A 288,358-nucleotide genomic window follows, 5' to 3' on the forward strand; every position below is an offset into this window, starting at 1 on the left:
ACGGGCTGGGGAGGGGGGGGAGAAATGAAAGGAAAGGCTGTGTTTGCGGGGAGAGAGAGGGGAGTTGCTGGTGTGGGAGGAGTGCTGCTAGGGGAGGAGAAGCCCTGGCCGTGAATGCTCGTGCATGTTGACGTGAACTGCAAGAAAACGCCGGGCTGAAACCCCTTAGTTTGAAGAGGATTGTGCCGACATGAATTCGATCCTATCCATTCCTTGCGGAATGGGACAGGCTCGACCTAAAAATCCTTGGATGCAGCCAGCCACATCATTTTGTAGGTGTGCACACCACACATTTGCGTGCCTATAAAATGTTGCTCTGGTTTCTTTTCTTTGTACTCACCAATTCAAGTTGAATAGATAATAAGGAATCAGCACCCATCAAAGAAGTGTTTTCTTAGTAATTTCAAATGTCCACAATACATATAGGAGTGCAGAGTCTTTTAACAAAAATAAGTCCGGACTTTTGTAGGATTTTCTTTTCAAGATTCTTTATTGTGGTGATGCAAGACAGGAAAAAATCCAAGAACACATATGGATTTCCCTCTTAGCCGACGCGTTTTGTCTCTAACATTGAAACTTCTTCAGGGCTCAAATATTGATTAATAGTCAACAGTCAGTACATCTCGGTAAGGTTTCTTGAAAGCAGCAAAATAAACTAATTTCTGTTCTTGCCGTGCTCAATCTTGTTATGCAGGAAGAGGCATGGTAGCCAGCAAAAGTAACACATCACACGTAGGGCAGCATCACCAATTCAAGTTGGTTCAGTAACTAAAAAGGAAAAAAAAAACCTGCAGAAACATTTTTATTAAAGCAGGTGGGAGGGAAGCTGTGGATGTGGAAGCAACACATTGGAGTGTAGGAAGCAACATGGGGCAGAAGCCACACAGGAGCATGGGTGGGGTAATTTATTTATTTATTTTATTTATAACATTTTTTATAGCGTGAACAAGATCCCGAGGGATAACAGAGCGCTTTACAATATGATGGGAGGAAGGACAAAAGCAATATCTATAACAATATCCATAAGAATAAGGGAGAGAAAAAAAATACAATGCAACATACAACTAGGAGGGTAATACAATAAAACAAGTGTAGGTGGGTAGCAAGGGTGAAACACATTGTTCAAGGGGGAGCTGTATCAAAAGTAAGACCAAAGTCAGCAGGTGCAATGTCAACGGTCCTTTGAGGCTCACCCTATTAGGGTATGAATTCGTTCATTAGGAATCTTCTGGTTTCCACTTTGAACGCCGTCAATGAGGAGATTCTGCGAACTTCCGGTGGGAGAGAGTTCTAAATCTCTGGGGCAGCTCCGGAGAAAGCTTGGTGACAACTTCTCTTTTTCTTAAGGATGCGTGGTTTCAGGAGGAGGGAAGAGGCACTTCTTGAAGCTCTTACGCCACAGGATAATTTAAGTTTTTTTGCAAGGTACGTAGGAGTATTTAGTTGAAAGGCTTTGTGTGTGAGAACAGCAATCTTTAATTGAATTCGTGCTTCAAAGGGCAACCAATTGAGGGATTTTTGGACTGGGGATATATGCTCTTTTCGCTTGGTATCAGTAACCAAAGGTCAAAGGTCAAAAAGGTTTATTGCATAATTAATTAAAATCATTACAATTTTCACATGATAATTTTATAGTGCAAAATGTAAATATGTTTACTAAAAAGTTAAGTCTCCTCCTTTGTTAAAATGGTGTAGAACAGTGTATTAAAAATTTCTTCCGGAGGTACTCCCGCTGTCTTGGGATATCTTAGTGTTTTTGCGTATTTGTGCGGGCTTTTCCTGTCATTAGAATCAAGGCAGCATTGGTGTCCCGCTTCTTAACCCTGTCCTTGTTCGACTTGACTCAAACATTTGTTCACTTCTGCCAAGAATTGTGTTCCCCGACAAGCCATAATGATTGAACTCCCTCCCAGCCAGCAAGTTACTGCTTGTCTGCAGGTGCGGATTTTTAGCTAGTTGCAAATATGTTTTAATAATCGTTGCCGTTGTTCTGCATCTCTCGGTCTGGTAATTGCCTTTCCAGGATGGTAATAAATCCTTCGAAATGTGCATACCCATTCTGTAGTCTGTAAAGGCTCTTTTTATGTGCTCGTTAAAGTTGGTGGATAAGTAAGCGTGCGGTAATCCTGCTTTGAAGGAATTGATTATGGTCCAGCCGTGTCGCCGTTTTAAAAGTGTCCCTTTGTCTTCTTGGAAATATTTCATCCTTGCTGCCTTATTGGCCAATCTACTTATGCTTACTTTGTCCATCGAAGATTCCCATGCGGCTTCCAACTCCAGCTCTTTTATGCAGGTTTTCAGATACTTTCCCCAAGTGCACGGGGTTCCCTTCTCTCCTTGATTTTTTATGTCTTCCCAGTTTAACCAATCCACTGAATCCGGGTCTGCAGATCTAAGTTTGTAACACAGTTTTACGAAGCCGCTCACGCTCCTGTATTTCTGGTTTTGCAGACCATATTCCAGCCTAACTTGCGAGGCTGAAGCGCACCTTGGAAGGTTAAAAACTGCTTTATAAATTTTTGTTTGGAGATCATTTAGTAGGTCTATTTCCTTACCACGCCAGGTAACAAGACCGTAAGACAGAGATGGTAAAATTTGTGCCGACATGACCTTCAAAAGATGTTTGTAATTAGGACAGTCCATTTTTGTTTTTAAAAGACGGTAAGTGAAAATTAGGCTTTGGGCTTTTGCGCGAATTGCAGTTATGTGGTCCGTTTGTTTTGCGCCCTGGGATATTGTAATTCCGAGGTATTTATACGACCCTTGTTCGTTCACCTTTGTCCCGTTCACCGTCCATGTGTATCTTAGTTTTTTTGGGTCTACTAAACGGACCACTTTAGTTTTTTCTTTATTTAGGTCCAGACCCTACGCTGCCAGTATATTTAAAGCTCTTTGTAGACTAACTGGGGTTTTACTCAGCAGTACTATGTCGTCTGCATATTGCAGGCAAGGAATTTGATGATTTGCCAAAGATGGTGGGTGAATTTCGTCCGTCTCCAGCACTGTTGCCAGATCGGAAAGGAAAAGATTAAAAAGGGTGGGTGCTAAAACGCAACCTTGTTTCAGGCCCTGGTACGTTGGTATGTTCCTCGTGGTATTAGCTCCGTTTCCCAATTTCACCTTTGCCCAGGTGTCTTGGTATAGAACTTTTATTGCCTTTAGTAGTTTAATTGGCATCCCCCAATACTGTAGTTTACCCCATAGACCCTCTCGGTTAACTCTGTCAAAGGCCGATTTAATATCGACAAAACAGGCATACAACCATGCACCCTTTGCTGCAATTCTGTCAGTTAATAGTGACAGGCAAGTTAAGTTGGTGATTGTTCCCATTGTCCGCCTAATGTCTGTCTGGAACCAGGGGATTCTGTTTGATTCTACGATACAGTCTTGCAGCTTTAAGAGGATGCAGGAGGCGTAAAGCTTTGCTTCTACATCTATCAAAGATATAAGCCTGTAGTTAGTTGGGTTACGGTGGTCGCCATGTTTAAATATTGGGTGAATGACATTACCCTTCCAAGACGTGGGCACCTGGGCGTCGTGATACATTTGATTGAAAAGTGGGATTAGGGTTTCTGCCCAGAATTCCGGGTCATGTTTAAAGATGGTGTTGGGCAGCCCGTTCAGGCCTGCTGCTCCCTCAGTCTTTAGTCTTGTAATTATTTTACAGAGTTCCCCTTTAGTGGTTAATTCCGGGAATACTGTCTCCTCTTTTGAACCCTCCTTCGTCCCTGGTCCTTCTGTACCTATGAGGTTGATTCCCATCTGGTCCTCCTCGATTAAGTTTGTTAACTGTATGTTGTTCGAGGGACCTGCTGTTGTTGTGCAGTAAAGGGATTGTACATGTTGGGACCAGGAGTCGGCTCCTACTCCTGCTTCCAGGTGGAGTTTTGATCCTTTATTTAGATCATTAATGATACCCCAAAAGTCTCGGCTGTTAGGGTGCTTTCCTGCACTTAGGAGTTTATTCCATTGCTTTTCCTTAAAGTCAAATTTTGCGGTGTTTAGTGACTTCCTATAAGCACTTCTGGCTTCAATCAGATCTCCCTTATTTATTTGTAGCCCCAGTCTTTTTTGCCATGCTAGGACTCGGACCTCTTTAGCTACCCTCCTTTTTTTTGTTCTTAGTTCGTTGTTAAACCAGGGCTCCTTTTTGAGGGTAGACTTGCTCTGTATTCCTAATGCTGCTGGAAATTTATGGAGAAGGTCCATGACCAGTTGCTCCCAATTTTTTACAAGATCTTTCTCTTTTTCCAACCCTAACTCGAGTTTTCGAGCTGTGACGGCGGTCTGGATTTTTTCCAGCCCTTCTCCTAGCCATTTTAATTTTTTTAGGTTGAATTTGGATGCTTGATGAAGTAGACATGACATTTTCGGTGCCAGGGTGGGCGTAGTATTTAAGGAAGTTATTTGGGGGAAATGGTCACTTTCTGGCCGTTGGGCAATTTGGAAGATCTCGATGCCTGGAACTAGGTCTTCGCTTACTATTGTATAGTCTATAATTGAGTGGGCCCTTCCACTCAGGTACAAAATACCTACCGGCCTATCCCCCCTCATGTTGCCGTTCAGAATCGTCAGACCTAAGTCTCTTAGGTCGGAGGCTAGCCTAAGACCTCCTTTGGGCGGTGGCATGATTCCTTTTGCCCTGTTTTTGCCAATTAGGTCGCAGTTAAAGTCCCCAGAGATTAGTAATGAACATCCAGAATGGGTTTTTTGCATCAGTTTTATCAGTGACGTTAGGCTTGTTTGTTTTTCTTGGTGTGACTTCCGTTCCGGGTGGATATAAACGTTGAGGATTATGATTTGCCACTGTTTGGGCCCAGCTGTCAGTGATTCTGTGATTCTGGTCACTTGCACCCAATTAAGACCTACGTCCAGTGCTTCCGATGTCCAGTTATATTTTTGGGTTATGTGAGTTGATAGACCTCCCCGGGGGTGCCCAAAGTTTGAATGTCTTTCTGCCGGGATGTGGTGAGCCTTGAAACCTGGTATTACTGTAGATGCTAGTTTCCATGACTCCTGAATCAGGATTACGTCTTGTTGGGGAAAAAAAGACTTGTGTGTCGTGGTCCAGCTCCATTTCTTGGAAGCCATGTACGTTCCATGAGCAAACTGAGAGATTTGTTGATTTTTTAACGCTCTGTGTTTCCTCCCTCCTACATGGAGTCATTGAAAAGTATTTCTCCGTGTTAGGGACCCTTATTACTCAGAACCGTGGGCACCCAGGACCAATCCATTTTGTCCCGCCCGTGCTGACAGATTGGTTGCTTGGTTACTTTCAAGGTTTCCCCATCCGTTGAACTTACTACAGCTAGTGAGATGGCACGTGCTCCTTGTAGACAGGAGAACGTAGAGCGTTTTTTTCCGTTGCCCTTTGTTTCGTTGCGGGTGCTTTTTTGTATCAGAAATGGATATCTTGGGCGTGTATTTCGTACAATCGATATTCCCCATGTTTCAAACTGGTCTTTTGCGGAGAATATCTTATCAGCGATGGCCTTTGAGGCCCAAGTTGTGATGGTGGCTTCGGAGTCTGTGTTATATGGGGTTCTTTTAAATTCGACTACCAGAAGGTCCTGTGATGTTATCTCACTTAATGCTTCTGTTTCGCGGAACAGTTTTAGCAAATTGCCTTGGTTCAGGGTATCCTGTGCCCCTCTGATGGATATTCTGGGATAAAAGTTAGCTTATGGTGTGGAGATTCAGGGTGATGAAGGAGTTCGTTGGAGACTTGCGGGAAGCCTGTTTTAGTCAATTGAGGCTTCCTGGAATCGTTAAAGTTGCTTTTTTTAGAGGGGGGTTCTTGTTCCTGATCCGTATTCGCTGACTTCCTCAAGTTTGTTGTGCTTTGATTTTGTCCTGGATTGTGCTGCTCGATTGGAAAAGGGTTTTGCCGCGGTTGGAGTAGGGCGCAGGTACGCTCATTTTCCGAAACGATAACGCACATGCGGGCAAGTACAGTATTTGACTTTAGTCCTGGAGTTTCTCCTGGATTTTCGTTTGAAGATGTTACCAGTTTCAAAGGGCTGAGATGTGTCCTAATCGAAATCAGACCGTAATTGTTGGCACGTTGTGTGCCAGGGTTTTCTCCCGTGGCTTGTCTGGGCTTTTTTTGCTCGGGGCCTCCGTTATCAAAGATATGTGTAGGCTCGGTAGATCCTTGCCTTTGGTTGTGGTCTTTCGTTGGGACTGAACTTATTTCTCTGTGACCACTGTGGGCTGTAACTGGTGCGAAATTCGTTGAGCAAGATTGGTTAACGGGTATTGTTGTCACTCTCTGTCTTAATTCTCCTTCCCTCAAGGGGCTTTGGATGTCTAGGTTTTCAGACGGCTGCTTTAGTCCCTCCTTGGCATCTTGCGGCGTTGTCGGTGAAGAGGACTTGGAATCCTGGGGGGAGTTTGCTTGAAAGATCGGAAACAAGTTGCCCAGTTCTGTTTTTTGTTGCTGTTTATACTTTAGTCTGGCTATCCTGGCCTTTTTTCCTTTGTCTCTTGGTTGCTATTTTTTCCTCTTTAGAGGATTTTTGAGAGAGCAGTGTTATTTCCTGATTTTGTGCTGATCTTTCTGGCCCCGCTTCCCTCTGGTGGTATTCTGAATCCTTTTTTGGTTGCTGCTTGAGTGCTCCTTTGTGCTTGACCTGTAGGGGGAGTGTGATCTTTCCGGAGTAAGATTTAAGTTTTTTTTCGGCCGGATTATGGGGGTGTCTTACCTCCCCTAAAATGTCCGTCAGGATGGCCGGCAAACTTGTTAATTTTTCAATTATAAGACCACAACCACAACAGAACTGTTGTTTGTCTGGGCCTGTTAGAGCATCACATTTCCCCTGATTTGTTAATAGTGAAGAAAGTGCATCCATCTTTGAGTTTATGCCCGCAATGTGACCCGCCACTAAGGTGATGAGGTCAATCTGCACCTCCATTTTATTTGATTGATAGTTCAGGACTTTTATGGCTTGATCTAAGGAGCTTAATAAGGTCCTGATCCATGTAGACGACTGATCTCCTTGTTTCTTGTTTGGATCGTTGGAGTCTGTGTCCATCGAGCTGCCCGACGAGATAGTTATTGGTGCAGTTTGGTTTGAGTAAAGATCATTTATTGGCATGATATTACTGTCATTTATGGTGAGGTTATGATGATTTCTTTTTTCCGCTGGGCCTCGTAGGGCGGACATCGCAAGACCTGGACTCGGGTACTGATTTTTCGGACTTGGCTCAGTTCGTAGTGCTTTGCCTTGAGTATCTAAGTACGTTGATATTCTCTCCGTCAGTTCTTCCAATTCAGAGTCATTCGATAGAAACAGCGGTTTTTGCCATGGATCTCCGTGACATGGGGATACTGAATGTGAATTGCTGTGGCTTGCCGGTCCCTCGTTAGGCCTTGTCGGGCCATTGGGTTCCATTACTTCAACCAGGTCGGTGAGTGTTGTGCTGTTATTTATGTTCCGACTGCAATCCTTTATGATGACATCAGCCATGGTGTACTTTGGGGTTTCTGCGTGATCTTTTTCCCCTGAGTAGGGGTTTGGATGATGTACTTGTGCAGTAACGGTCACTGAGTTTCCCTTGAGTGTAGAGCCCTTGGATTGTGGATTGGGATTTGGCACTTGTTGATCATCGATCATGTTAGGCGGGTTTTTATCCGGGGTGGAAAGAACGTTAATTGGGGAAATCGGGTTTGGCAAGTTGCTGGCCTCAACTGTTGGCGCATAAATTGCAGCAATAGGGTCCTTTAGATAAAAGAATTTTAGGAGCCCCGACTTTCTTGTGAGGTTTGATGTTATTTCGGGGGTTGGCGCTGAGACCAACCTCTCCGTTGGACTGGGCTTGGCCCCTGAAGGTTTGTCTCCTACATTTGGCTTCTTTGAGTTTTTTGGGGGCTTTTTGTTTTCCACCGGGTGTCGGGTTCTCCCTGATCTCATTTCCCCCCGGTTAGGGCCGAGGCCCTCTTCCTTCCGCTCCTTGCCCCCCTGCGCCCCTGATCCTTGGTGAGGGGTACTGTGGGCTCGGCATCTAGGCGTGGTCCAATAAGGGTCAATATGGGTCAGCACATCCGTGTGTGGGGAGTTGATGCTTTGCTCTTGCTCTTGAACTCACTCTGCGTGCTCTGCGTTTGCTCCCCCCCGCAGGCCCCAGCTGGTGCTTACTGTCTGGCTGCCTTGGTTTTGACTCACCGGTGGTCGACTGGACGAGTCTTCTTGTCCTCCGGCTCCTGCTCCAGCGCCACCACCAATTCTCTCTCTCACTCTCCCCGGGACCCTACCTCAGTTTCTCAGCTTTTGGGTTCTGGCTCAGCTTGTTGGTGACCTTGCCGCTCAGAGGCAGAACAAAGTCAAAAGGAGCAAAACAAAGCAAGCAAAGCAGCCTCCCCCTCCGCTGTGGCGGTGTTGTTATCGCAGCGCTAGAGAGTCAGCGCTCACACCTGCCTACAGCGCTTCAGCAACGGGGGCTAAGTTTGGTGTCTCGGCGCTTGCAGTAGCACTCAAGCCCACCTGTGGCTCCTTATGGCTCCTTGTTCCTTGTGCCTTGCTGGAGTCTCGTGAGGGCTGTGGGGACGTGGTGGCGGTAGCAGTTGCGGAGGCGGAGTTGTTTTCTCAGTGCTTTGCGCGCTCACACCTGCCTATGACCTGCCTGCTGCCGCGGTGCCCTGTCCTGCTCCTGCTCGCAGGATCACTGTATAGCCTGACAGTCCTTGTGGTCGGTCTGGCAGATGGATCGAGGCCGGCCCGGCCCGCTCTGCTGCTTTTGCTCCGCTGTACCTTCCCTGAATCTTTTCCTTAAATCCAGGGTCCATGGTCCAGGGTCCATGGTCCAGGGTCCAGGGTCCAGGGTCCAGGGTCCAGGGTCCAGGGTCCAGGGTCCAGGGTCCCGTAGGTCTGCAACGGGCTCGACGAGCGGAGACGGCAGCTCCTGTCCCGTCTCGTTCGGTGAAAAATGGCGATCTAGCGTTCAGTGGCTCTCCGGCTCCCTCCTGAGTCCTGCCTCTCAGGTGTATCAGTAACCAGTCTAGCAGCTGAGTTAAGTGCAGCCCTTAGTGGAGCCAGAGCATATTTGGGAAGGCTACAGAGGGTAGCACTGGCGTAATCTAACCTCGGCAAGACAAGCGCTTGAACCACTTGCTTGAAATCATTTAGAGGAAGGCAAGGTTTGATATTTCTTAGAGATCTCAGCAAGTGGTTGGCTCCTTTGCATACATTGCTGATGTGACCTTTCATGTTCATGTGCTTGTCCATAGTGATACTGAGAGACTTGGCTGCGACTACGATATGAGGCGCACAGTTGAAAGCAGTGAGGTGACTCAGTCAGAGGTCTAGCTTGGGCATGAGATTCGGCGAATGCAACAGGGAGGAGGGCGGGCAGCAACATACGAGTGACAGGCACCAACACAGAGTGCATCGGGGAAGTACACAAGGGAGAAAGCTGGAAAACGCATGCACTCCCATTGAGTGCTTAACCCAAAAGAAAAGAGTAGTTTCCACGTGAAAGTGATTAAAATGTGCACAGAACAACAAGAGATTGAAACAGCTGAATCATATGATGTATCCTGTCTTCAAGGAAGGCAAGGAAAATATAAAGTCTCCTGAATTAAAAATATATGCACTGCATTGCAAGTCAATGTGACACATTTATAATAATACTGATTATCTATGTTGCACACACACACCTGTAATTGTATCTTAGCTCTTAATAGTAAGTCTTTATCGTGCCCCAACTCAAAGGTACTTACTTTATCTCCAGCGGAAGAATGACAGTTTGTAGGAAGCTGGCTCTTTATATACTATACCAAAATGAGGTATAGTGTGCACAGAGCCCAGTGGAACCCCAAAGGTATGCAGAGGTAAAAGTTGATATCACCTTACTCTCTATTTGTGGTGGTGTGGGTGAGCAGTAAGGCATTATCAGAAGGTAGAGTTAAGCATTTGTTGTACATACTCAGGCAGCAAATGACCAATGACCAATTTGTTTGTATCAAAAATGGTATTTAGTTATTTTATTTCTAGAGCCAAGCCAAACCTGGTGCAGGTAAGTGAAATAAATGCTTTGCAAAATCTTATGCAGTGTTTTACAATTGAATGCAAGTTCAAATGCAGTTGGTTGAAATACAGGTAAGTCAATAAGTCGAAATTACTTTTCAGATTACTTTGTACATCACTTTTTAGATTAATTTTCAAGTTACTTTCTCTACTCAGTGTGATATGCCTAGATATCACACTGGGACATTTCCTAGAGTAAGTAAATCCGTTTTTTTACATTTGCAGTTGTTCAGTGTTGCATACAAACCAACTCCACACTTAGAACAATTTTCAAGGAAAAACAGTCAATGAATTCCTATGGAGAGAAATGCAGTTAACAGTTTGCAGGTAAGTACAAGTTTGTTGGAGTTGGTATTCTTGGGTTATAACCAGGGTACCCCCAGGGTCAAGAATGCACTTTTAGGATACCTTTAGGGGCACTAGGGCGGCCAGGTGCAGATTGCTGAGTCCCAATGTTATCCGAAGGGGGATAGGGGGCCTCCGGTTGTTGGCTGCTCACGAGCAGGCCACAAGGTTGTGGGAGCAAAGCTCCTGGTGTTTGGCTCAGGGCAAAGGGGGATCCGAGTTAGCACCCAAAGTAAACCCGCAGGGGTGGTTGGGTGGACGGTGCTGTTTTAGCATCGGGTGCCCCGTTGTTTTCAATGGGGATTCTCCGGTTGCAACAAAGACTGCAGGCTTGGAGACGAAAACTTCCGGAGGTGACCACCAGTTGGAGAGGTAAGTTGGGATGCTGGGAAACCGTTGGTTGGGCCACCCAAGGCCATGGGATGTCGGGTGCAGGGGTGTCTTTAGGCTTCGGGTTTTTTTACCAGCTCCGGTCGCGGTCGTGGGGGTCCTCCAGAAAGAGACTGCAGGCGTTGTTTTGAGTGTCGAGGCAGGTCAGAGATCACCAGATCTCAGGCCAGGATCACCAGGTACACCTCCTTGTGGTGTGGGGCCACTCGGCCTCAGACAGTAGGCTTCGGTTGCAGAGGGGTGCAGATTCAGGCTTTTGGCTGGGGCCAGAGTTTGTTGGTGAGCAAATCTGGTCCTCACTGGAGACAAAGTCTTCGGTTTGGAAGGCAGGGCAGGTCCTTTGGGTTCTTGAGGCTTCTGGCTGCAGGGCACACCAGGATTTCACTGTTGCAGGTTCGAGTTGGGGATAGGCAGGTAGGGTTGGGGCCAAGTCAGTGGGCATTCTCCTTTTCTTAGCTTCAGGACAACTTCTTCAGTCCTTCTTCTTCTTTTCTTTTTGGTCGGTTCTTGTATGAGGAGGCAAGGTTCAGAGTTGCCCCTAAATACTAGATTTAGGGGCGTTACAGGTAAGTAAAGGTTGGAACCATGGGTCTCTTCCTTGTGCTGGGTACACCCAATATTATGCCATCCTCCAGTAGGAAGGGGGCATAAGCCTCTCTCTGGATGGCTGGGTCCCCACATCTGCAAGATGGTGGGGACTGAGAGTTGTGCTTCACCTCGCCTCCCCCACCTGAGGGGTGGGGTTGGCAAGGTGGGCACACCTCCCATCCTCACTTGGTTTTCCCACCGATTCTCCTGCCCAAAGTGGGGGTCAGAACCGGTGGGAGCCAGTTGCTGGAAGCAGAAAAGGGCTAGGGTAGCTCATAAAGGTGGCAAGCCTTTGAAGCTTCCCCTTTGTGGACCCTGCCCATCCTGGGGGATGAGGCTTGGCACCTCGTCCCAGGATATGCATTGTTTCAGACCCTCAAGAGCAACAGGCTCTCGACCCAGGGGTCCAGAACCATGTCTGGTGGGGGCAGCTAGCAAGCAGCCACTCATCCAGGACAGTAATGTTAGGTTATTTTTCAGGGGACATCTCTAAGATACCCTCTGCGTGCATTTTTCATTCAATTCTACAGTGGCATCAGTGTGGGTTTAATGTGCTGAAAAGTTTGATACCAAACGTTCCAGTTTCAGTAAAGCCATTATGGTGCTGTGGAGTTCGTAATGACAAACTCCCAGCACCATTTACTCTTAATGGCATTACTGCACTTACAATGTCTAAGAATTGGCTTAGACGCCGTAGGGGTACAAGGCTCATGCACCTCTACACTCACCACTGGTATAGTGCACCCAGGTAGAGGGGTGGCTGACCTATATCAGGGCAGTGGGGTTTAGGCATTGCACACAGGGATGTGTGCCATGTCGACTCTTCACTTTGTTCTGCACCAAAACACTCAGCCTGCAAAGGCAATGTTTCTGTGTGTAAAGGTACAGGGCACCAAGGGGTGGTACAATAAGTGCTACAGTCTTAGAGACCTTACCTGGCCACAGTGCCCTTGGTACCTATGGTACCATTTACAAGGGACTGACCTGTGGCCAAAGAGTGCCAATTGGGTTTTGCCTTAATGCAGTTTTAGGGAAAGAACATAGGCCCGGGGTACCTGTTTTGAAGAGACCCAGGGCACACTCATTCAAGGTACATCAGCAGTTTGGTAAAAAGAGGGGGCAATCATGCGAAAAGAGGGCACTTTCTTACTGAGTTATCAAAGGTAGGCCCTCTACGTTAGTTGCATGACTTGCCAGAGATTTCATAATTCTTAAGCTATTCGACTAGGATTGGAATTGGTGACCTGAAGGATATAAATAGATGTCTGCCACAGAATCAAAAACCCGCTAAGCTCTAGTCTACTGGAAAACAAAGCTGTGACATGTGGAAAAGACCCTCTCCCTTGCAGCAGACACATTAACCCCCATGTCTACAGTCGGTGTAACTTACTGTACACATCCATGTTTTCAAAAATAAAAATGAGTGTGAAATGCTAGTTAGGGGCAACATTTGAGGGAATCAACCTCAATTTTATACTCATTTTAAAAGTAACCTTTGTTTGGAACGTTTAATCAGCGTTTTACAATCACTGAAATGCCATACCTATTACTTTGCATGGAAAATGAAACCTACGGGGACCCAATAGAAAGCACTGAAAATTACTTTTTTATGTTGCAGTTATCTTTCCCCATTATATTTGTGGACTGCAATATATAAAAGCATTTAGCAAACCAAAATAACATTGTATAAGTCCATTACATCTGGCGTAAAGATTTATAGATTGGAATTATTTTATAATGACTGCATGCTTGAATGCATCTTTCCTTACCACATGTTCAAATGGTCAATTAAATTATTTCCGAGAAAAATATGGGCCGGATGTACTTACATTAGGAATACTGATTTCCTAATTGAGATTCTGTCTGAATCACAATTAGGAAATTGGAATTCCTAATTTATGAAACTCATTGAGTTTAATTTAGGGATTCCTTGTGGGTCGCAAATTGACCTACCTCATCAATATTAATGAGGTAGGTCACAGTTAGTGACCCATTATGAATCTCAGCCATCATAGGGATGGTGGCCTGCTGAGGTCAGCAGACCACCATGTATGTGAATGCTTTTTAATAAATTACAATACAATACAAAGCAAACATTTTGTTTTTTTAAATGCTGCCCGTTTTCCTTAAAGGAAAACAGGATGCATTTAAGAAGAAAAAAGGAAACCTTGAGGTTTCATTTTTTAAGAGTAGGCAGTGGCCCCAGGGCCCACTGTCTGCTTTAAAAAATATTATTGGCATTTTCAAAGGGAAAGGTTTCCTTTGGGGACCCCTTCCCCTTTGCGAATGGGTTACCACGAGTTTTAAACTGGTGGTAAAGTATTACTATTTTGCAACTGGAATTCGATTGCAAAACAGTAATACATACCATACATATTTGGTATTTAGAAGGGAAACCCCAAACATTCCCCTTCAAACTACTGAATTGCAAATACAAACTGCGATTCAGTAACAAGTTACCGAAGAGCATTTTGCATTTTGTACATTTGAAAAGGCATTTTTCTATTTGTAAATGGCCCAATTCTGCAAATCAGGTAATTTGCGACCAGAGAAATTCTTTGTAGATCTGGCCCTATAGTGAATCAAAAATTTGAAATTGTTACTATACTTTACTTGTTTTAATGCGGCATAAGCAGGAAGCACTTTAAAGCAGCAAAACAAAAAACATTTCAAACTATCCCTATGGAAAAGAGATCATTTTTAGGTTTCGTCTGCACAGCTTGTTAAATCTATTGAATTTAATATAAATCTTAAACGGAATTTACATCACACCCTTCCTTTTCATTCGTTTGTGTGCTTGCCACTTACTTTTTCTCCTTTTCTACTGGTTGTAGAATACCATTTCTTGTTCTTCTTTATGTCCCAAGACCGAAGTACTCCTTCCAACCACTTGAATGTCTTTGTTATTTTAATTACGAGTGAGCACACCGATTTTTTCAATCTAACTGGTGATTGTGCTGCAGTGCTTCTTACGGAATTTTAATGTAATATTTCTTTTAATTGGTGTAGTTCGTAACATAGTTTTATATTTGTAGGAATGGGAAGATTGAGCAATTTGCTTACAGGATTTTGAGCCAATGGCGAGACTCGAACCTGGTTCCCCCATCCCTATACAGGTCAGCTCTGGCCATAATGCCACATCCTCTCTGAGCCTTGCTTTTGTCAGCTGTCTGAATGGAGGGCGCTTTCAGGAAATCAAGCAGAGGCATAACAAGGATGTTATTTGCCTTAAATGCACTTTGTTCATCTGCATCATAGGACGCCCATTCATTTCAGTGAATTTGCAAATTACCAAACCAATTGCCTAACAAGTAAGCATTATTTTATTTTCAATGACTCTAGGGCGTTTATAACATCTAGCCCCAAGACAAGATTCTACAATGGTTTCTATAATGGCTACAGCTGGCTACTTTTAGAACTTGAAAACAACTTGGAGTTTTGGCGTCATGTGAATCTGGGAAAATAAGTCTACAGCTTTGTCCTCTTTCAAAACATACTTTGTGCGAGCAGCATCCATCAGCAAGGACCTTTTCCTCTTGCTTGCCCCGTCGTCTTTGCTTCCTCATCGTTGGTGCTTGCACTCTTCTCACCCTTACCCTTCCATGACCTCCGCTCACCCTCTTCCCAAGATGAAACTCAACCCATTTGGCAGGTTTGCTTTCAGCAGCAGCAGAATCTTTCTGCAAGTGCCGAGGAAGGCTGCTTTACACTTTTATTATGCCGCGTTCCTTCGAATCAAACCTCACTTCTTTACAAACTGTTTCCTGTTTATCCAGTCCACCGGAGCTGTTACACGGCGCTAAAGCAATACCGCTGCAAAACTCCATAAACAGCCTGTTGCTGTTTATGGAAAAACGATTTACACAGCCTGCTGCAAGTGGTTTGATTTCAGCACGTTTTCTGTGGTTTGTGGTGTGAGGGAGGGGTAATTGTTATGCGTTTATAATGACTTAAATTCTCATGCTTGCAGTATAGTAAAATGTACTTTGCACTTTACATGAGCACCAGTTACATTACACAATACTTTTTTGTAGTCACAGGGAGATTAAATGATTTGCCCAGAATCACAGTATGTTGAACTGATGCTCAGACTTGAACTGTGGTCCCCAGCACTGGCTGCTACACCACATCCTCTTCTTGTCTCTTTAGTGTGTTTTCTGGGACAGAGCCAAGAGCACATAATTCCCTCGAGAAGCTCACCTAGCCTCTTCACTTGTGCTGCTTGTTTGCATTTCCTAACAAGCACTCCTTACGAGTGCACCTGCAGACTGTCTCTCTCCTCCCCGAGTCTTGCAGCCTCCTCCCGGGTCACACCTCGTTGCTTCCCCCTTGTTTTATTTATTTCTGTTTCCTCAGATACAGCTCCCATCTTTTTGACATCATTCACCCCATCCAATAAAGTATTCCCTGGTTCTTTTAAATTGTTCCCCTTCAGACTACAGGGATGAACATTAAGTCCTCCGTGCAGAGCCACACAAGGGACCCCAGTGGCACGACTCACCATTTATTGCTGCGAGATGTCTTCCCAGTCAGATCAAGGTGCAGCCAGTGACACGCTGCACAGTCTCACCTAATCTCAGTCCCGTCCTCATCTGCATTCACACTGTACTTATTGGATACATTTTTTTCCTTCTTTGTCCTCCCCCATCTCCTGCATTATAATACCACCAGTAACAGCACAATATATTGCCTTTCTCTATATACAAGTCATGACACTTTAATGGAGTTTCAGTAACTTATAATGCACAACTACTCACCAAAATACAATTTACAACAAAAACAGCTTATAATTAATCACATAGGCGAAACCTATTCCATTTGCCGATGTGTGTTTATATTTTCCATCCATTTGTTTATGTGCACAGCTGACAAGTGGTCATGCCATTTAACGAGTTTAGGCTTTTTGGTCAACAGGACTTTGCAATCTGAGGCTTTTAGTTTTGCTTTTGGAATTATAGCTATATGCTTAAAAATGCTGACCGAACATCCAGGACTGACTCAAAGTGTCATGTATTCAGCCAGTCCAGACACATCTGTGTATCTCTTAGCTCCCACCTGGTGCACCTCGGCATGGCACCCAGTGTGCAAAAGACTCCCATCACTCAGTTCAGAGGTGAGGCATATGAACCAGGGCTCCCTCAGGAACATAACCAAGACTCTCCCTGGGGGTGTATCACCCTGTGCTTCCATGGCACACATCACCCTGTGCTTCCATGGCACACATCACCCTGTGCTTCCATGGCACACATCACATGTGCTCCCATGGCACACATCACCCTGTGCTTCCATGGCACACATCACACTGTGCTCCCATGGCACACATCACCCTGTGCTTCCATGGCACACATCACCCTGTGCTTCCATGGCACACATCACATGTGCTCCCATGGCACACATCACCCTGTGCTTCCATGGCACACATCACACTGTGCTCCCATGGCACACATCACCCTGTTCTTCCATGGCACACATCACCCTGTGCTCCCATGGCACACATCACTCTGTGCTTCCATGGCACACATTATCCTGTGCTCATGCAGCACAACATGCTTCAAGGGTTATGCATGCTTGTTTGTTTGTGTGCATCGATAAGTGTCTGTCTCTCTTCACGGACACCTTCACGCCTGTTGCATTTTGCGAAGAATGTGTCTCTCTGGGTACGTTGAGTTTGTGCATATTCTTTGCGTGCATGTGTAGATGTATATAGAGTAGCCTCTGTGCGCATGCGCAACCTTTTTGACCTTGTCAGTGCTGTTTTTTTGGATACCATGGTCTGTAACAAAGGAAGCCCCCCAGTGGTTGAAATATGTGCTCGCTTCCACACAGGCTCAAAGGCTATTATAGAATGTTTCTGTTCCCTCTCTTGCCAGAGAAGGGTACCAAGGAGCACGAAAGACAGGCTATTTTAGGATGGGGTGCCAGGGTCTGAAGGACTGCCTCTGCTGCACTACGATTTACATCAACTGTCATGATGTGTATCATGAAAGTGGTTATTATAATAGCACAAATGTGCAAAAACTGTAACTCAGATGATGCTGCAAGGTTTATGTGGCAATAAAAATCAATCGACTTTAGTGATAAGGAGATAGTCTTTGGTTGTCTCGTTTAGCTTAAGGCTCTTGAGAGCTGGAGGAGGCTGGCGAAATGGAGTTATTATTATTTTTTTTTTTACTAAAGTCTTTTTCTCTTTTTTGCTTAGGTTAGAATATTATTTACACCAATGACCAAGTGAAATCAAGTAAAGTGTGCTGGTTTCGCTTTACTCATTCCATATTAATTAAATGCACTAATATCAATGATCATACGTTTTTTGTGTGACGTTTGATGCAGACGTTTTGCTGTTTCTAACGCTGTAAAGACAGTTGTTACTGTTACCCAATTTAATATCATTCAACATATGTTGAATTTTCTTTGCTGGGTAGGAACTTGTGCCCTTGAAGATCACACATAGGTATCGTGATCTATTTTACCGGGTTATTCATGTATGTACTAAAGGAGTTCGCACATTTTACCACCTATGTAATTATAAATTGCTGTACCATACTAGGTATAACTCAAAAACACGGGCGGGGTGCTAATATCTTACTAAATTAATTATTTCACTTTAACCAATAGAAATTTTGGTCTGGGTATCGTGTTTGTCAATTGCACTTGAAGTGAAATTTTACAATCTTTGCCTAGGCAAGTTTGCCACCAAGTGGTTAACAATGGTATATACTTAAATCTAAATAAAAAGTTATTTTCCATTACTTTAAATAGGGATTTAGAGTTCCTACAAAAACACTATAGAACATTCCGTTAGTGCCTTTAAAACACACACGAGGTGAGGTAATTATTACTTTGCATGCCATAAATTGTTTTTATGAATTTCAGTCTTATGCCTAATTGGCACATAACAATTCAAAATTTTCAACACACTCATATTGCGGCAGTTTCGAGATTCATCATGTGAGCTATATTTGTTCTTGCACTTACTGGCATGAAAAACACAAATAAAAGAAATGATCGTTATTTCACCAGCTCATTTTTAAAAGAAACAAAACGGCATGTTGCTACTGAACATAGGGGCATATTACCAAGAAATAGCAGTATTTATTGCTAAATGCACATAGCGCATTTTTTTTATCGCTGCCTATCGCTTGATATGTTAGCGGAGAAAACACGCTATTAGCAACGTTTTTCTCCATTGGGCTAAAATATTCAACGATAGTGGCGAAATGCGTGAATATCTCTGGAAATCCAGCTATATTCATGCATTAACGCCAATGGGGACTTAACCTGAAAATCCACCTCCCATTGGATGAACAGGTAAGTCATGTTTTTAGCAGGTGTTAGATTATAGCAATAATCTCGCTGAGCGCGATTTTTTTATCGCTATGCCTGCCTTGCTAATAGGCGATAGCTGTGTAAGCGACTGCATTCAGTCGCTAACAGTTTGGGTACGCCCACTTTGCATGTCATTAGCGATAAATATCTCTGACATGCAAAGCGGGCCCCAAACCGGTTGCTATCACCTAAGAGCTGTTGCTAACTGCTGTTATCGACAGCTTGCTAATAGGGCGATAAAAATATCGCCGCTTTAGTGGCAAAAAGTGCAGCTAAAGCAGCGATATGACCCTTGCTAATATGCCCTATAGTATTTTTACAAATAATCTTCTTTACTCAAATTATTTGTATATGCTATCTGTTTTTAGGCTCTGTGCAAATAATTCTATTATAGTCTTTTCACGGTATGAAGGTGATGTGTATTAACCTTGGCGCTCAAACCTGACTAGGGACGGGTGAGCCAACAAATAAACAGGGAGAGCCGAGCCAGGGCCGATTCAGAGGTCTGGCTCAGATTTTAGAGCCCGTGCACGAGCCGAACCCTCAAAATGCTTGCTATATAAATCATAAACAAACATCATGTAAAATCTCTTCAAAATTCGAAAAAAAAGTTTCTTTCTTTAGTATGTGGAAGCTTCGACACTAATACACCACATTATAACAATACACTGAGAACTAATTTATAACAAGTGAGTTAAAAGGCAATATAATTGTCATCTAAAGCTTGTACTGCCCCAGATTATTGTAGAGTAGCATTCCTTTTGTTAGTTGGTTTTTACCTCTTTGTGCACCTTTCGAATATGTTTTATATAGCAGGAACCAGACCCGAAGATATTGGAGCGCTTTACAAGAGCATGCCTACATTATACAAGGACACCCATCGGGGTTTATAGGGACGGAAGAATGAAGTTGTTTGCCTAGAGTCACAGGATGCTGAGCCGATGTTGAGAATCGAACCGGGATTCCCAGCTGCAAAATCAACAACTCTGGCCCTAAGGCCCATTCCAGGGTAGGGAGAGAGAGGCAGCAAGAAACCACATGAAAGCTCGGCTCCTTCTAAGCTCAAGACTCCAAAACAACTTCGAGTTGAGCCAGGGGCAGGATTCAGACTCCAGCCTCGCTCAAGCTTTCAGTGGCTCGCCCACCTCTATGTCTGACATAACACATCAAAGCGCTGGGCAAAAGTAAGGCACACCATACCGACTGAGCGCATGGAAGATGGAAGAATAAGAGCGTGATTTGCAGTCACAGGCAACCGTCCTTATTAGCAGGTGCGGGTGGCACAGGTAAGAGCAGTGGGGCGGGTGCAGGGTGGAAGTTGACAGATGACGGGATAGGTAAAAATAAAATAAATAAATAAAACCACTTACTGTGCGCATGCAACATCACCGAGTCGGTGATGCGGCGACTGCAAGGTAAGTGGTTTTATAAATATCGTCTTTCGACTTCCCCCTGCCCCACCCCATTGCCACACCACTCATACCTGTGCCAGCCGCACCAGCTTATTAGGCCTCTGAAGTGTGTGTTACATTTATTCCAGCCCTGCATTTAGGGTTGCCACATTTGCAAGAGAAAAATACCAGCCATGTGTTCACGTTTCAATGTTCAGCAAAGGCCGGACATGCTGCTTAAGTAGAAGTTTACATGAAATATCTATATTCACTTTTAACCTGACCTTTCTGTCTGTTTTCTTCAATTATCAGTCAGTGACTATTAGGAAAGTTAATCTTCAGTTAATGCCTCATCCAAAAGGCCTAAAGATGAACTGTTGGATCCATGTTTATGAGAGGCATCAAAACATGTGACTAATATGTATCTTGACTGTGATGACCACCACCTTTTCTGTGTTGTTAATAAAAAGATATTTAAAAAAAAAACACCCTGTTGTTGAGACATCTAAGTGAGAGATATAGCCCGCAGTCAAAGGGCTGAGATTCAAATTGTATTTAACACAGTGGCACTTGCACACTGATACAGCAAGGCAGACTTGAAGGCCATCTGTAGCATCTGGGTACAATGAAACTCGAGATGCAGTGGCAGATTCAAAAGCTGTTTATTCCTCAGAAGATCCCATCCATCATCCATCAAAGCTGGAGTAACTGCCACTCCCACATTCCATGACACAGCCTACCTAACACACCTTTATGACATAAGTGAGTTCCATACAAGAACTCCATGACCTGTACAGTGTTCCATAGGAGATGATCCATCCCACAGTGATGAACAAGCACATGTACCCCACCATCTTTATGTGTACCTAATTCAGTTCTCAGGCCTATGCTGCATAGTTCACCTCCAAACTGAAGACAGAGTGCATCTGTATCCCTCAGAGATCATCACATTCCTTTTCAGGAATGTAAGTGTAGTGGTATGTGTTTAGTACATGTGTTCAGGCATATCGCGCGGTTTACACCGCACGATGGTTTTGATGTTTTGCATTCTTATCCTCGCGCTGTTCATGCGCTCAGTGTGTATCTTTATGTTTCCTTTTAAATGTACGTTCCACGCGCGGCGTGTCTGTTTAGTGGAGGGTCCTAACGTTGAGTCAGTCACCGTTGGGCTTTCTGATGACCAGATGCATCGCGCGTTGGATGGAGTATCATTTGGAATAAACTACACTTATTTCATCTACTGGATGTGATTGGATTCTTTTATTATTACGACATTTGGCGACGATTGGAACTTTGATGACTCCATCCATACCCACGCACGAAATTTATGAGAATTTGGAAAATTCATCGAGAGGGACGTACCTGACGCCTATTTTCCGGTTGATCTTGAGTGTGAGAGTATCTCGGTAGGATTTCCTGAGTTCCTTCCTTTAATTTCTCCGGATGAGGTACGTTTCTTTATCAACTCTGAAGCGTGATTGGTTGGTTAAGAAGCCTAATTTTGAGACTTCTTTCATCATTGGCCTGGAAGTCTATCTCTGACTCTGGTTTTCGATTGGTCATGGAAGTCAGCCTGTGACTCTTGTTCCGCATGTGAACTCGCTGATTCTTTCACCTTCATTTTTTCATTAATTGTGTACTTCGAAGTCCTGTGTACATTGCCTGCAAGGTGCCGCTTTGTGACTTTGGTATCAGCGCGTTGCTACAGCGACGCGCACGCTTTATTTCATCGGCCCTCAGTGTACATTTGGAATTCCTTCGTTTATTTCAGCGTATTGCTACAGCGACACGCACACTTCATTTTAATTGTCTTTTTGGAGATTTCAGCATGTTACTGAAACAACGTTCAACGCTTATTTCTGCGTGTTGATTCAGCGACACGCACGCTTTATTTTACTGCCAATTTATGGAATTTTCGGAGCGTTGCTACAGCGATGCACTCGCTTATTCTGTTAGAGGTTGTCATTTAATTCATTTTTACTCTTATCTAATGTCACACGTTTGAGGCACATTTATTAATAACTTTTAAATTTACAGTGTCAAAGGTGTGTTTAGAATTTTATTTATGCAACAGCATCTTTCTGGGGTTATTGATTTGATTGTATTGTGTGCAATTTTTTTTTCTTCAAATATTTTCTTTTCTAAGGGCTATTGGTCATTTATTTTATTATGGCTAATTTACAATTACAACAGATTACCCAACCTCCTCCTTTCTTAAGTAAACCTGGGAGTCCTGAGATTATTTGGAAGGAGTGGTTTGCCCTTTTTGAGAATCATCTTGTTGCTATAGATGCTGTTGCTTACTCACCTGAGCATAAGTTTGCTATTCTTTTTGGTTGTCTTGGAGAAGCCGCACAAAGAATTTTTAAAAGTGTTACCCCGATTCCTCCTCCGACATCTCAAGGTGGTGATCAACGATGGAATATTTACATGAAGGCAGTAGCTCCTTTAACACCTTAGGAGCTTGTAAATAAACCTCCCCAGTGCTGCGCTGTCCATTATCCAGTGCTGAACTGGACGTCCAGCGGTCGCACGCAGCACTGGGGAGGTAGTGCCCGTGACGACCGTTGGCCGACGGCAGCACTTAAAGGGTTAAAGAAACAGTTTGCGGAAGAGCCTAACATTATGTTGGAAAGGCATAATTTTTACGCTAGGAAACACAGAGAAGATGAGAAGGTAGAAGAGTACATTTCTGCTCTCAGAGTATTAGCAAAAACATGTGACTTTGGTCCATTGTCTGATAATTATATCAGAGATCAGTTCGTTTTCAATTGTGCTTCACGTAAGATCAAAGAAAGAATTCTGGGATGCAAAAATCCTTCTTTAGAAGAAGTAATTGATCTCTCCTTGAGTATTGAACGTTCTACACTTACAAGTAAAGTGATGGCTGATTCTACTAAAAGCGGAATTAACATGGTTATTGCTGTAGATTCTAGTCAAGAGAGTCCTATTTGTTCAGTAAATGTTAAAAACAAAAAGTTGAGATATGTTCAAAAGAGACAACCTGTTTTCTGTTATGCGTGCGGGTCCAAGAACCACATCGGGAACTTTCAAGGATGTCCAGCTATCAACAAACATTGTTTGATTTGTAAATAAGTGGGGCATTTTCAGGGGGTTTGTAGGAATGTGAGGAAACCTTCTAATGTTCATTTTGTTGATTCTGATGTTGATTATTGCAGCAATTCTATCAGTAACATGGTTGTTACCTTAGACTGTAATGGTTAAATTGATGACATAAAGGGTCCATTATGTTCTGCAATAATTGATAACGTTCCATTACAGGTTATGGCAGACTCAGGATCACCATTCACCATCTTAAGGGATTCTACTTTTTATGATGTGTGGAAAATAAAGGTTGATCTGTTAGAATCAGGTATGAACCCAAAAGCCTTCGGCGAGAAGGATATCAACATGATTGGTTATTTTGAAGGGTTAGTACATTGTTTGGGGAGGGAAACCATGACAAAAATCTACGTTGCTGAAAAAGGGAAAAATATAGTTGGCTCGAAGGATCTTGCTCATATGGGTCTATACTTAGTGCCCGGGGATGATAATCCTATCAAAGTTAGGGATTTTCCTGTTTCGAGCATCGATTATGATTCGTCTAATCATGAATTTTTTGACTCTAAACAGATTTTTGATGAGTTCAAACCTGTGTTTAGCAACACAGTGGGCAGCGTGAAAGGTTTTGAGCATAAGATTAGGTTAGTCCCTGGGGATCAACCTATCGCTCATAGAGTCCGATCTGTTCCTCTAAGTGTGCGAGGTGAATTGGAAAATTCTTTAAAAGATCTGTGTGAGCAAGGTATAATAGAACCTGTTGATTCTTCCCAATGGGTGACCCCCATCGTGGTCGCACGCAAGAAGTCTGGCGAAATTAGGCTTTGCGTGGATTTATGCGCTCTGAACAAAAATATTATCATAGATTGTCACCCCCTACCGAAAATACATGAGCTACTTGCAAACCTTGGCGGTGCAAAATGGTTTTCGCTGATTGATTTGAAATCAGCATACCATCAGGTTGCTTTATCGAAAGAGTCCCAAGAACTAAGTACTTTTATCACCCCATTTGGGGCATATACGTTTTTGCACCTTCCCTTTGGTTAGGCATCATCCGGAAGTGTTTTCCAGAAACTTATGGATTCTCTTTTTCGTGATGTATTAGGGGTTCAAGCATACCTCAACGATATTTTAATTTTTGCAAAGTCTTTAGTTGAACATAATGCAATTCTGAGACGTGTGCTTACAATTTTGATGTCTAAGAACATGACCGTCCGTAGTGACAAGTGTAAATTTGCTGTTAATGAGTTGGATTATTTGGGTCACACCATCTCTCATGAGGGGATTAAGCCAAAATTTTCGGTGATCAGGGCCATTGAAGACACTAAACATCTTACTGACAAGGATTCTCTACGATCTTTTCTTGGGTTGGCGGAATATTACGCTAGGTTTGTTCCGTCTTACTCGCAATTAGGGGAACCTCTTCGAAAGTTATTAAGAAAAGGTTGTAGCTTCGTTTGGTCGCCTGATCTGGATAAAGTTTTTGAGGATGTCAAAAAGATGATTGTGTCTGCTAAAGCGCTTTTCGCTTTCAGAGATGATTGTACTTCAATCATAACAGTTGACGCCAGTATGTCTGGGCTTGGAGCGGTGCTTACACAAAGAGTGAATGGCCACGAACAGACCATTGCATTCGCTTCTAGATCCCTCAAATCCTTTGAAACCAAGTACAGTACCATAGAGAGGGAGGCGTTAGCTTGCGTCTGGGCGGTACAAAAATTCAGAACGTATATTTGGGGTCGGAAGTTTGAACTGGTTACCGACCATAAACCACACTGATTTACATTTTTGATAAAGTTGGTTCTTCTTTTATGTCAGCAAGGTTGATCAGGTTAGTCTCTAAATTGCAGGAATTGCATTTTGAAGTTAAACATATTAGTGGTGGGTTGAATTTCTGGGCTGACTGCCTGTCTAGACTTTCTATGGATGATGATGAGGACATTTCAGGTGAGGGTATTGAATGTGTCGCTGTGGTCGATGCGGTGGGTGATCTGGGCTCAGTCATATCTGAGTTGGATTGGAAGTCTGCTAATGAGAATGACTCTGTGCTTCAGAAGGTCATTCATTATACGACTCATCTTTGGCCCGAACCTAGGTGCTTGGAGGGGGAATTGCGCAGATTTGCTCAAATCTCTGAGGAACTCTCAGTTGAGAATGGTATTGTCCATAAGGTGATAGATTCATTCCGCCTTTCAAGTTACATTCGTCAATCATTAACTTGGCTCATATGGGGCATTTAGGCGTTACCAAGACCATCATGAGAATTAAACAGCACTATTGGTGGCCCTCTATGGATGAACAGGTTAGGAAATTGATTGATGTTTGTCCTGAGTGTCTGTTGTCTGACAAGCTCTGGAAGACGATGAAGGTTCCTTTACACCCAACAGAGTTTCCACGTACTGCTTGGGAGAAAGTTGGTATTGACTTTTCAGGCCCGTATTCTGTTTTGGATCAGGAGAATAAGTACGTAATTTTGCTGGTTGACTATTATTCGAAATGGATGTATCATGAGTTCGTTAAAACGCCTGATTCGGATTCTACAATTACCTTTCTAAAGAGAGTGTTTAATGTAGAAGGTACTCCGAGAGTAATAGTTACCGATAATGGCACGCATTTCACTTCTGAGAAAATTGGTAATTTTCTTAGCAATTTAGATATCAAACAGTTGAAGGTTGCTTTGTATTCTCCGTCATCCAATGGGTTGGTTGAGAGAGGAAATAAACTAATTAAGGAAGGCATACAGACGGCATTAGCATGCAGGCTTAACATGAATGATTTCGTTACAGACAAAGTATGGCATTATAACACCACTCCACACTGTACTACAGGTGTATCTCCATTTTCTTTGCTAAGGACCAGGGATACTCATTCTAATTTGTTTCCTTCCTGGCTTCACAAGTTGTCTGGGGAAAAGAAAATTGAACTAGGTGCTATTCGCAAAAAAGTAAATGACAAGCAGATTCAAACGAAGAAGAATTTTGATAAGAAAAATAATTCTTTGAGCGAGGATATTTTGGTTGGGGACTGGGTTTTGTTAAAAACGGATAGAATTAAGAAGGGGGAATCAAAATTCCTAGAACCAATTCAAGTACTTAAAGTCAGTAAAGGGGCTGCATTTATTGATGGGAAAGGTTGGTGGAACAAATGTCATCTAGTAAGAGTTTCTCACCAACAGGCTGAAATCATTCAGAGTAGGCGGGGTGAGCTTGATGAGGATCTTGATTAGAGTTGGTTGGATGTTTCAGTAAATCGTGCCGGGTCCATTTCAACTACTGTCTCACAAGCAACTACTGTCTCACACGCTCATTCAAATGTTCAATCTAGTGTTGAAAATGTTACTTTGTGTTCTTCTCGTGGCAGAGCTGAATTGTTTAAGAATGAACCGTCGCACTCGTGGTTAATCTTGGTGTAAAACGGTGAAGAACAAGTGGGTTGGTGCTATGTGAGTTCCTCCTTCTGAGTCTAGGAGGCGATGATTAGTAACATGGTAGCGTTATTCCAATCGGGAATGACGTCCTCAAATGCACACAAAGCAGAAAGATTCCTTTATAATTTGTACTTTCCAATAAAGTTTTATTGAAACGTTTAATTCATTGTTGTTTTTCACAATGTCATCATTATACTTGTGTCAGAATTTTAGTACATGGCCCAATGCATTTCGGGCATTTGAGGACGTCATTCCCGATTGGAATAACGCTACCATGTTACTTCTCGTGGCAGAACCATAAGAGTTCCTAGGAAATTTGATGGTTTTGTCAGATTTTAAAAGACAATGTGAATTTTACTTTTCATTTTGTTATTTGCTATTGTAAGGGGGAAGGTGGTGTAGTGGTATGTGTTTAGTACATGTGTTCAGGCATATCGCGTGGTTTACACCGCGCGATGGTTTTGATGTTTTGCATTCTTTTCCTCGCGCTGTTTATACGCTCAGTGTGTATCTTTATGTTTCCTTTTAATGTACGTTCCACGCGCGGCGTGTCTGTTTCGTGGAGGGTCCTAACATTGAGTCAGTCACCGTTGGGCTTTCTGATGACCAGATGCATCGCGCGTAGGATGGAGTATCATTTGGAATAAACTACACTTATTTCATCTACTGGATGTGATTGGATTCTTTTATTATTACGACAGTAAGTGAAAGCTGAACTAAAGAAACTCAAAGACAAAGGGTGATCGAGTAGGTGGCTGGACCTATGTCACCATAACTGAAACGTCCTGGTGTGAAAAGCCTCTGTATTGACAAAGGACATAAACATAGGACCACAAAGAAGGAATGCCAAACTACCCCTTCCACTGATCACTTCTTCAAGGACCTAAGTAGAGTTAATGGCTTTCTAGCTTAACTGAATTGTAGGTACCACTAGCTGCCAATGGATTAATTAAGAAGATACATTACAACATTCTAAACCCACATCGAATTGTGATGTTACAAGCATTTGAGTTTTGGGGTCTCCTCGGTTGCAGAGGTGTTTTAAAATGCCATAAGAAGACAAAGACAGTTCTAGATGGTGTCATGAATTTAAACAATGACATTGATGTATGCTACCATTGTGTCAGAGCACCACAAAATGAAAAGTGTGCACTGATGGCACAAAAATTGTTAGTTTCTGAAAAAGAAAATATAATTCTTTGGCTAGATCTTCTCAAGTAAGTGAAAATGGAAAGAAAGCACAAGACATTGAAGCTGGCTTCCCCAACTCAAAAGTTAACAAATGTGCATAGTTTTCTTAGCATGGCAACATACTGACGGAAGTTCATCCAGAAGCTGGCCCCTATCATCAAACCACTTTGCAAGCTGACAAAAATCCAGGCAGCATGGTCATAGTCTGAATGACACAGGGGGCCTAACTACTTCAAACTGGTGGAGCGTTGTTTTATGCCAAAATTGGTAACACCACGCTCCGTCACTTTCAGAACATAAGGATGCACCGTATTTACAAGAATGCGGCGCGCCCCTGCTTTTCCCCTAGCGTTGGCACTGAAGAAGCTGCCTAGCACCAGTGCAGGGACCTTTGCGCCATGTTGCATGGGTGCCTGTGCTGAAGGGGCGATTGCATATGTGCAGGAAGGACACCTTCCAGCACATAAACATTCTTTACAGGTAATTTGCTGTTTCTCTGTGTGCTGCATTCTGCAGCACACATGGAAAGAGCAAAATATGAGGTGAAATTAAACATTTCTCATTGCATCGCCTACTTAAGACCAGCCTGCCACATGCCTTGCAAATATGGGGCAGCATCAAAAAGCAATGGGTATTGCGGTAGACCGCCCACTGCAACACCCATTACATGTATCTTTCACGCTAAGTGCTGCGTGAATTGGGGCATTTTTTACAGCATTAAGCCACATTAAGTGGCTTAAAGCTGCATTGTAAATAAGGCAAGGATTTAACGCCACCAAAACATCGGAAAAAGGGATGTTCTGGTGGCATTAAATCTTTGTAAATATGCCCCAAGATGTCTTTGAAGCAAGAAAAGATACTTTACTACAAAATGCAACAAGTAAGTATTTTGATACTGCAAAAGCCAGAACCCAATGTCAGCTAGCTGCTATCTTCCTATAAGAACTGACTACTGATAAGTGGGCACCTATGGAGTTTGCCAGTCAAGCCCTTATGGACAATGACATACAATCACCGCTTTCTTTTAACAAGGGTGGTGAAGGATGGAAGATTTGGGTCCTTGTTCCTCTGATAATTTTTCCACCCAAGATACTTTGCACTTTATCATGTTTTGTGACCATTATCTTCATTTTTGAGAACGTTTTTAGTACCTAGTTTAAAGAATAAGGGTTTTGTGCAGGTAAAGCCTGCTCTAGTATATTTACAGATGCTGAACAATGCATTGGAAACATTTAGGGGCAGATTTATGAAGGCCTTGCGCCGCCGGTGCGTCACTTTTTCCCATGTTAAAAATGACGCACCGGCTGCGCAAGGCCTTCATAAATCTGCCCCTTAATATTGCTAGTTTTTTCGTTGCGGGTGTTAGAGAAAAGAAAAAAACGGGGCCTCAAGATATGAAAGATTTTTAGCTTTTTTACAACTATTAGGAAATTAGTGTAAATTGGATGTGCTGGGTGTATAAGATTAATCCTGAAAGGATTTGGCACAAGGTTCTTCCCCTATATCACGAGGATGGGGGTGTTTTTATTCTTATATTTTATGATATATAGAAATATCTGAAATTAATTTTGTCTTTGTGCTATTGTTGTTTTGAAATGATTTTTGTACGGTACTTTTATGGTTTTAATTAACTGAATAAAGTGATTATGACAGACTGACATACCATTGTTACAAACAGAAAAAAGGCCGCTGCCATAAATTGGGGGTGCAAACACTTCCTTTTGTAGCAATATAAAAAACGAATCCAAGTAAAAATGGACCAAAAACTAGGGGTTTGAGGGTTGGAGAGATGTCTTGTGGTTAGTTATAGTGTCGGTTGTGGGTTTTATGTACATTTAGTTGTATTAATTGCAGTGTTCTTCACTAGTGTGTAGGTTTTGTTTTCAAACACTGTTTTAGTATTGCATTGATATGTTATGTTATATTGTTTTATGTTACTTGCTTTATGATGACTAAGGGGGTCATTAGGATGGCGGGCATACTTTTTCTGCCCGCCATCCTCCTGTGGAATGGGACCGCCCGCCATAGGTGTGGGGGTTCCGTTGCAGAGATTAGGATGCGCCTGCCACAGTGGCGGGTGCATCCTGCATTCCTGACATTGCGGCGGGCAGTGCACTCAGCACCGCCTGCCACAATGCCAGGAAGGCATTTTGTGCACTTCCATGCGCAACATGCATGGAACTGCAGGGGGGTACCATAGATACCCCCCATGTGCATCCCCCACCCCCGGGAGTCCCTGGGGGCCCGCAACGGGTGCCGTTGGCAGACTCTGCATGCTTTTCCTTGACTGGCAGGGTCTAACTGACACCGCCACCATATTGAACCCTTTTCCGCCTGGTCGAATTGTCAACCAGGCGTAAAAGCGGCAGACGGTTTTCCATCCGCCACCGACCCCCCAGCCAATGTAATATGGCGGTGGGGGGGGTCTTTGCTGCAAGGATGGTGGGTGGATCGCCCCTGCCGCCCGCCATCGTAATGGGGCCCTAAGTGTAATGCATATGTACTTTTGGGAATGTAATGCTTTTTGCGGTTGGGTTTTTCCCTCATTTACAAATAACAATCAAAAATACTTACAAAAAAAATAAAATATAACATTTCCTACCCAAAACAGATACATTAAATGTGACTTACTGTTCTGTGACACCAACAACAGGAAAAACATTGTTGAAAAAATTCCTCAAAAATGCAAAAATTAAATTAATCCAATACAAATCCCTCAACACAAAGCAAGGTATCTAGGAACCATAAAAAAATGAAAAAGTGTTTAAAAACAAATAAACCCTCCAAGAAGTCGTAAAAAAGGAAATCATAGTAAAAAGCATGAGTTTATTATAAATCAAAATAAGTTTCCTTTAAAAAAATAAAAAAATTGAAATTCGCAATGCACATAGGACACATTCTTAGGCAAAAATCTGTAAAATACATTAAAAAAATCCACCCACAAAACAAACTACATTCCTCAAAATACAAATACATCACACTTGACCATCAAAATATAAATAACATAACACAATTAAACATAACAAAATGATACATTTCTAAAATAGTGTATGAAAAACCCATACTACCAACTAGTGGAAAACATTTCTCTTAACACATCTAAATATACCAAAAAGCCACAAATAACACTATAACTAACATGTAGACCACCTTCCTAAACCCTTCACCCTCGAAACCCTTAAAAAATTAGTAAACAAGACTTAACCTGGTTCCGAGAAAAAAAGACTTAAAATATAACAAATAGAAGCTAGTGGCAAAAGAAAAATGGCTGTTAAATAAAACAAAAAACAACTATCTTTCTATAGAAATGAATTTGAAATAATGTAAAATTTTTAAATAAATGTATGAAAAAATATTACAAAGTATCACAAATGCAAAACATATCAGAACAATGTTGATAAAAAAGTTATCAAAATATATATTAAATATTAGAACTAAATACATACAATTATTAAATATATACTGCAAAAACATGTTTAAATAATGTTGAAAACATATATATACAATAATGTAATAATTGTTAAAACAACTGTTAAAAAATAAAAAAATAAAGAGGAAAATATGCAACATGCAATAGTAATTAAATATAATGTAATCTTTAAAATACAATCCTAATCTTTTTATTTACTTAACTTTTACACGTTTAATTTAAAAATGTATATATATGTGAGGCTGACATTGAAAAAACACTGGCACTGTGGCATATACCCACACCTTAAAAAACATCTAAGTAATGGTCCTCAGGTTACATTCCAGAAAAATCGATCACTAAGGGATGAACTAAGTCCAAATCTTGTAACCAACACGGAGAAATCTAGGCAAGTTGGGAGGGTGGGCTTTCGATGTTGCAGAAACTGCAAGGCCTGTAGTAACTGTTCTGATTGTGTGACTTTGAATATCTTGAGCAGTAAGAGAGAATTGGTGATTAAAAAAGCATTAACATGTAACACCATGTATTGTGTTTACGCATTGATATGTCCCTGTAATAAGGCTTATATAAGGAACACTATTCATTGTGTGAAAAAACGGGTGCTTGAGCATATCAGGACAATCCGCCATAACAACAGACAATACCCAGTCGCTCAACACTTTTTTGATAACAGTATGCAAAATGAGAAGCTTTTGAAAATGGTTGTGATTGATGCTGTAGAGGAAAGTGTTCGAGGTGGAAACAGATTATTGACCCTACGTAAATTGGAATCACGGTATATCATAGATCTGTAAACTATGACTCCTATGGGGTTGAACTCAAATGAGAAATTGTCTGTACATCTGCATAGTTAATAATTTGCTCAGAACAGTTGTTTGCTATATTACTGAAGAGAAATGTTTTTTAGATATATTTTAATTTTAGGTTCTTTCACTTTATAGGTTTTTTGCACTTATTCACTTTGGGCTATCAGAATCATTGATTTATGCCCTCTTGGGTGGAATTGTTACCATGTGAACGAGCTACAGTATGGGAGTCACATCAGTTGATGGACCGTCATTGTTAATATTTGTGCTATTTGACAAACATTACCATCCCGATTCAGGTGATCTGTATGGAATGTATGCCCACTCAGGCACAATTGGAAATCTCAAACCAGGTTTAGTCACTACTAAAAACAGTGTGATATTTAAGTACTTTGTCCCAAACGGCTAGAAATGAATACAACCAGAATTGTTGGTGAACGTATTTGTATAACTGTTTGATGCATCTGAAGGGGTGATATTAATAATTTAGTCTGGATATACAAACCAGGACGCATTACGCAATATTTGTACAGGCCATGTTATGAACTGAAGGTGTGGTCTCTGATTTACAGGCATTGAAAATTAGCACAGAGCAAGTGTAAATATGGCTGTTGTGGTTGAATTTATAAACAGGAGAGAACAAAAATGACCTGCCTATAAAGAAGTAGTATAGGCCTAAAAATAGGTCCTTATATATTTATATCAACCCCTGAACCACACATATGAATCTCAGAACATGATTACAAACGTATAAAAGTTTTTTTATTTCATGGAAAAACAAGCTTTCTCAATACATAGTGGTTGCATAGATAATTGCATCATATATAAGAATTCTTTAATATATACATAACTCAATCACATCATCACAACAACCCACATGCCGGCCATCACTTTCATACCAACATACATACAGCTCTTGTTACACACAACACACAACTCCACAGATGTATCATAGCCAATGCTTGATCTGAGAGTGATAGATGGAACACAATCCACTAGGGAGAAACCCCAGATCACTCAAATGGTCCCCAGAAGTAGAAAGCGCCAACGTGCGTTTCGGTGTATGGCCCCAGCCGGGGTTACACCTTCATCAGGGCGGGAGCATACAGAGGCATAGTGGGACAGGATGTCGTTTTCACATATTGGAGGCACCCCGAATGTTCAAATGTATATATGGGCCTCAACAAACTAGATCTTGGCAACAGCTCGAGTAGTATCTCAGAGTATTTTTATAGCTGGAGATATAATCCTATCTGGTAGGTTAGACTGTATCTGTCAGTAACAGGCAGCTGGGAACTTTGCAGTAAATTCTTCCTCGGTCTGGATTTTTAAAGGATGTTAAACACTTCACTCATCCGCGGTGGATGGAATCATTCGTGATCTCTCCACGTCGGCCAGCGCGACGGATAAGCGCGTCAAAGGTCGACCTATTTTTAGGCCTATACTACTCCTTTATAGGCAGGTAATTTTGTTTATTGCATTTCATCGCCTACCTGCCTTCAAGTGACGAGGGGTCCCCCTTCTATTTAGTGGTTGAATTTATAACTATGTACTGCATGATTAATTAATTTATGTATTAGAGAATTGTATATAGGAACTGCACTTGTGAACATGCATTTATAATGTACTAAATGCAATGATAAGATGGCCGCCGTATTGTACATTGCCACTGTGTATTTACTGTCCGTCTGTGATGTTGTCACTGCATTTAAAATATGTGCAAAAACGCCTGTCACTTAGCGTGAACAAGGCGTAAGCTGAAACGCGTTGCTGTGCAGCCCTAATAAACTTTTGCTGCAACAAACCTATGTGTCCGTGATACTTCCAGGAATTAGAAGTTATTGGATCAAAATATATATATATGTAAGTATGTATGTTTAAATGTAATTATTGGACAATAAATAAACTTTGAAAAATAAAATGTGAAAAATGTGTTACATGTCTTTATTCTGTAAACAAATTAATTATATTATTACCTGCAAACATACAAATAATGTATTTATTATATTTCTAAAAACAACAATAATAATAAAATAACAATTATTCGCATTAGAAATACAATTAAAATAAAGAGTTTCAGACTAAAATTATAAAATGAAATAATCACACTCCAACATAACCCCTTTAAAAAAATCACTAAAAGGGTGACATTTACTCTTCTCACTCCAATCTTACCATATTTGGGGAAGGTGTTGGACACTAAAGGGGTGATATTTACTATTCCCACTCTAGTCTACCCATATTATCCACTCTAATCTAACCATATTGGTTAGATTAGAGTGGACACTAATGGAGCGACATTTACTATTCGCACTCCAGTCTAGGGGCCCTATTACAAGTTTAGCGGTCTCCCCTCGTACCGCCACAGCGGCAGTTCCAAGAGGACCGCTGGGTCGGTGGTCTCCTGCCCACTGTATTATGATGCATGAAGCCTAAACGTCCGGCCACGTTGATGGAGTGGTTCCCGCCTCCAGTGCAGCGGACTACAATGTTAGCGATATGTACTCTGTCTCCACCAGAGCCGCGGCATCACGCCGAGCCTATAACGAAAACACAGTTGTCTTGGCGGTCCCCTTGCAGCGGTTCTTCTATGGCGGTAGGCCGTCAAAGTACTCTCTCAGCAAAACACCAGAACAGGGGCCATTGGATGGATACACAAACAACACAGCAATGTCTATTGGCCAAGTGGCCACACCGGCACATAACACTATAAAACACACTCCATTCCAGACCATGATGCTTTGCCTCTCCACTGCAGCACAGCAAGACCGAGACCAAACGTTTTTGGTGACATAAGGCAGCTCTTTTTTTCCCCATTTCAGTTACCACTCTCCTATCACTTTTCTTGCACATTTTCCTCACATCCCTTGGTGTTTTTTTTTAACACTGTCACTCACTTTACTTTATAAATATGTTAGTGTTATGCCCTCCAAAAAATAACATTTTTTAGAGACTCAGTTGTCAGTATTGATGGATGAAATCATAATAGTAGAGCCACAATAGTTTGGAGCCCAAGTCCAACAGGCTCCTCTCAAAGGGAAAATGAAAATGTGCTCCAAGGTAGTCCACAGAGTGAATACTGTAGATACCACCCTGCACACATAGGAAGAAATTAGAAGAGTTGGAACGACCTGAGTGGGAAGGTTCATTCTCTGGCCACCAACCAACACCTGGAGGCCCAGAAGAATGGCAGTGGTCCATCCAGCACCCCACCACATGTGTTTCCCTGGTAGGAGAAGGTCTTAGCCATCCTACATCCTGAGAGCTTGACAGGAATATCTGGGGTAGTGAAGTCTGGTAGGATACACCTCACTAACTGTCACAATACCTCGATGTCCTGTTGGCTCTCAATTCAGCTTTTGCCATTGTGTTGTGTACCTAGTTTCGTAACATGCAATCCTCAAAGCATCAGAGATGCGGATTTGTCTGTGTCATTGTGCATTGTGGCAAATAAGATCTCATGTATCAATCTCCATTGTATGCCACATGTTAGAAGGGTGTTTATAAGTATATTACTATAAAAATATCATCCCAGGACTCATGATATGTGTCAACATATAAAAGTATGGTCCAGTCCAACTGCAGTTTGCCAACAGGTATGTAAGACTATCTAATTAGCAAGTGTTGTGAAGTAGAAATTGAAATGACTACAACTACCAAAAGGCACCTGTTTCTGTTACAGAGAAGAAGATGCAATTGTGATTTTGCCAATTCTCACTTGTCTGACATGTTACAACGATGTCCATTGCTCATGAAGTTAACCGTTTGTCAAGTATTGTGAAGTAGATATTGAAATGACTGCAACTACCACAAAGTCCTGATACTGTAACAGAAAAAAAGTTGTAATTGTGATTTGGCCCATTCTCACTTGTCTTACATGTTACAACTGATGTTCATTCCTCATGAACTGAGCAATCTACAAACAATACTCTATTCAGGAATATTTTTGCTCAATTAGCTGTATGTTGCCCTGATCTCTGTGACAATGTGATGTGCGGTAGCTCTATAATGTCACATGAGACAGTAAGAAGGGGGTCTTTCAAGGAAATATAATCAGTTAAGACTGGGGTTAAGAAGTGTATGTAGCAGAACATTGTAAGCTCTGATAAATCAATTCATAAGCAACATCTATGCTTCCTGACTGACTCTGTTACAATCAGGATGAAGGGAAGAACCTAAACAGAGACAACAAAGTGGTATGCTGAAATTACCATCAAAAGGAGCTGCTTGAGGCCGTCTTGTAATCTTTGCTGGTTTCAATGTTGCCAGGCTGAAAAGAAAGGAGCATCTGCATATTATGCGCATGCGCGGAGTATATGTTGGGCACCATCTTAGAGTCAGGCACTGTTAAATGAGAGCAAACAAGCGTGTGATTCAACGGTGAGAGACAAAAAAGCGCACATTCATTTACCTATCGTGAATCGGAACGCATATTTAATCATAGTAAATCTGCCAACAACAAATGATATATACATATTGCATTGTAAAGTTGTGAAGTCCTGAAAAATATCATTTTAAAGTCAGGCCTGAATATGTATTTGACTGCTATAGAAATACAAAGACCTTTTTAGAGTCAGGCAAGAAAAGAAAGAAACAGAATAAGGAAAATTTAAGTGAAAATACAGTGAGAAACATACATTAAAAATAACAGCAGTCGTGTCAGTAGAAAATGCAGATAGTAAAGTAACAGTTAATATGAATTCAGACATATACAATGATGAAGATGTTCCTGGAAAGATATTAAGTACAATTTTTAGGAGACCATTACCTTTTGATTTATTGGAACAGCAAAATGTTGCTCAGAGGTGTGAGCAATGGACAACAAGGTTGAATATTTTCTAAAGGCTAAACCAAAGGGGATGATGGACAGAGTATTGAACATTGCAAGCGTTTACTCTCAGTCAACTGATCTGGGTTGAATCCATCATCATTCTTTAGCTCACTCCGCCACCCCAGTTAAGACATGGCTATATGCAAATCAATCTGACCCTGTGCCTCATGGGAACAGTCCAGCCCGACCTGACAAGCCTTGTCTTCCCTGGACTGGGCACAAGCATCCTGGGACCAGTTTCGGGCTCATGGTCCTCATCAGCCAGGCTAGCTTGAATCCAGTGGCAAAGTGACCAAGGGATCCACGTCTGTGCATACCCTGCCAACTTAGGGCGAACATAGCAAAACCAAAGGGGATGATGGACAGAGTGTTGAACATTGCAAGCACTCACCCTAAGTCAACTGATCTGGTTTTAATCCATCATAATTCTTTAGCTCACGGGGTGGCGAAGTGAGCTAAATAATGTTGACTAATTAAACCCAGATCAGTTGACTGGGGGGAGTGCTTGCAATGTTCAACACTCCATCCATCATCTCTTTTGGTTTTGCTTTGTTCGCCCTAAGTTTGCAGGGTATGCCCAGACGTGGGTCCCTGCCACTGGATTCAAGCTAGCCTGGCTGATGAAAGCTGATTAGCCAGAAACTGGTCCCAGGATGCGTGTTTCCAGTCCAGGGAATACATGGCTTGGCAGTTCGGGCTGGACTGTTCCCATGAGGCACAGTGTCAAACTGATTTGCATATGGCCATGTCTGAACTGGGGTGGCGGAGTGAGCTAAAGAAGGATGGTGGATTAAACCCAGATCAGTTGACTGGAGGTGAGTGCTTGCAATGTTCAACACTCCGTCCTTCATCCCCTTTGGTTTAGCCTTTAGTAAATATTCAACCTTTGGTTTTGCGCTATTTTCCAAAGGCAACATGCAGAAATTATACTGATGAGCAGGCAAAAGTTTTATTGCTTAATCTTGTTGGAGATGATGTGGAAGATGTAATAATTACATTTCCAGAACAAGAGCAAAATACATATAAAGGGCTTAAGAAATGCTTGAAAGATACATGTGACCATCAAAGGAATCTAGATTTTTAAAGATATAATTTCAATATGTCATGTCAAAGAGAGAATGAAACAATGGATGCTTTTGTCACAAGACTAATACAATGTGACATTCTGTGAATGCAACAGATTTAGTAATGAGGAGGGAATAAGGCTGAGAGTGATACAACATTTCAATTCAGGACAGGAAAAAAGATAAAATTTGTTCTCATAAGCCATTTTTTCACCTGGGTGTTGAAAAGTAGTGAGAAGATGTGGGATGGTGGAGGGTAAAGTTAAGGTATTAACCTGGATGTCCTGGAATGTAAATGGCCTTCGGGTTAAAGCTAGAAGGGATAGGATTATGAAATATTTGAGAGATCTCTCGGTTCAAATTATGATTCTGCAAGAAACGCATTTAACGGGAGCAGAATGTAAGAAATATTTAGGCTCACAGCGATGGTTAAAGCATGCGTTTTACATTCCACAAATGGCGGTGACTAAAGGCATTGTTATCTTGGTCAGGCAAGGGTTAGATTGTCTTGTTGAGGGAAATGTGGCCGATATCAAAGGAAGGTGGCTGATTGTGAATTTGAGGATAAATGGTCTTATGTATAATATTATAGGGTACTACGGTCCAAACCAAGATGATGTGGGCCCTTTAGATGAATTAATCAAAGAAATGATGGGTCTGACAGGGTTCATTGTTTTAGCTGGTGACTTTAACACGGTGCTGGATAAAAAACTAGATAGATCAGCTAACAGCAGGGCTCTGGTTAATAGTAAAATGTCACTCAGAGTAAAGGGCCTGATAGAGCAGTTCGGTCTAAGTGACGGGTGGAGACTGAGGGCAGGGCAGGCATTAGGTTATACGTACTATAATAAAAAGTATAACCACAGGTCTCGGATTGATTACTTTCTAATAGACCGAAGACTTAAAGATAAAGTGAATCAGATAATGCATGTGGGGGTACATCTATCAGATCATTCAGCGGTCATTTTGGAGCTTAAAATAGAATCTATTGAATAAGTTCCAGTTTGGAGATTGGATCGTACTGTTTTGTATGACTATGAGGCTATGGAAATCCTCAGGCAGGAAGTTGACGCATTTGTGGAGCAAAATGTGGGATCAGCAAGGATAGACATTGTTTGGGAGGCGGCTAAGGCTTTTCTCCGGGGCAGACTGGGAGCTTTGGGGGCAAAGAAAAGAAGAGCTTATTTTAATAAAATAGAGGTTTTAGAAAAGGAGATTCGTCAGAAGGAGGCAGTAATGGTGAATTTAGGGGACCTTCTGGTAAAGGAAAAAACTGTGCAAGAACTGGAGCAATTGAAAGAAGAGATAGTCACAGTGGTTAACAAAAGGGTGAAAGAAAGATGGGAGGCCTCTAATTTGATGCACTTTGAATATGGAGAAGGCACTAGTAAACTACTAGAGTGGAAAGCCAGGAGGGATCGGATAAGAAATATGATTAAAGAAATAAAAGAGGGGGACTCAGGCCGTGTAGTGACAGAGACTAAAGAGATAGTTGAGGCCTTCTACAGACACTTCGAGGAGGTATATAGGGAAGATCTTGCTCCCGATAAGTATGAAATAGAAAAATGGATAAAAGCTTTAGTCCCAGTGACAGAAGAAATGCAAGAGCTGTTGAACCAAGAAATTGGCCAGGGGGAAGTGGAGAAAGTTGTTAAGCAGGCCAAGAAAGGGAAAGCACCAGGCCCGGATGGACTACCGGTGGAGGTTTATAAGGTTTTGGGGGGGAGTTTGCTGCCTTTAATAAGTAAAGTTTTTAATGAGGTTTTTTTAGGCAAGGCGACCCTTCCCACATCATGGAATGAGGCAAACATTATTGTTATTCCTAAACCTGGAAAATCACCAAAGTACCTGGACTCATACAGGCCTATATCACTTTTGAATAGTGATTATAAGTTGTTTACTAAGATCATGGCAGATAGGCTTGCTAGGATAGCCCCCACCTTATCCACGAAGACCAGAGAGGATTCATTAAGGGCAGGTATTTAAGGGAGCTAATATTCTCTTTGATAGGAAGCATAGACCTTGCAGGTACATACAGCCTCCCTCTGGCGGTTGTTGCTCTCGACGCCGCTAAGGCGTTTGACCGTGTGAACTGGGAGTTTTTGAAGGCTTTGATAGTACATTTAAGATTGGGGGTCAACTTTGGTGGGGCTTTGGCTCGAATATATCAGTCACCTACATCGAGAGTCTTAGTTAATGGGATACTAACAAAGCCAATAAGAGTAATGAGAGGCACAAGGCAGGGCTGCCCCTTATCCCCCCTTTTGTTTGATTTGTATATCGAGCCTTTAGCTTGTAAAATCAGAGAGGCAGGTGGGATCCCCCCTTTTGAATGTCAGGGTTGGGTTAGAAAGATCGGGCTATATGCAGATGATATAGTCATCCTAACATCAAATTTACATCAAACACTGGACACTATAGGCTTCTTAACGAAGAAATTTGGCGAAGTTTCGGGATATCAGCTAAATGCTGATAAAACAGAAATTATGTCGTGGAATTTGGTAGCGGAGGGTATAGTTTGTAAGAAAGAAATAAGGTACTTAGGTGTCCAAATTACTCAAGATATAAAAGATATCACTAAGGTCAACTTTGCTAAAGTTAGGAAGGAAATATCTCTGGCCTTGAGGGGTTGGGCCCACCTGCCTCTAACGCTCTACGGACGGGTTAATCTTGTGAAAATGATGGCGCTGCCCAAGATAACCTTCTTATTTGATACGTTACCTCTTATGTTTGAGAAAGAGGGTTTTGCACGATTGCAGAGTGAGATTGGGTCTTTTATTTGGGCGGCCAAGGGATCACGCTTGTCCTGGAAGAAAATCAGGAGAAGACTTTTGAAAGGAGGATTGGCTGCACCGGATTTCCAGATATCTGCTTGGGCCTTTGTGCTCAAAAATTTCAGAATGCTTTTGGGAACTCCAGAAAGTTCGGTGATCGGGGAACTATTATCTGTGATGCTAAGAGGCGAGAGCATTAAACAAAATGGGTTTATGTACAAATTTTCGGACCCAAAATACTTCAAAAAAGTGAGACTGAAAATTTTGAAGGATTTGGCAATGCTCTGGTATAGAATCAGGAGGGCCACAAGAATACCATACTTTAGCGCAAGAGCACCGATCTGGGAGTCACCAGGTGCTCCAAGCTGGACAGAGAATGCGTTGGCAAGAGGGTTAAAAGTAGAGGGTCCTCAGTGCTGGGGGGATCTCTTTATGGACCGGAGTTTATTGCCGTGGTCATATTGCGAACAAAAATGGGGGCACCACTTTTCGAAATTTAAATACCTCCAGATACAAAGCTGGGCGGTGGGGAAAGACAATCTAATAGGGGTATACAATGAGTTCGAGGAGAAGCTGACTGAAGAGGCCCCGATAAAGAAAGAAGTGGCGAGCTGGTACTGGGCAATTATTGAAATGGAGGACGGACCATTTACATTGCCGGATCGCCTGTGGGGACAGTGCTTGCCAAGGATCGCTACAGAAGACTACTGGCAAGTAACTATGTTGATTCTTTATAAGGTGGTAAAACCTGCGAATTTAAGAAGGAACCACTTGTTCGCTCTCCACAGGGCGTATTGGTCTCCAAGAAGCTGGCTAAATTAAAAAACGGTGGGTTGGTGAGATGTCCTAAATGTACCAGCCCAAATGAGGACGATATGCACATGTTTGTCACATGCCCGGCGATAAAATGTTTCTGGGGAGATGTGAGTATATGCTTGTCTACGGTACTGGCCAAGGATTTTGAGGTAAGCCCTGAACTTGTCATCACTGGCAGGCTAGATATTCAAATCAGGGGCGTGGACGATAAAGCTAAGTTGGTGTTTTATGCTATTCTGTTGGCCCGAAGGGAAATATGTAAGCTATGGGTCTCTTCTGATTCCCCGACAAGCTTAGCTTGGATTAGGGCTATGAGGGCGGTGGCAAAGTTGGATATGAGTGGCCGGCATGAGAAGAGATACAAATTCTGGACCCCCTTTTTTAAATCATTATGGGTGAAGGGTATGGGTGAAAATTTAAGGCAAGGGTGTTAATAAGTCCCATGATTAAGTTTCTCTGAAATCTCTGTGGAAATTTTGCTCTACGAAGGCTAGGTAAGGGAGTGTACTCCCTCCCAAAAGGGTAAAAGAATTTCCTATTATATGAGATGAAAACACCCTGAGGCGCAACCGTAAGAGAGAAGGGTGAAGAGAGGCAAATTAGGACAAAAAAAAACAAAAAACATTTCAATTCGGTTAAGTTCGGAAAAAAACTTCTAGAGAAAACATATGACCTACAAGAAATTTAACATATGGCTAGAACAGAAATGCAAGCTCAAAAACATACAACAAACATGGAAGAAGGAAGAATGAAAACAATAGAAAAAGTAAGACAAATGTCGGGGAAAAGGAATGTTGAGAAACAAATGGAAGTACAATACAAAGAAAAGAGATTGTGTTATAGGTGTGGATTTCAATTTCCATATCAGCCTTCCTGTCCGGCGATGGGAAAGCAGTGCAAGGAATGTTGAAGATATAATCATTTTGCAAGTATATGCAGATTTAAGAAAAAGAAGAAAGAAATTTGGATAAGAAAAGAAAGTGGGAGCAGGCAAACTAGTTTAGATAAAAAAAGACTGGAAACATGAAACATATAAGACAAATGGAGGAAGTTGAGATTGATTCTGTGGAGGAACTTGAGCTGTGTTAAAGAATGTATATGATGTAAGAATGAAGTGAAGTTCAGCAGCTTAATATGATAAAGAAAGAAAGCATCCAGAAGACCACATCAGTTGATCTAATTGTGGGTTCTCAAAAAGTTCTGTTTGTTCTCGATAGTGGACCGACGTGTAACATAATGTGCATAACTGAGTATCCAAAAATGAGGGAACAAGACCTTCAAATGTTAGCTTTTTTTCAATGGGGAGCTAAGCATCCCGTTTCCTGTCTGGGAACATTTGAAGAAAAACTAAAATATGGAGATAAGGTTAGTAAAGAAGAAGAACATGCTTTACAGGGGGAGGTTCCAGGACCATGTTTGTTAAGCAATGTGACTGCTCAAGTCATGGAATTGTTAGCAATGACTTGGAATGTAACAACAGATCACTCAGTTCTGAGGAAATATCTGAAATTGTTTGATGGTTTAGGCAAACTAAAGGATAAAGCAATTTCCTTGCACATAAATGAGGCCAGTGTCGGGGGGCGTGGCCAGCCAGCCTAGCATGGCGGACGCAACTCGATAGAGCTCCGTCCTCAGGGCCACTAAAATCCTTCACTTCTCCTGCTGGAGTGCCGTTTTCTGTCCCCCCAAAGCGGAGCCAGTGTGGGGGCATGCCAGAGAGCCCCAGGTACGCGGCGCAGCTAGGATCGCTGACGTTGGCGAGGAGACCCGAACCCTGGCGCCGTTCGGCAACCGGTAGAGGCACGAAACTCACCCGTGGCCTCGGCGCCCCCAGGAGCACCCGCTGTGAGGCGAGGGGCGGCCTGGCAGCGGCGGACCCTGCCTTGGACCCCGCGGCCACAGGAGCGAAGTGCGGTGGGCCGAGGCGGCCCTGAACTGTGGATGTGGGCGGAAGGCGAAAACCGGGAGAATAGCGGCTACGGAGGCGGCGGACCCTAAAGTGCCAGAACCTGGGAGTGGCGGTCTGCCGGAACAGCATTGAGGAGTGGGAGCGGGACCTGGCCTAGGATACCCGCATGACAATACAGCTGACCTGGGCGGGAGACGGGGGCGCACAGACCCCGGGCGGGAGGCGGCAGCATACTGGGACCTCCACGGGGCTCCGCTGAGGACCGTCACACCGCCTACAGGCTGCAGGAGTGCTACCCTGCTGTTGGAGCAGGCCCGACAGGAGGCAGTAAAGGCACCAGCCATCAGGCATCCTGCCTCTGACTGGGGCAGCTCCCGAGTGACAGCGCAGACATTGCTGGACCCCTGTGGGAGGAGCCTGGGGGTCGTCCGTCGTCGGGACATGTCAGGCCTGGTGAGACACTAGTCGTGGAAGAGGTGTAGCACTGCACCAAATCGTGGGGCATGAGGAGGCGGTGGAGGTCGCTGCATTTGGCCGGGTGGCTGGGGTGGTGAGATGCGACGAAGTGCGTCGCCCTTGAGTGCGACTGAAGTGAGGCGGGGTGCGACTGGGCCCGGGTGCCATTTGGACACGGCCGCCATCTTAGTCTCTGATATGCTGGGCGGCTGCTACCCTGGAGGCACCTGAGACTCTGCGCCCCATTGCCACTGCTAGCGGAATTTGGGGCTGTGTCGCCTGTGCTGTACCACCAGCATTGCCGCGCCCCTCGGCGCAAGCCGCCACCAGAGACTGCACATTCCCCCTGGGGGACACACGAGCCCTGGAGCCATAGGGCGACGAACCCCACCAGCGAAGATTTGCTTAGCTGGCTCCATCCTTCACTGCGCACGCCAGAGCCTGGACTGGTGGAGGAACCTCCAGATGCCCTCAGCACAGCAGAGTGTGATGGGCCGACTTCGAGACAAGTCTCAAACGAAGCAGCAAGGGGCGAAAGACCCAGGCCCCACGCAAGAACACCGGCGAGACGACATGGAGCCCGTGACCACCCTGGCGGCGAAGATGGACACCGTCTTGGCGGCGGTGGAGCGCATCGGAGTCACCCTGGCACAAACTAAAACCTCATTGGAAGCCCGGATTGACAGTCACGTCGGACTTTACATTGCTGCATGCAGACCATCATAAACTATCAGAATCAGTGGCCGCACAGTGCCAATCGGTCCAAGAACTCCAGCCCATTGTGCAAAGCCACACCTCAGCGCTGCAAGACTTAATAGATAGGGTTAATGCACTGGAAGATCGAGCGGAGGACGCAGAAGGGCGCTCCCGGCGCAACAACGTCCGGGTAGTAGGCCTGCCGGAGGGAGATGAAGGGACGACTCCTGAGCAGTACACGGAGGCTTGGCTGCAGACACTTGTGCCACCTGGGACGCTGTCCCGGCACTTCGTGGTGGAGAGAGCGCATAGGGTGCCGGCACAGCCTCAGCGACCCGGGGCTAGGCCTCGACCGTTTCTCTTCAAACTCCTGAACTACCGTGACTGGGACGCGGTATTCCGCGAAACGAGGAAGATGGATGACCTCAGAGTGGGCAATAGCCGAGTGATGTTCTTCCCAGATTACACGTCTGCAGTGCAGAAGAGGAGAGGTTCGTACCTGCCAGTAAAGAAGCAGCTGCGAGAACTGGAGTTACCTTACTCCCTGCTGTTCCCCTCCCGCCTGCGGGTGGTCAACAAAGAGGGCGCGCGTTTCTTTGAGGCCCCATCGGAAGTCTGGGACTGGCTGGAGGAGACCGGGCAGTAGTCGGGGACGAGGCCCACGGACCCGGGAGAGGGCGGATGGCAAGAGCAGCGCTCTAGGAGACGGAAGAGGAAGAGGGGAACCCGGCGGGGAGCGGGTCTAGGCCAGGTCGCGCCAAGCCCAGAGAAGATGCGGCAGGAGAGGCAGGAAACATTGGAGGCGGTCGCAACACTGGGGGCGTCCAATGTAATCGGCTGCTCAGACTATCGGCAGCAAAGCGAGCAGGACGTGAGCAGCCCGTCCTCACCATCCACCGAGCTGTCAGAAGACACTAGCTTACCCGTAGTGACGCCCCAGACTGCTGACCTCCTCATGTGACTGGCTGCTGAAAAATGAGGGACAGATGGCGGACTTCGCAATCAATGCCCTGTTTGATGTATCCTTTCTGCGCTTACTGTATTGCGATGCCGAAACACGTTGCTAGTTCCCCTGGCTGGCGCAACCCTGCGATCATGCATAGTGCTCACACTGCAGGCGCGCCTCCCAGCTTAGGATTAGGCGCGATTTAGAGACCGGTGCGCACGATAGTCCTATTGGGGGGCTCACACTGGCTCTGCGCGATATCCGCACTGCTCCAGCGCAGGCACTCCTCAGTCACCCAATGGCCCGAGGTAGAGGGGCGCCTTGGTTGGACTGCTGACTGCGTGCTCCGTCACATCCGCTTTGCGTTGAGTAAACGTATTGTTAAGAAGTAGACTCCTCTTTTCTAGTTTGGACGTATGCCCCGTTGGGAACTCGCCCACTATGTTGAACTGTTAGTTCTGGTTTATGCTTTTCGCAAGCGGCACACAGAGTACCCACCCCCCGGAGACTGCCCCCTGGGCCCGCAGAGAAACTCCTCCTGACCCCTGGGCGGCTACTACACGACGACACATATGGCATGCACAAATATCATGACATGGAACATTCGCGGCATGCACACCCCCTCACGCCGCTACTCAGTCTTCTCCTACATGCAACGCCACAAGGTGGGGATCTCGCTTCTGCAAGAGACACATATGTCCCAGTTGGAGATAGACAGACTCCGTAGGCGCTGGAGAGGGCAGGTCTACGGTACAACATACTCAGCACATGCGCGCGGCACGTTGATCTGGGTGCGGGCGGGGGTCCCTTTTATATGTGAAGACACTCAGGTGGACCCGGAAGGGAGATAGTCCCTCGCGAGGGGGAAGCTAAACGGACAGATAGCCCTATTGGGATCCTTATACGCTCCCAATACGGACCAGCCCTCCTTTCTGGCGAACTTAAATCAGATCCTTCATCCATATATGGGTCTCCCTTGGGTGCTTGGAGGGGATTTTAACATGGTCCTCGACACTCACTTAGACCGCTCATTCCCCCCCTACGTGCTGAGGCAGCAACGTCGACGGCGCAAGCTCTACGGGCCTGGCTGGCACACTGGGGAATACACGACCTTTGGCGCATACAACACCCGACAGACAAAGTGTACTCATACTACTCGCCAGTTCATGTTTTGCACGTCCGTTTGGACTGCGTTGTGGGCTCCCAGTCCCTGCTCCCGCTCCTGGCTAGGTCGGAATACCTCGGTAGGACACACTCAGACCACAACCCTTTGTGGTTCCAGCTTAGTTGGGAGGCGGACCGGACCCCGGTGCCCACATGGCGGCTGCAGCCCACCGTGTTAGAAGATGCCGAGCTTGGGTCCTCACTGAGCACGGCCATCCTAGCATACTTTGAAGTGAACGCGGAGACAGCGAGCGACCCCGGGGTGGAATGGGATGCGCACAAAGCGACTATCCGTGGGCATTGCATAGGTGCCACGTGGAACATCCGAGCCTTGGTGTCAGCTTCCCTGACCCGCCTAGAGTCTGAGCTCCTACACTATGAAAGGGAAGGCGAGGGGACTGGTAGGCACTCGATCAGGCTCGTTACCCTCCGAGGCGAGCATGCGGCACTAATTGAAAATTGAGATGTCATAATGCGGCGCACACGGCCAGGACGCACGCTAAGGCGGACAGAGCTGGCCGCCTGTTGGCTTGGCTGACACAAACGACGGGCCGTGGCGCTCCGATCGGTGCCATTTGCACGGGAGTAGGGGCTATGGTGTACACACACCGGGAAATTCACCGGGCGCTAACCGATCACTACCGGGAACTCTATAAAGCCCGTGGTACTGGCCCTAGGCATATCCTAGAAGAGTTCCTGGGCTCCGTTGAATTACCCGCAGTTACCGAGGAGCAGAGGGCATTGCTCCGTGGCCTGCTTACTCTAGAAGAGGTGGGAGATGCGATTCAGGCACTAGCGACCGGGAAATCCCCAGGACCTGATGGCTTGCCAGCCGAGTACTACAAGGCAAATAGGGAAACGCTAGCGCCCCGGCTCCTTCACCTATATAATGCAGCAATAGACGCAGGTCTTTTCCCACCGTCCCTAAGAGAGGCATTCCTAGTGTCCCTACCCAAGCCCGATAGAGACCCCACAGCCTTGGGCTCCTACCGTCCGCTGGCCATGCTTAATACCGACTACAACATCTTTGCCAAGATCCTTGTGAAACGCCTGGTGCCATCGGCCTCCCACCTAGTTCACCCGGACCAAAACGGGTTTGTGCCCACGCGGTCCACATCACTGAACCTCAGGAGATTTTTCAGGGTTGCGGCGGAGGCGACAAGGGACTGGCCCAGGGCAGGGTGTCTGGTGCTAGATCTGGAGAAGGCATTTGACAGCCTGGAGTGGGGATATTTGTCATCAGTACTGGCGAAATACGGGATGGACGTAAATTTCCTGCAAATGGTAGACCTCCTATACCGGGATCCTGTGGTCCGAGTGCGGCTGGGAGCGTATGTCTCGGAGGCAGTGGCGGTGGGCAGGGGCACCCGACAGGGATGTCCCCTGTCTCCGTTACTCTTTGCGCTGGCCATGGAGCCCCTGGCAGAGGCCATGCGGCAGTCCCTGGGCGATGGCATCCCCCTGGGTGACGCCACCCACCAAGTGTCGCTATATGCTGATGATCTGTTGGTATTCGTCAGGGATGTGGGCCACATTCTGGAGCAGCTCGCCCAGCTGCTGAGCCGCTTCGCTGCCCTATCGGGCCTCCGGGTTAACGCAGGCAAGTCCTGCCTCTACGCATTCAGTGATGAGGTGGGAGATCCAGAATACCACCTTCATGGCACGAGAGTCCAATGGCGAGCAGACACTTTCAAGTATCTGGGGGTCCAGATCTACCGTCAGTCGGCTGACCTCTTCGACGGAAACCTAGGACGGGCGGTGGCAGCGCTCAGGTCCCAGATTGGTTTCTGGTCCACGCTCCTCCTGACGCCCACGGGCAGAGTGGCTCTTGCTAAAATGGTCATGCTCCCCTGCCTCTTATACCATTTCACTAATTTGCCCATATATATACCTGCCTCCTTCTTTTCCATGCTTAATAAGGTCCTGCACGATTTTGTCAAGGGGAGAGTCCCGGCACCGACTGTCGCTTGGCAAACTGTTCCTACCCGCAGACAAAAGTGGATTGGCCGCTCCCTGCTTTGAACATTACTACCTGGAGGCGCAGCTCCAATGGATCGCCCGCTGGTTGGCGGATAGGGGGAGAGAGGACAATGCCACGAATGAGCCACCCTACTCCTTAGTGAGGGTCACCGCGCTTTTCCATCCGCTGGCGATACCAACGCGCCCTGTCCCCCATACCCACAAATCATACAGCAACCCATACAGAGCCCTCTACACCCTCACCCATACCCACAGATGACACAGCAACACATACAGAGCCCTCCACAGCCACACCCATATCCGCAGATGACACCACAAAACACACAGGACCCTTCTCAGCCATACCCATACCCACAGACGATACAGTAACATGTACAGAGCCCTCCACAGCAACACCCATATCGCAGACGACAAAGCAACATACACACAGCCCTCCACAGCCCCACCATACCATCAGATGGCACAGCAACACAGAGAGCCCTCCTCAGCCACAACCATACCCGCAGACAACACAGCAACACACACACACTGCCCTCCACAACACCCAGCACATCTACAACAGGCACAAAACAAAAATGCTCACAGTCGTCCACACAACAAACACCAACACAACTCACAGTGGAGACAGCAGACACAGCTCACACTTCCATTCCCTCTTCCTCCCAACCTGAACTCTATCCCGAAAATACTACCCATCTTCCCCATGCAAATGTCTTGTTTGCCCTTGCCCTTTCCCCTGTGAAACCTGAGACCCCCTTCCGAAAGTCTCACAATTCTCTCAAACACCCAAAACAATCCCTTCTACTTCCCACTCCACCCCTGAGAAACAGCATCCCTAACTCCTGAACTCAGATCAAAAAAGTAAAAAAAAATCCCTACCACTTACCACTCCACCCCAGAAAAACACCATCCCCACTCCTCTGAACCCAGCCAAACCCCATCAAACCCAAGACCCCTCTCAAAACTAAACCCAATCCTACCTAAACCTCCCTAGTGCATCTTCAAGGTGCCTGCTGTACCCAATGGGTGCCCCTTTATGGGGAGGTTCCCTGGCAGAGACAGTCAGGGCAAGTTTGGTGTCACAGCATTGTGCTGTGGCACATGACTTTCCAATAGACCGGCCATTGGCCTTTGATTCCCTTGATGGGTTGTTTGAGTTTGAATAAAACATTTCCTATTTTTGAAGACATTGGTCCTGTCATTACTATTCTAACTATTTGATGTTCTTGTATTGTTAGTGATGCAAGACTACAGTTGTGTTCATTTGATCCCTGATTACTGATCCATTTGAAGTGCTGGAGTTTCAAAAGACGAGGGGTAATGTTAGATGGATATGTGGGATGAGCTCCGATTTGTGCAGACATTGCATTTTGTATTATATGAAATGGTAAGTATTTTGGCTTGTCCTGGTCAATGTCCATGTCATTTAGGTTGCAGTTGTCCCTATGATGTATATAGGAATGTGTTAGGTTTTTTGAAGTTAGATATGTATTATCCACACATAGAAGATGTTAACTTGTCATACCTTTGTGGAGTTCTGCATGGACATTTGTCCATTTTCCTCTGTGTACCATACAGCTACTTTATCTAGATGTGTAACCCATGGTGTTAGTGCTGTGTTTGCTTTCATGAGTTGCACTTGCATATTCTCTACACATGCATGGTACTTGGTTATGCTATTGGTTGTCCCTGATACACTTCAATACACAGGTTCAGAGCTCATTGGGTTTGTTTGGCATGTGCTAAATGTACTGTGCCCTACGTATGGGACACACTGGTCCAAGGGCACAGCATAGTGGGGGTAGTGGTCATGGGAGGGAGTTTGTGGGCCAGCATAGTGAGGCCGCTTTTTCCCCATTAGCCAGATCACCATCAACCAAGTCTTAAGAATCTACCGTCAGTCCCAAGACATGATGGGCCAGGTACTAACCAAGCTCTGGGAGATGAAGCAGTTGCAGAGGGAGTTCAATCATCAAATGGAGGTTCACAACTCCAATATGGGCTCCCTGACTGGGGTTCTGCTGGACTTTTACACCCATATGTGCAAGGTTTTCCCAGTATCATCTACCCATTCATAAAGTCCTACAACATCTGGTTCATCTACACCTGCCACATGTCCAAAATAATAGGATAGAAAAGGCAAATTATCATTGACTCATGTCATCAGCTGGAGACAGATCTTCTGGCTCACATAAGGAATCCTACATCAATAATACCATCATACAAAAACATGGAAGCACTACATTTTGTAGACACAGGATCATTCCAAATACTGTTCCAGTATCTGATGGAATGCAACAACCATGTTTCAGTGGTGTGCCTCAAAAAGTGTGTTTTACAATGATGAGACACATCAACACCTATATACACTTTGCACAAAAGGTTTTGACAGACCATTATAAAGGAGATTAGCATGATTTGGCTCCACTGCCACAGGTGGGTTGAGCAAATGATGTCACACAATATTATAGTGCCAATATTGGACAGAGAACAAGTTCAAAGAAATCTTCTAATCACAGTGCAAGTTGCCTAGGTATAAGATTTGTACACCAAAGACGGTGTCTGCCGTTCCCAGGATCAACCCAGCTTCTCTTTGTTCTTGGAAACAGCACCAGATAAATGAACTTGACACAACTCTGAAATGTCCAAATTAAGATGACCAGGTGAAGGAACCTCAAATAGATCAAAACAAAAAGATTACCATTCCCTATGAATATAATACACCCATTACAAAGTCACCTTTTGTAGGATACAGTTTCATAAAACAGTCAGTGATAAACAATGTAACTGAACACAGTAGTCAAAATATCCTAACTTTGATCAGCAAACACCTTTGCCCTAAATTTCTCTGAATGTGCCCTTCCCCAACAAATCACCACCACATACTTCTGAAATCATCACATCAATAGTTGGTGTAATAGTGAAAGAGATAACATGTAAAGATATACTTATATTCATTAAAAGTTGTCAATGACTTTTCAACGTAAGTCAACTCCTTCCTCTTCACCACTATCATCTTCATTTGGCATATCAGGATCACCACTCTGTGGTCCTTCATGGTCTCCATCCTCTGTGATGTTAGGGATGTTCCATCACAGGGCGATGTGTGGAGCATGCAGCAGGCCACGGTGATTTGGCACAGCTTATCGGATGAATAGAGCAGGGCTCCACCAGTTTTGTCCAGGCAACAAAATCAGTCCTTTAGGAGTCCACAAGCCTGCTCAAATGGCCACCATGATCTTCCATGAGCCTCATTGAAGCAGACTTCCCCTGGCTATGTTGGATTCCTAAGCAGTACCAACAACCATGGCAGTTGGGATAAATACCAGCATTTGTGAAGCGCACAGCTACCTCCGGAGAGGTGTACCTGCGCTGGGGGCCATTGGAAAGATTAGGCAAGCTATTGGCCAGAGTCACAAGGTGCTGGGCTAACCTGCCGCCGGTGCCAGGGATCGAACCGTGAGCCCCCGTGTGCCGGAGTCAGCCGCCCTGATAAGCGTATTATTCAGCTAGAAATACCCCAAACAATATAACGAAAGATTGTACTGACCAAAAAGCCAGGCCCTCTCAGGTCCAAGTTGAGAAATTTACAGGGATATTGTGGCTGTTCCGTAGTACAAAGGAATCATGGGCAGAGCTGGGAAAATGTGAACAAACGCTTGTGATGTAAAAATCCCATAAGCTGACAACTTGCACGTTGATTGAATATAAGTTTTTCCGATTCCGGTAGACCTGTTCTCTGCTGTGTGGTAGCACTAAGGCAATATGTATGCCATCAATTTCTCCAACCACATGTGGTAGGCGACCCAAACCATAAAAGTCACCCTTCACATGTGCTAAATCCTGCTGCTGTGGAAACTGGATGAAGCTGTTGATGTTTCTCATCATTAAAGATAGGATTTCTTGTAGCACACCACTGAAAGCTGGCTGTGACATTCCAACAGATACTGCCACAGTTTATTGGAAGGAACCTCTGGCAACAAAATGAAGTATTGTCTTGAGTTTGACAATTGGTGTAGTACCAGTGGGATTTCTGTTGTGAGGCTGAAGATCTGGTTCCAGATAATGACATAAATCCAATACAGTTTGTCTATTCCATCTGAATTTCTTGATTATTTCTCTCTGTTCCATAGTAGTAAGGTCTAGAAACGGGTGGTACACCCAAGACTGTCTTCTCCTCACTCTCCCAGGGTTCATATGTCTGCATTGGAAAATGCATCTGAACATTTGACACCTTTTCCACAGCAGCATGTTTAGTAATTAACACTACATGCATGTAGTTCTACAAAATATATATGGTTAAGCTACATATTTTAATACATTTGCATTTTGGCCTTTATGTTCACAAATTACATTTACAGCCTAATGAAATATTTACAATTACAAAAATTGTAAATTATAAATTTCAGATGTATTATTGGTATGATATTATTTAAAAAAAATATTTTCCTCTAAAAATACTGCAAACAGAGGTGTAAACAACACCGTACTAATATTGCTTTCCAGCACTGTAACGCACTACATATAAATGTTTATATTTAAAAGAATGAGTGACCATCAAAGTCACAAACACACTATTATGAACTTCTTAAATGGCGGGTGCCTGACCTTGCAGATAGGACAGTTGGAATCAGACTGGTGCGGCAGAATGTCACTGTGTAGTGAGCAGTAAACTCTACGCTGGACACAGCCATAGGTTAACTTTGGTGAAGTAACGTATGAAGGCCAATGGTTGTGCCCGTCTATGCTGACAATCGCATATGTAGCGTACATGTACGGAGCAATCTCAATTGCCTTCTGACACTGCTGCTATCAAGACCTCCTCCACTTTTGCTGCTGTTTGTCACCTCTGGGAGCAACGATGCCAGTTTGGCTAGGTGAGTGGGCCATTGCCTTCTCACCAGGGGAGCTGGATTTGCTGGCAAAGGATGTCCTCTCCCTGTATGGCCAGCTCTATGGCTCTTTGTATTAATGGAGTATGCAGTTCCTATTGAGAGAGGAAGGAGGTTGAATGTCAACTGAGAGAACAGCTCAGGGGATCTGATTGCTCAGAAGCAAGAGCACTCACACACCCAAATGTGTGTTATGCGTCATCATCGGGCAGCTCCTCATTGGGCCGGTGTTGCAATGCCCAATGGGCCCCTCAGGAGGCTCTTTGCCAGAGTTCTTTTCATTTTGCCAATGTGAAGCATGAGAGGTGGTGCTCCTTGTGTAATGAGAAGTAGATTGGTGCAACATGAGTTTATAAATAACCAAGGAGTACCCTAGCCTTTTCAATAAGTGGATCCCTTGTCATGGTGAAAAACAATGAATCAAACAGTTGGAAAGGAGAGTTACCTAACTTAATGAGCTAACACTTAATTTCATTTTTCTCCCATTTCAAAGTCCAAACTGCAGGCCCCGTACTCACAATGGCCATTATTCACTGTGCCACAAGTATATATGTTTAGTCTTCAGTAGTTCACAATCTTTTGCACTGATCAGAAGTTGGTCACATAACCAAATATGTAAGAGCCCCCTGGGCAATCTGATGTCACAGGCCTGGATTGGTGAGTTCAGTCCATGACATGAAATGAAGATAGGCCACAGAAAGTGTGTGTTAATATATTGTTTTTGGTCAGCATGTGACAATATACATGTTGTATGCTAACTTATGAGTTATGCTAGTACTAGTTGGTGAAACATTTGTTACATCAATACATTCAAAAACTCACCAAACCATTTATTTTTTCTTTCATTTCTTGTATCCATATAGGTCAACACCCATCAGAAGTGGGACATATGGAAGGCAATAGCCAGGAAGGTGTGGACCCTGGGGGGTTGCGAGTGGTGCAGCATCCATTGCCGCAAGAGGTGGGAGAACCGACAACGCTGGACTCAAAAGTAAGCTGAAGTCCAACTCCAGCAGGCCTCCCAACTTGCCGCACCCTGACATCCCTAATGACCCACATTCTTGTGGTGATGTATCCAGAATTTGATGGGTGGTTAAGGCCTAACAGCAGCAACAAGGGCGGAAGTTCTCACCTTATAGTTTCACTTGTTACATGACTAATTTTTTTGTTACAGCCAGGATTTTTCACATCAACATTAAGGGTGACCCATATCTAATGCACAATAAGGGTTCTTGAGGGTGTAAGTTTTGCACAATGTGTGTGATGATGTGCCTTATGGATTTCTTTTATGGGAAAGGATCCCACCTGATTCCCGTTCACGATCATTGGACTGTTCTGAGCAGACACATGGCTGCCTAAATTCTACATAAACATCATGTTGTATGATGTCATGAGGAATAGTTGTACGAAGCAGCCCAATAGTATTTATTATGTCAGGTGTGATGCTCCTTCAGGTTTGTGGAAGATATAATGGTAGCCCTATTACACGTGACATAGCATACTAGGCACTTTTGATACAGTGGATGTACCAAACACCACTTTGGTAAGTTGGGATTCTACAAAAACAAGAGTGAGCATGTGATCCAAAATGACTAGTGACATCTGTATTAATGGCTAACTTTTGGAATCAAAACATGCCCAAATTGTGTTTTGCATAATACATGTTAAAAGTGACAGATTAGCATGATGTCTCACTCCTTCACATAGATGTGTAGGTAAGGCAGTCTGTGACAAATAATTGTGATTGGCATACAATTGTTGTGGAAACACAGACAGGAATGTGTACACATTGGTGACATGTAACACACACACCCTCAAGAATTTCTCAATGTCCATTGTCATGTCCAGATGGTGTAGCAATGAATGAGATAAATGGCAACCTTAAAGGGATTTTACAAGATGAAAAGTCCATCACATGTTTGCAGGAGTATCCCATCAGAAAAATTAAAATCAGGACAAACTCATGACCCATTAGGCAATTGTTAAAACGCATCAAAGTGTAATATGTTGTGATTTATATGTGAGTGTTTGAAGTAAATATTATATAGGAATAAGGGTATGTAAAAACTGCTGCGATGTTCTAAAAATGTTGCACTACAGTGATTAGAAATGTTTCAAGGGATATGTATTTACTTATGCTATAGAAGCCATTTGTCAATCACCCAAATCTTTGTTTAGGACTGTCTTCAAACAGCCTAGGTAGCTACATAGTATGTGATAAATTGCTAACCTACTTCAGTACAGAATTCATGTATAATTTTTGATAATTAACATATACTTTAGGAACTTGGAGTAAGTGTTATCATTGGGAAATGCCCAAACAAAGGTAACCTGCTTTTAGCTTATGGTAATATTGGTACAACTTTGCAGTATTTGTTGACACACATTTATTCATATTTTACTTTTTGAGAATGAACAGTATGCATATTTTAGGGCCATGAGAACACATTGTACAAAGGTATATGTGGTTGATATCCTTTTTGGTTATATCAGTTCACTGTTTTAAGCTATAAAAGCCAACCATTCAGAGGTGTGAAACAGTTCCGAGAGATACATATTGATGGATAAGAGAGAAGATCATACATGCTATAGGAGCTATCATGGAGAATGACATAACTGTGACCAAATGTTTTATGTTGCATACATGCATGAGCTTATTCTAATGTTGAAGCAAAGTTTGAGAGCCTTGAAGCAGGTGAAGTCTGAAATCTTGGAAACTGTTTTGTGATCAAAGTGATGATGAGTTCTGTTTACACAGATTCAATAAAACTATTGTATGTCATTTCAGCATCATGTGGGGCAGGTGAAGGAGAAGGTGCCAACAACTGCAGGGAAACAGTTGACTACAGTATTCCCAGTGCTGACACCACCGGCATCGAGGGACCCAATGGCTCGATGGGTGAAGGGAGTGCAATGGAGGCCACCAGCAACTCTACATCTTCTTCGAAAACTTCCTCAATGAGCACTCCCTATTCCCTAGTGGTGGCAGACCCTACTGCATCTGTTATACCTGCATCCTTGTCCGCCATCAAGAGTACCATCTCCCCAAGTTGGCCAAATACAACCCCCTAAAAGGCATGGCCTCTCCTTCGCTCCAGGCCCCTGTCCCTGTCACCCTGACAGCACTGAGCGAGGAAGCTATTGACCTCCTCAGGAATATCTCTGTAAGCCAGACTGCACTACTGTTTGCCATCCAGAGGCATGGCTGCCAATTGCAACAAATGGTAGCCTACATGGACGGCATAATGAGTGCTATGTCTGTCCTACAGAGGTCTTTTCAAGGTTTAGCCTCCTTACTGACGATAGCCTCTCAACCATCCCAACCTTGTGCCTCACCTCCCACCCATCCAAATGTCCTATTCCCAGACCTGTCCCAAGCACACATACACCTTTTCACGCATCCACTCACAGACACATGCAGCACACCCACGCATAAACACAAACAACAGAAAAAAACACAAAAAACACAGGTGTGCATCCAGACACCACCCCTACCCCAGCGCAACCACAGGCACTGCACCCACCACCAGACACATCAACCACCCCCAGCACAACAACAGACGCTGCACCCACCTTCAGACACCTGAACCACCACAACACCTGCAGGCACTGCACCCACCACCACAGACACATCCACCACCGCAATCACACTCCAGACACCGCACTCACCACCACACACACACATCCACCACCCCAACATAACCACAGACACTGCACCCACCACCACAGTCACATTAACAACAAGCACACCCCAGACACCTCACCCACCAGCACAGCCACATTCATCACAACCACACCCAGCACCTCCACAGAACACACCCACAGTACAGAAACACCCACACTTACCCATACAACACACACCAACACAGAAAGACACACCCAAATGTTCACGACATACACCAGGCCCACAGACACCTGTACCCTCAACAGACACATACACAACAGATACTTCCACTCCCTTTAACTCCCTCCCGACCATCCTACTCATTTTTCAAGTGAGTCTTCTGTTTGCCATTGCCCTGAGCCCTGTCACACCACACCCACCCCTCACAATTGTGCACACCTATCCACACCCAACCCATCCCTTTAACCCCCAACCTGTCCATTCCACATGCAACTTACCCCTCAAAAGACAGGACCCATCCCAAGGTGCCTCTAAAAAAGGCAAAAGCCCCTATTCCAAAAGAAAGACCACCCCTCTCAAAACCACCCAGTCATAAACCCCAAACCACCCTCAAACCCCCCACCCCCCTCCAGACCCAAGACCACCTCTTCCAAACCCAAGGGCACCCCTACCAAACCCAAACACTTCCCTCCCAAGAAATATCTTTGATGTGCATGATCTGCCTATTATATACCCCTTCCCAGGTATTCACTGTCAGTGCAACAGAGGCAAGCAGATTGCCACAGCACACCTGTGCACAGGACTTTGTTGAAACAATTTGGACTGGCATTTGCCTTGTTTAAAACAAGTTATGAGAGTGATCTCACTGCAAATAAATCCCATTTTTTCTTTTCAGCAAGTTTGTCCTGGCACTAATATTCCTTTGCGATTGTTTGATTCCTAGCAATGTTTCAGTGTAAAATGTGTAGTACATATTCTTCTTTAGCATGATGGCCAGCACTACTACATACTTTTTAAATGTCTACTATTTTAATTGCATACACTGGTTCATATGGTATGTGATGGTCATTTGAATTTTGGTGCAGGCATTCAACTTAGTAGTGGACCCTTGCACCAATAAATAGATGTTATTTAAAGGATATTTAAGGACATTTTACTACAGGTGTGTTTGTTTCACTTGATTACTGATAAGTATGTACACATATTCATTGCACCTTGTTATGTGCAAAGTCAAGTTGTACACAATACAGGACTTGCACTACACAAAAGGAAATGTTACATGGATGAATATGTAGAGTGCATCAAATTCTAGACGGTCGTTGATTTTCTAGGTAATCTATGAGGTGAGGGTTACAGCTTGTCTAGTGCAATTTCTACTTGCGATTACATAGCATGTATCTCAATGGTATGTGATGTATATGTTTTTATTGTGTCAATTTTCTTCCTTTATTTGCACACACCTGTATGGTGAGTTTTTATTTCTTTACTTGCTATCCTTTTTTGTGCAAGTGTCCTTTTTTGAAAGGCAACTGGCACTAATTTATGAATACATTGTGTTACTTTAAATTTCTTAAACGTAAATATTAGAGACATATGCATTACACATTGGTATGCTATTGCTTGGGTCATTAATTTAATAATCCAGGAGTCCTGGGCATATATGAACAGCCAAGTGAATAAGGTAACAAGCAATGGGGAAGATTACCTTCAGTGCGGGTGACGACAGTGATGGTTTGCATCGTGATCAGCCAGCAGCAGAGGCAGGACGTGTAGGATCAGATCCATGGCGGCAAAGGGTATGTGTTCCATTCTGCCAACTCAGGTGTGAAGGTTTACCGCCACAGTAGCTTCGGAGGGCATGCACATCCTGATTGGCACAGTGGAGAAACTGGCAGTCCTCCTTCCAACAGACGCTTTTGCCTATCCTGTCGTCAGCGCTTCGAGATTTCCTGAAGGTGACGGAAGGACCATGGCAGTCCTTCATCTATGCAATAGCCAACGTCTAAATAGGGTTGGTGGAAAGCCAAGTCAGTGGGTGTGAAGACCGCGGAAAAAGCCTCGGCAGGATCCGATCTGTACAAAATCTAAATAAGGCCCTAAGTCTCTCCACTTTCCTTTAACTGCAGTCTCCTTTTGCCAGGAAACCTTGAAAGCCTTCAGCAGGTCTTATTGAATGTATCTGGAATCACAACACCCAGTATTAGAAACACAGCAGAGGCCAGCACTTTAGAATATGATTCTTGGTCCTTGAAATGATGGTTAGTTGCTTGTGTCCTCTCATCCTACATGACAAGCTCATCATGTACATTATCCATGGGCTTTCTAGTACCAGATTGTTAGCGTCTCTTGACCTTCTTGTCTTGGGGCTGAGCATTTTAGTCAATTTTAGCAATTTCCTCTTACTGCTGGGAAAATATATCAGATAGATTTATTGTGGTCCGCAAAAGACACAGGTCTTACTTAGGAAATCATCTGAATCATCAAGGTCAGGTGGGATGGTCTACATGGCACAAACTATCACTTCAGATCCATCAAGAAACAGTGCACAAACAGGTATTCCAGCCATTATGACTTCTCCTTAGTATCATATTAAGTATGTCTAAAGATGGGGTAATCTTGCCTTTTTTACTGGTTATTTATATTCTATTGGCTGAACATTTATACTCAAGCTACTGTTGAGTACAAGGAGGGATATTGTTTTGCATTCAAAAATAGGCAAACGATAGAATTAGCATATGTACCAAAAGAAACAGTTATAACACCAGTTGAAAGTATGCGACCCAAGTTGTTTTTTAAACAAACTTTAGTATGAACAAAACTGGAACCCAAACATAATAAATTCCTGATAATTGTCTTTAATAAGTATGAAAACGTCTTCAAATGTAATGTAATAATGAATAACACAAATATATAAAATTATGTTTTATTTAATCATCACAAATAAAAAGATAGCATATTTTCATTGAATATTTATTCCTGAGGTTCTTCTACAATCATTTTATCCAGCACATCTGGTTTGTTTGGGTTGTTCTTGAGTAACCAATTCGCAAGCCATGTCTGCATCGTAAAAGAAAAATGTAAGGATATTATCACTTTGAGTTATGGAACCTCACACAGTTATTGCTTAAAAGTATCTTCAAGAGAGATAATACATTTACACATTTATATTACATTCCAGAGGAGAACTTACAAAAAACTGTTTCTAAAATACGCTCCTTCAACAGCTGCCATCAGAAATGAAAAAAATCATATGTACAATTTCTCCTTTGTGTGCATAAGTAGTAATAATGTCATAAATGTAAGTTTATGTGCGACAATGTCCCTTAAATCAGATAATTAAAACAAATTAGTAAAACAAAATATTATAATAACCTTAAATATACAAAATGGCAAAAAATACCAAGAGATTATTAAATAATTATAAAACACTTGACACTTTCACAACATCTTTAAAAACCATTAGAAACCTTGCCAGTGCATAGACTACATCCATGTATTGCATACGAAACAGGAAAACTCTAGCTGCAGATCTACAGCTAGATTCATCATTGTCCCGTTTTGCGAGTCCTTAATAGCGATTATTAAGGAATCGCTATTAAGGACTTGCAAAACGGGATTCATTCGGGAATTGCAAAAAATATTGCGATTCCTACATCTTCCTTATTTACGATTAGCAAATTGCTAATCGCAAATAAGGATGCGATTTCAAGGGTGCCAGGGGTGTCCAAAGGACACCCTGTAGCACCCTTGAAAAGCAAATGTAGCCAGGTGTTGCGCACACACATGTCCAAAGGACATGTGTGTGTGTAACATACCACCAGTTTTCGCTATTTACCACGAAGTCTGACTTCGTGGTAAATAGCGCCAAGAAATAGCGAATTCGCAAATAGAAAATGGTTAATGAATTGCATTTAAGGATTCTCAAATAGAGATTCCTTAAATATAATTCCTCGCAAATATGCGATTTCGCAATTAGCGATTTTTGCATTTGGGATGATGAATCCCAAATGCAAAAATTGCACTCGCAAAGGGCCAGATTCTCAGAATCTGGCCCTTTGCGAGCCGTTTTCGGCTTGATGAATCCAGCTGCTAGTCCTTACATTATATTTAAAAGAAAAATAGATTTTAAAATGTTACAGCATACATTTAAAAAGCAAAGACAGTCCAATATAACATTTAAAGTCATTAATTGTCTATTAAACCCATTACTACATAATCCTTCTGAGTTCTTAAAAGATGCTATCCTGGCAAGGTGCGATTGGAGTGGATGAAGACCAATTTTGAACCTTAAAGCTGTATTGCTCATTGCACGATTGGGCAACCCATGCAAAAACTGAAAGGGAGTATTGGATTCTCAGGATTCAGATAAATCAGTTGCAGAGGGTTTTTGTCTTAGATACACCAGATCTTTTTTTTCTCCAAACCAACATCCCCAGCTTCATTAATTCATCCTTTGAAAGGGCGGTAGGGAGCACAGCACTATAGTTGTTTATTTGTAGAATTTGTGCCATGTCTTGGAACAACTATTTAACCTCTTTGGCCCATCTAAGATCACTTTGTATTATTTCATATCTACATACGGTTGCTACATTTGGATGCTCAGCCTGTATTTATTTATCCCAAAATCTCATGCAGTGAACAAGAGCATTCCCTGACCATGGTTTCAACCCAGATTCCATCCTGATTGCTTCGACCATTGAACATTTCGGAAGGGAAAGCACATTCTTTAAACACAGACCTTCCATCTTTACCCATTTTTGGAATCCACTCGAACCCAGAGCCTCCTCCCTGTACAGAAATTGCCAGGCCCTCGACGCATTGCAATTGAAAACCTTCCTGTTTCATTCAACCTAAACTCCCCCCTTTTTTCCCGTGCCTCCCCCCCTCTGTCGGACCTGGTATTCTCAGCGCTTGGACGCCTCCGGGCAACAATTTGCGCTATATAAATCCGCATCAAATCAAATCAAATTGTGTGGGAACCATCTCACTGTGCTCAAACCTCAGATGGTTGAGAATGCTTTAAGTTTAATTATCTCAATGTGCAAACTTCAAGAAACAGATCTACTAAAAGTTAGCCCCAAGTACTTGTATTCTGTTACTTCCTCAACTGGAGTATTCCCAATTGTCCATCTGTTCTTTTTGCCAACTATCATAATTTTGGTTTTATCATTATGTATTACTAAATTATAACTTACACAATACTGCTTGAATCCCGTTAATTTTATTTTAAGGCCCATGTAAATTTTGTACAAGATTATTAAATCATCTGCATAAAGAAGTCGCGGGATGGACGGCCCCTTGGTTTTGGTGAACATGAATGTTTTGCCTGTCTTTGAGGCAGATTAGCTAAATATAATGTGAAAAGTGCTGGGACCAACACACACCCCAGGCGCAAAGAATTCTCTATATTAACGTTCTTTCAGAGACCACTCCCCTCCCCTTCGTCCACTGTTACTCTGGCCCAATTATTTGTGTGGCTTTCTCTCAAAATTTCTAAAATATCTCCAGGGATTTCCATAATTTTTAATTTTGACCACAATGTTTCATTGTTTACCTGGTTGGATACTGTTCGAAAATCAACAAAACAAGTGTAAAACACTACCCCCACTTAAATGGCTTAACGAATAATTGCCCAAAGGCTAAAGCAATGATCAATAGTAGAATGACCTTCTTTGAAACTGCCCTGCACTACTGGAATCAAATTCCCCTCTTCAATCTATATTCTAAGACTACGCAATAGTATTTTTTCATATATCTTCGCCCCTACATCTGTAAGGCTGATTAGCTTGTAGTTTGTGGGAGCCACAGGGTCACCCTTTTTATGTAAGGACTTAATATAATCCCCTTTCCAATTTGAAGGGTAAACATCTGTAACTGTAAAAGCTTTATATGCCTCAGAGATAAATTTTATACACCTGCCCAAATTAGATTTAGTTAATATTGCTGTTATTGCTGGTAGATCTTCGGGACCTGCGGCTCGAGTGAACCTGATTTTAGTTAATGTATCTTTTACTGATTAAACAAAAAAAGAGCGCTAGGGCCTCATCATCTTGAGGGCTAATAACCTTGGGGGCAATGTCTCGCTTTTCCTTAAATAAAGTAAACTCTTCTCATGTTTTCTGAGGCACCATACTATCTTTATGTGTATCATTCCCTAGGTACCATATCTTACCATCCTCCAAAAAATGTAACAACTTTTCGTAGAAGTGCTGACCACTTCCTCCCAATTCTCCTTATTCAATATTGACTAATTATGTCTAATTCTATTTTGATACTGTTTTTGCAGTCTGCAAAAAACAGAGGCGTCTTTGATAGTCTTTTAAAAACTTCCTTAACTTTTGTTCATCAATTCACTGTGACCATCTACTCTTTTTGAATGAATGAATGCGGATTTATAGAGCGCATAGTAACCCGGAAGCATCCCGGCGGTCAATTGAACTAAGCAGCATTACTTTCATAGATTTCTTCTGCCAGTCATTAACCAAACAGGCAGCCAAAGATTTTATGGTATCCAAGTACTTATTTACAAGGTCCCCGTCATGTGATTGTAGGAAATATGGATCAATATTGTTTAGTAAATCTGTACCCTTGTAAGCGTATTGTGATTTCCGAGACGTTTTGTGATTTCCGAGAACAGGACTGTTTGCCTGATGTAACAGGGCAGCCAAACAAAACCGATCAACTTCTTTATGATTCTCATTTCCCATCAACACCATAAGGGTTCAGTGGGGAATATTTGAAGAATGGCTGGCCCTATAAAATCAATATGATATATAATTGTGTTTCTACACCAGTCAGTGTTTTGCCGTTCAGATACAATGATCACTCATTTAAGTTACTTTACCATATCTATTGGTGGCCATGCTTTTTTTCTAAGGGGGCATGCAGAGGAGGACCAACTGCAAATCTAACATCAACTTGTCCTATAAAATGGCACCTGAGATGATGACGAACTGTTAAGGATGTGAGAACCCTTAATACAAAAAAACAACACTCGCAGAAGTGATGTAAACACTTAAGCGCACTTTACCCCCAAAAGACCTGGAGGAGAACTGTGGAACGGAAAAGAAGGGGCTGAATCACAGCAGGGTTACAGAAACTTGCTCAAGATAAACAGAAGAGGAGGTCCTTCCATGCTGCCCTATGTATCAGCTGGCATACCGGGCAATAGATAGACCTTTACCCCCAACAGTAGCGCTGCAAGGATGCCCGTAGCCACAGTGTAAGCATGAAAATGGCCTCTTTTACAGTTGCCGGGAAGGAAAATACAGCCGTTGTCAGCGTTCAAAGAGCCCCGCAGAGCTCTGGGCCCCAGTGCCACAGAAACAATGGTAGCTAAGTCCCTGTGCCGCCCCCCTCCACCCCCCAACTTCACGAAAAGAACATCATCGGAAGGAAATAAGAACAGAGCCTATGCACCTGCAGAACACATGAGATACATACAATTGGATCAGCAGGCTTATGTTTGCACAGCGCCGTCAGGCCAGCCAGCAGTGTAGGATTTACAAAGAGGCTCAGGTAGTCTTTGGCAGCTTGCCCAACTGGAATTGGTTCAATAATCACTGAAAAAAAAGAGAAACGCTTGTTAATTGGCTCCACTTATGCAAAAAAGAAAAAAGGCTTTTAATTCTTGGCACCAGTAAATACAAAAATGTGTTCTTTGCTTTATTAAATCACAGATTTGTCATTTGTGAGTTCGGGAAGCGGAGAAGAGAGGAGCTTCTTTCATTCTGCTAACCGCCATGTTTTATTTGATCCTAATGATGGCGTCTTGTATTATTTAAGCTTTGTTAAGCTGGTTTTTCTTTAAACATCAAGGAGCACAAGGAAGCACGCACGTATTTAGCTGAAAGAGCGCAGGCAGAAGAAAAACAGACAAAACGAAAATCTTTAATTCAATGCAACTTAACCTTAAGGAAATCAAAGCTCATAATATGAGAGAAGCAGTTTAAATATTAAAGATGGCAGACCTGCCAACCCACAGAATAGCAAGGGGGTGTTATCACATTTGTACGTGGCATACCCTTCCAAGTAAGGGAATGCATTTGCACCCATTATGGATGCAGTAGTAGAAGCAAAACAGCTGTTGAGACGCTCACTCATTGGGAACCACATGTTAGGTGCGCACAGTCAGCGTGCCCCCTGAGGGTGCAGTTTAGAGTAAGCATAGGGGATCAAGAGACTACTCAGGAAAACACCTGCAGGTGAGCGAAGTCACACACTTCACCGGAAAGAGGGGGTAGGGGGTCCGTGCTCCCTCTTAAAGAGGGGGCAGAGATTTCAGAACTGTCAAACTTAGTTTTCGAATTAATCGCAGCCACTGGCAAATAGTTAGGTCGCATCCCAGTCAATTGTTATTTTGTACACCATGTCACCTCAGTTTCGACCCAACCATATGCAAATCAGTGTTGACCCTTCTCCAATGGGAACCGTCCAGTCAAAACTGTCAGCTCAGGACCTCCATGAACCGGAACACTGGAAACCTAGGTAGGGCAAGTTTTGCCCAGACTTGGGCTCATCTGCCAGGAATAGCTTTGATCCAGGGACACAATGTGCAAGGCACCCACGTCTGGGCATACTCTTCCCACTTAGGGTGACACACTGAAGTATACAAAAAGTGATCGATGGAATGCTGGAATTAAACTCAGCCACTGGTAATTACTCTGGGGCAACATCCCTTACTGAGGTGGCATGGGGTGCAAACTAATGATGGACTGGGATGTGGCTCCTAGTAACTGACAGTGGCGAGATTAATTCAAGCATTCCATTAATCCCTTTTTGTATAATTTAGTACTCACGGGACAGGGCATTGTTTTTATTAATCGGGTGCACTGTCCCCAACTTTGCTGGGTGCACCAGTATAAGCTGCACTGCGGCACAGGTGTGTACGCTGCCATTTCGTTGTTGTGTATCCCAGCCCGTCCCCCCACCACGCCCCCGCCTCCCAGCTGACCCCTCCTCCCACTGGAAGTGAAGAGCTGACCCGACCGATCCTTTGCTGTGACCATTCCTGACCCTATCAGAGACGGTCGCTCCCCTCCTGCCCTTCCGACTGGTATCGTAGCGCTTTGCTGAACGTGCCTTGAATCTTATAAACTTAGCGCTCTGTTTTGCAAGCAGCGTTTCGGGGCCTGAAATAATTTAATACTACACTCTGCAAAGCAGCGTTTTGGTGCCTCATTTAATCGGACCCTGCATTAATATTGCGCTTTGTTGCCTAGCAGCGCTTTGGGGACTGAAGTAATTTGTCATATCCATAACTGCAGTAATTGTTATAGCGCTCCGCTGCCAGCATTGTTTGGCATAGCGCTAGTTACTAAGTGCGTCCCATTTCCCTTTTGGCTCGCTGCCATTTCGTTGTTGTGTATCCCAGCCCGTCCCCCCACCACGCTCCCGCCTCCCAGCTGACCCCTCCTCCCACTGGAAGTGAAGAGCTGACCCGACCGATCCTTTGCTGTGACTATTCCTGACCCCATCAGAGACGGTCGCTCCTCTCCTGCCCTTCCGACTGGTATCGTAGCGCTTTGCTGAACGTGCCTTGAATCTTATAAACTTAGCGCTCTGTTTTGCAAGCAGCGTTTCGGGGCCTGAAATAATTTAATACTACACTCTGCAAAGCAGCGTTTTGGTGCCTCATTTAATCTGACCCTGCATTAATATTGAGCTTTGTTGCCTAGCAGCGCTTTGGGGACTATAGTAATTTGTCATATCCATAACTGCAGTAATTGTTATAGCGCTCCGCTGCCAGCATTGTTTGCCATAGCGCTAGTTACTAAGTGCGTCCCATTTCCCTTTTGTCTCGCTGCCATTTCGTTGTTGTGTATCCCAGCCCGTCCCCCCACCACGCTCCCGCCTCCCAGCTGACCCCTCCTCGCCCCTCCCCTTCCACCATCCATTTATGACAGATGGACCTACGCGCAGCGTTCACGCCCAGCGGTCGCGCCCCAGTCGCGCCGAAGGTGCGCCAAAGGTAAGCCCGTCTACGCCCGTCCGCGCCTGGACCGCGCCCAGCGCCAGACCCCCTGGACCCCGCATCACCCACCCCTCCCGCATTACATACGATGCCTCCACCCTCTTAGCACTTAACCCTGGCCGACTCACTAACTGCGCCCAAGCAGCACCAGGACACATCCATGGACCCTTCACCTGCCACTCCTGCAAATTCACCTGCATCAAGACCCACACCAATCCCACAAATACCAAACAGAGATCCAACACCAACCACCTGAAATGCATCCTTCTCAACACCCGCTCGGTTCACAAACACGCCATCGACCTCTGGAACCTACTCGACACCATTTCTCCGGACATCGCCTTCCTAACAGAAACCTGGATGAATGCCTCTTCAGCTCCAGACATCACCATAGCCATCCCGGACGGCTATAAGATCATCCGTAAGGACCGCACCATCCAAACAAGTGGAGGCATCGCCATCGTCCACAAGAACACCATCCGCGTCACAACCAGCTCAGAAGCCAACCTCGCTATCGCCGAACACCTTCACTTCCAGATCCACACCGACCCCAAGACCACACTCAGAGGCACCCTCCTCTACAGGCCACCAGGACCCCGTACAAAATTCAGCGAAGATATCACTGACTTCATCACCCCACACGCCCTCCCCTCCGAGGACTACATTCTACTGGGAGACCTCAATTTCCATCTGGAAAAGAGCAACGACAGGAACACTACCACCCTTCTGGATAATCTCGCCAATCTCGGACTCAAACAACTTGTTAACACCCCCACACACTATGCAGGACACACACTCGACCCTATCTTCACTTCCAGTAAGTATATCTCCTTCACTCACACCACACCCCTCCACTGGACGGACCACAGTTGCATCCACTTCATCTTCAATAAGACCACGATCCACAACCACCCTCAACCAACTCTGCGAAGAAACTGGAACAAAATCACCATCGACCAGATCTCCACATCGCTTCTTCAAAAACCCCCTGCCTATTCAACGAACCCTAACCAAGCCGCCATCAACCTCACACAATGGTTAACCCAAACCGCCGACAAACTAGCACCCTTGAAAAAACATCAAATCAAGCAAGGAAGCAAGAACGCCCCCTGGTTCAACGATGACCTTAAGAAATCCAAGAAGCTCTGTCGTTCCCTTAAGAAAACTTGGAAAAAAGACCCAAACACTATCACCCTAGCCGCCTTCAAAAACGCCACCCGCAAACACCACCAACTAATCCGGACAACCAAGAAATCAGCGCTCAAAGACCGACTAGACAACAACACCCACAACAGCAAGGAACTTTTCAACATCATCAAAGAATTCACCAACCCCAACGCCAGCTCAAACGACATCACCCCCTCTCAAGTCCTCTGCGACTCCCTCGCCTCATTTTTCCATGACAAAATCGCCGACATTCATAACAGCTTTGACAACCAACCCGCAAACCAGTCCATCCCACTCACCTCCGAACCTGTACCTCCTCCGAATAACCTTTTCGACTGGAACCCAATCACCACAGAAGACACAATTCGCCTGATGAACTCCATCCACTCAGGATCCCCTACCGACCCATGCCCCCATCACATCTTCAACAAAGCAGACTCCATCATCGCACCCCATCTCCGAGACGTCATCAACTGCTCTCTCAACTCCGCCACATTCCCAGAAAGCTGGAAACACGCCGAACTCAGCGCCCTTCTGAAGAAACCCACAGCTGACCCCACCGAACTCAAAAACTACCGCCCCATCTCGCTCCTCCCATTCCCTGCCAAAGTCATTGAGAAAGCCATCAACAATCAGCTCGCCGCCTTCCTCGAAACCAACAAATCACTCGACCCCTCACAGTCTGGCTTCCGAGCCAAACACAGCACCGAGACCGCCCTCATCGCAGCAACAGACGACATTCGAAAACTACTGGACAACGGAGACACAGTCGCCCTCATCCTCCTTGACCTCTCTGCAGCCTTCGACACAGTCTGCCATAGCACCCTGATACAACGCCTCAGAAACATCGGAATTCAAGGAAAAGCATTGGACTGGATCATCTCGTTCCTCGCTGGAAGAACTCAGAGAGTTCGCCTTCCCCCTTTTAAGTCAGACGCCACCGAAGTCATCTGCGGCGTCCCGCAAGGATCATCACTCAGCCCCACCCTCTTCAACGTCTACATGAGCCCCCTCGCAAACATCGCACGTCAACACAACCTCAACATCATCTCCTACGCTGATGACACTCAGCTGATCCTCTCACTCACCAAAGACCCAATCACCGCCAAAACCAACCTACATGAAGGGATGAAAGAAGTAGCCGAGTGGATGAAACACAGCCGGCTGAAACTGAACTCGGACAAAACGGAAGTCCTCATCTTAGGTGCAGCCCCTTCCGCCTGGGACGACTCTTGGTGGCCAACGGCCCTAGGAAAAGCCCCCATACCAACGGACCACGCACGGAACCTGGGCATCATCCTGGACTCCTCACTCTCGATGACCAGACAAGTCAACGCTGTCTCATCATCATGCTTCAACATCCTACGCATGCTCAAAAAAACATTTCGCTGGATCCCCACCGAAACAAGAAAAACTGTCACCCACGCACTGGTTACAAGCCGTCTGGACTACGGAAACACCCTTTACGCCGGTTCCACCGCAAAACTGCAGAAAAAACTCCAACGCATCCAAAATGCTTCAGCCAGACTCATACTAGACATCCCCCGCACAGACCACATTTCCGTCCACCTGAAAGACCTTCACTGGCTCCCCGTCAACAAGAGGATAACGTTCCGTCTCCTCACCCACGCACACAAAGCCCTATACGAACTTGGACCTGATTGTCTCAACACGCGCCTTTCCTTTTACTCCCCCACCCGCCAGCTGCGTTCGTCCAACCAAGCCCTCGACGCTGTTCCGCGCTTCCATAAAGCCACCATGGGGGGAAGATCCTTCTCCTACTTAGCGGCCAAAACCTGGAATTCCCTTCCCATCCACCTCCGCCTTACTCAAAACCACCTAGCCTTCAGAAAACAGCTTAAAACCTGGATATTCGATAAGTAAACCTCCCTCCCCTTCCTCAAGCGCCTTGAGACCCTCTGGGTATGTAGTGCGCTATATAAATTCTGACTTGACTTGACTTGGTATTTGGCAAATATGTAACTGTTTCCAGCTCCCAAAGAAGGCTGGGCGCCGGTCTGGGGAGAAGGCCTTTTGGAGCCCCTCCATGAAATCTTAATTCACCAGGATTGTGATATGAAATGTACTTTCTAAAAGGCACAATAGAAGCTTGATTTAGCCAAATAAAGAAGAAAAGTTAGTGTCTCTTCCTGAGGTTATATTAAATTAACCTGCTTCTTGAGACCCAGGATGAAGAATATTTTCCACTTGAAGGATTATAATCTTGTGAAAGGGATCTTTGCCTCCCTAATGATCTGGCATCCTGGATCAGAGATCTGGACTTGAACAGCAACCACCAGCAATGTTTATGAGATAGAAGGGGATTATTGGAGAACCACCAAGGCACAGCCAATCCCAATTCATCAGATCATATTCGCCCTGTGGTGCTTAAGGGCCGGCTTTAGAGCCACTGGCGCCCTGTGCAAAAGACGTTTTTTAGCACCCCTCATGACCTCCATCTCAACTGAGTCCCTCCCTACCACCATCCAATAGTGTCCCACATCTCTCCATAGCTCCTCTCTCACATGAAATTCATTTGTTTAATAGCGCTTCTCATACCAATATAGGATGGCAGCATGCTTTACATCACACACATATTATACAGAGACAATGAATCATATGTATGTAAATCAGCCTATAGGAATTGCTACTTTTGACAATTAGGTGTGGGAGCCTCCATACTAGTAGGCAGTATATTTTGAGAGTGTTTGCAGAAGCGCAAACCCAGGATTTAAAACGCCCCACAGTAGTTGGGGTAGGCTTTATTAACAAGAATGTATTTCTACCAACCAAAACAAACCCTTCTTAACAACATTACCATTATGAAAGACTGGGGTATAACGCATAAAGTTCTAACCTATACCATGCAGTTTGCATGCAGCTCTTTGATGACAGTTCATACGTTACGGTGTTATAGTATGATTGTAATTTATGAACTGCATGTCTGTGACAAAAGAAGTAACGCACTGAGGTATCAACATAAAATACAGTTCTGTAATTTGCAGGGGACACATTCTTTGCAGCACGCCTTTTAACACTCTATGCTTCTTTTTGATGAGACATAAGTGCCACTAGACAAAACTCCGATCTCTCTACAGCAGGTATATTATTCACCAAAGTTATCTTGACATATTTAATCAATCAAAGATAAGCTTTATTCGACAATACATGTCATAAAAGCATTGATCATAAAATACTTTTTAAAAGAATAACAATGAGTTAAGATGTTATAAAATGTATTCAAATAATGGTAAGTAAATCCCAGTTCAACCTAATACATTATAATAAAACAGATTCGTAAGATAGAAAGCAGCAACGTGGATATTATCAAACTAAGGCATTAAGGGCCATATGTATGAAGGTACCGATTTGTGATTCTGAAATAGCGATTTTTAAGAAATCACTATTTCAGAATCGCAAATTGGTATGTATGTACAAATTCGCAATTGTTTAGCGAATTCTTAGTATTCCTTAATTGCGATTAGCAAATTGCGAATCGCAATTAAGGAATACTTTCCCATTCATTTCTATGGGACAGGAGGCCCATAGGAATGAATGGGAAGGTATTCTCAATTTTGCGATTCGCAATTTGAAAATCGCAAATTGAGAATAATTTCAAGGGTGCAGGGTTGTCCAAAAGACACCCTGTTGCACCCCTGAAATATGCATGGGTGCACATGTGGCGCACATACATGCCCTAAGGGCATGTATGTACGTCACATGGCACTTTGAAAAATGCTGAAATGTGCATTTTTCAAGGAATTCGCAACTTACCACCAACTAGAAGTTGGTGGTAATTTGCGATTCCTTAAGGGCATTTAGCAAATTTTTTTTGCTTCATACACTGCATTTAAGGAATCGCAAAATTTGCGATTCCTTAAATGCAATTGCAAAATAAGGAATCGCAAATTTTGTGATTCCTTATTTTGCAACAGATTTTACTTTATACATACCATTTTGCGAATTTCGGCCTTTGCGAATGCGAATTTGCTTCATACATATGGCCCTAGGATCTTTAAAAGCCACACAGCTCAATATTAGAAGTCTAATTTCACATCCACAGGTCGCGTCAGTCCAAGTTTAATTATTTGCAGTCAGTTATTTGGATCTTATAGTCCACATCCATCTCAAGAGCTTTGCTACCGGATTTGCATGATGGAGTAATGGATCAGTACGCAAAATTCTCAGGGCGCCACTACTTGAACGGACACCCACATTCCTGCAAATCTGCACCAGCCCTAGATGACATTTTCATTGTTGCCAGACACACAGGGAACTTTGCAGCAAGTGCTTTTAGACCTATAAGTTATTTATAAATACAGCGTTCCCCTGCCCCCAGATTAGTGCCAGGTTCAACTGCAGCAGTTGCACCGCCCTAAAGCTGGCCCAGGTTCAGCTTCATTATTAGGAGGAGCGCAATCGGTGGAAAAGCATATAGATATTTCCTGGAACAATTTGTCAACAGGGCATTCCCCAGGATTTTGGTTCTGTGATTCAGAAGGTGAAACTATGGCATACAGCATTTTTGCTGTTGCTAACAGATCTACCCAAAGCAACAAAGATCTATAAGAGTGCTCTTGTGTAAGACACATTCATGCTCATCCTGTGGAAATCTGTTCTAAGTCACACGGACGATCATAAGTCTAGGTTTTCAAGAAGTGCAACAATGTCCATCTGAGAGTCCTGGTTACCAACATTTTCTGTTAGTAAACAATATTGTTCTGGCCTGAGCAGGAGCACTGTATAGTCCCCCTGGCAAAGGAGGAAGGAAAGGAAGATAAGAAAATTCAGCCTCCTACATCCTCATGAGTCTGAGAGCCTCATACAGATCCCAGGAAAAGGTGGGGAGTTTGAGGACAAAGCATGAGCTGAAGGGTAGGCAAAGTCAAGGCAGGGTAGTCTGCTTAATAACCTGCCTGGCCTGTGGCACTAGTACAACATACATCCACAAGTTAGTTCTTTGAAAGGGAGTCACTGAGCAAGTGCTCGGTCAATGGACATCACACCAGGACTGCATGAACCACAAATATGTTGGGTGGCTGCATGGTGCTCATGTGTGTGCCCACTTTAGTTGGCCAGTGACTGAAACGTCCAAGCTTATCCTCACCCTGAGTGGACAACGCAGCAACAAGCATTTGTACTGTAGCCACCAGCGTCCGATGATGTCTTTCCGATGAAGACTAACATGGCCATGGCGAGACCAAGCAAGGCGAAAACATCAGTTACCTAGAGGTTGCAGGTTGCACAGTGCTGTGGGGTCAGTCCGTGGATAAAAACAACACCTGTGCACTTCTTTGGCGTGGCGTTTATCATCCACAGAGAATGTCAACCAGACTACCAAACTCTCCCCTGCCCTTAAGTCTCTGATAGTTTTTTTTATGTGGACTGCTGAGGTGACTTGCAACATGTAACTGTGAACGTCTCCTGTTTAAAAAAAGAAAGGTGTAGTGCCATTTTGATATCTGCTGAAGGAGCAGCATGGACACGCCCTACAGTAAGACTTTTCTCCCCAGATGCCAATTTACAAGCAGGGAAGGCTTTAGACTGCAGAAAACATTCTAGGATTACTTTGCTTTTACATGTGGCCTTCTTTGCCTTTTATCAATGACTGATATGTGTATTAATAAGGAAGCTGCATGACATTTTAAGTCACTGTAAAATCACCATGTTGTCTGGCCTAAATGGGTTCAACACAGCCAATAAAAGAGGACAGCGAGGGGGGGGGGGTAATTGACTTTTACTAGTATCTCACAACCTAGTACAGAGTATAATGATTTGAAAACAATAGACTAACTCCAGGCTATTCGTCCTTCTTTCAAAGGTTCTGTAAAATGAAGACCGGTGTCTGTCAGATCTTGTCGTGGAGACTCCTCCCTTTTTCTGGGCCACAGTAAAAAGAATAAAATAAAATCTAACAAGAAATGTCTTACTTGCTCTCCATGTCCAGTCCACTTCTTTGGTTGCTTTTAAGACTTCCTCCTGACTCTAATCAGCAAATTATTTATTTGGTTAAACCTCCCTAGAATCTTTTAGTGCCCCTGTTAACACTTGCGGATTGCTGTCTTCCTTAACCAGCTCATCCTGGTCATCTGTCCACTCAGTTGGCTTGATTATCACCACAGTCTCTGCTCAATTTTATCTCTCACTAAGATTTTTCGGGTTAAGACTGGCCCCTTATTCTCTCCCTGCCCGTCCGCATTTCAAAATGCCCACTCATTCAGATTTATACACCCTACCCCACAGGGGTCAGCAGAAATTAAATACACCCTCGTTGAGAAAAAGGATGCACACACATACACACACACACACACATTTATTTATTTTAGCTATACTACTATTATAAAGAGAGAACTGGGAACCTTTGAGGCGGGTAAACTCGGGAACCACAGTGCCAATCCAAACACCCAATACATCATTGGAATTGTCAGGGTAAGCAGATGGACATAGGTTATATACCAAAAAAATATATATGTTAGAAGGGCAAAGTACGTTCTTTGCCAAAGTAGTCCCTTGGAAGTAGCCCTATCTCCGAGGTGGGCGTGTGCGCTAACGACGTACGTGCTGACACCATGGGTCAGACATTTTGGTAAAGTAAACAGGTCGGCCAGGAGCCAGGAGCGCGAGAAGGAGCGGCCAGGAGCGCGGAACCGACACCCTGCGAGGTCCGACATGCCCAGGGGTAGGAGCGGCCAGGAGCGCGGGGAGGAGCGGCCAGGAGCGCGGAACCGACACCCAACATCGACATGCCCAGGGGTGCAAGAATGCTGCTGGAGTGCCCGTGTCCGGGGTGCGCGATGCTGGCCGCTCCTCCCCGCGCTCCTGGCTGCTCCTCGCAAAGCCTACCAGGACAACGTCGGGACGGGCTGCTGATCTGACGTTTCCGTAGTGCGGTGAAGTTTGGCGGACAGCCCTGGCTGGGCCCCAGAGGCTGAGGAGCGGCGGCGCCCGCGGTGGGCTGAGGTAGGTGAGTGTGACCCGGTCTTTGGCCCACGGCTGCAGAGCTGGTTGGGGGCCTGGGATTGAGGGCCATGAAGGTGGCGGTTGCGCTCCGGGGGACTGCGCTGTGAGCCTGATTGCCCCCGGACAACGTCGGGATGAGCTGCTAGTAGTCTAATAAAGCTCATAGCTCCCCAAAAAGGGTTACCCGGCGCTAAGCATGACAAAAAAAACAGAGTGCCAAGTAGTATAGGTATGTCTTCAAGCCTTTGTGGAACACAAGCAGAGAAGTGGAGTGGTGTGGCTCACTGGTTAGAGGCGGCAGACCCGTAAGCAGAGAACGGCCCGGGACCAGGGTTCAATTCCCGGCGCGGCAGGGTCGTGGACCAGGGTCAAAACGGACTCGATAATTCTTGCCTCGGTGCCTACTCTAACCAGGGAACACACTCGGCAACTCTGGGCATTAAGCTTGCCTCATCTCTACAACGGCCCCCCACAGACGCCGGGGATGCCTGGTTTCATCTTGGAGATACCCAGAAAGGGACCATCTCACAGGGAAAACCAGGACGGGTTCCCCAGCGGTCTTCAGCGCCAGGATACTCCATGGAGTCGCAGTGCGCTTTACAAGTACATCCACAAGTACAGTCCCTGAGGGATTTGGGAAGGGAGTGCCACAGTCTTGGACCCAGCACTGTGAAAGAACACCCTCCCATCCGGGCCCGATGGAACTTGCATACAATACAAAAGGCCAGGATAGAAGATCTCAAGGAACAAGAAGGGATGTAAGGTATCACTAGGTCCTGAATGTAACGTGGAGCTATTCTAGCTTTGGCCTTAAACATGTAGCAGAGTGCCTTAAATTGAATCTGTTTAGAGACTGTGAGCCAATGCAGCTCAAAGAAGAGATGTGAGACTGAAGCATGCTTAGGAAGCCCATGCAGCAATCTGTCTGCCTTCTTCTAGAGCATCACCAATTTCAGCACAGCTAAACAAGTGGAGGTGACTTTAAACACCCGATGTTCCATCAACAGTTTTTTGTCAAGAACAAAACCTAGGTTCTTAACCTTGGAAGAAAGAATGGGTAAAAGTCCTAAAGTGTCGAGCCATTGTTGGGGGCCCTAAAGTTGAGCGTGCTTACACAGGACCATAACCGTGTGTGTATATATATATATATATATATATATATATATATATCACAGCTCCTCTGCCAGACCAAAGTCGACACACCAGCACTCTCAGTAAGTTAAACCCAGTTAGGTTTATTGCACAAAAAAAGTAAATACGCGTTTCGGCACTTGCCTTCGTCATATATATTATATATATATATATATATATATATATATATATATATATATATATAGAGAGAGAGAGAGAGAGAGAGAGAGAGAGAGAGAGAGAGAGAGAGAGAGAGAGAGAGAGAGAGAGAGAGAGAGAGAGAGAGAGAGAGAGAGAGAGAGAGAGAGAGAGAGAGAGAGAGAGAGAGAGAGAGAGATATATTCACTGAAAAAACTAAAGGTTACCGGGACGTTACAGTTAAGCTCAGATATCACTCATGCGAAACCAGTGAAATTCAGCAGTTATAGTTAGGTGACCTAACTATAACTCACGTCCGCAATGAACTGTGTATGACCTCACATATCATATCACTCATGACATGGTCAGTGACATAACTGATTACATCACTGATGACATCTCAAATGACATCACTGATGACATTATCCAGTGATTGTGAGTGTTTTTAAAAAGTTTATGAGTTTTAAACATGTATACCAAGGTGTAATGGTGAATCAGTGGGTGTATGAGTGCCTGTATGAATGAATCAGTGGGTGCATGGCTGACAGTATAAGTGAGTGGTTAGGTGTCTCAGTGAATGTATGGGTGAGTGACTGGTTGTGTGAATGTTTGTATCAGTCAGTCAGCTGGTATCTAAGTGGCTGTATGGGTGTGTGAGTGGGTACTTGAGTGGCTGTATGGGTAAGTGATTGCTTGTAGAGTACCTGTATGGGTGTCTGAGTGTCTGTGTGGGTGGGTGAGGGTGTATGTGACTGCCTGTATGGATACGTGAGTAGGTTTGTCAGTGGCAGTTGGGTTATTGAGTATGTGTGTGGGGAGCAGTATGGGTGACTGAGTGTGTGTAAGGCTGTGTGGTTGAGTGAGAAGATGCGTCAGCAGTACATGGGTGAGTAACTGGGTTTGTGAAAGGCAGTATAGGGGAGTGATGGGGTGTATGTGTGAGTGAGTGAATGTGAGAGTGGCTGTATCAGTGAGTATGTGCTTGTGTCACTGACTGTACAGATGAGTGAGTATATGATTAATTGAGCATGTGTGTGTAACTGTATGTGTGAGTAAGTGGCTGTGTAATTGGCTGTATGGGCGAGTGACTAGGTGTATGAGTAGCTCTATGGCTGACTGACTCTGTTTGTGAGTGGCTGTATGGGTGTATTAGTGGATATGTCAGTTGCTGTAATAATGAGTAAGTGGGTGTATGAGTGGATATATGTGTAGATCTATGAATCAGTGAGTGGGTGTGTAAGTACTGGTATGGGCCTGTGAATGGGTATGTGAATGGTTGTGTGGGAGTGGGTGTGTGAAAGGTTCTAGGAACGTGTGAGTTGGTACGTTAGTGATTCTGTAGATGATTTAATCAGTGATGTAATTTGAGGTTTCATGAGTGATGTCATCAGTGATGCTGAATTTCACTGGTTTTGAATGAGTGAAATCTGAGCCTAACTTTGACGTCCCTGTATCCTTTGTTTTTTCAGTGAATTTTTAAGTTTTTAGGTCTCGCCTGGCATTAGCAGCACGCACGCGCTGCGCTCGCCATGCGAGAGCCTTTTGAAATCAATATGGATTCCAAAGCGTGCACGGGGACGGACAGAAGAAGTGCACACGTGGCATTTCTGAGCGCTTTCACTTTTTTTTACTGGGAAATACACGTGACATCAGATCATGTAAGTGACTGCGCAATTGTCTAGCTGGGGATTACACGTGACTTCAGATCATTTAAGTGACTGCACAATTGCCTAGAGCTCCTCTGTAGACATTTGTGGTGTTTTGTGGTGTTCTGTATATTTCAGCACGAGCTTTGACAGTCACTCAAGGTCCATGCTCCTCCTATTTGTCAATGGCGGAGCTACAGCTGGAGGCTGATTGCAGCTCATGTAAAGCACTCCAATACCTTCGGGTCGAGTTCGCACTATATAAAACCGAAGAAAAATAACTGCCTTGCATGCATTAACTACAACTCTCAATGAGTGCGCGCAGGTTTGAGTCGCTTTCTTGCCCTTTCGGTAATACTAGGACATACACGCCACTATTCTAAAACTAGGAAGACGGACATTTTGGGAAAAAAATCGAGACCGGTAAATAAATCATTTGTGTTCCCCTCTCCTGGACTTCATTTGGGGGACTACATTACATATCCCTGTATTCAAATCCATGTGATCTCTTCATGTCTCTAGTGCGGCTTCTGACTATCCACAGGTGTGCTTCCCTTAGTTTGAACTTATTTGGAAGGTGACTATACCCGCCCATTTAATGAGCATTGATCCTAAGAGGAAAGAAATACCAAGTGCATGGCTGCTGACGCAAACCCCACAAGTCATGTATGGACTGAGCAATACCTCGCTGCCCTCAGTCCACTTCACCCCAGTATACAGATATTGTTCGGAATCTAAAATGGATTCCAAAACTTTGCCACCATGGTCAATTGTGTGTTCGAAAATGGTTGTATGGTTGGCACTACGATAATTTATTAAATAGTTCCTAATGCCATTTCTAATTATAGTAAATAACATGAGTTGTTGCTATATTCGTTTTTAAAGGCATTCACAGTATCAACTTGCAAAGGATAAACGGCTACATTACAGTAGTTCTTTTTCATGCAATCTTTTCACTAACGTTTGTGAGAAGGTGGTCGCATTCCAACTTACCAACTCTGTTGAGGGGGCTGGCTTGTTACATCCGGCACAGTCTGGCTTCCGTGCCTCACATAGCACGGAGTCCGCTCTGCTCGAGGTTACTGAATCGATCCGGGAGTGTCTTGACGCCGGCGGGAGAGCAGCATTGGTCATGCTTGATCTCTTGGCGGCGTTCGACACGGTGCCTCATGCCATACTCCTTGATCGCCTTTCGGAGATAGGCATTTCGGGGTTGGCTTTACAATGGATCCTCTCTTTTTTGGAGGGAAGATCGCAACAGGTTTGGCTTCCTCCATGTGCCTCGGTGCCCATGAGGGTCTCCACTGAGGTGCCACATATGTCATCACTTAGCCCGCTGCTATTTAACATCTACGTGACTCCACTGATTTTTCTGGCGGAGTCTCTGGGGGCTAAGGTGATGGCCTACGCTGATGACACTCAGCTGCTGTTCACCTGGAGCAAGGAGGAGGACTCGGTCAAGAGACCCCATCAGTGTTTGTCTTCGGTCTTCCACTAGCTGGCCAATGCGCAGCTCAAGTGTAATGAGGGAAAGTCTGAAGTCCTGCTGTTTGGCTCTTTTGCTCCAGACTTCAGAGAGAGATTTTGGCCGCCCGGTTTTCCCTGTCCACCTGGGAATAAGGGTGCGGCCTAGAACCTTGGCGTTTGGTTTGATGAGAACTTGAATTTCGGGACACATGTAAAAAAACTGGCCGCCACCTGCTTTGGTGTGCTGAAAAGTTTGAGAAAGTTTCTGCCCTTCCTGCCGAATTCAGCTAGAGAGACGGTCGTTCGTGCATTGATTCTTTCTCGCTTGGATTATGCCAACGCCCTCCTTGTCGGCAGCCCAGGCTATCTGGTGAAGAAATTGCAGGTGGTCCAAAATTCCGCCGCCAGACTTCTAGGAGGGCTGTCTTCCTGGCACAGTGCCCGGGTTCTTCTACGGGCATTGCATTGGCTTCCGGTTGAAACTCGCCTGAAATTTAAAATGCTCTCTATCGTGCAATGGGCCCTTTACGGTCTTGGGCCCAGGTATTTGCAGAAGAGACTCGCCTTTTACACCCCAGTGAGACAGTTGCGTTCTTCTTCTCTGCTGCTAATGCAGACGCCAAAGTTTAAGCGCCAGCGATTGGGCGGGAGTTCATTTGTCCGTAAGGCTTGTCTGGCCTGGAACGAGCTGCCCATGGCCCTGAGAGCCACTTCTGACCCTTTTCTGTTCAGGAAAGCCCTAAAAACTTTTCTGTTTTCATTTGGTATCTGAGCTTCTCCTGCCTCTTTTTGCTGTTAGCGCCGGGACACTTCCGAGTAGCTGTGCGCTGAATAAATTGAAATAACATAACATAACTACAGGCGACTCAAGTCTCCCTCAGCTAGACCCGTGTTTGTTGACTAACAATATCCCTCATTTTGACAGGAAGTCTCGTTGGCACTAAATCGACCAATGCCAAACTTTCTCTCAATGCCAGAATCTTCTCCAAACCTCATTGAATTAATAGTACTGAAACTTGGAGATTTCTCAGGAAAAGTGTTGATAAAAGTTACAACCTCATTGCTGGTGTGACGTCACCCTGAAATTAGTGGTCTACGGCGCGATGGTGGTACTTGGCACGGTCACCACGATTGTGAATATTTTGTAACAATGGAACTGGGTTTGTGAGATTCACAAATCAATGCCATTAAACACCTTAAAACAGCGTGGGACAGCAGCAACAATGCGATTTTCAAAGAGTGATGCTCTCAGCCACATGCCCGGTTCTCCTCACTGCATAAAAGGCCAGCTGCTCGGAAATAATTCATGGCGGACGGTGAGGCCAATAACTTGGCTCCTGGGCCCCAGGGTGGGCGGCCTGGCAGGACAGGTCTCAGGTGTAGACAATAAGCTGTGGAGTGCATGCACTGTGTGCCTTGAATATTTCAAAATACATTCACTGCCAGTGCCGACTCCAAAAGTTGCGCTGGGCCTGGTGCGTACTTGCAGCACTGCTGTTATAAATTGCAGAGACCCTCGGCCTCCAGACCCATGTGACCGGAGACTATGGCCAGTCCTCCGGCCCTGGGCCCACAGCAGGAGCTAATGTTTACAAAGGAAATTAAGGGCAAGTGCATGTGTGCTGAGTCAAGCCCCATGCCGTGGTTCCTCATAATTGCCAGTGTGATGTGCCATCAACACAGTAAATCACTGCAAGCCGGCGGGGTTGGGTCCATTGTAGGACCGTACCAGAGCCGGCCGCCCACCGAGCGAGTGGTGAGATGAGCTGCCATTTGCCTAGCAGCAGCTGCACCGTGCAAGTCTTAGAAAAAAAAAATCACTTTGCTGACCGTCACATGAACAAGCATTGGCATAGCCAATAGGCCTCGCTTTTAGGACCTTATAGGTATTTAATTATGCAGCACAATTTTCTTGATGCAACAACATCACTTATAAGGTCACAAAGGAGAGACCTATTGGCTATGTCAATGCATGTTTTTATTTCCATTTCCTAACTATAACGTCCCTGTAAACTTTGTTTTTTTCAGTGAATTTCTAATGTTTTTAAAATGCCAATTCCTAACTATAATGTCCATGCAACCTTCGGTATGGTCAGTGAATTTCAATGATTTTTAATTGGTAATCACATTTGCGGAGTGGTAGAGAAAGGGAGTTCTCAGGAATCCCGCTGAGTAGGACTTACAGGAGGAACCAAGAGGACTTCTTGGCCCCAAAGGCCCCTCTGGAGTAAAGTGGACTTCATCCCCCAACTAGTAGTGCACCAGGTGCCGCATCTGCAGAGTGGTGGAAGCCTCCGAAGATGTCTTAGAAATCCAGCAGTGTGGGACTTACTGGAGATAACAGGATGGGTAGCTGGCCTCCCAGGACATCCTTGGGGGCCAACTGCCTCTCCTGTTACTACCCTCTCTGAATTCCACATATTTTTATAGCAGAAGACACAGCACTAAATATAGCTGAGAACTACAGACATGCGGTATCTCAGAAGCTGTACAACATGTTCTTGCACTGAAGGGTGGGTTCTCAACTGCAGTTCTGTCGATTGCCCCTGGGTTATAAGAATAGCCAAGGGCTCTTTTCAGCTTGAGTGGCAGAACTTCTAATCAATCAATCAATCAGAGCATTTATATAGCGCACTACTCACCCGGAGGGTCTCAAGGTGCTAGGGGGTCCGCTACTGCTCGAACAGCCAGGTCTTGAGCTGCTTCCTGAAGGCAAGGTTGTCCTGGGTCAGGCGGAGGTGGGTCGGGAGGGAGTTCCAAGTCTTGGCGGCCAGGTAGGAGAAGGACCTTCCTCCTGTGGTGGCTCTTCGGATGCGGGGGACGGCGGCGAGGGCGTGGCTGGTCGATCGAAGCTGGCGAGTGGGAGCGTAGAAGTTGAGGCGGCTGTTGAGGTATCCTGGGCCTTGGTTGTGTAGGGCTTTGTGTTCGTGGGTGAGGAGACGGAAGGTGATTCTCTTGTTGACCGGGAGCCAGTGCAGATCTCTCAGGTGTCCGGAGATGTGGCTGCGACAGGGGATGTCTAGGATGAGTCGTGCTGAGGCGTTCTGAATCCGCTGGAGTCTCTTCTGGAGTTTGGCGGTGGTTCCGGCGTAGAGGGAGTTGCAGTAGTCCAGACGGCTGGTGACGAGGGCCTGGGTGACCGTCTTCCTGGTCTCGGTGGGGATCCACCGGAAGATCTTACGTAGCATGCGTAGGATGTTGAAGCACGACGAGGAGACGGCGTTGACTTGTCTGGTCATGGAGAGGGAGGAGTCCAGGATGAAGCCCAGGTTGCGTGCGTGGTCCGTTGGTTTGGGTGCGCTGCCTAGGGCGGGGGGCCACCAGGAGTCATCCCAGGCGGAGGGTGAAGATCCCAGGATGAGGACTTCCGTCTTGTCCGAGTTCAGTTTCAGGCGGCTGTTCATCATCCACTTGGCTACGTCTGTCATCCCTTCGTGTAGGTTGGCTCTGGCGGTGGCGGGGTTGTTGGTGAGGGAGAGGATCAGCTGGGTGTCGTCGGCGTAGGAGATGATGTTGAGGTTGTGTTGGCGTGCGATGGCTGCGAGGGGGCTCATGTAGACGTTGAAGAGGGTTGGGCTGAGCGAAGAGCCTTGAGGAACGCCGCAGATGACTTTGGTGGCTTCTGATCTGAACGGGGGGAGGCGGACTCTCTGTGTCCTTCCGGCGAGGAACGAGATGATCCATTCCAGAGCCTTCTCCTGGATTCCGACGTTGCTGAGGCGCTGCACTAGGGTACGGTGGCAGACAGTGTCGAAGGCCGCGGAGAGGTCTAGGAGGATGAGGGCCGCTGTTTCTCCGTTGTCGAGCAGGGCTCGGATGTCATTGGTGGCTGCGATCAGGGCGGTCTCGGTGCTGTGGTTAGCTCGGAAGCCAGACTGCGAGAGGTCGAGGGATCCGTTTGTCTCGAGGAAGGCGGCCAGCTGCTTGTTGACGGTCTTCTCGATGACTTTTGCAGGAAACGGGAGCAGCGAGATGGGGCGGTCGTTCTTGAGGTCGGTGGGGTCGGCTGATGGCTTCTTTAGTAGAGTTCGGCGTGCTTCCAGATCTCCGGGAAGGTAGCGGTGTCGAAGGAGGTGTTGATGATGTCCCGCAGGTGGGGTGCAATGACAGCGTCGGCCTTGTTGAAGACGTGGTGAGGGCAGGGGTCGGTCGGAGATCCGGAGTGGATGGAGTTCATCATGCGGACGGTGTCTTCGGTGCTGATCGGGGTCCAGGCGCGGAGGGTGGTGGTGGGGGGCGGTGGTTCAGTCGTGGCGTGCGCCGGTTGAGTGCTGAAGCTGTTATGTATGTCCGCGATCTTGTTGTGGTAGTAGGAGGCGAGGGAGTTGCAGAGGTCTTGTGAAGGGGTGATGCCGTTGTTTCCGGCGTTGGGGTTGGAGAGCTCTTTAACGATGTTGAAGAGTTCCTTGCTGTTGTGTGCGTTGTTGTCCAGTCGTTCCTTGAATGCAGTTTTCTTGGTGGCGTGGATCAGTTGGTGGTGTTTTCGGGTGGCGAGCTTGAGGGCAGTCATGTTGTTCGGTGTTGGGTCTCTGCGCCAGGCTTTCTCGAGGGCTCGGTAGTTCTTCTTGGAGCTCTTGAGTTCGTAGGTGAACCATGGGGCTTTCTTGCTGCCGGGTCTGCTAGGCGGGGTCTTCAGCGGGGCGAGGTCGTCTGCGCAGTTGCTGATCCACTTCGCGAGGTTGGTGGCTGCCTGGCTTGTGTTCGTTGCGCTGGTGGGAGGGTTCATGCTCAGGGAAGTCGCGAGCTGGTCGGCTGTGATCTTGTTCCAGCTTCTGCGTGCAACCTGTTGCTGGTGGTGGTGGATCGTGGTCCTTCTGAAGCTGAAGTGGACGCAGCTGTGGTCCGTCCAGTGGAGTCCGGTGGCGTGGCTGAAGGTGATGTCCTTGCTGGATGAGAACACGGGGTCGAGTGTGTGTCCGGCGTAGTGGGTGGGGGTGGTCACCAGCTGCTTGAGTCCGAGGTTTGCGAGGTTGTCCAGCAGGGTGGTGGTGTTGCGGTCGTTGTTGTTCTCCAGGTGGAAGTTGAGGTCCCCGAGGAGGATGTAGTCAGCGGAGGGGATGGCGTGCGGGCTGATGAAGTCGGCGATGTCTTCGCTGAATTGTGTGCGTGGTCCCGGGGGTCTGTAGATGAGGGTGCCTCTATGGGTCGTCTTGGGGTTGATGTGGATCTGGAAGTGCAGGTGTTCGGCGAGGGTATCATCGGTGTTGGTCGTGATGCGGATGGTGTTCCTGTGGATGATGGCGATGCCTCCTCCTGTCTGGTTGACGCGGTCCCTCCGGATGATCTTGTAGCCGTCCGGGATGGCGATGGCGATGTCGGGCGCTGAGGTGGCGTTCATCCAGGTTTCCGTGAGGAAGGCGACGTCTGGGGCTGTGGCGTCGAGCAGGTTCCAGAGCTCGACGGTGTGTCTGTGGACGAACCTTTGATGACCAGGCATTGTTGTATGTCAATGCTATTGTTGGAAAGTGGGTTGTTAGTAGTGGCAAATGTATATCTGCCACTGGCAATAAGGCCACTACACAGTGTAGGGCACAGAATAGGTCTTAACATATTATTTCCAGGCTCAACTCTTGGTGGCTTGACTGTAAGCAGACAGGCTTAACTTCAAAGACAGGTATGAAAAGCATTTAAAAACACAAATTCAGTAAATAATTAAGACACAACACGCAATAAAATTACAACACCAATTTATAAAGATAGGAAATAGTTTTATTTTTAAAATGACACCAAAATGAAAAAAGTCCAATGTGGGGAATCGTAGATATGAAATGTGTTTTAACAGATTTTATTTAGTTAATTTGCAATACGTAGGGGTCGAAGCCCCGCCAAGGCATGATAGGCAGAAGGATAATTTGTTCCAACAACCATATTTCTGACTTATAACAACACCCATTAAACATACAGGTGTAATAAACATATAACATACAGACAGTCTCCGGTCTCCACATTCGAGCAAATGGCGCATTTGTCGTAGCGTGCATTATAAAACATGGCAATACAACTAATTTAAAATATAGAGTGGGAAAACTGAGGCTCAAGAAAAGTTGGGTCACTCTCAGGGATCTACCTCCGGCAAAGGAGGAAGGTCGATTCCACGATAATCCGCCCACCTAGCCCCTAGTAAACCCAGCGTGGTATACATGATGAAAACCAAATCGAGCTAGACAGGGGGTCTTAGTGCCCAACAGATAGGTTTCTTGAAAGAGTAGGATATCAACCCCATATCTTTTGGCTTGCTGTAAGATTGCCCCCCCGATTCATTTTGTTAAGGAGACTCCTGACATTCCAGGACACTCCTGTTAGGTCCCCAATAAAAGTAGCATCACCTGTCATCAACACCTCTTGAAATTAACGGGAAGAGAGCACAGAGATAAGTTCCAGAATGAGCTGTCTGTAAATCTAAACATAAAAACTCTAACATATAAAAACTAAATTTCCTCTAAACCCCACCACCCCCACCCAGCACTGCCACAAAATAGGAGTATCTGTCAAGGTGTGTGGAACAGGAGACCCCCAACGGGGGGACCCCCAATACCCACACCAAAGGATCCCTTCCCACCCCACACCCATACGGAATAAGGGGCAATAAGTCTGTGCAGTCCCATGTTCGTACCCCACGCCCTCCCAGAGGAGACTATTGTTATTGAGGTCCCAAACAAACCAATCCCAAGTTCACTTGCGTTTGATCTCGTATACAGCTCCGGGATGATCAAGGTGGTCGCTCCGGACTTGCTCACCTCCTACTTGAATCAGATCCCATCCTTTTTTGGACTTTTTTCGTTGTGGCCGTTGACTGCGAGAGCAGCAAGAGGAATCCGAATCAACCACAGGTGGAGAGTTCGGTCTAAGCTGATGGCGCTCATCGGTCCATGCAAAAACGGCCTCAGGCGTATCAAATAAGAATGATTTGGAGTTGTAGATAACACGCATCCTGGCTGGCTACAACAGCATATATTGCAAGTTCAGCTCCCGCAGTCTGCGCTTCGCTGCTGTGAAGAATTGGCATTGTTGCTGAACCAGGCGTGTGTAATCCGAGAATACCATAATAGAGTGAGAGTCATGTGGAAAGCCATCCTTGTGAGTCCGGGCAAATTGTAAAATTGCGTCCCTATCAGCACAGTTCAGGATTTTGGCAATTACTGGCCTAGGAGGCGCTCCTGGGGGAGGCTTTTACATCAAGGCTGCGGTGGGCCCGCTCCACTCCGAAGGTTGATGAGAGGAGGTCGTTAGGTATGATGTCTGTGAGCCACTTGGCGACGAAGTTGGTCATAAAAACCTCTTTGCATTCTTCCTGTAGGCCCACAAAGCGCAGGTTGTTGCGCCTTGGGCGACCCTCCTCGTACTCCACCCTGAAAGCCAACTCCTGCGACAACACTGAGTTTGTTCACCTTTGTTTGAAGGGTGGACACCGTGTCCTCCACCGTCGAGACTCGGGTTTCAGCCTCGGTGATGTGGTCCACAGCCTTGCGAAGGTCCTGATGTAGAAAGGAGACCTCGGTCCCCACCTCACCTATCTTGGCATCTAGGGTGTCTCTGACATGGCTGAATGCTGCCACGAGGTCCGGGTTATCTGGAGTGGCGCCGCCCCCGTCACTGCCCATGGACCCCCCAGTGGGTGCTGTGAATTGATCAATGGTGCCCTGTTTGGTGCCTGTGCCCCCGGGCCTATACTTGCCCATCTTTGCTAGCAGCCCTGAGCACGTGAAGGAGGAGCACCGCGGTGCAGGATTTGACTGTGTGACCAGGCAGGCAGTACCAGCATCAGAGAGGAACAGCAAGCCCCTCAGGCGTGCTAGCCCAGACCTCCCAACAACCAAGGCACGAAGGGCGTCCAGTCAAGACAAGGCGCTGACCATCATCCCCACAGCACGGTCGCAATGGCCGCAAATAGCCTGTGGCAATCCAGGATCTTGGAAGGGGGTAACCGTCCACACACAGGGCCCCTTTTGCCCTCGCCAGACAGCGGATCTCTCAATAGGGTCCCGGCAGGCCAGCAACCCCACACATCACTTATCCAATCCGTATTACGCCCAGGGTGGTTGCGGCGCTCTGGGCCTCATCCTCAATAGGGCCTAGCAAGAGCAGGACACCGCCGGGGCAGCAGACAGTACACTTTCACCAGCTCAGCCACTCAGTCAGGGGACAGGCGAATAGAAAATGGGAGCAACGCACGGGTTAACTCTGGCTCAAACTCCCACCTTGTGTGTCTGCCAATGTGTAGCACGCACTCCATCCACCCCTCTGCGGCGGCGCCTCTCCATGCTAGATCAGACTGGCCCAGCCAGCCGTAAGCACCAGAGCCGCCCCAAAAGCGTAGTCAAGAAAAATGTGGGCTATGTCCTGCGCAGGTCAGGCTGGGTTCCTGGCCCACAGCGTCGTGGGAAGGTGACTCGTGAAGAGGGAGGGGGAGGTGGGTCGAAGCCGCACCTCCAACCGCGTCAGGGGCCCTCAGGTGTCGCGCCCTGCAGTCTCAAAAATGGATGCACTCCTCCCTCTGGCCCCCGCACAGGTGCCTCACTCACTGATGGGAGGGAAAGGAGGGTTCGATACACCAGCAACAGTCTCCCGGGCCGGTTCAGGCCCTGCATTCATCTCTTCAGGCCTCACTTCCAGCCCCGATGTTCACTTTTGCGGTGTACATCAGGGCCCCCGGAATCAGCTGCATTCATCAATACGGGTCCCAACGGGTCCCAACGGGCCCGACGTCTCGGAGGGTGCCGGTCAGGTCCCTATGGAGTAGGTGGCCAATGCGATGAAAGGTGGCGAGTGCTGTAAGCCGGTCCAGCCGCACCTCCGCCCAAACGGGAGGACAAAATGGCAGATCTCGGCAGGGTGAAGGGAAGGCAGGGCCCCTACTCCGGGTCCCGGTCCAGCCGCCGCTCCCACACCGGGACCCAGGACCACAGAGCCCAAACCGCTCCGCAGATCGCAGCGCAACGGCCCAGCCGGATCATCGGAAGAAGGCTCATCCCACGCCTCGCCGAGGTGCTCCACGCCGTGGATCACAACTCAGGCACAGCAACTCCGGGTAGGAGCAAAGCATGACACACCTGGGCAGCTAGAGCATTGGCCACAGCATTCTGGTACTCCTCTGGGCAGGAAGAAGGAAGGATTTTGGCAGATTTACGGCGTGGGTGGACTGAGCCCGATCAGACTACGTCTGCCATGATGGCTACCCAAGCCACGCCCCCTAGATATGAATTTTTGAAGATTTAGATACCTACAGTGCCTATTGGGACATCTAGTCATGCTAGACTGCGACAAAGCCAAAGTTTCAGGCTGACTGCGATGGAGCCCTGCGCAGCTACCCCTCACTGTAGGTCTCCGTCACAGTTTTTACCTTCTAACTTAGAAACTTTTCTGCCCCGGGTCCCTCGAAGCTCTTAGCCAGTCCGGATTCAGTGAGGTCCCGCTGGCTTGCCTTATAATGAGCTCCTTGTTAGACTTGGGGAAGTCAGACCTCTGGAGATGTCCAGCAGGAAAAACCAGAGATCCAGGCCTGCGTGCGGTTGAAGGCAGGCAGCTTCACTCTCGCAGTTGGTCCCGGTCACCTCTCCTACATTCGGACTTAGAAACTTTTACCAAGCTTTTTCTTCACGGTCCCTCGATGCTCTTAACCAGGCCGGCTTTGTTGAGGGTTCTCTGGCTTGGGTATCAGCTTACTCTCGGTCAAACTCTGAAAAACGGACCTTCAGAGCTTTTCAGTGGGACGAACCAGGACGGCAGGCCGGCTTGGCTGGCCAGGTTGAGTCAGTCCACTTATAGAGCTTTTTTCCAAAGTTCTTCCTGAAGCTCCCCAAATGGGCCCAAAGTGTCCAAAACTTACTCCAAGGGTCTGGAAGCTCAAAGATGGCCCTTTGTAGTGTAGTTCCTATTTTCCCAATAGGCTCTGCGCATTGGAATAGTACCTACAGCAGTAAAGGCCTAGGCCAGACGTTAACTAGGTCTACTACTGTCGATACTAGACTTAATTTTTGGGTTTGCCAGCTAAGCTCAGAGTTCGCTAGAAACTTTCTCGAATGTTCAAGGAAGGATTAACTCCCCTGATTAGACAAGAAGGGATTTAGTTTCTGACAACCATAGAACATGACAACTTTGCTCTCCCCTAATCAAGAGTCAATCTCAAGAGTCGTGTGAGCACAAGGCAATTATTTTACTCAGTCAGTACGTGCATTCTTAGTCTCATCAGAATGTAGAGAAAAGGAAGAGACGGGCGTGTTCAATAAAAGGATGTTATTTATTGATCAGTCTCTTTTCTCGTACAAGAGAAATGGATCGATATTATTGCGATACTTATAGTTAAGTAAAGTGCATACATTAGAAGCAATAGTATAAAATAATACTGTAAAAACATTGATATGGTTTCTGAGCCATATGATGTTTAAAATGATTAAAATATATTTACATACACATATACATTTGACTAAACGTGCTCAACTGGTGTTTCTAAATACGCCTACCCCGTGTACCTGACCTAAGTCTAATGCGTGGGCGGGAATAGAAAGTTACAGTTTAAGTTAAGTTTGTTTTTGCCAAGTGAATAACTAAAGAATTCTCTAGGAGGGGTTATTCAGTTCTGTACCTGGAATTTAGGATGAATGAGGAATGGTATCTCTTTCTCTGCTCTCGATATTCCAGGCTGCCTGCGAGGGCTGCCCAGAAGCGCCGGTGCTGGGTCTCTCGGCTTGAGATAGCAGCGCGTCTCTCAGCGCGTCAGGAAGGCGGGGCTGCTGCCTGCGGGGTCTGCTTCTGCTCTCGGCTTCGGCAAGTATGGCTGCTCCGTCTTGTCACCTCGCGTGTGTTTTGCATAGGGCAAGATCGGCAATATTTATACCTTAAAAGGTGCCGGGATTGACGTAAGGATGGACATAGGTACGTCAATAAAGATGTCATACGATTTGCTCGTTAGCACATTCTTTACTAAAGTTCTCTGTGAAATCAAAACAATGGCCGCACGGATTATCCAGGTTGTCATAGGTTTGATTTGTTATGAGAACGTCGTATGCCTTATCAGGGGCTGGAGGAATATCGCTTGTCTAATTAGATCTCAAGCGTTATGACCTAATCAGATAACACGTTCCTGTGCCGTAGTGTGACTGCGTCAGATAACGGTATCTGCATCATGGGGAATTTCTTGCCTCATGGGCTGACTGTTAATTAACTAGCTAGGTAGTTTAACCAGAATAGGGTCAGGAATAGGGGGATCGATTCAGAACCTATAGAAATACACGACACCCACTCCACGCTAACTATGGTCATATCTACTAATCTATGCATAGTATAACATAGTACAACATACTATAGAGTATAGTGTATACCTTACCACCCCAAAATACATAAATGCATTTTGAAATTTTCAAATATACTGAAAAATTGCAGTCATATATATTGTATGCACTTAAGCTATGAATCAAATGCAAAAGTAAACACGCATTGTTATGCAATATTGCTTGTTGGTATATGAGAAATACACATGAAATAGCTCTTAATATGGCTATACAGAAAAGAAGTCGAAACCATTTCATCACATAAAATATATTGTGAACATACCAGTGGGCAGCTAAAGTCTATATAAAGTCTATAAAGAATCTAAAAAAATAGAAATCTTAGTTCTCTAGGAATAGTTTCTTACTTTAAGCAGAAGATCAGTGTCCCGGAAAAAAATATATAGAAGAATATTTTAGGGGCTTGCTGAAAAAAGTTGCTGTCCGTGAACTGGATTGTAATTGTTCATGTGACTTTATTATTAAAGTTGAAGGCCGAATTCAGGGAACGCCGCGTGCGAGTTTACTCAAAAGTCTCTATTTCTGTTCCGGAGAGAACATCATATCATTCAGGCTTTCGAAAAAACTGTCAACAGCTTCATGGGAAAGTTCCACTAAGTCGGAAATAGGGGTAACCATGCATTCGTGCGCATGATTGTCTCCATTGACATTCTGATTTGCATTGCTGACAGAAGGTCGTACCTGTTCGATGCTGCTTTCATCTTGAACTTCACTACTCTTCAATCGCAGTGGTGAAGATTCCAGGAATGCCGTCATCAGAATTGGCAGCCTTTGAGGGCAGCACAGTGCGTGAACCTTGGTAGGAACCAACAGTGTATCTGCATCCACTGGCGCATCCGATTGTAGCGTCAGACAGGTGTCTAACACGCATTCTTCTCCGCATAGCAGACACCTTAGTACAGGTAAAACACACCTTTGCCACATTGGTCGAAATGATAGAAACCAAGTCATGTTCAGGTCTCTAAGCCGGGATAGTCCCAGGATTTTTGATATCCGGTCCCGGTATCCAATGGCTAGGATCGTATCTTCCATTGTCGTGAGATTTTGTTCTGTGACATGGGTTGCCATAACGAAAAATAAGGACTAGGAATAGGATTCCTGCAATTAGTCCTAGGATCAGGGGAAGTCCGCCAAAAATCGAATGGACGAAGTCTGGAAAAATACCCAGTATGGCTTTGAATGGTGTTAATGCCATCGAAAATACTGTCTTAAATACCCCTGAGATCCCATTGGTATCAGAAATATTTAAGATTTCGCTCAGGATTTCCGCGAAATGTACGGGGGAATTAGTTGATAATAATGTATGTATCTCTGCAGTCGTCCTTGCGACTTGTAGATCATACGTTTCTTTAGATGACGTGAGCCTTGTAGGCGTCTGAAGAAGCACTGTTTTCATTCTGCTTAAAGTGTCTATTCGAATAGAAGTAATTTTCAGACCGGGCCATGCCCTTGCCTCCCTGTCTGGAAAGGAGCTGGGGAACAAAGAACGTCCACAGCACTTGACCTTCGCCGTCGTAGTGACGAGATAAGGAGTCCCGGGCATAAGACTACAGCATCTGTGGTCTACAATAAGAATGTAACTCCCATTATAGAGTCTTTGAAAGAATGGTTCTATTTCAGTTGCAGGTGCGCCTTGCTGGTGACATGAAAGGTTGTATGAATTCCCTTCACAGGCTCCGTGCAAACTAATACCGTTACACAGAAGCGTGCCGCTCAGTGACATAGCACAATTGTTGCCACTAAGAAACACTTTCTGTCCTTTGTTACTGACACATGCATGTGAATAGGGCAGGTTCCAAGTTGTTTTAAGGTACCCTTTTCCCAGTTTCTCGTACATGCCAGCCTGTATATATTTTTGGCAGTATTGAAACCTGAAGGTTGAGATTGGAATATTTATGATTCCGTGTATTATCCATTCACTGACAGGTCGTTCTGACATTGTCATTGGTAATCTTTCTAGTTTTTCAATGCTCAAGATTGTATAATCAGCACCCTTCTGCGCCATACCGATTTGTCTATCAGTAAGGTTAAAGATTTGGAATAGTGACGTTGTGTTGATTAAACGCCAAGGCACAGAGCCTGAACGCAGATTTTGTAACGTCCAACCAAGCTGTACAATAGAACGCAATTGTGACTGACCATGTTGTAATAATAGTAAGTCTTGCGATAATATATCGATTGCTGAAGACACAATGCTGTCCAATGAAAAAATTCTGGAGGACAGAGTCATTAACCCATTGTCCACTACAGAAAGTGATTTTTCCAAATTAATACGATCAATTTCACGTATTCTCTCTGCTGTTTCAATTTGAGTAACCTTCCAGGCCTCATTGTATGCTGCATATACAGAGGCTGCTATGAAACGCTTATGACGCTGTTTGCGTGGTCCCAGTATGAAATCACGCAAGTCAGCACCATCAGTAAGTAAAGTTAGGTGTTGCTTAATTTCAGGCAGTGTGGAATACTGTAGCCATTGAAGGCATAATTTGCCCACACTGTAGGTTGTTATTATCCCTGGGTGATGTCTTTGGGGATATCTAGGGTCTGGCCTGGTCATTTTGAAACCCTGTGTTTTATTCAGGAATCTATCTTGACAGTTATTTGTATCTGTGGGCCAGATCAACCATTGTTTCCAATCAGGATGTGTTCTGTTTTGGTTAAGTATATGGTTTATGTCTATTTCTTCATCTGTATCAGATCTATTGCTAAACATTGTTGGCTTTGGAATAGACGGTTTATTTAAATCTTTGATTTTGGCTAAGCCAAGACAGGTGGTTTGTTGAACAGTGTCATTTAAAAATATCATTTGTTCTGGGATCATGCAGGCTCTAAACAAAGCTTCTATACCCTGTACTTGCCATTCTTTTGTACCCCAAACACTTTTCAAATCAACATTTTTGTCCCAATAATCAAATCCAAAAGTATTCATTTTTTCAAAGAAAGAATCTGAATATATCAATTTTGTGTTGGTTATCATGGTTTTCATCCCTGTCTTGTTTGACAATTTATAATAAAATGTTTCAGCATTAGTTATGTTAAAACCTGAAAAATATGAATATTTGTCATATACGGTTCTAGAGCTCCCTTTTGGAGGTGTAGCACAATGTTCCCATTGATTATAACTTAAAACATTTCTAGGTTGTGCAGATTTATGCAAGAAATGGTTACCATAGTGGTTATAGCAATACATACTATCATAATTTGTAGAACCCTGCAAATAATCATGTTTTGTAAATTTAGCAGACATTACTAAGTCAGACATCATATTGTTAATACTTTCAAAGTCCCAATCATCAGCAAATGAGTTTGGTTTTGCAAAGTCACTCAAGGAGATCTTGATTTGGTGTGGATATTTCAGGATCTCGACCGGACCATAAATTTCATAGTCAGTGTTGTCCCAGGCTACCCCACCAGGTATTGGAATTGCTGTGAAGTTGGCTGAAGAAAGTTCTGAAGAAAGTTCTCGTTTCTCGACGTGTGAAGATGTGTGTGGTTTGAGGACCAAGTTGATGTTCTGACTTGCTGTGTCCATTTTAGCATATTTTCCCTCAATGAAGCGTCCCAAGGTAAATACCATGATGAGCCAAAGTATGAGGATAAATGCACCAAAACCCACCCAAAATTCAATCCATGGAGAAATCAGATATGTTTCTTTTAGTTGTTTCAAAAGTTCCTTTGCTTTGTCTTTAAAGGATTTTGGTGATGGCTGTGTCTTTTGTTCACTGAAGCCGTCAGAGGAATCATCGAAGTTGATGAAGTAACCAGATGCAGTTCTATCAATTGTTCCAATTGGTTCAGGATTTTTGTTTTTTGCATTTTCACTTGGTACTTCAGTATAGATTGGTGTGTCTCTGCTAAATGTTTTTATTTGGGTTTTCAGAGGTCTTAGTTCTATTGCATTGTTGCATAGTCCTTGTTGTTCTTCTGTAGGCGTTTCGAATGTGATGAGCCTTTTTGATAGAACCTCTGTACTGGTAGCAAACCTTGGTGTTCTGCTACTTATTGGGAGTCCACTTGGCCTACTGTTTGTTATCGGCCACATGTTGTGGTTTTACCAGGTCGATGGATACAACTCGGTTCTCCTTTTTTCCAGCAAGTGGCGGTAGTACAACTGATCTTGTCCCGTTGACAGACAAGACAGGAACTGCTTTTCTGTAAGAAGGCCCAAATTCCTTCTTTACCGCGATCTTTTCCCTGACTAGATCCCCGACTTTTGGAATCCAGACAGGTCTTGCTGGGACAGGTGGTGAATCTTCAGTGGTTGTTGGCTGTTGTTTCAACTGTATGTTGCTCAGGTCTTTTCTTGTTTTGTTTAAGTCCTGCAAAATAGCCAAACGGTCTTTGACATCAAAGCTTTTTTCTGTTACCACTGAAGTCTGACTATCAAGGTCAGAGATCAACATCCTAGTTCCGAATAATAATTCGTACGGACTGAATCCCTTCAGAGAATTTCTTGGCAAGTTATTTAGACTACGTTGGACACTTATTAGATGTTTGACCCACCCAGCTCCCGAACCTAATATCCTTTCTATTATAGATTGCTTTCTGCCTTGGTTTTTTCTTTACACCATCCCATACCCTCAGGAAGGAAGTGAGAAGATTCCCGCTGGGCTGTGCTCATTTGGCCATTCTTTCCCCCCCCAGGCTGGATTGCCTGAGAAAAAGAAGAAAAAAAAATGGTCGAACGTAGCATGCTCTTAGCGTATATGCCATTTAGACTCGCAAATCTTGTATAACAGTCCGGACGTCAGCCGAGTGCTGTGGATCTACATTATAAGTGGGAACTAGCCTGTATATGTTAATCGCAAGCCATTCTTTTTAGTGGTGATGTTATCTGCCTTGATACGACGAGGTATTAAACTGCTTCTCTCCCCACTGCGATCTCTGTTGCAGTTTGGGCAGTTTTTTACAAACATGGTGTAGTGCAGGCTCATGCCTGGCCACCAGTACCGTGATTGTAATTCTTCCAGAGAATCTTTTAATTTATGGTGTCTGAGACCCTCGCCCATGTGTGCGTCTGCGATTAACAAGTTTCTCCTGTCCATGTTTGGAATCACTCTATCCCCCACTCCAGGGATTCGAGCAAAAGGAATGGAGTTTGCATCTATGATGTATGTGTAATTGAGTGGATAGTTGATCGGTAACGCTGAGCAGTCGCCTTTTGATGACGTTTTCACCGCCAGCAATGTTTCGCCGTCAATGCATTTTAATGTACGCTTTTTCCGATCTACGGGAGCCGGTTTACTGGCTGCCGCTGCGGCTGTTTCAGCCAATGAATTCCCTACAACGTGAACGCCATCACGCTGGTGACTCAGTGAGTGTGTCACGTGAGTCTTTGGTAGTTCTTTTTTCAAAAGAGCTACCTGTTCCCAGAGCAGTCTCTGCTTTATTGGTGCATCTGTGTCATCTTTGTAACCGTTCTGAATCCAGGTCTGCAAATCCTTGTTATATGCTTTGACGCAGAAATATGAATCTGACACTATAAGTGTCGGGAATTCGCGATCCGCATTATCTAGCGCCATTTTCAAAGCTAATATTTCAGTTTGTAGTTCTGAATTAGTTTCTACTGAGTGTGATTTTGTTAATAGAGGTCTTAGTTTACCTCCGTGCCACACTTCTTTTGTAATCTCACATGTGGGATTGTATGCATGTTCTCCCCAAACGGAGGGTTGAGCATGTCCGTCTGTATAGATTACACAGGCGTAATGTCTTAGAGGCAGAATGTCGATTGGCAGAGGATACGTTTTTTCATATTTTAGATTTTTTAATTCTTCTAGTTCTGGATCAAAGAAGTAGTATACTTTGTCCGTTGTGATTGAATTTACCCATTGCAACCAATCTGGATCCAATGTTGTTGTTGGTAAATTACACGGTGTTGTTAATGCCTCGAAGGCTGATTCAGCTGTTCTGACTGTGATATGTCTACCATCAGCTATGTCTTTCTCTCTAGCTATTGCGGTTTGAACTGCTTGAACCATTTTTCCTTTGTTGCTGAATCTCTGTTCAGCTTTTGTGTACAAATGTGATTTGAATGCAATTGGTACCTTTTCTCCCTCATTAGAGGTCAGGTATGTGTATCCGCATTTCCCTGGGATTACTCGGATCACAAGGTTGCGTGTATTATCACGGGTTTCTAATTTTGTTTTAATTAGCATGTCTGTTTGTAAGGATCTCAAAATTTCTGTGTGTGTTTGAGTCCAACTGGATCTTTTAAAGTCTGGTTTAATTAGATCGTAAAGGGGCTTGACCCTTTCTGCGTAATTAGCAATGTAAGTTCTTCCGAAATTTAGGAAGCCTAGAATTGACTGTAGGTTTTTTAGTGTTTTAGGAGCTTGGATTACGGCACATTTCTCTAGGAAATTGTCTGCCAGGCTTTTGCCTTCACTTGATAACTCATATCCTAAGAATAGGACCGTCAGATGGGCAATTCTGGACTTTTTGAAGTTGAATTTGTAACCCTCTGCAGCGAAACCAAGTATTATGGTGTTCACTCTTTTCAAGTGAGTTTCCAAGTCATCATCTGTTAAGTAAATGTCATCGACATAAGATAATGCTTCATCATCATATTGTTGTAGTAATTCTGTTACTCTCGCTGAGAATACCCCCGGGCTATTCTTGTACCCCTGGGCTAACCGACAGAATTGTTTTTGAGTGCCATTTACTGAGAATGCAGTTAAATATCTGCTCTCTGGTGCTATGTTTTGACAAAAGAATCCGTTGGAGATGTCCAAGGTTGTTTTGTATTTTTTGCGCACTATGTTATTCATTAGTGCAGCACTGTGTGAGTTTTGTACTGCAAAAGTTTTGCAACATGTGTTAAGGTGTCGGTAATCCAAAACTAGACGGTACGAATTGTCTGGTTTGGAGACCGGAAACAAAGGATTGTTCATTTGTGAGGTGCAAGTTTCAATCACCCCCTGGTATTCTAGCTGATCTAGTATTTCATTTACTTGTTTTTTAGCTTCTTGCTTAATTGGGTACTGCCTTTGTGCAGTTGGTTGTGATTTTAACTGGATTTTGTGAGGAGGAGAATCCTCATCCCATCCTACATGATTTTTGTATAAAGCAGGTGCTAAGGCCACTGCCCACTTTCTAGCAAGTGTGTATTTTTTATGAATCGGGATTTGATTCGAGAAGGCAGGCATAATTACTTCTTCGCCATGAGGGCACTCCCTGACAAACTCCGGTGGCCAGTCTTTTTCAGCTAGAAGGATGTCATAGCCTTTGGATAGGTTATCCCAAAATAGTCCCCTTATTTTCCTAGTCTTATCTCCCTCTATACGTAATGTTATCTCGTATATTTTGTGGGGCTTGCTAACTCTGGTATCTGCAGTTTCCACTTGAAGGTATTCATTCGTGTCCACTGTCTCCAGATGATTCATAAGGACTTTGCGAGCTATGCTCACCTCTGCTGCGCTGTCTAGCATTGTCTGAGCCCACTCTCCGTTTTTCAGTTGTGTCCTCAGTATTCTCGGCATTGTTAACTACCTTGATACTGGCTACCTTCTTTTTTGGAAATTGTAATTTCTTTTTCAGTTGAGCAGGTTCCTTGTCTTTGGACTTGGCGTGCTCTTCTGATCGTCCTCTTCTTTCCGATTTCTGCGAGGAATTCTGAAAAGATTGAGAGGGACGTGTATCAATGTCTTGATATCTATCAGGTTTTTTAATATTATCCCTATTTCTAAGGTTATATCTATTCCCAGAGAGTTCACTCTGAGGTGACCTTTGTCTCGGGTTTGGAGATTTCTCTCTTCGCCTAGGAGACCTTCCTCTGGACTGGAATTTCTTTTCTTTTGGATTGGATTGTTTGTTTCCATCCCAGTTCTTTTTTGGTGAATTATTATTATTAAAAAAAAAATTTTCTGGACTTGTAGTCAGTTGCGGTTTTACTGGTATTCCACCTAGACTATCTCTGCCTAGTTCTTCATAGGATTTTTCTATGTTTCTGGCAATTTCAGCTGGTTGGTCTGCTATATCTGTCTCTTTTAACCTCTGGCGGATCGCCACGTTTGCTGCTTCACCTTTTATGTTGGCTAGTAATATAGCCGAGACCTGCTTGAAGTCTTTCAGTAATTTCATACCAAGAGTTAAAGCAGGTTCTGGACCGTATTCATCTTGAATTTGTTTTAGCACATCTGGTATCACCGAAATGGATGGGACACCGTGCGTTTTTGTGTAGATGGAAGCAAAGACCGTACCCCAAGTGTCACAGTCCTCAATGTGTGGTGCGATTCCCATTGGGAGACATATAGTCAGAATCCTGTGTTTTTCTAGCGGGGTGGTGTCAGGAAACACCGCCTCTATTTGGGTGATTTTCTGTGCCAACCAGAATGGTATCTGTTCCCGTTTAGCTGGAACCTTACCTAGGCAGGATTGGATGTTCTGTGGTGTAATTTTATTTGTGTTCCCCTGGTGAGAGGTCAGCTGTGGTAGTTTAATCGCTGGCTGAATTGTAGAAGTCCGCATTACATACTGAACTAATTGTCTGTGAATTTTTAGTAGTTGTTTTAGCTGTATTAATAGCTCTGGTGCAGGCATCTCGTCGATGTCTGGATGTGGTGTGTATCCGGCTAAGACCGGCCACGTTGCTCCTGGTCTTCCTAAAGGACCGAGCCTTGTAATGTGATTATTATGTTTTAGGGCGCCATCAAATAAGAGCAAATGCTCTTGGAATTTGAGTGGTACTTCCACCTCCTCGAAAGGAGTGTACGTTTCTGGAGGAACCTCTATTTTGTAATAGTGGAAGTACTTTGTTACAGCATTTGCTGCTGGAAAATGTATCCATGTATAGTATACCTCTGTCTGCCGATATTCGTGTGCCTCGATTACGAATATGACTGTGCCACCTCTAGGTGTCAGTCCATTTTCTATAAGTTTTAAGGTTATAGATCTCCTTTTGGCGACCGGAATGAGTATTATATCCGCGTCCGCATCTAGTGCAGCATTATCAGCTGCTGCTATTTCAGTAGCTAATCTAACTGCTTCTCTTTCTCCATCACTGTCTCCCATTTTACAGACAGGATGGTATTATGTTTATTTGTAGATCAGGTTTCTTTATGGAAACAGAGATTAGGTGCACAATATTTTGGAACTGTTTTATCCTTCAACGTTGACTATACCAAGAACCATACATAGGAGTTCCCTCCTGCGAGGTTTTGGAGGATTTTATAACCTTTCACCCACTCCAGACGTCTTTGGAGTATTTGGGAAAAGGGGTCTGAGTGAGAAAGCACGACTGAGTTACTCTAAATGTCTTACGTTAGTTTTATCGCCCTTTCCAACCGCGTTGGGCGCCATGTAGTGTAGTTCCTATTTTCCCAATAGGCTCTGCGCATTGGAATAGTACCTACAGCAGTAAAGGCCTAGGCCAGACGTTAACTAGGTCTACTACTGTCGATACTAGACTTAATTTTTGGGTTTGCCAGCTAAGCTCAGAGTTCGCTAGAAACTTTCTCGAATGTTCAAGGAAGGATTAACTCCCCTGATTAGACAAGAAGGGATTTAGTTTCTGACAACCATAGAACATGACAACTTTGCTCTCCCCTAATCAAGAGTCAATCTCAAGAGTCGTGTGAGCACAAGGCAATTATTTTACTCAGTCAGTACGTGCATTCTTAGTCTCATCAGAATGTAGAGAAAAGGAAGAGACGGGCGTGTTCAATAAAAGGATGTTATTTATTGATCAGTCTCTTTTCTCGTACAAGAGAAATGGATCGATATTATTGCGATACTTATAGTTAAGTAAAGTGCATACATTAGAAGCAATAGTATAAAATAATACTGTAAAAACATTGATATGGTTTCTGAGCCATATGATGTTTAAAATGATTAAAATATATTTACATACACATATACATTTGACTAAACGTGCTCAACTGGTGTTTCTAAATACGCCTACCCCGTGTACCTGACCTAAGTCTAATGCGTGGGCGGGAATAGAAAGTTACAGTTTAAGTTAAGTTTGTTTTTGCCAAGTGAATAACTAAAGAATTCTCTAGGAGGGGTTATTCAGTTCTGTACCTGGAATTTAGGATGAATGAGGAATGGTATCTCTTTCTCTGCTCTCGATATTCCAGGCTGCCTGCGAGGGCTGCCCAGAAGCGCCGGTGCTGGGTCTCTCGGCTTGAGATAGCAGCGCGTCTCTCAGCGCGTCAGGAAGGCGGGGCTGCTGCCTGCGGGGTCTGCTTCTGCTCTCGGCTTCGGCAAGTATGGCTGCTCCGTCTTGTCACCACGCGTGTGTTTTGCATAGGGCAAGATCGGCAATATTTATACCTTAAAAGGTGCCGGGATTGACGTAAGGATGGACATAGGTACGTCAATAAAGATGTCATACGATTTGCTCGTTAGCACATTCTTTACTAAAGTTCTCTGTGAAATCAAAACAATGGCCGCACGGATTATCCAGGTTGTCATAGGTTTGATTTGTTATGAGAACGTCGTATGCCTTATCAGGGGCTGGAGGAATATCGCTTGTCTAATTAGATCTCAAGCGTTATGACCTAATCAGATAACACGTTCCTGTGCCGTAGTGTGACTGCGTCAGATAACGGTATCTGCATCATGGGGAATTTCTTGCCTCATGGGCTGACTGTTAATTAACTAGCTAGGTAGTTTAACCAGAATAGGGTCAGGAATAGGGGGATCGATTCAGAACCTATAGAAATACACGACACCTTGAAAGTTTGGGACTTCAGTTCCCACAATCCACTTGGACAAAACCCTTACAAATCCTCTGGTAGTACTCCAGGCTGAGGATTCTTGGTGCTGATGTTCCGGGTTAGCTCTGTTTACCTGTAGCTTGCAGGAAGTCCACTCTTTAGTCCTTTTGAAGCAAGTTAGGTCCACAGGGCTGTAGTTCAGAATGTGCAGCAGGGCCTAGTTGGTGCAAATCAAACTTTTCAGCATGGGCCCTTCTTCTTCCTTGAGTTTCAAGCAGCGAACTTTTGAGTGTGCCTTGGACATTTGCCTAGGAACGCAAGAGGTTCAACCTTTGGCTATGAAAGTACTCATGGGTCGCCTAAAGGCTCCCTTGTATCGGTGCCCTTTGCGCTAAACGTTGCTCCTGAACCAATTCTCCTGGGATGCTTTTGCTCCTAATGATATGGATCATGGCTGTTTATCGGTGGATTCCACCTAGGCACTAGCCGGATTCCCTCCTTCGGCAACTATTATAGGGGCTGGATGGGAGAACCTGTGCTCCATGGATTTGATTTGAGTTGCGCCTCTGGGAACACTGTCTGCGGTAGCTGGGAACAGCAATGTTTTGTCTACCTATCTGAACATATAAACAATTTGGCAGTTTCGATTGGTGAGAGCTTTTAATTCCACCTGTTCTTAACAACCTACCTGTTTTTAATTTCCATAGCTTTTATTGACCTTATATTACATTATAAACGTGAGCTTTCTGACCTCTTTGTGCTTCAAATTGATATGATTATCTTTTCAGAACTTTTAGCATCTTTTCATGCATATACGTAGATCTATTAGCATTGCTTTTAGATAGCTTAGTCAACGCACATCCGAGGAGTGGGTGCCACGTGGCTGGTTTAGGCCCGGATAGAAACACTGCCATTTTACATACACACGTCTCTTAAGTTGCCTTCTTTTCTACACGTTGACTTTTGACACACATTTGCTTGCATGACTGTGCAGGATATGGTTCTTAGAAACCACATTTGCTTGAATTTCAACTTTGCACATTATCCCAACACCTTGAACATCTAGTACAAGTGATAACGTTCACTGCACAAATGTTGTTGTTTGTTGATCGTCCAGTAGGTGACATACCTATAATAAGAGGTTAAACAATGACAGCCTGCCTGAGGTCTTGGCACAGTAACAGGATCTGTTTATCCATACTAATATTATAAAGAGAGAGCCCAAACCTTTGAGGCGGGTAATCTTAGTAACCACAGCACCAATCACAACACCCAATACAGCGTTGGAAAGGGCAGTTGCAGCAGAAGGACATAGGCTATGCAGACGGATAAAAAAAAATGTATTAAAAAATTGCAAAAAATCCATACTATACTATATACTATCCATACTAATATTATAAAGAGAGAGCCCAAACCTTTGAGGCGGGTAATCTCAGTAACCACAGCACCAATCACAACACCCAATACAGCGTTTGAAAGGGCAGTTGCAGCAGAAGGACCTAGGCTATGCAGACGGATAAACAAATGTATTCATAAATTGCAAAAAATCCATACTATCCATCCATACTAATATTATAAAGAGATAGCCCAAACCTTTGAGGCGGATAATCTCAGTAACCACAGCACCAATCACAACACCCAATACAGCGTTGGAAAGGGCAGTTGCAGCGGAAGGACATAGGCTATGCAGACGGCCACCATATATATATTTTTTTTTTGCAGAGTTTTATATAGCGCAAACTTGAAACAAACTGAATCAGGTATCAGAGCGCTTTACATAGCACCAGTTACGTTACATGAGGACACACATTCATTTTTGTTAGGCACGGGGAGATTAAGTGATTTGTCCAGAATCACAGGATGTTTGGCGTCGTTACCAAGACTCGAACCCAGATCCCAAGGTCCGAGGTCGAGCACCTTAGCCGTTAGGCCAACTCCTCTATACATTTAAAAGGTAAAAGAATAGTGCCAGCAAAGTAGTCCCTTGTGGGCGTGTCTGCGTTGTGCTGTGGGCGTGGGTTGGGGGCGTGTGGTACGGCCATCACATCGTAGGCTGTGGGCGTGTGCTGGGGGCGTGACAAATGCTGGGGGCGTGACAAACACTGGGGGCGTTTGTCCACCCTTCATGCCATGTGAGTCGTACATACAAGTGGCAATTACGTTGCTGCGCAGCATCAAGAGGCACGCTGGGGGCGTGACACGCTGGGGCGTGAGAAATGCTGGGGGCGTGTGTCCGGCCTTCATGCCATGTGAATGCAATTGCGCCGCATCCAGGGGTACGCTGGGGGCGTGAGAAACGATGGGGGCGTGTGCTACGTTCCGCCCTTCCTGCCATGTGGGTCGTACATTAATCAGAAGATCGTCTGCTGTGGCTGTGTGCTGGGGGTGTGACAAACGCGTTCACCTGGAGGCCTGGTAAGTAACGAAACTGCAGCCTCTCCTGCGCGCTGTTACTGAACTCTCTCATTCAACAAAATTACACGCGCCTACTACTATCAACCAGGGCTCTAGCCGGGCTCAGGCGGTGGATCAGTGGAGTGGAGAAGTGTGGCTCAATGGTTAGAGCGGCAGACCCTGATGCAGAGGTCTAGCCCGGGACCAGGGTTCAATTCCCCGCCTCGGCGGGTCTTTGGCTCAAAAATTCCACGGACCTGATAATTCTCGCCTCGGTGCCTTTTCCAATCATGGAGTCCCACTCTGCAACTCTGGGCAATAGCTTGCTTAATCTCCACAACGGCCCCCACAACGCTAAGGATGCCTGTCCTCCACCTTGGGGGTGCCCAGGAGTGGACACCTCACAGGGAAAGCCAGGATGGGTTCCACAGCGGAACCCATCCTGCGTACCTTGCGGGTGAGTAGTGCGCTATACAAGTATCAATTTACAATTTTTTACAGTACACTAATTACATGCGCCTGATAACATCAACCAGGGCTGCAGCTGGGCCTCAAGCGGGGGAACACGCGCCTGCTAACATCAAACAGGCCTGCATCTGGGCCTCCAGCGGGGGAACACGCAAATGAGCGTGTCTGCGGGGACAATTACTGCAGCCTCTCCTACTCGCTGTCACTCAACTCTCTCAGTAAACGGATTTACCCGCGACTGATAACTCTCTCATTCAACGACACTACACACGCCTGCTAACATCAACCAGGGCTGTAGCCCGCCTCAGGCGACGGATCACTACACCAATTACGCGCGCCTGCTAACATCAACCAGGGCTGCAGCTGGGTCTTCTCTGTCCCTATTCTAATGAAAACATTTTTTTTGTGTACAGCGAGATTTTAAAATAAATTGCCCTTGCCAAATACACACATTACACACATTCTATTTCATACCTGGACAACGTCGGGACGGGCTGCTAGTTTTATATATATTCATGAGCACTTCCATGTTCAGATCAAAGGGGGCACTCTGCTGTCACTGCAAGATCGGTGCTTGTGGAAATTCCAGCCCAGCTGTTCCTGTTTCCCTCTGTGGGGAGGGGTGTCCAACTTGTGACGAAGAAGAGCCCCTGGAGACACTTACCCTCAGGTAATGGGAGTCAGATAATCTAGTAGGGGGTTTTGGCAGATCACCCACCCGAGGCAACTAGGATAGTAAGTGCATAGTAGGAGTACACTGTACACAGTACTTATATGCCAGCACATATACACAGTGCTTTAGGACAATGGTGGAATTGTTTATCCTTTTCACTGTTCTAATGATGCTAATAACTCTCATTTGTTTCTGTCTATTAATTGTTGCAGCTCATATATTTTATACAAGAATTGCAATGCTTCAATAAATATTGAACACCTTGCTGTGTACTTCTTGCATATCTCGTTGGATATACACGAGTGACAGAGCGAAAGGGTTCCATAACTGTTACCACAATTTCTTGGGGAGTTAGGGTAGTCGTTTTCTGAGGTTGCACAATCCATCTGGTACCATGCTAGGTTGAGGGGTAATTATGCTAGTAGGGCCATAGGCCAACATATCCTGAGTGGGTGCACTGAATCAGTCTGGCAACATCCCAAAATGTATGTTATCCAACAAACGTACAGTTCTTTCTGAGCAATATAAGCCATATGACACCACTGTACATCTCTAACTTTGGCAGGCGGCATAAAGGCAAGGCAGCGGACATGAAGTCTCTGCTTGCTTAACCCTGAATCAGGCCCTTAGTATAATTTACACGTCTCTTCACAGCAGAGCCCGAGTAACCTCCCCGCTGAACTAATGGGACATTATATGACAAGCAGAGCATGTTAAAGTCCATAGCATTGCCATTACTAATAGGATTACAGAGCTCTCTAAATGTTGGTTGGAGACGTCTTGTCTAATGGTTTTTGAAAAAGTAATTGCAAATGAGGCACATCAGTGCACAGTGGCCCATAAAATAGAAAGGTGTGCATGTGTCATTGATTTTTCATGTGCTTAAGTGCAGTAGAGGTTTTAAGGCATCATGGCTTGGCAAACTGTAGGCCATCTGGTATCTAAGCAGCTAGATTGCAGTCACTGTTCCATATTTAGTTCTCGCGACCTATCGATGCGCGCATGCGCATCGAGCGGAGCGAGAATTCAAGTGGCGAAAACATCATGAAACCACCAGCTTTTTGCTGGCGTTTTCATGAAGTTCATGTGAACCACGTGTTCAAACATGAACGCGCATCAGCCTCCCTCCATTTGCCGCACAGCACATCAAAGGGCTTCGCCCAGCGTGCGCTCTGCGGCTTCTCCTCCCCTAATTGAATCATGGCCGGCCGCAGGCCGGCCGTACTTTCAGTTTCCCGCACAGCCTTCCTTGGATTTCTCCTCCCCCTCCCCAGCCAGATTTACTGCAACACTCCAGTCTCTTGATCGTCTGTTATTGCCTCGTTTTCTTATATTTCCTTTCTAATCTGGCTCTCAGACACTTGCTTTTTCCTGTGCCTAGTTGCAGTCTCGCCGTTTCCACATTCTCCACACTGACTCCTCTCTAAATATTTTCTTCCCTTCTTCTCCCTTGTCGCTTAAAACATGTAAATTGATTGCCCTTGTCTCACTTTTTATCACCTTGCCACTCCAGGCTTCCCCCTTCTCTCGCCCTCCCCTGCCCTAACATCCATGTACTCATAACCTCTTCTCGTTTCTATATTTAACCCTTTCTCTCTACCTCTCGTTTCTATATTTCACCCTTTCTCTCCACTCCTCCTTTTTCCTGTCCTCTCTGCGAATCCACTCCTTTTCTCTTTTCCCCGAATAGCAGTGTGTTTCATTCTCTATTTCTCCCCGTCAGTAATTATTAATTTATTTTGCCTGACCTCTTTTTTCAGTCACAGTGTAATACGAGTTCAGCCCTAATTTGCTAATCCATTGGCGTCACATGGACGGCTCCGTCTCTAGGCTTAACGCAACGAATGCCGAGTCATCGCTTAATTACAGCTTTACTAGAATAGATAACCAGCGCTGTGCGTCTTTCCTAACCGAACTTGTCAGTCTAGTGACTGACCGCGTTTCTTCGACTATTGCGGCAAGGCGCGAAGGCTACACACATTTGCACTTCACTTCCTCACAGAACTACCACAATTGTTCCTTAAGGGAGGAGGCGGCAATGAGTACTGGGTCCAAGTGCAACAAGCATTGGCATTGCCAATAGGTCTCGCTTGTGGGACCTTATAAGTATTTAGTTTTGCAGCACAATATCCTTGTTGCATAATCGGATATTGTGCTGCAAAACTAAATACTTATAAGGTCCCACAAGCGAGACCTATTGGCAATGCCAATGCTTGTTTTGAGTCTGTCTCTGTTATTTTGTTTAGCACGTGTGTATGTTAACGTCATACATCGTTAAGTAGGACAAAAACAAGATCACAACATTTTGACTCTCTTTACTATTTATCATTAAAATATGATCAGCACATTAATGCCTTGGTTAGACTGTCGTAGTTAATTCCGATACCTGGTGTAACTCCTGCTGCAGCACATACCAAATGCAAGTGCCACACCCACAATTTTTCACAGGTAAATCTCGGCAGACCAAACACTGTTCAGTTTTCAGCTTACAAGTTTACTATTCGCCATATATTTTGGGAGGAGTGGGGTGGACTCCAAGCTTTTTTTTTTAAATACATGTTATGGGTTCACTGTGTTTTGAAATAAACCACTTGATACATTTCTCAAGAATTCCCTGTTGGAGAACCTCCAAACACCCTAGAAAAGCAAAGTTGCTAAGTTCTATAAATTTTCGTTAGTGTCATACAACCACGAGCTAAACAAAATTCTTCATTTGCCACTAAATGCCCCTGCGATTCCTCGCCCCTAAAAATGTAGCCTATAAATTGTGGTCCGTTGTAAGCATTATTGCGAACTTGGGGGCATATTCTCAAAAACGTGTGATAACCATCACCAAATAAACTTAACGCAACTCTTGACATCACAGTCTATCGCGGCAAAATAACACAGTGTTAACGTTGTATTGCCAACCCGGCGGCACCATGCGATAGTAGCAGGATAACACGCCAAATGACTGCCTAAAAATGAACACAATGCCGATAAAATGCGAAACACGAACGTGAAAAAGATGCGATGACCCAAATTGTGATACAAAAATCAGCGACAACCAGCCAGAGGCCTGCAATTCCCACGCGCCATGATGGAAAATGCACTATAAAAGCAACAAAACACCACACCAAAACCAAAGAAAACTGCGTAGCACCATGGATGTCCCATTACCGAGAGCAGAAGACAACCCAAACCCCACAAGCCCCACGGAGGACCAGCCAGGAACCCCTTGTTCAAGGAGAAGAGGAAGAGGAAGACAGGGTTCAGTCCGCAGGAAGACCGGATCATCGTCACAGAGGTGATAGAACACTACCAACAACTGTTCGACACCTCCCCTGCGTCATTGGCAACACAAACGGAAATATGGCAGTTCATCGTCAACAACGTGTATGCAGTCGGAGTGTCAAGGAGGTCAATGGAGGAGGCCAAGAGGCGCTGGCATGATGTGCAAAGCCACACCAATCAGAAACTCGCCGCCAACAGGAAGGGAGCAAAGGGGACTAGAGGTGGTAGTCCTGCACCACAGGAAAAGCTGAATGAGCTGGAGGGAATGGTGGCCACAGTTATCAGTGTGGAGACGGTGCAAGGAGTTGGAGGTCTGGACACAGTTCGATATGACCATACCCAACAGCAACAGGGTGAGTAACCACCAGGGACTGGATTGACGGAGGGAGATGGGCACAATGGCACACATGAAGAATCATGTGTAGCACACAGCACATGCACAATAATAGTGGAACATGTCCCTGATATCCTTGGCACACTGCAGCACACATAGACACACCAAGTAGGCCCCTGTCCCCAATGTGCACAAATGGACCACCCTCCATATCACCAATGCCACAACCTACCAATGCACATGTGCAGAATCCAGAAAAGCAGCGGCTCTGTGAGCCACACTTGACAATGCAAGTGACACTGCATGACCGATAGCATGGCTGCAGTCAAAATACATGAGATGGTGCACGAGAAGACACTGAGGTGGCCCAGTGTGGATCACATCCGTAAAGGAGCAGGTCACACTTTGACACATCCACATGCACCTACAACCCATGACGTCAATAACACATCTGCAAACAATGCACAAGAGCACAAAATCTGTCCAAGAGCACAAATGACCCAAGTCTCAAACATCCCAGCACCTGAAAAGCACACAAGTCAAAGGCACACCGCCTCAAAGGGATAAGGGCTGCAAGGGTGACTCTCCCACAATGCAGCACACACACATAGCAATCAGAGCACATCAACATTGACGACAATGTGGTACAAAGTGCAACACTTACACCACAGGACAGAGGACACAGCTGGTGCCGCTTGTGAGTAGTAACTGGCCAATCAAATCTGGCACTGCAGGACAGTGTGAGATGATAATGTACAAGTACAACCACACATCCGTCATGTAGTCGAAATATCCACTGTCTTTCATCAAATAACCAGCTCCACCAAAACAGTCACAATGTACATTGTCATGCAGTCTGTATGTAAACATCTGTAATGCGTCAACATGCATGGGACACACTGTTAACCTGCATCTCCCCTTTACATTGCAGAGGGACAATCAACACCTCCTGCAGAGCAGACCACCCATCTCTTCTGTGATGATGAAGAGGACACCCTGCACATTTGCTCAGACACCCTCCAACTGCTAATGGACTGCTTCCGCACCCCACCGCCAGGAGCAGGGCAGCCCAGCTACATCGAGGTGACCGCACCCCCTGCACAGACCACACAGCAGGAAGCACACCACCATGGCTGTCTCCCAGGACCATTATTTAGCAAAAGAGAGAGGGGGGGGCCAAGGAGCGATTAAGGTCCAGTGTCCATGCTCCTCATTTCAACATATGTTATCAAAAAGAAGACACTGTTCCTGTAGCGGGGTTCAACAATGTCACCCTCGCATAGGGGTGCAAATAGTCACCCGTGCACAACCAAAGAAAATGTGAAAAAAGAGAAAAATAAGAGAAAAAGACATCCTAGGTAGATGTGACCCATTAGTGAAGTGGAACAAACACTATTGTCCTCTGTTGCCCTCACACACCCCGAAGAGTGTCATGCTTCATCATCGGGCAGTTGCTCCTCGTAGGGCCGGCGCTGCAATCCCCTACGGGTCCCCCGAAGGGTCTCTTTGTCGGAGATCTTTTAAGGACTGCCGGAAGGTGCATGCGGGTATGTGGGGTATGGGTCTAGTGAGGGTTAGGAGAGTGATGTGCGTGCTACGTGGTGAGAGAATCAATGTTAAAAGAAGGGTAAACATGCAGCAAATGTATGAATTGTAAACCCTTAGCAGATAAACTGCTAGCTAAAATCTTGTCCCTAAGGCACACTATGCCCAGGTGTCATGAGATCATAGGTCAACATGTTTCGCGCCTGTGTCGCCATAAGGGTCGTTGGCGCTTCTTCAGGACCAGGATAATAATGTATAAAGTGCATGTGATAAAAGTAATTAACCCTCTAAAAACATACAGGGCGAGGCAGCGCCCTGTATACCTGTTGTAAGGTTACAGCTGCATGATGGTAGATCGCTCCTGATGGAGTCCTAGGAAACAGAAAAAAGTAAATGACAGCTAAGCGCATCAGTAACAACTTGATGCCTTATAAGTGCATCAGTAACAACTTAATGCCTTATAATGTGCCACACATGTGTGCACATCAATTAAAATCAAGCAACATTATTTAAAGAAACAGGCACAGGAGACACATCAGCATCATCAAGGGGGCCTGACTTGTGCAATATTCAAAGCACGCCAAGTTAATTACTCTTTGTAAAAACTGTTTGTATCAATCGTGACCTCCCTTCGTCTAAACTACGACAAGTGTCCATAAAGTTTCAACAATTTGAAATATATGTGAATCTTATACCACCCTATACCAGTGCCAATAGGTAGTTGGCTCTAAAAGATGGTTAGCTCTAAAAGGTGCTTACCTTGCCATGTTATTAAAACACTTCCACCGGCGAGAGCAAGGGACGCCCGTACATTACTGGGCTGTTGAAAAAAGAAAAATCGTATAAACAGAAACGTTTAGCAACAGGAACCCGGCGCATGCTCAGATGGGCATGCACTCACCATGTCCCTAATCAATGCCACCATGATCTACTTACAATTTCATCCGGGTATTGACTCCTATCCACCTACTCCCTCCAAGCGTCTGCCGGAGTATGAACGTTAGAGGCAAGACGCGAGTCAAATTAAAGAGCGTGGTCAGGTGTGGGCGGTACCCCTTTCCGGGTTGTCCTCACAACATCCAATGTAGTGCGCATGCGCTAAAGACGGGAATCACCAGCGCATGCGCATAGGCAGGGAACTTACTCCCCAGTGTATACGGATGCGCATTGCCAGGGAACATACTGCCCAGTGTATGCAGAACGGCATAGTAGTTGGAAACATGCTGAGGTGGGCAATATGTGGTCGTATCACAAGGTTAGTAGAACTCCCCATACTTTTTTTATGTCTCCCAGGACCCTCACGACCAACAGAAGGAATTCCAACGCCATGTGTTGGGGTGACAGGAGGAGATGGCTGATCAGCTGTGGGTGGGATTCGACCTCGTGGCAGCCAAACTCGATGCCATACGTGGGTGTCTGAGTCCCATCAGGGACCACTTACAGTCCCTAACGGACACCCACTGTCTGCACAATGCTCTCCAACAATCCTTGGCGATGACAGCACAGAGTTAGCACAGATGCGCAGGACAATGGAGACCATGGAGCTGATGCAGACTGGAAGTATGGCTGCCACGGCTGAACACCAGCGAGATGTAGCTGGGATCTTCCGTGCCTTGCAGTTCCTCATCTTGCCATTGCTGCCACTGAGCCTGTCCCAGATAACTGCTGCAGGAACATCTCAGACCCCTGATGTGTCAGTGGCACACAGTGATGCAGCCCTATCACCTTCGCACCCCGATGTGTCAGTGGCACACAGTGATGCAGCCATAACACCACTACACACACCTGACACACCGGACACAGAAGACATCTCAGAGGAGTAAGATGTGGAGGGTAATGACTGTGTGAGGAAGGAGGAAGTAGCATCCATCCCCGCCATATGGCCTGTCCCTGCCTGGGCAGCCCTATGCATCATGCCCTGGAACAACACCTCCCACTGTCTCCCAAAACACTTTGCAACATTCACCTGGACACCGACATGGACTGCCATATCTGCTCTGGTTACCAATGACACAGCAATCCGGCTGCGGACTGAACTCTTCCTCTTCAGATTACCTTTTCATTCCCCCAAGGACTCTGGTTGGCTCACCACTTGTATTGATCAAAGAAGATGGACAAGGCTGTTCCTGGAAAGAGGTAGTGTGCTGGTCACAAGAGAGAGGAAGCGTGGTGGTTAGCGTGTGTGCGCCTACCACTGGGTATCCATTATGTTGGATATGGTTGCCTCACACACCTTTGCAGGTGTCATGCTTCATCCTAGGCAGTGTTCCTCGTTGGGTAGGCAGTGCAATACCCAACGGGCACACCTCAAAGAGGGGCTCTTTAGCGGAGATCTTTTTTCCAACTGCCTATGGGTGAAGTGCAGGTGTGGGGCCAGATAGTTGTAGACAGGACTGTGGATTAAAATGGAGCAAAGGGTACCTGAGACTACTTTATTCTGGTGGTCCCTAGCTTCAATTAAAAACGTAGCTAGCCTAGGCTTGCTGGAAATTAATGTTTCCTAGCTCTAGACTAGATTTGGAGGAGTTTAAAAGTCGGTCAACATGTTTCTCGCGTTAGTGCATTGACAAGCGATTCATCAGGACCTCTATGGTAAAGTCTACAAACAAAAAACAAAAAACAATAACCTATGTCAGGATTTAATGCTCATTACCAGTGGTGGGAACGTTGTACCTCTGTTGCACTGTTCCTTGCCTAGTGGTCAAGAACTACATACAACATCAATCCCCGGCGGGTATTACATCAGGGATGAGGCCTCTATATATAAGGCTAGAAACTCCTGTGTAGCGGACCTTCATCCTACCCTTCTCCGCCGGGATCGGGCTCACCACTGGGCAACCATGTAATGTGGGCTTGGCATGGACATGTACTGCTCCATCTCCGAAATTACCCAAAATGTGAATAAAACATTCCAAATCACACAGATATGTCATGCCTATGTTCACTCAAGTATAAAAGTAGGGACATTGATTGCACTAACAGGTACACCCTGGTAAATGACATCAATGTGCATGTTTTATCCAGATCCGCATGGCCAATTAGATGACTGTGAAGGTGTGAACTAGCTGTGGCCTCATTGCACATGAACAACAATCTCGCAACCCCCCAACATAGGCCCACGTCCAAGTATTAAATAGGGCTGTGTGTAGAAATGACAAAATCAGTAGCAGGCCTTAGGTGGTGTCCCCATCAAATGTGACAACAGAACATCTCCTCGCATACCTACTCACACACATCTGTGTGGACACAGTCTGTTTTGATGGATAACATTGCTCTACATGGCAAGAAGTTGGACACCATACTCACATTGCTGAAGATACGTAAGTGCACAGGTCTGCCAGCAACTATCCCAAACACAATGCCTGGCTCACAGAGGTGGAGCTGTCAAAAGGGACCCATCCTCATTGTACAGGCATCAGTCAGTTCCTCCCTGTGTATGGACAATGCTCATTGAGGCACAATATTTGTCATTCTAGTCAACACACATCATAGTTGAACACTAGTGAAGTGGCATAGACCTAATTAGCATGTGCGTTTCAATATGGGCAAGGCAAGGGACACAACATGCAGACCAATGCTTCAGACACTAATAGGCAGCATAGGAACATGTTGAGGTGCAAGCAATGGGGAGGCAAAAATGAATACAAATCATTATGGATGGCAACTCGCTCAGCCCACCTTGCCTTGCTGGACGAATCATGTGATGTTTGGTATCTGCTCATTGCCCGTGTCAGGGGACACGACTCACAGCCCATGGGATCTGTATAGTACTGTACCTACGGACTGCGCCGACTGTTTGCTCTGTTGACAGTGAGCAGGTGAAAGGGTCGTACAAGGTCACATGTCGTACTACATTGCCATGTGTGTACTCTCACCCCACCAGTATGTCCGAATTGGGAACGTTGCCAAACGATGCTGTTCAGCTCCGCCCAAGGGACTGCATCACCTTGCACAGGTGTGTACACACGCGTAGTTCCACGCACATGCATTGTGAGTCCAGGAGAAGGCAGACATGCCCACTGCTGTGGTGGGATATGTGACCATTCCCCAAGATGCAGCAAGGTGTGGGGAGCTGTGCTGTGGGTGACAATCAGTTGTGGCTGCAGGAACGTAGTTACTCTTCCATGAATGCGAGCGCAGCTTCATGTGCAATCTGTTCCAAGAGTATGTCGTTGTCAAGTTCAAGGAACACGAGGGAGAGCAAATCCATTAACTGATCCGGGCAGCTCTGCTCCGTCCAAGCCGTTTCACCAATCCGCAACACAGACCAATAAGGAAGCGCCTCGATGTGGTCACTGCACCCGAGGAGTTGTGCAATCTCCCATGCACAACTGCCAGCACATACACCAAAGATCAAGGCATCCCATGTACGGGTATCCCGGTTACACTCCTGTTCATGAGCCAACAGGGGGCGCAGAGACAAGTCATAATCCAGTTCAGCTGCAGTTGCTTTGGATAGGCAGACATCCATGGGCCACTCAAATGTGCATGGTCGACAGTGGAACCAGGGCTAGATGCATGTGACATACGCAAGATGGAAACTCAGACAGTAACTTATTCGCAACACTGCCATTAGCAGTGATCCCAACAGATGCAGCATTTGTGCATGGTACAGTTCTATGTGACAAGGGTTGTGCATGTGATCGGGATGTCCTGCCATTGCATTTGGTGGTCTCAAAGCACCGGCAATCCTCAGACCGGCGGCGATTCTGTGGACGATATGCCACAGCTCTAGGCAATGAGTCGTATGTGTGTGCAACGTTTGGATGTATTGGTTGTTTTTACCAATGTGTCAAGAGCATCCCTTGCAGGTGTACCTCGAGCAGGTACAAGTGTGTGTGGATACGTTGGTCTTTCATTAGCGCAGTTCGTGGTGTAGGAGTCGTCGGAGTCTGGTATTGTATCTCACTCAGGGTGTGCCAGCCGCATTCAGGACCAAGGTCGGAGGTGCGGTTGTCCTTCCGCCTAGTATATTGAGACAAAGGAGCTTTCATACCTAATTTTAGTCTGACTACTGCTTGCATTTCTTAAATGTGATGTGGCCTTCGCGCTGACATTGATGCCAGGCTTCAGATTTAGGGTGCACCAATTGCAAGAAACACGCAGCAGTTGGCATGTATGAATGAGCCAAGGGCCTGATTTGCCTTGTGCTCCTTGTTCAGTCTCTTTCTTTCTCTCTCTTTCTTTCTCTCTCTCTCTCTCTTTCGCTCTCTCTGTACTTTGGTGAGTGACTGACCCACCTTCTTATCATAGATATTGTTTTGCAGGCTGTGACTTACAGATTGACCAGGGATGCCCCCCATAACTCTTCCAAATAGTTGCTTGGAGACAAAATGTATTGTGATATTTTGTTTGGACTTTCAACGGTGAATGAATGATTCTGATTTTCTGTACTCACTTAAATGTTAATTGTTGTAAAAGTGAGACATCAGGCGAATGCTTTTGTACATGATTTTGTGACGTTGATGTGCAATATCTTGGTCCAGGGGAGGTGGGGGGTGCCCGGGGTAGGGCAGGGGGGCTGGGAGGTGGTCCTGGGGGGATGGCGGTGGGTGTTGTGGCCCTCTTGGGTGTCCGAGCTGCATGATCGTTGGCTTCATGGCATCTGTCGTTCTTCAGGCGTGGTCTGGGCAGGGCTTTCTTTTCTGGTGCAGGTTGTAGTCCGACTTTACACCAGGTAACAGCAGGCGTTAAATTCCTGCTAACGCGCCTTATCGCCTGTTTTGTGATCTTTTCGCAGATCTGGCTGGTCAATTTAGAATGTTGTGACGGGGTTTTGTCACAGCTTTTTGCATGGAAACGCCTACTCTGCATATCATTAGCTTTAGTTGCCGGGTGCATCTGTGGCAATGTTTGTGCGCCTGCTATCGCAGGTAAACTGGTGATATGTGCTCTTAGTACCAGTTTGGAATGGGGCGATAAATGTATCGCGACTTTGGCTGCGATAAAGTGCCAATAACTCGCCCATAGATCCTTGAGAATATGCCCCTTGGTGTATTACTGAAAATGTTCCAAATATTTCCCTATGCAGTTCCCTGGGTAAAAAAAAGGACTTGGGCCCACGCACAAAGTTTTTAATCCAGGCTCGACAAAGCGATGCCACAGTCCAGTAAAAGCTGGGCCAAAGCTCCCAGTAATCACGGACATCTTTTGAATAACGCTACTTCTTTGCTTTCAGCATTCACAAAGTAATGCAGGGTTCCAAACCTCATCTGTTGTTAGAATGACACAAGTTAAACACTGAAGCAACAAAGTAACAGATTATTCAGCATACTGAACTAAATTAAGCTAATCTTTTTTTTTTCAAAAAGAGAAAGTGTTTGCTTGGAAAATTACCCATTACATTGTAATTCTTTCTTACTTTAGTAGGGAAAATGTTATTGTTGTGTGCTGTTTAAATACACCACTTAGCTTACCTTTGTGCATTAATCCAAGTTTTAGCTGCTTTTAGAATGTTCACAATAGCATAACTTTGAAAATCGACATGCAAATATGATGCTAATGGGGAGTACAACTGATTGAAATTAGGAAAAAGAAAAGTGAGAAAATATCATAACTGGCATAGGTGTGTCATGTACCTGCAGTTTATGAAAAATGAAGCTAGAATTGAACTAAGATAGTTGATTATTGAGATGCACACAAATGTGCACACCTCCTCCTAGGCAGGTGGCATAATTGAAACAACTATCTCTTTCCTCTGTATTCTGTTGCAGACAGTGTTCAGGCGTGCAACAGATGAAAGTCCTACAGCGGCTGTTCTATTTGTCGGCTCCTCTGAAGAAAGCATTACTCGGCTTCAGGTCAGCTGCCTCTGAAACCAATTTCCCGGCTCTTACTGCTTTGCTAAAGAACATTGAGGGCAGTGGATGAAAACACATACTGCCCCACACAGACTGTTAGCATAACCACTGCATAGCAGTGAAATGTGGCTTCATGATCATTGAAATTTCAGAGGCCACGTGGCGCGCATGGGAATGAGAAACTTGAATACTGTGAACATCAGAAAGATTTCCTTTTATTTCTAAGATATGGGAGAGAAAGGCCACAGTCTTGGACTGATCTGTGACTGTGATCTAAGCAGAAGGATATATGCCTCGTCTGGGGTAATAAGCGCTATACAAATGCAATTACAACAGAGGCAAACCGGTTTCAATAAGGGATTGTCTTTTATACTAAAATGCATGGGGTGTAACGTTAAAGAAACCATCAAATAACAATAAAGTAAAGGGGAATACAAGAGTTAAAAGTGTTAAAAATAATATGCAAAGAAGGAAAGGCATCACTGAGGTAAATCAGTGGGGACAAACATTGCTTTTAGGGGAAAATTGGAAAACACTGAAAAGGGTTCCTGCATTACCTGTAGAGAACAGGCCAGCACATGGACACTACTTCCAGTATTCCGCTGAGCGCATAAAGGTTGCAATAATCTAGTGGTTTGTCCCGATTATGCAGTCTACATTAGCACATAGAAATATTTGTGGAGAAATAAAACGACTTTTAGAACCAAAAAGGAACACTGCATCCAATTGGGCTTTAGGAAGGCAATTGACTGCAGTCCTCTATGAAGACCGGACATCTCTTTGAAAAAGGTCTGGGAGGGACATGGTTACTAATATAGGATGAACATGAGTGGACGTGGAGGTTCTCAAGTTGCTGGTTCCAGAATTCCTAATCTTGGATGCAGAATATACTTTGGATTATGAAAATATCTTGTGGAACAACATAGGGGGTAGTTTATGCTCAGGACGTAAGGAGGTTGGATGCACGTTGAATTATTATTATTATTATTATTATTATTTTGGTTTTTGTATAGCGCGTAGTCACCCTTGAGTATCCCAGCGCTGAAACCTCGAACTCCTAACGGGGGGCACAGGAAAAGAAAAAAAAGAAAGAAAATTCGGAGAGAATCAGGGAAAAAGGAGGGTTTTGAGGGACTTTCTGAATCGAAGGAGGTTTGGCTCAGCTCTGAGGTTTGGGGGGAGAGCGTTCCATTTTCTGGCTGTGTTCACCGAAAATCTGCGGCCGCCTATGCGGGTTTTCTTCACCCTGGGGACGACAATAAGGTTTCCTTGTTCGGACCGAAGCGCTCTCGAGGGTCTGTATGGAGTGATCCAGGCGCTCAGAATGGGGGGACCTGTATTGTTCAGGACCTTGTGTGCCAGACAAAGGGCCTTGAAAGCGATTCTTTCCCTTACGGGGAGCCAATGAAGTTTTTTCAAGGCGGGTTTGGCCGAAGTTCTTGCTGGGGTGTTTGTAAGCAGGCGGGCTGCGGCATTTTGAGTTTTTTGTAGTGTTTGCAAGGTGGCTTCCGGCGCCCCGAGGTAGATTGCGTTACTGTAATCCAGCCTTGCTAGCACTAAGCCTTGAATTAGTAGCAGGCGGGACTGGAATGGGAGTAGGGGGAGTACTTTCCTACATGATCTCAGGAGCCCGTAGCAGATGCCGGCTGTTTTCCTGGCCTGTGTCCGGAAAGTAAGATCTGTCTCTAGCCACACTCCCAGACTCTTGACCTCTGTCTTAGGGGAGGGGGGGTCACCCATACATGCGGGCCAGATGTTCGGAGGGAGACTCGGGGTTTTGTGTCCGAGAAGCAAGATCTCTGTCTTTGACCCGTTCAATTTTAGGTCGGAGTCGCCCATCCATTGATGAACCGTGGACAGGCAGTCTTGCAGGTTGGAAGGCTGTAGCTTGGGGTGGGAGAGGGTCACCACCAATTGAGTGTCGTCAGCGTAGCTGACGATCGTGACTCCAAAAGGGGCGACCAACTCCTCCAGAGGGGCCATATATACGTTAAAAAGTGTGGGGCTTAATGAGGAGCCCTGGGGCACTCCACATCGGAGGGGGATAGAGGGAGACCGGCTTTCTCCTTCCCAGACTTGGAAGGAGCGTCGGGAGAGAAAGGATGTGAGCCATCTCAGCGCACTGTCTTGTACGCCAGTGCTCTCTAGGCGCTGGACTAGGACCTGATGGCTGACAGTGTCGAATGCTGCGCTGAGGTCCAGGAGGACCACTGCCACTGATCCTCCTGTATCCATGATTTCCCTCGCTTTTTCTACGGCCGCCAGGAGGGCGGTGTCTGTGCCCTGACCTGGTCTAAAACCCGTTTGAGAGTTCTTTAAGCAGTAGTTTGATTCCAGGAAGTGGGACAATTTTTTGTTTGCGAGCTTCTCCGCGACCTTACCTATCCAGGGGAGGAGCGAGATGGGTCGGTAATTAGATAGGTCTGTGGGGTCTAGTGACGGTTTCTTCAGCAGACCTTTGACAACGGCCTCCTTCCAGCTTTGTGGGACTATTCCTTGGGAAAAGGAGATGTTAATGAGGGCCGTGAGTCTGGCTGTGATGGTTCGTGCTATGTCTTTCGTGAACCGTACGGGAACTGAATCGCTGGGGGCTCCGCTTTTCGTGGCTGCTAGAGTGGTTGCCACTTCTTCTTCTGAAACTGGTCCGAGTGCGGTTAAACAAGGGGATACCGGATTGTCCATGGGGTTTCCAGACGTAGGGGTGCAGTCCTTAGCGATTCCCGGAGTGGTCTGGTTAGTAGCAGGTAGAGAGGAAAGGATTTTCTTGATTTTACTATCAAAGAAATTGGCCAGGTTGACACATTTCTCCTCGGCTGCTTTGGGGTCCAGGGGTGTCTGCGGGGGGGCTGGGACATGGAGAAGCTCCTTAAGTATGGAGAAAGTCTCTTTTGCAGAGCACGAGGAATTTTGTATTCTTACCTCAAAGAAAGAGCTTTTAGCGCTGAGGAGGGCTTGTTTATACGCCTTCATGGCAGATTGATAGGCGTTTTTGTCCGTTGCTGTTTTATTTTTCCTCCATGTTCGTTCCGTCTTTTTACACTCTTTTCTAAGAATGTTCAGGGCTGGGGTGTACCAGGGAGCGTGATTGATCCTCTTTACATGTTTAAGTGAGCGTGTTAATGGGATAAGGCTGTCTAGGGGGTTGGTGAGCCAGCTGTTAAATTCCCTATCAGCGATGTTAGGGTCAGCTGCAAGGGGGCCATCGGAATCCCTGAGCTTCGCTTCCCATTTTTCTGGATTTAACTTGTGCCAGCGTCGGGTTAAAATCCTGGTTTTCTGTTTGGGGACACAAGCGGGTTGATAGGACCAGTGCATTGGGACCAGAAAGTGGTCTGTCCATGGAAGGGGGGAGGGGTCTTGGGTTTGGAAATTCTTGATATTGGTGAAGACTGGGTCTAGGAGATGACCTTTCTCGTGGGTGGGTTTCGCGTTCAGGAGCTGGAGGTCAGCTGACGCGAGATCTGCTAGAAGATTCGCGGCGGTGTGGTCTGCCGGGTCTAGGAAGTGAAGGTTCAAATCTCCTAGAAGAAGAAAGTTAGGCGTTGATATTGTTTTTAAAAGGATGTGGTCCATCAGAGTGTTTGAGAAATCCCCTATTGAGCCTGGTGGTCTGTATACCAGAAGGCCCGATAGTGAAGTGGTAGGCGAGATCTGAAGGGTGAAATTACAATTTTCACAGTCCTTGACCGTACCTTCGGTGATCCTGCAGCTAAAATGGTCTTTATGGAGAATGGCGAGCCCGCCACCTCTTCCGACTGGTCTGTTAAGACAGCAGATTTGGTAGCCTGTGGGGGTTGCATTGACCAAATCTGAGCCGTTGTTGGGGGTCAGCCATGTTTCGGTTAGAAATAAGGCATCTAGCGAGAGGGTTAGGGTGAGGAGGTTTACCTCATGTGAGTGCTTTACTAGTGACCTACAGTTCAATAGGCCCAGTTGAAGCGTGCTGCTAGGTTTCGTGGTTTCAGGGGTATTGCAGAGGGGACATCCTGTGAACGGGGTGTCAACCTTCAGGATGAAATCACACTGCGGGTTTTTCTTAGTATTCCAGAGACGGAGGGTGTCTGGGGGGTAGGATAGGAGGGGCAGTGAGTCGGGCATAGTGACTGGTCCTAGGGCCGTCTGGGCCCGGACGGGCCCAGACGGGCTTGCCTTTGGCGCGCCTTCGGCGCGCTGACGGCGCGCCCGCTGCGCCCGTCCGCTGCGCGTCCGGTAGTTGCACATCTTTGAGGAGTGGGAAATGGGCGGGTGGGCGTGGCCTCAAAGTCGGCGTGGCCTCTCTCCCTCGCCGTGAATGGCGGCAGAAATGTTTGTTGCTGGTTTTAAAGTTGCAGCGAAGGGGTCGCTGTTTCGGCGCTTCTGGGCCCGCTCCAGTGGTGGAAGACGGGTGAGTGCTGGTTTAAAATGCAGAGAAATAAGCGTGACACAGAAATGCAATGAAAATTTTAAAAAAGTGCTTGCTAGTCTCCCGGCTTTCCGCCTCAGGAGTTTTGAGATTCTAGTGAGGGGCGCTGAAGGCAGCGTTTATATACCGTGGGCGGCGGGTGGGCGTGGCCTCAAAGTCGGCGTGGCCTCTCTCCCTCGCCGTGAATGGCGGCAGAAATGTTTGTTGCTGGTTTTAAAGTTGCAGCGAAGGGGTCGCTGTTTCGGCGCTTCTGGGCCCGCTCCAGTGGTGGAAGACGGGTGAGTGCTGGTTTAAAATGCAGAGAAATAAGCGTGACACAGAAATGCAATGAAAATTTTAAAAAAGTGCTTGCTAGTCTCCCGGCTTTCCGCCTCAGGAGTTTTGAGATTCTAGTGAGGGGCGCTGAAGGCAGCGTTTATATACCGTGGGCGGCGGGTGGGCGTGGCCTCAAAGTCGGCGTGGCCTCTCTCCCTCGCCGTGAATGGCGGCAGAAATGTTTGTTGCTGGTTTTAAAGTTGCAGCGAAGGGGTCGCTGTTTCGGCGCTTCTGGGCCCGCTCCAGTGGTGGAAGACGGGTGAGTGCTGGTTTAAAATGCAGAGAAATAAGCGTGACACAGAAATGCAATGAAAATTTTAAAAAAGTGCTTGCTAGTCTCCCGGCTTTCCGCCTCAGGAGTTTTGAGATTCTAGTGAGGGGCGCTGAAGGCAGCGTTTATATACCGTGGGCGGCGGGTGGGCGTGGCCTCAAAGTCGGCGTGGCCTCTCTCCCTCGCCGTGAATGGCGGCAGAAATGTTTGTTGCTGGTTTTAAAGTTGCAGCGAAGGGGTCGCTGTTTCGGCGCTTCTGGGCCCGCTCCAGTGGTGGAAGACGGGTGAGTGCTGGTTTAAAATGCAGAGAAATAAGCGTGACACAGAAATGCAATGAAAATTTTAAAAAAGTGCTTGCTAGTCTCCCGGCTTTCCGCCTCAGGAGTTTTGAGATTCTAGTGAGGGGCGCTGAAGGCAGCGTTTATATACCGTGGGCGGCGGGTGGGCGTGGCCTCAAAGTCGGCGTGGCCTCTCTCCCTCGCCGTGAATGGCGGCAGAAATGTTTGTTGCTGGTTTTAAAGTTGCAGCGAAGGGGTCGCTGTTTCGGCGCTTCTGGGCCCGCTCCAGTGGTGGAAGACGGGTGAGTGCTGGTTTAAAATGCAGAGAAATAAGCGTGACACAGAAATGCAATGAAAATTTTAAAAAAGTGCTTGCTAGTCTCCCGGCTTTCCGCCTCAGGAGTTTTGAGATTCTAGTGAGGGGCGCTGAAGGCAGCGTTTATATACCGTGGGCGGCGGGTGGGCGTGGCCTCAAAGTCGGTGTGGCCTCTCTCCCTCGCCGTGAATGGCGGCAGAAATGTTTGTTGCTGGTTTTAAAGTTGCAGCGAAGGGGTCGCTGTTTCGGCGCTTCTGGGCCCGCTCCAGTGGTGGAAGACGGGTGAGTGCTGGTTTAAAATGCAGAGAAATAAGCGTGACACAGAAATGCAATGAAAATTTTAAAAAAGTGCTTGCTAGTCTCCCGGCTTTCCGCCTCAGGAGTTTTGAGATGAATGAAATTTCAATCAGGCAATCTGTTATTTAAAGCTGTGGGCGTGACAATGTAGCAATTTAGGCTGATTCAAAAGTGTATGCAGCTAGCCTGAAGATGCCGATCTCCTCTGTAAAACATTTCATGCTGCCACTGGTCATTTGACTTCATGCGCTTCCAATTTATCAAGCCATCTAAGCAGAATGTCCACAGCAGATAAATCAGGCCCTACTCTCCATGGAGGCCACATCAGAAAGCAGGCTACCCCATCTCTAGATGTTATTAAGGCATAAATTCAAACAAGTAGCTGGGAACATATCATCCGATTTTCCTCTGCAGGTAGACAGGAATTCTTCACAGTCACAGCCAAACAAGTCTTTCTTTATGTCCAGTTTCAAACTTTGATCAAAGGAAAAGAACTGAGCAGGAGTACTTGCCGTCAAATCTTGACAAAGCAGAACTACTGACTTTCCAGTTGATCCTGCACCAGTTACCACACTACACTCCCTCTTTTCCTTTGGCAAGAAGAAATTAAATACTTTCATGATTTACTATTAGGCTGGACAGGTCTAAGAGGGCTTCTGCAAAAGTACAAATGTAGGGCATTTTTATTAGAAGAGTTATTTCCAAAGACTAAACTCTTCTCTCACTCCCCAGAGAAACTAGGCAAGCCCTCATTTTCGTCTGATAACAATAGTAGGAAAAGGGCATTTAGAAGCTATGGTATATATCTAAGTATACCATTTACAAGTGCAGAGATTATCATATGAAAAATTTGTGTTTGAACGTTGTGGTACATAAGAAACTGAAATGGCTAATGAGACTGATCGTATCATCATAAATTTGTGAAGCCTGTAAGAATCTGAGAGAGAATGAACTGCCTGGATGCCCAGAAGGAGGACGTTCCATAATGTCACAACTTGCTATGCAAAGGACTCACCACCTTCCTTACTCTTTTGAAGAGAACAAGGGGAGGCATAAAGTGGAAGCATTTTTTCAAGTAATCATGGAATGCCCCAGAAAGTACTTAAATACAGAATACAGAAATATGAAATTGATTCTGCCTTGCACTGGGAGGCAGTGTATTTTTCTGAATATAAGCGTGTAATGTTCCTTCCACGTAACATTAACTACTATTCAGCCGTTACATATTGAATGGTCTGAAGTTTCTCAATATTATAATTTGTACAATCAGGAGAACATCGTTATAGACAAAATTACCCCCATTTAATAGCCTGGGCAAAATCAGTCCTATGGACTTCATCAAAAAAGGATGCTAGTGCCGCAGAAGTTGCAAATAATAGTGTTAAAGGCACTACATTTAAGGACATATTACCATCAAAGTTCACTTTGTATTGACCTTTGCAGAGACTGGTAAAAAGACCTGACCTTGCAGAGAATGGCCGAAAGGACTAACCTAACTGAACCTTCTCAAGATGAAGGCTTAACTCCTGCCAGAGTTGTTTGGATCGTCATTCAGATTAAACTAGTTTCCACTTACAATCACAAAGAGGTAGTTTATGCTATTAAGATCACTATCTGGATCACTTGAAAGTCTGAACACAGCTTTGATCTTGTGAAATGTGACACCCCCATCACTTCCCTTGACACAAAACGAATGGCCCAGGTCACGCAGGATAGGTTCCAATTATCCAGAGTGTCTGGTATAACACACAGAACTTCCAGCAAAGCCAATTCACTCTATCACTTGGGACTAAAAACAGAGTGGCGGTATTTCAGAATATTGTACATCCAAATGCACCTGGAGCACAATGGCAACTGTCATTTCTAGACTCTTCAGCAGAAAATATTAATTATTGAAGCAACAAAAAAACATAGATTGGTACAATCAACAAAGGTATTTTTTTAATAGGTTTGACACTCGAGGCCTGCTTCAGAGAGATGGATGAGACCTGTACAAAAAGAGCTATTAATGAAAGAGGTTATTACAGGAGGCACCCACTTAAAATAGACAATCAGCGGTCACAAGCAGGGGCCACAGATCATCTTCACAATGGGCAAGGTTTAGCACTGTTCTCAGATGTTGAACCTCAGTCAAGAAGACCTCCTGAACTCAAAATGGGTTTTGATATACACCTTTGAGGTTCTAAAATGGTGAATCGAAGGCAGTCTGATGTATTCTGGTAGATGGCCTTCACTCTGTTCCTTGAGTCTTATAACTGGATCGGGTACTGTTTCGAGACATGTAGTAGGTTTAAAAGATTCAAGAAGGGTTCTGTATTTCACTTTGACTAATTTGCCAGCCTGTTCCATCTGAATGAGAAATCATCGTTCTAAATCCCAAAGATGGCAGCGTTATATTCACAAAGTAGAAACCCTACTATTAATGGAGCTATGTCACCCATGCTATGCCCTGTGCCCTTTTTTAATATCATTTATAAGTCCTTTAGTTTGTGGATGTACTCAAACTTTAAGCCTCTGCACTGAACCAGGCTGTCCACAATATCCCTCAATGAAATGTTAAACCAATCCACAGTCTTGCCAGGTTTCCCAAGTGGGGATATGACTTTGAAGCCCTCCACAATCAGTGGTGCTATGGAATCCGTCATCAAGTGTTGGTAATGTTGCCCAAGATTAGGCAGGTGAACAACTTCAGACTCAGTGTTATTACCAAATAATATGGGAAACTTATTTGCCACACAGTAAGTGCATTCCATGCAAGGATACGTTATTAATGCTTAATTCATAGGAAATTGTTCAATCCAAAATTGAGCAGGAAAACCCACTAACGGCTGAAAATGCAGCCCACTTGGCAGACGCATGTCTGTATGGTTAGCGGATCATAACAAACACCAGACTACAGTTTAAAATCTGTGATACAGATATTCACAGCAGATGTATTATAAGACACAGTATAAACTCCAAAAGATCAGTAGCAAATATGAAAATGGCGCTTGGTGTCTGATAGAGAGCCACAAAATATAAACCACAGAATGGCATGTTGGTTAGTCTATGCACTACCATAGAATGTGTGTTTACTAACAATCAGTTAAGTACCAGCTTAACACTATACATACTATCAGATTTAGCTGAAGGCCTAGACAGGGAATTAACTGAAATGATAGTAATGAACTGTCTGGGCCAGTTACAGTTCATGTTTTTCCAATATAAATGATACCAGTAAGCCCCTGTAGACTGTAATATTATTTCCAACGAATCCTGTATCAGTCCTCTAATCCTGGCCACCAATCCAGCAACATTCTCAAAGCCCCCAATTTAGACAAGAAATCCTCTTGCTTGCCTCAATTCTCATTGTTGCTGTGTCCTTGGACATTCACCCCAATATCTCACCCAAAGCCTTAACCAGAGGAAGCAACACCTGTCCCAGCATACCAAAAACACTCTGGTCAGCTTAATCCAGAATCAAATATTAAGCCAGATATTAAGATATTAAGCCAGAATCAAAAATACACAGCATGCTTTAGGTGCCAAGAAATTTGTGAATCCTTTATTCAATAATGCAGCTATTCAGGGTAAAGAAAAGCAGACAGCATCACAAAAGATTACATCATGCTCTTTTCCCTATCCCGTATCCTGCACACAGTGACATCAGACTAAATCAATTCACGAGGATCCTCTCCACAAGAAAAGGTTAGATGGGTGTGGAAAACACATGCAGTGGTCTTGCAGTATGCAATGCTCCTATGCCCTTCCAGACCAAATAGGATGCACTTACACATGTCTATCTCAGTGGCCCGGGTACATGAGAAATCACACCAGCTGTGCCCACTGTTTGAAGGCCTCTGGGAGTCTGCTTCCTGAAACCTTCTTTGTATGTCAACAAATCAGGGCTCAAAAGATAACTTTGCCAAGGATTAAACAACAAATACAGGGTGGGGACTTTATGTAAACACTAAAGATCAGAACACAAACTATGATTTATAACAAAGATAAAATAAGAGTTAAAATCAGTCTGTCTCTGAGGACATGTAGGGCCTCAACCCTTGACTAACACTCATAAAATGATGCAGTATAAAAAAATAGACCAATATGAGAAATATATAAGAAAACAAAAAGAAGACAAGTGTTATGTGTAGGGTGTGAGTAAAAGAGGTAGATTAGGTAGAATGGAAGGAGAAGAATGTGGTGAGGAGAGCTGAAAATGGATAACAGCGCTGGGGAGAAGATAAAGGGATTTCATTTTTTGAGGGATGATGTAAGAGAGTGAGACAAAGATGACATCTGAAGACCAATGGCAGAGAGAAAGTCAAAGAGGAAACCATGCAAGTATTGTTTAAGTAAACAAATTGGGTAAAGTTCAGGGAGCTGTTAGTGTAGAAATGAAAAGGAAAGCTGAATGAGACACTAATAGACCACAGGTCTAGAGAGGTCAAAAACGAACCCCCTCAGCTAACAATTCCACCCCACGATGGAATTATTTTCTAAAATGTATTATTGGATTTTAAGTACATGCAAAAGTAGAAAAAACACAGTAGAAAAGGAGGGTGATAGGGCTGGAAGATTGACTGCTGAAGTAGACACACATGGGGGAGTAGGGATTGGCTACTGCAATAGACAAACATGAGAGAGTAGGGATGTAAACCCACGTATGCTGGCCAGCCTGTAGGGAGTAAGAGTTCAGTTCAGTGGAAGCAAGGAGGAAGAGGCTGTTGTGATAAGGAAGCATATATTCAGGTGAAGGAGCATTCTGAGTGTGTATTGCGAATGATGTCGTACACTAGGAGTCATACAAAGGGAATATATGGACCTGGGACAGTTTCTTATAATGATAATTTGTTTGCTGATGTAACGTCTGGGCAGTGTGGTAAATTCGTATGCATACGATTAGTCTATTCGTCCTTTTTACATTCTTTCTGTATAAGTGTGATCATAGCCTTTGTATATAGTCCTGCTAGTGTCTGCATTCTTATAAGAAGAAAATAGAGGTTGTAGAGTATCAATAATAGTTCCTCTTAAAGGTACTGATATAACTCTAGTGGAAAGTATTTGAGGCCTGGGGATTTCCATTTCCTAGAGTCTTCATACAATGATCTCCTCATTGGTGCTGCCAGCTTCTTGTGCGTATATGTCTTTAGCTGTTTGAGGCTTAGGTTTTATAGGGGGAGGAGGTAAGTTGCCTTTTTCTGAGGGGAATATTTTGCTAGAGTAAAGAATTCCATAGAAATGTTTAAAGATTTTAATAATTTTGAAGAGTCTTTGATTATGAATAATTTTATCAGGTCCTTAATGGATGTGGTCTTTGACTTACTTTCTTGGTTTTGTAGTAATATGTCAACATTTCTCACTTCTGTTTCTATCTGCGCTGTGGTTAGCCTTGATGAACAATAATATGTGGTCGGCTTCATTTTTGCATTATTTGTTGCAGTCAAATCAAAGTTTTATACGTTGTTATAAAGAGACTGGTGAGTTATCCTTGTTATAGTTTTCTCAAACTTCTTGGGATTTTGAGGGGTAATTTTTGTTTCTTTCTACTCCATTTATACTAGGCAGATTGCTTCTGTGGTCAGATATGGGGAGTCATTTGTTTTGAAGGAAGAATTTTTGTACGTTTTGAGTTTTGTAAGCCGGTGTTACAATCTTTAGTATGGATTCTCTGTTGGCATTTGAAACAAAGTTGGTCATTTGTGGCATGTGATAACACAGATCGATATTTGAGAATAAATGTTGAGCACTGGAGAAGAAAGTAGATTGTCCTTTGCAAGCGTTGAGACCAATCTATAACGTTTACATCCACTCAAGACAATGCCAGAAGCACCGGAGACGAGATAGTGCCAAACAAAATAGGGAATTCAACTGTTTTAAAAGTAAAACATGATAGAATTAATGAGAACGGAAGAGCATCTAAAGTGATGAGCAGGATTCAAGGGGTTTGTGATGGACATCTAGCATCTAGTAGGGAGAGTGAAATCAAAGCCATGTTTCTGGAGGGGAACAGTGTGCCAAGATAAACTGGCATGCAAAAATGAAATTCTCAATAATATGTTTTGAAAGTAGAGGAAGGACAAGAACAGATTTATTTTATTTATTTATTTTAAAAGTTTTATATAGCGCTGGCTAGACCCGGAGGTATCAGAGCGCTTTACATGAGCATCAGATCATAGTTACAGGTTACATCGTTACAAAGGTTACATAGTTCTTAGAGCATGGCAACATAGTTACTTGTAAGATTGAGATAAACAATAAGCACAAATACGTAAGGGGAAAAGAAGGCACAGTGAGTGATTCAGGGGGGGGTTGGAGTAGGGGAAATAGACAGATAATGAAGGTAGGAAAGAGGAAGGGAGGGGAGGGTGAGAGTCACAACATGGGGAGAAGAGGGGAAGGGTGACGGGGACACAAACCGGTAGACGAGTCAAGGCAACGTCCAAAGTCCAGTAAGCTGTGATCCCAGGGGAAGTGAAATCCCTCTCCTATCTCTATTGCGAGAGACTCCCTTTACGCAGTGGACTCTCTCAGAGCGGTCTCTGAGACTCCAAGGTCTACATACTGGATCCTTCCCCAAAAAGGGGAGAGGGAGTGCTTTGACAAGGGGTGCCATACCATACCTCAAGTGGGAGTGGCTCCCTTGGCGCAGTGGACTCACTCAGCGGGTTCGCTGAGATTCCAGAGTATAAATATTGGATCTTTCCCCAACAAGGGGAGAAGGAGTGCTTAGTCAAAGGGCACAAAGGACAGGGGGTAGGCAGAGTAGCAGGCAAGGGGAGAGATTCAGGGGATAGAGGATAGGACCTAGGGAAGAGACAATAAGGAGAGACAAAAAGAAGTCTGCCTATAGACCGACTGGGTAGGTGACGACCAAGGAGGGAGTCCAAGGCCCATCTCCCCTATAGCTAAACCAAGTAGCTCCATCGGGCATCAGACAAAATAGTTCAGTCTCAAAACATTGAGAGAGGAGGGAGGAGAGACATAAATAGAGGGAGGGTGCGGTAGGAGACAATAGGAGAGACGACAGGAAGTGCAAAAATGTGGTTCAACAATATACTAGAAGAGAATCAGCAAGTAAACATTAAATAAGACAATCAGCAATACAATTAGGGGAGGAGTGAAAGGTGAGGGAAAGTAGTGGGGGGTGGGGGACGAGAGGGAGTGAGGATAAGGGAAGAGACAACCATAGAGACGAAAGGAAGTCTGTCTAAGGTTCACAGAAAAACAGGGTGGGGAACAAAGGGCAAGGGCATGTGAGGGCTGAGGACAAAGGACAGAAGCTGGAAAGAGTAGGAGCAGAGAGGGGGGAAGGTTGCACGAGGTGCATAAGGTTTGAACAGAGGCACGTATCTCCTGCCTGGGGGCTGTATTGTTGGGACCATGTTTAGATAGAGAAAGGTCCTGGGTGGGGGAAGGGAAATTGGGAGGAGGCGTATTGGGCAAAGAAAGAGAGGTAAGTCAGATAGTCACGTGAGCAGTCAAGGGAGGGCAGTGAGTTGAAGCTGTGGAGGGAGAGACGTGGAAAGGGAGGAGTAGAAGGACGCGGTGTTGGGAAAGGGTAAGGGGAGGATTCGGCAGAGGAGAAGAAAAAAGAGAGGGAATCTGGTCACAAGATGATATGAGAGAAAGAGGCCAGAGACATGAGAATATGAGTCATGTAGGTAGGTACGAAGGAAGCGGTAGTCAGACGGAGTTAGGAGGTAGTGGGAGAGACAGTAGTTGGGAGGTAGAAGGCAAAAATTATCGGATGTGCGTTAGATTTTGTCAAACAATTTTGTAGGGCCTGCCGTAGACAATCAGCAATACTGCTTTACATAATTGCTTGTGAACAAAGTAAAAAACATAGACCTAAGTAAAAAGAGAGAATACAAATTCCAAATCAATATATGAAGCATGGACCAGGGATCTCAAGGTGAAATAAACAGAGGTACTAGAAGGTAAACAACAAAAGGACAAGGTAAATAATATAAGCAAGTAGGTAGTAAGCTCCTTCCTGCTATATACAGTCTCTGTTGTGAAAGGCCCCGTAGGAGCAGCTCTCACCCACAGCACATCAGGGCCCATTTCAAGGCTGGCAGCAGCAGTATGGGGAACTCTCAGGACACTAACAGCTGACCCAGTGCGATCCCGCCAGGCACAGACGACTTCTAGGCCCCCCTCGCCAGCCGCAGCAAGGAGGACGTGAAAGTCTATGAGGAGTTCCAGAATGCCCTTAACAATATGCTCTTCAAATTCCCCCTCAGCTGCCACCTCACCACATGCCACAGTACATCAGAAAGGCAATGCCCCAGGCGGTATTAGGTGCCTCAACGCTCCTATCCCTGAAGTGTTCTGCAGGGTCCTGCCAATCCCGCCGACGGCAGCCCGCACCCAGCCCCTCTCCTTCTGTTGACACAGCCTCAGTCACGAAGATCTCCGCAGGAGCAGCTCTCGCCCACAGCACCGCAATTCCCACTTCAGGGCTAGCACCAATAGTATGGGGAACATTCCGCACACTCTCCGGTCATCGGATTATCACAGCAGGACAGTGCGATCCTGCCAGCCGCACACGTCACCCAGGCCCCCGCTTTTGTTTAAGTTTGTCACTTAAGTGTGCTTCTCATGCACTCATGATTGCGCCGGCGTAGCATTGAAAGCGTTTGTCAATCTGAAGGTTCATCCAGCCACAGCACATCTCAGCAGACGGAATGCTGCATCAGCATCGAACCTGTTCGATTTTTTATTTATTTATTTATTTATTTTCCTTTTTCAGCGCTCTAAATACCTGTGTCTGCGCTTCCTATGTAACTAGGACCTTGTAGCCGATTTCCGATGTAGGCGTTGGGGTTTCCGTATCAGGCCCAGAGACTTGTTATCTTGATGGGCGCCGCCATTTTACCTCACAGTCCATAGCGCTGCAACAATTAAAGCCTCAGGGCGCTGCTCAAAAATCTCTGCTACCTGTCGTCTGATGCGTCTCCCGGCACCACTCTTGCTCGCAGCGCTCCTCAGTCCAGGCTTTTCTGTACGTGGCTGTTGTACCTGAGATTTTCTGGCGCCGCAGTCAGTGCTCCGCTAGAGTAGTGGGTGCCATCTTGTCAAGCTCCGTCCTCAGCTCACCTCAGACTCGAGTGTTTTCTACGCAGGTCTTTAATTTTGTCTCGATCAGAAGCACTCCGCAGCTTCTCAGCACATTCCGATTGCCAATTCTGTTAATTCGGGCAATTGTGCTGCCGTATTTGCGGGGAAATCACGCAGGACATGGGTCGTTCCGGCAGAGCTGCCTTCTTAGCCAGGCATCACACCTTGCCAAGGGAAAATAGCCACATGCAAGTAGTTCGGAGGGAGATTGCAAGAGAGGGTTTCTCAAGACGTTGGGAGAGAGGAGAGAAGAGAAGAGGAGAGGCGGGGAGAGGCGAGGAGAGGAGAGGAGGGGAGGGGAGAGGAGAGAATGAGGGGATAAATGGAAAGATCAAACTTGAAGAATGAGGATCAAAGGCAAGTAAGTAAAATTAGCTGGTCAAAAAGAGAATTTCAGATAATAATACTAGGGCAAAGACAAATAGACAAGGTGTTAAGGAAGAAAGGAGAAATAGTTTCAGATTTAAATGTATAAGTGCAATCTAAGTAAGAAACGGGTAACAAAAATCAAAAGCAGTAAAAGAACGCTTAAAGAGGTGTAAAGGTGGATTAATAATAAGAAAATATTTAATGGTAGAGATAGGGATTGCACAAATGATAGATAGTAAGAAAAAAGAGGGTTTGATAAAAAATGTGAGTAAATAGTGGACTCACTGACAAGGAAGGAAGAAGCTGAAAAGGGAAGAGTATACGAATGATAAAGATCATGGTTAACACATAGAGAAAGCAAGGGGCAATACATACAACTGTAAGAAAGAAAAGGAAACAAAGTCACAAAAATAAATACAATAAACTAAAATAAAGATAGGAAGGGAAAGAGAGAAAACTGTTATTGAAATGCCCAGTAGTGGTGTTAGAGAGTACCTGACCTTAATGGCTGCTGCAGCATCACAGTGCAGGAATATTTAGTGAAAGTGAGAGCAATTGTAGCATCTACTTATGCTTCGCAACAGTGACAGTAAATAAATGAATGATTTTATCAACTAATTTACACATTGCAAAGTTGGCACTAGGTTCAATAAAGCTAGAACCCTCACTTTAGATATCCTTCTTTATACAGGTCTGATTACTTATTTTGTCAAACTCTTTATGTAGGCAGCCACAACAATAAGCCAGTGTAATCTATTACATTTAAATGCAGCAACACGTTATACATACATGAAAGTGCCACAAGGATCAACTCACCTTCAGGAAACATGAATCGGATTTCTCTTTCTGCTGATGAAAAGCAGTTACTGCCATGAAGTGCATTTCTAAGGTCATCTGTCCCATAGATTGCTCTTAAGCTAAATAAACAAGTGTGCTGTAGTTAATTACAAAAATATCTACAACTAACAATTTGTCAAAACAATGCTCACATTATCACATTAAAATGTATTACATTATTTTATATTTAAATACTAAAAATATAACTTGTAAACATATATAGTTTGCCCTCCATCTAGAATAAATGTAATTCTTCATGTGTTACAGGGTCATTATTTATGGCCAGATGTGGCTACCAGAATGTGGAGATTTGGCACACCTGAGTCTGACTGTATCCAACTAGTATTAACCAAGTATGACTTCTACTTTTCCTGTTTTAGTACATAGATGGATCAGTAAGTAAGTAAATCTTTATTGCATGATTAATAAAAATCTTTGCAATGTAATACATATAACAATTCATATGCAAAATACATAAAATCAACTTATCATTATCATCATAATTTCATAATAATAGGATCAGTTAAACACATTTAAAGTTGCAAGTGCTTATATTGCTTCAAAGCAAATACAATATATGGTCTAAAAGTGCGATACGGCCATTAATGTGCAATGAGAGCCATTTAAGTGCAAGATGTCCATTTGTAAAATGAGTTTTTCTAAAAATGATGAGTGAATGATAATAACAATACGCTGAGCTTAGAAGCAGTGACCATTATGGAAGAAAAGTCCAGTGTGGTCATTTAGAAGTCAGGGGTGGTGAGGTTCAATATTAGGGTGCATGTGCTCCCACCTTTGAGAATTGGGATTTAGACATAGTAGTGGGCAAAATGCAGATACTGCGGAAGATTCAATGATGTGAATACTCATGTGATAGCTTTTCAAACAGTTCTCGCCTCTCTGGCAGCACCTAAATCCCTAATCACAGTCTTCTTATCAAATCTCTGCAGAAATTTGATCATTGCAAAATTCAGACTAATGTCCGCAGGATCAAAATAAGCCGGCACCGCCTCACTACATACCCAGGTTTCTCCACTGCCTGCACAAGAGCTAACGTCCGTCCTCATGACCGGAAAGGCAAAGGCATAAGACGTGGATGAGGTTCTGTAGTGTAGTTCCTATATTCCCAATAGGCTCTGCGCATTGGAATAAGGTGCACTATAGATTTGACATAGGCCTGAGGTCAGTATGTCTCTATCGAGTATACTAAACTTATTTGTGACTGCCAGCTAGCTCAGAGGTCACTAGAAACTTCCTCGAATACACAAGAAGGGATTAGTTCCTGACAACCGCATAAACATGACAACTTGGTTTCCCCAAGAATCGAAAACATATCTTCAGAGTCGTGGAAACGATAGATAACTATTTTACTCATTAAATCCTCGCATGCTTCGTTTGTACAGATTTGCACAGAAATAGAGAGACGGGCGTTTCAATAAAAGGGGTTTATTGAATAGTCTTCTTTCTCATGCAAGAGAGGGGAACTGCTACAATCGTTAGAGATAATACAAAGTATAATGCGTACAGCGTAAACAGTAATATAAAATAATAAAGTAATAGCATTGTCTTTTGCTATGACATGTAAAAATACATACATAAATAACAAAGGCTAAAATACTCAACTGGTGCTTCTAAAATACGCCTACCCCAATGTACCTAACCTAGGTCTAGTACCAGGGAAGAAGTAGGTGTTTGTCTTTTAGCATAGGTTTAGTTCTGCCAAGAATTGCCAAAGGTTTCTCTAGGTTCTAATCAGCTCCATACCTTAGAATGAGAGAGGTTGGTATCTCTTTCATGGGCTCTATTTCCCAACACCCCGCAAGGGGAGTCAGAAACACTGGAGCTGGATTTCTTGGCAGGAGATGACAGCTTCTGGTCAGTGCGTCAGCTGAAGAGTTGGCTTCCTTCGGCACTTGCTGTAGCGAGCTGCGTCATGCAAGAAGGTAGTCGAACTGCACCAAACCACACCGTGCTTTGCTATAGCAAGTGAAGGTATATTTATACCTTGAAGGTGTTTAGGAATGCCAGCTTTGATGTAAAGTTGGGCATATGAGCATCATGAATGTACCCCTAAGGAATAGTTGTTCATGCATAATAATGAGTTTCTTGGAGAAACCAATATCCAGGCTAGGGTAAGTCCCTTCTGCTTAAGAGTCTGGTTTTCCAAGAAATCGTTGTGAAGTAGATGAACGGATGGAAGCAGCCATGCCTGTATTTGGGTAGTATGGGCTATGCCTCAATAAGGACTGGATTTCTATGCCTATATAAGGGCAATGTGAATTATACCTATATAAGGGCATGAATCGGGAAAATGCATACGGAATCTAAATCGATACACAACAGTTCTCTGGCTCTTTTATGCATAATGGACAGAGGTTGTTCTCTGGCCACCTTTGCCAGGTTGCTGTAGGTTGCGCTTATGTAGCCCGGTGGTTTCAGCCTGGTGTAGTTTTGAAGTGTCATCCACCCATGACTACGCTCAGACAATGTATCTTTGTCCTCTAGCATTGATAACAACGGTGTGCTGGATTTAGTTAGTCTTTTGAACTCTTGGTGGCCTAAAGATAAAACCCATGCATTTGTTAGGCCCAGGGAGTTCAAGACCTGGTTTAAATAAACAAGTAGACGGATCAGCCTTTATCATCTACTGCAGTTCCAAAAGCTTGGTGAATAACAAACAAGGCACAGACAGGAGAGGAACTGAAAGAGGCAGGTTGAGAGACATGGTACAAATACTCTGTGCATATTTATGCTTGCCTGTGTTTACAAGCTTTAGCAAATAAAAAGTCAGACATTCACTCTGCCAATGCTTGTTTCCTTATCTTGCTGCTGCTCATACTTGTTGACCTATAATTTTGACAAGTTTTATTGAACTGCAAATCTTGTAAGAATCTTCAAATAAAGTAAGACTTTGCAAGTGTCTGTACAGACATCTGTTTTATACTCATCAACCTGCAGTTAATGCCCATGTTGCTTACAATTGTTTGGAGGAACACCCATATCACAATATATGTGTGATGGAAAAGGGATTATTAGAAACAAAACTTTAAATCAGGATCACCGTTATACCTATGGTATTGACATAAAAACTAAAATTTACATAGGAAAAAATGGTGAGTGATGTGAAGTGAGTGAGTACCTAAAATAAATAGTTTGACAAGACAAAAAACATACTGCAAACATAACGTTAGCCATGGAGCCTATAGATATAGAATCTATATGCCACGAAGAGAATATTATGTGCTACCTCTACTATTATGGTTCTGTCTGTTCTCCTTTTCTCTCCCATTTTACTCCACAGGTCATTGGGGCGATTGTACTTACCTTCTTCTCACTGCATATCGATTCTATATCAATAGGCACCATGGCTAACGTTATGTTGGCCGCCAGGTAGGAGAAGGATCTTCCTCCGGCGGTGGATCTGCGAATTCGTGGGACGGTGGCGAGGGCGAGGCTGGCGGATCGGAGCTGGCGAGTGGGTGTGTAGAATGCGAGGCGGCTGTTGAGGTATTTGGGGCCCATGTCGTGGAGATCCTTGTGTGCGTGGGTGAGGAGTCTGAACGTGATCCTCTTGCTGACGGGGAGCCAGTGCAGGTCTTTCAGATGGGCAGAGATGTGGCTGTGACGGGGGATGTCCAGGATGAGTCGTGCAGAAGCGTTCTGTATGCGCTGGAGTCTTTTCTGGAATTTGGCTGTGGTTCCAGTGAAGAGGGTGTTCCCGTAGTCCAGTCGGCTGGTGACGAGGGCCTGGGTGACCGTCTTCCTGGTTTCGGTGGGGATCCACCGGAAGATCTTTCGGAGCATGCGCAGGGTGTTAAAGCAGGATGATGAGACGGCGTTGACTTGCTTGGACAGGGAGAAGCCCAGGATGAAGCCCAGGTTTTGAACATGGCCCGTTGGCTTGGGGGCCGTGCCCAGGGCAGGGGGCCACCAGGAGTCGTCCCATGCAGAGGGAGATGGTCCCAGGATGAGGACTTCCGTCTTGTCTGAGTTCAGTTTCAGACAGCTGAGCTTCATCCATTCCGCGACGTCCTTCATTCCTTCCTGGAGGCTGGCTCTGGCGGTGGCGGGGTCGTTGGAGAAGGAGAGGATCAGCTGGGTGTCGTCGGCGTAGGAGATGATGTTTAGGTTGTGTTGGCGTGCGATGGCTGCAAAGGGGCTCATGTAGACGTTGAAGAGGGTGGGGCTGAGCGAGGATCCTTGCGGAACGCCGCAGATGATTTCGGTGGCCGCGGATCGGAACAGGGGGAGGCGGACTCTCTGGTTTCTTCCGGCAAGGAACAAGATGATCCACTCCTTGGATTCCGGTGTTGCTGAGGCGTTGTATCAGGGTGCAGTGACATACGGTGTCGAAGGGTGCTGAGAGGTCCAGGAGGATGAGTGCAGCTGTTTCCCCGTTGTCGAGAAGGGCCCTGATGTCGTCGGTAGCTGGGATGAGGGCGGTCTCGGTGCTGTGGTTTGCTCGCAAATCGGACTGCGAGGGGTCGAGGGATCCGTTTGTCTTGAGGAAGGCGGAGAGTTGTTTGTTGACGGTCTTCTCGATGACTTTGGCAGGAAAAGGGAGTAGTGAGATGGGGCGGAAGTTCTTGAGGTCCGGGGGGCCCGCGGTGGGTTTCTTCAAGAGGGCGCTGAGCTCGGCATGTTTCCAGCTCTCCGGGAAGGTGGCGGATGCGAAGGAGCTGTTAATGATGTCCCGGAGTTGGGGTGCGATGATGGAGTCGGCTTTGTTGAAGATGTGGTGTGGATAGGGGTCGGTGGGGGAGCCGGAGTGGATGGTGTTCATCGTGCAGGTGGTATCTTCGGTGCTGACCGGGGTCCAGTTGCAGAGGGTGGTGGTGGGGGGCGCTGGTTTGGTGGTTGGGTGCGTGGTCTGTGCGCCGAAATTGTTGTGTATGTCGGCGATCTAGCGGTGAAAGAATGAGGTGAGTGAGTCGCAGAGTTCTTGCGAGGGCGTGATGTCGTTGTTGCAGGCGCTGGGGATGGAGAGCTCTTTAACGATGTTGAAGAGTTCCTTGCTGTTTTGGGTGTTGTTGTCCAGACGTTCTTTGAATGTTGTCCTTTTGGTGGTGCGGATCAGCTGGTGGTGTTTGCGGGTGGCGTTCTTGAGGGCTGTCATGTTCTCCGTTGTCTGGTCGTGGCGCCAGGCTTTCTCGAGGGTGCGGAAGGTTTTCTTGGAGTTTTTGAGTTCGTTGGTGAACCACGAGGCTTTCTTGCTGCCGGGTGTGCTGGGAGGGTTCTTCAGTGGCGCGAGGTCATCGGCGCAGTTGGTGAGCCACTGTGTGAGGTTGCGGGCTGCTTCGTTGGGGTCCCTCGTGTTGGTGGGAGGGTTCTGGCTGAGGGAGGTGGTGAGTTGGTCGGTGGTGATCTTGCTCCAGCTTCTGGGGGGAACCTGTTGCGGATGGTGGTGGGTCGTAGTTCTCCTGAAGTTGAAGTGGATGCAGCTGTGATCTGTCCAGTGTAGTCCGGTGGAGTGGCTGAAGGAGATGCGCTTGCTGGAGGAGAAGATGGGGTCTAGCGTGTGACCGGCGTAGTGGGTGGGGGTGTTCACCAGTTGCTTGAGTCCGAGGTTGGCGAGGTTGTCCAGGAGGGCGGCGGTGTTCGATCTTATTTCTATTCACATATGTGATTACCTTCAAATAAATACTTTTCGTATGCTCTGGACCTTGTTTGTATGTTTGCTGTAGTTGTAGATGTCCCAGATATGCATCCACAGCAGCAGCACCAACAAATGTCACCACAGCAAAGACACCACATGGACCAAAGATGCATAAACAGTTTTAATAACTGTTACCAACAGGAATCATAACCAAAATAACTGCTGTTACCATAGCTGAAACCACAACAGAAGCAACAGTTGGGATCACATCTCGAAGACCATACATATAAAGGACCAATGAAATAGCTGTAGGCTGATCAGGGGAAATATTCCTGTGAACCCATGATAAATGCAAGGGTCAATTTCAAGACAATTTCATCAAGCAATGGCTGAAGGAGACTGGTCCAATGCTACACATGCTATTTATGTCAATACAGTGCATGAAGATGGACAGAAGATTAATCTAGCTTTTTGGCATGCAAATTGCTTTTGTTATTATAATTTTGTCCACTCAACTCTAGTAGACAAAAAATAACTATTGCTAGGGTCAATACCACTTGAATCCTGGTATTGTTGTTTCCTGATGATTTGGTGCGGACTGCAAACAGGACATGCCTTCCAATAACAGTTAGACATCTTTGAATATGCATTAGGCAAAGGTCTCAGCAACTCTTAATTGTTGGAAGCAGGCCGAACATTACCCTGAGGCAAGACTCAGTTGTTAGCCTTTCTGTAAGTTTCCACTTCTGATTGTTGAGAGGTTAGATTTGCAACACGTTAAGGAAGGACCAGTTTGGAAAGGTGATATTGATTATGCCCCAAACAATTAGGCACGACAAAATTTTGTAAAGAGATTTGGAGTATTCCCTGTTGGAGCATCAGAGAAGGTTTACACACTGAAATCAACTGACAAGGCAAAATATGAGGCTGAGGTATGGTGGCATATTATGTCCTATTTGATTAGTTGAAGAGAATCAATTCATTAGAAGATCTCAAGTGGTACTCCAAGGAGTAAACAATTGTATAGTAGATTTGGATTGAAAACGAGTTATTACATTTTAACTGATTCCTGAGAACTTAACCCCCTGGTCTATTGAATAAAAATTTGGATTAGGGCAAAAGCCTGGTTGACTGTAGATCAGGCCTTACTTTTCAGCATTTAATTTTTTAATCCCAGGTGGCTTCCAAGAAGAGCCCTTAAAATCACTTTAGGAACTACAGCCTAGATAAAGGATTACTGAACCATATCTTGAGCTTGTTCCAAATGCAGCAGCTGGTGCCTACTTACTAAGCTTAGGTTAAATCAGCTACATTTATGATCTAATTATTGTTTTTGAAACTAAAAAAAATAATATTGATTTGTGTTTCATATGCACATGGTGTAAACCAAAATTTGGATAATGCACCTTTATTGTTTTAGGTATTCGAAAAGAAGAGATGAGTTGATACTCCCAATAATTACAAAAACGCCTAGGGCACTATAAATTTGGTATGCTGTTATTAATAATTGCTAAGGATTTGGATACTTTGTGTTAGTACCCTAGAAAAATATTTTATATTTCAAACATAAGAGAAACATTATTTAGAACTTGGAAACTGCTCCTCTGCCACAAATCTTAAAGGGACATGGAACATGTTGTTATTTTTATTATAATAAATTAAATGAGTAATGATTAAGGGCCCTGTTACGATGTCGGTCGGACGACCATCCGACCGACACCATATCCGACCGACACCATAGCAAGATGGAATCCACCCGACTATTAGTCAGTAGTTCTACCTGCAGTATTAGGATGCGACCGCACTATGGGTGGTCGGAAACACCCATTTTTCTATAGCAGCTTGTGCGGCAGTATAGAAAAATTAATATTTTCAAACATCCCTTCACAGTGTGTCAGGCACCATGCAGTGCCTGACACATGGTGCAGGGATATTTAGAAGACCCCATAGCAGAGGGCCAGGGGGGAAGGGGACCCTGCTAGGGTCCCCTAAAGTCACTTTCTGCCTGCCTTTTCATGTTGGGCGGACCGCCATGAAAGGGCAGGCGGAAAGCGACATCGTAATCCCGATGGAGGAGCAGGGGCTGGCTCCGCTGCCATTTTGGGATTACAATTCTACCTGCGACCTCGACGGGCTTCGTGAGCCTGTTGGAAGTGGAGCGGAATTCCCCAGCAGGTTACCCTCCGTCCGCCAGTATTATAATACGGCGGTCAGATGGAAACCTATGATGCCAGGCGGGGAGCCTCCGACGAGATGTCGCATGGCTTTCCACCTGACATCATAATGAGGGCAATAGTTATTACATTGAATGTGCATATTAAATTGACTTAGAATGTGTATAGTTAGGAGACTTTTACTTTGTGACTGTAGGTAAAGATGGCATTTCTTGATTTAAAATGAATATTATAATAAAACAGGATATGTTTGTTGCCTTGGAATTTTGTAGAATGAAGGATTATTGTTGATGAACTTGGTGTTGAAGCACTGACTGTATTTTATTAATATAGCATTTGTATTTTTTATTATTTGTAAGTTTTAAACCAAATAAAATATAATTTATTTTATTTGGAGAAAAAGATACATAATCTGTACACCACTCCCAAAAACAACTTGAACCCATTAATACACCACAAATCAAGGCAATGAAGTTATCTTTATCCCGTAGACCAATGGTTCTTAACCTGGGGGCTGAAGACCCCTGGGGGTGTGTGACGTCTACTCAAGAGGGTTGCGACTGCTTAGAAAATTCAATAATATTAACACATTAATAAGGGGTAAATAAATAAAGAAGCAATATGGAAATCTGAATATTTTCTAACATTCTGTAAATGTGAAGAAATTTGAAATTGGCGGCTAATAAATTAAGTTGCTACCCTCATACTGATTTGTGGGAACAGTGCAAGTGCATCAAACAGAATATAATAATTACGACGGGTGGCCTCAATTTAATTTAGAAAAGCTCTAACCTTCCAACCACAATAAAAGTTTTTATTTTTTAAATATTAATTTGTGTATTAAGTAAAATATTTAATAAACTGCTTGTATCCGTATTTCTATGCATTGCTTTGTGGTTCAAATCATCGAAAATGCTTAGGCCAGGTCCCCAGAGTCCAATAATGATTCAGTGGGAGACCCAGGACTCCAGTTATGATTAAGTGGGGGTCAACAGCAGTCACAAGGTTAGGAGCTACAGTTGTAGACAACATATGGTTACGAACGTGACAGGTTGGGATAGTAAAAGGGACCCAAGAGAAAATACACAAAATGATATAAAATAGAGATAGACAATAGGATAACTTAAACTTGATGTAACATATTTCACCTTTTTAAGAACACAGATACGCACAAGAGTAGAGCAAGACAACTGTTTATTTTAAGTCCTGTCACAATTTTTCTTATTCCTAGCACTCCCTTACCCTACTTCACATCTCCACTCGCCACACCACAACTCAAATCATTATTCTGCTATACATGTCACTACCTACACCACATGCTTACTTTCTTCTAATTATGAAAGAAAGCCACTTTTGTTAGCAAAGGCCAAAAATGCCAAATGTTCAATGAAATGTTAACCTTTGTCAGGCTCTTACAAACGCACTAAATGATGTCTTTGATTAGGGAAGAGATGTATTGGAAATCTTCAATTGTAATACTCGATACAGGAAAAAACATAAAGGATGTTTACTTTAGGGTAATGTATTTGCCAGGCACACAAATAATTAGGTTTACCTACTTGCCAAGTTCCTTGAATAATTAACAAGAGAATTTCAAATAATACAAAGGTGTTTCTAGGACAGAAGAGTAAAGGAGAACCTGTTTCAGAGAAGAAGAAAAAACGAACACAGGAGTTCACAGAAACACATCTTTCAGATGGGTGAAGAATTCACAATTACAGCACAGGAAAGGATTGAAGGGGCTTAGGCAGGTCTTGCCATAAAGAAAGCAGGACTTTAGGCAACCGTTTCAGTACGCATGATCAACAAGCATTTGAAGAGCGAACAAACAAGAGCAGGTCAACCACAGGAACAAAACCAAGCAATGTTGTGAATCAACTGAGAGCACACTGATCCAGCCCAGAATGTCCCATATATAGACTGAAGTCATATTGAATAGAATAATTCTCAATGGGAGTCCTTGTAGATTGGAGGAATGCGGAATGGAAGGTAAGGCAGTGGACCAAGCAAAAGTGGTTGGACTGGACATCAAATACCAGCCAAGTTTAGGGGATAGAAGGCACGACACACAAATACCTAGTCAGAACCAAATAAGAGCCAAGCCAATGATAAGGCAAGCGCAAAACTGGAGACAAGGGCTAAGTAGAAATTTAAGAATAGCAAAAAGGGGTGCAAGACATACCACTTTATCCTAGGCAAGTTAAGTGCATTACAGGAGACAAAGGTCGGTTAGAAAGTTAATGACTTTATAGAAAATTGCAAGGGATGCTACAATGGCAGAGGCAACCAGACTAATAGACAAGTCTTAAGCTACCCACAGATAAACAGAAAGATAGTTGCTTTAGGTGTAGTGTATCCTGTTTTGTTTATCCTATAGCTGTGTCCTTCAACTGTGGTATTAATTAGATTAATGGTGGATTTTGAAGTTGAGGGTATTTTAGTTTATTTTCATAAATATATTCATGGAGGGTTAGTGTCTCGAAGATGAACTGATATGAACAGGCATCCAGTCAAGAAATTGAGGAATATGAATAGGAAGACTAATGATTTTACTTCCAACTACCAGTATGACATTTGCTTTCATAACTAATTGCAGCTCACAATTTGCTAATGGGCCAGGCCAATGCACAATAAATTGGTTGAAGTAAAACAAGTAATTCATCTTAGTCTTAGGACTACTGGCAGAACCACTGGATAAATGAAGGGTATGGTGGATTAACTAAAGGAAATTTTGGAAAGTGCTTTTGCGGATTAGATCTGGATGCCAGTTTGAATTTTGCATTAATATTTACTCCTAACCACTTGACCTTCGTGCTAGAAGTAACACATTTATTGGATAAGGAACTTTTGATTACTACAAGTTACATGAGACATCCTGTATGGAAAACAGTAATTTACGTTTGCTTTAACTGAGTTTCCAGAGGCTTGATACAAACATGATTCAATAGCAGACAATATAGTTTCCAGAGACTTGTAATAGATTTGCTTATGAGCCAAACTGTGGGCCAACGTTGTTGGCATGGTAAATTAGTTCTTGGGTGCAATGATCTTGAAAATGAAATGAAGTTAGATATAAAAGAGTTCTTGGGAGAAAGGGAATTCCTGCAAGACTCTGAGAGCCAGCAAGTTCAATTCCTCCCTTTCTTCAGCTGGACTTACATACTCCAGATATGTAAAGCATGTCTGCCATTTGTATAGGTTGCTGAGGCTGTAGTTACATAGGAAATTTAAGAAGGTTATAGAGATGGTAGTGGTTTGCAGAAGGTTGCCTTTTTCAGTGTCATGATGTAGGTCCATTCTGGCTGGATAAGATGATGAGATGAATGAAGGAGTTCAGTGGTGCTTTCAGAGTAACGTTGATTGGTTAATCAGTGGTTATGATGATGCTGGTTCCAATATTTGGAAATTATATTGGTAGAACTGAATACATTTTTCATTTGAATAATAGCTTGTTTGAAGGTCAACGCGGGAGGGGATTTGGCAATAGCATTTTATTATTATGGCTGTCTGTTTAAGTGGCTGGGATTTGTAATAGGTAGCTTTGTTTCTATAACATTTTCTTTACATGTTCTATGTTTTTGTTTGAGGATTCGATCAATGTCATCTTATGTTGGCGATTCCTAATGCTCATATTTGCATTACACCAAGGAACAGACTTCCTTTATTTTCTTGCACATGGTATTCAGAGCGCAGGAAGGTAAAATAAAATACCTAAAGTGTCCAGCTGGAGGTCAAGTAGGAAGCCTGCAAACTACAAGGACGTGCCAATAAAATGAGAGGATCACAAGCATTGAGGGAAAAACAGTGACAGGGAAGTGAGAGTGAGAGAGAGAGGAGTGGAGAGTGAATGGAGGGGAGAGTGAATAAGAGGGAGAGAATGAAAGAGAGAGAGAGGAAAGAGATGGAGAGAAAGAGGAATTTACTTCTATACATCCCCATTACAACAATTTGTATTTTACTAGTCACTATTCAGGACAGTTTATAGATATGGAACTAAGATCAAACATGTCTGTTATTTTTATTTAAGAGAACATGAGTAGAGCTATTGTGAGGTCAATAGTAGCAGGATACAACATGAATCTAAGTATTCTTAGGATAATGCTCAGCATGTACAAATGACATGGAGGAACAGATATTTTACATGTGCATCCTCAGCTCTGTCCTACACCTTAACTGCATAGTCAGTGCATGTTTAAGGTGTTGAGGCTGACCACCGCCTTGGAGGGCAGAGGGTCAGACCATGATCTTTTGTTTTACAACAGACATACAAGTCGCAAGTAATTACGTTTCTCATTTCCCGCTCAGGGGTGTACGGTCAAATGCCAATTGAAGGTACTAATGGATTTATTTTCCCTAAGAGTTCCAATCTGAGGACTACAGAGTTTGATGATCCACCAATAGAAGCAACAGAGGGGCACAAGTATAAACGTTGAAAAAACTAAGATTATCCTAGTGGTAGCTTAATTCTGGATAATTGGATTTCGAGTTATGTTATGTGCATTTGTAAAGCTCTCAGCCGCGAGGGTATTCTGGCGCTCAGTAGGTGAGTAGGTCGTGTGAGAAAGATAAAGTATTTAGAGTGAAGTAGCCCATTAGAATCAGAGGGTTCCCTGAGGAGCAGGCACATTACGTTTCTCCTACCTACCATGACTAGAATATAAATATTGTATTGGCCTAAAACCTATCTTGAATCTGAATATATGTGGGCGGGGACAAAGTATTGGTTACATTACAAATGCAGCAAAAATGCATAGCAACTGTACCCTGTTGTGGAATTCTATAGTTCAAAGGTTACCTGTCTGGATGGGTTTCCTTGGCTTTCATGCTGTTCGTTGGACCAAGAAGTTCCTTCCAGTATGAGATTGCTTTATGTCTGGCTAATGTCATAGCGATAATTGGTCCAGAGCTCATGAATGCGGTTAAACTTGGAAAAAACATTTTTCCGAACTGATCTGCGTAGAAGTCGCTACATTGCTCCGGACTTAAATGAAGTGTCCTCTTCTGCAAAATTGAAAAAAAAAAGATTTAATTTTACAATTTGATTTTTACTAATTCTTAGATTTATAACTGGGCATGTAATTAAAGATGCCTTGCAGATAAGTCAGCTGAGAGCCTAAAGGAACATGATCCTTTAGTTAGCTAGAACTAGTGTTGCAGTGCAGAGCAGCTCATCATTAGCACCTGTTTACATTCTAATAGGACCACCCTTGCAGGTGGCGTACTCAATGAATGGGAAAGGCGCACTAAGTTAATATAAATATATTCATTAGCCTTATACATCTCTACAAACCACATTGAAATGTATTGTTGTATTCATTAAATTCTTCATTACAGATAAGCATTTTGCATTTGCTTGAGTAATTTCAATTTACTCTCTACCGTTACAAACAAATCCTTACTTAATTAAAATAGCTCCTGCAAACAATCCAGACACAACTTTCCACTTAACATATTAGGGCAATGCATTCCTCATGTCAGCACGTGCCAGATAAAATGTAAAGGGAGAATATGTGCCACTCAATGTGCAACAGGTGAATGGAGATGGGATGTTACAATAAACCTCAGATGTTTCTGACCACGCTTTTCTATGAAGTAAACAATTTTATTGAGGAGCTATGGTATTAAGGATGATAAAAAAGCATCAATAATAGTGGCATCATTAATAGAATACATGAAATATAAAGTAGAAATGCCCTGGAGAAATAATGTTTATACAATCTGATTCATAATAAAAATTCACTACAGCTGCTCACTCAATAGCGTCATCAAAAAAGTCACCTGTATGATATTTCTAAGCTCGGAGCCTAGCACTCTTTGCAAAACATTTTATAGACAAACAAGATATACAGTAGTGAGGTTCCTATATACCCTATACAGGATCTGCGCATTCGGATAACATAAACTGTGGGATTGGTGGCAGACTGGTTCCGATCACCCCCACAGGATATGTTAGCCGTCTGTATTGTGGTTCTGAAATTCTGGACCCTACTGTTGTCCCGGTATCGAGGTCCGATACCCGTGTCCCGAAACATCAACGTACCATGACGAATTTGGTGTCGACGAACCGATAATGATTAGGACATCATTCCTATGCATTTGCGTCATGATCGAGGTATGCTAACACCCCTGAATCGTAGTTTCCGTCCCGACCCCTCAGACTCCATTTTGTAAACGGTATCCATCTTGTGTCTTGCCCTCATGATAAGTCAATTAAAGGTCGAGCTTGATCTAAAAGGACACGTCCACCTTCCCTGACTTCCCCCTGACCTGTCCCAACTGACTCCCTTGCCTCCAGCCAAACCTGTTTGGGCAGCTCCTCGCCCAGTGGCCAAACACGATAGCATCGATGCACAACATACCACGAACCATTCACCGCGTACAGATCATGTTTTCTACACACATACACACCTGTCCACGCTCCCTGTTTATGGCCAGTTTTATGACTAGGAGGTGCCTTCTTTTATTGGGGCTTCACCGATATCTGATGGGAGTTCCGGGCCTGGCTAGGTAATCTATCACGAATTGGACATCTAAAATACGGGCTTGCCTACATGACTTCGCTCTTTTGTATTATTGTAGAAATATGTGTATAGCCATATCATAAACTCAAGAATTCTTGCTTGCAGCTATTATTTCTGTATATAAGGAGAAGGCTGGTTCTGTAAAAACGAACAGTCTCCTGAGAACACATGACCCGTGTTTGTCGTGCTTCTAGGACACCTGTTACTTGGTAGCTGCCAATAAAACTTGATCTCTGACTGCGACTAGAAGACTCCGTGTTTCTGTGGTCCGGAACAGGGAGAACTCAGAGGTCTTCGGGTGTTATCCCCTGGCACCAAACGGGTTCCTAAAAACCCGTTACCTCAGTTGGCGCCCAACTCGGGGCGGTATCAAGCGGCGACGGTCCAAGCCAGATGTTCGTGAGGAGCTTCGTGTGAAAATTCCAGAGGACGGCCAGCCACTTCAGCGACCCCTGTATGTCGACGTGGTTCCGAAGGTCTTTCCTGCGAGGTTCCCCGCGTCCCGACGGCTATGAAGGACTGCTGCCCTGACTATCGCTTTGTTTTGGACCCAGTGATCCTTGGTAGAGCGAAACGATAGACGAGTCTTCTAGCGACGTCACCGATCTTCAAATACTTCAGTTAAGTATAAGTGGAGCGTCTCCCAGTCCTTAGTTTGTCCTTAGTTTTTGGTATCCTTGAGATACGCTTTGATTTGGTACTTGCAAGCCCCAAAGCGAAGGACTTGTGTATTCACGAGAAATATCGTAACAGATAATCCTTTGAAGTTTGAAGCTAGACTAGTGAGCAAAGATGCCTGGTTTTAGCAGACTTGGAAACTTGTTTTGTCTTGGTTATAGTAAGGACTCCCGATTAGAGGATTCCTGTCCGGTTCCTCCGATTGGAACTCCAACATATGAGTTATATATAAAGCACGGCGTAGGTCCTATCACATATAATGAAGTGTGGATAAAATACACCCGCAAGGATGGTGTTTTAAAATGGCCCCAATATGGTAGTTTCGACTCAGAAATATTAGATAACCTAGAGGTCAAATTATTTAAGAGAAAAGCCCGGCCGGCGATGTTTGACTCTTTCCGCTTATGGCGCAAAGAAGCCAAACAGAAAGAAATAAAATTAGCAAAAAAGAATAAAAGAGGTATGTCAATGGTGCAAGCTGCCGTTGCATACAGGGATAACGAGGAAGAGCAAGAAAGCGAACAAATACTTAGGAGCAAGAAACTAGCAGTAGATAAATGCTACCCGATGTTACCAAATAAGGGACAAGGTCAAGAGGAGAGATCCGAGAAAGATCCATTAATGTCCCACTTATTAAGCTCACCTCCACCGTATGCGTTAGACACTACTACAACGCCAAAGCATTTTACTATACCGCGCCCCGGCACACGTAACCCAGCTCTTGCACGAACGCCAGCTCCTCTTCAGCTGGTTTCTACTTCTCCGGCGCAGCCTTCTCAAGGGCCGCCATCTTTGCTACCTACTCCATCTACTTCTACGACTTTGCCTACAGCTCCAGCTATTGTCTATGATACTACGTCTGCTCCTACTTCAACTTCCTCTGCTATTGCCTCTACTTCTTCTTTGCCTCAGCCTGTTTTTTCCGATGCACTTGCTCCTCCGCAAGGTTCTCCTTCTATTAGACAAAGAGTGACAGGTACCGTCACTGGTCTGCTTTCACCTTTCTTCGGGTCGCCTAAAACGACCCCTAAAACAGAAGATAGACAGTTACGTAGTCAACTGCCTGATTACGAGGAAAGAAAAGTGCTGAATGAACTAGCCCGTAAATGGATTACGGATACTGTTAGATATGATGTTCAGTCTGTTATGGAAGTTTTCCGTCAATGGAATGCACCCACTCAGAGATACGTATTCGAAGAAATGTGTGTATATCTGGGCGAAGATGTGAAGACAAATGATCCCAAATACACAATGAACGAACTATGGCGTACACGCTTCAAGTTCTATGAAGGTATGATTATAGGTGCAGATGTTGAGAAAGCGATAGAGTTATTGCTCTCTTATAGGAGTAAGGGAAACGTCTCTAGATCATGTCACGAAGACGATGCACCAGGTGGAAAAAGAGCGAGACAGTACCCCATGAGAGAAGTTCCTCCGGTTTGGAGGGAAGGTGATGCGAATGCGAATCCACCAATTCTGCCTCATTTCCAGCGTGTATGGGTACATGTCCCCTGGAAAAGATCCGATGTCTTAGCACTCAAGCAGACACTGCCTGATCCTCGTAAAAACCCGACTGGGTATTATAAGGAGTTATCAAAACTGCAAGCTCATGTATAATGAATTTAGCGGATGTCGACATGTTGTTTGGGAACGTTGTTCCACATCCTCTATGGAGCAAAATACGTCATACGAACCATGACCAAGAACTAGGTGACTCATGGGCGAACATTGCCGCTATAGATGCTAGACAAATTGGTGGTTCTAAACCTGAGCCGTTAATAGCTGAACTTCCCGGTAGAATTATCGCGTACATGAAAACCATGATGCCTGAAGTACGCGTAAACTGGGACAAGCTATCTGCGTGCAAGCAGAAGAAAGATGAGAATGTGTCTGACTTTTTCACAAGATTTGAGGAGACTTTCACCGATCATAGTGGTCAGGATATGGCTACCGAGGGTGGTCAAAGATTGTTTGTAGACAAATTCGTACATAATTTAATCCCTGAACTGTGTAATAAACTGAAAGATTCAGAGAGTGCTTGGGCTGTCTCTACGTCAGCGCAAATTTGAGCTACAGCCCAGTACTATGAAAATAGGCGCAAAAACGAGCTAGATAAAGTCGACAAAAAGACAAAAGATTTAAAAACTAAAGTTCTTCTCCAGCAAGCCTATCCGCCTCGTACGGCTAGTCAGCCCAATTATCAACAACAACAGCAGTATTCGAGAAACGCGCAAGGAAACGAGTTTTCCCATCAGCGTATTGCTCATGGCCCGAATCAATGTGCGTATTGCAAGGAAGAGGGTCACTTTAAAGGTAATTGTCCGGCCCTTGCGCGACGTTTGAGCGGTGCTTCAGGTGTAAGGGGACGAGGTGTTCAACAGGCCCCTAGAGGTAGGGGCCGTGGAAATTTCACCCAGAATACAACTTCCTTTCCGCCTCAGAATTCGATGAACAGCTTTGACCAACAGAATAATGCGTCGTCCAGGTCAGCTCAGTACTATGCTGACGACTATTACACCGAACACGAAAATGAGGGTAACGATTGCTAGGACAGCCATGGACAAAGAGAGGGAGTTGTTTCAGTTCCAGTAGATCAGAATGGACCTTATGTCAAGGTAATTACCTCAGGAGTGTCAGAGCCATTTCTGCTGGATACTGGTGCTACAAAAAGTTCTATCATGCACTCGAAACTTCCTGGCGCACCTTTGTCTGGCGAAATGAATGTTTCAGTAGGTTTCTCTGGCGCCCCTGTTAGAAACTCGATCTCCAGTCCTATATCTCTTTCTATTGGCCCGTGCGAATTAGAAGCACCTCTCATTCTTACAACAGGTTGCGGTGAAAATGTGTTAGGTTTGGATTTGCTAAAAAGGTTATATGCGACTTTGTACTGTTCCCCCTTGGGAGTACAACTTACTTTAGGTAAGAAAGTCATTTCTCCAATGTATTTGTCAAAGGACAATATTCCGAATGAATTGTCATCACTTCCTGATATACTTTGGGCTAATGGCTCTAATGATGTAGGTCGTTTGGAGATAGCACCGTATGTCATAACATTGAAAGCCAACGTTAGGTTGCCACGTATTCCCCAATACAAAATATCTAGCGAATGCGAAAATGCATTATTGACGATTGTTTATGACCTGATTGATAAAGACGTCATCGAAGAAACAACAGGAAATGTTTGTAACAGTCCAGTTCTGCCCGCCTTAAAGCGTACTGATCCTTTACAACCGCCTGTGTACAGGTTCGTGATCGACCTCAGAGAAGTGAACAAGATAGTTATCCCACAGTTTCCAGTTTTCCCCGACATTACTGCTTTATTGACGATGGTTCCAGCTTCAGCAAATTGGTTCTCGGTGATCGACCTGAAGAACGCTTTCTTCAGCATCCCGATTGCCGAGGAGAGTAGAGATATTTTTGGATTCAATTTAGGAGGACGAAGCTTCCGCTTCAAGTGCGCTCCTCAAGGCTACTGCAAAAGCCCATCAATATTCAGTCAGGCCCTGAAAACACAACTAGACACGATTATTCTACCGAATGGTTCAACTCTGATTCAGTACGTAGACGATCTGCTGATCGCTGCAGACACTGAAGAGATTTGCAAGAAAGCTACGTTATCCTTATTACGTAACTTATGTGACATGAAGCACAAAGTCTCTCTTTCCAAACTACAGTTTTGCCGACAAGAAGTAACCTACTTAGGTCACATCTTGTCGAAGGAGGGAAGGAGACTGACACCAGAAAGAATACAGGCAATTGCAGAACTGAGTGCCCCAAGGACACAGACAGAGGTTAGAGCCTTCTTGGGCATTACATCGTACTGTAGACAATGGATACCGAATTTCTCACTACTAGCCAAACCCTTGCTGGCACTACTCTGCAAAGACACGCCAAATCTTATGCCCTGGTCTGAAGATTGCCAGACGAGTTTCCACAAGTTGCGTGATGCATTATGTTCGGCTCCTGTGTTGGGAAACCCCAACTACAGTAAGCCTTTTACATTATATGTCCATGAGAAGGAAGGTTGTGCATTATCAGTTTTAACACAACATTTTGGGGACAGACAGCGCCCATGCGCGTATTTTTCGGCAACTCTAGACCCTGTGGCTAAAGCCCTACCAAGTTGTCTGAGGGCTACCGCCGCAGCAGCTGTCTGCACCCGACAATCCGCTGGATTAGTCATGAACAATACTCTGATCGCTATGGTTCCGCATGCAGTAGACATTTTACTAAACAGGACGAAGACACAACACCTTACTAGCGCTCGACTATCCAGTTACGAACTTACACTGCTAGCAAGTCACATCCACATAAAGAGGTGTGATACACTGAACCCCGCAACGTTATTACCCATTCCGACAGAAACAGACAAGATTGATAACCATGACTGCTGTTTTAGGACAGAAGAAGAGACAAAAGGGAGAGTAGACTTACAGGACACTCCCCTTCCTGAATGCAACGATACTTTATGGGTTGATGGTTCATGTTTCAAGCTGCCGAATGGTGATACGACTGCAGCATATGCCGTAACGACATTACACACCATTATAGAGACCGCGCGCATTTCCCATAATTCTGCACAAGCTGCAGAGCTAATTGCGCTTACCAGAGCATGTGTGTTGGCGAAAGGAAAGCGAGTGAATGTGTACACTGACAGCCAATACGCCTTTGGTGTGGCTCACAGTTTTGGGAGATTGTGGCGTGAACGTGGGTTTCTTACGTCACATGGTGCAAAGATACAACATGGTCAGTTAGTTAATGAACTCCTCGAGTCACTGACCTTGCCACTACAAGTTGCGATTGTAAAATGCAGTGCACACAAAAAGATTCAGGATGATGTTGGCCGCGGGAATGCATTTGCAGACGAGGTTGCGAAAGAGACTGCAAGGAACACAATGAGTCGGATGTGGGAATGTGTGAGGACACCATCGAAAGCGTGAAATCTATACAAGCCGAGGCAACTGAGAAAGAGGTGAATGAATGGAGAGAAAGTAAGGGTAGGTTAGATGCGAATGGTTGTTGGGTCGAATTGTCAGAACACCAGCGATGGCTATTACCTAACGCCTATGTACTTGCAGTAGTAACAATGGCTCAAGGATTTGCGCACATCAGTTCGAAAGGAATCTGTAAAGTATTGGCCCCAGTATGGCAAAATAGCAATATCCCGAAATATGCAGAGAATGTGGTCAGAAACTGTATGGTGTGTTTGAAGTACAATCCCGGTAGGGGAACCCCAACTCCAGCTGGTCATTTTGCGCCTCCAACGTATCCGTTCGAGGTTTTGCAGCTCGATTTCATTCACATGGAGAGATGCAACAATCTGAAGTATGTGCTCGTTGTCGTTTGCGCTTTCTCCAGGTGGGTGGAAGCATACCCCCTTAAGGACAATACTGCCTTGTCAACTGCCAAAGCCCTTGTCAAAGAGTTCTTCCCGAGATTCGGCATGCCTAGAATCGTCTGGAGTGATAATGGAAGTGAATTCGTAGGACGCGTGATGAAGAGAGTGTGTGAGTGTTTAGGCATACAACAAAAGTTTCACTCTGCGAATCACCCCCAATCAGCTGGATTAGTAGAATGCTACAATGGCACTTTAAAGCTCAAATTAGCCAAGATCCAAGCCTGTACAGGTCTTAAATTTCCTGACGCCTTGCCCCTAGCACTCTTGTCAACCAGAATGACCGTCCATTCCAGGTTAGGACTTAGCCCCCATGAGATAGTGTTTGGCCGCCCAGCCAACGTCTGGGGCGTGCCAAGGCCAAAGAAACTCAGTGAAATAGAGCACCCCGTACTGCTTGACTATTTGTGCGAATTAACAACTAAATTGCGTGTTTTACACCAACAGGTTCACAGCTCCTCTCCGCCAGCCTCTGACGATCCAGGTCACTCCATCGCACCCGGCACATGGGTCTTGGTGCGGAATTTCCAGCGCACAAACAACGGACAGCCGAGGTGGACCGGACCGTACCTGGTACTTCTTTCCACGAGATCAGCTGTTCGGGTGGAAGGCAAAAAGAACTGGGTGCACGGGACCCATTGTAAACGGGTCCCTCTGCCCCTTCCATACGACCGGTGGGTCAACGAAGGAATTGCCGACTCCGAGACAGAATCCATACCTCGCTTCATCCCTTTCAGCGATGCACGTTTAAAAGAAACTGGTACCGAAAAGGAGAGTGATCATATTTTACAAGGACTTGTGCCACCGTCTATGCAGTTGGACACTACCGAACCTGAGACATTGTTTGAAGACCACACCGTACCTGGGAAACAACAATATAATCTAAGGTCAAGACAAAGAGACAAATAAAAAGCAAACCAATGTGATTTCCCTTCCCCCAAGAACTATTTTTTTGATTTTTCAGCTCTCTCACTCTCAGGAAACTTGCTCATTTTTGATTTTCGAACCGCCATCCGGTTCTACTGCTAGGGTCGCGGTTGAAGTCTGGGGAGTGCAACTGGGGACGTTTAGGTCAACGGTTCTGGTTGGTCCAAGGGAGTTACCCCGGACTGAACAGAGCGCGCTCCCTGGCAGAACCAACCTACCACCGCGGGCAGCAACTAGAGGATGGAGTTTCCTAGGGTAAAGAGACCTACCAGACTCACGAACTTTGAAAGACAATTATGCACTGTACTGGCCAAAAGAAGGTTTTTGATAACATGTATTTTAATGTTGTGTAGCATAACGATGTTTTTGAATGGTTATACTCTATTCGTATTCCAAGTTACTTTTTCAAATGACACCCGGCCACCGCCTCCTCCTACTATCTCTCCACACTACTTTCACCCTCTACCTGAACACGAGTCTGCCAGAAGACTCGAATTTGTAAATAACTCATTCATTCAACTTCTACACCAACACCAGTCCATAATGAACACATCGAACTGTTGGGTATGCGGACTCATGCCGCACACAACGGATAAGGGTATCCCATACTTCATCCTGCCATTCAGTTATTATGGTTCTCTGTGGGCTTTCCAGACCATGTTCCTATTCGCCCTAGAACCATACCCGACCCGTTCTACTGAGAGTGATTCCAGTAACAAGGCACTAGTAGCAGGGATAAGAAATATGAGTAGAGAGTTCGACACCTATCTTACGATTCCCAAAGATGAACTCACTCCGTACACTCGTTGGAACGTAACTAAATATGGGGTTTACCTGAGTAAGAGCCAGACAGCAAAGAAATCCCGCCCAGTTTGGATAGTACCCAACCGAGGTCACTTATGTTTACAAGGTATCGGCAGGGATCCCACAGCACAATTAGGAAAGAGTATATGCACGGAAACCTATGTGTTCGCTTCCCGAACTTCCCCTATACTATTAGCAGCCAAAGGCACGTATTTCGTCTGCCATGACCAAGCCTACACCTGGTTGCCCCCTGACTTCTCAGGTACATGTTTTATCTCATTTCTGCTGCCTCCCACCTACACGGCCAGAGCAGATTACCATCGGACAAGGACAGCTAGAGGTGTCGTGAGTAAAGACGACACCGCGGGTCAGGAATTCGCTGACTTCGCAAAGGGTGAACAGCAGGAATATTCGCCAGTTATCGAGGATAGTTGAATCCGCCGTGATTACAACGGCCGGAGCCCTTGGCAATTTGACGACCGAACTTCAGTCGGATCGACTTATGACCCTTCAGAACCGAGTTGCCCTAGATATCATACTCGCCGATCGTGGTGGTGTGTGTAGAGTGATCCAATCCAGTTGTTGCATTTTCATCCCTGATAACGCACCGACAGGGTACCAGGCCATCTCTAAGCTACACGAGATATCTGGTTCCCTTCACGTAGAAAAAGGGGACTGGTCCTTACTAAGGTGGTTCTGGGAACTGATCGCTACCTGGGGATGGAAAACACTGATCTTCATTGGGATGATCTTAGCACTTCTGTTTATGTTCTGCCTGTGTGTACAGTGCGCTCCTGCACTATGTGGCCTTTGTGCTACCTCATGTGTACGGAAGCCTTTGTCAAGGGACGAACTGAGCAACAGAATGATGCTACAGCAGCATCTCCACGAATTCCTTCATACAGATTTAGACTCGGATTAACATGAATTATTGCCTTATATGAGGGCAAAAGGAGGGTCTGTGGTTCTGAAATTCTGGACCCTACTGTTGTCCCGGTATCGAGGTCCGATACCCGTGTCCCGAAACATCAACGTACCATGACGAATTTGGTGTCGACGAACCGATAATGATTAGGACATCATTCCTATGCATTTGCGTCATGATCGAGGTATGCTAACACCCCTGAATCGTTGTTTCCGTCCCGACCCCTCAGACTCCATTTTGTAAACGGTATCCATCTTGTGTCTTGCCCTCATGATAAGTCAATTAAAGGTCGAGCTTGATCTAAAAGGACACGTCCACCTTCCCTGACTTCCCCCTGACCTGTCCCAACTGACTCCCTTGCCTCCAGCCAAACCTGTTTGGGCAGCTCCTCGCCCAGTGGCCAAACACGATAGCATCGATGCACAACATACCACAAACCATTCACCGCGTACAGATCATGTTTTCTACACACATACACACCTGTCCACGCTCCCTGTTTATGGCCAGTTTTATGACTAGGAGGTGCCTTCTTTTATTGGGGCTTCACCGATATCTGATGGGAGTTCCGGGCCTGGCTAGGTAATCTATCACGAATTGGACATCTAAAATACGGGCTTGCCTACATGACTTCGCTCTTTTGTATTATTGTAGAAATATGTGTATAGCCATATCATAAACTCAAGAATTCTTGCTTGCAGCTATTATTTCTGTATATAAGGAGAAGGCTGGTTCTGTAAAAACGAACAGTCTCCTGAGAACATATGACCCGTGTTGTCGTGCTTCTAGGACACCTGTTACTTGGTAGCTGCCAATAAAACTTGATCTCTGACTGCGACTAGAAGACTCCGTGTTTCTGTGGTCCGGAACAGGGAGAACTCAGAGGTCTTCGGGTGTTATCCCCTGGCACCAAACGGGTTCCTAAAAACCCGTTACCTCAGTATCAGCAAGCTCACAGTGCCACTGGAATTTCCTCTTATCGGGGAGAGAATAGTTTCTTGCAACCTCAGAACATGACAACCCTGATCACTCAGGATCGTGGAAACAATATACTACTTTTTGCTCAGTCACTGGTGCTCACTTAGTTTCTCTCAGAGATACACAGAATAAACAGTCTGGGCGTTTCAATAAGAATGTATTGAACAGTTGTTATTATAGTGCAGCGTTTCTGGTCAGTGTGTCAGCCGGGAAGTCACGGTCTCCTCAGTCTTTCTAAGCAAGACATGATGTATATATACCCACAGGACTCCCTAGGGGTCCTAACTTGCTGCGGTACTGTGTCGGCCTAAAGGATGACGTCTGGCCTGAACTTTATACAGAGATATTATATAGGAAATGTTCATCCTGCTGTCAGTCCTGCTGTGCTTCCAAGAAGCCTCATGCATATTGTATGAGTTTTGAACTAGGGAAAAACCTGCGTTCCGAATGTAGTGTCGTATCTAGGTAAAAGGTCAGTCCCTATGAACCGTTATGTATGTAATGTGGGGAAAGATATAGGTGAAAGGCTGCAGTGTTACCTGCGCCTATATAGGGTACCTATATGGAATATAACAATACCATGTGTCCATAACAGCAATGAGAGTACAGCTCTCTATTGTTAACATGAAATAGGGGCTAACAGGCATGAGTCTGGGTGAATGCTCTCTATTGTTGAAATGAAATAGGGGCTAACAGGCATGAGTCTGGGTGAATGCTCTCTATTGTTGACATGAAATAGTGGCTTACAGGCATGAGTCTGGGAGAATGCTCTCTATTGTTAACATGAAATAGGGGCGTACAGGCATGAGTCTGGGTGAATGCTGTCTATTATTAACATGAAATAGGGGCTTACAGGCATGAGTCTGGGTGAATGCTCTCTTTTGTTAACATGAAATAGGAGCTTACAGGCATGAGTCTGGGTGGGTGGTAATGAGCGTGTGAAGCCCTGGTACCAAACTCTTCATCCCTGAAGCCACAGTCATCTCTGGGGATCAGGGCCTGAATGTGCAACGTTGTGATGCTGCAAAGGAAGGGGACTTTCAGGTGTATGCTGGGGAAGATCGGTAGCAGTCTAGGAAGCTACAACGAGCTGCTATATACCCTTCCCTACGGGTGACCTGGAGCAGGACACGTTTCAGATGAGGACCAGTTTAAAGATGTGGGGGGTGGCTCTTCTGTGTACAGGTGTAGAAAGACTTGTGATTTGCCTGGCCAAGAATCAAGTTTGCAGGTAAAGGTGACAGACGCAGAGTCACTCTCCGCCTAACTTCCAACAGTCGTAGATTGTCCAAATGCACCTCCATAGTCATGTGATCCATAGCACTGAGAGTCATCAATCCACATTTAAGCTTGCTAAGTAAGTGCGCTATCCAGCTAAGAGTCAACTACCTAGTATTCCAGAGGATTCCAGGATGCACCCATCCCAAGTCCTTTAGCTTAGTCTCATCAGAGGCCCACCTGTGGCTGAATGCGGAACTTATTCTGGTCACCATGAAAGCACCAGTGGTCCACTAGCCCTCACGTGCAGAGTGGCTGTGGGAGACAGTACGATATTGGACTCTGAAGCTACTGCTGCTCTTCATGCAGAGCAGATGAAGACATATTTTTCTTACTGACGGTCCAGGCACTTTATGTTTGGCTGTGCAATGCTACAAACAGTCAGCCATTATAAGGTGAAGCACTGATTCAGAGGAGGATTTGAATGCAGCCTGTGACCATCTGTTATTTCAGGCTCTGGCGGTTTGTTTAATAAAATAAAAGCATAATAGAACTCACCTGGGGTGGAAGGCTGGCTCCAGTCTATGGTCCTCTGGAGCTTTTGTTGTGAACAGTCTACCCATGTGAACTAAAGAAGTAGCCTCCGACATAGGGGAAAGGACCCAAGACCCTCTTTGCCAGGTAAATACAAATGAAAAGCCATACCGTGAGGACTTTGTGGAGACCAGATTAACAGAATTTTGATCTCTCCAAAGCACAAAATTAAACAACCAATCTCCACAGACTGAGTGTCCGTACCATAGCCCATTTCGCATTGTGCTCTGAAAAAGAAAGGCATGGAATATGTGGAAAATACCATGTACATGGGACTCGCCATTGGTGGAAATGCTGGAAGGTACCAGATTATGCATGTTCTTCTACACTACAAGATGCCCGCCATTGTGACAATAGAAAACCCATAGTGGTGAGATCCTGCGAAACCGCAGTGGTCTGGCGGCCATATACCATCTGAATGTAACCCAGGGGATCACCTGGATGGCATCTGCTAGCCAGAGATTCTGATTCTAGGTATTTGCTGTCAGTTCGTGTTCTCCATCTTCCTGGTTGGGTAGAAAGATCCGTCTATGCATGTGGCTTTTCTGCAGGGTTCACAGTAATGAAGGAGAGTTCCTTCTTTCATGCCGCACTGCCAAAGGAAGTTATATGGATGCCTGTTCTTGCTTGCCTTCATGTATTTTGGGAGTGTGTTTCATGCTGCTTCGCTTTCCTGCTCTGTTACTCGTATGGGCCGTTCTGAATTTGTGGTTCCCGACTATTAAACATAATGGACAGGCACCAAATATTTTGGTGTTTCTTCATTGCACTCTCTGCTCTCGGGTCACCCGCATGGGTTGAAGCCTCTTTACTTAATAGACAGTGATATTTCCAGGCCCGGACTGGCCATTGCGGGCACCGGGCAATCCCCCGGTGCGCCGCAAGGGTGGGGGCAGGTTTTGGGCCCCCTGGGGGCCGTTTTTGTTACAGGGTCGTTTTTGCGGCGTTGCTGCAAAAACGGCCCTGTAACAAAATCGGCCGAAAACCGGCCCCGGCAAAGAGCGCGGTCACACCCCCATCCCCCCTTGAGGGGTGGTGGGGCCGGCCGAGCACTTTGCCAGGGCCGGTTTTGGTTCCCAGTCCGGCCCTGGATATTTCTCACACTGCTGCCTTATACCTATGTACTTTTGATGCCATATAGTCCTATGAGGGTGTCCACATGAAATGTTGAATCATGTACACACATTGATTATTGCGAATATTATTATGTTTGGTCAACAGTCTGATTCCTTTAGGGGCATGTTCTGGTCATATGATCCTCATGATTAATTTTCAAACACCCACAAGTGTATATTGATCTGCTGGTAGCAGATTTATTATCAACAAACCTTTATATGGATAGCAGTTCTGCTATATATGATTTGATGTTATTTCTCCATGCAGAGCTGTGCAATAATATTATTTCCTTACAAACGATTTACTGCTGCTATTACTTGAATGAGGTTGTGCAGATTACACATTGGCACATAGTGTTGTAGTTGGATGTTTTTCTCTTTCAGGTCTCCTTCACTGGTATACCCAACCTATTTTCCTTTCCCCCATCAGGCCACTCTGTTCCTCTGCTCATTTTATTGTCAGAGAGAAAGCAGCTGGAAGGTGAGCTTCTAGGGGGTTATTGTTCCTGAGGAGCCTTTTAGCAAACACTGAGGGGTACATTTACTAAACATGCAATGCAGGGCATGAAGCAAAGTTGCTGTGCTGTGTTGTGTGCCAGGAGAGAGCAGAAGTCAGAGAGAAAATCCTCAAAGCAGCTAGGAGTCTCAATTCACTTTTCTTTATTTGCTACATTCTTCACAATTATGAAGATGTTGCTGCCTCCATGCTGCAGAAAAGGAATCTACTTCTTATGATGGAAGCAGAAAATTAGCAACTAATGGTCTTCCCTCCTTTTTCTTTGGATCAACAAAATATAGAGAATCACCTTATTGTTGAATGTAGGTTACAATCCTGATATACTTTTTGTGTATTAACCTCCTTTGTCTTTTTCAGATCTCAACAAAAGGATCAAAGATTGCAACTGCCACAGAGGCCCAAGGAAAAGAGGTGATAGATGGCCAAAGGTGGACAACTCAAATCGTTAGATATATATATTAAGCAGAGTGGGGAAGATTACACAAGGTGAGCTAAGCACTGTTGCAGTCATTGTAAAACAAAATTGGATTGATCAAGTGCAGATAGAGAACGTTTGAATGTTTTTGGGCCATATGTATCATACTTCCGTTTTGCGAATTCCAAATAGCGAATTTTAAGGAATCGCTATTTGGAATTCGCAAAACGGTATGTATGTACAAAATCGCTTTTTAATAGCGATTCCTTACTATTCCTAATTTGCGATTAGCAAATTGCTAATCGCAAAATACCCATTCATTTCTATGGGCCAGGAGGCCCAGAGGAATGAAGGGGCAATTTGCGATTAGCAATTTGCTAATCGCAAATTAGGAATTTTTTCAAGGGTGCAGGGGTGTCTCAAGAACACCCTGCTGCACCCCTGAAAAAGACATTTGGGGGCATATGGCGCACATACATACCCTAAGGGCATATATGGGCGTCATATGGCACCTTTTGTTTTTTGGAAAAAAGCTTTTTGAAAAGAATTCGCAAATTACCACCAACTAGAAGTTGGTGGTAATTTGCGAATCCTTAATGGCATTTTTTTTATATATTTTTTTTGATACATTGCATTTAAGGAATCGCAAAATTTGCGATTCCGTAAGTGCAATCGTAAAATAAGGAATTGCAAATTTTGCTATCCTTATTTTGCATCAAACATGTTTGATACATACCATTTGTCAAATTAGCATTCGCAAAGCTGCGAATTTCGGCCTTTGCGAATGCTAATTAGCTTGATACATATGGCCCCTAGTTTTTCATTTTTAAAAAGGGTTCCTTTGCTTTTTGATGCCTGTGTGACTGCTGAAGGAAACGGAATCCAGAAATCAAAAATATTACTTTACTCCCATTCCTTCTTCAAGAGAATAGAACTTCGGTGTATAAGCAAAAGTTCTTCCCATGGCTGAACAAGTGGAATTCACGCTTACTATTTCTTAGACCAATAATGTGCACTCCTTAGTGAACTTCGCTTCGAAAACGCGGATATCTCCTTTTTCCTCGACTTCACGCAATGAGTGCAGCGTCAAAGACGATCCTTCACGGCGGTGAAACAGAAACTCAGGAACAAGGGAGTGAAATATTCTATGTTGTTCCCAGCGCGTCTTCGTATGGAATCGGACGGAAAAATCTGTTTTTTGATCAACCTGAGGAAGCAGTGGACTGGCTTGAGTATCGAACGGAACAAGTCCCGCAAGATCGTACAGTTGGAAGTGAGGGCCTGGAATAGGCTCATGGCTGACAAGAATGTACTGGGCATGTGACGTCCTCTGGACTGGCTAACTATCGGGTTTGGCTGGGCAGGTAAAGGGTTGTAGTGAGAACTGGTCCCAAGACTGACTGACTGAACTTTGGTGTTTGGTGTGTAACCTATGTTGGGGTCTCTTTATCTGCCAATACTGGGGGGTCGGGGGGGGGTAATGCGGGTTGCCACGCCCTTAAATTTTTCTACTAATAGTTCTTCTCCAGGGCGACAGGCAGCCTGCAAGTTGGTAATGGGCAGTTTTGAGCACAGAGTGCAGGGCAGCAGGGTGGGGGGCAGGTGGGTTGGGGGTGGGGGTAGTTGGGCCGTGGAGGTTTATTTAACTGTTGTTATGATTCGCACATCAGTAATAAATTATGTTATTAATTCAGAGGCGCAAGCTAAACTGACCTTGAGCTGTGAGAGACATAGGGGACAAAAATGTTAAGATTTTAAGCTGCAACGTCAACAGCCTTGGGGATAAGATCAAACGCAGTGTGGTTGTGCAGTATATCAAACGGCAGGCCCCAGTTGTTGTTCTCCTACAGGAAACGCACCTGGTTGGAAACCTCTGTAAAGCGATGCACAGGGGGAGTATAAAATGGTCTCACACGTAGGCTTTACCTCGGGCTTAAGGGGGGTCGGTATTATGGTCAAAAACTCATTCCCACTTCAGGTGGGCTCCTTGTGGACGGATGAGAGAGGCAGATACACAGGGATTTTGGGCACTTGGGAGGGCCAGACGATCACGTTCATATCAGTTTATGTACCTCCAGGTCTACAGGACACCACATTCACTGACCTGGGCTCACTCCTTCTCACAATGCCACATGGCCTTCTGATCCTCGGAGGTGATTTCAACGCTGTAGTTTCAGGTACCCTGGGTGCTACCCGCCCAGGGAAATAGGACCCTCTGCTAGCTGGCTACCTGACTTCCTCGACACTATGGGGTTGGTGGACGTTTGGAGGGCTTATCATCCAAATCAGATACAACACACCTTTCAATCGGGCACCCATCATAGTTTATCCCAGCTGGATTATTGCTTGGTCCCGGCAGCCCACATTGCACACATACACAAGATCAGACATCTTGCCAGTGGCAACTCCGACCACTCCCCCGTATGGACGCACATAGTACTCAGTCAAGCTACGGTGGGTAGGCTGGCTCCAATCAACCCCTGGTACCTTAAAGATCCGAAACTCCATACTGAGGTACTGGGTTTTTAAGAACCGGTACAGAACCGGTAACCCAGCGGTGCCAGGGAATCAACACCCAGAGACCTCGGGTTCTCCTGATCCAGACCTACAGAAACTTCAGAGTCTTCTAGGTGAAGTCAAAGATTAGTTTATTGGCTGCAACCAAGGTAACAGGTGTCCTAGAAGTACAATACGGGTATGTTCTCAGGAGACTGCATACTTTCATGAAGTCAGGCTTCTCTTCTTATACACAGTTTTAGGCCCTAGGCAAAACATTCTTGGTTGTAAAGTAAATTGTTAACATGTTTCCAGTATCTATCCTCATGTTAGTCTGAGTCCAGATCTATATTCCTAAAGTCTTTGAGGTGTTGCTGTAACATCATTCTAGTGTTTAGTTCATCTCTTGACACAGGCTTCCTTACACATGATGTAACACAGAGGCCACATATTGCAGGAGCACACTGTATGCACAGACAGAACAGGAAAAGAATGGCTAAGACCATCCCAATGACCATAAGAATTTTCCATCCCCAGGCAGATATCAGTTCCCAGAACCATCCCATTAGCGACCAATCTCCTTTATCCACATGAATGGATTCAGAAATCTTATGTAGTTTGGAGATGGCCCTGTACACGGTCGGAGCATTATCTGGGATGAAAATGCAACAACTAGACTGGATCAATTTGCATACTCCACCTCGGTTCGCAAGTATTACATCCAAAGCGACCCGGTTCTGAAGGGTCATAAGTCGATCCGACTGGAGCTCAGCAGTCAGGTTACTAAGGGCACCAGCAGTTTCAATCACGGTGGATTCAACTACCCTTGTTAATTGCCTTATGTTTCTACTGTTAGCCATGGATCCCCAGAACGGCAGAAAACCCCTTGCAAAGTCCCCAAATTCTTGACCTGCAGTGTCTTCTTTACTCAAAACACCTCTAACTACCCTTGTCTGATGGTAATCCGCCGCTGCTGTGTAGGTGGGAGGTAACAGGAATGAAACAAAACATGAGCCCGAGAAGTCAGGGGGCAACCATGTATAGGCTCTATCATGGCAGATGAAATAAGTACCCTTAGCGGCTAAAAACGCAGGGGAAGTCTGAGATCCAAAAACATACGTTTCTGTACAGATACTCTTCCCTAGCTGAGCTCTGGGATTCTTGCCAATACCTTGCAGACACAGGTGACCTTGATGGGGTACGATCCAGATTGGGGAGGATCTTTTAGCTTGCTGTTTCTCAGTTATAGTAGTTCCATATCCGCTCACGTTCCAACCTACATATGCAAGTATCTCATCATCCGGAGTATCTTCATAAGAAGTTACTTCCTTGATCATGTCAACTATACCTTTGACTAGGGCGCTAGTCTTGAGGTTGTCTTTTACAGAACGTAGGGGTTGGATTTCTCGTGCATATATGAACATTGTCCTATATGCCCATACTGAACCATTGTGACTAAATGGCAGGACCAAATAGGGGATACCTTTATCCGTTGTGTGAGGCATGAGACCACACACCCAACAGTTAGTTGTGTTCATTACAAGTTGGTGTTGGTGTAATAACTGAACGAAGGAGTTATTAATGAATTCTAACCTTCTATTGGATTCGTGGTCAGGCAGAGGGTGGAAAGAATGAGAGGAAACAGTAGGAGGAAGTATGGGTGATGCAGTGGGTGCAAATGTTACATGGAAAGAGAACAAAACATAACTTATCAAAAAAATCATTACGCTGGATAGCATAAAAATACACAATATTATAAAACTTTTCCTTGTCATCGTGTTACATAGTCTCTGCTTAAAGTTCATTTGTTTGGCAGGTCTCTCCACATCAGGAAACTCCATCCTCTCTAAGGTGCTGCCCGCGACGAGGAGGTTGTTTCTGCTAAGGAGTGCTTCTGTCAGTCTAGGGCAACTCCCTTGGACCGACCAGAACCACCGACCTAACGTCGTTGGCTGCACTTCCGAAGACTTTAACCAATCGCGGCCCTAGCAGCGGAACCCGGATGGCGGTTCGAAAAACAAAAATAAGCAAGTTTCCTAAATGAGAGGTCTGCACTTTCAAAAATAGGATTTGGGGAAAAAGATACGTTTATTAGTCCATAGGTCTTGGTCTCAGATCATAAAAAGGAATCACTTTTATTAGTCTGTTTTTCTCGGTCGCAAATTGTAGCGTCTTTTTCCTGGTATTGTCTGGTCCTGAAACAGGAGTTCAGGTTCCAAAGAGTTCAATTGTTCTGGTGGTGGCACAGTTTCTTGAAAAATGTTCTCGCTTTCACAATCAGGGTTAGTTTCTTTTACAGGGTCATCAGTTGAGAGCTCTGAGTCAGTGCCACCTTTCTGGACCCATTGGTCATAGGGCAGAGGGAAGGGTACTTTTTTACAATGGATCCCGTGGACCCAGTTGGCATTCCCCTCCACCCGAACAGCAGACCTTGTAGACAGAAGGACGAGATGAGGCCCGGTCCACCTGGGCTGGTCGTTTCTTGTTCTTTGAAAGTTGCGGACGAGAACCCAGGAACCGGGGTCAATGGAGTGACCCGGAGTCTCAGAGACCGGAGGCAAGGTGTTGTGGACCTGTTGATGTAAAACACGCAATTTAGCCGTCAATTCATACAAGTAATCAAGCAAAATAGGGTGTTGCAGCTCGCTGAACTTTGTGGGCCTAGGCACTCCCCATATGTTGGCTGGCCGGCCAAAGACGATTTCGTAGGGGCTGAGTTTCACTCGCGAATGCACAGTCATTCTGGTGGATAGGAGTGCTAAGGGTAGAGCGTCAGGCCATTTAAGACCTGTGCTCGCTTGGATTTTGGCCAATTTAAGTTTTAGCGTGCCATTGTAACATTCTACTAATCCAGCTGATTGGGGGTGATTTGCAGCGTGGAACTTCTGCCTAATGCCTAGCCCTTCACACACTCTTTTCATCACACGACCCACAAATTCACTTCCGTTGTCAGACCAGACCATTCTAGGCATTCCAAACCTGGGGAAGTACTCTTTTACAAGGGCTTTGGCTGTGGACAAGGCAGTATTGTCTTTTAGGGGATAGGCTTCTACCCATCTTGAGAAGGCACAAACAACCACGAGCACGTATTTTAAGTTGTTGCACCTCTCCATGTGTATGAAATCTAGCTGCAAAACCTCGAACGGATACGTAGGAGGTGCAAAATGACCAGCTGGAGTTGGGGTTCCCCTACCAGGATTGTGCTTCAGACATACCATGCAATTCTTGACAACATTCTCTGCACACTTGGGAATCCCTGAATTCTTCCACACTGGGGCCAACAACTCGCAAATCCCTTTCGCGCTGATATGAGCCATTCCATGAGCCATTGTAACTACTGCAAGTACATATGCATCGGGTAACAACCATCTCTGATGCTCTGTCAATTCAACCCAACAACCATTTGTATCCATTCTTCCTGTACTTTCTCTCCATGTGCTCAACTCTTTCTCTGTGGCCTCAGCTTGGATGGACTTTACACTCTCTATCGTGTCCTCACATATTCCAACCTCACCAGTCCATCTTTCAGGGCCTGCAACATACATTCGGCTCATCACATTCTTTGCCGTTTCCTTAGCGGTCTCATCAGCAAATGCATTTCCACGACCAACATCATCAGTCACCTTCTTGTGAGCACTACATTTCACAATCGCCATTTGCAGGGGCAAGGTCAGTGATTCAAGAAGCTCATTCACCAACTGACCATGCTGAATCTTAGCTCCATGCGAAGTCAGGAATCCACGTTCTCTCCACAATCGTCCAAAACTGTGAGCCACTCCAAACGCATACTGACTATCAGTGTAGACAGTCACTCTCATTCCTTTAGATAACACACATGCTGTCGTAAGTGCGACTAGTTCTGCGGCTTGAGCTGAACCATGTGGTATTCGTGCAGTTTCAACGACTGTGTGCAAAGTTGTGACAGCATATGCTGTAGTCACGTTCCCATTTGGGAGTTTAAAGCATGAACCATCTACCCATAACGTACCATCACATTCAGCAAGAGGAGTGTCAAATAAATCCACTCTCCCTTTTGTCTCTTCCTCTGTTGTGAGGAAACAATCGTGCTGTTCTAAAGCATCTGATTCTTCTGCAATTGGTAACAACGTGGCTAGATTCAGGGTACTGCACCTTTTTATATGCACATGGCTCGCTAGCAGCGTTAATTCATAGCTGGACAATCGAGCACTAGTTAAGTGCTGTGTCTTGGTCCTATTTAACAATGTGTCTACTGCATGCGGGACCATCACAATTAGTGTATTATTCATTACTAGACCAGCAGACTGTCGAATAGAAACAGCTGCTGCTGCTGTGGCCCTTAAACAACTCGGCAATGCCTGTGCTACCGGATCCAAAGTTGCCGAAAAATAGGCGCATGGCCGCTGTCTATCTCCGAATAACTGAGTCAGCACAGACAATGCACAGCCTTCCTTCTCGTGGACATACAATGTGAAAGGCTTACTGTAGTTGGGGGTACCTAACACAGGAGCCGAACATAATGCTGTGCGTAATTCGAGAAAACCTTTCTGACACTCTTCAGACCAAGGAATGGGATTGGGTGTATTTTTACACGTTAATGCCACCAAGGGTTTGGCCAATAACGAAAAATTTGGAATCCACTGTCTACAGTACGATGTAATGCCCAAGAAAGCACGTACTTCTCTCTGTGTTCTTGGCACACTCAATTTCGCTATTGCCTGAGTTCTTTCGGGGGTCAGTTTCCTTCCCTCCTTCGATAAGAGGTGACCTAAGTAGGTCACTTCTTGTCAGCAATATTGAAGCTTGGAAAGTGACACCTTGTGATGCAGATCACACAGATGACGCAATAATGTCAATGTGGCCTTTTTACAAATTTTCTCAGTATCTGCAGCAATGAGCAAATCGTCCACATACTGTACGAGAGTGGCACCTTTGGGCAAAACGATCGTGTCAAGCTGAGTTTTCAGAGCCTGACTGTATATTGAGGGGCTTTCACAGTAGCCTTGAGGAGCGCGTTTAAAGCGGAAGCTTCGACCTCCTAAACTGAAGGAAAAAATGTCCCTGCTCTCCTCAGCAATTGGGATGCTGAAGAAGGCATTCTTTAGGTCAATCACTGAAAACCATGAAGCAGAAGCTGGAATCATAGTCAATAATGTGGTAATGTCGGGCACAACTGGGAATTGTGGCATGACTATTTTATTTACTTCTCGAAGATCAATCACGAATCTGTACACAGGTGGCTGAGAAGGGTCGGTTCGTTTTAAAACAGGCAGAACAGGACTATTGCAAACATTGCCTCGTGTTTCTTCAATCACATCCTTTTCAATCAATTCGTAAACAATCGCTAGCAAAGCTTTTTCACCCTCATTAGATATTCTGTATTGGGGAATTCGTGGCATTTTGACATTTGACTTCAATGTTACAACATATGGTGGAATTTCTAAAAGACCTACATCGTTAGGACCAGTAGCCCAAAGAATATCTGGGAGAAGTGCTAATTCTGCTGGAAGTGCATCTCTCGACAAATACATGGGAGAAACCCCTTTCTTACCTAAAGTGAGTTGTACTCCTGAAGGAGAACAATACAAAGTCGCATACAATCTTTTTAGCAAATCTAATCCTAGCAAATTTTCACCACAACCTGTTGTCAGAATAAGGGGTGCTTCGAATTCACAAGGACCAACAGAAAGAGATAAAGGGTCAGAAATCGGATTTCTAACCGGGGCGCCAGAAAAACCTACAGAAACGTTCATTTCGCCAGACAAAGGTGCGCCAGGGAGTTTGGAGTGCATAATAGAACTCTTTGTAGCACCAGTATCCAACAGAAAAGGTTCTGACACACCTGATGTAATCACCTCAACGTAAGGTCCACTCTGATCTACTGGAACTGAAACAACTCCCTCTCTTTGTCTATGGCTGTCCTAGCAGTCATCATTCTCCCACTGCTCATTTTCTGTGTAATAATCTTCAACATGGTATTGAGCTGTCCTGTCAGATACGTTATTTTGCTGATCAAACCTGTTCATAGAGTTTTGTGGTGGAAGGGGACGTGTGTCCTGAGTGGCGTTTCCACGCCCTCTACCTCTAGGCGCTTGCTGACTGCCACGACCTCTAACACCAGAAACACCATTTGCACGTTGTGACAGGGCAGGACAATTATACTTGTAATGACCCTCTTGTTTGCAATATAAACACTGGTTGGGACCTACAAGGGGTTGAGTGTAATCGAATGTTTGCGAGTTTCTCTGATACTGTTGAGGCTGCTGAAAAGTATGTTGGTAGTGATTCTGACCATTATTGTTTTGATTACCACCACCACGTGGCGGATAGGCTTGCTGTAGCAAAACCTTTGTTTTTAGTTCTCTAGTTTTCTTTTCTACTTTATCTTTCTCATCTTTGTCTCTATTTTCGTAATATTGCGCAGTAGCCAAGATCTGCGCGGAAGATGAAACTGCCCAAGAACTTTCTGAATCTTTTAACTTCTTACACAATTCTGGAAGCAGATTGTGCACAAATTTATCAACAAACAATCTCTGACCACCTTCTGTGGTCATATCTTGACCGCTGTGGTCAATGAATGTTTCTTCAAATCTGGTGAAGAAATCTGAAACAGTTTCTTCTTTCTTTTGCTTGCATGCAGACAACTTATCCCAATTTACGCGTATTGCAGGCATTATCGTTTTCATGTAATCTACTATTCTACCAGGGAGTTCTGCTATCAAAGGCTCAGGCTTGGCACCACCAACTTGTCGGGCATCTACAGCAGCAATATTAGCCCATGTGTCACCTAATTCCTGGTCATGATCTACATGACAAATTTTTCCCCATAAAGGCTGTGGAACAACATTCCCAAATAGCATATCGATATCGGCTAAATTCATTATACATGACCCAGCAGTTTGTGACAATTCTTTATAGTACCCTGCAGGATTTTTACGCGGATCTTGTAATGTTTGTTTGAGTGCTAAAACTTCAGCTCGCTTCCATGGGACATGTACCCATACACGCTGGAAGTGTGGCAGAATAGGTGGGACAGCAGTTGTGTCACCCTCTCTCCATTGTGGCGGAACTTCTCTCATAGGGTATTGTCGCGCCTTTTTCCTACTGGATGTATTAGATTCAGATGGTGACCCTGAACTGCCTCCCTTACTCCGATATGATAACAACATTTCAACTGCTTTTTCCACATCTGGACCTACAATCATACCCTCTCCAAACTTAAACCGTACACGACACATTTCTTGTGGGATGCATTCCTGATCATTATCTTCTAGATCCTCGCAAAGGAAAACACACATCTGTTCGAAAACATATCTCTGTGTCGCTGCTTCCCATTGATGGAAGACTTCCATGACAGACTGTACATCATATTTTGCAGTGTCCATGACCCATTTCCGAGCTAAACTATTCAGGGAATCTCTCTCTTGATAATCAGGCAGTTGACTTCGCAACTGTCTTCTTCCTATGTTAGGGGTCGTAGCAGGCAACCCGAAAAGAGGTAAAAGAAGATTAGTAACAGTGCTGGCCATTTTCTGCCGAATGGAAGGTGAAACTGAAGGACAAACAGATGGAAAAACGGGGTGAGATAAGGCGGGGGTAGAGATAGCAGAAGAGGTATCAGAGAAAATAGAGGGGGCACTAGGCAGAATCGTAGAGGGAGCATTAGGAGACGTAAAATTTACAGTAGGCAAAATCGTAGAAAAAACAGGTGAAACAGAAGTGGTCGGTGGGCCTGGAGGAGGCTGCACCGAAGAAGTAGGAGCCAGCTGAAGAACAGCTGGTGAGTGCTGTGGAGGAGCAGGAGGCGCAACTTGTGCAACTAAAGGTTGCGGGGGTGCTGTGGCATTCTGCGCATAGGGGGGTGGTGAATTTAGCAAATGTGACATTAATGGGTCTTTTTCACGCTCTTTTGCTGCCTCTTGCTGAAGAGACGGCAAAACTGGATAACACTTATCTATTGCCATTTTACGTTGCCTGTGCAACTGCTCATTCACCTGCTCTTCCTCATTATCTTTAAACTGCACAGCAGCTTGCATTACTGAAAGTCCCCCTTCTCTCTTATTTTTCTTAGCTAATTTAATTTCTTTTTGCTTGGCTTCTTTACGCCATAAGCGGAAGGAGTCAAACATTGCCAGCCGGGCTTTCTTTTTAAAGAGTTTAACTTCAAGGTTGTATAAGATTTCAGAATCAAAACTACCATATTGGGGCCATTTTAGAACACCATCTTTCCTAGTGTATTTAATCCATACTTCGTTGTAGGTGATGGGGCCTACCCCATGTTTTACATACAGTTCGTAAGTCGGAGTTCCAACTGGAGGAACCGGACATGAGTCCTCCAATCGGGAGTCCCTATTATTACCACCAAGACAAAATAAATTCCCAAGTCTAAGACTAGGCATCCTCGCTCTCTAGTCTAGTTCCAAACTTCAAAGGATTATCGATTACGATATTTCTCGTGAATACACGAGTCCTTTGGTTATGGTGCTTGCAAGTACCAATACAAAACCTTTTGTATCCCAAAGATACCACAAAGTAAGTCCAACTAAGGACTGGGAGACGCTCCACTTATACTTAACTGAAATATATCGATGACGTCACCAGAAGACTCGTCTCAGTGTTTCGCTCTACCAAAAACTTCAAGGGTCCAAATCAGGGCGATAGCCAGGGCAGCAGTCCTTGTAGCCGTCGGGAAGCGGGGAACCTCGCAGCAAAGACCTTCGGACCACGTCGACATGCAGGGGTCGATGAGGTGGTTGGCCGTCCTCCGGAATTTCCACACGAAGCTCCTCACGATCTTCTGGCTGACTGGTACCACTGGAATCGCCCCAAACGTTGGGCGCCAACTGAGGTACTGTGTTTTTAAGAACCGGTACAGAACCGGTAACCCAGCGGTGCCAGGGAATCAACACCCAGAGACCTCGGGTTCTCCTGATCCAGACCTACAGAAACTTCAGAGTCTTCTAGGTGAAGTCAAAGATTAGTTTATTGGCTGCAACCAAGGTAACAGGTGTCCTAGAAGTACAATACGGGTATGTTCTCAGGAGACTGCACACTTTCATGAAGTCAGGCTTCTCTTCTTATACACAGTTTTAGGCCCTAGGCAAAACATTCTTGGTTGTAAAGTAAATTGTTAACATGTTTCCAGTACAAAAAAGCAGAGTCATGATGACATGTCCATATTTCACTTCGTGCTGCCTACAACAAATCATTCGGCAAGGCCCAACATTTCATCAGATAACACTGGACCCCTAATAAAAACGGGCACCTCCCTACCATAAAGTAAGCGAAGCGAAAGAGTGGAGATAGATGTGAGCGAGATATGGCAGGTGTGCGCGCTGAAATGGTTTTATGGCTGGTTGAGCCTAGATGCTATCTTGCTCGGCCACTGGGAGGGAACTGACCTAACGAGTTCGGCCTGGGGCTATGGTTCTAACATGTACTGAGGTCAGGAAAAAGTCGATTAAGGAGTATGTGTCCTTGTGGAATCAAATTCAACTGGATTAAGGCCTATGTAAAGGGCAACATATAAATGGGAGCCAAGGGTTCAGAATGTAAATGACGATTTCGAGGTGAAATCGTCACTCGAACACGCCGAAAATACATGTACATGATGTACTCGTCATTCTCGGTCTTTTGATACCAAATTCGTCATGTTTCGACGAAGTTTTATTTCTCGAGTCCCGAACTATTATATGAATCCAGATTTTCAGAACCACAATACAAACCTTCTCAAAGCCATGGATAATTATTTCACCGAAAATGTGGGTTCTGCATCCTCGTCCTAAGCCTTATGGGAAGCTTTTAAGACCGTGATCAGAGGTCAGGCTCTGTCATAAATCACTGGAACTAAGAGAGAAAAACAAAAAGAAATCCTGGACATAGACACCTCCTGAGCCTTAAACAATACAACTATAAATCCCTGGTCATGGACAGAGCTAAGTCCCTAAGCAGAGAACTTCAAGGTAGGATATATGAACTGGGTGATAAAGCAGGTAAACTAATAGCTTGGTTAGATAAAAAGGACTGGGCGAGAAGACTAGTCCCTGAGCTCAAAGACAACGAAGGTTCCTCTCTCACTGAACCCCAAGACATAGTTGACAGATTTGCTAATTACTTTCAGTCGGTATATTCAACAGTGACCCCACACACTGAGGAAGATTCAAAAGACCTCCTACACGACATTACGCTCCCTTGCCACCCAGTGGCTGACCGTGATTTTATTGTCAGCGACTTCACTACTGATGAAATTGTGCAAGCAATACGTGCACAGAAACCGGGAAATGCCCTAGGTTCCAACGGCATCCCCATCGAGCTATACAAACTACAGCCCGATAAATTTGCACCGCACCTGAAATCCATGTTTGAGGAATCACTGGAACGTGGGGCCTTACCGAGGGATCAGAGGATCGCCACTATAGTCACTATTCATAAAGAAGGGAAGCCCCGGACTGATTGTGCCTCGTATAGACCAATTTCCCTCCTAAACGCGGAGCCTAAGGTTCTGGCCAAACTTCTGGCTTCCTGCCTGCTCAAAGTAATAGGCACCCTGGTGCACCCAGATCAATCGGGCTTTATGCCACATAGAAAGACGGCCCTGAACTTACGTAGACTCCATGGGGTGCTGGGCAGAGCCTCTACCCTACAGGAATCGGCTGTGATAGTGGCCTTAGACGCGACCATGACATTCTACACGGTTGAATTGCCCTACCTTTGGGCGGTGTTGGCTAAACTGGGATTTGAACCACAATACACTCAGTGGGTGCGTCTTCTGTACCAAGATCACCTTGCACAGGTAGTGGTTAACAATAAATTATCAGCCACGTTTCCACTCAGCCGTGGAACCTGACAGGATTTCCCTCTTTCCCCCCTTTTGTTTGCTCTGGCCCTGGAGCCACTGGCTCCCCGTCGAAGTCCCTGATAGCAGTTCTAGACATCTTGGCAGTATTCTGTAGATTTTCCGGCTTTACGGTCAACTGGGGTAAATCCTTAATGTTCGCCCTACGTGGAGATTCTCCTGCTCCCTCTGGGAATTGCTAAATCCAGATCAGCACAGCGGGCTTTAAGTACCTTGGCATTTATATCTCTCATGACTCTTCGGTCCGATACGGCCAGAATCTCCTCCCGCCCCTGCTTAGACTAAAAAAATACATCAGACGATGGAAAGAGCTTCCCCTCTCACTGTTGGTAAGGGCAGCCCTGTTTAAAATGATGGTGGTATAAGCCTGCCGGACATTAAAAAATAATATTGGGCTGCACACCTGGCCGCCATAAATCATGTTATCTATGGCCGAGGCGACGACCCAGGCTACGCCATGGACAAATGGCTACTACCCGGAGGTAACTACAAAAGGGCGCTCTACTCACGGGCCAAAAAATACACTCCGACGGGCCCTACCAAGGACTCAGTCCAGCTCTGGCATTGACGCAACCAATGCCCTCGGGTGGGGACGTAAACTGACATTAGCTACTCCCCTTTGGGACTCTGAATCTCTGGGCAGCCTATGGAGGTCAAAGGGCTTCGATAAATGGGATCTCATCGGAATTGAGCAATTTAAAGACCTCTGGGGGGAAGGGGGAGTTAAACCCTTCAACACTCTACAGGCCGAATATGACTTAGCACCTTCTGAGTACTTCCGCTATGCACAAATCTTACACTCACTCCGAACGCGTTTACCAGCTGGCACGACCCCTCCTGAATCCTCACACTTAGAGGATAGAATCCTAGATGACCACCTTCCTGAAAAGACGATTTCCTTAATATATAAAAAACTGATCAATAATATGCCGGATCCCCTTCCGGCACTAAGGGAGAAGTGGTCGGGAGATTGGATTGAAATCGATGATGAAGACTGGCAGGAGGCGGTGTCCTCCCCTAGAGTGGTCGCCATACCGGCGCGCCTCAGATTGGTACAGCTAAAAATCCTTCTAGTGTGTGCATCACCGGGCCATGCTTGATCCATATGGGGGTCATTGACAGAGGGGAATGCAGGAGAGGGTGCGGTCTGCTAGGCACTTTTTTCACATTATATGGGAATGCAAGTTCATTAGCGCTTTTTGGCATAAGGTTAACGAGGTGCTCTTCACTGTACTACACACTCGTTTGCTACCGGAGGCGAGACATTGCCTACTCAACATATGGGAACCCACAGATCTTAACACTCACCAAACGTAATGGGCCACCCTGGGAATCATGATTGCCAAACGAAACATAGTGCAATTGTGGGTAGCTGCTAAACCACCTACATTGGAAACCTGGGAGAGGGATCTCGACTGGTGTATGTTTAGAGAGAAGACGGTATATGTCGCTAGGGGTTGCCCCAAAAAATGGGCGCATCTCTGGGGCCCTTGGACGAGTTATTGGGGAGAAATCTGTACACCACCTGATTGCACCGACTCAAATGTCCCCCTTATCGCTTGATGTTCCCCTTTAATGTTGAAATGCAATCTTCATCCTCCGTATGTCGCAATTAATTCTTTATGTTCTGTGCCCTCTGTATTGTTTATTTGAACCGATGTTTGTTTCAATAAAAAGAAATATATAAAAAACACTCAAACTAGTTGCACCAAAGAATAGTGCTAGCGTGCCAACCCTCATCCCTCCCCGGCCTCTCGATCTGGGATGACTGTGTCCGGAATTATGTCTGATGTTGGGCTCGGGCCCTCGAAGCTGCCCCCTCTGAAGACATATGTGTGGGAGAGACTACCTCCTCCTCGGATGGTGCTGTGATGGTCAGGTGCATAGCACCACCCTCCCTGATTTGAACTCTACTGGTACTAAAGGGGACAAGTCGAGAGTGTTGAGCCCAGAGCTGGGTCGGCCATGACCTCCATGAATTTATGTGCCCCAGGCCTGAGGCTGGCTACCTCCAGTGTGCGAGACCGCTGGTTCATTTCTAACCTCCAACCACTTCCATACCTCTTCTGGCTGGTCAAAGAACTGGGCTTTATCTTTGAGTAAGACTATCAATCTCACTAGGTACAGCAGCATATATCGCAAGCCAATGATCTCAATTTCTGTTTGACAGCTTTGAAGGATTTACTTTGGTCCTGTACCTACTTCATATAATCTGGGAGGACAACTATTTTATTGTTTACAAAGTACGGGACCTCTTGCTCACGTGCCACTCTCAGTATGCAGTCTTTGCCCCAATAATTATGTATTTTAGTGATGATGGCCCTAAGGGCATCCGTACGAAGGCCCTATGTGCTCTTTCAATTACAAACAGGCCAGAGTGGCCCTTGGTTTCAGGATTGTTTGGACCCAGTCTTTCAAGAATCATTCTGTGGAGGAGCCCTCGGACCTCTCAGGAAAGCCCAGGACCTGGATATTACTGCAACAGAAGAAGCCCTCTGCGTCATCTGCCCTCCTACTGAGCTTCACTGCAGTGGTAGTCATCATGGCCATCTGGCATTTTAGGGTTGCCACTTCCCACCTGCAGGGTCGCATTGTTGGATTCTGCAGTGGTGACTTTATCAGTACCTTTTCAGAGAGATGCTCTTAATAAGTTGACATCAATAGAGACAGTAATAATTTGGTGTTCCAATGCAGTGCGAGAGCCCTGTATGGCTGCAAGAAGGTCTGCCCTAGACGGCTCCGAAGCCCCTTACCACAGGCCTCCCATCTCAGTGATGCCCGACTGTCTTGTCAACCTTTGGACTGCCTCAGTGTGGTGTACTGTATAATAGCCATCTGTGCACCCCTGTATACGTTGAGGGGCACTGGGATGGTAAGGCCCAGAACCAGTGCGTGCATGGCCCTGATGCCAGTTAGTCAGGATTATCGTCAGTATCACAACGGGACCCAGCAAGTGCCCTGTCAGTATTCCCCACCAGGAGGGGACCACCCCCAGGAAACCATCCTTGTGGCTTTTGATGATGTACAGCAGAGGAGACTTCCCTCCAAGTCCAGGGGTATCTTCCAGTTATGTGAGTCCAGCACGGCGATACAACAAACCAACTCAGGGGAGAAATGGTAGGCCCGCCAGCCTCCACAACTGAACAGGTAGGGAGGGGACTCAGGAGGACCTCAAGCATGGCAGGAAATATTCCCCCTGCAGACAGCTTATCTGGTGCAGTCACTGTAACCAGAGAGCAGTAACTTAAGGACAAGTTATACTGCCATTGGGGAACCCACTCTGTGAAGGGGCACACCACAGTTGCCGAAGTTGGCGTGTGGTCAGGGGACTCCCCAAGGACAGGCCTCGCTGGGCAGGTCGTTTAGCCTCCAGAGATGGAACGTCACTGAAGCAGTCCATGGTGACAAGGGGCTGAGATGCTCCTGCAAGACCAGGGTATGCACAGAGGGAGGGTCGCAGAGCCCCCCATGTAATGCGGCTGCCGTCATCTGAGGCAATGGGGCTCCCAGGGCCGGGGCCATGCAGAGCAGGAGGAACAAGCATGCTGGCAGGGCAGCTGCACATGCCGATTAGAACTACAGCAGTTGGCCTCACCGATGTATCCAAAGCTCAAGGTGCTTTGAGGAGCGTGTGCCCCCAAACCATATAGGAGACCATGAGGTGTCAGAGGGGAGCCCGGAAGAACAGACACACTCACCAGTCCCATTAGGGCTTTGCTCTCTAGGTGCCTATTGGTGTCTGCAGTGGCTCGCTTTGCCGCCAGGCGGGGTCACGTTCTCTCCATGCCAGGTCTGAGCACAGCCACCAGCAGATGTGCATGCACGTGCTCCCGGCACCTCCAGTGCACAATGGATCCTGGTGGGTTCTCCAGAGTCCCCCCAGAGGACTGGTACAATGTCCGTAGGCACCCACCGGCCAGCTCCTGCCACATCGGGGACAGCAGCCAGTTGTCATTGGCACTGCAGGCCCTGGCAGCTCTCACCTACAGCTGTGTCACGGGCTCCCAGTCCACCAATGTCATTCCCACTCTCAGTGTTCGCCCTGAGTGGGCACAATCAACATCAACCACATTCGTCCTAGGCAGGGGCAGAGGTTTTGCACTCGTCCCCGCGGGACTCTGCAGACACACCACAGGCCCAGCTAGGCAACACAGATGAAAGACTCTACTTCTGCAAAAATTCACAGATGGAAATCAGGTACTGTACGAGGGCATGTTGTGGTGCATCATAGCTGCTGCAGATGCACAGGATTGAGCAGGATAATGTAGGATTTAGGGGACATTATCGTCTGGCTGGCCAGGAGCTCGGTAGCTCATGTCCTGTCAGCCATGTTTCCAGGCCACCCCCGCCCCTCAATACACATCCAGAGCTGGCATGCTAACAACCCTCCTCCTGGAAAACAATGGCCTGGCCCCTAGTAGCAGGAAGGCTTGGGTGTCGTCAGCAAGTAGACACTTAGCAGTAATTACCCCAGGCAGGGCCAGCAGGCAAAACAAACAGCAGCCTTTGCTAACACTTATTCCAAGAGCAACCCTAATCGTTTTGGCTCCAAACTCAGCAGAAGGGAAAAACTGTTCCAGTACAGACAGATGGGAAGATACCTCATCATTTATAGGGGAGCGGCTAGGCGAAAAGCTAGAGCATCTCCAGATGGTGGTTGGTCAGAGCAATTTTGGTTGGGGGACCCAGGGAAGGTTTGGTGTAAACCAAGAGAGGAAGTGCTGACAAAAGAGGTGGGGACTGCGCGAGTAAATAGTCAGATATTTGGTGTAAGGAATTCGCCAATTACTGGCTTGTGCACACGTTAATTCTGGCATCACACTACCATGTCCTCAGAAAATCTGTGGACCTGGAAAGGAAATCTCTTGCAAGACAAAGACTCTGCCTCAAATCTGGAAGTATCAATACCCAAGGATTCCTGACTCATGTCGGCACATATACACTGAAGCTGCTCTTCAATTGTCAAGAGGTGGCCTCCTGTTACCTGGGATAGAGAAATAAAAATCAGAAGAACTCCTGACCCCAAAAAGGCCCAGTGACCACTGATGACTGGGAATTACAGTAACCCTGGCTTAAGAGAGACTGGTCACTAGAATGCTGCCATAAGGGCCACAGGACTGTCAGGAAGAGGCTTCTCAACCACAGGGAAAAACGTGGGACTAAGGGCCTTATTTAAAGTTTGGCAGAGCAGGGCACCTGCCCAAAAACGGTTGCTGCCTCCCATCAACCATATTTAGAGTTGCCATTGATATCGATGCACCCTTAACCCCTTCACTGCGGCGGCTATTCCACCGCAGTGCTAAGGGGGCAGGGCGGGCGCATGCTGGTGACGGAACCGCTCCGTCACCAGCCGCGGTTGCTCTGTGCTCATGACGGAGCGGTTCTGTCATGGGCCCGCCCGCTCAATGGAACGCTCAGCGCAGGCACGGAATCTGCGCCGCGCAGGCGTGCCGAGCGGGCCGTGACGGAACCGCTCCGTCATCAGCACAGCGCGACCGCAGCTGTTGACGGAGTGGTTCCGTCACCAGCAGGGGAGGGGTTAATATGGGGGGTGGGGCATACACTACTTTCTGGAGCATGTCCCACACCGGCCCAACTCTAAATAAGGACCTTTGGCTTATTTTCACCTCTGGACGACTGAGAGTAAATTCTGAGGCTTCCCTGGGAGGAAGCATCATCGGTGGCAAAGAAAAACAGAGGTGTCCCCCTTTGAGCTCCTTACAGTACTGAACACTGGTTCATTGGCACCTCCAAGTAAAGATAATGGCCCTTGTAGAACCCCGAACAGCTACAGCCTTGCAATACTGGCGGATTTGGAATATCAAATAATTGACCAAGTCCTAAAGAAAAACCTGGACGAGGCACAAATCTATCCAGGCAGCTAACCCATCTCAGGAGCTAGAGAATCTAGCTTTGTGCCAATTGGTGATTTTGGTGACAAAGCCAAAAGCTTTGGTGGGAGCTCTATGACAATGCATTCGACTTCAAGGAGCTCTTGCTGAATTCAGCTCCTGAACTTGCCCCACTGGAGGTCCCAATGTAAAAATGTTACCACGCTACGCTCGTGGTACATCCATCCTTCCCTCAATCATAGTCAGCCTGAAATCATGATTAGATCCCCCTGGTCGGTCACAAAGAGATTTTTTTAATTAATGTTTTGTATTTTCCAGGTCCTTTTGCCTCAAAATCATAAAATTCACATAGCTTGTTCCTCTTTTCCAATTTTAATTGTTCAGTGTCTTTTTAATCATTTAATTTTTCTCCATTTCCTAAACTGCTTTCGGAATTTTATTGTGTTCTTTTCTTGACTAAAATTATTGGTACTGCTTGATTTTAATACACATTTGTGGAGAAGTGTGGCTCAGGGGTTAGAGGCAGCAGACCCGGAAGCTGAGATCGGTCCTGGACCAGGGTTCAATTCCCCGCCTCGGCGGGGTCTTGGGCTAAAAATTCCACGGACTCGATAATTCTCGCCCCGGTGCCTCCTCGACTCACGGGTTCACACTCTGCGACTCTGGGCAATAGCTTGCTTAATCTCCACAACGGCCCCTCGCGGCGGGATGCCTGACTTTCACCTTGTGGATACCCTGCTATCTCACAGGGGAATACCAGGAAGGGTTCCCTAAGCAAGCGCCGGGAAACCCACTGCGGGTAGCTGTGCGCTATATAAGCTCAACTACATTTACATTTACATTTCCTTGGGAATTGCCTGGTGCTTATACCATGCTTGCTAAGGGATGAGCAGAGTTTTTCTTAGAACTGTTTGGTGGCATAACCAGACATTTATAAAGTTGGTAAGTGTATCCATTTGACAAATTAATAACCCACTTTCTGAAAACTCCCTACAGTGCTACCAGAGTGGAAGGTGTCATCTCCATTAGCCTGGCTACCTCAGTTATAGTGTGCACTTAAATTTGAACAGTGTTGCTTCTAAAACTGTGCAAACTCCCATTAGTATTTGTATTACTTACAAGCTGCATCCCAGGGAGACCCCCACCGTAGTATAGCCTCATCCATGTCGATTGGCCTTATAGTCTTTTAATTGAGGAGCGTATTCCCTGTGTGTGAGGACAGTGAGGAAAACAGTGGTAGGCTATGGTCCGGCTCCGATTGAGTTGTGTCTCCCGTAGATGACTTGTCCTCTGTGACTATTCTTGTTTCTCTGAAGGGGGCAGTAGAAATGATAGCCTTCTCTGTTCCTCCAGTGCTGGTGCGGGTAATGGAGCCGTATCTTCATCGTATCGCTTGGGTTTTGATCGTTGTCGGTGTGATTATTGCCGCCTGGATTGTGTCTCCTCTGACCACCTTTGGGACTAATTGATAGGTAGATCCGGGAAAGTGTGTTCGATCCACTCCCACACTTCTGCTGGGGTATCAAAGAAGTTGCTTTTTTGCTCATGTATAAGTTAGGCAGATCACATAGAAGCCCAGCATGATCGGTTACTGAGGGGATTGCAACATCTTTATTCGGGAAACGTTAGAGGCTTTTCAGGCAGCCTACAAGTTACCTCATCAGATTATATCTCCAGTGTAGACTGAACAGTTTTTTGATTTCAAGATTTGTGCAGCCTACTTTGGAAACACTGTCTTCTTGCTATGATGCCTGGCGTTTTGTTGATGTTACTTTTTCAACCCCAACTACCACCGACATGCAGCGGCATTATGCTTCGTCCCCAGCACCAGCATGCAGTGGTATTGGGTGCAGAGTGTGTCATCTGGCTACAGTGACAGCACCAAGCTGTGCATTGTTCATGGCATCATTAATGGCATCACAACACAGAAAACATCATTGCTTACGTCATACAACACATCACAAATGCATCACTCAGAAATAAGGCTTCACATGAGACAACAGGTGGAGAGGAAAGGCAGCAGTTCCACTGAAACAAAACCGATGTCCTCGTGAACAGTATGGTCTCTGAGTTGCACACATATGGAGGCAGCCAACCCGCTGCTTAAGAATGATACCAGCTGCATAAGAATGATACCGGATTCATTATGACAAAATATGACACACTCATCTAAATGACAAACAGAAATCACAATGATATTCTTTAACGATTTTACCTGAACGATGGTGAATCCAGACCGCAGAATGAGATCTTCAATTTCTTCTGCTTTATGAATGGCATCTGGTTTAATGAGAGCCAGAGTTCTTTCGACATAAATCTGCGGTTCTGACATGCATATTTCCATGTTTGCGGGGGTGCTTTACGGCCTGTGATATTGAGGATGACAAGAAAACATTTACCTGCAAGACATTACAAATTATATCGCTGCTTCAGCCATCCACGCTATCGGTTTCCAAAGCTGCCTTGTATTTTTTAATTACACAGAAAACACTTTTGGCAGCATCTAGGAGTCCAGCTAGCCCTTTTCTAGAGGCCCAATAGAGAAGTGCTACTAATGAATTATCCCAAAAGTATACTGTTGTTGCAATGAAAGGCTCAGATTCAAAACAGGGGCACGAAAAATCAGTCCTTCCTTTGACCTCCCTCATTAGTTCTGGCTAACGACAGCTTTGATGTTTGACAACCTTCATGTTAATACCATGTACAAACACACACAGAGAGGAGCTGTGGGCCAGCATCATCAAGCCATGGGTCGCCTGGTGCCAGGACTCTTCAACCACTGCTTCAGGCCAGTGCTTTCCTCATTTAGATAGAAAATGAGCGCACTGCACAGTTCTACATTCTGCAGAGGTGACTGGCATAGCAGTAAATGTCTGGCATAGCAGCGATCTCTGATAAATTAGGACATATATTCCTTGGTTGGCAGGGGCACACATCCGCCTTCTTCGCTCACACATTGGCAAGATCAAGGGAAGTACAATAGAAGCAGAACCAAAATGCAACTGACTTCACTATGGTCTACTCCACTGAACTTACCAGTGGTTTTAAACTGCGTGAATACTTACTTCAAACATTCGAGTTCCCTTGGCTGTTCTCCTTCTTTGATGATCTTTGATTAGTGTAGGCAAACAAGTTATGTTAAAGGCAGCCACTCACAAAACGCAGCCATTATTCTCTTGGGGCCAGACGTACGACCATTGTGATTTGCGACTCGCAAATTGCTGGTCGAAATCACAATGTACAACAGTGTCTCAGACACTGTTAGCGATTCCCAATGGGGTCGCAAAATGCGAGGCTCATGAATATTAATGAGCCACTCGCAAATTGCGACACCATTGGGAATGGCATGCCCTCCCCCCAGGGATGGTGGCCAGCTGGGTTGAGCAGAACACCATGTCTGGGACTGCTTTTCAATGAAGCAGGTTTTTTTTAAAGTGCAGCCCGGTTTCCTTACAGGAAAACAGGATGCATTTTTAAATAAATGAAACTTTTCGTTTAATTTTTTAGGGGCAGGCAGTGGTCTCTGGGACCACTGCCTTCCCCGAAAAAATATTTTTCCCTGCATTCCTTTTGCGAGTGCATTACCACTCCCTTGAAGAGGGTGGTAATTTGCAAGTGTTTTGCGACCACAATTTCAGTTGAAAAACATTCATACATGGCTTTGGGGTTGCAATTAGGAAGGGAATCCCCCTTTTGACCCCCAAATTGAGCGGGGATAGGTCTAGATATTGAGTGTCTTGTGAGCGTTCATCAACAGCCGCTAATTAAGACATGGATATCTCAGATAAGTAACTCGAAGGACAGAAATGCTGTCCGCTCACCCCATTAATGCACAAAGATCATGCCTATGATGAAAAGCCAGGGGTGTGGTTACAGATATATATAGCACCAACCCATTGCTGAACCGGTGAGGTGTCTCCTGCCTTTTAGCTGATACGAATACTAGGTTAGATACAGGATACCACAGGTTTAGGAGGATTAGTTAATGGTTCTTCAGTATCAGTGGAGGACTAAGGCTGGGACAAGTTGAAATTCTATACAAACAAGTTAAAATAGATGCGAGGAATGCAGGGTTATTGACTTGTTAGCTTCATTGGGGTTTTCCAAGCCATAAGTTCCCAATAACTCACACACGCTCACCAATAACCCATATTTGTTTTTAAAGTTTCTTAAAATGTATTATAAAAGTACAAGATTAAAATACCTATCCTCAATGATATGATAATGCAGGCTATCAAATTCTGCATACTTATATGAGGGGCTCAGATACAGAGCAATATGAGTTTGTCTGATCATGCACTCACCAGTTCAGGATGGTGGTGTAGGGCATTGATCGATGCTTCAGCCAGCATCACACAACATATGAACTCCATATGTACAGAGCACACAGAGGGCGCCACTCCATCATTGGACCTAACAATATACACAAAATATAGCACACTACAGAAACACCAGAGCATCCTCAACTCACCTGCAACAAGTCATGTCCTTAGTAGTACAAGTGCCAAGTACGAAGGCACTTCCAATCACTCACATTTACCCAACAACTCACTCGACCCCGTATTCACGGATTCTCTCTCTCTCTCTCTCTCTCTCTCTCTCTCTCTCTCTCTCATCAATTAACAAGTTCGTTCACTGATAAAAAGCCAGGGCTAGTGGCTTTGCAGATGGTTTCTTTTTAAAAGCCTGTAGTTGTCATTTTGACTTAATGAGGGGTTCGCCTACAGTCTAAGAACCATGGTTATATTCCTGGCTAATAAATACATACTGACAATTAGATTTGACATTATTGGGAGGGTTAGCAGAAACTTAAACGATTTTTTAAGTGGGCCAGAGATTGTCTTATAGGGCAGTCAAAGGGTAGCCCCACTACATACTGGCAGTACAACTCCTCTTCTCCCACTCAGGTCACAGGAACAAAGTTTACCAGAGAAGACAACTTATCAAGAGTAACAAGGAAGACCCAAAAAAGTCTAAATTTATCTGTCTTCGGAGTGCGACAAAACGTAACAATCAAATTCTTCCATCGGTACGTGCAACTTGTCCTTCGCCTTATTTTGGTGCAGTCAGTTACAGGCTAGGAAAGCCTATAGTACTTTTCTTATTCCAACTAGATTAGGGAAGCCACAGAGATTGGCTTTCAGCTGGCAAGCCACAACACAAACAAGCATTTGTATATGCATTAGGTTTTGCCTTTGTGATTAATAATAAGTTGTTTTTTGTTGTAGGTTGTATCTTGCTGACTAGTTGTACAATATAAGTTACAGAAAGTCTGTTAAAGTTTTATGCCTTGTTTATGTACAAAAAGACAATATATTGTGATGTTACTAGTGGTATAAGGTGGGTAAGTAATAACCTTTTGAAACATGAAATGAAAGAGGGAAATAATAAAATGAATTGGATGTAATAGCAATACTATGTGTTTAGAAGAGTATTGACAGCTTTTGGGCCCGGTGCCACGGCACCTGCTGCACCATTCAAATCATGCATTTTTAGTAGTAAAATATAGCAATATTTGGTGTTTAGATGAGTTACAACAACTTTTGGCTTGGTGCTTCTGCACCTGATGCACCATTCTCATCATGACTCTATTGCCTCTAAGGTAACTTAACTTGTGATAGCCTGTTTAGTAGTAAAATATTGCAATATTTGATGTAAATAGGGGTTGCTCGAGCTTTGGGCCCTGGTTTCACTGTATCTGCTACACCACTGAAATGATGACCCTGGTGCCTGTAAGCAACTGTACTTGTGACTGCTTATTTAGTAGGTAAATATAGCAATATTTGGTGTTTAATGGGGTCCCTAGAGCGTTTGGCCCCATGCCACTGCATGTGCAGCACCATTCAAATCAAGCCCCTTTTAACTGAAATTGTGTAGCCCGTACAGTAGTAAAATATAGCAATAGTAGGTGCTTAGAGGAGTTCTGAAAACTTTTCGGCCCGGTGGTACTCCATCTACTGCACCATTCAAATCATGACATAGAGCCTGAAAGATAACTTCACTTGTCACTGCCTATGGAGGTGCGTGAAGCTATTGGTCCCGGTGCCACTGCACCTGCTTCACTATTGAAATCATGACCCGAGCGCTTCCTAGATAGCTGCACTTGAGACTTCCTGTTAAGCAGCCGTGGTCCGTGCAGGTAAGATCGTTGGGTCAGGTGAGGATTTTGTGAGATAACGACAATGAGGGAAAATTAAATAAATAATTCATTTTACCTCATCGTCTGTTGAAATCCCACTGCCGCCCCACCCCCCACACCTGGCCCCACCGCTCTTACCTGCACAGGCTGCGACTGCTGTTAAGCTGTAAAATATAGTAATAATAAGTGGTTAGAGGAGTTCTGGCAACTTTTGGGCCTAGTGCCACTGCACCTGCTGCACCACTCAAATCATGACCCTGTTGTCTACAAGGTAACTTCACTTGTGACTGTCTTTTTAGTAGTCAAATATAGCAAAGTTCTTTGTTTAGAGGAGTTCAGACAACTTTTGGGCCCGGTACATGGTGTAAGGAGAGGAGTGTAAATTTGGCTTACCTTGTCCGGTGTGCTGAGGAGCTACTCAGGGACTGCCAGTCCCCTGTCATTACTGCCTGGATAGAGATTTGCAGACAGTAATCTGACTCTGTGGCTTCCACAATGCCTGGGAGGAACATGATGAAGGACTTAGATCTGTCGACCACCAGTCAGACATACTCTTCTGTATCCCGTGCTTCTTTGGCTTTGGAGGGAGTAGCAGGACACAAATTGCATGACAGAAAATCTGGAGGGTTTTGAGCACTTGGCCGGTATTCAACAGTAAATTTGAATTTCTGTAGCTGCAGGATCCATTTTGAGATCCATGGTGGCGGTTTGGATGAGGACCCTTGGAACAATGGAAATGAGCGGTTTGTGGTCTGTGAAAATTGTGAATGGATGCCCTTACAGGCAGATGTAAAAGTGCCGGCAGCCACGGTGGTAGCCCTTTTCTCTATTTCGGAGTATCTTTGCTCCATGTGAGTGTTGGGCTCGCGTACAAGACTGGCGCCCATTCTTTGCACTTTTGACGCTAGGCCAACATTGCTTCTAGCCCTGTGGGGGAAGCGTCCACCACCAGCTGTGAGTCATTCTTGGGGTCAAAATAGACCAGTGTTGTGTCTGCAGACATGGCTTCCTTGGTGCTCTTAAAAGCCTGCACTTGCTCTTTGCCTCACACTCAGGGGCTTGTGGATTTTGTGAGCTGTGGCTGTCCCTAGAATGCACGTCTGAGTTGGATAACAGGTGGGCTTTGTGAATTCACTCAAGACAGTCACACACAAAGGGAGCTGAGGTGTGCCCTGCATAGCCCGATGGCCCATCGCTAGGCTGATGAGCCTTCATGAGCTAGAGTGGTGGGAGGATTTGACACTTGAACCTGAATAGGGCTGTGTCTGTCACCACATAAACAGCTGCATACCCCCCTGTAGTGTATCTGGAGCCAGGGCCAGGAAAGGCAGGGTCTTTTGTACTACAAAGATCTTTCTTTGAAGTGTCCATATTTCAAAGGCTAAAATGGGTATAAGTACTGGACCATATACTCAGTACCCTTCTGGACTGAGGACAGTCTGGCAGGAAGAAGAGCTGTTGTGTTACCAGCAGGCACTGTCAATTGCTGCTTGCTTCACTGTGTTGGGCTGCTGCATGCTGCTTCTTGCCTGGGAGTGAGAGGACTGGACTTTACTCTCTGCATCCTTCTTACTGAAGTTTCTCCAAGAGCTTGACTGAGCTTGCCTTGTGTTGATGAAGTCTCAGGGACAAGAAAGACTTCACCTGCATCTTGCTTCTAGCACCTGGGCTCCTCTGCTGTGAGTCCTGTACTGCCAAGTGGTGCTAAATCCAGTCCTAGGCCCTTGAAGGTGAATTTGGCGCTGCAACGAAGAAATCAATGCATAGAATCCAAAGCGTCAGTTCAGAACCGGCGCATCCTTGCAAAACTGATGCATAGCCACTGCCTGTACCGAAGCCGTGGACACCGCTTGCCGAGCACAATGACTTCGACTTTCAATGCAGCCATCGTAGCACCTCCTCAGAACCGCCGCTGTATGAGTTTCGAGCTCCCCATCACAGAAGTTTGTGACACACTGCTCCGAATCCAATGCAGCGTGCATGGCCTTCGACAGACACATCACCTTCTGCTCTACGGTTCAACATCGACAAACCTATGCACTATGCTCTGGACATCGATGCATCAACAAGCAATCGACACAACACCTACTCTGCACAATGCATTGTCTCTGAGCAGGAAAGCTCAATGGTCCAGCACCGTCTTCAAGACCTGAAGCACCACCTGCATCCGCGACACCTAATCTTCTCTGCACCATACATCATATTTGATTTCATACGCACCCAAGGTACTGTAAGGGCGGTCTGCGTGATTTCTGTATACGGCCAGTGTTTTTTCATGGTCTAACTGAATTTTTGGATTTGTCCTGGTCAAGCGCAACTAGATAGCGCCAGTTGGCGCTTTTGACTTCTATGTCTATGTCTCTGTGGGGATAATTATACTCAGATAAATATTGGTTATTTTTCTTAATTTGGTGTGGAGCACTTTTGTGGTGTTTTCACTGCATTACTGTGTGTGTGCACAAATACTTTACACATTGTCTCTTTAGTTTAGCCCCGTGCCAAGCTACCAGAGGGTGAGCCCAGGTAAACTTTTAGTGTGCACTACACTTACCATGACTAAAGAATGGGTCCCTACTTGGACAGGGTGCCTACTTCTGCCAGCTAGAGACCTCATTTCTAACAGTGACCCTGGCCAAGAAGCTTCAGACACCTGACACAGACGTGGGATCTGGGGCCTCTTGAATGTTTCTTACTTTTTCAGGGTCAAGGACGACACCCCAGTTGGAAAAGCGGTAGCCAAAGAATCTGATGTTAGTCCTCAGAAACTCACATTTCTCCCTGTGGCAAGTCAGTCCATGTTCCTTTAGTTTGTTTACTTCAGTACAAAGGTGTGGGAAATGGCAGTCCAGCGTTGGGGCATCAACCAGGATGTCATCATTCATGTTCAACAACCCCGAATAACCATGCAGTACCTCAGTGATTAAGTGTTGGAAGACGTCCGCTGCACTGGAGAGGACAAAGTTTAGGCAGGTGTATCGCTAGAGGCCTACATGGGTGGAGAACGTGGTTATAGGAGGGGAGTCCGGATGCAGTGGTATTTGATGATAGCCAGACCCAAAGTCCATCTTGGAGAACAACTAAGAACCTGTGAGTTACCCAATTATATCATTGATGGTCGGAGTGAGGTGCCGCTAATAATTGATTGCCAGGTTGGGCACTCTCATATTGATGCAGATGCATACCGCTTCAGGCTGCTTGGGCTTTTTCCTAAACCATGATCGGGGAGAACCACGGGATCAGGCCAACTACCTTTTCAATGATCCCAGCTTTTTCAAGAAACTTCAGTTCTTTCTCCACATTGGGGCGGAAGTGGAAGGCTATTCACTTATGTCGGAGTGCCACTGGAGCAATGAACGTGTTGAAGTGGAGGCTGATGGCTTTTCCTTCTAGGTGGCCAATGCCTTCAAAGAGGGGTTTGAATTCCCATACTAGTTTGTCAAGATCGTTGGTGTGTATGCTGAAGGTAAAGTGTACTAACTTCAGATCCTGAGCAGTCTGGCAGCTTACGAGAAAGCCTACTTCCTCAGGTGACACATAAAGGTTGGCTTTCGTCGAGGTGGTATTGTGTGCAACTGTTGCGTGGAACACCACTTCGAGTGGTAGTGGAGCTTTGTTGCCAAAGGTATATGCTTTGATTGTGGTTGAGGCAGTTTGGGGTAAATCTCAGCTACCATGAGATTCATGGAGGCTCCTATGTCAAATAGAGCCGTAACCGGTTGGCCCTGAATTTCAGTGCAACACGGGTGGACCGACTGGGATGTAGTGCGGAGTGGATCCATAGCCTGGACAACATGGACTACCTCATGCTCATCTGCTGTCTGCCAGCATGGCAGATTGAGGGCAACAGCCCTGAAAGATTTCTTTGGCTGTGTTCCTGTGCGTCTTCAAGCAGAGTGGCACACTTTTGAGAAGTGAGTGCGCTTCCTGCAGGCACTGCAGGACTTCCCACGTTCTGTGCAGTCACCTGCGTGGGGGTATGTGCCTCCAACCCATGTGCAGTATCGGCTTCACATTTTCGGTTTGGAGGACTCCTGCTTTGGCTTACGGGGCTCTTAGCGGATCGCATTGACTGGCTCCTCCTTGATGGATGCTGATTGAGCCTGGTCCATGTGGGTTGCTCGCACCTTGGAAAGTGTCTTGGATTGCCCCATGGTCAAGATATCTCTCAGGGACATATTGGGATCCTGTAAAAGGCACTCACGGAGCTTCAGTGATGCGCGCCCCTGTATGAACTGCATTCTGACTTCCTCCACTTCATCTTGCAGCATAAAGATGCTAGCTAGAAAAGAATTGGCTTTTGTAGTCTGGTCTGCCCTGTTCCCATGATGCACTGGGCCAGGGACAGACTAATTTGCATACAGCCAGGTTCTGAAACTGGGATGGTGCAATGAGCTAAAAAACGGTGTTGGATCTAGCCCTGATCTCTTGACTGGGTGAGAGTACTCTGCTTAATTCAGAGACTCTGTCCATCACCACCCCTTGTTGTAAATAATTTTGTCCACCCTAAGCGTGGAAGGGTATACTCAGATGTGAGTCCCTTGCTCATTGCACCATCAGGATTCAAGCAAGCCGGGCCGAAGACGGCTGTAATGCCAGAAACCGGTCCCCGGAAGCTTGTTTCCTTCCCAGTGTAAGAATTGGCTTTTGTAGTCTGGTCTGCCCTGTTCCCATGATGCACTGGGCCAGGGACAGACTAATTTGCATACAGCCAGGTTCTGAAACTGGGATGGTGCAATGAGCTAAAAAACGGTGTTGGATCTAGCCCTGATCTCTTGACTGGGTGAGAGTACTCTGCTTAATTCAGAGACTCTGTCCATCACCACCCCTTGTTGTAAATAATTTTGTCCACCCTAAGCGTGGAAGGGTATACTCAGATGTGAGTCCCTTGCTCATTGCACCATCAGGATTCAAGCAAGCCGGGCCGAAGACGGCTGTAATGCCAGAAACCGGTCCCCGGAAGCTTGTTTCCTTCCCAGTGTAAGAATTGGCTTTTGTAGTCTGGTCTGCCCTGTTCCCATGATGCACTGGGCCAGGGACAGACTAATTTGCATACAGCCAGGTTCTGAAACTGGGATGGTGCAATGAGCTAAAAAACGGTGTTGGATCTAGCCCTGATCTCTTGACTGGGTGAGAGTACTCTGCTTAATTCAGAGACTCTGTCCATCACCACCCCTTGTTGTAAATAATTTTGTCCACCCTAAGCGTGGAAGGGTATACTCAGATGTGAGTCCCTTGCTCATTGCACCATCAGGATTCAAGCAAGCCGGGCCGAAGACGGCTGTAATGCCAGAAACCGGTCCCCGGAAGCTTGTTTCCTTCCCAGTGTAAGAATTGGCTTTTGTAGTCTGGTCTGCCCTGTTCCCATGATGCACTGGGCCAGGGACAGACTAATTTGCATACAGCCAGGTTCTGAAACTGGGATGGTGCAATGAGCTAAAAAACGGTGTTGGATCTAGCCCTGATCTCTTGACTGGGTGAGAGTACTCTGCTTAATTCAGAGACTCTGTCCATCACCACCCCTTGTTGTAAATAATAGCTCCTTCAGGTGGCTGTAGAAGACATCTACAGATTTGTCTGGTTCCTGCTGTGCTTGTCGGAGGAGGAACCACTCATGGTCAAGGCTAGCGTTTGGTTCGAAGTGCGCAATGATGACATTATTCAGGGTAGTGTACGTGCATGGGTTCCAGGTTTGACTACTGACATGGAGATCTTATGGACGTCATTTCCACCCAAGTGAAGGAGAAGGGCCGCTTCCTCTCATCTGCGACTTTCACAGCTTCAAAATAGGTCTCCAGGCAATCCACCAAGGTTTTCCACAGGGCTGCTTGTGTTGACGGGCCGAAGTCACAGCTAGCAGCTCCACTGCCAGGACAGAAGAAATGGGAGAGTGGTAGCAGTGGCAATGGATTGGTCCAGGGTGTTCTCAAACCTAAGTTACTTTTGCACACATTTCGCCAGTGGGTTAGGGTTATGTAGGCAGTTAGGAGTGGGTTGGTGCTCCCACAGTGGAGTAGGATAATGCTGGCAGTGACTGCTGTTGACTAGATTGCTGGCACCCACTGTGTGCTGCAAAGCAAGGGGTATCGCTGCAGGCATGCATTCTAACTCTCCCTGCAGACGTGGGAACTCAGATGTCAGTTGCCTGGGATGCCTTGGAGCTTGATAGTCTTCAGGTGGTGACTGGGGGTGCTCAAGGTTGATGGGCTGGCCTCCTTGACAATAAGCGCAGTGGTCCCTTGGGGAGCTTGCTAAAAGTCACATGGGCAGCCATCCAGGTGAAATCATGTGTAAAAGAGCTCCTGCCGGGCAGCAGCCATTCAGGTGTGCCGGTATCGTAGTAGATATTCATGGGGAGGAGGTGGGCAGGGCTCCACTGTGCGCAGGCAGGTTTAATACGACAGTCCTCTGAGACATGAGGTGGGGTTGCTGTGTGAGAGACAGAGTAAGCCGCAGCAATGAGGCCTCTTGCACTTTCTGCAGGCTTCTGGGCTGGCTGCCAGGAGAATAGACTGGGCCTTGGGAGCAGAGACGTAGCTCCGACAAGCTGCTGATTCGTGACTGCGGTGGGCAGTCGGGGGACATCAGTGGTAGAGGCTGGGCTGCTAACTGGCATCAGGGCAGTGGGCAGACAAGGCAGAATGCTCCAGAAAAATATACAATCCCGCACAGGAGGTAGGCAGGGGAGCAGACATTGTTGGGGGTTGGTGTGGCATCCTCATCACCAGTGTGGAATGAGTCTGGCGGTGCTGGTTCAAAATAAGACACGAACACTAATTACCAGTTTAACCTTGTGGCTCCAAACTGACCAAGCCCACCTTGCGTGTTCCATATATACACGTCCTGACATGAGACGCCAGGACGAACTATCTGGCATGACTACTGAAGCAGAGGCTCCTTTTCCATTAGGGCTCTGGGGCTGCGCCCCCTGAAATTCCTACACATTCCTGTACAAATATGAAATAGATAGATTGTTTTAGAGATGCGATCTTATCTCTAAACCATGGCTACTCACTAACTTTCTGCCGGGGACCAAAATGACAGTGTAGTTTGTGGCAGAGGGCCGCACCAGAAGGGGTGGGGTCAGTGGGGGGGCGGGGGCGGGGTCAGTGGGGGGCGGGACTAGAGTAAAAACAATCAACCCTGCTTAAAAAAATAGACAATGCAATCTTAACAGGCAGTGCATAGCTTCATACACACTTTACCCCAATTCCATCACAGGGTTACTTTTGGCCCATCCTTAACCCCGCAATAGCCTGCAATGTCTTGCAAACACAATGGCGGTAAGGCAAGGACCAAAAACTGCAGAAAGTCAAGAGGACTCCCAAGGCTTTACTTTTTATTCCAGGAGCAAACTCCATGACTGCTGAGGCCAGTCTCTCTCTCTGTGTCTCGCAGTCAGTCAGTCTCTGTCTCTCCCAGTCAATCAGTCTCTCTCTCTCTCTCTCTCTCTCTCTCTCTCTCTCTCTCTCTCTCTCTCTCTCTCTCTCTCAGTCAGTCAGTCTCTCTCTCTCTCTCTCTCTCTCAGTCAGTCAGTAAGTCTCTCTAAGTCAGTCAGTCTCACTCTTAGTCAGTCAGTCTCTCAGTCAGTCATTCTCTCGCAGTCAGTCAGTCAGTCGCTCTCTTAGTCAGTCTCTCTAAGTCAGTCAGCTAGTCTGTCTGTCAGTCAGTTTCTCTCTCTGTGAGTTACTCTCTCTCTATCAGTCACTCTCTCTGACAGTCTCTCTCTGTCAGTCAGTCTCTCTCAGTCTCTCCCACAGTCAGTCTCTCTCTGTCAGTCTCTCTCTCTCAGTCAGTCTCTCTCTCCTAGTCAGTCAGTCTCTCTCTCTCAGTCAGTCTCACTCTTAGTCAGTCAGTTTCCCAGTCAGTCAGTCTCTCTCTCTTAGTCTCTCTCTCTCTGTCTGTCAGTCTCTCTCCCTCAGTCATTCAGTCGCTCTTTGTCAGACAATCAGTCTCTCTGTCAGTTAGTCAGTCTCTCTCTTAGACAGTCAGTCTCTCTCTTAGTCAGTCTCTCTAAGTCAGACAGCTAGTCTGTCTGTCAGTCTCTCTCTCTGTAAGTTACTCTCTCTCTATCAGTCACTCTCTCTGTCAGTCTCTCTCCGTTAGTCAGTCTCTCTCTGTCAGTCACTCTCAGTCAGTCTCTCTCTCTCAGTCACTCTCAGTCAGTCTCTCTCTCTGAGTCTCTCTCTCAGTCATTCTCTCTCAGTCATTCTCTCTCTCTCTGTCAGTCTCTCTCTCCTAGTCAGTCAGTCTCTCTCTCAGTCAGTCTCTCTCTTAGTCAGTCTCTCTCTCTGTCTGTCAGTATCTTTCCCTCAGTCAGTTAGTCTCTCTTTGTCAGTCAATCAGTCTCTCTGTCAGTCAGTCTCTCTCTTAGTCAATCTGTCTCTCAGTCAGTCAGTCAGTTTTTCACAGTCAGTCTCTCTCAGTCAGTCTCTCTCTCGCTGTCAGTCAGTCTCTATCTCTGGCAGTCAGCCTCTCTCTGTCAGTCAGTCAGTCTCTCTCTCTCAGTCAGTCAGTTAGTCTCTCTCAGTTAGTCTCTCTCTCAGTCAGCCAGCCAGCCTCTCTTAGTCAGTCAGTCGCTCTCTGTCAGTCAGTCTCTCTCTCTCTGTCAGTCTCTCTATCTATCAGTCAGTCTCTCTCTCTTAGTCAAACACTCTCGCCGTCAGTCTCTCTCTCTTAGTCAGTCTCTCTCTTAGTCAGTCAGTCTCTCTTAGTCAGTCAGTTTCTCTTAGTCAGTCAGTCTTTCTTAGTCAGTCAGCCTATCAGTCAGTCTTTCTCTCTGTCAGTCAGTCTCTCTCTCTGTCAGTCACTCTCTCTCAGTCGGTTTGTTTCTCTGTCAGTCTCTCTCAGTCAGTCAGTCTCTCTCTCTGTCAGTCATTATCTCTCTCTTAGTCAGTCAGTCTCCCTCCACTCTCTCTCACCAATCTCTCACTATCTCTCTCTCTCTCCACTCTCTCTCTCTTCTCTCTCTCTACTCGCTCTCTCTAATCTCTCTCTCTACTCTCTCTCCACACTCTCTCTCTTCCCTCTCTCCCTCTCTTCACTCTTCCTTTTCCCCTCTCTCTCTCCACACTCTCTTCATCTCTCTCCTCTCCTCTATCTAATCTCTATCTAATCTCTCTCTCCTCTCTCTCTCTCTCTCTCTCTCTCCACTTTCTCTCCACTCTCTCTCTCCACTCTCTCTCCACTCTCTCTCTCTCCACTCTCTCGCTCTTCATCTCTCTCTCCTCTACACTCTCTTCTCTCCTCTCTCTCCACTCTCTCTCTCTCTCTCTCCTCTCCTCTCCTCTCTCTCTTCACTCCCTCTCTCTCTCCACTCTCTCTCTCTCCACTCTCTCTCCCCACTCTCTCTCTCTCCACTCGCTCTCTCTCCAATCTCTCTACACCCTCTCTCTCTTTCCACTCTCTCTCTCTCCACTCTCTCTCTACATCTCTCTCGCTCCTCTCCCTCTCTCATCTCTCTCTCCACTCTCTCTCTCCTCTCTCTCTCCACTCTCTCTCTCTTTCCACTCTCTCCCTCTCCACTCTCTCTCTCTCTTTCCACTCTCTCCCTCTCTACTCTCTCTCTCTGCACTCTCTCTCTCTCCTCTCTCTCTCTCCACTCTCTCTCCACTCTCTCACTCTCTCTCTCCACTCTCTCCCTCTCCACTCTCTCTCCACTCTCTCTCTCTCTCCACTCTCTCTCCTCTCTCTCTGTGTCCCTCTCTCTCTCTCTCTCCTCTTTCTCTCTCTCCCCACTCTCTCTCTCTCTCTCTCTCTCTTCATCTCTCTCTCTTTCCCTCCACTCTCTTCTCTCCTCTCTCTCAACTCTCTCTCTCCTCTCTCTCTCCACTCTCTCTTTCTCCACTCTCTCTCTCCACTATCTCTTTCCTCTCTCTCTCCCCACTCTCTATCTATCTCTCTCTCTTTCTCGCTCTCTTTCCACTCTCTCTCTCCCTCTCCACTCTCTTTCTCCACTCTCTCTCTCCACTCTCTTCTGCCGCTGGTAAAAGTGGGTTTCTGGAGGGCCATGGGTCAATTAACTGCAAGGTCAGTGGGACGCCAAGGAAGGCTTGCCGGCCGCACGGGAAGCCGCAACAGTCCTGGGGAGAGGTATGCTTGGTTGTGAACCATAAAAGTACAGGGATATTTATGATTCCCCTTCAGTATCTATGTACGTTGTGGGCATATGCATGTGAAAACGATGCTGTCAAAATCGTAATTTAGTTCATTAAAAAAAAGATAATTTTCACGTACGATTAGCATATCTCACAAATTGAAACGTTGTGTACTAATTGAAAATACTTAGTAGGGCTGTGTGTGATATTACCAAGTGTTCAGCAACATTATTTCTAGGTTGAGGCCCTCCCATGACGGAGCAGTGAAGTTGCACGAGATTCCTGATTCTTCTTGTGATGAACTGAATGTGTTGTGCTTTGAGTTTCGTACGCCTCATTATTCAAATCATAAAAATTTACAATTTTGAATGCCCATGTACATGTGCTTGCTCTGTGGGGTGAGCTATTTCAATGACATGTTTGTGGCATGCTAATTTACACAGCCAGGATCACGGTTTGAGGAATCATTTTTGGCATTCCTGCACTTGTAAGTGTGCAGTGTGCACCCACGCCAGCCCAGACCCTGGCCGAAAGGGCTTCAGTAAATTCTCCATCCCCTCTCCCCCCAAGTGTGTGTCAGCCCGGCTCAGACAGCTTCCCCGGCACACACAGAGCCGCACCTGAGTACTTCACAGGTCATTAAAAGACCATTAACTTTCTTTGTTGTGTTTCGCCTCTTCTTAGCGCCCCTGCATCTCCACTCTATTACTGGAACATTGCCCAGCCCCCCAGAGAGCAGAGTCTCTCGGACTCCAACCGGCGGTGTTTGCTGACACTCTTTAAAAAAAAAAAAAACACACCAGTAGGATGTCTGCAAGGTCCGCGGGCTGCCAAGAAAGGCTTGCCAGGCCGCTGGCGGCCAGGGCCGTACTATGAGTACCCGTGCTCTAAACAAATTGATGTATTTAAGTCTGGGCTGTCTGTTCCAGGCTGCCTGCCCCGCCTCGCTCTAAAGTAGAAGACGGAAGTTAGGCAGCAAATCAACTTCAACTTTCTGAACTGTGACGCAGGACGCAGGACGTAGGGCTTGCTGTTCTAAAGCCCTTCATTGCTATTGCATTCCATGGCAGTATCCAAAATGTGCCAGTGACGCTTTCAGCGTCATGGTTTCGGGCATTGGAGTCTCTGTCACTGCTGAAGAGCAGCCTTCCATCATTCACAAGCATAGACCCCACCCTTTCCCATTCGTCAAATGTAGGAGTGGATGCATGCACGTGTGCGTTGGTGCCTTGTTCTCGGTAATTGTAAGTGTTAGAATGCAAATCTTCTGTTATATAGAACTGTGACACCTCAGACTCTGGCTGCACGTCACAGGCCCTGTTAGAAGTGGAGCTCTAGTACTTGTTCCCCCACAAAATTGATCCAGACCAGGGTTCTTGTTCCCTTGTGAAGTTGATCCAAATATCCGACTCAAGTGCAAAGCAAGAGATATGTGCTTACAGTAGACAGTTATTTGAGGTATGACATTAAAACTGTCCCTATCTTCATGCCCTTAACAACATTAATGCCAAAACCATGAATTGATTACGAACAATAGGTGTTAAAAACGTTAAGGTAATGCATGTCATCAATTTTGTTCCTCTCTTAATTCACATTTTTCTTAATCTTGCCTTCCTCAAGAGTTAGCTATTTAATCATGTTGTGTTTCTGTCCATACTTTGAGCCATGCCATGTGTTTATGAGGTGCTTTGATTGAGAGGTCTGACGCTGAAGCCATAGCACCGTGCCTGTTAGTGGGTTGGCCTCTGCACAGCACACAAAACAATGGTCATGCATTCGAGTTACAATTGCAATTCTGTGGGAACGTGTGTGGAGGGGCTGCACAGGAGGCAAAATATTTACAGGGCAAAAGAAAATAAATTGCTTAAATGTGAGTGAGTGCAGTATATGTTTGGAAGTGGTGAAGTGAGAGAGATGCAAGGAAGTGCATTGGGGAAGAGTGAAAAGAGGGTGCTGAAGAGGAAATAGAGGTGGTTGAAGATGTACAGATGGACGAGATTTGCAGAAAAAAAGGGCATACATATCTATCATAAAGTGCACATAACTCTTTCCACAGGCCTCACTACTATTGAAATTTCAGAATTGAAGGTCAATTATTTATTTTAAAAAATCTTGATGTTACTCAATTATCGTAAACAGCTAACAACCTTTGACAAAGTCAATCATACGGACAGGTTTTAGGTGTAGGTCAGTTGTGTTATATATGTGGATGCAATTACATGTCTGAGAAAAACTAAAATACCAGTCGGGTAGCACACTAAGGCAATAACTGAAATATATTTTACATGTTCATTTTTAGCCACCACTTAAAGACCTGTCTTCACATATTTCTATATATGACTGATTGCAGTCAGCAGCTGTGGGTCCTTCCTGAAGTCTAGTTAGAGCATTTTCTTACAAAGTTGATGCAGTATGCAGTGCAAGACTCTGGGCAAGCACACACTTTAAAAGGCTGAAGCTGTTGTGTTATATAACTTGCATATTAAAGTAACTGTTGAACATAATAATGCAGTAATATAGGGCAGTTGTTAATGTGCCTAATATTTTAAGACTAAACTTTCCCACTGTTTTATAGGCCTTGCTTTATCACTAAATTACTTTGCTTTAAAATGCACCATTTGCCAATCGTTTTCCATGTTTTCTCTGGAAGAGGACCCAGCCTGGACCCCACTCATGTTTATTAAGTGTGCTTGTGTTGCTTACTACATAAAAGTAATACCAAACTTTTACGGCCCATCACTTTCAAATGTCACCAGCCCCCACTGCCCGCAGGGGACCTCTGGACTCTCCTCCCTTGTGCATCCCACCTAGTGCTCTTACCCAGTGACACAACACTACCGATAGAAGCTAGCTAATCAGGGAAATGGTAAACAGGGTATGCTCCAAGGGAGGGACTAACACAAACAAGACAAATTGGGACAAGGAAAGCCATTGAATAAGAAGAAAGCAAAGGAGAGTGACAATAGAGCCAACCAATGGTAAAATTGTAAGCAAAGCGGGGCTGTAAACCCCTGTAATTTCTTGGAAAGTGGCAAGCACAAAATAGGTCTTTTAAGACCAGTCACTTTGAGCTGTCTAGTATAGGCTTGCCCTAAAAATGGGCAATACACAATCGATAAGCAAACTGAGTAAAAGGGATTATACATAACTTCGAATAGTTTAATACCGATAGTGTCCATTGTGCTTGAGACAGAAGAAGTGCATAAACTAATCAGGGAATTAGATTGTCTAAAGATGGTCCAAATGGTGCAGGAGCACGGTTTAATATGCGGATGAATGTAGAAATGCTATGTGCATATGGCTTTAGCTAGCTGCCGTGGGAAACATAAATGGGGTACATGAGCAGCAACCGTGCAGCCATGGAAATGAAGAAGCACTGGTTTTAGGGGGCTTAAAAGAGTCAAGACCACGGTTACTGTTACGTAGGTAACGCATGTAAGAGCAATGGATTTTGGGGAAAATCGGTGTGTAATTTTTCGTGTATGCATTTCGATGTGATCGCTGACCCTGCGGAAGAAGACTATTAGTGCCTAAATTAAAGGAATGATAAGCCAATGCAGGTACTCGTGTTTCTTTGGTGAATGGGCTAATGCTTCCCCTTCAACCCTGCCTGACCCCGATTAGGTCTCCCTGAGTACAGCCCGGCACGTACCTCTCTCTTAGGTCGCGATTTCCTCCAACTTTCTTCAGTCTCAGGCTTCTCCGCGTCCGTTGCTAGGAAACAAAGGAAAGGAAATAGACAGAACCTAACTCAACACTAGACCGCGCATTGAGAATAGTGACCAAAAAAAACAACTCGCTTTCAATAGGCGTCTCTTCGTAAGGCAAGGCTCTGGTGGGAAGCGGATAACCAATAGAAGTCACCTCACAAGGTATGACCCGCCCGTTGTGGAAGCGGATTGGATTGAAAAGATCGAACTACAACTAACATGGCCGCTGTGCTAGCTTTCTATCCTGTAGGCAGGCACAAATCGCAAGTAAGTCTCTGTCCGTTTGAGATCTGTAGGGTTTATTAACTTTGCTCTCCCTTAAGTTTTCCATTTGCGTGCTTTATCCAGGACTATTCATGTTTAAATCTAGGGACCTTTTGAGAAACAACTGTTCCTCTAGTCTATGGGTAAACTGTAGTAAGATGCCAGTGCAATGCACTTGTATTTGGGTTTTGTAAGAGTCAAAATTGATAGCTTCACTAAAATACAACATACGTAACATCAATTCCATAACACAAATAACCGGTGCGGGTAGTGTCAGCTGGTGATTTTTTTTTTTAAAGTGCAGAGACCGTACTTGCCAACATTTCTAAACAGGAAAGAGGAAGCGAGTGAAAACAAACATTGTCAAAGCCAATAGGTTTTACCTATGCAAAATCTATTGACTTTGTCAATTTTTTTACATGTTGCACAGCAACATGGGCAACATGAGTTAAAGGAACAAAATAATAAGAGCACTATGACGCGGCCAGTACTGACCCAGTCATAACGCATAAAAAAAAACCTTTAAGCCATGTTTCACAGCAACCCACGCAGCTAGTAAGTTGGTGGAGCCAATGGAGGAAGTGGGTGGAGCCTGTGAAAAGTAGGTGTGGCCTCTGACACAGTCCTGTCAAGTATAACGCTTCAGGTGTGACTCTTACGCATTTCAGTGCGGTGATCCGTATCACCACACTGAAATGCATTGTCACGCATTTATAGCGCCTCCTCTCCATGACAGAGCCTGCTAAATGAGCACCACACGGAGGGTAAAGCTCTTAACTGGCAGCGCGTCTATGCACTGCTTGCAGCAAGGTTGGTTGGGGGCTGGCTCGCTCAGTGCGGTCTGGACCTGCTACAAATGTAACTTTCACATCATCTCGGCAGGGCAAGCCGAGATTCACATGATTGACGACATCACGAGTCAGTAAACTCAAGCACTAATTTGTCCAATCGCAGCGTGAGGGCGGGGGCACAGTTTAAAAGTTTAGCAGTCTAAGCCACTGTGCAGCCGCCGGGAGCCTGCCGCTCGCACCACGTTGTGTCGTGCCGGCCCAAATCGGGGCCTAGCGGGCGTAATGGGTGCCTCACCCTCAGGTACCTGAGCGCTGCTTACACCGCGTTGTGCTGCTGTATCATTGAACCTGCTGTGACTCGAGCCGGCCCACCTTTCCTATCCACACCCCCTGTGCAGCCAGGCCTCCTGAATGAATGAATGAATAAGATTTATAATGCGCAAACAATAACCCGAAGGTATCAAGGCGCCTAACAGAACAGAACAATAAAGAGGAAATCACTACATCGCTACAGGTACGCTTGCACAAAAAGGTGGGTTTTCAAGGCCCCTTTGAAAGCCTGAAGGGTGGGTAATGATCTTATTTCCAGGGGGAGAGCATTCCACCATTTAGGGGCCAGTGTGGAAAAGGCCCTGCCACCCCATTTCGCTCTCCTGACACGGGGGGTAGATAGCAGGAGTCTGCCAGAGGACCGCACATTTCTAATGGGAGAGTATCGGGACAGAATAGATCCAAGACCAGAGGGGCTATTTCTGGCCAAAGCCTTATACGTCATGCACACGATCTTAAAGTGAATCCGTGCCTCAACAGGGAGCCAATGAAGCAGCTTTCTAGCCGCTGTAGCAGAGGAGCGCTTAGGAATGTCAAGGACAAACCTGGCCGCCGCATTTTGGACTACCTGCAAGCGCTGCAGAAGGCTCTTTTTCAGGCCCGCATACAGCGCATTGCAGTAGTCTATTCTTGAGCCTATAGGGGCAACGGCAATCTGTTTCCTGGCCTGAGGGGAAAGGTAGTTTCTAATCCTTCTCAGGATATGGATAATGCCCCAGCAGGTGGAGATGGTTCGACTGACCTGCTTGGTCATGTCGAGGGCAGGGTCTATCATGACCCCCAGGTTTTTGGCAGAAGAAGTAGGGGAGGGACAGGCTCCTAGTGAGTCTGGCCACCAGCTGGAAGACCAAATTTCCTTCCTCCGAACACCATCACCTCGGTCTTCTCTCCATTTAGTTTAAGCGAGTTGGTAATCATCCACTTGCCTACCGCCTCCATACAAGATCTAAAATTGGAGGCAGTCGGGGCGCTAGCAGAGGAGAGAGAGACTAGGATCTGAGTGTCGTCTGCATAGGAGACTATCTCCATCCCATAAGATCTGATAAGCCTGGCAAGTGGGGTCACATAGATGTTAAATAGGGTCGGACTAAGCGCCGACCCCTGCGGGACCCCACATTGCACAGGAAGGGATGGAGATAGGTACTCCCCCAGCTTCACTCTTTGCACTCTGTGAGAGAGAAAAGACGTGAGAAGATCCAGAGCTGCACCCCGCACCCCTATCTCACTCAGCCGAGTTGTTAATACTGAGGGAGAGAGGGTGTCGAAAGCCGCGGTTAGATCTAAAAGGATCAGGAGGGTGGTCTGGCCCTCATCAACCCGTGTACGTATGTTATCTAGCACGATGGTGAGGGCTGACTCCGTGCTGTGATCCCTCCTGAAGCCATGTTGGGAGAGATCAAGGCATTCCGAGCTTTCGATAAAGGCGGCAAGGTGCGAGTTGAGATGCGACTCTAGCATCTTAGCTGGGGCAGGGAGTAGGGAAATTGGCCGGAAGTTTTTTAAAACCGACGGGTCCAAGGAGGGTTTTTTTAGGAGTGGCTTTACAACCGCTCTTTTCCACTGAATGGGAAAGACCCCATCTCTCATGGATCTGTTCATGATGTCCACCAAAGGGGGCAGAAGGATTTCCTTGCATTGTTTAAGGATCCTTAGGGGACATACATCTAGGGGAGAACCAGATTTGGTCTTGTTGAGTAGACTGTCAAGCGTATCTACGGAGAGAGGGGGAAAGGAATGTAGGGTTTTCAGGGAAGTTGATACAATGGGGGCAGATTCCCTTGTCTCTAAGAAGGGGGGCCCATTCAAAAGAGATTTTTGCAGCTCCAGGGCTGAGTAGATATCAGATATTTTAGTCTGAAAAAAGGAGGCGATGTCATTACAGAGCTCTTGGGACGCCACTACAGGATCAGGGGATTGGAGAGTTACGAGAGAATCTACGACCCTAAAGAGCTCTTTAGGGGAGGACAAAGAAGAGGTCAGAATCGTGAAGTGTTCTTGTTTAGCCTTGATAATTTCGGCCTTATATTTTCTGAGTAAGATCTTATGACCTTCCTTATCTTTAGGATTCCACCCAGTGTGCCAGAGGCGTTCCTGTCTCCTAACCTCCTGTCTCAGGAGTCTCAGATGCTCTGAGAACCAAGGGGCCGAGGGCCTTTTCCTGGTGCGTCGACAGGGTTGTAGAGGGGCTAGTTCATCTAGAGCTTCCGTCAAGGTATTGTCAAACTGTGTCGCGGCTAGAGGGGCACTTTCCTCCTGAGCGGGGCACCACTTAGCTGCCCACTTGGAAAGGGAACTGTTAGAAATGGCCTTGTAGTTCCTACGGAGTTCCTGTTTGCTCGGTATGTTAGGGGGCAGAGAGATACCAGGAAACCTAAGTTGGAATGGGACGGCCATATGATCAGACCATGACAGATGGATCGGTTCTTCAATCAATATCTTCTCGTCATTGGTAAAGATGCCATCGAGGGTGTGGCCAGCTCGATGAGTGGAGCCTTTGACCAACTGATTGAAGCCACAAGCTGACATCATATCCAATAGAGAGATGGTGTCTTTATTGTTGGACAATTCTAAATGAAAATTGAAGTCTCCAAGTAAGGTAAAATCTTTTCGGACGAAAAAGGGTTCAAGAACTTGAAATAGCTGTTGTCCGAAGTTGGTACGAGGGCCTGGAGGGCGGTATATCAAGATGCCATTTAGGAGGGTTCTGTGGCCGCTTTTTATGATAAAAGAAATGGCTTGGAAACTATCCTTGGGATCTGTAAGGGCGACCGTGTGGCAGTGTAAATGGTCCTTGTGAAGAATAGCAAGTCCTCCACCCACCCGACCAAATCTATCGTGACGGTTCAGGCAGTAGCCTTCAGGTATTGCTTCGATAAGATCTGGGGCAGAGGATTCCTTAGCCCAAGTTTCAGTGATGAAAACCAGAGAGGGTTTTCTGAGGGAGACAAATTCTTTAAATATAACGTTGTTTTTAATGAGAGATCGGGCATTCAGAAGGATACCCCGTTCTGTCTCAAACGAATTAACCGGATTTATAATGGGTGCCTTAGGCTGGAATCTAGGAAGAGATTGAGTGTTAGCAGCATTGAGAGTACTGCAGTTACAAGTAAGCGGACGTAGCAGGTCCTCGGGGGAATAGGTATGAAGGCAAGAGCGAATCGGGGGTTTAAGTGCGAGTAAGATATGAAGGGCATATTTCAACTGTGGGGGCCTGGAAGTAGTATGATCAAACAACCAGCTGTCCAGCCCGTCCTCAGCGCGGACGGGCGCAGACGGGCTGGACTCTGGCGTGACTCCGGCGGGCATCCGACGCGTCCGCAATCGCGTCCGCTACGCGGAGAAGCCCTTCCCTTTTTTAAAGACAGCTAGAGCGCGTCACGACGCACCCCCACACAATATGGCCGCTGTCCTAGCCTCGCCTCCCCGGGACCAACTCTCAGCGTCAACACTCAGCTGAGAGTGGCCCAGGCGGTAAAGGGAGGTGAGGAATCAATTCCTGAGCCTCGGACTTATGCTGGCCGGTGTTTGCCTCGGACGGTCGGGAGTCGTTATGGCTCTAACAACAAGGCGGCCTGCGATTGCCGCTCAACAAGTAGAGTGAGTGCCTGTTTGTTGATATTTGTTTTTGTTTTGTGCTAGCCGTAGCGCGCAGTCACAGTGGACTGGTGTTTCCAGTCGGTGCAACAATTGACAGTCAGTGCGGCTGCACATACATCATCAGAGAGGCAGCACTATGTCTGTAACAGCCTTCTGGTGTGTTTGCTGGTGTCACTGTCTGCGAGTGCGGGGCTGGGCAGATGAACATTATTTTCAGGCAGGGAATAAATACACTGATGTGCAAGCAGAAGGTCTGCACTATCTCACTGCCAAATAGCGTGGCTTTCCATAGCTGTGTGTCTTGTGCAGGCTTGTTAAGTTAAGATGAGTACTAAACTCATCCAGTTGCGCACTGTGCACTTGGTGTTAATCCTACACCTTTGGTATTTGAATTTTTACACAATTTCAAACTTTGTTTAACAGTTATTTATTTTCATAATCTGTTGCTTTGATTAGTTCAACACAAATTTCATCTTACATTCAATCTACTTATTCCAAAAAATCCTATAATCACAATACTTCATGCAATAACATTTCATCAATGTTTTAACAAATCGTCATAAATGAACAATTTTCACTCCTGGCCCAATGCATTTCGGTACCCTTTTGGTACCTTCATCAGGGGCTGATCTAGAAAGTAAAAAAGATTATAGTGTGAGCGTTCTATTGTTTGCAAGGATGTTTGGGGGGTGGTGTTGTAAATAATGATAACTCGTACCTGCTTGATGTATATATAGTGTCAGCTGCAAAGTAATCACGGTACAGCGTGTTAAAAAAATTTTTTTTATGCAAAACGAACGGTCTTAGTACTAGAAAGTGCTAATATCTTACCTATTGTTAAGTATTGCCTGAATCTCATAAGGCTGTTGAAAAAATGAAAAGATGCCTTAAATGAAACCAACTTTCAATTTAATTTGAGCTTGAAAGCGATAACACTCTGTACGAGTATTCAGAATTCCTACCTGATCTTCTCTGTGTAGACCTGTAGAAGCATAAGGAACGCTTAGAATGGTTGGATCACATTTTACACGTGTCCATAGCGTAGTGTTTTAAAAAAACGGGCATACCTGTTGTATTTCGATCTGTCAACCTAAAAAAAGACGCATAACAAAATTAATGTTATGGCAGTCCTACGTGCTAACCCCAAGACGGGTGGCTTTGCAACTCAAGAACATACCTGTATCTCTTGTTGTTTATGCTCGTAAAAGAGCCTCCTACGTTCAGTCAGTGTTGCCGGTTCGGCTTAAAGTCGGCACCATTTTTGCGTGAGGTTTTTACTCGCTAGTTTAATAAACATAGACGACGTGCTTCTCGTCAGTGTGGATGTTCATAATAAGAATGATTCAGCGGCGCCATCTTGTAATGTCTCAATGACCACCTAGGTTAATACTAAAGTTTTTATACGAGATTTCGTTTGGTAATATGGTCACCCGTTATTTAAATATACACTAATAAATAGATTTCCGTTGAATGTCACGACCTTTAACTAAAGATGAAGCGCTGCAGTGTATACTAAGGCTGCCTGTGACGATGTTTCGTGAATACTCGTTATCGTCCATGAAACAAATGGTTCAACCATTTGTAGTAATAATCGTGACCATTATAGAATATATTGAGTTTTGTGTGTCATAAACAATCTGTGATATTTTGACTCTAATTCAATTGCCATAATATGTGTATGTTGATGAGCTAATGAAATCCTATGTGTTTGATGATACTTGAGAATAGGTCAATGATAGCATGGTAACAACACTCTTGAGTAATAACATGAAGTTCACATTTAGAGGCTATTTGTGGCAAGAGCTGTTCGTAACAATAATCTTGAATAAAAACCTAATATTCACATTTGGAGGCTATTTATAGCCAAAGCTGTATGTGCCGTACATAATATTTGACCCAATATAAGCATATGACAATGTCAGTCAATATTAACTGTTGTGCAGGCTTGTAGCATTCACCTCACAGAAGCATAAGCCTAAAAAAACACACAACTGCAAAAAAATAGTTCCTGAGCTACAGTTCAGACCATTTATTTAATATGTTGCAAAGGAGGTTTGTTATATTTGTACAATTTTAATTATATTTACTTAGGCATGAGTATCATAAATGGAAGCCATTTAATCATTATTTTTTACTGCTGTAGCTGAAATGGGTGTAATTTCTGATATTTACGTTTCCACATTTTTTATAGAGTGATTTTGCATACAAGATTGTGTCACTCATAGTCGTTAAAATGTCACTCATAATTTCTCTGAAATTATGAAACTGTCACACATAGCAATCTGAAACCTTGACAGCTATGCCGACAAACATTTCAGCACCTGCACTTCATATTTTACAAATTAAGCACTGCCCACGCTATAGTGTACAATGTAAAAAAACAGCGCAGAGGATTGTGACATTGAGGGGGGAGGATGTGAAAACAGAGCATAGAGCGGGAGAGGGTGGTTGGAGAAACAGGATGGGTTAGAAACAACAGGAAAGCGAGAGGGGCAATGGTTTAGAAACAAAGGAAAGCGGGAGGGTGGGTTATGGAGAGTGAGGAGTGGGAGAGTGGGTAGGTTTTGAAAATAACAGAGATCAGGGGGAGGGTGGTGGTAAAGGAGAGAAACCGAAAAGTAAAAAACAAACAAAAAAAATAGTACAAGTAGGACCCTGCTTTGCAAGGACACTGGTCACTGGAAGCAGTATTTTGTCCAGACTCCACGGCAGGAAGAAGACTAAAAACCCCAGGAAGAAGACAGAGACAAGGAGGAGGCGCTGACCAATAGTAGGCAAGGAAATGAGTGACGTTGGAGTCATCCAATGGTAAATACAGGTAAGTAACGAGCTGGCTCTTGGTCCCTTTTAAGATTTGTTTTTTAAATACAATAGATTTTTTCAAGCACAGTGCAATTGCTGTGCAGGCGAAACCTAAAAAAGAGGACTCTTTTGACTGCACCAGTAAAGTAGACCTGGTCGGGCAGGAACATATAACTGTCAAAGGGCTCCTAATGAAGGTACTCTGCACAGGAAAATACCGGCTCCACCAGATTGGTGAAAGGAGGAGCAGGAATGGGCATACCACTTTTAAGCTGTAGAGAACACTGCCTCACACATCTTTACCTGCTACAACAGATTCACCCTTAATACAGTGCTGTTAGAGAACAGTACAGAAGGGACATGCTTGAGTGTCTGCCCTAGAAAGGAAACTACAGTCTTGAGCTGCCATTGCAAATGAGTGCCTAAAATGTACTCTACTATTAATACAATTCAAAGACACCACAGTAAATACAATTCAAAGCAATCCTTGCACCAAAAAAAGGAAATTATAACTACACTTCCTCCTTTGCCCGTTTTCAAAGTCACCAGGGCAATCAACATCTTTTTTACATAAATCCTGCTGTCTTGACTTGTACAGGAACTAATCACAACAAAACTTTCAGAGGAAGAAAATTAGACTCGAGCTATGCTGCTCCGTGGGCAGGGCTGGACTGGGAACAGAAACCGGCCCTCACTAGGGTGAGGGGGAGTGCAGCCGAGCGGTTTGCGAGGGCCGGTTTTGGCTGATTTTGTTACAGGGGGCCGATATTGCCGTCCCTGGTAAGAAAATCGGCCTCCCAGGGCCCCAAAACCGGCCCCCACCCAAGCGGCCTACTGGGGAAACGCCCGGTGCCCGCTATGGCCAGTCTGGGCCTGCAGAATAAAGCCTGACAGCTAATGTTACAGAGGACTGAATAATTATTCAGAGAGGTGGAATTTATTACTGCTTTGCACGTCTAATCTCTGTTTCTGGCTGCTGCCTCTTGCTCCCACCATCCTTCCCTGTTTGTCTCAAGACAGCCTGAGAACCTCATTAAAGTTGTAATTGCAAAGGGCAGGGCCTCAGACAGTGGCACGGAAAGATGATAGGGATGAAAGACTTGATGAACCTTTGAACCGACCCAGAATTCAGCTATGATTGGAAAACCCAGGAAATATTCTTCATGCATTGCATGGCACTACCATGCCCAAGGTTTATCAGCTTATAAAAGAAAGTCCTGAAGCACACTGCTAAAAATAAGAAAAAAATGGATATGATATGGTGATGATATGTGAATACGCATCAGCATCTGTGCCATGGTGATAGCCTTGTAGAGCTGCGGCTGTTTGGAATGTGTCACCCAAAAAGTTTAAAACAACCAAGGGATTGAAGTCTGATGGAGAGGAATACCAAATCCCTCTAATCTTGCACTGATAATGCACTACTGGTGGAGTGGGCGGGAGAACTGGGGGGCGGCTCAGGGCATTCATAAAAACAAGATGATTATTGCAATTAGAGGACCCATTCTGGAAAAGAAGGAAATGTCACAGAGTATATGGCGTCCTCGTTCATAATTAAGATAACAAATAAGTTTGAAGCAGATGAAAAGGAGCGCTTAGGCCATGGGACACTGATAAGAGGAAACTGATGAAGAACAACAGGAAATGGTATGCTACAACCAATAGAAATGAAGGAGAAGTAAGTAGCAAGCACCCAAATGAATGAAAAGTAAGGGCGGGATGTAATCCCCTTTTAAGATTTATATTAAGTACAATAGATTTCACAAACATAGCGCAAGCCCTGTGCAGACGAAACCTAAAAAATCAGAGCAATTTATTTTCCAATTGATTCACATTTGAACAGAATCAATTTTAGGCGGGTGACACCTTAAGTAAAGCCATTTTTAGCTTTTAAAATCTGGAGTTTCTCGCCTAAGTTGGGTCTGTTGGCATGTTGAGCCGCAGAATCTAGGCTCCACCCTTTATTCCTCATAGTTTTGCAATTATATACTCCTAGCTAACATTGCATTCACTCTCTGTCTTGACCTCCTTTACATGTGTGAAGCATTTAAATGTATTAATAAAATGTAATAATCGTAGGGACTAGAGGTATATACAAAGGCACTAATGTTCAGTTGAAACATGTAATCATGGCCTCTTTTATTCATGTTTTGCATTCATTCTTACAGTTGTACCCGCATATGTATAATCATGTATTTGAAGTTCAAATTGACTTAGCCTGACTACTGGCCTCAATTGAAATACTTTTAGCCTTGCCAGTATATTCTTTCTTTCTTTTGCAGGTGCATTAGCATGTTTCTTGTTAGTTAGAAAAAGGTGTATTATCTGTATTAGACTGTCAATAGTGGGGACTGAAGGGAGGAACTTGTCAGTGAACATGGAGAGTTAATGGTCAGAAGATACTTTCTGGTCATCATGTACCAGGACGGCTGGATGTTCAAGGTTGTGTTTTACAGTCCTAGTTTCAATGCAATGGGACTCTTAAGGGAGGGTGTGAATCAGGGCCGGACTGGCCGGAGCGGGCACCGGGCATTTCCCCGGTGAGCCGCCAGGGTGGGGGCCGTTTTTGGGCCCCTGGGGGCGGTTTTTGTTACAGGGCTGTTTTTGCAGCATAGCTGCAATAACGGCCCCTGTAACATAATCGACCAAAACCGGCCCGAGGAAACAGCTCGGCCGCACCCCCAACTCCCCGGGGGGCCAGCCATGCGCTTTGCCAGGCCGGTGTTTGTTCCCAGTCCAGCCCTGGTGTGAATGCTCCTCTCAAGTAACACTTTGATTGGTTCCTGGTGGTGTGAGAGGAGATAAAGATGTTTCTGAAGCTCCTGTTATTTTCATTGGTGTTCCCTCTGTTGGAGAGTCAGACTCTTTTAGACTTGGAGAGGGACGTACCTCTCTGCTTACCTTTTTCCTGCAAGTATGAAGCTTTAGATTAAACACTTATTTCTTTTTCAAGACTTCTACAGGTCTATATTATGCTGACACCGTCTTAGCTCCCTAAATAGAAATCCTGGGTGGATGGTCGTGTGGTTGATCTAGGTTTAGAAGAGAGGAGAGAAGTTTCTTTATGGAACATCTATTTACTTTAATTTGTTTCATTATTATTATGGCTGTCACTATTCTGTATCTCAATTTATTATGGCTCAATCTACTGAGATATTTCAGCTTACCTGCTGCATTGTTGTATGTCTTGAATTTATTTTTATCCTGCTAATATACTGGATTGGTTAGTATACAGAAATAAACTCCATGTGACCATATTTAGTGATTCCTGATCCTTATCGTGGAGTCACATCGGCTTCATAAGCAAGAACTGTTTTGTTGATGTCTTCTCCCTTACAGCACTTCAAGTCAACCAAACAAGGTCAACACAATCAATGGGGAAAATCTTTGATAACTGCACTAAAAGATTACATTGTAAGTACCAACACACTGTCAGATGGTAGCTCGTCGTGTGGAAAAGTAAATTTTGCCATGTTCTGTGTCCCTACGTGTCATCCATCATATGTTATGTGTGCATGATTAAATATGCATATGCATTCCCCATGTTCGATTCAAGACGCAATTATAGTTGTGTCCACCTCTAGTATGTCAGTTTCCAGTTCTCGTGAATACTACGTATATCAGGCCTATGTAAAGTTACGTTGCCACGTTTCTCAGTGTGCACGTTATTTCATTGTAAAGTCCCCGTTTCTAGGCCTCAAAAGGGCCCGGACATCAGATTCAGCTCCTGTCTCCTGAAACTTCGCTGAGGAGCGATACAGCCCCCACCTGTATCCTCGACCCTTCACTTACTTCCTGCCTTGCAGTGCCCGGTCCAGCCTGGCTCTGCCTCTGAGTCTGCCAAAAGTATGTTATAGTTCCAGTTATCAGTTCAGTCCTCCTTCTCTGCATTCCTAAGCTACTGAACTGCATCAATAGTTTCCGTCATTGTCTAGCCTTCACGTCTCCACGTTAGAGAAATACTGCATTTAATGGTCATTTAATATCCTTCATCACGCACTACATGTAGAATAATGCATGGTCCAGTCTTAGAATCAAGTCAGCCTTTCCCCTCCTAACTTCTAGTTTATATCAACATGTTCTCTAAACATCAGATACTAGATACTGTTTAGGTACATGTCGCTCTGACTCTCCAGACTTCAGTCTCTGCTCCTAGCACAGAGTTCATAGCCCCCAGCTTCTCCTAGTGATACGTCATTGCTAGTTTGCGCGCACCATCAGGTTAGAGGTCCCGGCTCCTCAGGTAGCCCCCTCCATGGTTTCCGCCCCATTCATGACATATTCTGTTACGTTTGCATCACATGTCTATGTATACGCCCCGTTACACCTCTTTTTCACCCTTATCTTTCGCGACTGCTACGCGTCACACCTTCTGCTCCACCCACTGCTACGCCTATTGCAATGTAATGCTATGTGTTTGCGCTATGTATATATGCTCATGTACTGTTATTAAAAGATCATCCTTTTCCTTTTTCTTGTCCCGATCCTGACACCAGCAGCGCTGCTGGGCCCTGCCATCCTATTCCTATGCAGGTTGTCCTGTTCCTGTCCTTTATGCTGTAATAAACCTGCAAAACTCCTACTACCTCGAATTTTGACTCTTATTTATTGAGCTATCTGTTATTCATTTATACATTCAAAAATAGGGTATTATTTATTTATTTACCACATAATGGCGCCCGAACAGGAACTTGCCCTTTCCCCACGCGTCGGTGAAGCCACGCCGACCCCCTGACCCTCTGCAGTCGTGACGGAACTCTTCTGCGCACCGGCAGATATTTCTGCTTCAAGTATCCCTCAGGCCCACGGAGGAGACGGAGGAGGCGGTCCAGCATCCAAACGAGACGGTGGAGGAACGCGGCGAGTCCCGACCAGAGCCCAAGTCGAGAGTCCAAGGTCCGAGGTATCCGGAGGCCCACCCGTAACTGAAGTCCGAAGTTCGCCCGTCCGGCGTCCAAGCAGTCCAGTCCAGTCCGAGGCCTTCCGTTCTTGCTGCCCGGTGAGTACCGTTACTGGGGTGGTATCTAGACAGGGTCAATCTAATTGACTCTGGTCCGTGGGTTGGTGGTACACAGACCCACAAACGAAGTGTCCACTTCGGTGGATGCGGGTCCTGACGTGTCTCTTTATGAGACCGGTAAGTTTCGTACTGTTTCAGCAGTGCATCTAGTTCCTGTTCTAGTCAGTTCTGTTCTCGAGAAAATTCATGTATTCTGTGTTCCGTATTCCAGGTAGTACTCTGTTCGAACTGTTATTTTTAAATGTTCTTCATGTATGTTAATGTCGTGGTATGAATGGGGAATAAGTATCGTGTTTATTGTGTATTGTATTGTGTCTAGATTATAGTTCAGTCATGCCGCTCTTTTCGAAATTACGTCAGTTAAAAACCAGAAAGGGTCTGCTGGAAGCAGCAGTTCCAGTTCCGCCTAGGGACAGTCCAGGTCATTTTATGTATCAGAAGCATGGCATAAGCGCCATATTGTATCTAGATTTATGGGTAGAGTATACCAAACAGTTAGAAGAAAAGTATAGATGGCCCGTATCGGGTACATGGGATGCCGAATGCATCATGCGAGTAGAAGAAGCATTATGGAAAAAGAAAGCCAGACAGTCACAGAAAGATGCCATCGAGTTATGGCGCAAAGAAGCTCATAAAAGAACTGAAAAGGAAATCAGAAAGTCAGAATTAAGTAGAGAATCCTTAGAACGAGCACAAGAAAAAGAACTAATCGAGATAGGTGAACAAGTCAAAGCCGAACAGTCAGACAGACAGAGGCATGCCCTTATTAAGGGTATGTATCCTCTTCTTGCCGAGGGCTTGCCAAAAGCGACCCCGGAGGCATCCAGTAATTTCCCGCCACCATTAGTTCCGACCAAGCTACGTCACAAACAGACCGCAGCTGATATTTTTATTTCGTCCTATCTGGACGACACAATCCCAGAATATGCAAATCCTGTTCGCGCTCCGCCAGTCCCGGTAAATCAGGCACTTCTCGCTCCTCCAGACACCGGAGTACCTGTTACGGTACCCCCGGTCCAGCCCGCCATACAAGTCCAGCCTACATTTCCATTTCCCACTCTGCCAGGACGAAGAGCCTCAGTGGACGACTCTAGTTTAGGGGCCGCAGGGGGAGGTACTCCTCAAACCCCGCCGCCACACAAGCGTTTAACGACAGCCGAATTACATGCACAAGCGTCACAGCGTACGCCCAGACATCAGACTGTAGCAGAAATAAGAAAATCCCTTGCCGAATGCGGCTATGATCCAGTCCCAGGCGAGGATAATATGGTTTTATATTCATTCCGCGTAAGAAAGGTGGCCGAGTATCTAGTCACCTTACCGAATATGAAAGAAGATCTAGACAGAATATATCGTTTCATCCGTACAGGGGATGATCCAGAAAGCATTAGCGAGGCCATGTCTCAAAGGAAAGCCGAGATCCAGCTCATGATATTAAAGTTTCTGATTAACTGTCTAATAAGAGAACAAGATTACCCGTCTAAAGATCCGGCCGAAATGAAAATCCTGACAAGGTGGAGTGATAATATAGCCGAGGGTAAGCACAAGACCGTCGGTGCTATGGAGAGTATGTACAAGAAAATCCGTAGAGAAATAATAAAGATACACGAACAACGTAAAGCAGCACAAGTAAGCGAGAAAGAAAGTAATTCTGATACTGAAGAGGTAGACGACGAGAATCCCGCCAGAATAGCGTATGTAGGAAAATCTAGATTTCCAGATCGCCATTTACGCCTAGAACACAAGTCTATTTTTCATTCTCCAGCACCAGAACAAGGTTCACTAGAACAAGTGTTTCAAGCTACCGATCACATTCTGAAATCACGAATCGGTTACAGTGAGTTAAGTACCATGCATGAACAAGAACTAGCCCGATCAGCAGTCCGATGGATTACTGATTCTACCACTTTTCCAGACGAAATAGTGGCACAGATGTTTCTGAAACTGCCCCCAGCCGAACAACGACTGGTGGGTATGTATATGATTCAGCACCTCATTACTTTGTATGAGGGTCAACACTCTGATCCAGGTCCGTTACATGATGTCCTGAACGAGTTACTCCAGTATAGATGGAAAGGTTTAGGTACCGACTTAATTAGTGTCATTCTAGAACAGCGTCACAAATATAGAACGTTTCTGAACCCGCATTTTGTTCATGTCTCACCCCCAGAAAGTAAACCATTTTACATGGAGAGACAGAATCCATTACGAGAAGTCCACCCAGTTAGAGGAACGGGTGGCGAACTAGAACGAGTGTTTGTTTACACTCCGATTACAAAGATGGAACTCCTAGAGATGAAGAAATTAATTCCCTGTCATGATAAAGATCCAGCAGGGTTCCATAGAGAATTAAAAGACATGCTCCGTATGGGAGAATACACGTATCCAGATATAATTAAAATGTTAAAGGTTCTGCTGCCCGCAGGGGTGTATGAAAAGCTCAAGGAAAAAGAATGGGAGGTGGGGGAGAAAAAGATCGATTGGGCAGTTCTAGAAGCTGAAGACAAGGCACGAGTACCAGGTACCGGTCTTGGAGATAAATGTAAAGAATTACCGGAATTATTAATACAAGTTTTACCCAGATTATTGACAACTAGAAAAGAAGACTGGGATGCAATCTCAGCCTGTAAACAGAAACAAGATGAGGATATTAGTGATTTTTATTCTAGATTTGAAAAATGTTTTAGCATCAACAGTGGCCTCAAGACAAGTAGTGAGTCATACCCTCACCTTTTTGTTACTAAATTAGTCGAGAATTCAAGCCCACAAATTAAAAATCGAGTTTTGAAAGTCGAAAGTACCTGGCAAGCTAATACCCCGTCCCAGATGTTGCAGATGCTTCAATACCATCAGAACAGAATCAGAGAAGAGCAAGAACACGAGAGAAAACGTATGAAAGACACGAAAATGAAAGTACTAGTTGCACAATCTGTTCCTCAAGACAGTCAGAAGAGGGGTCCGCATCAAGCCAGTCATCCTGCAGCTCCCGTTAAAGGGAATTGCAATTATTGTAAACAACCAGGTCATTTTATAAATGAGTGTGCAGTTCTGAAACACAACATAGCTACTGGTAAGACTAAAGAAAGACCACGTCCGCCTAGACAAGAACAAGTTTCCCAGATTCCTCAGCCACAGAATGCGCCACAGACAGTTACAGCTCCGCAGCCTATTGCTGCAACACAGCACGTCACACAGCAGATGTACCAGTATGCATAGTCTGAGTATCCAGAGTACCAGCAGTATTCATGAAACAGCCTAGAGAGGGAGGTAGGCTTGCCTCTCATCGAGATACCTGTAGATCAAGAAGGTCCCTATGTTCACAGTCAAGTATTAGGGAAAGACAGAAAGTTCTTGATTGATACAGGGGCAAGTAGGACCACAATTAGTCACGCCGAAGTTCCAGGGGCTCCACTCTCAGGCTCAAGAAATGTTTCCCTTGGATTTTCAGGAAAGCCTATCGTAAATGAGATTTCAAAGCCAGTTACTCTAGAAGTAGGTACATTGTCCCGTACTACTGATCTGTTACTTACTAAGTCATGTCCAGAAAATCTATTAGGCATTAAAACACTGAAAGAGTTAGGTGCAGTTATATGCTGTTCCCCAGAGGGAATACGATTGTTCCTACGTGACTTCAAGGGTCACTATGTATTACGAGATTTTGATTCAAGATTGTCTAATGTTCCGCAGCATTTATGGGCGCAAGGTCCAACTGATGTTGGTTATATGCAAATCACACCCTATCGTGTGACTCTCAAGCCAGGTGTAGTGTTACCACGAATCAGACAGTACAGATTGCCACCTGAGGCTGTAGCAGCCTTATCCAAAATTATTGACGAGCTTATTGCTCAAGGAGTAGTTGTAGAAACTGACTCCAACGTATGTAATTCTCCGATCATTCCAGTCATGAAACGTACTGATCCAAATGCACCCCCAGTATATCGATTAGTGATTGACCTACGAGAGCTTAATAAGTGTATTATTCCGCAGTACCCAGTTGTCCCAGACATCTCTTCCCTATTAACAGCCATTGATTCCGAAGCCACGTTCTTCACTGTCATAGACCTCAAGAACGCATTTTTCAGTGTCCCTATTCATCCAGACAGCCAGTTCCTTTTCGGATTTTGTTTAAATGGAAGGAGCTATATGTTTACACGAGCTCCTCAAGGTTTCACAGAAAGTCCTAGTATTTACAGTCAAGCACTCAAGAGACAACTAGACAACATTCACATGCCAACTGACACTGCCCTGCTCCAGTATGTCGATGATCTACTGATCACAGCCCGTTCTGAACATGCTTGCGAGCAAGCATCCCTTACAGTCTTGTATTTCCTAGCCGAGATGGGGCACAAGGTGTCCCCTTCTAAGCTTCAATTCTGTGTCCAGCAAGTGGTCTACTTAGGACACTTACTGTCCAAGAGGGGTAGGCAGTTGACACCAGACCGTATCCAGTTAATAGCGAGTCTTCCTCAGCCCAAGACCCAGAAGGAGGTACGTGCTTTTATTGGCCTCACTTCTTATTGCAGACAATGGATTCCTCAGTATGCATTTCTAGCCAAACCACTGATACAGTTAACGACACAGGAGGCAGCCGTATCGACTGTTCTCCCTTGGACATCTGAACATACACTTAGTTTCAATGAGTTAAAGAAAGCCCTATGCCAAGCTCCAGTTCTAGCTACACCGAACTACAGTAAGCCTTTTACACTTTTTGTTACTGAACGCGAAGGTACAGCATTATCTGTTCTCACACAAGATCAAGCAGGACAATACAAGCCCTGTGCTTATTTTTCGAGCACATTAGATCCTGTAGCCCAGGCTCTGCCTGCGTGCCTCAAGTCAGTTGCAGCCACAGCACTAGCTATCAGACAAAGTGATTCCATAGTCTTAGGACACTCCTTGACAGTACAAGTTCCACATTCCGTGGAAGTTCTTTTAAACCGAACACAAACTCAGCACTTGACAATTGCACGTTTAACAGGTTATGAATTGACACTGTTCCAGCCACACATAGAAATCAGACGCTGCAACATCCTTAATCCTGCTACACTGTTACCATCAGTTACTTCGAATCCTGACCCACATGACTGTGTGGAAGTAGTTAACATTATGACCAAGCCAAGACAAGATCTGACAGATACTCCGTTACCAGACCCCGACCTGACACTTTATGTGGATGGTTCATGTATGAGAACTAGTACAGGAGAACTAGTCGCCGCGTATGCAGTGACTACTGACACCGAAGTTATTGAAACACACCGTATTGACACCCTGTCTGCTCAAGCAGCAGAGCTAGTTGCTCTGACACAAGCCTGCATACACGCCAAGAACTTGAAAGTTAATGTTTACACAGATTCACGTTACGCATTTGGAGTTGTACACGACTTCGGAGTGCTCTGGCAGGAGAGAGGTTTCATGACTTCTCATGGAACCAAGATTCAGCATGGTCTCCTTATTCAAGCTCTATTAGACGCCATACATTTACCGACATCTATCGCTATCATGAAGTGCAAAGCACATACGAAAGTTACTGACACCATTTCTCAAGGTAATGATCTAGCAGATCGCACAGCCAAGCTTACAGCACAGACTCTAGACTTTCCAGTTAATCCGACACAGACACACACTCCAGATCCGATTACATGTATGACAGTTAAAGACCCTACACAAGATGTCATAGACATACAGTTACACGCTACTCCCGAAGAAATCAAGAAATGGTCCGAACAAGGAGGGGTCCAGACAGATCAAGGATGGTTAACAAAGGGTAGAGCCACATGGTTTCTCCCCGACTCTATGGTTCAAGTCATTATTAATACCGCACATAGTCCAGCACATTTAGGAGAAAAAGCTATGTTAGACAGTATCCAGAACATTTGGTTCAACAAGCATTTACGAGCTGCAGCCAAGCAGAAAGTCCGTACCTGTATGATATGTTGTCAGTTTAATCCAGGTAAAAGTGTCCCGGTGGAACAAGGTGGATTCCAGCCCCCTGACCACCCTTTTGAAGTCCTCCAGATGGATTATATTCAGATGGAGCGATGTCGAGGTTTCAAGTATGTTCTTGTAGTTGTATGCGCTTTGTCCAGGTGGACAGAAGCATATCCAGTCCCAGATTACACAGCCGCGACCACTGCCAAGCAGTTGGTTCGTGAGTTCTTCCCCCGTTATGGACTCCCTAGAGTCGTATATTCTGACAACGGCCAGCCATTCTCATCTGAGTTGATGAAACATGTTTCCCTTTTGTTGGGGTACCAGTGGAAGTTCCATTGTGTACGCCATCCTGAAGCAGCCGGTCTCGTAGAGAGACATAACCAGACTCTGAAAATCCGTATTGCAAAAGTGTGTAAAGAGAAAGGTGTGGACTGGCTAGTAGCTCTGCCAGTCGCTTTATTTTATATGCGCATGGTCGCACATTCCAGATCAGGTCTGTCCCCGTATGAGGTCGTATTCGGCCGCCCCCCAAATATGTGGGGTACTCCTAGACCCCGAAGTATTACCGATGTTTCAAGTAATATGCTGACAGATTACCTAGCTTCCTTGATGTCTGCCCTCAACTCATGTCGTTCACAGGTTGCCGCCGCATTTCCAGACAATACCGAGGTGGCACCGCATGAAATCGTTCCAGGATCCATGGTGATGGTGAGGAATTTTGACAGATCAAGTCCGCTGGAGCCTCGCTGGAAGGAGCCCCGACAGGTCCTCCTCACCACCCGTACAGCCGTGAAGTTGGAAGGTCGCAAAGGCTGGGTGCACCTTTCTCATGTAAAACAGTTTAATGGACTGAAACCCGTCTTAAAGAACATTTCCCAGGATTTGAAGGATTGCCAAAGCATTGTTCTTAAGGACTGTCCCGCAAAAGACATTGCTACAAACCCTCCCCTGTTAGAGAAAACTCCGCAACAGGAGTATAAACTAAAACTCCGGTCTAGTAAAATAAGTCAGTCAGTTTGATTGTCTAAGTCCTCCCCTAGGTGAAACGGTTAGACTGTTTCTGACATGTATAAAATAGACCCCCATAGTGAGAGAGTTAGTCAAAACTCAATCCGATGTATCGTTTTTCTATGTTTCATATTGTTTCTCAGCATTATGATTTCCTGCACCAGTTATGCATTTTTCTTGTATTTCCCAGTTCTTCATGTAAATAAGTCTGCTAATGCTACAGTAGAGCACACGTTTAGTGATCTACCTCCCCATGAACTCTCTTACCGCCTCGCTATGCGAAATAACTCATTCATCCGCATGTTACATTACTCACACCAGACCAGCAATGCCACTAATTGTTGGGTGTGTGGTCGACTCCCCCCTTTCCAGATACCGAAGGGAGTTCTGCCACTTTTTCCTTATCCATTTTCACATAATGGTTCGTGTGGAGCATGGTCCACGTTAACGTCATCCTCAACAGATATGTCTTTTCTTAACAGTACCTGTTTCCCAGACAAGCAAGGTCTTCCCCACAGAACAGGGTTAGATCTAGAAAATGAAGTGTATAATTTAGGTAATTATTCTTCGAATTTCATGGTCTTGAATGTTCAGTCTGATACTACTCCAGACTTACCTGCTATTTCAGTACTACCAGTCAAAGGCGAATTATGTGTCCGAAATTATGGTTCCGTACATGTAGGACATAGTGATTGTACTACTATTGTCAAGTATAGTGACAGTGGGAAATCTATTTTTAAAGCTTCACGTCATTCTTATTTTATTTGTGGTCAAACTGCATATGTTCGTCTGCCCCTCGATTGGGAAGGAACCTGTTACATTGCCTTCCTACTGCCACCTGTTTTCCTAGCCCCACCTGATTATCATAGAAACACACATCTAGTACACGTTAGACATAGAAGGGAGTCCCCAATTGTCGATTATACTGAAACTGCTCTAGAACAGTATACAGATTTCAACAGAGGTTTCTTTTTCTTTATAGGACCTATCCAGAATAGTAAGCTAATCCGTAGGTTAACCAGAACCCTTGAAGCTGTAGTAAATGAGACTGCTTCTGCTCTAGGTAATTTAACTGAAGAGCAATCTGCTATGAGATTTGTCGTTTTACAGAATCGTCTCGTCCTTGACGTCATACTGGCCGATAGGGGCGGGGCCTGTAGAGTCATCGGATCTAGTTGCTGCATTTTCATTCCAAATAACGCGCCGTCTGTTTATTCAGCTATAACCAGACTCCATAAAATTGCCCATCTGTTACACCAAGATCCAGGCACCTGGACATGGTCCGGTTGGTTCTGGAATATAATTTCCGCATGAGGATGGAAAATATTGTCCTTTCTAGGTATTGCAGTAGCGATCATATTCAGCTGCTGCCTCTGTATACAATGTGGCCCTGCGATTTGCGGCATTTGTGCTACCTCTTGTATTCCTAGTCCCAAGCCCCGTTCTAAATCCCGTTCCAGGATAATTCGAGACGAACAAATGATACTGTATGAAATGATAGACGGTATCATGAATATTGATGTTTCCTGATGGAAACGTAGTGACAAGGAGGGAATGTGGAAAAGTAAATTTTGCCATGTTCTGTGTCCCTACGTGTCATCCATCATATGTTATGTGTGCATGATTAAATATGCATATGCATTCCCCATGTTCGATTCAAGACGCAATTATAGTTGTGTCCACCTCTAGTATGTCAGTTTCCAGTTCTCGTGAATACTACGTATATCAGGCCTATGTAAAGTTACGTTGCCACGTTTCTCAGTGTGCACGTTATTTCATTGTAAAGTCCCCGTTTCTAGGCCTCAAAAGGGCCCGGACATCAGATTCAGCTCCTGTCTCCTGAAACTTCGCTGAGGAGCGATACAGCCCCCACCTGTATCCTCGACCCTTCACTTACTTCCTGCCTTGCAGTGCCCGGTCCAGCCTGGCTCTGCCTCTGAGTCTGCCAAAAGTATGTTATAGTTCCAGTTATCAGTTCAGTCCTCCTTCTCTGCATTCCTAAGCTACTGAACTGCATCAATAGTTTCCGTCATTGTCTAGCCTTCACGTCTCCACGTTAGAGAAATACTGCATTTAATGGTCATTTAATATCCTTCATCACGCACTACATGTAGAATAATGCATGGTCCAGTCTTAGAATCAAGTCAGCCTTTCCCCTCCTAACTTCTAGTTTATATCAACATGTTCTCTAAACATCAGATACTAGATACTGTTTAGGTACATGTCGCTCTGACTCTCCAGACTTCAGTCTCTGCTCCTAGCACAGAGTTCATAGCCCCCAGCTTCTCCTAGTGATACGTCATTGCTAGTTTGCGCGCACCATCAGGTTAGAGGTCCCGGCTCCTCAGGTAGCCCCCTCCATGGTTTCCGCCCCATTCATGACATATTCTGTTACGTTTGCATCACATGTCTATGTATACGCCCCGTTACACCTCTTTTTCACCCTTATCTTTCGCGACTGCTACGCGTCACACCTTCTGCTCCACCCACTGCTACGCCTATTGCAATGTAATGCTATGTGTTTGCGCTATGTATATATGCTCATGTACTGTTATTAAAAGATCATCCTTTTCCTTTTTCTTGTCCCGATCCTGACACCAGCAGCGCTGCTGGGCCCTGCCATCCTATTCCTATGCAGGTTGTCCTGTTCCTGTCCTTTATGCTGTAATAAACCTGCAAAACTCCTACTACCTCGAATTTTGACTCTTATTTATTGAGCTATCTGTTATTCATTTATACATTCAAAAATAGGGTATTATTTATTTATTTACCACAGTCGGATGGTTGGTTACTGAAGCAAAGGGAGCTAGAATACTCCTGTAGGAACTTCAGACTTGCCCAAAACCAATCCTCGCCTTTAAAGCCTGTGTTTTAGTTTGGTGGAGCAGTGGCATTCCAGCGGTTCAGAAAAGAGTTGTAACGGTAGAGGAGTAATAGGGTCGCACATTGCATTTGTGTATGTCAAGCTTGCCGTATTTAGTTTGATGTGATGATGTTTTAGCTGTTGTATAGATGTGAATGTACTTAAAGCTGAGCAGTTGAGTTTGCTAAAGGGCTGGTCATATCCCAAGATACTGGGATACGTGAGAATACATTGTGTTGTAATGTTTCTGCTAGGTTTTTTGGTTTCAGTGATGAGGTACCATCAACTGCACAAATGAGATAGGGACATACAACTTTGTGTGCCAGTAACTTGTGAATAGTGTGGTGGATCCGGTTAGACACGGGAGAAAATGTATTAATAAGGGTGATTCTCTGCTGGTCCAGTTTTCATTCAAGTGTGTGTCTGGGTAGGTTGATAAGTGTCATTCCGGACCATTTCTTAGGTGATCGAACACTTTGAATTCTTTAGGGTAGCAGACAAAAAGTTGTTTTTTGAAATAGCTCAGTGTTTGTTTTTATGCTTTCTTGGCGTTGGGAAAAAGGGTGCATTCTTGAAATGTTTAAAGAGGTGAACCGCTGAGAGGAGTGAGAAGTACGTCATAGGGTGCTGCGCTAGGACTGGACAGTTGGTGCTAGTGTCAAGCTGTTATTGGTTGGTTATGTCATGGAGAGCCACGTTGTGATAGGGCTGCACAAGAGTTACTGGGCTGAGATTGGTTGTTGGTGCAGAACGAGCGCTGTGGTTAAAGATATTATTTCCTGTTTGAAATGAAAAGTCCTTTTGTGATTGTTAATATTATTGTTGAAAAAAATAAATGTTTCTGGGCTATCTGAGATCTGATTAAGGGAGATGTGAGATCAGAGGTGCTGCCTGAATGCACAGCTGGCCATTATATGGCCATAAATGTGGGACTTCACTTGTGCGTTTGGCTGAACCAGTAGCATAAGATCACTGAAAATTAAGGTGCCTAGAAGTTTCATCAATAAGTCACATTAAATTTGAGAATTATTGAAAATCTGAGAAGGGTACTGTATGAAATGAACCCACCTCCTAGACCTGCACAGTATGAGACACTAACATTCTGGGACCCTGCAGCTCATGTAAAGGACAAAGAGAAGTATCAGGGTAAAGTCAGGAAGGCACTGTATAGCTGTGTTGAAGCCAGGTGGGTTGTAGAACAGCAAAAATGGTGAGCTGAATAATTAAGGAAACTTGGCTATTCCCTGCATTGATGAGTGAGGAACCTCAGAAGGAGAACAAGAAGAAAAAAAAGAGGATAAAATAGAACGCACAGAGGGCTCAGACGAAAATAGTGATAGTGATTCTAGTGATGACTTTCTGGATGTGTTATTGTCAACCCACCCACCAATTTATAATGTGACCCAATCTGAAGGGATGAGTGGCATTGCTACCGGTAGAAACTCTGAGAGAAGCACCACCCGGAAAATGCAAGTCAGACCCTATGGGAGAAAATTCAGGTATTCATGCCCCTGTTAACTCTTCTGTTTCTGATGCCCCAGACACATTAACTATTCGGGTTACTATTGGTCCTGCAGTTCCCTTAAATAAACCTGAGTCATCCAGGACTGCAATGCCTGCTTTGATGGCTCCTACTGGAGTAAACCTGTCACCTACTGTTGAAGCTGAAGAGTTGGCTTTTTAATTAACCAACTTTCTATGCACAGTGTTAGGCAAACACACCTGCTCACCGCCAGGATATTATTTTCGGGGGTGAGAGTGCTCTTTAAAAATAAATATAACATAGCATAACATAACATCAACCAGGATAGGATTTCTGAATCCTAAAAGTCTTTCGTTCATTCTTTTCAAGAAGCAATTAAATACAAATTGATCTCTAATGTAGATGTTTACATTGTTCTCAAATTCTCTGCCTTTTTTCCCTCCTGTGCCTGGAAAGGAATACCAGCTCTCACTGCCAATTATTTGAGCACAGACACGTGGCACGTTGTATGATCATAGTATTCTCAGAGGTTGTTGGGGCACAGATCCTGCAAGAGTGTAGCAATACACCATGTAGAAAGAGGGGCATTCCCAGTGGAGGCATTAGAATGTCAGGAGGCTTATAGTGTGAGGGAGACCTTACCAACTGGTTGGGAATAGTAAAGATGTGGAAAGTTGGAAAGAAAACTACATGAAAAGATGCTTTTGTTGCAGGGACAGGTCAGGTGGCTCTTTTGTGGTGGAGCGTGCCACAGAAAGCGCTGCATTGCTGGATTGAAGTCTGACAAAATGGCACCTGCCTTATCAAGGAGTCTACATAATAGCACTAATCCAATTTACATACAGTATCTCTGGCTGACCTAAGTTCTGTCCATTAGCTTACCTGTTTGAATGGGGAAATGGCTCTTATGACTTCAGGTACTTTTACAATTGGCCATTATGTTACTTCCAGTAAAGTCTAGATTAGCACATAACACGATCAGTCCACCTTTCTTAGGGTAAAGGTCAATGCGGAGCACTCATTTGGCCATGTAAAGATTTATAATTCATCCAGGGATTAGTATTATATTATAAATACTAGACATCACACATTTTATTCTAGGTGCACTCATACATCACTGTGCCAAAACATAAAAAGTAAAGCTCATTAAAACAAGAATTGAAATAGGTTGAAAACAACATATATCCCGCGTAAATCTCTGTCTGTTCTGTTTGACGTTCTTGCTTCTTTTGGAGCCAACTCGGGCCTCGTTATTAACTGGACCAAGTCCTGCGTATATGTTCTTTCGGGGGTCTTGCCCCCCTTGCCGAGCAGACTTCCTATCCAGGTGGTCCAATCGGGTTTCAAGTATTTAGGGATTTTTATTACGTTGGACCCGACGCTCCGCTTTGAGCGTAATCTCCTCCCACCGTTGCTTAGACTGCGCTTGGATGTGGCCCGTTGGCGCAAGCTTCCTTTGTCTCCTCTGGGCAGGGCGGCCCTGTTTAAAATGATGTCCTTGCCGCGATTCCTTTACGCGCTTCACAACTCCTATGACGCTATTCCTAAGACCTATTTCCAAGAGATTGAGAGTCTTCAACGGCAATTGATATGGGATGGGCGACCGCGTATCGCACTCGCAAAACTCACCATCCCCTGGTATGACGGGGGCATGGCGCTCCCCGATATCAAGCGATATTACTGGGCTTCCCAGTTGTCTGCCATTAATCACGTGATGTTTTCCCCGGGTCGTAATCCTGCATTCGAGATGGATAGACTCCAGCTTCCGGGTGGGGACTTTACCAGAGCGCTTTATTCCCGATCGGCCGGGCGCCATCTTGTGGGCCCATCCAAGATTGCAGTAACTGTATGGCGAGCTGCGACTGTGAGTTTGGGGTGGGAGGATCGATTGACTTTGGCGACGCCGCTTTATGCCTCGGAACGTTTGGGCGGTCTCTGGTCTACCAAGGGTTTCGACTGCTGGGATGTGATTGGGATTTGTAAGGTGGGTGACGTGTACTCGAACGGTTGTGTGAAGTCGTTCCAGGCCCTCCAGGCGGAATATGGTTTGAGTGGTAGGGAATTTTTTCGCTACCTGCAGGTCCAGCACGCCCTCGCCTCAGTCTTGGTTCCTGATGAGGCCCTGCCTGAATCTTCCCCCCTCGAGGACCGTGTCCTTGATGGGTATCTTCCCGATAGCACTATTTCTCTGATTTACAAGAAATTGATTAATAATCGGGCGGACTTACTGGTCCGACTTCGGGAGGCTTGGGTTGGCGATGGGTTGGAACTGGACGACGAGGATTGGCAGTCTGCACTCTCTTCTCCCAAGGAGGTGGCCATTCCTGCCCGTCTCCGTTTGGTTCAACTTAAGATTCTTCATCGAGTCTATGTCACTGGTCCGCGTCTGGTTACGATGGGCTTTTCTTCGGATGGGCTATGTAAGCGTGGATGTGGTTTGAGTGCGACCTTTTTACATATCCTTTGGGAGTGCCCGGTTGTAGCTGCTTATTGGACTGCGGTGCTTGAGGTGATGACTGCTGTGACGGATGTGGCCCTGCGGCCGGAGCCTCGACGATGTCTGTTGAATGTGTGGGAGCCCACTGACTACTCTGTGGCCCAGACCAGATGGGCTACCCTTGGTTACATGATTGCGAAGCGGGATGTCGCGCAACTCTGGGGCGCTTCCAGGCCCCCTGAGGTCTCGAAGTGGGAAGACAACATGGACTGGTCCATGTTTCGTGAAAAGACGGTTTATGTGGCCGGGGGCAGACCCAGGGCGTGGACGAAGGTTTGGGGCCAGTGGAATGATTATCGTGGGGGTATTTGCACCCCTCCCCTTGTAGACACTGCTGAGATTGTCCTTTCTCCCTAGACTAGCGTTCCCGGAACCTTTCCATAAGGTTTTTTATATTTCCGGTTCTCCCCGCTGCTCCCCTCCCCCCCTCCCGACTTCATTGGAGCCTCCGGGCTCTGGGTGTGTTCTCCTGATCGTGGACCGTCCCCTCCGTTCTTTGGGCTGACCTTAATTCTCGTGCATTCGCCTTTTAGTGTTTGTTTTTTTCTTTTTGTAAAAAATAAAAATACAAATTGTTCTGTGATAGCGGTAGAGTAATGCTTTGTACTCGAGCTGTGCCTAACCACGGGTGTACATTTTTATCTCATGCATTGTGCCTTGTTATTAGCGGCCAGCCCGTGAGGTTGTAGGCCCATTCTTGTACTTTTCTATGCTTACTCCAATAAAGGTTTTTGAACAAAAAAAAAAAAAAAAAAAAGAAAACAGAAAACAACATATATTCAAAGGCAACCAATGAACCTGAATGCTTGCTGATCGATATTGCTCAAAGAAGTACAAATGAGGCTAATTTCCACTTTCATACTAATTGTAAGGTCTATCCGGGAGGCTAGCAATTACCTGGACTTGTTCAAGCCTTCATGATGCCTCGTGCCTTCAGTAATGGTGAAAGAAGTTCACTGAAATAGTTCGACCTCAGGGAAACGTGGTGAACAAATATAGGGAAGGCAACAAAAAGATACAGGCACTGAATCTGATTCACAAACTGTACTTTGTAGTACTACAAAACGAACTCCAAATTTGCATTCACAAACTATATGCTAAGTTTTATGACTCCGCACTCCCTATACTTATATGTGCAGAGTTCCCCGCCCCGATTGTGAAGCCTCTTGGCCTGGTTTTCCCCCAACTTTTTTCCTTCTAGCCTCCTATTTTTGTTGACTTTCTTTTTGCTGGCATTAGGATTCTGACCACTTTACCACTGCTAACCAGTGCTAAAGTGTGTGCTTGTGCTGTCTCCTTTAAACATGATATTATTGGCTTATACCCAATTGGCATATTTAGTTTACTTCTAAGTTCCTAGTAAAGTTACACTACATGTGCCCAGGGCCCGTAAATTATATGCTATTAGTGGGCCTGCAGTACTCATTGCGCTACCCACTTCAGTTGCCCTTTAAACATGTCTCAGGCCTGCCATTGACGCCTATGTGTGCGATTTGAACCTGGCACGATAGTCTTTTGCCAGGCCCAAACCTTCCTTTTTAGGGCCTACCCCTAGGGTGGGCCCCAAATATCCCATAGGTAGGCATTGCTTTTTCAGTTTCTATTTTTGGTATATTCTGGTGGGGTTTTTTCAGTGATTTCAATACCTTAAAAAAACAGTGGTTACACATTTCTGCACCATTAAAAACAATAGAAACATTGTTTTTCTAGTGTTTATGAAATGTTTTGTTTTTATTATCGTTTGCTTTCTGCACTGACAGTGCATGGTATATAGCCAGTGTACGCACAGTGTATATGAGGTCCAAATACATTTTTACAAATCAATCTTATTGTACTACACTATACAATACTTCTTCATTGAGTCTTTGGTCATGTGTGATTGCTCTTTCCGTCCCATGTATACTTTTATCTGTGAAAAGGCCCTCTCAACATTGGCACTTGAGACGGGCAAATGCCAAAACAGCCATTACACAATTTGCTAACTCTGGCCACCTACATTGCTTTCTATGCCAATACTGGTACACCTGAAGATTGTGATTCTCTGGGACAGGTTTTTGCAAAATATGCATTGAACTGGGCGCATATGCCCTCAGCGTTATTAGAGTCGAAAAATGAAGTCCGGAAAAGATTCCCCTTTATTGAAGACATCTAGAAGTTGTGCAGAGTACCACAGTGATGCTTCATTGTCTTTAAATGCCATGGTTGGTGAAGGGACATTTCTATGCATCATTGCAAGACATTTCTCATGCATTGTAAAATAAAATCTCCTTAATTGCCCCTCAATATTTCTTTTCTTACCAAGTGACGAGCATAATAACATGGAACATAAAAGTGTCGCCCAGCCTACTCTCAAGGAGCTGTTTCACATCTACACCAATTACGCTGAACGCTTGGTAGACAAGAGTGTTTTCAGCCTCTAGTTTTTTATTATGTCCACTACAGCAGTAATGTTTTCCTGTAAAAACTTAAGAATGCAGTAGAGTGTACTTTTTCACATCACTATCAATATCCGAAGATCCTCACATTTCTTGCCTTTGGCATCATCACTAAGCAAAATTTCTGTAAATGATCGCCACATTGACAAAATAGTATTCACTGCCTCTAGGACTGAGAACCACTGGCTAAGTTACACAGTTGGGATGAATCTTTCTTTGATGCCATGCAAGGCACAAAATGAGAAATATTTGAATTTTAGTTCCCGCGCATAACAAAACAGGGCACCAGAATAGACAAAAAAGTCAATAGCATTCTTCATTAACCCTCAAGATTGTAAAGATGATTTCAGCATACCTTGTAGCAAGTGGCAAGGATCTTTTACAGGGAAGCACTTCAGCTCAGTCATTGAATTTGACAGGTGATCACATAACTTTTTCATATACATAGCTGAATCACTGAAAATAAAAACAATATCACTCCAATCTTTTTTTAATTTGCTAAGAATTTTTTTGCAGCAGCATTCCAAGTGACACTGTGTTCCGTGTTTTCCAAAGGCCTGGTGCCATGTTTTTACCACTATCCCAGATACTTGGTGACCGGACTCTTTTCACATATATCTGTCACTGCACCTTACATTTCATGTTTAAAGCCTGGGGTGTTTGGCAATTCACTTACTATCAATACTGGTTTTCTAGAAAAGGGGGCTGATGTATCAAAGAGTTTCATCCATTGTCTGTCTGTGGGTAAATGTGATGGTACATACTGGGAATATATTTATGAAACCAGCCATTTTATCAATCAGTGAAAGAATCAAACATAGCCAAAATATCAAATATGATTTTGATATTTCCTTATTCTCTACAGTTTATAAAATAATCAAGTATGACCTAAAACGTTCCTGTTTGGGGCGGGTATTAGCATGGAACATTCCAGCAGACCCTAGGTTGATTCTCCTACACAGCAGCGAAGACATCGGGGGGAACAGATAAAAGACACCTATTATTCTTAGGTCTCACACTAGATAAGCGCGACATTGCACAGCACTGGAAGGCTACATCCCCACCCAGTATAGGTAATTGATAAAAAGCCATGTATAGGGGCCTGTCGGCTGAAGTTGCGGTATTTCAGGCACGAGGCTGTCCTCAAAAGCACGGGAAGATATGGGCAGGCTGGGCCAAATACCGAGGTATCAACTTGTCCCTCTTGGAGCCGCGGGTATTCCGGGACCCAATTGACAGGCTAGTGGTAAGCAACTCACCGGTTTTGTGTACTGGTGTTGCGCAAGGGTAGAAGAGCAATTTTGCACTATGTTTGTATCACGATTTATGTAAGGTGTATGGTGCATGGTAGGGGATGGTATGTGGTGCCTAGAAATCCTACAATATGCCTTTCACCTGTTTGATGCTTGCCGGGCTTTGTCCATTTGGTACTTTGGAAAATCAATAAAATTTGTTGTTAAAAGAAATATGACCTAAAACATACTTCTCAACCCTACAACTTTAGGCCAAAGACCACAAAACCGAAACAAGCAAATGTGACGTCCCTGAAAACCAAACCTCAAGCAGAATAATGTTAACTCTTTCTTTCTTGCTGCTACCTTGTATAGCAAAGTTAAATTGTATTGGCCACTTCAGGAAGAAAAAAAATAACTTTTTCAATCTCCTTTTCCTTTCTTTGAATGGCATTTAGCTTACGGTTCTGCAGGTGTTTTTTCAGTGTTTATATGTTTATACTGGTGAGGGCTATTTTCCTTTTGGTGTGGTTTTATCAGTTACTATGAGTTTAAACCTAAAACAGGTTAGCTTACACATAGGGTAGGGTGCAGTGCATTAAAAAGTTGTACATGTACTTTCTACTGGTATCGAAAAACTCTTAACTTTGTTATTACATTTAATAAGTGATAAATTTCAATTGGGAACAGGTAAGAATGTCAAGTTTCAGGTCTAAAGAATTGTAATTTAAAGCCTTCTTTAATAGTAATGTTTGATTTTAAGTCACAAGTATGAAAATGCCACTTTTAGAAAGTTGGCATTTTCTTTTCCTAACCATTTGGTGCCTGCAGCCTGTTTATTGGGTCATATGAATAAGTGTAGCTGGCATTTGGACTTTGTGCATTGTTTCCAGGAAGTGAAACAAATGACCTAAGGGTGTTGGCAAGATGGGCCATCTCCAATGTGATGAGAGGGAAGAGCAGTCACCTACCACACTTGCATATCACAAAGCCTCTGCCTGGGACCACTCACAAACTGGTCTATTTGACCTCAGACGATATGGGGCCGGGGTTGGGTTGGCAGCTAATTCCAAGCACCTCTAGGGGTAAAATCCTCCAAAACCTTCTTCTACTTTAGAGTGGGCACCAGGTATAAATATTGAACCCTCAGACCCAACACTTGAGTACACCTCTGGACCTATTGAAAAGTCAGAAGGACTGCTCAAATGGTCTCCAAGAAAGACTGCTTATCTGTTGCCCCACTGCCCAAGTGAAAGGGTTGGACATGCATCTTGAGCCCAGGATCACCAAAGTGTCTCCAAAGGCTAGTTGGCTGGTATCCTGACCTGAGTTTTAGGTACACAACACTCCAGCCACCTTGAACCCAGCACCAGGACTCTGTCTGCTGTGAATCCTACCCTCCTAAGTGGTGCAAACCCAGTCCTGGACCTTTGGGAGAGGGCCTGAAGGTGCTGTACTAGCCCAGCTGTGGTCCCAATAGCACTAACGCAGCATGTTGCATTGCCTCACAAAATTCTCCATCAGAACCACTGCACGACGCATCCCAGATGCAGGACTTTGCATCGCAGCCCCTCGGAACTGCCGCTGTGCGACGTATCGTCGACACAGGCCTTCGCATCACAAGCCACCCATTAATGGTATCCTCAATGACAATGCTGGGCTCCACATCGCAAGCCCCGCAACTTCTTTGGAAATGCCGGTGCACAACGCATCTTACACACAGGACTTTGCATCACAAGCCCCTCTTCTATGACATCCTTAACAACAATGCATGACCTCACATCACAGCCTTGCAGCTCCCCAGAAGCACAGCTGCGTGATGTATGTCTACCTCAGAACCTCACATTGCCTCTGCTGGACAACACATCCTTGACGCAGGACTAAGCATGGCTCTGCAACCAGAATTAAAGTTACTTTGTTCAGCTGGGCTAACTGGGTCCCTGTATCTGGCCCACGTTCCATTGTAGTAGGCCTGAACTTGTGACTTTGTCCCTGTCTAGCACAACCAGGTAGCCACAGTTGGTGTTTTGTGCTTCTAAGCACTGTTTTGACCTAACTCTTTAAAACTGCATATCACTGGTTCTATTGATTGGAGTTTTGTCATTTTGGTGCCAAATAGTTTATAAAATTTTACTCTACTTTTCCAAATTGGTGTGGAATTTTTATTGTGTTGTGTTTTACCCTTTATTAATGTATGTGTGCTGCATAAATACTTTTCATATTACCTCTAAGTTAAGCCGGACTGCTTTTGTGCCAAGCTATCAAAGGGTTAAGCACAGGTTAATTTGGGGTTAGCTTGTGTTTCAGCCTGAAAGAGATTGTCGTTGCTGCTTGAATAGGTAACACCCCCCACCACCCTCAACCACTAACCCAATTTCCAACATTGATGTCCAGCAGTGAGATGAGAACTTGCGTTTGTGCAGTGCCATGCAGTGATTTTGTGTTACACTAAAAGCCCAGACAAATAATTTTATACCATTTTCAAGCTTCTTTTAAATTTTCCTTGATTGGCCTTTTTGCATTTTCCAAATTCTCTCACATTCTACTTAACTGATGTGCCTGAAACCACACCTGCAAGAATAGAGTTTGAGCTTGCCAACATGGATGCCTACACTGTGGCTGAGTTCAAGGAGTTCTGCAAGGAGAGTGGACTTCCAGATAAGTGTAACACCAGAAAACTGGAGCTCCAAATGGCGCTCAGGGCCTGGGCGTATGTCCACCAGTAACTGTCTGCAGCAACAAAATGAGATGATGATATTGAAGAGCAAAGAGAGGACCTGGGTGCAGGTCCTGCTATATAATTTGGTGGCAAGAGAGCACATCTTCAGTCATTGTTTTGCAGATCTGTGCCAACACCTGAAGGCCCCTCCACAAATGTCATGCAAGGGTGTCATAAACTAGATGTTACTGCAAAAACAACAATGATGGACAGAATGTGGATCAATGTCACACATTCACCCCAGTGTAGTTCGGACTGGACTGTTCCCATGGGGCACAGGGTCAGCGCTGATTTGCATATCGCCATTGTCTAACCCAGGGTGGTGTGGAGTGGAAAAACGATGGATTTGGGCCCAGATCTTTTGACTGGGGTGAATGTGTGACATTGATCCACATTCTGTCCATCATTGTTGTTTTTGCAGTAACCGCTCTAAGTGTACTGGGGATGCTCAGACGTGAGTCCCAGGCACTCCACACCACTGGAAGCAAGCTAGCCGGGCTGATGAGAGGTGTTACCTCGAAACCGGGCCGGTCCTCGGATGCTTGTTTCCGTTCTGGGAAGGACATGGCTTTTGTAGTTCGGACTGGACTGTTCCCATGGGGCACAGGGTCAGCGCTGATTTGCATATCGCCATTGTCTAACCCAGGGTGGTGTGGAGTGGAAAAACGATGGATTTGGGCCCAGATCTTTTGACTGGGGTGAATGTGTGACATTGATCCACATTCTGTCCATCATTGTTGTTTTTGCAGTAACCGCTCTAAGTGTACTGGGGATGCTCAGACGTGAGTCCCAGGCACTCCACACCACTGAAAGCAAGCTAGCCGGGCTGATGAGAGGTGTTATCTCGAAACCGGGCCGGTCCTCGGATGCTTGTTTCCGTTCTGGGAAGGACATGGCTTTTGTAGTTCGGACTGGACTGTTCCCATGGGGCACAGGGTCAGCGCTGATTTGCATATCGCCATTGTCTAACCCAGGGTGGTGTGGAGTGGAAAAACGATGGATTTGGGCCCAGATCTTTTGACTGGGGTGAATGTGTGACATTGATCCACATTCTGTCCATCATTGTTGTTTTTGTAATAAACTAGATGTTGTCATTAGTCCGCTTCACCAGAGCGAACGTTTTCAGGAGAGCATGCTTTATTATAAAGAGACTCCACCTGGAGAACAACATGGACCGCAACACCGCCGCCCTGCTGGACAACCTCGCCAACCTCGGACTCAAGCAACTGGTGAACACCCCCACCCACTACGCCGTACACATGCTTGATCCCGTCTTCTCATCCAGCAAGCACATCACCTTCAGCCACTCCACCGGACTCCACTGGACCGACCACAGCTGCGTCCACTTCAGCTTCAGAAGAACCACGACCCACCACCACCCGCCACAGGTTCCCCACAGAAGCTGGAGCAAGATCACCTCCGACCAGCTCACCACCTCCCTCAGCCAGAACCCACCCGCCAGCACAACGGACCCCAACGAAGCAGCCCGCAACTTCACGCAGTGGCTGACCGCCTGCGCCGACAACCTCGCACCCCTGGAGAACCCTCCCAGCAGACCCAGGAGCAAGAAGGCATCCTGGTTCACCGACGAACTAAAGGACTCCAAGAAGACCTGCCGCACCCTCGAGAAAGCCTGGCTCCTCGACCCGACCACTGACAACATGACCGCCCTCAAACACGCCACCCGCAAGCACCACCAGCTTATCCGCACCACCAAGAAGAAATCACTGAAGGAACGACTGGACAACAACGCCCACGACAGCAAGGAACTCTTCAGCATCATCAAGGAGTTCTCCAACCCCAGCACCGGCAACAACGACATCACTCTGTCACAAGACCTCTGCGACTCCCTCGCCTCGTTCTTCCATCGCAAGATCGCCGACATCCACAACAGCTTCAGCGCACCATCCACGCACCCAACCGTCGAACCAACGCCCCCCACCACCACCCTCCGCACTTGGACCACGGTGATCACGGAAGACACAGCCCGCACGATGAACACCATCCACTCCGGATCTCCGACTGACCCCTGCCCCCACCACGTCTTCAACAAGGCCGACTCCACCATCGCACCCCAACTCCGGAACATCATCAACACCTCCTTCAACACCGCCACTTTCCCGGAGAGCTGGAAGCATGCCGAGCTCAGCGCCCTACTGAAGAAACCAACAGCGGACCCCACCGACCTCAAGAACTTCCGCCCCATCTCGCTCCTCCCTTTTCCTGCTAAAGTCATCGAGAAGATCGTCAACAGACAGCTTGCCGCCTTCCTCGAGACAAACGGATCCCTCGACCCCTCGCAGTCCGGTTTCAGAGCCAACCACAGCACCGAGACCGCCCTCCTCGTAGCCACCGACGACATCCGAGCCCTGCTCGACAACGGGGAAACAGCGGCACTCATCCTCCTGGACCTCTCTGCAGCGTTCGACACTGTCTGCCACCGCACCCTAGTTCAACGCCTCAGCGACATCGGCATCCAAAAGAAGGCACTGGAGTGAATCACCTTGTTCCTCGCCGGAAGAACACGGAGAGTCCGCCTCCCCCGTTTCGATCCGAGGCTACCGAAGTCATCTGCGGCGTAACGCAAGGATCATCACTCAGCCCCACCCTCTTCAACGTCTACATGAGACCTCTTGCAGCCATCGCACGCCAACACAACCTCAACATCAGTTCCTACGCCGACGACACCCAGCTGATCCTCTCCCTCACCAGAGACCCCGACACCGCCAGAACCAGCCTACACGAAGGGATGAAAGACGTCACCGAGTGGATGAGGAACAGCCGCCTGAAGCTGAACTCTGACAAGACGGAAGTCCTCATCCTGGGACCATCGCCCTCCGCCTGGGACGACTCCTGGTGGCCCCCCGCCCTGGGCACCGCACCCAAGCCAACAGATCACGCACACAACCTGGGCTTCATCCTGGACTCCTCTCTCTCGATGATCAGACAAGTCAACGCAGTCTCCTCATCGTGCTTTCACACCCTGCGCATGCTTCGCAAGATCTTCCGATGGATCCCGACCGAGACCAGGAAGACGGTCACCCAGGCACTCGTCACCAGCCGACTGGACTACGGAAACGCCCTCTACGCCGGAACCACAGCCAAACTACAGAAAAGACTCCAGCGCATCCAGAACGCCTCCGCCCGACTCATCCTGGACGTCCCCCGACGTAGCCACATCTCCGGCCACCTGAGAGACCTGCACTGGCTCCCCGTCAACAAGAGGATCATGTTCCGGCTCCTCACCCACGCACACAAGTCTCTCCACGACCTGGGCCCCAAGTACCTCAACGACCGCCTGACCTTCTACACGCCCACCCACCAGCTACGGTCTACCAGCCTCGCCCTCGCCGCCGTACCACGCATCCGAAGAGCCACCGCCGGAGGAAGATCCTTCTCCTACCTGGCAGCCAAGACATGGAACTCCCTACCCATCCACCTTCGTCTGACCCAGGACCATCTCGCCTTCAGGAGACAACTCAAGACCTGGCTGTTCGAGCAATAGCGGACCCCTTCCCCCAAGCGCCTTGAGACCCCTTCGGGTGAGTAGTGCGCTATACAAATGTTATGATTGATTGATTGATTGAGTATAAACTTTGCCTTAATAATTTCTTCAGTATCTTAGGGCATTTCTGCATGTGAGTGGCAGGGCATCAGATCTGGAAAACTACCCCCCCCTACCACCCTTGATTGCACAGTACTTTCAAGCTGAAGGGCTGTAGTTGGACCATCTAAGTTTCAATTTCTACTGCTGGATTTGAGGATGAACCTGTAAAAATAGGGGTTGGAAGCTTCTGTCCGCCTAGGAGAGGGTGGCAATGTCTTCATTTACAAAGGTGGTGGAATGGTTGTGGGCATTGAACACATGTTATGTTTGAAAACAAGGCTACTGTTCAGCACCCAATGACCAGCATACATTCCACTTCTATGTCCCTCCACGTTTATCACAGGATTATATACCTACAGCGAATTGTCATTTTGAAAAGCAAAACATTGGCCAGGGCTCAAACATTGTTGACAACACTCACCTTCTGCATGTTGCCACTTACCCCATCTGTGCTGAGAACATAACCAAAAATATTCATGCAACTTGAGAGACTCTCACTTTTCCCTCCTTAGTTGCCACTCATAGCCCTTTAACTTATGAAGAACGATTGTCAACCTGGTATTGTGGTCTGGCATGCAAATGGAATACATTAAAATATCATTGCTCATATTTAAGACTTCTGGAAGCCTCCTCAGGACATCATATATTTTTCCCTGGACTACCTCTAATGCAAAGGATAAACTGAAACGCAGATGTTTGTACCTACGTAGCCCCTCTTTGATTGAGAATGTTGTGATATAGCAAAAGTAATCTAAGTTTGTACCACTATTTGTGTTATGTTATGTTATGTTAATTGTACTTATAAAGCGCACTGTTACCCTGGGGTGTCCTGGCGTTAAGTACTGATTACCTGGTGAGCGATAGCCGGTTAAAGAGAGAAAAAACATGTTTTCAGATCCTTGCGAAAGGAGGCAAGGTTTGGCGCATTTCTAAGATGGAAGGGAAGTTCATTCCAGGATTTAGATGCACAGTAGAGAACACTTCTACCTCCCCAATTCATTTTCTTGAAGGTGGAGGTTTGGAATAGTTTAGATCCGGAGGAGCGCAGAATTCTACTTGGAACATACCATGTGAGCCTAGATTGAAGAAACTCCAGGCCAACCCCATTAACAGCCTTAAAGACAACACATAGTGCCTTAAAGCGCGATCTAATTGGGACTGGGAGCCAATACAGTTTCTTGAGTTCTCCATTAATCGAAACAAACCTAGGGGTTCCCATCCGCATTCTTGCTGCCGCATTCTGGACCAATTGCAACTTGTTCATATGTTGTTTCTGAACATTGAGATAGAGACCGTTGCAGTAGTCCAGACGGGACATAATGAAAGCAGTGATGACCGTCCTTAGGTTATCTGCTAAGAGAAGGAATTTGATTTTTTAAATAATTCTAAGGACCATGAAGCATGCTGAGGTTACCTGATTGACTTGGTCCCCCATGGAAAGTTTGTTGTCCACCAGAACTCCCAAATTCTTAGCTTTCCGTGATGGTATTAGGCAAGATCCCAGGTCTTCCGGCCACCAGTCAGGAGTCCAGATTCGGGGATTATTTCCAAATTGCAGCACCTCCGTTTTGACTGAGTTGAGTTTTAAGCAGTTGGACAACATCCAGGTAGAAATTGTGCTCATACAGTCGTGGAACCTTGCCCCTGCCTCCTTTTCCGCTCCCTCCGTCAGCGACAACATAATTTGTGTGTCATCAGCGTAGGAGGTGAGCTTGAAACCAAAGGACTGGATGACACTTGCCAGGGGTGCCACATAGATGTTAAAAAGCGTGGGCTCAAAACCGAGCCTTGTGGCACCCCGCAGGGGAGTGAAAAAGGTTCAGAGATATTTCCATCTAAATCCACCATCTGAACTCTATCAGATAAGAAGGAATGTAACAGTTTCCAGGCAACACCCCTCACTCCAATATCCGAGAGCCCATTCAACAGAACCGTGTGGTGAACCGTATCAAAGGCCGCGGATAGGTCAAGGAGGATTAAGATGGCATTTCCTCCCCTACCCACGGCTTCTTTGATTTCCTTGGTTGATTTAATTAACGCCAGTTTCGTGCTGTGAATACTCTAAACCTATATTGTGATGGGTCCAAGGAGCTATTGACAGAGATGAAATTACTTATTTGAACGTTCATCTCTTTCTCCAGAATTTTGGCCGGTAAGGGGAACCTGGAAATGGGACGGTAGCTATTCACGTCCTTAGGGTCAAGGGATTGCTTCTTTAGGAGAGGAAGCACCGAGGCCTGTTGTATGAAGTTGTTGTGCTATTGGGTTTGGGCTGTTGTGCAGTTCGGTGCCGTTTTTGTGTCGTGTTTGTATTTTTTTGTTACTTTTTTAGAGTAACCAGTTATATTGTTTTGTCATGGGATTATGTTGGTGTGCTTTTAAGCTGCTATTTTGTTTTCTTTTACTGTTGTTGAACTGTTAATGTATTTCATTATGTGAGTGTTAATAATAATAATAATAATACTGAAGTTTATATAGTGCAAACAGCTACCTCACAAGGAGGTGTCCCAGCGCTTTGTAAGCATCACGATAAGCTAAGTCGTAACAAGGCAGCATAAAAAACAGATTACTGATTAAAAAGCCATGTCTTTAGCTGTTTCCTGAAGACGGGCTCAGAAACTGCATTACGAATAAAAAGTGGAAGGGCATTCCACAAGTTTGCAGTTCTCGCTGAAAAAGCTCTACCCCCGAGAAGAGACTTAGCGAATCGGGGGACAGAGAGCAAGTTCAAAGTATTTGAACGCAGAGACCGTACCTGCTTATAACGGGGAAATCTTGATTTAAGATAATTTGGGCACTTACCTTGCAGTGCCCGATAGGCCAATGTCAGGGCTTTAAATTCAATCCTGGTTGCCACAGGTAACCAGTGCAGACTGCGCAGATGCAGAGAGATATGATGTCTGAAAGGAATATGTTTAATCAGCCTTGCAGCCGCGTTCTGCACAATCTGTAATCGCTGGATCGCGTACTTAGGCAGACCAAGATAAAGTCCATTAGCGTAGTCCAGCCTGGATGTTACAGTGGCATGGACTACTAATTTACAGCAATCTTCTGGCAATAGGTCCAAGAACTTTAGAAGATTTCTAAGTTTAGTAAAGCACCCCGCCGCTACCTGTTGGATATGGATAATGTGTTCATGTATTATTGTATGACTTACTTGAAGTATGATCTAAATCAATAGGTAAATGCACAACAGTACAGATGTTATTTGTGAATAATATCATTTGTTTTTGATGCATTTTTTGCTTACAAAATACAAATGAATTTCTCGAAAAATAATACCTAACCAATATAGTGGATTTACATACTTATTTTACTCATACTTGAATTAAGTATTTGTTTACCCCACGAAATCTGTTGTGTTAGTGGGAGTAACCTTCCTTTTTAAGATGGCTTCAGCACTCACCAAGTAGTTTTTGTCTGGTTGCTGCTGCGCCTGAAAACAATTCTCTCTATGCATTGCCATGTAAGTACTCTGTACACATCAGAATAATATCGTAGTAGCCAATTATATGACAATGAGAGAGAAATACTCCTATTGTGCGACCTAAGATGTGAATACCACTGTTTCAAAGCAGTTCCCCAAGCGGGGTGATCCAAAGCAAACAATGTGCAGGGTGCTCACCCAAAGAGCAACTTTTGTGTTTTTGTTCAAAACATACGATTTTAGCTGCACCAGACCAAAAAATTAAGTTGCCGTGTTTCCAAAAAGAATTAGTTATTGAAGACCGTCTTAGTCCATTCTAATAAAAACAGTTACAAATATCAGTTTGTAGGAAGCTGTTTTTCTGTACTGTACTGATGTGCAGGTACACCGTGCAGAAAGTTCAGATGACCCATATCAGATTACGGGGGTGTACTTTATTAATTCCAAGTGCTCTATTTGTGGTAGTGTGGTTGGGCAGTTTAGGCTTATCAGGGGGAGTGTTGAGCATTTGTTGGACACAAAGGATCAATAAACGGCGCACACACTCAAAAAGAAATCTGGGACCAATTTTAAAAAATAACAGACTTTTATATAATTTTAGACACCAAGATCACCAGAATCAGGTAAGTTCGTTCAGAGATAGGATTTTTACAGTAAAACAGTAAAATGCTGAAATAAGTTTTAGAGGCATGGGCCTCGAATGCGGTAACATTATTCTATGCGAGAAACATACACTGCATCCATATACTTGCAAGCGTTTTGTGAGGGTGCATTTTGGGACATAAGTTGCTACGGGGCTATGGTCCAAGAAACCACCAGCAGCTTGGTTTTACCTTTCCTGGTGAGTTTGGGTGCAGAGTTGCTGGTTGCATTGTGTGGAGACTTGGGGATAAGTCAGAAAGAACCTGAAAGGGTGTTTGGCTTTTGAGGGTCTCTGGGGCAAGGGGACACTATCAGCTTAGGTGAACTCAGGCTGTGGGGCTTGGGTGCAGAGGTATTTTGTCCAGAGGTTTTCTTGCATTGGAGGCTCTCACTTTATTTGGGTGACTTGAAGAGGGGAAGAAAAAGAACAGCAGGGCCATTCTCGGTGTAGGCCTTGTTGATCCTGAAGTCCCTCTTCGACCAGTTGTCTTTGGCGTTAGTGGTGTCTGGGCCGAACACTCAACAAGTCTTTGTTGTTACCCAGGGTATTGGTGCTGTGAGGCTCCTGGAAGGTCTAGCATCTCAAAACGGTTCTTCATTTAGACGAGCGGCGGCACCGGACCTTGCCCGACTACCTGCATTTGAATTCTTGCCGTTTTTTCACCAGACCTTTAAGTACTCCGAATTGAAGATACCCCGGTTTATCCGGGACCGACCGGCTATTGACACTACAATTTTGCTGTTTCGTCGCCCGACCTTGGGGATTCATAGGATTACATCCCCATTCTATACCCTTGCAGTTGTTTAACTCTAGCGTCATCATTTCTTCCAAACACTCTACTTTTTCAAACCCATGGTTGCCGAGATTAGTGCTATAAAACTATTGGTTTCTTCGACACTACACGGGAGGATAGTATTTACATTCACTTGCCCCAGCTACAAGATATGATCCCCTGGATATTGGGTTTCTTGTCCCAAAATGAATTTGTTTGAAGTTGCAAGAGATCAACTACTGTGAAGATATGTTCATTATTTTTCTTGCGTCCTGACGAATGAACTATTGAATATTAGTCCTTTCCGAAACGCGCGTCGGCTCCCTGTTCTTGATTGTATTTTGTCTGTTTTTATCTTTCTTTGTAATTTTTGGTTTCTGTTTACATTGTTTTTTTTGTGCTTTGATGTATGATGGTATGGCTGATTGAGAGCTTGTTTGAATGGATGAGTTTGGCTGGGGGTCTCTTGACGTGGTTTTTTTGACTAAATTGTATTGTATATATATACATGGACTGTATTTTATGAATATGGACTGATTTGAAATAATAAATGAATATGCTTTTCTAAAACGTTTGCTGTGTGGGACAATGATGGTATGCTAAAAGTAATGGATATATTACCTATAGGTATTTAAGGCTCTAGGGGCTAGATGTAGGTAATCTGATTTTACCGATTCTTAAATACCGAATTTTACCGATTCGGTATTCAAAAATCGGAAAATTAGATGTAGGGGAAAAATCGGTATTTTTTACCGAATCGGTAAAATTCTGTATCGGAAATTACCGAATCGGTATTTACCGAATCGGTATTCCCAATGCATTCCTATGGGCCAAAAGGCCCATAGGAATGCATTGGGAATACCGATTCGGTAAATACCGATTCGGTAAATATCGAATCGGACTGCAAGCAAAAGTGAAACTTAACACAACAGCCAATCAGGTGCAACCACCCTCCCCCTTCCTAGCAGGAAGTGGCTACACAGGCAGCTGCAAGCAATTAGAAGGTTCTGGAGAGGCAGTAGGAGCAGAGAGACTGGGAGCAGCAGCAGACAGAGTTTGTGCACTTTCAAATTAAAACATGGCAAGCAGCAAGGACACAGAGCAGGCTGAAAGGAAAAGAAAGCTCAAATTCAGCAGCAGCAGCATGGAGCTACAGGTCCTTGTTGAGGAGGTGGTTAAGGTTCACCACAGACTTTTTTGGGAAGCAGTCCTTAACAGTTCCAGAATCAGCAAAAAGGAAGATTTGGCTGGAAATCCTGGAGAAAGTTAATGCAGTGGGAGTGACCACCAGAGTCACTGAAGATTTAAAAAAGAGGTTCTATGACCTAAGGAGCCTCACAAAAAAGAAATTGGAAGACCACCACAAACAGGCCTCTCAAACAGGTGGTGGAAAGAACACTGCACCCCCCCTCACCAACCTGGAGGAGATGGTAGCCACAACCCTGGAGCATGAAAGTGTCCATGGACTGGGAGAAGTGGACAGTTCGGCGAAAGCTGCAGCAAAAAAAGGTAAGATGCATGCACAGCAATCCCCCTTCACACCCTCATCCATCCCTCACCCCTTGCAGCTAAGTTACCCCAGACCCAGGGTGTCTGTGCCAAACTGTAGCAATGCATCATGGTACACGTAGTCAGTTAACGAAAGAGCATGCCACACAGCAGTATAACCACCAAGTTATTCAACAGAATGCATACATAATGAAGGGCAGGCAGCATGTACTAAGTGCAATTACATATGTTTAATTGTAGTGGCAGTGAGACATTTGCACCCAGCTGATATGTGCTCATATGTCCACAGGTCACACATCCAGAAGGCAGTCTGAGGAGGCAGAAGGCACGGCACCCGAGAGGGATGACAGTCATGAGCCAGGTCCCAGTGCTTCACAGGACACAGGTGTTCCGAGTGGGCAGGCACCTTCCCAAGAACCTGACGTCAGTGAGGAAATGCCGGCCTCCCCAATACCAACACAGTCCCCACTATTGCTATCATCACCTGAAATGCCAGCATCCCTGGAGGTAGAAACACCTGCTGCACACCCTAGCAGGAGGCATGTTGTTTCCCCACTGCTGGAAATGGAGACAGCTGCTGGTGAAATGGTGGGTGAAGACTCACACAACTTGGCTGGAGCTGCCATCTCTGTCACACTGCAGCCTGGCACAGAGCCTGTACCACCTACCACTAGAAGGCGCACAGTACAAGGAAGGAGTGTAGGTGCACGTGGGGAGGGGTCCAGTGTCTTCCAAGGCCTGGAGGGATCCATGGTCAGGATTCAGAGGATGCAGGGCAAGGGCATCATGGCCTATCAAAGACAAATGAGAAACCTCAACATCAACATGCAGGAAATTGGCAAGGGCATAAAAGAGCTGGTGGAAGTGAACAGGAGCATGGCAACAGGCATACATGACATGACCCAATCCATACAGCAACTGTGCACAAAACTGGACTCTGAAATTACTTCAAGGCGCAGGGACAAGCAGCGTGCAGAGAGAACTGAGAAATCCATACACCGCCTGGCAACAGCCACATCCCTGCTATGCAGACGTAGCATGAATAGTCAGGAAGTCCTGACTAATATCAGCTCACTAGGGGCATAGCCGGAATGACCGGTGCGCTGGAGGCACTACTCAATGCCCAGAGTGCACAAACTGCTGCCATTGATGTGCCAGACACTGAAGGTAGCACCAGTAGGAGCAGCACGCCAAGCGCCCATGTCGTAGAGACAAAGAGGAGCAGCAGGCGACAGGGTGAGGCTACAGGCCAAACGCCCAGTGAACAGGTTGAGCCACAAACACCTGCTAGTGCAAAGCGTGGCCGTAAATGAACAGTTGAAAATATGGCCTACTGCCATTGGACATTCTAATCATGGTTCAAAAAGTTTAAGTTGCACATTTGTGCCATTTAAACCTGCCTAGTGACAATATACAACTATGGTGGGTGGATTCAACTCCTGTGTGTGTGTGTTTGCTCACTGTGAGCATTGCTGTGAAATGCTTACTGTTGCACTTTTGTTCTTTGACATATCTGGAAATATACAAAATTAAACAACAGCTTGTGCTTTCAATATAGGTTTCAGTGTCATCACTCACTCAGAAATAGTTGCGTGTTATTTCCTCACGTCTGTATCTGCCATCACTTGGTGTTGACACTCCAGCAGGTTGTGTTTCAGGCACAGCACTGTCGTCGTCATGATCCTCATAGTCTGACAACTCCACCTCAGTACCCCTCTTTACAGCGAGATTGTGCAACATAGCACAGGCAGCTATGATCTTACTGCAGGTGATGGGGGTATACTGCCTTGCACCTCCACTCTTGTGCAAGCATCTGAACCTGCTTTTCCAGATGCCAAATGTTCTCTCAACAACATTGCGTGTGCTCTTGTGTGCCCGGTTATATCTCCTTTGGCTGGGTGTTGAGGGGTTGAGGTAGGGGGTGAGTATGAAGGAGCGGAGGGCATATGCACTGTCTCCTAAAAGAAAATGTGTATGAATTATTCACATGCATACTTGTACTGCTTACTGCAATAGGTCTTATAGGGGTCGCACAACTGTGTCTTACCTAGGAGGTATCCTTCACCAAATTCGCCTGCAGTCAGCCGTGCATAGATGCCACTGTTCTGAAATATATAGGAGTCATGGGTACTCCCAGGGAATTTTGCCACAAGGTCAGTAATGGCGAACTTTGCATTGCAGATCACCTGCACATTGATGGTGTGGGTGGACTTCCTATTCCTGTAGATGTATTCTGTGGCAGCTGGGGGACAAATAGGAATGTGCGTACCATCAATGCAGCCAATGATATTGGGGAAACGTGCCATCTGGTAGAAGTCTGATTTTGTTTGGACCAGTTCAGCATGGGTTGCAGGAAATGATATGTAATGCTCCATCCTCTGTAACATTGCGTCAAGGAATTTGTGGAAAAACCTTGACAGGCTGCTCTGGGTCACCCCACCTACCGCAGCAACCACACTCTGATAGCTCCCAGAGGCAAGCAGGTGTAGGCTGCACAACACCTGCACATGGGGAGGAATAGCGTGTGCCCTTGGGGTAGTGTGATCCAACAGTGGGTGGAGGTCCCTGATGAGGTCAGTGATGGTGTCTGGGGCCAACCTGTACCTCTGGAGTATCTCTGCCTCTGTGAGCATGAACAGGGTTATCCTCTGTCTGTAGACCTGCTCCTCTCTCTGCCATTCCCTCTCCCCTTCCTCCTGTAGCCTTAGCCGTCTTGCAATCACATAAAATGCCGCCATTGTGCAAGAAGAATTGCATTTTGGGTCCATTTTTATAGGTTGCACCTGTTTACCACCTGATTCCAATCCATGGTAAATACCGACTCTTAAATACCGAATTTCAAGCAAATTCGGTATTTCAGAGCTTCCCTACATCTCAATATCCATTTTTACCACTTGTTATTTACCGATTCGGATGATTTTTGATCTCCTACATGCCGAAAGCTAAATCCCGGTCGGTAACGGCCGAAAATACCGATTTTCGGCCGTTACCGACCGGTAAAGGCCTTCCTACATCTGGCCCTAGGAGAGGTTCTTGTTCTTTTTTGCGAATTTTACCTGCCTCCTCTTCCTAGCATTATTTAATTCAGGGACCCTCTTCTGTTATTGACCAGCTGGTTGCATTGGTAGCCTTGAGCCCTAGGCGTTAATATTAATGGCAGGATACCTGTAAGTGGAGACTTGGGGATAAGTCAGACAGAACCCGAAAGGGTGTTTGGCTTTTGAGGGTCTCTGGGGCAAGGGGACACCATCAGCTTAGGTGAACTCAGGCTGTGGGGCTTGGGTGCAGAGGTATTTTGTCAAGAGGTTTTCTTGCATTGGAGACTCTCACTTTATTTGGGTGACTTGGAGAGGGGAAGAAAAAGAACAGCAGGGCCACTCTCGGTATAGCCTTGTTGATCCTGAAGTCCTTCTTCGACCAGTTGTCTTTGGCGTTAGTGTTGTCTGGGCCGAACACTCAACAAGTCTTTGTTGTTACCCAGGGTATCGGTGCTGTGAGGCTCCTGGAAGGTCTAGTTTCTCAAAACTCACTGGAGAGACGGGCTCACCTCCTAGAACTACAGTGACCTCCTCCTGGTGAGATGCTCCCTCGGTGGACCCAGTGGTCAGCAAACCGGAGTATAGGACAAGTGTGGGTGGTGCCTACAGATGCAGTGGAGTAGCTCCTCTATACTATGGGAGATGCTGATTGGTTGTTGAAGTGCTGGACAGTTCGCCAATATGCTACAATATGGATCTATCTGAATTAGGCATTAATGTGTCAGATTCTCCAAGGGCACAAATGTTGACATGATCCTGAGGGTCAGTCACCAGTCACCCCTTCCACTTCTGCCAGCGGATTGCATCAGGATGTGTGAATGGCAAATGATCGTGGTATGTCTAGGAAAACACTAGCTCCACTTGGCCATCCTCATCACTGAGCATTTAGAGACCCATTGCCTTGTGGATACCATGAATTACTACATGAAGTAGCATATTTTTGTGTATTCACTATCCCTTTGCATATATATTGCATTATTAATTCTTAATTGGGAATAGCTGTTTGCAAGAGCCATGGGACTGGCTTGTGACATACTTGAGAGATCAGGGGGCATGGCTTAGTAAATATCAAAAGGGGTTACGCATTGGGGCTGCACCACAAAAGTGATGCAACCCCAGCACAAGATCATGAAAATCTGGGCCCTGGGTGTTGCTTTGCCATCCTGCCCATACCCAAACGTCATGGGTTTTTGTTGGCTTCCCTGAAAAATACAGCCACTGCTAGACTGGAAACATACCTAAAGTGTGCCCCACCTATTTTTAAGGCCAGTTGTTGCCTCCTCAGCAGGTTACTGTGATGCTGACTTTTGGTGGCTATTTATTGATAATGAAGGGTCATTGGATGTTTTACCTGTTCCTCTTGGAGAAGGTTCGCCCTACCACCACTAATATTTGATTCACTCTCCCCATTGTGTGATTACGCCTACATGTACTGTACAAGGGAACTATGTGACAAGATTATAGTTTGCCACTTTAGGTTTATGGACATTCCAGCTTCCATAATAATGGACCAGCTTCAGCATCCTCCATCCCATAGACTGCTTAGGTATGTCCCCCTTGTCTTGTTTGATGGTTAAACATCTACATTTAGGCAAGACGTTGACCCTCAACAATGACCTGGCTGAAACTGGTTTGGTCGATGTAGCAACCCTCGTCCCTCATATGACCAGCAACAGCTCAACCTCTCTTTAGATGTTTAACCTGTGAGTCCCATTCCACATCCAGTTGACCATTTGTTGCTCAAACATTGACTCAGTGCAGGAAACCTTTGTAACTGCTACTGAATCCTTTTCTCTTGGGTTATCGATTTTAAAGGTAGCACATTAAACCACCAAACCACCCCTGCCCCCCCAAGTTCTAGATATTTATGGGCCCTAGAGTGACAATACATTGGTTTTTGTCTTTGAAAGGAAGTTTGACAGTCAACAGAATGGATGGGAAGAGCCAGTATCCAGAGGAGAAGGCCCCATAGGTTTGCCCTTCTGGAAGAAACTGTCCTTCCAAGAGTGAAGCTGATTATCCCCTAAGATTTAGGACTATGCTGAGGACTAGCAGGATGAATCGGCTCTCTAGGGGCAAGCCTAGGAAAAAGTCTAACTCGGAGCCATGAAGTCCTGCAGCCCAGGTGAATTGGTCCAAATCAGAGGCATCTCTATGAGTTCTACAAAGGATGTTTCAGAGACGCCCCTAGAGTACTAGACTTGCCCTACCAACCAATAGTTTGCAGCTGCTGGGCCTGTGAACCCTTGGTGAGCAGGATGATGGACGCAGGATGGTGCAACCTCTCTTTACTTTATGGGAATCTGTATCACCTTCCTGTGTCAGAAAGGAACTTGAGGCTTCCCCCTTCAGCCCTGCATTACAGAGGGTTGTTGTGTTGGTTGAGACTGAATGCCATGAATTCATAACTTTTGTAACCCTTGTAATATGCCTCATGGTTCATGAGATCTTGGGTCTCTGTTGCACTCTTACACTTAAACGTTGTGGCCCATTGTCAAAAGTCAACGACAACCATTCTATCTGGTGCAGCCAGACCTGTGGCTTTCTGCACCAATGGAAATCTGTGAAAAAGATTAGCCAAGGCAGGGGCCCCTGAGGTGTGTGAAACATACTGTTTGCCTTTGTTGCTGTCTCCTAGCATCCTCTCAGAGGCCTAGCTTGGTTAGTAAGATTGTGTGAGTGTGAGCATTAGATTTTCTGTCCATCACGCTGGCATATAATGCCAAAATACATCATATGACAAGCTGGGTGCATGAGTGAGGCTCAAGAGGCAGTGGAAAGTGAGAGGAATGCGGATTAATAGTAGTACTAAATGAAAGAAACACAATATTTTGTAAAGTAAACGTTGTTTTTAATGCTTTCAAAAACAAAGATGAGAGAGAGCGAGTGTGTGTTTTTGTCAGTGAATGTATACAAAAATCCCAGGTGAAATACGACAGACACGCACCTCACCATATCTGACTCAAAGCACCTGTACCAACCAATTCATCTGAAAATACTTTTATTAGGGGGGTGTAACACCCCATACACCTCCCCTGGAGCTACGCCCCTGCACCCGCTGACACTTTGAACAATGTATGGGACCAGCCTGGCGCCATCTCCAATCACTTGAACTGTGACCTTACCCTGTTATCTGCACTGGACTTGGCAGGAGCCTCCTGTATCGGCCACCAGTGTGCTTTGGACTTCTTCCTGTTTCCCGTTAGTGTTCCTTTCAGCGGTATTTCATCCACTTCGGTTGATGGTTTATTGCACCCGGAAAATATATACAAATAACATAGAATAGCAGCTGTTCGGCACGGAGTACTTTCTGTGCCTTTGCAGCGTCTGCCTATGATTATATGGAAATCATTTGATTGGTACAATAATACAGAGCTAGCTATGCACGGACATGAATAACACTTGACAACCCACAACTTAGTTTAAGGCTCTAATTGTATACGATTTTCCCAACCACAGAAGGTCGCAGCTAGTCCTCATGTGCTGTCTCTAGAGAAAGGCATCACTATTAAGCACGTGGCGCGGGAAGTCTACATGGAAGTACTACAGTAACAAGGAAGTCTACATGGAAGTATACAGTAACAAGCATTGGCATAGCCAATAGGTCTCGCGTATGGACCTTTGTAAGTGTGCAGCCACGCAGCACATTCTCCTGAGTGCTGTGCCACACAAAAACTACTTCTGCCTTTCTTGAGAAAAGTGTACACAGAATAAATTCATTTAGAATTGTGTGGTGTTAGCTACAGAATGGGACTGCAAAAGTGGCCATCAGGTCTCTGGCTTAAATAGGTAAACTAAAAGACCCATCAGTAAAGCACAGAATGAATGCTTAAGCTACTGGTGCAAACTTCAGTGGTTAGTGGCCAAGCACTCAAACAACTGTTAACAAATAAGGCGATCAAAACACCACTCTCAAAAGTGATCCTCTACCATCGCAAACGTGGTATCCTTTAAAGAAGTTAGTCAATACTTCACAACAAGTCTAGCAAGAAATTGTAGAGGGAAAGTTGACATGCAGTCAGTTCAGTTCATGAAGCTTTATTCGGTACATAATAAAAATGACCACAAAAGCATAGCACAGGCAACAGAATTAAAAATACAAACGTGATTACAAACTCATACTTTTTCTAAAAGCCATTGATTTACATATAAAACTGGCAGTATAAAAACATACATCAGGGTGGTCCAAGTTATACAATAAACACATAGCATCCTCCACATTTAAAACTCCATACTTAAGGAATAATGGTTTTAAAATGGAGATCCTAACATTCTGAAATAGGGGACAAAAAAGCATAAAGTGCATTGTGCTTTGTTTAGAATGTCCATCACATGGACATGGGCCCACAGGGAGCTTTTTAGGGTGGGGGAAGGCCACCAATACATGAGCAATACCAACTCTTAGTCTGGTTAGTACAAATCTGTGAGTTGGCCTAGTTACAACTTTCAGATAACATTGAAATCCCTCAGCAGAGATATATTTATTGTAAATCTTAACAGAAGCGAGGGAATTAGTTATTACTGAACGTTTTTGGGCTTTAAGTAACATAAAGGTATTTTTAAATTCCTGTTTCGCAAGGCCTCTAGGGGGACATTCTACCACATATTTGAGCCAAGGTATCTGCATACAGTTATCTAATGCAAGGCAATCCCTGATTATAAGTTGATTGAACTCTGTCTCTTCCTTAAGCCAAATTGCACGATAAAGTAATAGAGGCCTAAGTGAGGCGAGCTCAGTCAGGTGAAAAACCCCCGCCTCTCTATGGATCAGCTCTGTTGGAGCGGACTTAGGGAGGCACAATAATTTCTTCAGAAAGATATTTTCTTCTAACTGTAGGCAGTCGGTTTTGCAGTAACCCCAAAGCCCCGCCCCCGTAAAGGGCAATGGATACGCTGCGAGCCTTGTAGATTTCCAGCATATCCTTGATGCGTCTGTCCCCTAGCTTAGATGCAAATTTAAAAATACCATAAGAGCTTTTGCTCATCTTAGATCGGACATTCATTAATTCATTCCCCCACCTGCCATCACTGGTAAAAGTTTCCCACAGGTAACAAAAGCTACTCACATTCTGCACTTTAACCCCTTCTATAAAGAAGGAGTGATTTCTACCCCCCTTATTTCCACATATCATCGTGTGAGTTTTGTTCTTATTGATCAACAGTCTCCTGCTCCCGATAAATTCAGTGAATTTATCCATTAAACGTTGCAGACCAACGGGTGTCCGTGACAGGAGCACCGCGTCGTCTGCATATAGCAGGACTGGTACACTATCCCCTGTAACCTGTGGGGGAATCGGCCTTGACAATTTTCAGGGCGGCTTCAACCCCATTAATAAAAAGGGTAAATAAAAGGGGCGCAAGGACACATCCCTGCCTAATTCCCCGTTTCACATTAAAATTTCTTGTACATTCCCCGCTAGCGCCATAGCGGACACATGTTTCCAGCTTGCTATAGAGTCTGGCGAGGAAAAAGATAATTTCTTTCGGGGCACCCATGTCAAGCAGAACTGACCAAAGAAGTGAGTGATTAACCAAATCAAAAGCACTGCTAAGGTCAGCAAAACAGAGATAGATGTTCCCAAGTTTGGCTCTGGTGTACTTGCCTATCAACAGCTCTAAATTCAGGCATTGGTCAAGGGTCCCTCTTCCCTTCCTAAACCCATATTGGGAGTTTGCAAGAACTCCATTTTCATCGGCCCACTCCTCTAGTCTGATAAGCAGGATTCTGCTCATGATTTTGACAGACGAGTCGAGCAGGCTGATGGGCCGGTAGTTACTTGCCAGGGCTTTATCCCCTTTTTTATAAATTGGGACTATGATAGAATCGCCCCATGTTGGTGGAATCGTGGTGGTTACGGCAGCGTTGAGTACCAAAGTAAGTATTGGACCCCAAAGCTGCGGCTGGTCCCTATAGACATCTATCGGGACGCCATCTGGTCCCTGGGCCTTACCACCCTTACTATTCTTAATTCCATTCTCCACCTCTCCCAATGAAATATCTAAAGGCACTACAGGCCACCTTCTATTTTCATTGGGCGTCATATCATTATCTGCGAAAATTGCGGTAAAATGGTTTACCCAATCTTCACTCCCAACATTGGATGAAAGTTGCGGGGTTTTATCGTCTTGGAGGAAGGGTGAATTAATAGTGGACCAAAACAGGCGGCTATCCGCAGTTTTTGCTGCCTGGGTAAGATACTCCCAGGCCTCTTGCTGTAGTTCCCTCTTTCTTTTAGACAGCGCCTGTTTATAATCAAATCTTAATAGTTTGACTCTATTCTTATCCCTTGGGGTAATAGCCAGAGCTTGTTTAAGTTGGGAGAGAAGAGACGTGCAGGCATGGTCAAACCATCCAATCCCTTTCCCTCCTTTATCTAGTTTTTTCCCCATAAAGATGTTATTAATAATAGTGTTAATTTTAAGAAAATGAGTCATAACCTGACAAGACGGGCATCCTAGAGATAGAATATTATCAATGTCCATCTTACATTTAATTATGATTAAAGGTACCACTGTAACCGATTTTTCGCCCTTCCATCTTAGCCTAACCCCGTTGGGCCTGTGTGGCTCTATATTTGCCAATACTCTAATAGGTGACTCAGTTCTAACCATCCATGTAGTTATTTGCAAGCTAATACAATTATGGTCGCTCAGGGAGGATGTATCCCTCACTTTAATTATGCAGTGGGGTACCAAGTTAGATGAGACCATAATATGATCAATGATGGAGTTCGCATTCCTGCCCGTAAAGGTCGGAATTGAACCCTCACTTCCCTCCTGGACAGTGCTCAGTAGCTCTAGATCAAACGAGATCATAGTGCTATTGATGGCCTCTCCATAAGCATTATGCGGGAAGTGGTACATATTCTCCCCATTATTCGTTAGGATCCCACAGACCCTAGAGGAGGATAAACTACAGACTTGTGCATTAAAATCTCCCACCCAAATGAAGGTAAAATTGCATGTTGCTTTGCTTACCAGCTTCATGAGGGCACAGGATAATTCATCTATCGCTTTGTGCCGGGAATTAGTAAAATTATTATTATAAAAATTAATTAGGAGCACATCAGTACCATCCGGTAGACGTGCCCACAGGATTTGCGAATGAGGTTCAACTACCAGATGTTTAATGACAGTCAACTTTACATCTACTGAAATAAGGATAAGGAGACCGCCCTTGGCCCTGCCGTGGCTAGATACGGATGCATCTAAACTGAAGCATGTATACCCTTCCATGTTAGGTTTATCTACACACCACGTCTCCTGCATGCACAGTACATCATATGACCTTACAAAGTCCTCCCATTTTAGTTTATGTGCCTTAGATGCCCATCCGGCAATGTTCCAACTTGCCAAGTAAATCCCCGCAGAGTGGCTGTTGTTGACAATATCAACAGTATTATTGGAACCATTACTCATCTTGCTATGTTCGAATACCGGCCCGCCTATGTGAGTACCTATGGCACTCCCAATAACGTTCCCAAAATCCTCAGTAATCTCGATAGCATGCTGAACTACTAACCCGCTTTTGGGATTACCCATAATGGCAGAGGGTAGATCTTCTTTTACCTCACTTAAATTAATCTTGTTAATACTCAGTATAACGTCCCTTTCAGTCCCAGGTCCTATCTGATGTCAATCGTTTTGGTCCATGAAACTCAGGGACTGGTACCTGTTCTGAACTGGGACTTGGTAGACCATCCCATTAATAGGCAAGAAAATACTATCACAGGTGGGTACAAAATTGGGAGTGTGTGTTACAAATCCGTTCCCACCAGGGACAGGGTTCGACATAGGCATAGGCAAGATGGGTCTGCCCCCGGTAAGACCAGAGCTGAAAGTGGGCAACAAAGATCTATTTCCAGTAGACAAAAAATTAGAATTGAAAGCCCCCTCTCTAAAATTAGCAGAGGGCAACCTGCTAAGATGGTTATAAAAATAGCCCAATGATCTTGCGACGACCTCGGTCTCTGACTGTGTTAACGCAGCTGCTCTAAGTAAGACCGTCGCAACATGTTGCGGGTGTTGGAAATTAATAATCACACAGTCACCCCCGCAGGTCTTCCGAGTATTCCCAATTCAGTTAACCCTTCTGATAGATAACATTTGATCAGAGTAGCCAACTGGATAACCGCAATGGCGGTTTAACCATGATACCGTTTTGTTTTTTAAAGAAACTCCGGACTCCTGGGGATATGGGGTCTGGTCTAAAGCCGGGACGTTAGTTAGGACCACAACATAGGGCACACACTCTGGGGGGAGGTCTACTGGTCGACTATTTGTGTTTGCAGGCACCCCATCGGTGCCCCCCGTGGCAGCTAGCTTAGCTGACACAGCTGGCGCCGGCATGGTCCTGGCCCTATTTGGTACTGGTGATGTTCTTACAACAGAATTTACACCTGCAGGTGCTATGGCCGCTGGTGCAACCAACGGCACCTGCATGGGTCGACCCGTATTACGTGCTGGTGGAAGTTTGGGGAAGTTCAATATAGGTGTTGTCTGTGATAGTTGTTTTCCCACATTAGTGCCAGGGGGGCAGTATTCACGTTGCGAGGTCTTTCCTTATCTTGGTTAGGTACAGATTGAGGGCATATAACATCTCTTACAGTTAATATAGGTTTATCAAATTTGGCTACATGCTGGTCCACCAAAGCCCCCAATCTCAGTACTTCGGCCGACAATACATCAATTTTAGCTAACAAAGGCTCCACAACCAACTTCAATTTGTCATCAATGGAACTCACTAACAAATCGAATTGGTTAATATTAATGGAAACACCGTTGTCCTTAGTCGGGGCCCCTTTATCGCCAATATTCTCCTTGTGTGTGGAGTCCTTTTTCCCCCTAGCCGAATGGCTTCCCCGTTTGAGAACAGGTTTCCTGCATGCTCTCATAAATCGTGTAGCCCTGGCGGATTGTAGCGGGGTACCTTCCGGAGTCTCAGATGGATTTGGTTCGCCCTCCACTGCAGTAGGATCATCAGGGGCCTCAACAACAGTGAATTCCACATTAATACAGGTATTATCAGTCTCGGCTGGCATATTAGTGTTATTAGTGTCAATATTATCCTCTTTAGTGGGGTCCAATGGTGAGGCCAAAGGGAGATCAGGTAAGTTATCTTTACCTAGCGATTTCCTTCTGTCGCTATTAATTCTGGTGACTACTTTCAGCAGGTAGTTATCTGGTAGGGTAGTTTGAATAGACATGTTGGCGATATCTCAAAAGCAAAAACAGTTAGGAAGCCATACACAAGAGTTTAGGCAAATGTTAGCCCGTGTAAACAAGCACTGGTACTCACAATTATAACTAAGGGGGCTGGCCCGTCCCGTCCCTGGTCGTCCCCGGACGGCCACAGACGGCCCGCCCTCTGCCCGGGCTCAGCCCGGCTCCGCCCGCGCGCGTCCGCGACACGGAGGAAGCTCTCGGTATTTCTGCGCCTCTGGGCGCGCTCCGCGGGAAGTGGGCGGTGTTAGGCTGCAGGGCAGGCTGGGAGCTGTAGTTCTCCCCACTCAGCGGCCGAGTGATGGTAGCTACTCGGCGGCGGGGGAAACCAAACCACAGCGTCAGGAACCCAGCGCTGCCAGGGACCACAGGTGAAGCGTGCTACCCCCTCGCAAATACAAATGCCTCCCGCTCCTCAGTGGAAGCTCTCGGTATTTCTGCGCCTCCGGGGGCGCTCCGCGGGAAGTGGGCGGTGTTAGGCTGCAGGGCAGGCTGGGAGCTGTAGTTCTCCCCACTCAGCGGCCGAGTGATGGTAGCTACTCGGCGGCGGGGGAAACCAAACCACAGCGTCAGGAACACAGCGCTGCCAGGGACCACAGGTGAAGCGTGCTACCCCCTCGCAAATACAAATGCTGACATGCATTTTCTAGATGGCAGTCAACTACAGTTGACACCCTTGATACCAGTTTCAGCAGAGAGGGCCACATGTGTAAGAAACATAGATCATACTCACCCTTTAAGCAAATGTAATGCATAGTACTGCGAACTACATTGATGGCAGGTAAGACATCAATATCCAGTCTGTTTGCCAACGGTGTAAAGGCTAAGAGTCATTTTATGGTTTGAGAAACACTCCTAAATAGTCGTCTGGTCATGGTGCATCAGTCCCTTGCTGAACAGACATGAGATTTAAAAAAAACTACACAGCAATTTAGCCCCAATTGCTTTCCAAAGAAAAATGCCTTTTCAGCATTAAACCTGTCAGCTTTATATGAAGCAAGGATAAAAATAAGCCCATGACAAACATTCAAGAAAGAGCTGCCGCATGATGTCAAGCAAATCACAAACAAAACACTGTACATCTCATAGCACTGCAAGTGAAGCATCATGCTTGCAAATACATAAAGCACACAAAGATGGGCGCTTAAATAACATTGCAAGAACACCGCAAAGTGAAAAAGGTGGATATTTAAGACCAACCCTACAACAAAAAGTAAGTAGCTGGGAGGAACATGTAAATAGAATCAGCTTTAACATAGAGGAGTATTAAGTCTAGTCTTTCACAAGGAGCTCATCCACACTCAAAGTAGTACCCTTCAATGCCAAGAACTACAACACCTTACTTCAAGTCTGGGAACTCCAAGGCTGGTCTCCAGACTGTGCTTCCTAGCATACTGTGGCCCCAAAAGATCTAAGATTAACCCTAAATCCAAAACATCAATGAAGTGGAAGAAGACATGTACACTTAACTGTGCCTTAGCTGAAATGAATGTGTTAAAACATTGTGTTTTGAAAGGCTACGACATACTATTTCGGTCATTGGATATTCTAAATCATGTAGGCATGTATACATAGCTTGTTCCAATAAAAGGCCTCCTCCATAAAAAAAAAACGTTGGAATGGCCATTGATGAACATGATATTTACAACCAACAACCCACACATGTCATCTTAATTCAAAGAAGTCGCTTTTCATGTTTTTATGATGTAATTTACTGTCCATATAAACAACAATGTTCATCAAGATTTTACTACCTAAAGAGAATGTAAGTTATTAGGGTGATGTAATCAATAGATGCAGTCAACAATAAATATAAGTATGCATACAGACCTTATTTACACATTTGCATTGAAGAGCTTTTTTTGTATACATTTTTTTTGTAGGACATAGAAAAGCATTGCAAACAATGACCTGTAAATTCATATACTCATTGTGTGAGTTGAACACATTTTGCTAGTGGTGAAGGTTAATAGCAAGGAGATGTGATCAAACAAGGTTATGACACCAAACGATGTACATTCAGTATGTAGAGCACTTGTTATAAGTAAAGTAAACAGTAGGCCTGTTGGTATACTACTGGCCTGGTGCAAGTCATGAGCTTATGATTATAGTTACGAGGTTTGTCCATAAATTTGAATGTAGTTTGCATGTTTTTTCACAATTCATAAAAAAGTCATACAAATTAAATGCAACCATAGTTGTCATCATTCTCTGGCTTCAAAGCAAGTTTTAATCACTGAAAAATTTTTATGTTCCTAAATGAAACTTAATTTCTAGCATGCATTTTAGGACCAATATAAAATGTAAATTAGGTTCTATAACTGTGCTAAGTAAATGATTATAAGCTAAATGTGAAGTTCATGTGTGTGAAGGTTTCGTGTAAAAATCACACACCATTTCATTTCCACGCAAACCTTTTAGTTCACAACTGTTAAAAATTAGGTCTCCAGTTGGCAGAGGTCCAAGTAGAGACCACAATCTGAGTCAGCCTAAGTCAGATACACAACATAAATTAACCTGTGCTCACCCTCTGGTAGCTTGGCACAGAGCAGTCAGGCTTAACTTAAGAAGCAATGTATAAAGTATTTGTTCAAGACTTTAATTACAGTATCACAGTGAAAACACCACAGTTTAGAAAAATAGAGAATATTTATCTGAGTAAAACAAGAGCAGAATGACAAAAATCCAATAAGTAGAACTTGAGATAAGAATTTTTAGAGAATTAACTGCAATATAGTGCTTAAAAGCCAATAGCGCTTAGGGGTTACTTAAGGTCGTGCTGGACTGGGGTAAATCCAAAGTTCAGGCTGACCTCGGTGGAGGGTATGCTGGCCACAATGCCCAAGCAGGGCACAGTGAAAAAGTACCTTGGATGGAGCAAGACATGATGCTTCAGTTCCAATCCATGCAGTCGGGCAGAAGGGTTGATGTTGTGCCTTGCAGTTGAGTCCCGCGTTGGCGTCAAACTGCTTACAATAGAGATGCTGTGTTGTTCAGCCTCGCTGTCGGGTCCTGCGTCATCTTCGAGACGCTCTGGGATGTCCATGAATTGGCAATGCGGTGGCGTCAAATATCGCTGTCGGGTCCCACGTCGTCACCGAGCCACGCAAGGATGTCCTTGAATCAGAGCTGCATTGGTACTGAAGGGCACTGCGTCAGTTTGGATCGGCACAAAGTCATCACTACATCGATTTTTGTAAAAAAAACAGCTGCCAAACCCACTTTCAAGGCCCAGGACTGAACTGGCACCTCTTGGCAGGGCAGGACTCACAGTTGACAGAGTTCAGGAGCTGAAGCAGAATTGAAGGAAGTCTTTGATGGACCGGAGCCTTCAAAAAAGGAGACAAGCCAGCAAGCCCTAGCAGAACTTGGGTTTAAAGATGTAGACAGCAGGTACCGTCTTTCTCATTCCCAGGCAGGAAGCAGCAGGCAGCAGGTCAACACAGCAAAGCAGGTAGCACAGTGGCAGTCCCCCTACAGCACAGCAATCTACAGGCAGCAGTTCAACACAAAAAATTATTTAGCAAAATCCAGTCCCTCCCACAGCACAGAAGCTATTCTTCCTGGCAGAATGTTCTTAGTTCCAGCAGTGGTCTGAAATCATGGTATCAGAGGTCCGGTACTTATACTAATTTGAGCCTTTGATGTAGGGAGACTTCAAAGAGGTGCTTTGAAGTATGCAAGGCCCGCCTTTCCTGCCCTGGCCTCAGACTCATTACAGGGGTGGTATGCAACCCTTCGTGTGGGAACAGGCGCATGGCTGCTCAGTCACACCTACTCTGCCTTTGTGTGTGGTTGTCTAGAGCGCATGCAGGAAGCCAGCTGACACCCACCCCAGTCATGTATTTCAGGGACAAGTAGAAGGTGCCAAATGGTTTAAGTAAGAAAATGCCATCTTTGTAAAAGTGGCATTTTCAGAACTACAATTTAAAAACCAACTTCATAATAAGTTGCATTGTTAAATTGTGAGTCTAGAGACACCAAATGAAATTTTCTATCTTGTCCCAAAGGGAAACTGCAGGTATACTGGGCCTTGCTGTAATGAAACATGAATTTTAGAGCAATTCACTACCAGGACATGTAAAACCTAAAATTACATGTTCTTCTTCTTAAATACACCGCATCCTGCCCTTAGGGCTGCCCAGGGTCTACCATATGAGTGCCCTACATTAATAAAAAGGAAGGTTTGGGCCTGGCAAGTAGTTTAACTTGCCAGGTCGAAATGGCAGTTTAAACTTGTACACACAGGCTTTGCAGTGGCAAGCCTGAGTCATGTTTAAAATGCTACTTAAGTGGATGGCACATCAGTGCTGCAGGCCGACAAGTAGCATTTAATTTACAAGCCCCGGGCCCATGGACTATACTTTGCTAGGGACTTCTGGGTAAATTAAATATGCCAATTGTGGTTACGCCAATGCTACCATGTTTAGTGTAGAGAGTGAATACCCTTTAGGACTGGTTAGCTGTGGTAAAGTGCCCAGAATCCTAAAGCAAGCAAACATTAAGTCAGCAAAACAGGACGTCATAAGGTAAAAACACAGGGGAAAAATCGCCAAGGGTGCCAGGTCTAATAACAACCACTTATAATGTTCCTAAAACATAAATTTGTTGGCAACAATAATTCATTTTCAAAAAACAAATATTTCCAATGCACACACACGCTCACTCTCATATACATACAGATGCAAACATACTAATTATATGAAACCTCACAGCATTAATTCATATGGAATACTTTTCTAGTCACAATATGCTTAAAATAATTCCCAAAACACTTATACACGTGTACACATATATATACTTATTTCAAAAAGCCATTCAGTATTCACCCACTTAAAATTGACCCGATTCATATAAAAGCCTAAAAGTATTTGCACAGATTTCCATTTACATCCTGAATGTAGTTTCAGGTTCTGTTTAATTCTCAAATATTCTCAGTAGTGCACCTGGAAACCTGTTTGAGGTGTAGATTTCGAGGCGAACTACTGTGAATTTTATGTGATATCTCTCATAAGCTCTTATTCTCTCTGTGCAAATTCCTACGTAGCGTAGAATGATGCGCAAAGGTAAGGGAGCCCACTATTATTCCCTCTCTTCATCACCTTACATAGCATAGAACAACGCACAATGGGGATCTGCCCATACATTTCTTTACTGTTTTCTTCCCTGCATTGAAAATATATTTTTCCAGTGGTGATAGCCCTTCTCTAAGCACCCCAGCATATCTGAGCATGAACTATACTCCTTTCCACCCTGAGTTGTAGTAACTCCAGTCATTTTGTGAATGTTCACATACGTGTTTGTGAGTGCTCACAAACAAACATGGCAAACCAAACCATGTTACACTCACTTCACATCCCTTGTGTGGAAGTTACTATTGCAGATTTCTCAGTGCAGATTTCCTAGTGCTCATCGCGGAATCCTTTTGTGAATTCCTTTTAGGCATGAACGAGGTATATTCAGCTGCCAACTTACTTTTATGTCTGAAAATACTTTTCTGAATTGTACTCAGAATGTTTTTGCGATTACTACTATACCTAAATGTAAAACAAAAGTATACTTTTTCAAGTAGGACGACAGAGAAGCAAAGTAACAAAAACAACTGCAATAAAATGTATTAGAACATTGGAATGTGGAGCACTCCATTCAATACAATGGAGTGTTCCATGCTTCTACAGGCAGGTAAAAGCCAGCAGAGCAACATTCCAAGGCCCTTTGGTTCCCGAGGGGATTTCAATCTCCTCCGGCTCCGAGATTGCCTTGGTTTAATTTGTTAGAACATTCAGCCCTCTAGTGGCAGAGGGGCAGATGTATCAAGATTCAATTTTGCGATTCCTAAAAAGCGATTTTTAAGGAATCACTATTTAGAAATCGCAAAATGGAATGTATGAATAAAATCGCTATTTTTTTGCGATTCCTTACATTTCCTTATTTGCGAAATCGCATTTTGCGAATTCGCAAATAAGGAATAATTTCCCATGCATTCCTATGGGCCTGGCCCATAGGAATGATTTTGAACTAATTCTCAAATTGCGAATTCGCAATTTGCTAATCGCAATTTGAGAATTATTTCCAGGGTGCAGGGGTGTCTTAAAGACACCCTGCTGCACCCCTGAAATGTACATATGTGTGCATATGGCGCACATACATGCCCCATGGGCATGTGTGCGCGTCACATGCCACCTTAAAAAATGCAAAATTGTGCATTTGTTGAGGACTTCGCAAATTACCATCAACTACAAGTTGGTGGTAATTTGCGATTCCTTAGCCAAAATTCGCTAAGGAAAAATATTTCATACATAGCATTTAAGGAATCGCAAAATTGCGATTCCTTAAATGCTATGGCAAATTAAAGAATCGCAAATCTTTCCGATTTCTTCAATTGCGATTTTTTGATACATTAAAAAGGACCAATATAAAATGTAAATTAGGTTCTATAACTGTGCTAAGTAAATGATTATAAGCTAAATGTGATGTTCATGTGTGTGAAGGTTTCGTGTAAAAATCACACACCATTTCATTTCCACACAAACCTTTTAGTTCACAACTGTTAGAAATTAGGTCTCCAGTTGGCAGAGGTCCAAGTAGAGACCACAATCCGAGTCAGCCTAAGTCAGATACACAACATAAATTAACCTGTGCTCACCCTCTGGTAGCTTGGCACAGAGCAGTCAGGCTTAACTTAAGAAGCAATGTATAAAGTATTTGTTCAAGACTTTAATTACAGTATAACAGTGAAAACACCACAGTTTAGAAAAATAGAGAATATTTATCTGAGTAAAACAAGAGCAGAATGACAAAAATCCAATAAGTAGAACTTGAGATAAGAATTTTTAGAGAATTAACTGCAATATAGTGCTTAAAAGCCAATAGCGCTTAGGGGTTACTTAAGGTCGTGCTGGACTGGGGTAAATCCAAAGTTCAGGCTGACTGCGGTGGAGGGTATGCTGGCCACAATGCCCAAGCAGGGCACAGTGAAAAAGTACCTTGGATGGAGCAAGATTTGATGCTTCAGTTCCAATCCATGCAGTCGGGCAGAAGGGTTGTTGTTGTGCCTTGCAGTTGAGTCCCGCGTTGGCGTCAAACTGCTTACAATGGAGACGCTGTGTTGTTGAGCCTTGCTGTCGGGTCCTGCGTCATCTTCGAGACGCTCTGGGATGTCCATAAATTGGCACTGCGTTGTCGTCAAATATTGCTATCGGGTCCCACGTCGTCACCGAGCCACGCAAGGATGTCCTTGAATCAGCGCTGCATTGGTACTGAAGGGCACTGCGTCAGTTTGGATCGGCACAAAGTCATCACTACATCGATTTTTGTAAAAAAAACAGCTGCCAAACCCACTTTCAAGGCCCAGGACTGAACTGGCACCTCTTGGCAGGGCAGGACTCACAGTTGACAGAGTTCAGGAGCTGAAGCAGAATTGAAGGAAGTCTTTGATGGACCTGAGGCTTCAAAAAAGGAGACAAGCCAGCAAGCCCTAGCAGAACTTGGGTTTAAAGATGTAGACAGCAGGTACCGTCTTTCTCATTCCCAGGCAAGAAGCAGCAGGCAGCAGGTCAACACAGCAAAGCAGGTAGCACAGGTAGCACAGTGGCAGTCCCCCTACAGCACAGCAATATAAAGGCAGCAGTTCAACACAAAAAATAATTTAGCAAAATCGCAGTCCCTCCCACAGCACAGCAGCTATTCTTCCTGGCAGAATGTTCTTAGTTCCAGCAGTGTTCTGAAATCATGGTGTCAGAGGTCCAGTACTTATATTAATTTGAGCCTTTGATGTAGGGAGACTTCAAAGAGGTGCTTTGAAGTATGCAAGGCCCGCCTTTCCTGCCCTGGCCTCAGACTCATTACAGGGGTGGTATGCAACCCTTCGTGTGGGAACAGGCACATGGCTGCTCAGTCACACCTACTCTGCCTTTGTGTGTGGTTGTCTAGAGCGCATGCAGGAAGCCAGCTGACACCCACCCCAGTCATGTATTTCAGGGACAAGTAGAAGGTGCCAAATGGTTTAATGCTATTTGTTTATTTCCAGTACTATGCCAATTTTACCATATTTTAGGGGTCAGAACACATACACTGAGGACTGGACTGGGTGCCACCATACACAGAGCTAAAAAAAACAGCTGTTCCAGTCATCATAAAACAAATGGTGTGATCTCGCAAAAATAATGTTTTTCTCACAAGTTTTAACTAGCTGTCCTACATCATAGACATATTAGTTTGTAATAATATACCAGGTCATGTCAACAGAGCTGTTTAAGGCATGGCCAAAGTGGACAATTTTCCATAGCCTCCATATTCCAAGGCCCACAGAAAAGTAAACTAGGCAGTCGGAAGTCTTGCCATAATATCATTGCTCATAAAAAACAGCCTCTTTCTCTAATATGACTACTGAGCATGCCTAACAGAAACTTAGGGCAAGATTTACTAAGAGTTTGGGTGAGGGTAAAGTCACACAAAGCGAAGCAAAGCAGTCCAAAGTCTTGCAAGGGTATTTACTTTCAAGTGCATAAAATAGTTTGCGCTGTAAAGTTGCCCTTTCCTCAGAGCAAGAAGCTCTTTGCACTGCTTTGCATCACTTAGTATCAAGAGAGAGCTACCTGGGTTTTACCTTGGCATATTAACGCTAGCACCTTATGAAATGTGAATGCAAAGCCCAATCTACTAACATAGCGAGACTGGGCTTTACATAAAAAAGTAACTCCTGCTTGAAGCAGGCACTAGCACAAATAAATGTTTTTCTTTCCCTAAACAATCTACAGTTGTATTTGTACCGCGCTGTTCAGCACACATAACTTGTGTGGAATGTTTAACCGCATCAATGCGGCGGCTTTTCCCGCTGTACGCGGCAATTTTAAAATTACAGCGTTACATGACGAGCTCAGCTCGTCATGAGCGCACGGCAGGTTACGCTCATGACGAGCTGAGCTCGTCATCAGCCTGGAAGGGGTTAAGAAATGTCTAGGTATACGATTTGGTATAGGAAGAGTGCTCATAGTACAAATCCTAGGCTAAAGAACAAGCACACACCTCTATGTCATGGTGCACTGGTTGCAGATAGCACTTGTGTGCCAGCACATAGGTAGTGAACAGGGCCTCTGGAATTGTGTCGCAGAGGAGGACCAAATATTGGGCCCGAGTTGACTAAATAATGTGGCAAGAAAAGGCAAATTATGTGGCCTAATGCGGCACATTATGTGATAACATTACTTCATTATTTAGATATTTTTACACCGGATAAAACTGTCTATCAAAATAGTATCAATTTAACACCCACATATGGCAACAAGCAACTGAAAGATGACCAGTCACCTTTGTGAAAAGCCTTCTGGTGTGCAGTAACATGAGTTGATCCATTTCTATTCTAATCTTATCTAAGCGATTTGTAAAGCGCATGGCTTCCTGAAAGATTCCCAGCGCTGATCCAAACCAGCAGATAATTGAGACCAACCCATCTGATAGCTGAGCATGGGACAGTTATTTAACAAATATTCATGTTTGAAGAGCCTTTCTGAAGTCAGATTCGGAGTCCATCTGACACAGTACGAGTGGCAGGGAGTTCCATAGTCTAGGCACTAGGTGTTTGAAGGAATAACCACCCTATCTAGATCTGAGAATTCTAGGTGTCTTTGCAAGAAAGGAGGAGCAGGATCTTAGAAAACTTCCAGGGTTATAAGGTTTGATGAGAGCACAAGTAATTTGAGGATCCTTTCTGTGAAAGGCCCTGTGCATGATGCACAGAGATTTGAACAGTACCCTTTGCTCTATAGGATACCAATGAAGGTCGGCCAAGGCCCTACTTGTAAACAGGTGCCTTGGGATTTTAAAGAGGAGATGAGCAGCAGCATTTTGGATGGTCTGTTACCTTTTCTTAATCTTGTGTGGGGATACTGGATATAGGGAGTTCTTATAGTCCAGCCAGGAAATGACCAGGACCTGAACAATGAGTCTTCATGACAAAGGGGTCAGGAGATATATTACTTTCCTTAGACTGCTGAGTATTCCAAAACACTTCACTGCCAGTGTATTGGCCTGTGCTTCCATTGTGAGTGTGTCATCTAACCAGTTACTAAGATTTATTTTTTTGTGCTCTGTGTGGCCCCAAGACATTTCGGCCACTGGAGTAACTCCCTCTTGGCTTTGTTGTTTCCCTAACAACATGAGCTCCGTCCTGTCACCGTTTAGTTAGAGGGAACAGTTGGCCATTCAGTTGGCGACCTCCTTAAGGCAAGGGACAAGTTGTTTACGGTTTGAACCTTGTTCTGGAGCGATAGATACAACTACTTATGTATAGTCTACATACAATATTTTGGTCAGGCCAAAAGATTGGACTAACTCTGTTAGGGTGCGCATGTAGAGGTTAAAAAGAGAGTTGTTGCTCAATGTGGAGCCATGTGGTGCTCCACATTTCAGGCATACGATGTCTGAAAGAGTTATTTGGTCCAATACCTGTAAGGTTCTGCCTTTGAGGAAGGACGTGAGCCATTTTAGTGCATTGCCACCTATCCCTAACTCAGCGAGCCTCTTGATAAGTTTTGTGTGTTCTACCAATCAAAAGCCACACTTAGATACAGGAGGATGATTGCTGCTGAGCCTCCCTGATCTAGAAGTTGCCCAAGTTCTTCTGTTATGGCTAGCAGTGCAATCTCAAACTGTGCTGTGGTCTTAAACCCATGTGGGTGTAGTGGAAGAATTTGTTGGATTCCAGAAAGATGGAGAGATATTGGCTGGCGTGCTGCTCCAGGATTTTGGATACACCTGAGAGATGGGTCTGTAATCTCCCCGGCACGAGGGGGGTCTAAATTTGACGTCTTCAGCAGTGGCTTTACAAATGCATATTTCCATTGTTCGGGGACTGTGCGAGAAGAAAGTGACAGGTTCAACAGTTCAAATAGGGCTTGAAAGATGCTCTCCGGGCCTTATGCTAGTAATTGGGGAGAAGGTGGCTGGATCAAGAGGGGAGCCTGACTTCACCTTGTTGATTTGATTGTTGATAGTGAGTGATGGGAGGAAGGCCAAAAGGCCAAGATCTTGTCAGACTGGGGGCGGAGTACCTGCAGGGGTCTTATCTCTTTTATATTGTTGTGGAACAACAAATAGATGTCTAGAATGTTTTGTGAGAAGAAGGAGCTGAGTTCATTGCAGCAGGCGACTGAAGGTTCTAGGGATGGGCAGTCAGTGTTCACTTCTATGAGTGATTTCAAAATTAGAAAGATTTCCTTTGTCAGTTTGAGGTGCTGTCAATTTTAGTGGTTTAGTAGTTTGCTTGAGAGTCTCTAATCTCAGAATGGTAGAGGCTTATTGCTTCACAGTGTTCTCACTTACTCAATTAGTCGTAATATTTCCTCTGTTTCCTTTCTAGATTTTTGCACTGTTTCTTGAGTGTTACTAGATAAGAGATAAGGGGAGAATCACAGGGATTTTATTTTGTGCTGTGAGCCTTTGTGGGTCTTTGCCAGGAGGATTTGGTCTAGGAAATTACTGATCCAGTTAAGAAAATCAGAATTTTCCCTACAGATATGTTCCCCCAAGTCAGGTTTGAATTTACTGTGATTGGTCGTCCAGAGTACATTATCTAGTTTGGGCCAGCAGCGGTCCTTCATCTTAGACCAGGGAGGAGCACTGGGAAGGTGGGGAAGGTACAGGATGATAGGAATCAAGTAGTGATCGGACCAAATGACTGGGATGGATTACAGGACCTGCAGGTTGGGGGTGGTGCTAAAAAGCAAGTCAATGCTGTGCCCTTTCTCGTGGGTAGTACCCTTGACCTTTTGTTGAATTGTAGACTGGTAAGATCCTGAGAAGGCTTTTAGCAGAGCCCACAGTGCTGTCCTCAGCATGAATGTTGAAGTCTCCCAGCAGGGAAAAGTTGGTTTTGTTCAGGGCCATATCCACAACTGTCTCTGGGAGTGTGTTGAGTAAATGGGAGGGGGCCAGGTTGCTTGTAAAGTAGGACCCCAGAGGAGGTGAAAGTTAGGTTAAGGGAGATGGCAAATAGAGGCTTTCAGTCTTGCAGGGTGAAGGGGGTGAAAATGTCATTAAGCTTGTCTTTAAGGGTAATGGTGATGCACCCCATCTACTTTGTTTGCTCAGTCTTGCTGGGTGATGTGGTATCCTAAAGGTAAAGCCTGGTCAGAGCCCTTGTGTTGCCAAGTTTCTGTCAAAAACAGTATGTCTGGGCTATTCTCCTGAATCAGGGAGAAGACATCCAGTTTGTGACAAACTAGTTTGAGCTAGAAACAAATTTAATTTTTGTTAAAATATGCAGATTATGCAGCCTATGATGAATTGTGTGGGAAATGTGGCAAATCCATGATTATGAGAAACTCACTGCATCTACAGACCTGCATAATATCAGTGGCCTTGGTAGTGAGTAGCAGCAAGCCATTTTTTATAAATATGGGTTTGTGCTACTTTCTCCCCCTTCTGCAATGCGGCTCAGCAACTTTGGTTGCTGCACCGCATTCTACTAAAACATAATAAATCTGTCACTTGGTTTGCATTCCTGGCCTACTCATCCTTAACCCTCGTACTCTAAAGCTGTTGTCAATTACATTAAAAAATAGTCTTTCCATGTCATTTCTCTCTCCTTATTTCACCTCACCTCTTCTACCTTAGTCCTCTCTCTTAACTTCTATATTTCTATTTGTTTATAAACTTTCACCTTCACCCTCTCCCTCAATATCAGTTTTCTCTACTCGATCTCTTTCTTAATATACCCAATATGCCTCAGTCGACTTCATTTCCATTTGCATCTCTCTCATGACCGTGCCTCGCCATCACTCACTGTGCCCACATCTATATCTATCACCATAGATCCTCTCTATACCTCAACTCCCTTTAACTCATTCCTCTCTCTGTACCTCATTGCTCTTCCTACATTTAACCTCCCTCTATCTCTCCTCCACCTACTTCACTTTTCGCACAACCTAATTTCTATATTTACCTCACCTTTGTCTCTCTCTCCATGATCTATAATGTTACCTCTCTCTCAGCTCTTTCTCTACCTTACCCTCCCCCTCACATCTCTATTTTATTTTTTCCCTATACTCATCTCCCTCACTACCACACTTCTTCCTACCTCACAACTCTCGCTCTCACTACCTAACCTTTCACATGTATCTCTCCATTAGTTCACTGCCTCGCCTCTCCACCTCTCCAACTCCCCTTTTTCTTGTTTGTTCTACCTCTGTTCCCTTTCTATCACCCCATTATATATATTACTCCTTTCTGACTAGTACTATTTCTCTACCTCTACCTTTTTTACCTTTCATCAACTCCTCTCTTTCTCTCTCTGACAAGCACATATCTCCTCTCTGGACCTCCTTCTCCAGTTCAACTCACTCCTCCACCTCAACTAATTGTCTCATCCTCGTTCTTTGTAGATCTCTCTACCTGACCATTTCTTCCTCTCACAAATCTTAACTTCTGTATAAACCTCACCTCTCTATCTCTATTTCATGTATGTCTCTCAACTTCCTAATTTCAGTCTACACTGCATTTCTCTTTGTACCCTTCATTGCTCTTGCTACTTTCTTTATTCTCCACTACTCTATTTACCTGACCCATTTTTATATACCCCTTTTGATTTTTCTCTCTTCATCTCTTTTTTCCCTAAAGTCTGTTTGTCTACCTCTAACTCTCTCTGCCTTTACCCTTTGGTGTCTAATTCACCTCATTTTCTATGTTATCTCTCTTTACTTCATGCACTTAATTACTGTACTCCTCTGTCTCTCTCTACATTTATTTCCACCTAGCTCTCTCTTACTCTACCATACTGTAAAACCGTACCTGTTTATCTACCTCTCATTCTCTGCCACATCTTCGTCTTTCTCTTATTTTATCATTCATTCTGGCTACATCCTCTTTCTCAGTTTATTTTACTTCTCTCCCTAACTCACATATATTTCTACATCATCTCTATCTCGACCCCCTTCTCCCTCTACTTCAGGACTAATACTGTTCTCTTTATGTCTATGTCCATCCTCTGTATCCTGCCCCAACCCATTTCTCTTAGTCAGCACAGCTATAGGTAACTGTCTAGCCAAGAAGTCCAAGCATTTAAAGAGGTGAAGAGTTACAAGGCAACTGAAAAGAAATTGGGAGAACATTATTAGATTGCTACCCAATTGTATGGGAAGAGTCTGTGACCAATGCTTTGATTTTCACTGTTGCAGCAAGAAGTGAAGGCATTTCATTTAGGAATATTCTAGTTATTTTACAAAGAGAGGGGGGTCTTAGTTAGTGAATTCTAAAGCCACCATTCAAATTAATTGAAACCACGATGCAGTCAAAGCATTCACAAATAAGCGACAATTTGGAAGAGTCTATGCTAAGCGACAGGTACCCCAATGTAAAAGGAGACTATTAGAAGTTTATGTTTACACGGGTTATCTTTTAATGAGTGTTTTTGAGTTTTGTTTGTTTGTTATTTGACATTAATTGCATGAAGGTGGAACATAAATAACATAATGTATTATGTCCTTCCAGGGTCTATTTTCATATGCACAAATATTTTGGTCTGACAAATATATTTGAAGGAAGACCGAAACGTCGACTTGACTGTCTGTTTCCCCAATCATCTCATGTTTACATGACAATAAATTGTTCAAATATGACAATTGTTTATTGTTTGATTAATTGAGGAACTGACATGTTTATTCATGTTTATTCATGAAGTATAGGTCAGAATATATAGGACCTTTTTCATGTCTCTGCATTTGATCTTATGAAATTTACTTGTATGTACCCTATCAAATAAATTTATAAATTTTGAAAAGATATTCCAGTGTTTCTCTATTATTTGCTCTGTTATTTCTTCTAAATTGTTGCTTATTTGTGAATGCTTTGACTGCATCGTGGTTTCAATTAATTTGAATGGTGGCTTTAGAATTAACTAACTAAGACACCCCTCTCCTTGTAAAATAACTAGAATATTACTAAATGAAATCCCTTGCAGGCACCCTTTACCAGTGAATACGATTTATGCCCAAGCCTCCAAGGGTATATTGGGTAAACTCATTGTTACAGTTCAGAAGTGAAGGGAGTTATATCTGTGTTTATAAATATAGAACTAAAGCTAGAACGTCAAGCACTATGTGCATATTTCTTATTTGTTATTATTCACTAGTCCACTAAATATATATCAAGTCTGTTTTATTTCTTGTAATCATTTGCTTTTGTCAACCTAATGTTTTATTTTGTCTTTTTATTGTAGTTCAAAGCTTTTGATTCCCTTGGTTGACTTGCAGTTTCAGTATTGATAGATCTGAAGTTTGTGTGGTTGCATGTGTTTGGTTAGAAACAGGTTTTTTTCAATGCTTACTTCAAATGAGTATCAATGTCCTGCATAAATGTTTTTTTTAACTGTTGAAAAATTGCTGCATATTTATCTTCTGTTTTATTGTGTGTCAAATTCACTTTGGCTTTGTGCAAGATGACTATTTTGAAGTAAGTAATTCTTTATTGCTCAGTTAATTAAAACCATTGCAAACAGTTACATGTAAAACAACATATGTACATAAAATACTGATTAATCTGGTGCCGCCCTTTTTATAAATGAGATTGTTATAAATTATGTTAAAAATATTAAAACAGGTTTCATGAGACTACAAAGTACATTGTGGAAAGTTTAGGCTTCATTAGTGCTGTCAATAGATTAAGATTTTGAAGTCATTATATTACCCAGTGTCTATGTTAAAATATTTGCGACTGCATGATCTTGGAGCAGATTTGAGCAGCACTATCGGGTTGGAATGACACTTGAAAGATAGGTTTTCAAGGGAGTCTTATGGCTCGTTGCAGATGGCTTCTGCTGTTTTGTAACGTACAGACTTGCGTTGGGGTGATTGTTTCTTATCCCTGCCGAAAGGTTCATTAGATTTTATTTGCTTCGTCCGGTCCCACACTTCTGTCTTTCTGTTTTTTTTCTCACTTTTTCCAGAAATTTTACAAAATGGCTTGCTAATTGAATGTTTTTGCCATCAAAGCATGCTTTGACTGCCTGCCGGCTTATTCCCAGCTTCTTAAGGGTTGGTTTTAGGTGAGGTCTACGCTCTTTTTCCAGTCCTTTGCATCTGCAAAGGTGGTTGAAGTATGCCCAGCCGCAGGCATATAAACCTCTCCTTTGTGCGTCGTGTAAACCCGACTCCTAGGTAGCTTTGACAAGAGCTGCTGGTATAGTTTTGGATCACTGTTCAGCCGTGAGCCCTGTTCGCTAGTCTTGCTTTGTCCTCTATTAGCAAAATTATTCTTAGTGATTTATTTACTAGCTGCTTAAAGGTATTATGAGATCCAATGCCGTTTCAGGCTTCTTGTAGTTCCAAGGAATCTATTGCGTGCTTTAGATACTTTGCGGCTGTGCAATTATTTTTTCTTTCTATCTCCTTCCATAGATGGTAATTCAAGCTTAAGTCTTCGGCACCCTGGATTTTATGCCAACTTTTTACATAGGCACCCATTCGTTCTACTCTGTGGTTCCTCAGGCCGATTTTGAGCCTTATTTGTGCCTGCGAGGTGTAATTAGGCAGGTTGAATATCATTCTCAATGCCTTGGCAGTTATGTTGTCCAATATCTGCGCGTCCCTCCCTCAGAGGCATTCGCTTCCGTAAGTAATAGCCGGTGTTAGTTTTGCCTGGATCACTTGTAGCAATGGGGTGAAGCTATGGCCGACTACTTTCGTTTTGAGATTCCTTAGAGCGATCGCTGTACTGATTCCTCTCCGTTTTATTGCTTCCTTCTGTGGTTGAAATGACCCTTTTCTGTCCATAATTACGCCCAAGTACTTGTATTCCTCCACTGTTTCCAGTGTAAAACCTCCCATTTGCCAGAAAAACTTTGATGTAGATATTGATGTCTCCACATTGCATTTTGGGGTCCTTCCTGTTGCGGGCAATAGGTCTAACCTCACAAGTGAGTGAGGTACCATTTTTATTGTGAGACTTGGGGGGATGGTAGGTATTTTGTTGCTCCCTGCTGATTCCAGAACTTCCCATCACAGAAATCTGCGGAAAATGTGTATTTTTAGTCAATGTTTGAGGTTTGCAAAAGCTTAGTGGAAGTCGTGACTGCACCCTGGATTTCCTTAGGTGCCTACTTTTAATAAAAATTTAGAGATTTGGTAGGTTTTCCTACATGCGGGCTGAGCTGGGGCCCAAACTCCACAGCTACCCACATTAAAAAAGGGTCAGATTTCTGTGAAAGCAATGTGATGTGCTGTACTTTGGACCTTTTCCAGCCTTAGACACTAGTCCTACCTTCACATGTTGAGTATCATTTTTATCAGGAGACTTGTGGAAACACAGATTAGTAGAACACTTGTTATTACCAATGGTATTTCTCTCCATTTGTGCCAAATGTAAGCCAGCGTGTAGGAAAGAAGAAATTTTGAAAAATGACCTCTGAATCACATGCTAGAATGGGTACCCAGGTGTACAAATAACTACTGCTCTTAACATCTGTATCATGAGTCTATTTAAAAAATACATGAGTTTCCTTGATACCAGTAGCGGCCCGTGATGGGAGTGCTGCTGGGCACTGACGTGGGGCGGAGGAGGTGCAGGGTGGGGGGTAGTAAACTATGGATTACGGCGATTAGAGGTAAGTAAACACATAAATAAATGAAACAAATTTCGTTGAGCACGCTGCATCGTATTTGGCGATGCAGAGCGCGCAATTAAATTAGTTTTATTTATTCATATGTTCACTTACCTCTAATCAGCCTTCATCCATAGTTTACTACCCCACAGCCTACCCCTTCCTTCCCCACGTCAGCGCCCAGCAGCACTCCCACCACGGGCCGCTACTGTTTGATACCCATTTTTCAGTCTTTATATTTTACCATATGAATTGCTTTAGACCTGTTACACAATGAAAAATCATTGTAAGATGCAGTTGAGTAGTTGGCTCTGGATACTTCAGGTTCTCAGAAAACCTTCAAACCCTATATATCTACGCAACCAGAAGGATCTCGCTGACATAATTGTATATTGCTTTTGCAAATCGGCCTGTGTGACAAGAAGTTACAAATCAAAAGAATGTCACAAATAGGCTTTTTTCCTGCTAATTTACAATATTTATTTATTTTAACAGTTAGTTTCATTAGGAAAACCCTAAGGGATTGCCACAAATTACTCCTTTATGAACTCTGAATTCTGTCTTATTTTCTTCAATCTGCAGCCTTCCAGGATCACCCATGGCTTTGACCCCGATTTTGACCACATACTGGAAGTAGGTTGGAAGCACAGAAATGAGGAAAAACTAGATATTTTGATTAATCTCTACATGTTCCCGAAAGCCGGGAAGATGGTGGCTTTAGCACAGCAAACCTTTTTTTGATGTCATTTTTAGAAAAAAAAATTAGACACTTTTTTGTAGAGTACTTTATTCCTATTTTCCAACAAAAAAAATGAAATTATAAATATTTTGGCTATTTTCTCAGTCCCCTCTAGTGGAATCATCAAACCCTGGGTACCTTTTGAATCCCTAGGATGTCAAAAAAATGGCGCATAATTGCGGTGGATACCTTAAGAGGAAAAAAGTTATTGAGGCCTAAGTGTGAACTACCCCAAATAGCCAAAAAAGATCTTAACATTCTAAAAGGAAAAGGCGAAACAGCCAAGGGGTTAAAGTGTGTAGGTAAGGTAGTATAGATCATTAGAAGCATGCGTGTTAGAGATAACATGGATATTAAGAGCTTTATGAGAGGATGAATGTTTTGTATTTTTTATTTCGTAAGGCTGAGGTCCAGTTTTTATTCAAGCAGCAACCAAAGACATGTATGTAGTTGACACCCCTTTTGAAAGCGGTTAGATATAATAGATAGAGGCTAATCATATTGTGAGCACTTTGGAATAATTGACTCAGGTTAATGATGAGACACCTTTTACAACAAAACAACAGCTTTCGCAGTAAGGACTGTAGTAATAAAAAAAAAAAGTTTCATAGTGTCACAAGAGGAACATCTTAATAACTCTAGGGCCAGCTAAAATAAAGACAATAGTATCTATCATGCCTACTGTAAAAGGGAATATGAATGTTTTAACAAATAAGGAATGGTATTGTTTAATTTCGGGTAAGCACAATTAGGAGGCAGATTATATGTAAGGCTCCCAGCTTTACATTATGACAGTGATAGCTGGAAATCACTATCTTTTGCCTGATATTCCTCTCTGATTTTTGCCTTCACTCCCTTATTTTAGCTGTACTTGTTTTGTTGTCTTTTGGACTCTGCATACTACACACATGCTAACCAGCAGCACAGTGCTTGTGCTCTCATGTCTTAGCATGGTAAAAGTGGTATACGTATGAGTTGGACATTTAATTTACTCATAAGCCTCAATGGTATGGTACTAAATCTTCGCAGGGCCTCTGAAGTAGTTGCTACTTCTGGGCTGCAGCACTCCTTGAGCCACCCACTAAAGTAGCACTGTAAAACATATCTCAGACATGTCATTGCAGCCTCTGGTGGCAGTTTTAAGACTGATATTTCAACCTGGCAAAATAAACTGCCAGGCCTAAGCCTTCCTTTTTTATACTTCAAAGTCACCCCTTAGGTAGGGCCTAAAGGCTCATAGGGTATGGTATTTAAAAAGTAGAAAATTAATACTTATGTTTTACATGTCCTGGGAGTGAAAACCCCCCAAAGTGTTTTTTTTTCACTCTGACACTTAATAAGTGATAACTTCAGTGTGGGAACAGCTAGAGAAATACTTCTACTTACTTAGTTGTAATTTAAAATCCTTTTTAATAGTAAAGTCGGATTTTAACTTACTATTTAAATGCCACGTTTAGAAAGTTGCAATTTTCCTACCTAAACTAAATTTACCTTTCTGCCAGTGTCTGTGTTCACATGACTGTTAATGGCTCTCTGTGGTATGAGGTGTATTCCTTCCAGACAGTGAACAAAAGGACCTTGTACGTGGGGAGGATGCTCCTCGTCTGAGCAGGTAGGCTTTGGGGTGTTGTAGCAAGCCCCTTTCCTGAGCTTCAAGGGATAGCTTGAAGGCTGTATACGGCTCTTCCTGACTTCAGAAGATGCCTACACTGTCACTAGCTAAAATAGCTCACACTTGGACCTACTTACTCTTTGTTTCACTGGACAGACTGGAGCCAAACCCAGGGGAAAGTGAAGAACTGACCAGCATCAGCCACCCATCCACAGACTGGCACTGAATATAAAGGTGCCCCCTCAGAACCTGAAATCAGAACACTCCGTGATCTGAGAAGATTGATAAGAAGGACTGCCCTGCTATACAAAGATGGAAGACGAAACCTGCTTGCCTCAACCCCAGGTCCCCAGAAGTGACTCCAAGGATCAGTTAACTGAATTCCTGTTTAAGCTACAGAGACACAAAAAGCTTTCAGAGGTCTCTCCTGCTTTCCAGCTGACTCAACCTCACTGGACCTGACCTGGTCCCCTCTATTGGCCTCCGAGGGAGTGAGTCCTTACCCCCCAAGTGCTATCTTCAAGGTCCTGGATCCTTGGTTGGAGTCAGAGCGTCGTACTCCCTGCTCAACTGAAAGTTTTCCCAGATCTGATGCAGAGTGGTGCTGGTCAATGCAAGGACTTGTATCACAGCACCTCACAACTCCTGATTGGCAACTTCCTCCAATCTGATGTAGAGCGATGCAGGACGACTGAGGGCTTCACACTGCAGCACCACACAGCTCCTGATTTGCGCCTTTCCCGGATTCGATGCGGAACCACACAGGACAAAGAATGGCCTCCCATTACAACACCGTGCAGCCCCGATCACCAGCCTTACTGATTTCAAGACAGAACAATGCAGTAACCCACATGGCTGCACCACACAGCTCCTGATCAGCGGCTCAATGAACATGACGCAGAACAAAGCAGAGCTGTGCATCGCAGCTTCACATAGCCCCTGCACCAAGGTCAAAAGGCACAACTGCCACTAGGCTGCACCTGATCCTGTTACCCAACCGGGGCTCCATCGTGGTTGGAGTAAACGTTTGACTTTGTCCTGATCTGGAACAACCAGATACCCGCAGTTGATCCTTTGCACCTTTTGGAAGTCCCTGAAACTTTAAAGCTCAAAGGTCAGTTTCTACTGATTGGATTTTGTCATTTTGGTGTAAAATAATTTATTTTATTTCACTCTATTTTTCTAAATTGATGTGGGATTTTTCTTGTGTTGTTTTTTCATTTTATTACAGTTTGTGTGCTGCATTAATACTTTACACATTGCCTCCTAGTTAACCCTGAAAGCTTTGTACTAAGCTACTAGACCGTTAGGCACAGGTTTATTTAGTGACTTTAGAAGTTCACCCTATCAGAGATTGTTCTTAGTATTCGAAGAGGGTTCTCATCTTCTTCAACACATAATCCATTTTCTTAAAAAGATAATTTTTTGCTGACTAATATAGACAGAAACCACCTATTTCTCTGGGTAAGTGACTTTTGATGCTGTCAGTCATGATTGCTAGGCTAATAGCTATGCAGAGTAGCAGGCAGTGTAGTGAAAATAAAGGGCAATGTTTTCTATTGAAGCTTCAAACAGTAAAACATTTATTAAAATGCTAATGTCATGTCATTGTAATGCATGAGTGATACATTCTTAAAGGCGTCTTATAGCACTAAAACCATTGAGACATGCAATTGTAAATAAATGTGGAAATATACACGTTTTGAGTTAATTTTTTCACAAAAGAATTACACATACAGAGAAAAGGTGTAAACAATATATATACCTACAGATGGAAAAGCCTTAAAAAATAAATACCATAAAATTGGGAACTCTAATTATAGAAATTCATCCCACTACCTATCAACTAAGGATGACTGGAAAGGAGTAATTTTGGAATTTATTTGAATAGTGAATTTTAATGATGAACCAAAGAGTAAATATATCCAAGGTATAATATGTTATATTTAACTGCATGATCCTAAATACAGAAGGTTAAAGGCCTGTTTGGCCAGCCATTAACATTTTTGATCCACAGAATAACCGTGGAAATCATGGGTTTCCCCCACAGCCTATCGAATATATTGAGATTCTATATAGACATGTTAAATGAAAAGGAAAATAGAAAGATAAAGTGATAAGAAAAATAGCAAATATGGTTAACAACGATTGTTTGACAAGATTGCTTTTAGTTGATGAGCCGTGTAATGCAATGACCATTGTTGTGTTTTAGTTTTTAACACACAGTTATAAAGAAAATGTTTATGAAATATGGGCGTATATCTTGTCCAAAAGATGGTCAGATGAACCTATAGATCTACCAAAATGATGCGTCCACAGTTACTGACTCTCATTATATTTTTAAAAGTGTATTAATTGTGAAATGATGGGATGAATTTGATTGGAATTGGAGTTAAGATGTATGCTTAAACATTGCTATCAAAATGTATTTTGTGCTGTGTTAGGATTTAAAAAAAAATATTATGAATGTTTTAAGGATTCATAACATTAAAAAGTATATGTATGATACATTATGAAACCCGAGTATATTGTAATCCACAGATAATTAGAAATTCAAATAAAATGATTTTTTTATTTTGACATTTGGTTGCTTTTTGTCCACTGTTAGCTCAAAGGGGAGTACAACTGGATGGTATATACAATTAAGACACATTAAAAGAGACATGCTATATGTTCCCCAGAAAAGGTGAACTTCAAAAGCATTACTTGAAAAATCAAAAAAACTCATGAAACATGTAAAATTATCCCTATATTCAGTACAACAGTAAAGAAGCTCAAATAAGAAGAATTATGAGCCAAATGGCTAATTACACAACAGACACATTATTGACATAACCAATTCAAAAATAAAACATCAAATGAAAAACGTTTGTTTCTTTTGTTAGGTGGAGAACTGAAACACCCTTGCAAAATGAAGAGACTTACCTTCAAAAAACATTAGACCATGATGTGAGCAGAAAATGTAATGGAAAAGTATTGCCACTAAATAAAGTAGTAGGCACAAAGGAACCAACAGCTTAAGAAAAAAACACCAATAAAATGACAACTGTATTACTTTGGAACTGTAGCTAAATTAGCAAAATTGTTAAATAAAACTGTGTATTAGCATTACCATTTTTTATATATTTAAATTGTTTTTTTATAAATGCTTGTAGAAATAGAAAAACCAAAAAGCAAATGTAATTTTTTGCCTGTTTAGATAATGATGCACACAAATGTGTCCTAATATACTAATGGATGGTAGGAGTACATCATGCATATGCACAATAGTGCATCAAGTTTATTACGCAAGAAACCCAGTGCCATCCCTTCAAAGATTAAATATATTTCATGTAAGGCACCAAAATTATGTAAATAAATAAAGCACCATTAAACACTTTTACTAATCAAAATTAAAAAATAGGAAACATTTCATTACAACTAAGGGAAATGCATTTTTCATTTCACCAAATATTTTATAAATGATAAGTATAAGTTTCAATGACCAGTTGGCTACAAATCAAATTATAAATGGTATCCATTCACTCTATATATTGCAGTAGAAGGAAATACAGTTTAAAAATAATTGGACAATATGTAAATGCAATCACAATTAAAATACAATAACACAACTTTCACAAAGTGTACTTAATGCCATTAAAGTTTGTGAGGTCTCACAAGCACTTTAGTCACTCAATTTGTGTAAAAGGCTCATCCTATAAGTTATACTCTCTTCCAAAGTGGGGTTCGGTTAAAACTGAAAGACATGTACTATATAACTTTAAAAAAGATTATGTGGAAAAGGTTTTCATCTGCTGCAAATGGTAAATGAAAATACACAAATTATAGGGATAACATTTTATCGAACACTTTTTTTTATTAATAAATTAAGTTACAACCAATAACAAAAAAACTGAAAATCATATATGTAAAAAATTTGATTATTGCTTTTCAGTGTCCCTAATCCCTTTCACAAAATGAAAATATATTAATCACCATTTAGAGCATTACATTTGCTAATCCAAATATTTAACAACTAAAAGGATGGTTAGAAAACAATTGAAAAATAGACCATGAGGAAATTAAAACAGCACACAGTTTCTTTACATAGATTAATGACATTTAAAGAAAAGTGCCAACTTTTCCCTGTATCATACAGCTTGTTTTCTGAGACAATCTTGGCATTGGCAAAGTTCCTCTAGAGCTGTTGAAATCCAATTTGGGTTTATTTAGGAAGGGCACTTATTAACTATTTTTCTTTTAAAGGATTTGTCTGTCTATCCAGAGACCAGCTGCTGCTTTTCCAACTATCTTGAAGAATATATATAAACTAATCTCAGCTTGTGTACTGTATTACTTTTCAATCAGAAATGGTTTTATCCACTCTCCTATTTGGTATAATAATTTAATTAAATGAATAATAGAGTGATATTGTGGGGAAAACTATAAGTCACAGGTTATATCCTTGGTGCATCAATTATTTGAAAGACAGTAGTTTATATACCTTTTGCCAGCTGCAGGATAAATACCCAATTCCTAATTTTGTTTTTTAGAGAAAATGATAAACTTAAAGATGTTATGTGAGATTTGTCTAGCTTTTCCCAAAATATTCCCGTTCTGAATTAGAAAAGTATTACATTTTATTATTTATCATTTTCTCAATACAGTGGATGTTAACAGGTATAGACATAAAAATGTATTAGAAAAGGAAGAATAGCTACATTTTTGCTGGTCTCTTCAACTGTGACAAAGAAATGTAATCTACTTCCCAGGCGACAAACACAGCGCTGATATATATTTCCCTGTACAACAGATTATTTTGCACTACATTATCCCTCCCGAAAATCAATGTCTCCATATCTCAGTAGATTCATATATCTCATTTGCCTTCTAATGACATATCTAAAATGATTACATCTTAATTTGGAGAAATAACAAAATAGAGGACGCTAGCTTCATAACCCCAATCTGGAGAAAGATGAATTTCCAAAATAAGGAAACCCCTAGTCCTCGAACAAGTGAAGGACTTTTCAAATAAATCCAAAAGAAAATGTAGACACTAATGATATTAAACAAGAACATAAATCAACAGAAAAGGTGTCAAGACTATTTTCCACAGGGATAGGGAAGAGATGTTAGTGAGAGATACTAGGTATTCAGTAGGGACATATGGATAAGTGTTTAGGCTGAGGTAGGGGTAGAGGAATTGTGGTGCAGGTATGAGTAATCATAATATGGTATATGTTGGGGTAATTGTACTAAGCTGTATGTAGGTGTAGAGGCATTAGAAAACAAGCATTATAAATGTGATAGGTCTCACATTTTTGGGAGTTGGAGTTATTGGCATTATACCTCTTTTGGCCACATATGGTACTGCACCCTGCAACATGGCTAGGTAAAAAAACATTGGCATTTATAATGCCAATAACTCCAACTTTGCAGGGTGCAGTACCTGCAAAGGTACTGCAGGTCCAATGGGACCTCCTTTGGCCACATATGGTACTGCACCCTGCAACATGGCTAGGTAAAAAACACTGGCATTTATAATGCCTATAACTCCAACTCCAGCAAATGCGAGACCTATTGCATTTCTTTGCATAGCCTTCTTTCGCTAGTTTTAGATGGTGCAGCCAGTCGCAAGCATTTTGTAATACCATCACACACACACAAGTGCAGACCTTGCGTAGCTTTTTCTAGTGTCTACCCAGAGATCGTTAGCTGATCGCATTTTGAATGTGGGTTGAAACCTTACTTTGCTTTTTCTAGCAAATTGCAAAAGACACTCACTTACAAGATGCAAGTGAAATTCACAATTTTTATGCAACAGTTTGGAATGGGTACATAACTTTGGTAGAGTGGGGTGGATACCAGGCAAATAACTTATAAGGTTGCTTGATGTCTTGTCTGTGAGAAAAATAAATACAACCTGAGCTTTTACGTCTAAGCATTTTTTATCCTTCAGCAGCACAGTGCAGCTCAGAAATAACACACAAGCTATCTGCTGCATGCCACAGGTTATCAATTGATATATATGCAAGATATAAAGGGGGGTGCTGTCTAGTGGAAAGGACTGTCTTGCAAAACGGTTACCCACATTGGTCTAAGGAGAGGTTGGCTTGTTTTCTATTTCTTGTCTCTAGTTCAGTGTTTTATGTGACAAATAAGGTAATGGGAATAAATTCAGTAACTCTGTGGCCATGGTTGTGTCCTGCAACTAAACAAACCAGGCGGCGACACGATATAGCGGTCATGTTATAATGGGAAATATCCAATTTGTATTACACAATGCAACTGCGGCACTCACGCTTTAGCTGTAAACATTTTAAGCTAAAGTGCAGGTGCAGTGATTGCTTCAAAAGAAAAGAAATAGTTATTTTTTTCGATTTTGTTTTTTTGGAAGCAATTGCGGCACCCGCGCTTTAGCTTAAGATGTTTATAGCTAAAGCACGGGTGCAGCCATTGTAAGCAAAGTAAATAAAGAGAAAAGACATGTGGCCCTTTGTCAATCGCAACCCAACAAAAGGCATGGCTCCCATTAATCTAGCCAAGGCGTGCCGCATGGGAAAATAAAAAAACTTTGCAGAAGAGCGCGTCCTGTAGGAAAGAAAACAAAGGTTACGACCACACAAACTTCTGTTACTGTCTCATTATACAGGATTTATCATACCGATAGTATCACGGTTTGTATCAGCTTGATACCCCTGAACCTTCACTTCACCCACACTGCGCAGGAACAGCTGGAGACCAAGCAAGGGAACTATGCCATAGCAAGTTTTCCTGCATGTGTTGGGGGCAATTGACTGCACACATGTACTACTTGTGCTCCCTGCCGACACTGCACACAATCACATCAACAGAAACCACACGCATTCCATCAATGTGCAGGCAAAAGTGGAGCACCGGGGCCTGTTCACCAATGTGGTTGCAAACTTCCCAGGCAGTGTGCATGATTCCTACGTCTTCCGCAAGCACCTCAGCCCTCTTTCCTAGACTAGTCCGCCTCCCAGCGATGACTGCCCGACCCTGCGTACCCAGGCCTCAATGCTCACCTGCCACCACGGGCGTGTCTCCAAGAGGACCCACCACGTGCCGGTGCAACCACCTCAGCCGATAGCTGGATTCCGTGCCACAGGCCCCCAGCGCACCCTGCTTCACTGCGCTGTGAAGTCATGTCTGTGCAGCTTGCTGCCTTCAGCATACATGTGGTCCAGCTGAGCTCACAATTCAAATCGAATCTTGATTGGCAGGACGGCGTATCGAGGCCTACGCATCATCGCAGGCTGCACACCTGCTCAGCTCTGGTGCCACTAACTCTGTAAACCGCAAGTCACTGTCTCGTGGCTTAGGACCGTGCCAGCCAAAGTGCCTCGGCTGCCACCAACTCTGTGCACCGTAAGTCATGGGCCCTTTATGATTGAGTCTCGTGGTGCGGACACAATCATGTCACTTCCGGCAGTGGGGAATGTGATGTGGTAGGGCCCTAGGCCCTCATGCATAAATAGTGACCACACGGACACTCTCCGATAGATAGTGGAAATGGCCTCAATCACGTGCGCCCAGCCTGTTTTTTTGTCTGGGTCACATGTCCTGAGGGGAAACACCCGTTACATCGAATGTATTGCATCGCGCTGCCATCACAACGCAACTATTACATCGCGGCCGGCATCACAACGCATGTTATCCGGACGCATGCTACTACATCGGAATAACATATACATCGGTAGCGATTACATCGCTAGCGATGCCAAGGTGTGCTTCCAACAGAAACAGCGGCGAAAGCGAATTCATTTGCCCAGCCTCGCATATGGAAATAGGTGTATTTAAACAAAAGAAACATTTACTGCGCCAGATGTAAAATGTTTTTTTAGGTGAATTTAAACAAAAGAAACATTTACAGGGCAGATGTCAAATCGGACGTATGCTACTACATCAGCCTCGCATATGGAAATAGGTGAACTTAAACAAAAGAAACATTTACAGCGCCAGATTTAAATGTTTTTTTTGGTGAATTTAAACGACGATTTCATTACAAAACGTGTACATTAGAAACAGGTGCCAATATTTAATAAACAGTAGCGTTTGTTTTCAACTGTTTACTGCAGTATGAAAACCATTCTTTGCTCACCTTGTAAAAGCAGACTGGGACGTCATAAGCATCAACAATTAGTCAACCAACAATTTCTAGCAATATCTGTTTAACTGTCTTTTAAGCAAGATGTGATTAGTGACCAGTCGCTACGTCATTCATGGAATTCAGAATTGTGAAATAGTTATGAAAATCCATATTGAAGAGAGATAGTGTAGAAAAGTGATTAAAGAAAGGGTTTAAAAGAGTCGTTTGCATAAAATAAAGAGCATAGCTGCATGTTTTTTGTTAAATTTTATTTTGTGATTAAAGAAATGGTTTAAAAGAGTCGTTTGCATAAAATAAAGAGCATAGCTGCATGTTTTTAATTTTTTTTTATTTCGTAGCACGTGCAATCATTACAGTTGTTTTGTGAACCAGGTGTCCTTTTGAAACCGGCAAATTTAGGGGTGTTTTTCATTGGAAGAGCCATTTGTTCATGAGAATAAATGATTTTGGGAACATATTCCTCACATCCACCCACTTTCCAGTATGGCGGATTTTGAACGTTGCTAGCACATCACACTTCGTCAGCATCTAGTTTCACGGCCGTGAGAAACACATCAGCTTGAACCGCGAGAGAAAGCTGCAATGTTCAAGTTAGGAAAACAGTAAATCACGAATGTTAGGAGTACCTGACTAGTCGAGATTTACGGCGCAATTAAGCTTGTGAAATGCAAATTATGCACAGGACTAGTAATATTTATGGCTGGGTAGAGGCGGGTTCACGCGGCAAGTACAAATAATCGCGTTGTTTTGCCCTGCGACGTGATGTTCTGCGGGGTGATGTTCGGGCCAATGGGAAGCAATGCAATCGTGTTGCAAAAGGCTGCGATGTGTTTGTTCACGATGTAATGGTCGGGGCGAGGTCATGGACGCGATGTTACAGCACGCGATCTGTGTGCCCGCGATGTAACGTCATACATCCGTCCTGAGACGCCTGTGCTGGATAGGTGTGGTGTGGCATGCTGACAACTATACCTGTGATCAGCAGATCACTACAGGGAAGACCTGGGACATGTAGTGTTGTCGTCCCCCCCCTGTAAGCGTAAGCAGAGTGGGCTGGCCTCGCATATGCCAGTCCAGTGTAGGGATGTGAACAATGACCCCGGGGCTCTGGGCGTGATTCCTTTCTGGCCTGGACAAGAAAGTAACTAATGTGTGTGTCTCTGTTGTAGTGTGGGCACCACCAGGACCGCAATCGGTAATGTTGCACCCTGTGACTCAAGGCCCACAACATGAGCAACATGGACATAAGGGGGAATCACTGACCCTACATTCATCCATACTTTCACACTTGAATGATCATCGACATGACACATCTGTGTGAATTGGAATGTTTAATGCACATTCAGTGGAGTGTTGTAGCTGGAGCAGTACAGGGCTATGCAAATCCCACTTTCCATTGTTGTCCCGTGGAGGGCCAGACAGAGTCCTTTAGGGAATGACAAGTACATTGGAAGAGGAAGAGTTTAGTCCGCAGTCTAATTGCTGTGTCATTGGTGACCAAACAAAATATGTCAATCCATGTCGGGGTCCAAGGTGAGTGTCGCAGAGTGCATCTGGGGACAGTGCAAGGTGATGATGCAGAGGGCAGAACCATGCAGAAACAGGCCATATGGCGGATATGAATGCTACTGCTTCCTTCGTACCAGTACGGCAGAATCATCTGCATCTTCGTCCTCTGATGTTTCATGTGCCTCACATGTGGATGGTGGTGTTCTGTCTCCAGCACTGTGTGGCACTCACACATCAGGGGGTGGAGATGTGGATGTCAAAGCAGCAGCAGCATTCATCTGCGCCAGGCCTTGTGACAGCAATGCCATGATGAGGGTCTGCAGGGCATGGTAGATCCCAACTACATCATGCTGATGTGCAGCCGTGGCGGCCATTTTTTCCGTCTGCACCCGCTCCATGTTCTTCATGGTCCTCCTCATGTGGCCCAGCTCCCGGATGACAGCCCTCCAGCCACTCTCACTAGACAGTTGTCTTTGTCTCTGAGTCAGAACTCCAGCAATTTTATCCATGGAACATTGGAGAGCATAGAACGGACTGTGGGTGTCCGTTAGGGACTGTAAGTGGTCCCTGATTGGACTTAGACACCCATGTATGGCATCTAGTTTGACTGCCATGCGGTCGAACCCCACCCGCACCTGATCAGCCATCTTCTCCTGGCACCCTAACACACGTCGTTGGAAGGCCATGTGTTGTTCGTGTGGGTCCTGGGAGACAGCCGTGGTGGTTGGTGCTTCCAGCTGTGTGGTCTGTGCAGGGGGTGAGGTCTCCTCGATGCAGCTGGGCTGCTCTGCTCCTGGGGGTGGGATGCTGAGGGTATCCATGAGCTGTTGGAGGGCATCGGTGTCAAAGGTGGGGAGGTCCTCTTTGTCATCAGTGAAGAGTTGTTGGGTCTGCTCTGCAGGAGGTGTTGATTCTCCCTCTGCAATGTGAAGGGGAGATGCAGTTTAACATTGTGTTCACATGTATGCGGATGCATTGTACAAGTTTATATACTGAATGCATGGCAATGTACATTGTGACTGTTTGGGAGGAGCTGCCTATTTGATGCGGGACAGTGGACATTTTGACAACATCACAGATATGTGTTTGTACTTGTACATCATCATCTCAAATTTTCCTGCTGTGCCAGATGTGATTGGCCAGTTTCTAAACACAAGCGGCAGCAGTTGTGCCCTCTGTTCTGTTGTGAACGTGTTACAGTTTGTACCACATTGTTGTCAATGTTGATGTGCTCTGCTTCTTATGTGTGTGTGCTGCATTGTGGGAGAGTCGCCCCTGCAGCTCTGATTTTCTAAGGCCCTTATCCCTTTTAGGCAGTGTGCCTTTCAATTCTGTGCTCATACAGTACAGAGATGTTGCAGACTTGGGTAAATTGGGCTCTTGGTGGCAGTTGGGACTCTTGGGCATGGTTTGTCTGCAGATGTCTTGTTGACGTCAGGGGTTGTTTGTGCACGTGGATGTGTCAGAGTGTGACCTGCTCCTTTACGGATGTGGTCCACACTCAGCCACCTCAGTGTTGTGGCATGCACCATGTCATGACAATGAGACTGCAGCCATGCTAATCGTCATGCAGTGTCACTTGCATTGTCAGTGTGAGTCACAACCCGCAGTTTTGCTGGGTTCAGCATATGTGCATGGGTTTGTTGTGAGCTTAGCAATGTGTGGGAAGGGCCCCCTCTGGGCACATAGTCGAAGGGGACCTACTTGCAGTCTCTAGGTGTGCTGCCGTGTGCAAGGAGATCAGGGACATGCTCCAGAGTCATTGTGGGTGTGCACTGTGCAATGCTTAATTGTGCCTGTGTGCCATTGTGCCAACCTCCCCCTGTCCCCTCAGTCCCTGGTCGTTACTCATCCTCTTGCTGTTGTGTTGGCTCCTATCGAGCAGTGTCCTGTCCCCCAACTCCTGCCACCGTCTCCACACTGATGACTGTGGACACCATTTCCTACATCTCGTCCAGCTCCTCCTGTGGTGCTGGACTCCCACCTCCAATCTGCATTGCTGCCTTCTGGTTGTTGCCGAGTTTCTGCTTGATTTTGCTCTTCACATCATTCTGGCGCCTCTTGACCTTTTCCATTGTCCTCCTCAGCACTCCGTTTGCATTCACCTTGTCCACGATAGACTGCCATATTCCATTTTTTGTCGCCAATGACACATTGTCAATGTCAATGTCAGAAGTTCTTTTATAGCGCAACTTATCACCGCGAGGTCTCAAGGCGCTTGCAGCATAAGTAACCAGAAAGAGAAATGACAGTAAAGAAGAGCAGCTTAGACAACACGGGGGTCCTACTTGGGAAAAGCCAGGTTTTCAGTGCTTTACGGAATTGCTGGTGCTCCACAATGGAAAGAAGGTGAGAGGGCAGTTTATTCCAAAGTGTCGGAGCAAGGTAGGAAAAAGAGCGCTGTCCATACCTAGAGGTGCGCGCACGGGGTTGTGTCAGTAGAGACTTATTACTGGACCCTGAAGGGCCTTTTCGGAACATACCAGTTGAGTTTTTTTTTTAAGGTAGCGAGACCCTTTGTTCTACAGCGCGTTGTGGGCCAGGCACAGGATCTTAAATTGGCTTCTTTGCCGGATGGGAAGCCAGTGCAATTTTTCCAAACACGTCAATGAAGCAGTTCTAGGCGGCATGTCCAGCACTAGTCTGGCCACGGTATTCTGCAAGATTTGCAGTTTTGCCAATAGGTCCCCATTCAAGCTGTGGTACAAGGCGTTACCATAATCAAGATGACAAGGCCCTGGACCAAAGGTTTTCTGGCTTCAATGGGGAGCCATCTGAAGATCTTTCTGAGGCTGCACATTATACCGTAGCAGGTACCTGTCACCCTAGCTACATGATTTTTCATAGACAGAGTGCTGTCAATTATAATTCCTAAGTTGCGGACTGCCAGCTTGGGGGTCGGGCATACTCCCACTTTAGTAGGCCACCACTCCCGAGTCCAGCACCTCTCTGCCTTGCCAAACAAGATAATTTCTGTCTTGCCCGCGTTCAGTTGGAGCTTGTTTCCCCGCATCCAGCTGCTGATCTCGACCATACAGTTTTTAAAATGAGTGCAGGTGTCAGCGGAATCTACACCGCATGTGATCAGCAGCTGGGTGTCATCAGCGTATGACACAGTTTCAAAGCCAAATGATTTAATGATTTTAGCCAAGGGGGTCAGGTACAGGTTGAAGAGCAATGGGCTCCAGATCGACCCTTGGGGTACACCCACAGTCACAGGGCAACTGCCGGAGACCAGGGTGTCGACTCGAACGGCAATAAGGCGGCCAGTAAGATAGTCCTCAATCCACCCCAGGGCGCCCCCTCTGACACCTATCTCCCACAGCCGATGTTTCAAAATGCCATGGGAAATGGTGTCAAAAGCCGCGGAGAGGTCCAGGAGGAGGAGGACG

General features: G+C 44.9%; 1 protein-coding gene across 2 annotated transcripts; it reads right to left on the minus strand.

The window, feature by feature from the left end:
- Positions 1 to 60,041: 60,041 nt before the first annotated feature.
- On the minus strand, positions 60,042 to 200,277 carry NME5 (NME/NM23 family member 5). 2 transcript variants are annotated; one of them, XM_078650683.1, is made up of 6 exons: positions 200,153 to 200,277; positions 182,483 to 182,633; positions 145,797 to 146,002; positions 133,211 to 133,311; positions 64,576 to 64,694; positions 60,042 to 60,189 (listed from the first exon to the last, which is right to left on the minus strand). In XM_078650683.1, the coding sequence occupies exons 2-6, from the start codon at positions 182,609 to 182,611 to the stop codon at positions 60,103 to 60,105; spliced, it is 642 nt and encodes a 213-aa protein (XP_078506809.1). In that variant the 5' UTR covers positions 182,612 to 182,633; positions 200,153 to 200,277; the 3' UTR covers positions 60,042 to 60,102. The 2 variants fall into 2 exon arrangements, with proteins under 2 accessions (XP_078506809.1, XP_078506810.1); XM_078650684.1 differs by having other exon boundaries at positions 182,483 to 182,666; positions 200,153 to 200,227.
- Between the last annotated feature and the right edge of the window lie 88,081 nt (positions 200,278 to 288,358).

This window comes from Lissotriton helveticus, chromosome 7 (assembly GCF_964261635.1).
Source record: "Lissotriton helveticus chromosome 7, aLisHel1.1, whole genome shotgun sequence".
Taxonomy (NCBI): Eukaryota; Metazoa; Chordata; class Amphibia; order Caudata; family Salamandridae; genus Lissotriton; species Lissotriton helveticus.

Coding starts and splice junctions, on each gene's coding strand:
- NME5 (XM_078650683.1), bottom strand. CDS start 182,611: ATGGAAATATGCATGTCAGAACCGCAGATTTATGTCGAAAGAACTCTG. Junction 133,312..145,796: donor AAGGAAACCCATCCAGACAG/GTAACCTTTGAA, acceptor TTGTTTATTTAG/CTTAAGAGCAATCTATGGGA. Junction 64,695..133,210: donor CCGATTCATGTTTCCTGAAG/GTGAGTTGATCC, acceptor CTTTTTTTTCAG/TGATTATTGAACCAATTCCA.